Source organism: Notechis scutatus, chromosome 5 (assembly GCF_049901735.1).
Source record: "Notechis scutatus isolate UNSWTSFEM ecotype Mainland chromosome 5, rNotScu1.2, whole genome shotgun sequence".
NCBI classification, from domain to species: domain Eukaryota; kingdom Metazoa; phylum Chordata; class Lepidosauria; order Squamata; family Elapidae; genus Notechis; species Notechis scutatus.
Genome location: NC_142013.1, coordinates 73950682 through 74239039, shown reverse-complemented (window position 1 = coordinate 74239039; position 288358 = coordinate 73950682). Strand labels below are relative to the sequence as shown.

At 38.1% G+C, this 288358-nt stretch overlaps 2 protein-coding genes, 1 long non-coding RNA gene and 1 pseudogene across 5 annotated transcripts in view; 3 read left to right on the top strand and 1 right to left on the bottom strand.

Annotated features, from left to right (window-relative positions):
- The first annotated feature begins 67911 nt into the window (after positions 1-67911).
- LOC148130537 (uncharacterized) lies at positions 67912-69078 on the top strand. The gene is made up of 3 exons (XR_015749982.1): positions 67912-67972; positions 68230-68302; positions 69004-69078. It is a non-coding gene; the product is annotated as an uncharacterized LOC148130537 (long non-coding RNA).
- A 42314-nt stretch (positions 69079-111392) lies between these two features.
- On the top strand, positions 111393-265140 carry TBL1X (transducin beta like 1 X-linked). Of its 3 annotated transcripts, none has more exons than XM_026666903.2 (16): positions 111393-111606; positions 185635-185742; positions 216380-216484; positions 239742-239887; positions 252244-252520; positions 252999-253131; positions 253374-253515; positions 256111-256174; positions 256282-256379; positions 256684-256744; positions 257900-258021; positions 259358-259432; positions 259647-259774; positions 260727-260892; positions 263155-263256; positions 264677-265058. In XM_026666903.2, exons 3-16 carry the CDS (start codon positions 216427-216429, stop codon positions 264701-264703), a joined length of 1599 nt encoding a protein of 532 aa, XP_026522688.1. In that variant the 5' UTR covers positions 111393-111606; positions 185635-185742; positions 216380-216426; the 3' UTR covers positions 264704-265058. The 3 variants fall into 3 exon arrangements, with proteins under 3 accessions (XP_026522688.1, XP_026522687.1, XP_087823175.1); XM_026666902.2 differs by lacking the exon at positions 111393-111606 and adding an exon at positions 112363-112892 and having other exon boundaries at positions 264677-265140; XM_087967049.1 differs by lacking the exons at positions 111393-111606; positions 185635-185742; positions 239742-239887 and having other exon boundaries at positions 216393-216484.
- On the top strand, positions 240326-245841 carry LOC148130536 (uncharacterized; annotated as a pseudogene).
- An 11175-nt stretch (positions 265141-276315) lies between the features above and the next one.
- The window catches only part of GPR143 (G protein-coupled receptor 143), an 18611-nt gene continuing 6568 nt past the window's right edge, over positions 276316-288358 (bottom strand). The window contains exons 5-8 of the mRNA XM_026666919.2: positions 286650-286759; positions 286338-286446; positions 281866-281983; positions 276316-279349 (exon numbers count right to left, since the gene is read on the bottom strand). Of these exons, the coding sequence (XP_026522704.1) occupies positions 279050-279349; positions 281866-281983; positions 286338-286446; positions 286650-286759 (637 nt within the window). The 3' untranslated portion in view covers positions 276316-279049. The remainder of the gene's footprint in view (positions 279350-281865; positions 281984-286337; positions 286447-286649; positions 286760-288358) is intronic.

The following is a 288358-nucleotide window of genomic DNA, read 5'->3' as shown; positions in this document are numbered from 1 at the left end:
TCGATACACGAAAGAAGCATTAGAAAAACTTGAAGGGGGCGACATGCAAGACAAAATAAATACAATGCTCACAATTCAACATATAACGCCGTGCACATCAACAAACAAGAGTCCAGCTGAACTTTTAATGGGCAGAAAATTGCGAACATACTTGGACAGATTACACCCCACCTACAACCCTGAGAAGCCACCAGACTCCTCCAGTAAGTACAGCACGTTTATACCAGGCGACCTGGTATATGTGAAAAATCTTACTGGAGAACCATTATGGTTACCGGCCACGATAACACAAATAACAGGCCCCTGGTCGTACCGATTGGAAACGACGGACGGCAGAACCTGGAAAAGGCACATAGACCAACTACGATCTCGATATCTCGAACGCAACACCGACACACCCCGAAACATAGAACAAACTCATACAAAACAGCCAATAAATAATAATAAAACCAGAGGGGGGAACCCTTAAATAATAAAGAAAAGGTAGACCCTCCTTTAATACAATTAAAAACAGGCCACCAACCAGCAACAGAAAGCCCAAGAACAAGACAGACTTGCAGGCATTCTTGGGACTCATTAATTTTTATAATGTCTATCTTGTTCTGGCGATAGAACACACATTATACTCAGCAAGTAGCCTAAAATGTCCATGATAAGCATATAACATTAAAGATAAAACTATAAAAAATAAATAAAAGACATGTAAACATCCATGCTAATCAAGTGAAAAACAAATTAATTTAGCAAATGATTATGCTGGCATTTGTTCCTTTTTTTCTTGTGGCAACATCTACTTTTCTTTAGATTTTCATATTTCACCAATGTAAATCAAGCTAGTGAAAAACAGGTTATTTGCCTTATTATGATAGAGTTTTTAATGAGCAAAATAGTGTAGTTTTCCTCTTTTATTGTTGTCACAATGAAAAGAAAGCAGGATCAGAAAAATAAATGAAGGAGAAACTTTGTATTCTGCAATCTTTCAGTGTTGAGCTGTGCGTTACAAATAGATAGCGTATTTGAGCAAATTTACTAGCTATTATTATTTCTAAGATGAGGGGATTTTGGAACATTGTTTTAATCTTCTGTTAATATAAATATATTTTGCATTCTTCCCATCAAGATAAAATATAATCTCTTATACTTTAGCTATATATTAAATCAAATATTTCCATATTATTCAAAACAACCAACCGTTCCCTTTATCTTTGGATTTGGGGAACATTTGTCTGTACAGAATGTTCCATTATCCAATGTCACAACACTAATGCTATTTAGCCGACAGCCAAAGGATAATGCACTTTACAAAGAACAGTTTATCTTGTTTTGTTATTACTAATTAAACAAAGAGTGCCACTGATTATTTACCTTGTCTCTGCAGACACATCTACATGGTTGATGAGAGAGAAATAAAGCCATAATAGAATACACATTCATTTTAAAGCTATATGCATAGTTGCTTAGAAATGAAAAATTATTTAGCTTTTGCTGTTTGCTTTGTCTTCACTCAACAATGAACATGAAGTAGAACCTTTTCTTATTCTTAGCTGGAAAGTGCATGTAACCTTTTGCAGCCATCATAAGTGTTGAATTTATTTTCCATGAATTTATGTTGCAAGGTCTTTATTTGTTTTATTGTGATAACTGTTATCATCATCCAACTCACAAATACCAAATTGAACCAGAAAATATATACCTTTGTAGCATTCCATGTAGGCATCCACATATGTAACATTAATTGAAGACAGTCACTTGTTTGCCTTGTATTAAGTTAGTAACCTCTGTTCTGTTATTGGGAAAAATGAATGGAAAAGCTTATGAAAAAACATGACAACAAAAAAAATCCTAATGGGCCGGTTTGAAGTCTCTTCGGCAACAGACAGAAATCTGCGATCATACGCGGTTTCGGTCTGGGCTCACCGCTGGAGCGCCCCAAGCCGGCTGGTTTCGGGGCTAAGCCACCCCGTAGAGGTGGTGAAGAGGGGGGAGACCACCAGCAGGGTTGAGGAGAGCCGCATCTCTCCTCCTCAGCTGGCCATTACTCCCTTTCCTGAAGGCGGTTACAGCGGTGGTCAGAAATGGCCACCACAAAGAAGAACTCGACCGGAAAAGAGTGTGCAGGAGGAAAATAAGAAGTGAAAGTTTTGGCTGACCGGGTTAAATTGTAAAAGCAACAACTAAGGTACCCTGGAATTTAAACTTACAAAAAAAATAACATCGTTCCCAAAGAAGAGTCGGAAGCAGCGAAGGAAAGTGAAAAGGGAAAGGTTTGGCCTTTTTTTCTTCTCTCTCCTTCCCTATACTGACAACTAAGAGACATAAATAAGAAATCAGAAAAATCCGCTTTGACATCAATAGGCAATTAAGCTGAAAATAAAACAAAATGCCAAAGGGATAATAAAGATTTCTGGACATTAAAAATTTTCTTTTTCATAAGCAGGAAGGGAGAGAAAAAGAATAAGGGCAGGATCTGGAAGAGGGAGGAGACTGCCTGGAATTAAAAAGAATCTACAGTAAAACTTCAACAAGACTTCTAAAAGATACATTTTAACTGAAACTTTGTAACTAAACAGTAACCCCAAGAAGAGAAAGTGAAAAAAAAAGAGCAAAAAGAAACAGCTTGTGTGTATTTGGATTATTTGGTGATCTTTGGCTTCCTGGTTATTACATTTGAATGACTAAAATTAATTGGGTGGTTGTTTAAAAATTTATACAATGGCACCACTTCTGGATGAATTGAAAATGGAACTTAAAAAGTACAAAGAAGATGCACAAGAAGGGAAGGGTTCTTTTGGCTTCGTTTTTCAATTCTTAGAAATAGAGATTTGGAACTATGAGAAACAACAAGAAACGTCTGCAAAACAAGAAGACTGGGACAAAGAAGAAGCCATCTTTAATGAACAAGTAATTTTATGTGGGGAAGAAAAAGGAAAGGGGGGGAAAGAGAATGGAGAATTTAAGATTTAAAAAAACAACCAAAGAAAAGAAAAATAATTCGAAAAATAAGTATAATACTGGAAAGCAACAGAAAAGGGGAATACAGAAGAGAGAAATAGAGGTAGAGAGACAAGGGGGTAAAAAGGGGAGAGAGAAGAAGAGAGGGAAGAAGGAAAGAAAAGAAGTTACAAAGGACCGGAGCAAGATATAGAGAAACAGGACCTATTTAGAGATAATGGGTGAAAATCTAACTGAAAAAGGGATTCTGTAAAGGTACATAAGATTGTATTGTTATATTAGTAATAGAAATAACTTTAGAAAATTGGAAACAATGTATGATTAAAATGAGGGATAAAATAGTTAGTGTAATTTAGTGAAATGTTTGTTAACAAAATAAGTGAAATAAAATAAATGAGAAAATTGAATTAGAAAGGAACGGGAACATTTTAATTAGTTAATAAGTGAAGAGGGCGGGGAATTAATTATGGAAAGCTTATAATTGTTCCCATAGAAGTACGATATTTAATTGAAAAGTAATGTTAAAGAAGTTAAGACTTTAATGAATATTAATATTAATGATAGAATTGAATTGGAATGGAATGTTGTTTTAATTATATACATTTATAATTTTTTCTTTTTTTAAGAATATAGTGTGTATTTTAAGAATGTACCAAGCAGAATCCGAATGGAAGTTATGTATTATATTGAATGTTATAACTTTAGGGTATATATTGAAGCCTAAATAAGAGTTAAATGGATAAACTTAAAAGATATAAAGGCGTCATACTCCAATCAGTAACTACAGGAGAAATTTTGTTTAATGAGAAAAGATAATAGATAATTGAAACAGGACAGACAAAAAATACAAATATAATGATTTGAATTGAGATGAGATAATTAAAATAAAATTGAGAAAATTAAAAGAGGGGAGAAGCTATGCAGAAAATGTAAAATAGTAATAAGATATGGAATAGAATATAAAATTGAGCATGAACTTGAATTTGTGTCTGTATGAAGAAATGTAACCTGGGATTATGCTACTTTCAAAAAAGATGTTTTATTTGTATTTTTTTTCTTTTTGTGAAAACTCAAATAAAATTTACAAAAAATCCTAATGGAAAGTTGCAGTTATTTCTCTCTCCAAAAAAAATAAATAATCTCAGCAATAAACAGAAAACACTGGATGCAATCCTACTTGAATTGTTGCACTGCTTGAAACTTAAGTTCAACAGATTTGTTTGCTTGTTCAGTTTATGCTGTCTAGCAGCTCACTTGCCAAACAACTTGGGAAACCTAAGAAGTTTTTTTTTTTTAAATTAACTATAAAGGGAAATAAAGCAATGAAATATAATGAAATATGCTCCACCAGGGTTCAGACACATGCATACTTATAAAAGACATATATAGCATTATGGCATGGCCCATTGCCTGGGAGAAGAATTTAGGGTAAGGGAAGTTGTTCAATATGACAGGCACTGCAACAGAAAAGGTATGATCCATAAGATGACAGAGTTTAATTGATGGAACCTAGAAAATGCAACCTTGTTGTATTTTATAAAATAGGCATGGATATCTGAAAACCGAAAATCTAGGCCCGCTTCTCTAAATCGATGTTTCTTAGAGTGTGGTCCTAGGACTTAGCTGTCCTCCAGAACCCTCTTAGGGGTCTACAAAATAAAAAATGTTTGCCATGTTGAAAAACAATATAATATTAAAATGCCATCAAATCATTGTGAGAAGTGGTAGCAATAACGAATGATTCAATTTAATTTTTTAATATGGAAAATATTAATAATCCAATCAAAAAAGCTGTTTTGGAATTTTCCAAAAAAATTAAAATGGAAAGTTGTCCCAAGAGAAATTAAGTTAAAGAAACACTGTTCCAAAACTATCCCTTAGTGAGGCTACTACTTCAACAAGAATGAATGTCTTTCCTGCTTGAGCAGGGGGTTGGACTGTAGAGCCAAGGTCCCTTCCAACTCTGTCATACTGTTATTCTGGTTTTTAAAGACAGGCTAATGTGAGGTCATTTTTAACATCTACTTGCATATTTATTTTGTAGGCCTGTTCCAATGTTCTTACTAATACGTAAGCAGTGGTGGGATTCAAATAATTTAACAACTGGTTCTTCCTAATGACCAGATGAGTGGGCATGGCTGGGGCAGTGTCATGTGACTGAGTGAGGATGGGCAACTCTACGTCACTCGCAGGGGTGGTGCCTGTATGGGCCAGGCGAAGGAATGGGGAGGGAATCCTGGAATCTCCAGTGTGTGTGTGTGTGTGTGTGTGTGTGAAAGAGAGAGGGAGAGGGGGAGGGAATGAGTGTTGGCTTTTGTGTTGTCAGTTTTTTTAAAAGCCCAGAGGAAGAAAAAAGATAAAGTTCTGCCAAAGAAATCCCAGAGTGGGGGCAAGGAAAGAAAAGGAATCCCTGCTCTGAAAAGGGACTATCCTCCCAAAAAAGCAAACAAGCTCTTTGCTATGAAGAGGCAGTGTGTGCCAATGCGCCAGGGAAACTGCATACCTTTTTCTTTGCAAGCGAGTTATTTCGTGCCCTAAATAACTATGAGAACCGGGCTCGCCATGTAGCACTATAGCGCCCTGCGCAGCTTCTCTAAAGATTGTATATGAACCAACCTGCCAGGCTTTTTGTTAGAGTGGATCTGCTGCAGATCCGCTCGGCAAGGAACCTGGTTAGGTTGCTAGATCAGGGTTAAGTTGGAGGAGGAAGGAGGAAGGAGGCTGGGAAAGCGAAAGCCGCCCTGCACGAAGCAAGCAGGAGCTTCCTGCTTGCCCCCCCCTGCCTGCCTGCTAACCATCCATGCGTAATGCACTCAGCCCAACCAGTGCTGGGCTTTGCTACTTAAGCCAATGATACAAGTAACCCTGGGTGGCTTAGTGGGACAGAAGAGAGCACTCCCATGCATGTGCAGAGAGCTGCAGGGTGATGTCCAAGCTCTAAAAGAGATATTGGAGCTGGTGCACTTTTCCTGCTTCTGTTGTAGCCATCTTGTGCAGGTAGAAATCACCGGTGAAGAAGAGCCAGGGTCTGAGTTTCCAATGGAGCATGTTCATGGTTGACTCTTCTGTTATAATAAGGAGGTCTAGGAGAGTCCCCATTCTCTAGAAGGGTCCTTACCATCTCATTTTATTAAAATTTAAATGGGCACATTTAAAAGAATCACAATTTCCTCTCCATCCGTATGGTAGAGAAGCAGGCTTAAACCACACTATCAGGATCACGGGCTGGACAGCAAAGCCAGGGTTTTAATGCCTTGGAGAGACTAGCAGGGCAGGTGGTGATCCCCAATCCCCACTTGCCCAGCCCTTTCTTCCATGCCTGGTGGCAGAGAATTGATCCAGGCTGAGTCACTGCCACTTGGCCCCCTCCCCAGCCCACATCTAGCACCCGCCCAGACTCTCCACAGCTGTTGGGCCATGCCTGCCAGTGAGCAGAGGGCAGGGGGCAACCAGGGAGCACGAGGCTATGCCACCCGCATCGCCCCTCTGACAGCTGCCCCTCCCTCGCCCTCCTGCCAGCCTGTACGCTTTGGCCAAGTGTGGGCTGCTGCTGTGAGAATGTTGCAAGCCCTACAGACTGGAAGGTAAGGCTGACCGAGAGGAAGGAAGATCAGCTCCAGGCTTGCTGCACTCAGCCAAAGGGCCCCCTCAGTTGGGGGGACACAGCGAGGCTCAGCTGCCTTTCGGGCCCTGCTCTGGGCTGCCACCTGCTTGCCTTCCCCACTGCCCATGACAAGGGGGCATTCCATTTGTAGAGCAAAATAGTGTTTGAAATATATTATTTTAAAGAAAATTTTACTTGTAAATACTGTTAAAATCATAGCTGGAGCATTGGAATTTCAAATTTTTGCTCTTTCCTTACAACCCTGCAATTTCTATAGTGAAATAATTTACAAAAATGTATTAGTTTTGGCAATATTGATTGCAAAAGAACAGCATTACATTAACATCATTTGGCACATTAAGGCCCTGATCTGTATTGTTATCCACAGATCTTACATAAGGGATCAGCAAAAAATATAATGGCCAAGAGTTCTGATTTTAAAGCATGTAATTTTGCCATAATCATCTTACTTTCTTTTCTATCACATTTACACCTACCCTTCCTCTATATGTATAAGTTTATTAAATTTAATTTTTATAACAGTCCTGCAAATATGATGAAGACTATTCAATAAGCTCAGCAATATAGACCAGGGGTCGCCAACCTTTTGGACCTCAGGGACCACCAAACTCATAATTTTAAATCCCGGGGACCACTAATATGAATTTTGACTGATGGTGGTTTGCTAACATTGGTGGGAGAGAGAAAGAGAGATCTGATTTAACCTCTCTCTCTCTCTCTCACACACACACACACACATACACACACACACACACAGAGGCAGGGGTGGGATTCGAATTTCTTAACAACTGGTTCTGTGGGCGTGGCCACATTTGTGGGTCTGGCTTAGTGGTCATGTGACTGGCTGGGCATGGCTTGTATGTAAATATTATAAATATTTATGTAAATATTGATTTTTTATTAAAAAGAACAACTTTTACCCAAAATCAGGCAAAGCAGGCAGGCAGACTGAGTTGCTCACAGAATCACAGATTAACTTGGAGATCTATGATTCTGCAATTGGCTACCTGAGTCTGTCACATAAAATTTGCTAGCAAGCAAACTCACAAAATTAACTCACAACACACCATATATGTAAATATTGAATATTTTTATTAAAAAAGAGCAACTTTTACCCAAAATCAGGCAAAACAGGCAGGCAGATTGAGTTGCTCACAGAATTACAGCTTCACTTAGAGATCTATCTAGCTGCAATCGGCTACCTGCACTGAATAATAGAAGCTTTAGTCTAAGGAAGGTTCAGCAGAGCCGAAGATCTAAACATTAGCTAGAAAGCAAGAAATGCAACGATTTCCTGCTTTTTAGCTAATCTAAATCTACTGGCACAGCGGAACAGCTGATGGTCAGAAAGAGAAAAAAAAAGGAAAAATAGCAACTTAGCAGGCAAGTTTACCAGGTAAGGAGCGAGTGGGCGGGGATGGTTCCCACAAGCTATGTAGGAGATGCAGCCTTGTGTTCTCACGCAGCCTGGATTAATTGCTTTGTGGGGATGCTCTGGGGGTGACATTTCTCTGCGGACTACCAAAATTTTCTCGCGGACCACCAGTGGGCCGTGGCCCACCAGTTGGCGACCGCTGATATAGACAACCCTTCTCAGCTGCCTTTATGGACAAAACCAATGAAGTTTTTGAATTAAGACTCTTATCACCTAGATTATTCTTGAAATATATGCTATGCAATAAATTCTAACTGTTCAGCATTCATCTTTAAAAAGTTCTCAAATAAGGCAGATAACTCCAAAGCTCTAAGAAAATGCTAATTCCTAAAATAGAATGAAAGATGGTAGCATATTTTCAAAAGAATATATTTTTAAAAATAACCACTACATTTATGTAAATTAAAAGACTGTAAGCAGTCTGGGCATTTCAAAATGAAATTATATTGTTTTTAATATTTTTTTACTGTTCCTGCTGAATTTTGATTTAGTTGCCAATGTGGCATTTAGAGCATTTTATCTGCAGAACTCCATGGCTTCAGATCACAGGTGCGCAGCCAGAAACCCTCCAGATGTTTTCAACATTGTTCCAGAGGTTTAATTTTAAAATATATTGATTCTTTTTCTTATGCAACATTTATTACTGTGGATAAATGTTTGAAATTTGCACTGTGGTAGTATATGACAGGCTTAAAAATCTTTCAGCTGTTTCATTCTACTGGAAACCTGTAATATTTTCCGAATTAAAACTGAAGTTGTGGATATAAAATTTTGCACCATGGAGCTGAAATCCTACCCTAACACATACAGTTTGAAAATAAAACTGGAAGATAGAATTTCACCATAATAGAGTAAACTATACCAAGATGTAAGTACTCCCAAATGTATGGGTATTAAATAGTGTTTTCAATCATCTCTTCAACGCATCGCTGCCAAATATCTCCTAAGAAACGTGTTAGCATTTGAATCTCTTGAGCATAACTAATTAGCACTTAGAAATTTTCTTAGAAAGGAAATTAGTATATAATGTATTCCACCTACACTATATATTTAAAAGAAAGCAAAAAACAAAATATGTTTTTCTTCCACTTGCTATTTTAAATTTCATAGTTATTCAGTTCACATTTTACTTGATTTTTCAGAGTTTGGGATTAGACAATAATGTGCAGAAAATGACTTATAAACTACACTTGCTGAACTACCAAATGAAGATTTGTCCCAAGTTGTTTCGCTAAAGCTTCAGTCTTATTTCATGTGCATATACCACAGAGCAAGGCAATGGTTGGAAAGTGGAAGTTTTTATTAATTTATGTCAACTGTCCAGTTGGCGAATCCAGAAAAAGGAACTCCTGGGACATTATTTTACCAGGAGTATAAAACTTTACTGAATAAACTACATTGGTACAGAAGAAGTGAAACCAGCTCTGGGTTTCCCATGCAAAAGCAAGTGTAGTTAATTCCCACTCTTCCCCATGGGCCACATTTTATTATGGAAAACAGCCAGCCACTCTTGGATATCTGTTCGTTGTTTCCTTGGGATACCAGCAATGTCTCACAGTGCCGATGGATGCTTGAATACCATTCTCCCTCCCTTGCATTCTATCTACCACCACCCACATTATTGTCAAGCTGCGAGAGAAGAAAAAATGTAGGTGAAAGTGAGAATCAGTCTTGACGTGCTGATGTCCCAGAAGAAGGGTAGATCTGAAACAATAATAAGCATATATACACATTATTACTTACAAACCAACTACTACTGCATTCTCTATTGGGGCCATTGGAGGTACTTAGTGTGAAACTTCTTAACCAACCTTGCTGTTCTAACATCTGGAGCAGCCACCTATTCAGCATCCGCCAACAGGTATCCTTTCCACAGTAATAGATATTGTAACTTTCCCTTATGGTATCTGGAATCAAGATTTTTTTTTTATCTCATAGCGCTCCTCTCCCTTAACTAGGATGGAAGGAGGAGGTGATTCTCTGACCAGTTTCAACCCAGAGTCTTGAAAGAGTTTTAAAAGATTGCAATGAAATACCAGATGAACCCGCCTGAGGGTTTTTGGCAACTTCAGCTCCATCGTTTCTGTATTTACCATCTGGAAGGTTTGTATTTGGGGCCTAATTTTTCAAAAGGTTGCCTCAGGTTCAGATATTTTGTAAATACAGTACCCCTTATCCCCCACCCTAAATTCTTTCTGAGGGTCTCTTTTCCAATCTTCTTGCCTCTTCTGACTTTCCCTAGTTTACTTAGCACCTCACACACACATAGTGCCTCATGTGGCTTTCAAAGTATCCATCCACTCAGGCAATGACACTCAAGATGGGGTTCCCTGTGGGAGTTCTGGCATGGGCATGAACTCAATCCCCATGGCCACCTTGAAAGGGGTAAAACCAATGTTCCATGAAAGGCAGGCGCAATTAGTCTGCTGATAATTGACATAACAGTGCAGGTATTTCCCTACCAATGAATTAGCACATTCAGAAGCTCCATTGGTACTAGGATAATAGGTAGAGCTAAGTCTCTGGGAGGAGCCTATTATCTTAAAATATTCCCACCAAAACTTTGCTGTGAACTGCACTCCCTGTCCAAGATAATCTGTTTTGGGATCCCATGTAGTCTGTAGACGTGCTGTACAAACATCTTGGCTAGGACCCAGGCTGAAGGAATCTTCAGACACACCACAAAGTGTGCTAGCTTTGAGAACACGTCAGTGACAATCCAGATTACTGTATTCCCATAACTCTAAGACAACTCCACAATATAAAGTTCATGGATATCTCCTCCCATAGTTTAGCTGGGTTGGCTACCATCTGTACTAAGCTGGAAGCTGTCCATGTAGGCGGTTCATTAAGGCACGCAAGGGGCAACCCAGCCACATAGGCTTCTATGTCCTTTTTTCATTTTCAGCCACCAGAACTGTCTATTTACCAAATGAATGGTTTTCACAAACCCAGAATTCCCTGCGGTTTTCATGTCATGGCTCTTCTGCAGAACCAGTTCTCTGGCTGGATGGGATGTACAATTTGCTCCCCTTCCATGCCAAGCCCTCCTTTAATATCAAGTCATCCTTTGATATCCTATCCTGATACTCTTTTTTTTTTTTTTTTGTAGAAACAGGTATTTCTACCCACTTATTTCATTGCTTCTTTTTTTATTATTATTTTTTTTTCTTTTTTTTAAACAAGTTTTATTAATTTTTAAAACACACAAATTATCATTATTCATTACATGTTTAAACCTTTTTCCCTTGTAAATTTAACAAGTCAGATAAATTATGATTCTGTTTTAAACCATTTCCATATAATATACCAAAACCTCTTATTCAATTTCTCTTTACTTCTCTTTACTCTTATTCAATATCATTATTATTATTTCATCTGTTTCTTTCTGACTTAGTTACCATTATTCTCATTCTATATTTCTACAAGTTTTTACCAAAGGATCCGGAGAAGGGTTTGGGGGTGCTGCAGACCCCCTCCCTGGCCGGCAGAACCCCCTTTTCCCAGGACGGTGCAGCGGCGGTCCGTAATGGCCGCCACAAAGAAGCTGGCAGCCGGGTAAGAATGCGCAGGAGGAAGTGGAGAAAGTGATTGAGAGGAGAAAGTTTTTCTTGGTTCCTAGGACTCTAAGACATATTTAATAAAATTCCTGAAAAGTATGACTTTCTGAATAATACCTGCCAGAAGAGGAAAAAAGCGGCTGCTTGAAGGTGCTGAAAGGATAGCTTTCCCTCTTTTCCTACGGAATAAATAACTGGATATTAAGAAACCTATTTTTTAGGTGGAAATTGGTTTTAAGCGATGAGTGGGAAGAGAGAGGATTAAAAAGAAAATATTTGTATGCTAAGATTTGTTGGAGCAGATGCCTTAAGGATTTGAAGACTAGAATATATTGTAACAAGACTTTAAACAGATTTGGACTTTCTTTCTCTTTGATTGATATCACCCCAGAAGGAGAAAGTGAGAACTCTGCCTTGGTTTGGACTGATTGATAACTTTGGGACTGTTTTATCTTTTTTATTTTCTTTTGAATATTCTGGTTGTTGTAAGAAGAAAGAAGGAGAAAAGAAAAGAAAAGATTTATAATGGCTCTTTCTGTTGAGGAACTAAGAAATGGTGTGGAAGAAGCTTTCCTTTTCTTAGAAATGGCGCTTACTAATTATCAACAAAAATTACAACAGATGAAGACAGCAGAGGAACAAGAAAGAAAGGAAGGAGCCATCTTTAATGAATCTCAGAATTTGATCCAGAAAAAGGAAGAGAGAAAGAAAAGAAAAGAAGAGAAAAGAAGAAAACTAAAGGATTTAAGGACTTAAGATCTAAAAAAACATTTAAGAAAGGGAAAAATAAAGTGCAAAACCAATATGATGATTGTAAACAAAGGGGAAAAGAAATACGACAGAGAAGGGAAGCCGGTAAGGCAGAGGCTAGAAGAAGGGGGGGTAGAAAGGTTTGTTGGGAAAAGAAAGAAAGGGAAAAGGTGGAGAAAAGCTACAACGTTTTGAAATTAAATGGAAAAAAGGAATTTTTTATGGATAATGGATAAAGTATAATTTAAAAAAAAAAAAGATTTTGCAAGGTACATAAGATGAGATGGTAGTATTGCAACGGTTTAAGAGTTGATAAGAGATTAAAATGTTAAAATGTTTAAAAATGATTGGTTTTAAAACTTAATAATAGGAGAGGTTTAGAATATTGTTTTAATTAAAGAGTTTAATAAAATTATGGTATTGATGTTATTATAAAATTTTTATTATAGTATTTCTTTTTAATATTTGGATTTATTTTCTAATTATACACTTAATTGTCTTGGATGTATTAGTTAGATAGAATGTACCAAGCAAAATCTGATTGGGTATTAGATGTTATTTTAAAGATTAATTTGATTAATTTAGGGGGGAGATAGAAAGGCATCATACTCTGATTAATGATTTCAGGAGAAACTGATTTTCTTTTTTTTTCATAAGGGATGAGACAAAGGGATGACAAAAAATGGACAAAAGATACAAATATAGTGATTTAAACTAAGATGATTAATTAAGGTAGAATTAAGAAGTGTGAAATATGTGGAGAAGTTAATATAGAAGGCTTAGAATGGTAAATAAAATAAGTAATGATATGTAAGATGAGTATGAATATAATTGAAGTCCATGAAGAGAGAGACACCTGGGTCCAAGTCACTTTCCAAAAAGATATTTTTTTTATGTTTTGTGTGTTGTGTGTATATGTCTTTTTTGGGGGGAGATTTCATTGCTTCTTTTACTCATTCTTTTATTGAGAAATGATGCATCTTGGAACTCCAATAACCAGACAACGAATATTAGTATATGTCTGTGTGATAATAAGATAGAAAAAGGTGATAGCAAGTTAATATCAATCTATTCTTCAAAATCTAGGTTGTACTCTAATGGGGAAGAAGGCCATCAGGACAATAGGCTAGTTTGAGAAACTGAATAACCTACTACCATACTGTTGCAAAAAAATAAAAAAATGGACACATATACAAAGATAGCAATGTATACAGCAAACTGATGCAAGTATTTCAGTCATTACATTTTCATACAACTTATTCTTGTATGTTTTATTGCTTACACTCCCTTGCCTCCCCCTCCCCCCTTCCATGTCTATATCTGAAGACACCAGGAGCTGAAAGAGGAAGAAGGATGTTATGAAGTTATATCATTAGAATTACTCTACAATATATTTAAAATTTAAAAGCTGAATCTGATTTTTTTCAAGACCCGAGTGCCATTCAATGGGGTGAGCTCCTGTTCCTTGCCCCAGCTCCTGCCTGTCTAGCACTTTGAAATCATGCAAATGTGAGTAGATAAATAGGTACCACTTCAGTGGGAAGGTAAGAGTGTCCTGTGCACCTTTGCTTTTTGGCCATGCTAGTCACATGACCACAGAAAATGTATTTGGACAACACTGGCTCCCTCGGCCAAGAAACATAAACATTGCACCCTAGAATCAGACACAACTGGACAAGGGAACCTTTACCTTTAGTGCCTGGAATACCATGAATCAAAAATATCCGTCCCATCAGGATTGAACCCAGTATACACATGTACACATGCCTCCATGCAGCAGCAAACAATTGCATAAGATTCATAACTCCTTGTTTTTGTCTTTCCAACAGTCAAAATAACATTTATTTTTAGAAGCAAGATATATATAAAGTAGAATCATATACAATCTTCAAAGCTCTTTTTTGTTGATATTCAATCACAGCAGATAAATTAGATACAACTTAAATTATAAATTCAAGTGCCATCATGTCAATGAAATATTAGACACATTGACAGTGTATACCAAGAGTTATTTTTGAACTAAATGAAAAATATCCCATCTTTAAACTCATCAAGAAATGAGTTTGTTGGCTGAGGGCGGAGCTGGCGTCGCGACAATACAGCATGCGATCTTGCAGGTCTGAGATCGCTGCCGATATCTTTGCTCCTGGACGGTCCTATTGGATCTAAATCATCCCGAAGAGACGGTGAAAGTGAAGAGCGCATCCTGTCGATCCCAGGGATACTGCAAAGTCCCTGGTAGATCCAGGAGAAGCTCTTCTTGCCAGTGGCAAAGAGGCAGCCATTAAAGCTGCTGAAGTTGGGACAGCTCCAAAACGGAAGAGATCAGAAAGAGAGAGTGTGCCGGTTTGGTGAGAACATTTTATTTTATTTTAAGATCTGAAAGGACACCCTAAGGAAAAGAAAGAATCTGTAAAAGTTTTGACAGAAGTGATTAAGCGGCGATTTTAAACAGGAATGTCAAAGTAATGTTTTGTTTTGTTTTTCTCATTGCTAGATTTTCTATATATGATCTTGTATTTTGAAACTGGACTGTTTTTTTTCCCGTTTATATCTATTTTTTTCTTCTCCTTTTTGATTTTGTAATATTTTAGGCTAGAGGCTCCCTTTAATTATTTCATTTTTAAAAAATATCTTTTTTTTTTTTTATTAATTCTTATTATATCCTGCTCGGAAAAGGAGGGGGAAAGTGAGAGCAAAGAAACTTTGTAACACTGCCAACTAGAGGCTTGAAAATATTCTATTTCCCTGTGACCAGACAAAGCTGAGAAAGAAAGAACTGAGACTCTTTTTCAAGGACATTGCTATTTGATAAGATAGAGGGAAGGGCATGGGAGAGTATTATTGCAGGTGCTCTTCTGGGTTTCTATCAACAGCTGGAGTCTGGTGTTGAAACGTAAGGGGGGGAAAGGTGATAAGTTTTTGGAGAAGAGAGTTATAATAAGAGCCTTGGATAATCAAACAAAGTGCAGTGTGCCCTTTTTACTTTTCCTAAGTTGTGCTATCCCTCCTCACCAGCTTTATTGAATTCTTTTTATCTTTTTTTTGTAATAACTATTTGGGTTTTTTGGCTTTGTTGGAGCTTGTCTTTGTTTTTCTTTTTCTTTTTTGGAAGTCCAATATCTACGTTTGCTTTTTATTTTAAAGGGAAAGCCTTAAAAGCCTTTTTTCTCCTTTCCTGGTATTTTTGTTTTTTCATCTACCTTTCTGGTTTATTTTTATGCACTTTTTTCTATTTGAGATCTTTCAATTGGATTAAGGTGTTGAAGAACCTGAAGAATTTTCCCTTTTCCTTTTTTTTTTCTTTTTCTTTTCTTAAGTTCTTTTTCTTTATCTAACCATTGATTGGATTAAGGTATACAAGAACCTGAAGAAATTTTGTCCTCCCTTTTTGTTTCTTTTTATTATTATTATTATTGGGCTTCTTTTTTCTACTATTTTTATTTTGAACTATAATTGGTTACTTCACAATTGGATTAAGGTTTAGAAGAACCTGAAGATTTTGAATTGCTTAAAATGAGTAGGAAATTTATAGCTCCTGGTTCTTCAACTTCTACTTCTTCCTCTCCACCATCTGGAGGACAACGTTCAATACAGACAATGTTAAAGCAAGAAAAAGAACAAGAAAAAGTGACTCTGCAGATGATTATGCAAGGAATTCAAAATATTCAAGCAAGATCAGAGAATATTGAAAAGAGAATAGAGAACATCGAACAAAGAACAGAGAACATTGAACAAAGAACAGAGAACATTGAACAAAGAACAGGGAAAACCGATGAAAAAGTGGAGAACATCCAACAAATGATGTTGAAGTATGAGGAGAGATTCCAAAAAATTGAAGAAGATAAACAAAGAGACAAGAAGATTGGAGATATTGATAATAGATTAATGGTGGTTGAACAAGATAAAAGTGGTATGTTGAGATGGGAGATGGATAGATCAGAATTCTATCTTAGATTCCAAAACGTAGAGGAAGAAAAAGGACAAAACCTAGCTGGGATAATGATAGAAATACTGGCTGAAGCTTTGGAAATAACTCAAGAGAAGTTGATGGATGGAATAGATGAGGTTTATCAAGTTTTCACAAGATATGCAATGAGAAATAGCTTACCAAGAGAAGTTCACATTAGATTTACAAAGAAAGCCATTAAAACGCAAATATTGCAAGTGGCAAGAGAGAAAACATTGAAATACAAAGACAAGGAGATTGTGGTCTTGAAACAAATACCCAGAAGAGTGAGAGAGATGAGAAGGGAATACCGATTCCTGACTAAAACGCTACTTTAAAAAGAGGTGAATTATAGATGGCTGATTCTAGAAGGTTTAATGTTCACATGGCAAGAACATAGACATAGAATTGACTCAATTGAGAAAGCAGAATTATTTTATACATAATTTTTTGGAAGGAAAGAGGAAGAGGCAGAAAAAGAAATCTCACTAATTGAATTCCAAGAGGACTGCCAAATGGCGACTGAAAAAGAAGAAGGTGCAGTAGGTGGAAAGGTGGAAGCCAAAGAACAACGTGAACTAAGATCTACGAGAGCTGCTAAACTTAGCTATAAAATATAACAATGGAAGAGAAAAAATTGATTACAATTAATATAAATGGACTTAACTCAGCCGTTAAAAGAAGGAAAACCTTTCATAAATTAGAGAAATTAAAATTTGATATAATTTGTCTACAAGAAGTACATATTAAAAAACAGTATGAACAATTGTTGGTACAGCCAAAATTAGGGAAAATATTTACTTCCTTGACACAATGTAAGAAAAGAGGAGTGGTTTTATATATTAAACAGACCACCCCAGCAAAATTGATCTATACCGATGATGATGGAAGAATACTAATGGTGGAAATAATGGACAATAATATGAAAACACTCCTGATTGCAATTTATGCTCCGAATGACAAACAAGAAGAATTCTACAAAAAATTACATATGAAAATAATTGAACTGAACTATGCTAATATAGTTATGATGGGAGATTTTAATGGAATTGTAGACAATAAATTGGACTATACAGCACAGAAAACAATAAAGCAAAACAGAAAGACTCTCCCTAAATCTTTTTTTTAAATGGTAGATGAAATAAACTTAAAAGATACATGGAGAGAAAGAAATGCTAAAACTAAACAATACACCCTCTACTCAAATAGACACTTATCATGGTCCAGAATAGATATGATATGGATGTCAACAGAATTAATATCTAACATTCAAGAAATAAATATTGAAACAAGTACTTGGGCAGATCACAATCCAATGACAATTAAATGGAAAAGACAAAAAAGAAGATCTAGCTGGATGTTAAATAATACTATTTTAAAGGAAAAAGACTTCACACAGTGGATGGAGAAAGAATTGGATTTTTTCTTTAGAGAAAACAAAAAAGAAGATACATAAATTCAGAATGTATGGGATACAATGAAGGCATATGTTAGAGGCTTGATAATAGACTATACAAGGAAAAGGAATACTATGAAAAGGCTAGCCTCTAAGGCCCTAGAGGATGAGCATAAAAGATTTGAAAAAGAGCTACAGAAAATGCCACAGAAAAAGAACATCAAGCTAAAAATGGATATAATTAAACACAAAATGGGTCAAATAGAAAAAGAAGAATTAGCACAGAAAATTAGAGGTGCTAAACAGAACTACTTTGAAGACACAAACAAACCAGGTAGATGGTTAGCATACAAATTGAGAAAGGAGAAAGAATCAAAGAAAATATTGCAATTAATAGATGACCAAGGCCAAGTTTGCCATGGTAGCAAATAGAAGAAGGAAGTCACTCGAGACTTCTATGGGAAATTATATATGCAAGAGAATATTGATGAGGAAAGAGTTAAGCAGTACTTACAGAATGCTAATTTACCTTAGATACCTAAAGAGACTGAAAAAATGTCAGAAAGCAATATAACGATGATGGAGCTAACTGAAGCACTCAAGAAGCAAAATAATGGAAAGGCACCAGGTCCAGATGAACTTCCGGCAGAATTTTATAAAACATTAGAAGAATTGTTGAATCTTCCATTGCTAGAAGTTATGAATGAAGTTATGTTAAAGAAGAAGATACCTAAATCATGGTCAGAAGCCTATATTACACTTATTCCAAAAGAGGAGGCCGACCCATTACAAATTAAGAACTATAGACCCATTTCTCTACTAAATGCAGATTATAAAATCTTTGCTTCAATATTGGCAGAAAGACTTAAAAAATATTTAAATAATTTTATCCATCCTGATCAAAATGGATTTCTGCCAAAGGAACAAATTAAAGACAATATGAGAGTAATCTTGGATACTTTGGAATACTACAAGGCACATCCTGAAAAACAAATGGCTCTGATATTTCTAGATGCACAGAAGGCATTTGATAATGTGAATTGCCGATTCATGTTATTACTGTTGGAACAGATGGGTTTTGCTAGAAAATTTATTCAAGCAATAGAAGCTATATACTATAAGCAAACGGCAAAGGTGATGATAGAGGGAGAACTGACAGAATCTATTAATATAAGAAAAGGAACAAGACAAGGGTGCCCACTATCACCTTTGTTGTTTGTGTTAACTTTGGAAGTGTTAAACAGAAATATTAGAGATGAAAACAATATAAAAGGAATGAAAATCAAAAAGGAAGAATTTAAGCTGCAAGCATTTGAGGATGATCTGGTTTTCATCTTAGAAGACTCTTTAGAAACAGCATCAAAATTGATAGAAAAGATAGAGACATATGGAAAGGTGGCTGGTTTGAAAATAAATAAAGATAAGACAAAGATTTTGACAAAGAATATGCTATTAAGACAAAAGGAAGAACTGGCAGATCTATTGAAAATTCAGGTCACGAATAAGATCAAGTACTTGGGGATATATTTGACAGCAAGATGTAGTACATTAAAAGAGAATAAAACTTAAACAGCAGATTTGGCGAAATGGGAAAACTTACAACTGTCACTAATAGGGAGAATTTCAACAATCAAGATGAATATATTACCTAGAATTTTATATTTGTTCCAAACAATTCCAATTAGGCTTGGAAAAGACTACTTTGAAGGTTTAAATAAAATTGTGTTGAAATATATATGGCAAGGTAAGAAAGCGAGAATAAAGTTAAAACTTTTGCAAGATGCTAGAATTAGAGGAGGATTTGGTTTGCCTAATTGGGAGTTGTACTACCAAGCTACAAATTTGATGTGGGTTAAGGAATGGATAACACTAAGAAATACTAGATTGTTGACATTAGAAGGACATGATTTGTTGTTGGGGTGGCATGATTTTTTATGGTACAAAGGAACTAAAACACAGGGGTATTTTAGAAGACATTATATACGGGAGTCTCTGTGGTTAAACTGGGAGAAGATTAAAAAACAATGTTATTTGAAAATTCCAGTCTGGTTATCGACTATTGAAGCATTTTCGTATCCTATAATATACAAAAAGGAACAAACAGATATGGTGAAATATTGAATGAAAAGGGTGAACTTAAATCTATACAAAAACTAGAGGAACAAGGTATAAAGATGAATTGGTTCTCATATGTGCAAATACATTCAAGGTATGATAAAGATTCTAAAACAGAAGGTTTCTATGATAAACTGACTGACTTAGATAAGATTTTGACAGGTACTGATGAAAAGGTGATTAAAAAATTGTATGGATATTTATTAGAAATTAAACTAGAAGAAGAACAAGTTAAAGAAACTAAGAAGGACTCTTGTTCACCTAGCAGGAACAAAGACACAGAATTGACACAGTTGAAAAAGCTGAGTTATTCTACTTAGGTCATGAACGAAGTTATGCTAAAGAAAAGAATACCCAAAACATGGGCAGAAGCATATATTACACTTATACCAAAGGAGGATACAGACCTGCAGCAAGTTACAAATTATAGACCCATATCCTTATTCAATTCAGACTATAAAATCTTTGCTTCAATTTTGGCAGAAAGACTAAAAAGATATTTAAATAACTTTATCCATATAGATCAAAATGGATTTCTGCCAAAGAGACAAATCAAAGACAATGTCAGAATTATTCTGGAATATTATGAGGCGTATCCTGAAAAGCAAGTCGCCTTGATGTTCCTAGATGCACAAAAAGCCATTGACAATGTGAGTTGGCGATTCATTTTATTTCAGTTGATACAAATGGGCTTTGGTAAAAAAATTATCCAAGCCATTGAAATGATATACCATGAACAAACTGCAAAGGTTATGGTAAATGGAGAACTAACCGAATCTATAGATATAAGAAAAGGGACAAGACAAGGTTATCCACTGTTGCCTCTGCTGTTTGTGTTAACATTGGCAGTGTTGAATAGGAACATTAGAGAAGAAAAAGAAATAAAAGGAATGACAATCAAAAAGGAAAAGTATAAATTGCAAGCCTTTGCAGATGACCTGGTATTTATATTAGAAGATCAATTGGAAACAGCACCTAATTAATAGAAAAAATAGAAAAATATGGAAAAGTAGCAGGTTTGAAAATAAATAAAGATAAAACAAAGATATTAACAAAGAATATGCTAGCAAGACGAAAGAAAAAGTTGGAAGAAGTTTTAGAAATACAGGTCACAAATAAGGTTAAGTATTTAGGGATATACATCACATCAAGATGTAGTACACTGAAGGAGGATAATTATTTTAAACACAAACAGCAGATTGCGACAGATTTGACAAAATGGGAAAACTTACAATTATAATTGTTTGGAGAATATCTACAATTAAGATGAATGTATTGCCTAGAATTTTATATCTTTTTCAGACAATTCCAATTCGATTAGGGAAACCATTCCAGATAAATGTTCCAGTCTCTTTTTAAGATACATCCTTCTCATATACTCTACACCAAGAGTTATAGTTTTTAAAAAGACATACATTGTATAAAACAGGGGTCCCCAACCGCCGGTCCGCGGACCGGTACCGGGCCGCGGAACAAGCCTTACCGGGTCGCTGGTTGCTGGCGCCGCCATCTTTTTGGTAAAAAAGCAATTTTTTCAAAAGATGGCGGCGCCAGCGTTGGTGAGCTTTTCCGGTAGAAAGCCATTTCTACCCGAAAAAGCTCACCAGAGCGCTGGCGCCGCTCATTTTTGAAAATCACTCCGTGACGCCACCGGAAGTGATTTTTCGCAAAAGATGGCGGCGCCCAGCTGATGCCGGAACCGGGCCGCGGCGCCCAGCTGACGCCGGAACCGGGCCGCGGCGTCGAAAAGGTTGGGGATCCCTGGTATAAAACATCAAGCTGAAAAAAAAATGCAATAAAAATATGTAATAGCACACTGACCTTCCCAAATGAATTCCAATTAGTCTAAAATGAAGTAGAAAATGCAAACACTCATTTTAAAAATGTAGTGAAGGTGACAAAATAAAATTATGTCAAGAAAAAAAGCTTAAAGACTTCCTCTTTTCACAATCTCATGTTTATACAGTATTACAACTTGGCCTTTTATTTTAATCCTACGAACCTTGGTGTCCTTTATGAATCAAGAGTTTTCCTCCTTCCTTTCCTGCCTTAATACTGGTAGATAGTATAGAGTTTCACCAATAACTACAAGAGAATCTAATATTTTCTTCCTAAAAAAAATGACAGCACTTCAGGTTAAAAGGGGTAAACAGGTATTTTTCCTCTGAGGCAACTGCAAATGATGAATTACTTCATTTGGAAAACAAACACATTCTGCAATTTTATTTTTGCAGAATAAAAATTTTAAAAGCCCATCTGCACTTGTAACTTCGATAGGGAGCTAAACTAATGGATACTCTATGCTGACTAATTTTACAGGTTATGATAGGTTTGAGGGCTATAGCACTAAATAACTTGAAAGCATATATCAATAATTATTTGTCTGTGTAATGGATTCTCCAATGTAAGAAGTAAAACATATTTACCACAGTGACTCCAGAGCAATTTAAGATGGTATGCCTGTAAAACTGCAGAATATTAACCATTTGCAATACCAGATGTTTTTGTTGACATTTTCTATTTTTTAGAATTCTTGTCATTACAAAAAGAACCAGAAGTTAAGCCATCTAATTACTATTTACTATTAAATGTGGGGAAAGTTTACAACAGTATTTTAGTTATATTATCTAAGTGGACTCATATATTGAAAAAACAATCCCATGCATACAAAAGCCATAATGCATTGAAGTATAACCTTAAAATCAAATACTCCCATTTTGAACCAGCAGGAAAACAGTTAATCCTAAATTGTGAGGCCCAAGCAACATTTCCCTATGTATGTAGAATCAATGCATGCTATGCTGCTCTTTTATATGCATCTTTTTAAAAGCCCTCACTGGTAGTTCCCTGAACTAAATTCAAATCCTACCCCAATATTGTTCATCATATTAAAAGCCTTCTTCAAGTGGTCACAACATTACTGGCATGGAGCATGTTATTAAGTCATTACTATAAAACATTTTAATGCATCCTCCATTGTCCATACATAACATCTTGAAACAGGATATTAGGGAAACCACTATTTGCATAGCATAGACCTTTAAGACGTCCTCCTCAGTCTTTCTAGGTAGAAACATGTAGACATCTCCTATAGAAACAGTTGGTAGCCTTTTTAAAAGTGAGAAGGTTGTGAGGAATCACTCTATGAATGAAACAAATGATAGCAGCCCATATGCAAGGCATTTCCTTTCAAAAGCTCACTGATTCCAACACAGTTTTTGTCTGGATGACTAGGGGGAACATTGAAGGGAAACTGTTAGATAAAATCTTCCTGAGTTACTCCTCCATTTAGCAGATATAGCAATAGGAGATAAGCACGAAGAGATCAAATAAATTTTAAAAATTGACTCTCCAACACCCCTGAACAAACCACAAAGTGACATCAATGAGTCTGATTTAGAACATAGAACATAGAATAACAGAGTTGGAAGGGACTTTGGAGGTCTTCTAGTCCAACCCCTGCCTAGGCAGGAAACCATACACCACATTTGTGAGCCTAACTAAAATAATCCAACAATAAGAAAGTAATAACTACTTTCGTTTCTTCATACCCAATTTTTTTTAATGTTAAGATGATTACAAGTAACTGAAGCTGAAAATAAAATATCATGCATACTTTGTAATTCAACACAGGCAAATATTTGGATGCTTTGAGAGTCAGCACAGTAAATAAGAATTGTAGTAGATGAATTAATAAATGGAAGCTGCATAATGTAATGTTCTGTAGCATATTTCTCAATGAAGACATTGAATGGCAAACTGAAATTAATAGAAAATAAGAAAAGGAAAAATCAGTCGTACAAGAAAATAGTTGATTTAGCTGCTAAATTATATTTTGATAGTTGTTTCAAAGCCTTGGGTAGATAAGAAATATGGATGGCAGCACTACATAATTGTATACATATGTATTTGCTTAACATAATATTATCAATTAAATGTCTACTCTCAATCATTTTGGGTTAGACAGGTCTTTCTTGGTTTAATCCAGTTTTGAGTTGCCTGAAGAAGTTAATCATTAGAAATCCAGAGGAAGAGACTTCATTTTTTTTCTAGAAGATCTGCTAAATCAGAGCCAAGCCCACCCTGCATCACTTTGTGCAGCTGATGCTGTGAAGCAGTTTTACAAATTGTCCTCTAAACCTTTTAAGATCATTTGGTCATTTATTTTGTGCATAGTTGATTCATCATTACTTGTTTAAGTATCTCCATGTATATAGTATGTCAAAATGCATCCCAAGAGTACAACTGGTTGCATATCCCAATACACGGGACCACACTCTTAACTAAAATGAACTTGTTGAATGTAAATACTGACTGAAGATTGTAGCTAACTGCCTTTCTTTGACCACAAGTTATGCAGCAAATTTGGTATATGATCAAATACATTTCTATTTTTATCACATTCTCTGATGAGTTCAAGAACCCAGCAAATGCCATTCCTTTCATGAGCGGATAAAAGCATGAACTTTGAGGTTGCTTGGTTTTTAAAATAAAAGCACTGGGCATTTAGAGCAGTTGTGTAAAATTAAATGCTTGTTCATAAATTATAAATCAGGAAAAATAGCTAGTTATATGCAAACTCTGAACACACTTAAAATACTATTTTCTTCTTTGCTTATGCTCAAATTTGTGTTTTCTATTTCCAATACTGATCATGGATCCTTTTGAAGAATCAATATTTTTATTTACTTATTTATCTAATTTAGGTTCCATTTTAGTCTCACTCTTTCACTCCTCTCCTAGTTTGCATATCAAAGAGCCATGGTGGCACAGTAGTTAGAACACAGTACTGCAGGCTACTTCTGCTGATTGTCGGCTGCCTGCAATTTGGCAGTTTTTGGCACCAGGCTCAAAGTTGACTCATCCTTCCATCCTTCCGAGGTGGGTAAATTGAGGACCCAGATTGTTAGGGGCAATATGCTGACTCTGTAAATTGCTAGGACAGGGCTGTAAAGCACTGTGAAGCGGTATATAAGTCTAAATGCTACTTAGATAGTTAGTTATCTTGGATTGTTCCCAACCATTTTACATAGTGGACTGATGAATTCCCCATGACAACATTAGGGAATGAAAATATCTAGCTTATCTACCAGTGACACTAAAAGCTTACTGCAACATTTGTATAACTTGATTACTGTTCCAAATATATTTCATTAACAATGAGATGTCACCACTTAATCTGTTCGTCAAAAGATTCTCTACGATACCTTTGAAAGGCTGTGTATTTTCCTAAATATAATTTGTATACATCCTGTGCTTTATGACAACTACTATCTTGTCTGCAAAAATTTTGCTTCAATTCCAGGATTAGAAGAAATTATAGAGTGTGGGCTGGAGTGGAAACCTGAACTGTTCTTGTTGGGAATGATTAAAGAGGAGTATACCCCTAAAGTAAGATATCTGACCATCCACTTATTAAAAACGGCATGGATTTCATTAGCACAATATTGGAAGAATCCAAATGTACCACCGATACATATTACTATTCAAAAAACGTATGAGTGTGCCCAATTGGAGAGGGTCACACTCAAAATCAATGGGAAGGAGGACACAGATTATTATAGGGTATGGGACAAATGGTACAATTGGGTAGACCGTAAAGGGAAAACACATAAATGAACCCTAGAAACAAATTATATGCAACTGTCTTTATGAAATGTACAAGAATAACAAAGGTGTTAAATATTCTTTTCTTCTACATTATAATTACTAGCATTTTATATTCACTATATTTTATTATTTATTATTTTAAAAGTATGAATATATTATTATTTATTATTAATTAATAAATAGTTATAATCCAACAAGAAGATTAGTAAAGTATTGCAAGTTACATAGTGATTAAGATTTGATAGTTAATGGAAATGTGATAAGTATTAGTAATGATTATCAGGACGTATCAAATTTGATATCAAATGTAAAGAGGAATGTGTTATGTATACATTATTGGTTTTGTATTTTCAAATTTGTATGTTTTTAATTCTTGTAAATAAAGTTTATTTAAAATTTAAAAAATAAAATAAAAAAGAACAATTATTTATAACTTGAAATTAGGCAAGCATTTGTTCCTGTTTTTAAATCCATTTCTGCTTTTTCTGCTAAGATAGGTGTGTTATTGTTTATTGTTTTATGTATTAGCTACATAATGAAATGAAACAGTAAAAAAAAATCACTATTTTTACGAAAGCATCAATTAAATAGTTGTAATATTTTAAAACATATATTTCATGCATATGAATTTATTATAAACACATGGCACAACAGAACAACAATTTGCACAATGTAATAATTATTTATATAATTAGATTGGAGGAAATAGTATGATTGTTATTATTAAATATTATAATTGAGAAAAGACTGGTATTAACATTGTATAATTAAGTATTGGGCTACACGTTTAATACATTTTGTAACCATAACTCCTTGAATGTACTGTGGAAATTAAGGAAGTTGTGCCAGTTTCTGTCTGTGAACTACAGCATAGCATGGGAAATGGGATAATCTCACTGATTCCAATTCTCAAGCAGCCACATTAAAAAAACGAAAAACAAACAGCCGTCCTAATAATAGATTGCAGGACACTTGATAAATTACAACATCAATTCTGAAGCATTCTAGTTTCATAAAAACAATACTTCCAAAATAAGTCTCACAATAATGAGATAGGGTGGCATATTTAAATAATGTTTAACTAAAAATGGGTCGTATTTTCATCAAGATGTTTCATTTATAGCTGATCAACATAATAGGCAAGGTATTATTTTATTGTCAAATGAGATTTAGTTAATATCCTTAAAATGAGAATGAGAATGATCCACAAATACAACTTCTATTATATGAAAGGAAAAGAAACACATACTGGAAATAATTTTAATTCACCCTAAAATATATTGTAAATTACTCCTATATCATAATTAGCACAATGCTATCAACATAAACAAACATTTTTCTATCAGTGAAAGGAAAAACATACAGATTTATTTAATAAATTCAACACTAATTTCAAAAATCTTAAATAAAAAATCATAATTTATCTTATTTTAGTTCTTCAGATATTCGTAACTAAATATTCTAGATATTCTTTTAATTTATGTAACTATAATGCATGATTCTCATAATACTGTAAGTTCACTAATTTCATGGGTGAGATAAATGTACACTGATGTATTCTATATATTGACGCATCTTTAACATTCCCTGAAATATAAACTATAAAACATTCATCTAAAATGCAGCTCTCCACTTTTTCTCCAAGTTTTTCCTATTTCTAGTTCATGCTAAGTGAAAACTGCCACTAGAGGCTACCCCAACCTTAACCCTCTTAAAGAAACTTAAAGCTACTTTTGGAAGAGAAGCTGTTGGTCATAGAGAAGATTGTTAAAAGACACATGTTCTGTTAGATTCCCTGACACAAAATAAACTTACAAGATTGAGTTGTAATTGTAAGAACTCTATAGTTATCTACAAAATTCCCCTTTCTGTATTTTATGAGGTTTTGTACGTTTTAGGCAGTAAACATTATCAGAAATGTATGCCAATCCCACTGGTATACAAAGGGAGTCTGAATAAATAAATAGCATCAATATTTGGATTTTCTTTCATTTAGTTTATAAACAAAATAGTCTAACATCATGAAGTGTATCATGAACCCTCTTCAATAAATTCAAATAAAGGGAAAACTAGGGCAGGTTATACCAGTTTGCTTCAGAGCCAATTCAGCTTTCTCTAGCCCTATATAAATTCCATAAATCTTATCATAGTTTAGTTCTCAGATTCCTCATGCACATGCATCTCCATAAAAAAAGTCATTGATTCCTTTCAGAAAGTTCAGAACTAAAGAATAACCTGTTCTATTCTTACTACTGTTTGTATATTCATGTTGGGAGTACTGTGGGACACTCTGACCACTGCATGATTCACCTTGTACCTGCCTACAGACAAAGACTTAAAACTATTAAAACAACAATTAAATCAGTGAAGACTTGGTCGGATGAGGCAAAGCTGAAACTCCAGGCCTGCCTTGATTGCGCTAATTGGAATGTTTTTGAAGATGCCTCTGCAGACCTAGATGAGCTCACAGATGCTGTAACATCATATGTTAGCTTCTGCAAAGACTTATGTGTACCAACAAGGAACCTGCAAATATATAGTAACAATAAACCATGGTTCACAGCTAAACTTAAGCAGCTACATCGTTCCAAAGAGGAGAAAAGGTAACAGAATGCTATACAACCAGGCCAGAAACATATTAACAAGAGAGATCAGAGCAGCAAAAAAAAAAGCTACTCTGAAAAGTTAAAGAATCAGTTCTCAACAAATGAACCAGCAAATATGTGGAAAACTCTTAAAAACATCACTGGCTTCAGCAAACCTCCTTCCCAGGCAGAAGGAAATCAACAACTAGTAGATGACCTGAATGTGTTTTACTGCAGGTTTGAAAAGAAACTACAGCCACCTATCTCCGCAACCCACATCTCAAACACACCAACAACAACCAAGCCTCCTACAACTGGCCCCAATCCATTGGGCTCACAACCTCTGGTGATCACAGAAAAAGAAGTGCAAGATCTATTACACAGACAGAAGCCAGGAAAAACACCAGGGCAGACAAGATAACTCCTTGCTTAAAAGTCTGTGCTGACCAATTGGCCCCCATCTTCACCCAAATCTTCAATAGATGTGCTATGTTCCTTCCTGCTTCAAACGTTCTACCATCATCCCAGTGCCAAAGAAGCCCTCCATCAAGGAACTGAATGACTACAGACCAGTTGCTCTAACATCTGTAGTTATGAAAATCTTTGAAAGGCTTGTGCTGTCCCACCTGAAAACCATCATGGATCCGCTGTTCGATCCCATGCAGTTTGCATACAGAGCAAATTGATCAACAGATGATGCTGTTAACATGGCTCTGCATTACATCCTACAACACCTTGAATCTCCAAATACCTACGCAAGGGTCCTCTTTGTAGACTTCAGTTCAGCATTCAATACCATCATTCCAGACACTCTTCTAAGTAAATTAAACCAACTAGTGGTACCTGAACACACTTGTAAGTGGATCATAAGCTTCCTAGTGGACAGGAAGCAGCAGGTGAAGCTAGGCAGAATCACATCCGATACCTGTACAATCAGCACAGGCTCCCCCAGGGCTGTGTGCTATCTCCACTTCTCTTCTCCCCATATACCAATGACTGCATCTCAAATGATCCATCTGTTAAAATACTGAAGTTTGCTGATGACACAACAGTGATTGGTCTCATTCGAGACAACGATGAATCTGCATACAGACAAGAAGTTATACAACTTGCCTCGTGGTGTAACCGGAACAATCTGGAACTGAACACACTCAAAACCGTAGAAATGGTGGTAGACTTTAGAAGAACCCCTCCCATACTACCATCTCTTACAATACTAGACAACACAGTATCAACAGTAGAGACCTTCAAATTTCTAGGTTTTACTATATCACATGACCTAAAATGGATGCCTAACATCAAAAACGTTATCAAAAAAGCACAACAAAGACTGTTTTTTCTGTGCCAACTCAGAAAGCTCAAACTGCCCAAAAAAGTTGCTGATACAGTTCTACAGAGGAATTATTGAGTCTATCGTCTGCACCTCTATAACTGTCTGGTTTTGTTCTGCAACCCAACAGGACAGACACAGACTTCAGGGGATAATTAGGACTGCAGAAAAAACAATTACTCCCCACCTGCCTTCAATCGAGGACCTGTATACTGCACAAGTCAAAAAGAGGGCTGAGAAAATATTTACAGACCCCTCACATCCCGGACATAAACTGTTTCAACTCCTTCCCTCAAAACGACACTATAGAGCACTGCACAGCAGAACAACTAGAACAGTTTTTGCCAAAAGCCATCACTCTGCTAAACAAATAATTCCCTCAACACTGTTCAACTATTTACAAAGTGTGCACTACTATTACTGTTAATCTTCTCATCACTCCTTATCACCCATCCCCCTCCCACTTGTGATTGTAGGACTGTAACTTTGTTGCTTGTATCCTTACAATTTATATTGACTGTTTCCTAGTATGATTTGATTGTTGATTATACCCTATGGCTATCATTAAGTGTTGTACATTATGATTCTTGATTCTTAACGAATGTATCTTTTCTTTATGTATTTACACCAAGACAAATTCCTTGTGTGTTCAATCACACATGGCTAAAAAAGTATTCTATTCTATTCTATTCTATTCTATTCTATTCTATTCTATTCTATTCTATTCTTCCAGGTTGAAAGATTCACTGTTGCCCAAGAAATGCCCTGTTGAAAGCTCCTTTCATGTCACCATTAAGTTGCCCACTGAAATGGTACCCATCTATTTGTGGTCACCCACTTTCAAACTGCTGAGTTGGCAGGAGCTGGAACATGTGATGGGAGCTCACTCCATTCTGTGGCAGCCACTGGCTCTCAAATGCATGCCTGCCTATCGCCAGCCCAGTATCCTAATCACTTAAGCCACCGCACTTCCTTCCATTCTTGCTTTGATTATCATAGCATTAAAACAGTGATGCTACAATAAGGGGGAAAAGAAAGGTCGTGCATTAGTGTCAAGGGAGATATTATGGAAAGGGGCTGGGAAGACATCCATTTGTGCAAACCATTGAAGGATACAAAAGAGTCGTATGGGAATACTGGAGAGAGAACAAACATCTTTGTTAGGCATGGTAGACCAGTTGTCACAGTTGCCAGCCAGCAAGACTTGCCTTCCTGCTGATATGGGAAGGGTAAAAAATGGAAAAGAATGATCATTCAGGTCCTACAGTTGCCAAGGTCTACTCTAGACTGGAGACAAATCCCAGACAGTAAGGGAGGTCAAGGCCCCATCCATCAACATGACACTTCTGCTAGCCATTCTTTCCAGCCTTTCTTGGAAGTCCCCACACAGTAGTATAATTTATTTTCCTAATTTCTTTTTTAGCTTTTGCTTAGCATTTTAAGACATATACTAAATTATTTAATTATTTGATATAATTTCTCCCAATTGGCCTGGGGTCCTGATGGGGCAATGGTTAGTGGAGAAGATACTATCTCCACCTTGTTGTATATTGCTTCCTTCCTAAGCCATCTTTGTTCATTTTAATGTTGTAACTTATCATTTTAATGTTTTATATTATTATTTTTATCTTGTCTGTAAGCCACCTGGAATCCTCTGATGGTGAGATGGACAATCTATTTATTTTATTAATTAAACTGATTTCAATGGTTTTTTTCCTGTTATTTTTATCTATGGTTTCTGATGCTTTTTTGTTATTTCTTTTAGCAATTCAAGGGATCCTATAATTATTTTCTTTTTCCTTGACCTATGAAAACACTGTTTTATCTATGTGCAAGTTTTTTTTAACTTAGAAAATTAACTTATATCTTCTTCTAACAACAGAGAAATACTTATTAAACTAGGAGTTTAAACTTGCTTGCTTTTATAAGAAACATACATTTTCACATGAGAAAGTTCTTTTATCTTGAATTTGTTGTTCAAATTTATAACAGTGGGAATTTAAAACTTGCTAGTAGCTATTAAGTATAATTAATAAGCCATTGAAATCTGTAATGGAACAAGAAATGTGTTTCAGGAAGACACTTTTTAATACTAACGTTGAATATTTAATAAATATATTGCATTTCTTAATTATGATCACTCTACTAAGACATTTTCATTGGTATTTCTAATATTTTTAATTGTATCCAGTGGATAAGTGTGCCTAGATATTTTATTCATAATTCAAGGTAAACAAAATTATAATATTAATCCAAGTTTGTTCAGAACAAGTTAGTAGAATAATGCATGTGGATATGTCCCTAGAAATCTAGCAGTTCTGCAATGCCAACACTTAATTACCTATTCTCACAAAGAGTGTTAATAACATTTGTCATAGGTGCTTTTTCATCTGGTTATGATGCAGAAAGTAATAAAGTAGAAAATTTAATCCAGTAAACATTAACACCACTTTTATAGTGTATATAAGTGCAAGTGCAATTCTGACAGGTAGTTCACTTTTCAAATGCCTATTTACTATTATTTTTACATCTCCTTTTAAATAGTTGCAGATCTGATACAGTTGATACATTCTCCAATTATAGAAGGAAGCCAGTGAAAAACATCCAGTCCTCTGAGGCTGCTCAACAAATTCATCATTAAGCAAGAATTCAAACGTGTTGAGTGTGGGATAATAATAAAATCTGTTTGAAATTTCTAGGCAGTTTATATGGCAAGGAAGTGTTGAAACTAAAAAATGTTTTATTTTCAACTGCCGAACTTGACTTAAAGGGAAGATTGGACTTTGGAATTACTTTTTCCAACAGAGAGAACATTGGCTTTAATTCTTCTTGGTTTACTTTGCATGTAAGAAAACAGCTGTATAAAGCAAAACCAACATTTCTGCTCTAGTTATTTTAGTACAGTAAAGTGTTGCCAGATTCATCAGCAATGATATTGTGAAGCTGGTTTTTTTCTGTCTTAACAAAAATTACCAAAACCTGAAAATTACCAGTTTTCAAATTGTATTACTTAAATATCAACTTTGTGGCTGCATTCCCTTCCCTCCTCCCAATTACGATAAGAAGGTTTATTGCTGTTTAATTTTTACTTTTACATATAGCTTTAGAAGAACACAGTGACTTACACACAGTTATCCATATGTAATACAATTGATTTAACAGACTTGCTGTCCTTTTGCAACTGTTGTGTAACCACAATTCTTTTTGTATTAAAATGGGTACTGCTCAAAAAAGCAATAGCAGACTTTCCACTATAGGTGGCATCTTTTCCCATAATAAGTTGAGCTATTCTGCCCAGACATAGAATTTGAACTGCCTGCAGAACTTGGACAGATATTTTCCTGCCCTTGAGCTACAATGATAGCTTATAAGGCTCACTAGATACTATTGTGTAATGGTTTTACAAATGTCAAGACCAGGATGAGTTGACATGGCTTCATGTAAGGACAATTCTCAAAAAAAGCTGAGTCAAATCCTTTCATTTAGATCCATGCACCAGCTGAACATGGCCCCAGCTGAGGACTCCCAAAGAAGTCAGTGAATTCCCTGCTCTGAATGGTTACTCTCCTCGGAAGGAATTGATACACAGTAATGGATCCAGAACACAGGTGGTATTCAGCAGGTTCTGACCAGTTCTGGAGAACCAGTAGCGGAAGTTTTGAGACCTCTGACTGGCCCTGCCCCCATCTATTCTCTGCCTCCCAAGTCCCAGCTGATCAGCTGGGTCTTCATTTGTTGCCCTGCACAGGAGAATGGAGCTGGAAAGCAGGTTAGTGGGGTGAGGTGCAGATATTTTGCAGTCTTCTTCCCCTGCCATGCCCACCAAGCCACACTCACCAAGCAATGCCATGCCCACCAAGCCACGCCCACAGAACTGGTAGTAAAAAAAAATTGAATCCCACCACTGATCCAGAACCTTTTTTTTCTGACTCAATGGCCAGAACCACATATTATTAGCTTTTATAAACATTGTCAATAAATTTAAAATAATATTCAATGTGCTTTTATCTTCCAGGTCTGATTATAGTAATGCATTCTACATGCATCCAGAAACTTCTGTTGGTTCAGACTAGTTTTCCGAAGTCAGACCATATGTTACCTGGCTATTTTGAAGCTTGGCTAATTTGAGGGACTTGAGGCTAAAACTGCCACGAGTAAAACAAAATAGCTATAGTAGCAATGTCAAACTCACGTCATCACGGCAGCATCATGTGACATATCGGGACTTTTTCCCCCTTTCCTAACCTGGGTGTGGGTGTGGCCAGCATGTGACATATCTGGCCCACAGGTTGGGCGTTTGACTGCCCTGAGCTATAGCCAAGACTATACAGATTATGTCTGAAAATAGCATATTTCTGTAAGGCTTATTACTTTATGTGATGTCTTGCATACTGAACCATAACTGACTTCTTTTCTGACTCAGTGACCATTCTTCAACCCGTATCTCTGACCATAATAACAATTTTTGTAATTAAACTGTAAATACAAAAGGGAAGACCAGTGCTTAAATACAACGTTTAGTTCATCAACATTTATAAATGACGGGAGGGCAGAGCTCGCATCGCGACGATGCGGCATGCGATCTTGGAGGTCTGAGATCACTGCCAATATCTTTGCTCCTGGACGGTCCAAACGGATCTAAACTATCCCAAAGAGATGGTGAATGTAAAGAGCGCATCCTGTCGATCCCAGGGACATCGCAAAATCCCTGGTAGATCCAGGAGAAGCTCTTTTTGCCAGCGGCAAAGAGGCAGCCATTAAAGCTGCTGAAGTTGGGACAGCTCCAAAACGAAAGAGAACGGAAAGAGAAAGTGTGCTGGTTTGGTGAGAATTTTTTCTTTACTTTAAGATTTGAAAGGACACCCTAAGGAAAAGAAAGAATCTGTAAAAGTTTTGACAGAAGTGATTAAGCGGCAATTTTAAACAGGAATGTCAAAGTAATTTTTTTTCTCATTGCTGGATTTTTGACACATGATTTTATAGTTTGAAACTGGACTGGTTTCTTTTTTCCATCTATCCTTTCTCTCCTTTCTGACTTTATAATATTCTAGGCTAGAGGCTCCCTTCTAGTCATTTTTTAAAATATCTTTCTCCCTTTTTAATTAATTTTTATTATATCTTGTTTGGAAAAGGAGGAGGAAAGTGAAAGCAGAAGAAACTTTGTAACACTGCCAACTAGACTCTTGGAAATATTGTATCTCTTTTTTTTCTTGACCAGACAAAGCTGAGAAAGAACTGAGATTTCTTTTCAAGGACATTGCCTGTTTGATAAGATAGAGGGAAGAGCATGGGAGAGTATTATTACAGGTGCTCTTCTGGGTTTCTATCAATAGCTGGAGTCTGGTGTTGAAGTCTATAGAAAAAAAAAAGGTGATAAGATTCTGGAGAAGAGAGTTATAAACTTTAACAAAAGCCTTGGATAACCAAACAAGGTGCAGTGTGCTCTTTCTACTTTTTTCTAAGCTGGGCTATTTCTTATTTAACAAACCCCCTCCTTACTAGCTTACTTTTTGTAATAGCTATTTTGGATTTTTGGCCTTTTGGACCTTGTTTTTGTTTTTGAAGTCTATTTTTTACATTTGCATTTTATTTTAAAGGAAAAGCTTTAGTATTAATGATTTCCTTCCTTTTTTTCTTCTTTTTAAGGGAGTAGTCTCTTTCCTTTTTTTCTCTCTCCCTCCTTTGTATTTTTTTTTTTAATTTATTTATCTTCCATATTGGGTTTTTTTTTGTGGCTTTCTTTTTTTTTCTTATGCATTCTTTTATACCTGAGACTTTTTAATTGGATTAAGATGTTGAAGAACCTGAAGAACTTTTCTTTTCTCTTCTTTAGTTTTTTATTTTCTACTTTTCTGCCTTTTCCAGGATTTAACAATTTTTTCTTTTGTGTGTGTGTGTTTATGGTCTTTTCTTCCATTTTTGAGTTTTTACTGCTATCTAACCAATCATTGGATTAAGGTATACAAGAACCTGAATAATTTATTAATATTATTATTATTATTAGTGTTGTTGTTGTTGTTTGGCTTCTTTTTTCCCATTATTTTTACTTGGAATTACAATTGGTTATTTCACAAGTGGATTAAGGTCTAGAAGAACCTGAAGATTTTGAATTGTCTGAAATGAGTAGGAAACTAACAGCCCCTGGTTCTTCAACCTCTACTTCTTCCTCTTCACCATCTGGAGGACAACACTCAATACAGACAATATTACAGCAAGAAAAAAAAGTGATGCTGCAGATGATTATGCAAGGAATTCAAAATATACAAATAAGAACAGAGAATATTGAAAAGAGAACAGAGAACATTGAACAAAGAACAGGAAAAACTGATGAAAAGGTGGAGAACATTGAACAAATGATGATGAAGTATCATGAAAGATTCCAAAAAATTGAAGAAGAAGATAAACAAAAAGATAAGAAGATTGGAGATATTGATAGCAGATTAACTGTGGTGGAACAAGATAAAAGTGGGATGCTGAGATGGGAGAATTTTACCTCAGATTCCAAAACATAGAGGAAGAAAAAGGACAAAACCTAGATGAGACAATGATAGAAATTTTGGCTGAAGCTTTGGAAATAACCGAAGAGAAGATGATGGATGGAATAGATGAGGTTTATCAAGTCTTCACAAGATATGCAATGAGAAATAGCTTACCAAGAGAAGTTCACATCAGATTTACAAAGAAAGCCATTAAAACACAAATATTGCAAGTGGCAAGAGAGAAAACATTGAAATATAAAGACAAGGAGATTATGGTCCTGAAACAAGTACCCAGAAGAGTGAGAGGGATGAGAAGAGAATACCGATTTCTTACTAAAATTCTACTTTAAAAAAGAGGTGAATTAGAGATGGCTGATTCCAGAAGGTTTAATGTTCACATGGCAAGAACAGAGACATAGAATTGACTCAATTGAGAAAGCTAAATTATTTTACACAGATATTTTGGAGGGAAAGTGGAGGAGGCAGAAAAAGAAATGTCACTAATTGAATTCCAAGAGGGCCGCCAAATAGCAACTGAAAAAGAAGAAGGTGCAGTAGGCAGAAAGGTGGAAATTAAAGAACAAGAGCTGCTAAACCTAACTACAAAATATAACCATGGAAGAGAAAAAACTGATTACAATTAACATAAATGGATTTAACTCAGCTGTTGAAAGAAAGAAAACTTTCCATAAATTAGAGAAATTAAAATTTGATATAATCTGCCTACAAGAAGTAGATGTTAAAAAGCAACATGAACAATTGCTGATACAGCCAAAATTAGGGGAAATATTTACTTCTTTGACACAATGCAAGAAAAGAGGAGTGGTTTTATACATTAAAGATATTATCCCAGCGAAATTGATCTATACCGATGACGATAGAAGATTACTAATGGTGGAAATAATGGACAATAATATGAAAAGACTCCTGATTGCAATCTATGCCCCGAATGACAATCAAGAAGAATTTTATAAAAAATTACATATGAAAATAATTGAACTGGACTATGCTAATATAGTTATGATGGGAGACTTTAATGGAATTGTAGATAATAAATTGGACTATACAGCACAGAAAAAAACAAAGCAAAACAGAAAGACTCTCCCTAAATCTTTTTTAAAAATGATAGATGAAATAAATTGAAAAGATACATGGAGAGAAAGAAACGCTAAGACTAAACAATGCACCTTCTATTAAAATAGACATTTATCATGGTCCAGAATAGATATGATATGGATGTCAACAGAATTGTTAGCTAATATTCAAGAAATAAATATTGAAACAAGTACTTGGGCAGATCACAATCCAATGACAATTAAATGGAAAGGACAAAGAAGAAGATCTAGATGGATGTTAAATAATACTATATTAAAGGAAAAAGACTTCACACAGTGGATAGAGAAAGAACTGGCTTTCTTCTTTAGAGAAAACAAAAAAGAAGATACATCAATGCAGAATGTATGGGATACAATGAAGGTATATGCCAGAGGCTTGATAATAGACTATACAAGGAAAGAAATACCATGAAAAGACTAGCCTCTAAGGCATTAGAGGATGAGTATAAAGGACTTGAAAAAGAGCTACAAAAATGCCACAAAAAAGGACATTAAGTTAAAAATGAATATAATTAAACATAAAATGAGACTAATAGAAAAAGAAGAACTAGCACAGAAAATCAGAGGTGCGAAACAGAACTACTTTGAAGATGCAAATAAACCAGGTAGGTGGTTAGCATATAAATTGTGAAAGGAGAAAGAATCAAGGAAAATATTGCAATTAATAGATGACCAAGGCCAAGTCTGCCATGGTAGTAAAGAGAAGAAGGAAATTATACAAGACTATTATAAGAAACTATACACACAAGGGAATATTGATGAGGAAAGAGTTAAACAGTACTTACAGAATGCTAATCTACCCCAGATACCTAAAGAGATTGGAACAATGTTAGAAAGCAATATAACGATGATGGAGCTAACTGAAGCACTCAAGAAGCAAAATAATGGAAAGGCACCAGGCCCAGATGGACTTCTGGCAGAATTTAACAAAACATTACAAGAATCATTGAACCTTCCATTGTTAGAAGTTATGAATGAAGTTATGTTAAAGAAGAAGATACCCAAATCATGGTCAGAAGCTTATATTACACTTGTCCCAAAAGAGGAGGCCAATCCATTACAAATCAAGAACTATAGACCTACTTCCTTACTAAATGCAGATTATAAAATTTTTGCTTCAATATTGGCAGAAAGACTTAAAAAATACTTAAACAATTTTATCCATCCTGATCAAAATGGATTTCTGCCAGAGACAAATTAAAGACAATATAAGAATAATTTTAGACACACTGGAATACTACGAGGCGCATCCTGAAAAGCAAATGGCCTTGATGTTTTTAGATGCACAGAAGGCATTTGATAATGTGAATTGGCGATTCATGTTATTACAGCTGGAACAGATGGGCTTTGCTAAAAAATTTATTCAAGCAATAGAAGCTATATATCATAACCAAATGGCAAAGGTAATGATAGAGGGAGAACTGACAGACTCTATTGATATAAGAAAAGGAACAAGACAAGGGTGCCCACTATCACCTTTGTTGTTTGTGTTAACTTTGGAAGTGCTAAACAGAAATATTAGAGAAGAAAAGGATATAAAGGGGATGAAAATTAAAAAGGAAGAATTTAAGTTGCAAACATTAGCAGATGATCTGGTTTTCATTTTAGAAGACCCACTAGAAACAGCATCAAAACTAATAGAAAAGATAGAGGTACGTGGAAAGGTGGTTCGTTTGAAAATAAATAAAGATAAGACAAAGATCTTGACAAAGAATATGCTATCAAGACAAAAGGAAGAACTGGCGGTTGTATTGAAAATTCAGGTTACGAATAAGATTAAGTACTTGGGGATATATTTGACAGCAAGATGTAGTACACTAAAAGAGAATAATTATATCAAACTTAAGCAGCAGATAGCACTAGATTTGGCGAAATGGGAAAGTTTACAACTGTCATTAATAGGGAGAATATCAACAATCAAGATGAATATACTACCCAGAATTTAGTACCAGCAAAGGAGGGGGAAAAACTCCAGAGAAGTTCCAGAGACAGGAAGTCTAGTCCTGCCAAGAATGTAATAAGGGTTAACGGAGAGGCAGTTTCTGTAAGTAACTCCAGAATGTTTCCTTCCTGCCTTCCTTACAGGATTAGGCCACTAATTTCTTCTAACAACCAGTTCTCTGAACTGCTTAGAATGTTAACAACCGGTTCTAGTGAATAGGTGGGAACTGGTAGAATCCCACCCCTACACAACATACTTTGTGTGATTAGAATCAAGAGACAGATGCATCTTAATAAAGTTACCAAGGAAATTAGGCAATTAGACAATGAAAGACCTTCATCTGATCTTGCAGGTGGAAAAAAAGGAAAAGGAAGAAATCTAGGAACAATCTGAAGAAGGCAGTCTAAAAACATCAGAGCTAATCTTTCAACTACAGAAACGTTGAACAAGGACCAAATGAGTATTTTTTGTTTAATATAATGATTATATCTCTAGTAGTGGTTTATAGAATAAAAGTTGCAATGAATTAATGCAGGAATTCCAGCTTCAATATTCATAACTTCAAGTTTTCTATTTTCAGACAGTGAGAGAAGACAATTAAGAGGTGATGATGACATGGCTCTTAGCATGTGCCAATTTGCTGTTGGTGTGTGTATGGTTTTCATGAAATTATCCTTTGCTCTTTTTTTCTTCTTTTATCAAACTTTAAAGATCCCCTCACTCTGCATCCCTTAACTAGGTTACTATTCTTTTTAATCTACATATGCCCAGGTTTAGAGGGTATAATAAGGATACTCTTGAATCAAGTTTGACTCTTGCTGGTTTTGTGGACACAACCTCATCATTTCCTTAACAACAGTAGAGAAGTGGTTTGCTATTACCATCTTCACAGGATGTTTTCAACTTCTTGTTTTGCCAGAAAAACCTGTCCTTTCTAGCAGCCACCCATCTTAATCAGACTCTGCTTAGCTTACAAGCCAGAACTGGCCAGAAACACTAGCTCTTGAGACCTTCAAAGATACGGTGGGATAGTCATTAATCCACCAATTACGATACATTAAAAAAAAAACTGGAGAAAAAGTTATTCCATAGTGAAATGCAATCATGTCACAAGTTTATGTAGTGTGATTTCAAGTTCATATTTTTAACCAAACAGTGCAGTTTAAAATATTTTTAAATGATTATCACTTTGCTCATTTGTGTGTGAGAGGGAAATTTTGCAAAGGTGTGGGTGGCAGTCCAAGGCACAGAGCACGAAAAGGATAGACCAGTCACATGAAAGTGATGATATCAATCTAAAGCACCATTTTCTCAAGTTTATGTAACCTACAAGGGAAAAAAATCATGCAAAGCCACATGTCAGGTATCACTCATAAACACCTTTAGTTAGTGTTCTGGAAAATTAGAAGTGTCTATAGCAAGTGGCAATAAATGGCTGCATAAATATTTCTTTTTCTGCAATATATTTTTCAGTTTCTCAGAAATGCAAAGGAAGATCAAAGAAAAGTATGGCTTCTGTATATCTCTGCTCATCCAAAAAACACAGGCAAAATTACTCAATTTTCCAATTTTGACACCTATAGTCCCAAGCTTTTCTCTCTTTTTTTCAAGAACAGAGGAAAATCAACTCATTAATCATGATGTTTGTATTGTGCATTCAAATCATAGCTTTTTCCCAAGTAAAAAAACCCTGAACAGCATGTTATACAGATGTTCATGGCAAATGATCCATCTTCTCCTCCAGTACAATGCTGCATCCATTCCTGGTTTAATTTCTACCACATACAGGTGAAACTCAAAAAATTAGAATATCATGCAAAAGTTCATTTATTTCAGTAATACAACTTAAAAGGTGAAACTAATATATGAGATAGACTCATTACATACAAAGCAAGATAGTTCAAGCCATGGTTTGTCATAATTGAGATGATTATGGCTTACAGCTCATGAAAACCCCAAATCCACAATCTCAGAAAATTAGAATATTACATGCAATCAATAAAACAAGGATTGTACATAGAACAATATCGGACCTCTGAAAAGTATAAGCATGCATATGTACTCAGTACTTGGTTTGGGCCCTTTTTGAAGCAATTATTGCCTCAATGCGACGTGGCATGCAAGCTATCAGCCTGTGGCACTGCTGAGGTGTTATGGAAGACCAGGATGCTTCAATAGCGGCCTTCAGCTCTTCTGCATTGTTTGGTCTCATGTCTCTCATCCTTCTCTTGGCAATGACCCATATCTCTATGGGGTTCAGGTCAGGTGAATTTTCTGGCCAATCGGGCACAGTAACCCCACAGTCATTGAACCAGGTTTTGGTGCTTTTGGCAGTGTGGGCAGGTGCCAAGTCCTGCTGGAAAATGAAGTCAGCATCCCCATAAAGCTCATCTGTGGAAGGAAGCATGAAGTGCTCCAAAATCTCCTGGTAGACGACTGCGTTGACCCTGGACTTAATGAAGCACAGTGGACCAACACCAACAGATGACATGGCTCCCCAAATCAACACAGACTGTGGAAACTTCACACTGGACATCAAGCATCTTGCAGTGTGTGCCTCTCCACTCTTCCTCCAGACTCTGGGTCCTTGGTTTCCAAATGAGATGCAAAAGTTGCTCTCATCAGAAAAGAGGACTTTGGACCACTGAGCAACAGACCAGGTCTGTTTTTCTTTAGTCCAGGTAAGACGCTTCTGACGTTGTTTGTTGTTCAGGAGTGGCTTGACAAGAGGAATACGACATTTGAAGCCCATGTCCAGGATCCATCTGTGTGTGGTGGCTCTTGATGCACTGACTCCAGCCTCAGTCCACTCCTTGTGAAGGTCCCCAATACTTTTGAATGGCCTTTTCCTGACAATCCTCTCCAGGCTGCGGTCTTCCCTGCTGCTTGTGCACCTTTTTCTTCCACACTTTTCCCTTCCACATAACTTTCTATTAATGTGCTTTGATACAGCACTTTGGGAACATCCAATTTCTTTTGCAATTATCTTTTGAGGCTTTTCTTCCTTATGGAGAGTGTCAATGATTGGTTTTCTGCACAACTGTCAGGTCAGCAGTCTTTCCCATGATTGTGATTCCTACTGAACCAGACTCAGAGACCATTTAAAGGCTCAGGAACCCTTTGCAGGTGTTATGGCTTAATTAGCTGATTAGAGTGGGACACTTTGAGCCTAGAATATTGAACCTTTTCACAATATTCTAATTTTCTGAGATTGTGGATTTGGGATTTTTATGAGCTGTAAGCCATAATCATCTCAATTATGACACATCACAGCTTGAACTATCTTGCTTTGTATTTAATGAGTCTATCTCATATATGGTTCACCTTTTAAGTTGCATTACTGAAATAAATGAACTTTTGCACGATATTCTAATTTTTCGAGTTTTACCTGTACTGCCAGATGAAATAAACTGCTTTATTCTATTGTACAGCAATAGATAGCATTTTTAACATATTAAAAATGAGTACAGTGAGTGTACATTATTTAATTAGTTTAAGAAAGGCCTTTTCTTTTAAAAGTTTTCTCCGATAAAGCACATTTCTGTGATATTTACCACAGTTAATATTAACAGTAAACTGTTAACAAAGTCAATTAAGCAGCTAAATCATATGGATCCTTCCCAAATTTGATATTCTTCATATATAGTTGGGAATGATGGGAGTAATAATCAACACAGTTGGAAGATAGCCTATTTGGAAGACTGCTAATGCGGATATTCAAGACATAGTGGGCATGTCTAATAATTATTCATTAGGGTAAAGTAAGAGACAAAACAAAAGCAAGAATGTTGTTTGATGAAGAAAGAGTACAATAAATATGAAAAATGTCAATAGAATGCTCATTGACTAAGTTCAGATAGCATTGAACTATGGTTTGTTTTAATAGTGATTTGTTGAATGCCTTTTCCTTAAAGAAGAAACAGTAAGTCATAATTTATAGATCATGAATGATGGAGATAAAGTTGAAAAGGTTACATTATGGCTTGATTTATAAACATCTGATAAAACATACTACAGCTTAGTATAATATTAATTTAAATTATTTCAGATTAATGTAAGAAATGCAATTGATATGAACTGTGCTTGTATATAATTCCCATAATCATACAGTAATAAAGAACAATGTTATTTACAGGATTGAGGTAAGTGTTATTGGTTCTGAGTGAGTTAAGAAATTAGTTTGATGAAAAACTGATAGAAACACAGTCAGAAATAAACCACTTCCTTTTTAAAAACTTTACAGAAATTATCTTTTCAGTCTCTTCAGTTTATCTTCAAGGCAATCTATTGCTCTTAGGTTTTCCTTATTCTTGTACTTTGTGATTTCTGTTTCAAGATTACTTAGCCATTATTCTTAAAGCTATCTCAAAATCTTTACCCTTATTCAGCCTATTTTTTATGAGTAAAAATGTAGTGAAACAACATTTCCAAAATTAGCATTGAAAAAGAAGAAAGCCAAACCAACTCCAAGAATTCAAATGAAAGCTTATGCAATATGCAAGCAGAGATCCAAAGTATTCCTAAAAATCAAGCCAAAAAAGTTCAGGAATCCTACTTATTCAAGTCTTAAATAAGACCGAATAACAAAACCACATCTTTGTTTTTGCAGTCCTGTGGAATGAGAGAGTAAGCATTTATTTACATGCTTATACAGATGATAATAATTTACAAGACCGAAGTGTTTCTTGGTCTTGCAAAGCTTTCACATCAAATCTCTTCAATTGTATATTCAAATTAACATTCATTTAATTTAGTAAATTTTCTGCTTCAGTTAGCATTCTCTTTAAATAAGCTACAGATTCCTCCACGGCCATTTTGAGGTAGGATCACTTAAGAGGAATGACTGGTTACTATATCTGAGCTGCAGAATTTCAATTAATTTGAATTAATTGGATAAGCAGTTACTTATTTTTTAATTGTGTATATGAATTTAATCATACAACAGATTTGCAGTGGTTAATATATGAAACATAATAAAGCATGAAAATTAGCAATAAACATTAAAAATCATAAAATAAAACAGCAATCTAACCAACCAAAATTAGAAAGTGTCTAATATTCTCTGAAAGCTATGTGACAGAGTTCTGTCTTAACTAGCTCTCAAAATACCCTCTGATTCAATGTTAAATTGGTCATTGGAGGAAGAATCATAGATCAGGCTCATAGATCAGAGACTCTCACTTATTAAAACAATGATTTCAGGGCCCTGCTTCCTTCGCCTACCAGAAGTACTAATAGCAGGAAAATATTGATTCCACTAGGAAGAGGTGGAACTTGAGTTACCTATGAGTCATGCCATTTAGGAATACTTATGTTTTGAATTGCGCTGGAAACCCACTGGTTTTTTTTTAATGTGCAAGAGGGCCTCTTGCATTTTCCACAAATTGCACTTTCTTAATCTTCAACAGAAAGTCCAGTATTGCTATGGTTGAGTTACCATTGCCAAAGCCTCTAACAGTAATTCTTTTCTCACATCTTGCAGTTGTCCAGATTCTTTCAGCCAAAACATCTGTACTGGTATACTAATTCTAGTGCATGGAGAAGAGATGAAAAGACCAATAGAGGAGGCACTGCTAAGAAAAGAGCAAGAAGCAACTTCAAGAACTAAAGAGCCATGGTGGTGCAGTCATTAGAATACAGTCTTGCAGGCTAATTCTGCTGACTGTCAGCAGTTCAATCCTGACCAGCTCAAGGTTGACTCAGCTTTCCATCCTTCCGAGGTCAGTAAAATAAGAACCCAGATCGTTGGGGGCAATATGCTCACTCTATATACTGCTTAGAGAGGGCTGTAAAGCACTGTGAAGTGGTACATAAGTTAAGTGCTATTGCTATTGCTAGCATCAGTTGTGAATGGGCAAAAAAAATATCTCTTGTTGGTCATTTGGATTTTTGCAGCCAAGTTATAGCAACCTTCAGATGATAGCATTCGTCAAACATTTTCTATTTTTCCTATAAACCACAGCAATTAGTTCTATTTTCCAGTCATTTATTCTCCTTCATTTAACCAATTTTCATTGTCAGTATATTTTCCTTCAACCATGTGAATATTCTTTAATAACTCTGTTCACTTATATAATTTCTTATTTATTTTCCATAGTTCTCATTCTACTTCTTTGCATGCCATGGATGTGAATGTAAATGAAGTTTTTTTTTTCTTCACATTTTTCTTCATTTCATCTCTCTCTTCATCTCTTATACATATGTATCAATTAATTATTGTTATTAATAATTGATTGATTGATGGACTGATAACTCATTATTTTAATAAAAGTAGCTAGAATCCAATATAAAGTAACCGTTTATGATTCTTCAATACTCTGTAGGCTGCCAACTAATCTACCAACACATAAGCTAGTAATGCTACCACAATTGGGATTAAAAAATTAACACTAAATAGCAGCAAACAGCAAAATATTATTATCATTTATCATTTTTATTATCTTCTTTATTTCCCCTTTTATTGCTTTGCAAGTACACTGAGGGCTTAATTTGTACACTGAGTGGTAGGTACACGGAGTACCACAGACAAATTCCTTGTGTGTCTAATCACATTTGGCCAAATAAAGTATTCAATTTAATTCAATGCAGAATTTCCAGTATACCTTTGCTGCCATAAAGCAATATTTTTGTTAGTCCAGATCTGGTATTTATATTATGGAAACTGATTGGTGTCCAAGAATTTGTGAATTTATTATCTAAGTTATCTGCTTTCAATTGTGTAATTCTGATAAGAAAATGTAAGCAATCATTTTATATTAATGAAACTTGAACCGTGACAAATAACTCTTCATTTTCCTGAAGGCTACTTTGGAAATACTATTGTTTCTCTTTCAGATATTATAAAAGACATTTTGCAAGAAAAAGAGTCATTTTCAAATTTAATGAAACTGATGGATTTAGATGAATGATTTATTATTTAATTGCCAATGGGGTCTTCTAATTAACTATTATCTCCACTGAAACTCAGGCAAGTTTTAATAACAAATAACAATTATCAGACCTGTAGATACCAGAGTTTATTTTATATTCTTTAATGGAAGTGAGATTTCATTCATCAATTACTTTATTTTATAAAACTGCATAATTAGCAGATGTCCCTGGTCTGGGAGTGAATAGGAAATTGTGAAACTGCTTCCCCTCTTACTATGAGTGTAGACAGTTCTACCTAATCCTTGATATCCTTTATTTATCTACTAATTTGATGGCTGTCACTTCTTATCAGAATTATCAATTAATTAATTATCAATTAGGGGGAAATTTGAAATTGTAATAACCATCCTGTGAGAAATTAGCAAGTATTTTGTATGATTAAACTGTCTAAATCTCAGCATAATTTTGTCTGGCAATCTTTTACTCAAGTATATAGTTGTTCTTCCAGGAAAGCTGAAAAGTAATAAAAGTTTCCATTCCAAACATTTAATACTTTGATTTTTAAACAGCATAAAAAGGAAGTTTATTTTTGGATTCTTGAAATGTTTTTCAGATTAATTATTGAAACATGCTTTCCCCCCCCCCAAAGGGATGGTTCTGTAAGTCTGTTGAAATCAGAACAATGAAGAGTCTTGTAATATCTGAAAGACCAGATTTCCTATCTGCTATTCATCATGACTTTTCTTAAAGTGATTCTTTGTAACTTTCATTTAAATCCTGAGTTTTATTTCAGCTAAATTAGTTAGAGCCTTATTTTCATTCAGTTATATGGGTGTCAACAAGCTATAATCTGGTCAAAGTTTTTAATTTCAAGTTGTTTAGAAAAACACAATAAATATAATTCAGAATAGACGTAACAGATGAGGACATTCTTTTTTAGTAAACTAAAAAGTAAAAAACAACAACAATATTTTGTTCCATGGGAATGTCTAAACAAATCTAATACATTATTTACTATTTAGTATTTATTTGTTTTGTCAATCGCTTACAAGATACAGATATAAGAATAAATATAGTTTTGAATACATGAGATAGATACTTATAAGAAAAATAAAAAACAATAGGACAGGGACGGTAGGTACGATTGGTGCGCTTATGTACAGGCCTCTTAGGAAAGGGGTGAGGTCAATAGTAGACAGTCTAAGGTTAAAGTTTTTGGGGTTTGGGGAAGAAACTGTTAGGAATATAAGTCACCTAACAGGTATTTGGATTAGAAATATATAAAACAGGACAAACATTTTAAAAATGTATCTTTAAGAAAATGCAAAACTGTAATTAGGTGTGGTTTCTCAAACGGCCATAAGATGGAGCCAAAAACCTGGTTTGTCTTAGTCTTAGTCTCAGAAGAGAGTGTGAGTGTATCTCTGTTTCCTTCTGTTGGAAGGTATTGCCCTTCCATTTTTCCTAATTGACTGATATTCTTGGATTTGATGTAAGTTGGTTACTGAACTGTTTTTGACACTGGAATTTGTTATTGGATTATCCCTGGATTGAAAAACTGACTGATTTACCTGTAAATTATTTTGGACTGCTTATTTTGGACTTTGCTTAACGTTTCTGGAAGTAAAAACCTACATTTACTGTACAGTGTATCTGTGTGCTGTGTGTGTATTATTCAAACACTACTCTCTATATGTCTCCCTGTATGCGCTCATTCTCCTAACGGGGAATTACCTCAACACTGGTTATGGGCCCAGGCCATACTAGGCTCAGATAATTGAGAGTTGGTGTGAATGCACAGTACTGTATACAGACAGCTGTTTACTGTTTAATTGTGGGTTACTATCCTGGTAAAGATGGCACAAGACACTTCAACAAGTCTATCACTGATAACCTGGTTGGATGGAACAAACTATGTTTCCTGGTCTATGAAGTGCAGTCTACTTCTATGTAGAGAAAGTTTATGGAATGTAGTTCAAGACCCACCGGATGTAAATGCTTGGGATCCAGAAAATGAGGACGATGCCAAAAAGATTGCTGACTTTAAACAGAACAACGAACAAACTCTTTGTATAATTGGACTAACACCGAGTGACCAGAAGCTAGTCCATATTTGTGGAGAAGAGTCTGCTGCTAGGTGTTGGGAGAATTTGAAGAGGATTTATATTCGTGACAGTGTAGGTGCACACATACATCTTACACGTAAATTGTTTAGAGCACGTCTTCTGAAAGGTGGAGATATGTTAGCTCATTTAAACTTCATGAAAAGAACTTTTCAAGAGCTACATGAAAAGGAACTAATTTTTTCAGAGCTTCATCAAGTTTACATCATTCTTTCCTCATTGGATGAAAGTTATGATGATTACGTATCTTCACTGGAAGTCCTACCCAGAGATAAAGTGACATTGACTGACATAACTGGAAGGTTGCTAGAAGAAGCAAGAAGACGGCTGGATAGAGACCAACTGAGGAAGGAACAACCACAAGAAGAGGACTTGTCTTCAACTGCCTATACTGTTAGGAAATGTTTTTCTTGTGGGACTAGAGGACATATAGCTAAATTCTGTAAGAAGAGAAAACAGCAGAATCCTGGCAAACACCAGAAGGCCAAAAAGAATGTTAGTTTAGCTAACATTAGTTAGTTTAGTCTAGAAATTCAACTGTAAACCATGATTTGTGGGTTGTTGATAGTGGAGCATCACAGTGCATTACTAAAGGTAGAAAAAGGGTTGTAAAGATGTCCACGAGTAAGCAACGTATATCATTGGCAAATGGATGGAAAATGAACGCATCAGGTGAAGGTTCTGCATATTGTTCTTGTATAAACGAACATTTAACTATGTTATATGTACCTAAACTGAAATTTAATTTGTTATCAGTAAGGGCTTTAGTTAATCTTGGTTATGTAGTAACCCTTAGAGGAGATAACTGTATAATAGAGAAAGAGGGTAAAAGTGTTACTGCTACATTAGAAAATGATTTATATGTAATACATGATGACCAGTTGAAGATGGCTAACTCAGTTTATAACAATGTTAAGCCACATGATGAATGTATACATTTATTACATAGACGTCTAGGGCAAATTAATTTCAAAATGCTCAAACAAACTGTTGAATTGGCAGAGGAAGTAAAATTGAAACCTTGTAGCAAGTATTTAAACTGTAATGCTTGTAGCCAAGAAAAAAGTAAGGTTACTCCTGCAAACAGACTAAATGGGTTTAAGACCAAAGAACCTTTAGAGGTTGTGTTTGCTGACATAATTGGTCCTAAGAAACCAAGTTTAGGAGGTGCCTGCTATATTTTGAGTATTATGGACCATTACTCACGATACGGTTTCTGCTATCTTATGAAAAACCAAACAGAAACATTCCAACATTTCTTTAACTAGCTAAGGTTTGCTGAGAGAAAAATGAAAAGTAAAGTAATTACATTAGTTACTGATAATGGGACTGAATTTGTTAACAAGAGATTCCAAACTATGTTGAAATTGGCTGGTGTTGAGCATAAATGTTCTGCACCTTACAGACCACAACATAACTCGTTTGTAGAACGAAGAGGGCAAACATTACACGCCATGGCTCGCACTATGTTATCTGACTCAGGTTTACCTGAAACACTGTGGGGTGAAGCCATAATATGTAGTAACCATGTTTTAAACAATGTAGTTAATACAACTGGAGAATTGTAGGGTCCAGTTAATATGGGGTAGATTGAAGTCACCAAGAAAGATAAAAGCATGTGGGCAGGATGTTGCCCATGTTAGTAGTGTATTTAGCTTGTTTACATGTTCAATATAATAATCAGGGGCTCTGTAACATAGTAAGAACCTAAATGTGATATTTAAGGTCAGTTCACAGATAATGGTCTCAGGAAGAGCAAGCTTTTGAGTAACTTGGATATTTTTTAAATGTAAGGACTTTTTATAGAAGATAGCAACACCACCTGCTCTATGGATTTCATGATCGGATCAGTAAACATGATAGTCTCTTATTGAGGTAATGGAGTCAGGGAGAGATTCGTTGAGCCATGTTTCACAGACAAATATGATATTGAATTTAGCCTTATTTAGTAAGAGGAGAAATTCAGGTATTTTATTTACAAGGCTTCTTGCATTGAGTAGCTTGTATTTACGGCCAGTTGTAGTTTGAATTGAGGTAGTTGGGGGCATGCGTGCCTAGTCTTGGGTGATGGTGGATTGGTTGAAGAAGGTTTGGATGCTGAGTTGTGGGTTGTGTGACTTTCTTTTGATACAGTCTGCACAGTAATCAATGTACAGGTCCTTCTCTCCATTGTCTAGATGATTTTTGAGTTCTGTGCGTAGTATATGGGAGCGGGCATGTTGCTGTAAGGTTAGGTCAGGACAAGATCGGAAGTTTTTATGGTTGGTGTTGTTTTTGGTGAGTGAATTTATAGTATAAATGAATTTACGTTGGCTTAATTCTTTTTTGCAAATGACTCTGCAGAAGCCTAAACAGTAATTAATTTAGCCTTTAAAAAATCCTAAAAAGAAATTGCGAAAGCGGAATCTAAATAAAGTAAAATTCAATATTATTCAATGTAACTACTGGTTATTATTTGTCTTACATTTCCACAACTTCATTTTCTTTATTAGTGAGTTGAAAAGTCCCTCTTACTAACTCGCCAGAGATAATGGATAAATGGGCTACCAGATACAGCATTTCTAGAGAAAGAGTATACATCTCATTGTATAATTAGCTTTCTTTTAAAGAGCAGAATTGCTTATGAAACAGACACTATACACAACTTTGCTGAAGTACAAATGCATGTATAAAACTTCCAGCTTCTAGCACAGATTCATAACTTTCTATTCTACTCTCTAACGTCAGTTTCAGAAAATCTATTAACAGGAAACCAAATATTCACAATAGCTTTGGGGCTGTTATGCTGTAAAACAAATGATCATGATCACTTTGAAGAAGAGCTATAGAAAAAATATTTTGGAAACAGTAACATATGTTTTAAAAACAGACTGAAAAAAACTATGCTGCTAAGATATTTTCTCATTAAAAATATTTTCTTCATGACTCCACCTGCAACTTTTTAACTATATAAGAGAAAAATGCGATAAGGGGGAAGAAAAGAAAACATTTTTTTTAAATCTCCAGTTTCCGAATAATTTTTGGTTTTATGCATATGCGTCTATGGTATTGAATATTACATCTGATTTCATCTCAAATCTCTATTCTGATTTTTTAAAAAAAAAAATATTACACATTATACATCTCATTCTTTTGCAATTCTGAAGACTGTGGGAAAGCCAGACCATTACGAGATAACAAATTCAGTGTAATATTTTGATTACATTCCTTTATAATCTGAATTATTAAACTGCCATTGCATGTCACTTTCCTTAAAAAAGAGCTAAAACTATAACAACCTCAACAGTTCAGAGGTTTTGAAATGTACTAAATTTCTAGGAAATCAAAGGAAAATTTTTCAAAGGACGCTCTTTCCATTTTAAATTTGCTTGCTCGGGTCACTTTTACAGTACTCTGAATAATCCTTTGCCCATGAGGTTTGATCTTACTTGATCAGTCCCTTCAGTATTATTACCTAATATGGTAACTTATAGAACTTATCAGTATAGCTGAAATGGGTGCTGCTTATGTGGACCAAAAACCAGGAAGATACACATTTGACTATATTATTTAAAATTATTTCTGTACAATTAAAGTAGAGTCTTATACAGAGTTCTGGAAGACAACAAACTGATTAAATCATTCTTTTGGGAAATAAAAAAAAATTGGAATGTCTATGAAACAAAAATATGAGATGGGTAAGTAAAGGAATAAAAAACTGGATAATTGAGCTGGGTTTTGTATGGATAAGTATAATGTAACATGGAACTAATATATACAAAACACAGTAGGTTAAAGAGCCAATGATAGTCATATAAATGTATATATATATATATGGCCTTCAGCTTTGTTCGGGTATTTTCCCACGTCATAGTAGTGGTGCTTTTAAAGTTGTAGCAACATTTCAGCAGAATCTCATCTGCCATCATCAGGCTTCTGTATTGTGTCCGTCTGTGAGTCAGACTTTTACAGTGGTTTCAGATTTAAATTTGGGGCAGCCTATTGCTGTGCCAGAATGGTTTTTTCTTCATCCTGATTGGTTGGGAGTCTTGGTCTGTGTTTATTGGTCTCGGAGTTTGCTGTGTTCTGCTTGATTGGTGTCTCTAATATCTTCTGTCTGTTTTTTGGCTCTTTTTGTATCTTGATTGGCTGGCAGCATTGTGTTGCTTTATTGGAGGCCTTTAGTGCAGCTTGGCTTCGGGTAAATGGACGGCTATCATTAGTTAGGAAGCTGGGTTTCATCTGGGTGCCTGGTTGGGATGTGTTTGAGCTGGAAGTATCAGGGGGGATCTGTTTATGCCCAGGTGTTTGCAAATCTGAAACCACTGTAAAAGTCTGACTCACAGACGGACACAATACAGAAGCCTGATGATGGCAGATGAGATTCTGCTGAAACGTTGCTAACAACTTTAAAAGCACCACTACTATGACGTGGGAAAATACCCAAACAAAGCTGAAGGCCATACATGTAAGTACCCGCGAAAACTTAAGAAAAACACACACACACACACACACACACACACACACACACACACACACACACACATATATATATATATATATATATATATATATATATATATATATATATATATATATATATATATATTTTCTGAGGTTCTCGCGGGTATTTGTATGTGGATCTTTGGTTATTCGGTTGGAAGTATCTAGGCAACGTTTCAATGAAGTCTCATTCATCATCTTCAGGCTTCTGTCTTCAGCTCTGTGCTTCTCAGAGTGATGTGAGCTTGCAGCTGCTTCTTCCTTTTAACTGCTAGTGGGGGTGTGACTTGATTGGGTGGGGGCTTGGCTGTGTTCTGATTGGGTGGGGTGTGTTCTCATTGGTTGGGGGTTTGGCTGTGTTCTGATTGGTTGGGGGGTTGGCCATGTTCTGATTGGCTGGAGGTGTGTTCTGTTCAGGTGGGGGCTTGGTTGTGCTCAGGTTGGTCTTAGTTACTGGGGGATTTGAGCTGGTGAGCTGTGATCTTGCTGTTTGGCTTCGAGTTCGTGGTCGTGCTGCATCTTCATGGTGGGAGTCAGTTCGCTTCATGTATGGCTCGGAGGGGTTTGAACTGGGTAGTGATGCAGCTGCAGTGCGGCTTCTGGTCTGTGGTCGTGTCTCATCTTCTGTGTGGGTGTGAGTCTGCTTTTTACGTGGAAGTGTGGTGGTGGCATCCTGTGTGGTCCTCGTGGGTGTGGGTCTGGTGTCATTCATCATGTTAGGCACTCGTCTGTTCATGAGGGCGGGTTTCCAAATGGCTGGTAAGCGGGAGGTGTCATCTCTTTTATTCATGCTGTGTGGGCGTTTTTCTATCTCTATGGCTTCTCTGATTATTCTGTTGTTGAAGTGTTCGGTTTTGGCAATAGTTCTGGTATTTTTAAAGTGAATCTCATGTCCTGTGGCTTTGAGGTGTTGGACCAGGGAAGAGGTCGGTTCTTCTTTTTTGATTGAGTTCTTATGTTCTTCAACGCGTGCACTTATTCTTCTGTTAGTTTGTCCAATGTATGTGGTGGGGCAGGCGGTGCAAGGGATTTCGTATACTCCTTGGTTTTCTAACTCGATTTTGTCTTATTATTTCTTAGGATGGTGGATATTTTTCTGTTTGTGCAGAATGCTGTTTTAATGTTGTGTTTTTGGAGGATCTTGCTGATTTTGTCTGTAGTGCCTTTTATATATGGGAGGAGGGCTTTGCCGTTCTCTTGTTCTCTGTCTTGGATTTTGGTTAGGGTTTTTTTTTGGATTAGGTGGGTAATCTTCTTTCTTTGGAATCCATTGGCTGTTAGTACGTTGGTGAGAGTGTTTAGTTCGGTTTTTAGGTGTTGTTCATCAGCTAAGCATTTTGTTCTGGAGATGAGTGTCTCAGCTACGGAATTGATCTGTGCTGGGTGGTGGTGTGAGAGTGCATGTAGATAGCGGTTTGTATGTGTTTTCTTCTGGTAGATGGTGTGTCCTAGGGAGCCATTGGGTTTTTTGTATACCAAGACATCTAGGAAGGGAAGTTGATTGTTAGCTTCTGTTTCCATGGTGAATTGTATTTTGGGGTGTAGGCTGTTGAGGTGTGTGAGGAAGTTGTTCAGTTTTTCTTTCCCGTGTGGCCAGATTATGAAGGTGTCATCTACGTATCTGAGCCAGAGTTTGGGTTTGTGATCATATTTTTCTAGAGCTTGTGTTTCAAAGTGTTCCATGTAGAGGTTTGCGATGACAGGTGAGAGAGGTGATCCCATGGGTGCTCCTTCTATTTGTTTGTATTTTTGTCCATTGTAGGTGAAGTATGTATTGGATAGACATTGGTTGGTCAGATCTAGGATGTGCTGGGGGGGTTGTATTTGTTTTGGATGGCTGTCAAGGCTTCTTTTATTGGCACTTGGGTGAAGAAGGATATGACATCGAAGCTCACTAGTAGGTCGCTGGGTTGTAAGTTTTGTTTCTTTATGATCTCGATGAACTGGAATGAGTTTCTTACATGTGAGTTGATGGATTCTGCATAGGGCTGTAGTTGTTTGGCGAGAAATTTGGCTAGGTTTTGTAGAGGTGAGCCTATGGAGCTGACTATTGGTCTAAGTGGAGTTCCTTCTTTGTGTATCTTGGGGAGACCATAAAGCTTAGGGCATCTGGATGATTTCTCTCTGGGTATGATTCTTTGCTGGATTTCTTCACTGATGGGGAGGCTTTTATTTTGGATCTGGTGGTTTTTTCTAGGTAGGTGGTGGGGTCTGTCTTTAGGGGTTTGTATGTGGGGTCTAGGAGTAGGTTGGTTAACTTGGTTTGGTAGTCAAATGTGTTCATAACCACTGTCGCGTTGCCCTTGTCTACTGGTAGGATTATTATGCTGGTGTCTTCTTTCAGGTTACGTAGTGCAGTTTGTTCTTCTTTGGATAAGTTGCTTTTGGGTGGTTTGCTAGTGCAGAGGATGTTGGTGATTTCGAGTCTGATTCTATTAGCATCATCAGGGTTGGTTTTGGTCAGGCTGGTTTCAACTCCGCATATGATGGTTTCTGTGGGGATGTGTTTGGGAGCGACAGCAAAGTTGAATCCTTTTGAAAGGACCTTGGTTTCGGCTTTGGTGAGGATCTTGCCTGAGATGTTGTTCACTGTTTGTTTCATGTGTGGCTGTGAGGGGGGAGGAGTTGGTTTCTGGCGTTTTCTGGTAGTTTTCTGAGTTTGTTGGTGTGTGTGTCTGTCTTGAGGGTGGTCTGTGTTTCGGCTCTCCAGACAGCGAGTTGTTTGGATTTCTCCCAAAGTAAGGGGTGAATCTTGTTGCTGAGTCTGAGGTGAAGTGTGAGGAGATCTTTGTTGATTTGGTCTAGGAGAAATCTTTTTGTGTGAAGTTCATTTCTAATTAGGGCCAATTCTGTTCTTTTTAGGATGTGTTTGGTGGCTGCTGTGTTGGTGTGGAATTTCAATTGGAAGCTTGTGGGAATTAAATTTTGATCTCGGCAGTTGCATAGGAATGCGAGGTCACATAAAATGGAAGCTCTTTGGACTTCAAGTTTTTCATAAGTCCTGGTCAGATGGTGGGTTTCCTCCCCGTAGAGGTGCAATATTTGTTTTCTGAGGTTCTCGCGGGTATTTGTATGTGGATGTATTTGTATGTATTTGTATATGGTGGGGAAGTTCATAACCAAAGATCCATATATATATATATATATATATATATATATATATATATATATATATATGTATGTATGTATGTATGTATGTATGTATGTATGTATATGTATATGTATATGTATATGTATATGTATTTGTATATATGTGTGTGTGTGTGTGTGTGTGTGTGTTTTCTGAGGTTCTCTTGCGGGTATTTGTATGTGGATCTTTGGTTATTTGGGTTTTCTCCCGCGTAAAATTGGAAGTATCTAGGCAACGTTTCGATGAAGTCTCATTCATCATCTTCAGGCTTGTGTCTTCGGCTCTGTGCTTCTCAGAGTAATGTGAGCTTGCAGCTGCTTCTTCCTTTTAACTGCTAGTGGGGGTGTGACTAGATACTTCCAATTTTACACGGGAAAAAACCCGAATAACCAAAGATAGATAGATAGATAGATAGATAGATAGATAGATAGATGCATTTGAATAATACTTACATTAGATAAATGTATATCAATTTGTAACTGTTAATTGCTACAATAATATATTATTATACTGTTTCTTTTATTTTTTCCTGTTATTTTCCCTTGGCAGAAAGTCAGGGCTTAAACATTTGTTGCTCACAATCCTTCCAAAAAACTCCAAATGATGAGGTAGAAAGAAAAGCATACCTGAAATATTTCAATAACTTTACAAAAGGAGACAATCTTCAGCATTTATAGATTTTAAGCAACTCTTTGAATTGTCCCTGAAAATAGTCTGGCATACAGGACAAATGTTGCAATTTAGGATTTAGCAGCCCTAGGATGAGTATGAGGCGATAATCCTAACAAGGTACAAAACAAACATCTTCATGATCCAATACGAATTTCTAAGAATAAACATTTTTGATTATGACATACTATTTCTACTAAGTCTTAGTTTTATTGTGTTTGGGTAAGGGATTGTCCTTTTTTATAAACTCTATACTTATAAAGTTAGAAAAACCTAATGTAAATAACCTTGAATTATGATTTTGTCTAATTATGGATATTAAAATTGGTTGCTGAATTTGATAAGAATATTATATGATGGAAGGAAATAAGTATGAGAATAAATTGAATACTTATCAATGATTCAACACCAAGCAGAAAACAGCAAGAGTAAAAGATATCCCTAAATTGTTTAATATCATTATGGATAAGTGTATAAATAATGCTTTTGATGATGTTAGCATTGGTATGATATGTTAGTTCAGGATGTGAATATTGCATATATTTTTACATGCAAATAGTGTCATATTGTTGACATGAGTATATGAGAAAAGGTTAATGGATTGAAGGGAAGAAGACAGAAACTAAAGTTGTGGTTGAATGGCATACATAAGATCCTGAAAAACTTAGTACAGAATACAGAGCAACGGAGTTGAGAAGGACCTTGGTGGTCTTCTAGCCTAATCCCCTGCTTAAACAGGAGACCCTATACCATACCAAATGGCTGTTCAATATCTTATAAAAACCACCAATGGTGGAGCATCCACAACTTCCAGAGACAAGCCTTTCCACTGATTAGTTCTTCTCACTGACAGGAAATTTCTCCTTAATTCTAGATTGGATTAGTCTTTGTTAAGTTTCTTCTCTTTCTTTTTCACCTTTATTTTATTCTTCTCCTTTTTGCTCTTTTTCTCCTACCTTAGCAGTCATGCAAGGGAAAAATTGCTATGTGGAAAAGTTAATCAGTAGTAATCTATGACAGAATTTGAAGGAACTTTGGAAGTCTTCTATTCCAGCCCCTTGCTCAAGCAATAAACCTTATATCATTACAGACAAATGGTTGTCCAATCTCTTCTTAAAAACATCCAGGGTTGGAATACAACAACTTCTGGAGGAAAGTCATTCCAATGATTAAACATTTGAATGGCCAAGAATTTTTTCCTTAGTTCGAGGTTGGTTCTTTATTTGATTAGTTTGCATCCATTCTTTCTTGTTCTGCCTTCAAAATAGGTTGACTTCCCTGTGACAGCCCCTTAAATATTGGAACACTGTAGTCACCCCAGTCCTTTTTTTCGACTAGACATACCCACCTTCAACCATTCTTCAGGTGTTTTAGCCTAATCAACTTTATTCTCTTTTCTGTACTCTTTCCAGAGTCTCAAGATTTGATTGTCGCAACATCTTTTTTATAAGACCAAAACTGGATGCAATATTCCAAGTGTGGTCTTACCAAGGCATTATAAAGTGGGTATAATATAATGGGAAATAAATGGGAGAATGTATGGATAAATGGACTAAAATTTACATTAAAGTATAGCTTGAAAGAAAAATGATGTATAAAATAATGATTTTATAAAATGATGTATTGTTGGTACTTGACCCCAGGTAGACTAGCAAAAATCTATAAAGGGATTTCTAATAAATGTAGTCAGTGAAAATGTAGTCCAAATCCAGGTTAATTTTATCATATGTGGTAATATGTGAAAACATACTGGATAAACAATGACAATGCAAAAAATATTTAAGACACAAATGTTAATGAAACCTGAAACTTTTCTTTTAGATATAATGGACAAGTCAAATGAAAAACAATTTGGTGCTATTCCTTCACATGGTGACGGCTGCTAGGATTGTATTTGCAAAACTTTGGAAAGAAAAAGTGATGCTAACTATTGAAGAATGGATTTTCAAATTGACTGAATTAGCAGTGATGTCAACATTAACTGCTTTGATTAGAGATAATGAACTAGCCAGCTTTATAAGAGATATTTGTGGAGACTTTCTATGCAGATGGTTAACAGAGGGATTTGAATATTAGTGCAATGTTTAACTTAACTTGTTGGTTGCTTTTTGTTCTTTCTTTATATATATGTAAAAGGGGAGGAGAATTTTTTTCTTTCTTTTTTTTCAGTACCCAGCTAGGATGGATTCTACATGTTAAATGTTAAATTTATTTGATCACTTTTCCTCTTTTTTGTAACTGATGTTGTTGTTGTTAGAGTTGAATGTATACTTTTGTTTTGTTTCATTTTTTTGTTTTTCTGTTTTGTATTTTACTTTTAATAAAACAATAAATATTTTTTTAAAAAAGAATTAGCCTGGGTAGTGATTTATATTGTATTATGCTGTACATCATTTCATATATTATATACTCGCAAATTTCACAGATTAATGAGTGACATACTGTAGCTGTAAGTTGAAGGAGAAGTGGACAAGATGTTAGCGGATCACTTCTCCACTAATTTTCCATTTCTGCTGTCAGCACACTTCCCATGTGTGTCTCATCCACTTGCCTGGGTAGGAAAGGCAGAGCAAATTGTTAAAATAGCTTCAGAGTCACCAGAGAAGAATGGGCTTTCAAACCTTCCGTATCAAGTCTCCATACCCTTCTAACCGTAGCTACCTAAGATCTAATTCAGAAACACACAATTAATACATGTTTGGCACAATAACTAACTTTTCTTTTAAAATAATTCAATGAAAAGCTAAAAAGAAGACTATTTTCATCTTCACATTTGCAAAAGACACTTGGATTTGACATATTCCTAACATAGATTGTGGGAAAAATATAGTATGCAAATCTTTGGTTCATAATAATCAGAATTCAGTCATAAGCAAAATATGACTGACACAATTGTCCACACATTCTTTCTTTTCCTGTTTCATGTTGCCTGGAAGCTTTAGGCTGGAGGTTCACAGACACTGCTAGTTCTATAATACAGATGACCTCATGTGCATACCATACAGCTTCAAGAACAAGCTGTGAGCACTCAGCTTGAAACAACAGATTTCTGAGGGTTTTATTTGTTCACACATGAACAGTAAATCAGCTTTCAGGACGTGTGTGTGTGTGTTTGTGTGTGGGGGGGGGGGGAGAGAATTCTATGGGAAATGCCTAAGCAGAGCTGGGTGTGGAGATACAGAGAGATAAGAATCTGACTGAGATAAGCAATGGGGACTAGCCAAAAGTAAACTATTCTTCCTGTGCAACCCAATCTTTTGCATCTTTTCTTGGTGAACTTTATATAGATTTGTGAATAGAATCTGCAATCTCCAAATGCTAAAACAATCCCATCTGTTAAAAACACAATAAAATATGTAAAAGCCTAAAGTAAAGTACTTCCAGGCACTAAGGTATCAGTGGAATCCATGTTATTTATTTGATACCTACTTAATTTTAGATAGATTTTCCGATTCCTAGACTGCAAATTGAGGTCGTTACCCAAAGGGTTAGCCCAGTAGCACAGTATGAAACTACTTTTTAGATAGATGATAGATGGTAGATAGATAGATAGATAGATAAATAGATAGATAGATAGATAGATAGATAGATAGATAGATAGATAGATAGATGATAGATAGATAGATAGATAGATAGATAGATAGATAGATAGATAGATAGATAGATAATAGAAAGAAAGAAAGAAAGAAAGAAAGAAAGAAAGAAAGAAAGAAAGAAAGAAAGAAAGAAAGAAAGAAAGAAAGAAAGAAAGAAAGAAAGAAAGAAAGAAAGAAAGAAAGAAAGAAAGAAAGAAAGAATTATTTATTTATTTATTGGCCAAGTGTGATTGGACACCCAAGGAATTTGTCTCGGTGCAAATGCTCTCAGTATACATAAAAGAAAAGATCCATTCGTCAATGTCAAGAATCATCAGGTACGACACTTTTTAAAAAAATCTGTTTTAATTTATTAAAACAATCAAAATGTGTTTAGATATATGGCTAGTACTAATAAGAAATGCCTGTCAGTTCTGCCATCTTTGGCTCCAAGCCTCATCTGCATCTTGCCATCAATCCATGACAGTCTTTAAGGACACTGAGAAGATGGAGACGCTTGGGAATGGAATGTCAATTTCTCAAAACACCATTCATTCTCAAAACATCTAGGCATCCACCCATTGGTTGGAAATGGACAGGTCAAGGGGTGAGGGTTGAATTGTATGCTTTCACATGGGAAATGTAGATCTAGCCTGACTTTACTGCAGCCAGCGTAAAAGAACCTATCATTTCACTCAAACAGAGTCGAGGGTCCTTCTTTCCTAAGGGATCGGACTGGGGAAGGTCTAACAACATCTTTTTTTTCTTAACATAATATTGCTTGCAATGTATAGATCAGACATGTCAAACTCAAGACCCGCAGGCCAGATCCAGCCTGTGGTGTGTTTAAATCTGGCCCACAGGACCCCCCTAGAGATGGTGAGAGACCAGCCCCCACAGCCTCAGTCCCGGTCTATCCCAACCTAGCTGGGAACTCCCTTTAGCGTCTGCACTCCACCCCTACCTCAACAGCTGCCCTCCCCCAAATAAGCTTGGAATCCCACTTCCTTTCCCCTTGCCAGCTGCCCTAGTACCTTACTGTAACCTCTGTGGGGCAGGAGGATGAATTGACAGCTGCCTTAGCCCCAACCACCACCAGCTAGCCTGCCTGCCTGCCTGCCTGCCTGCCTGCCATCTTTACCATCTCCCTCAGGCCAGGCCAAGGCCACTGGAGGCAGTGTGAAAGGGAGGAAGAGAAAGAGAAGCAGCAGGCCGAGGCGTCTTAGCTCAGCTCCTGCAGGGCCATTGGCATGCACACACACACACACACACACACACACTTTTATCCACATCTGAGCTTGCAAACTGCCAATCATGCCTGGGTTTGGGAAGAAGGTCCTCTCCTTCCTCTGTGGGTAAAAGTCCCCAAACTTGGAATGCAGTGTGTGTGTGTGTGTGTGTGCGTGCGTGCATGCGCTTGGCCACCAGCAATTTGAGTAGGAGCTTGTGGTGTACCTAATTGTCCCTACGTCAAGTTAGAGTTAGCCAGTGAGACTTGTTCCATCCTGACCCAGTCATGCCCACCTAATAGCAGCCACGCCTACCCAACCATGCCCACCTGGTGAGTCGTCATAGTCTTACATGCAACTGGTCCTTTGGAGGGCAACTATAATGCTGAAGTGGGCCTCAATGAAATTGAGTTTGATACCCCTGGTAGAGATAGATAATTAAATATAAATAATTTTAGTTTTCAAGTCCATAATTAGGTATCTTATTATGAGGACTATGCTATTATGTGTTAATATAATATTATTATATTTTTAGAATATCTAAAACAAAGAAAAAATTAGCAAGTTGTGCAAAAACTGTTATCATTCTGAATGGTATATATGACAGGAGATGGGAATCAGCCTGGTTGGTTGAAGGAACAACTAATAAAACACTCAAAATAGAATAAATGTTGTTGTACATCTATCAGAAACTTTCCAGGACTCTTTTTTAATACAATATCAAAATAATCAATCACTGACAATTTTCAGGATGCACACATTTATTCTGTATCTAACCTGGAGTATGTACATCCCTACCTTATCTTTTTACAATGGGAAAAGGTCATTGGGAGTGATTTATTAATAACTCCTTGAGGGTCCTATTCATATACAATAAATCTTCCCTCAGCCTAGTAAAAGAAGTGTAGCAATTTCCAAGGGACATCGTAAGTAGCTGATATTATAAAAATATAATACCTGGATTTTTATGAATACTAAGAGTTATGAAAAAGATAAAGAAAACCTCCAAGCATTCTGAATGGTTTTTTTAAAAAAATCATTAGAAAGGTTTTATAAACAATACACTGCTTAGGGCAAATGACTATGAGTACATTAAAATAATTTACCTGGCAGAAAAATATACTGCCCCATAACTAAGTCATCTTCTGCTACAGTAATGGAGCTGGAGCCAGTCAATGGTACTGCCCTTAGTTTTAGTGCAAAAAAAGTTACGAAAAATAGTTGATAGTTTATTGCAGCTTCATTTCTCCTCCCATCTTGAATCCACTCCTTGCAAAAAGTCAACTACCAATCATCCTCTTTAACATGTTGGGGCAGAGCTGGGAGATTTGAAGCACAGACTTTAGGCTGTGGGTTTAGACACATGTCAAGTTGTCCAAATAACAGGCCACAGGCCTGTTTAAAAGTGTATTAGACCTATTTTCATAAATAATTCAGCTGACAGTTGAAGGCAGAGAAGTAAAGTATGGAATGAGGCAAAAGTCAGTTTCCCTATGGATTTAGAGAACCTTACTCTGTGCTAGCCTCTGTCGGTCAGGCTAATGGAGAATAGTGCAGGGTGAAGGAGGAGAGGATAATCAATAAGAAATACACTCCATAATCCAGTAATGCAAAGAAATAGCAGTGCTGCCTGCAAATATGATATGTGTCCAGAGTGCACAGAAATATATCACAAAGAAGACACAATGGTGTGGGAGTAGACATTATGGCTCCTCTTCCAGAATAATAAAAACAATAAACACTATGGTTACATGAAATGCCCTTTTTGGGAGCAAAACAGAATTAAAATTGCAGCAAAATAATTAGTGACAAAATGAACAGCATGCAATTGGCAAAACCCTCATTTTTTCCTAGTGAATCCAGAAAAAAAAAGTTTGTGTTTCTCTAATAGTGCATCTGGTAGTGAAGTACAATTTTAAAAAAATCACATTTTAATATTATTATATAACTATTTCTTCCATTCTTCTCTACTAAACTGACTTGTGATAATGAACTTGAGAGAAATACGTCTGCATGTGTAATATTTTTGGGATTTAAAAAAAAAAACCTGCAATAATCTTGTAATGATTTAAATTACTGCTGCTTAGCTGAATATTAAATATCCAGATATCACGGTTTTTATGAGACACCTGAGATTCATTTCATTTATACAGTACTCTCTTTTGATGGTGTAAAGGGCTGCTGGTTTGGTGTTACAATTTAGCAATGCAATTTGCCACCAAAATTAAAAAGGCCAAGATCAGGTCTATTAAACATTTAATTTTCTAAACATGTTAAATTTTTGCATTGATCATACTTCCTTTCCCCTTTCCCCTGCAAACTTTTGTGATCCTTTTATTTTTGTAATCCACTCATTCTTCTGATATGATCCTAGCTATCTTGGATTATGTTAATTCAGATATCTTATATTATAAAAGGAAAAATAAAGAAATCCTCTTTTAAAATGATAACATAATTCCTAGATATATATAAAAAGAAATTAAATATAAAAAGTACAAAAAAATAATCTACTACCATGTAAACAAAATGTTAGGTACTATACATGTCAAAATTCATCTTATATAAGGAGTATGACTAATTATAATCTATTGCTATTAAGATAAATCATAAAATCCAATAAAGTTTGAAGAAATTGTGGTTTGGCTTGTGAAATCTTACTATTTTAATTTTATCTGTACCTTTTTTCTAATGTTGCAAAGGAAGTTGCTTTATTAATCCATAACTCTGTTATACTATCTAAAGCTTTTACAACATGGGTTTCTTTATGCCAGCCTCTACCAAATATAAAGCGTTTTGGATAGGAATTATATATTTTTATCTGAGTAGAGGTATTCTTAGAATAGATAGACTGTTTCTAACCATTACATGGACATGAATAGCTATAATTTCACCCCCTTCAAAAGTCAAATTTCTTACAATGCTTCACAGTCTCAATGAAAAAGGTTGGTGTTTTAGTGTTGGAAGCTTTCCTATTGACACTCTTGATGCAATTAAAGACAAGAGGGATTCATTACATCCTAAGAAACAGTTATCAAAACGTTGAAGAATTAGTTACATTTTAGACATCATTACCCTAATTGTATATTGAAAAAATATCTTGAGGCCCAAGCTTTCTGGGTCCATGGACCAGCAACGGCAGCAGCCACAGCAGGTAGTAGTAATGATGATAGGGGGAGGGGTGGTTTCAAATGTGCAAAAGGAGCTTCGCAAGCTTGCCTGCCGTTTCCACAGACCACAGACCGGGGGTTGGGGACTCCTGAGGTAATGGATACATTTCAGGTTTTTAATAATAATAAAACTACCAAACAGAATATAAAGTGAGTCATCATTTCTCCATTATCTGAAAGTAACATTGGTTATCAGTTTTAAACGGATAGATGACACAATTATTAAAGTACTATTGATTAAGAAAAATAGTTTCATTCCATAATTGGTACTAAGGATTATAAAATAGTCTCATTTTTGCTAACCTGTTAGTAGTCTGGTATAGTTTATTTAGATTATATGCCATTGTAAAAAGCCTAAGAATGTGGATGTTCTGGAATCAGGATAGCATGCATACCCATATACACTATTCAACAAATGTGGCAGCAGCTACTGTTTAAATAATGATTTAAGGAAACCTATATTTAATATAATAATAGTTTCAAATTATGAATACACATTGCCTTACTATAGAAATCTTGAAGTATGATGATATAGGTACAGTTTAATTATTGTTATATCTTATACATTATAATTTTTTAATGTTTTCAGATACTGTATAATAAAAGATTATATAGCATATCTGTCAATACTGATAAAAATGGTACAAGTGCAATAGTTCAATAGTTGCAAAGGAGAAACATTTATTTTAGTTCATATAAATAAAACTCCTTCAGAATAATCTCACAGACTCTATAGTAACAGAACAGTGTCAAGGAAATTATAGTTCAGCATCACATTCACAGTTAATTCATCGGTATAAAAACAATATAAAAGGTTATCCAAGTAACCATATATTAATCCAAATGTATAAATTTGATTCAATTTCTCAGACTCTCTCTTACACATAGACACACATGTGAGTACACATACACAAATGTGTGCTCATATGTGTGTCTGTGTATAAGAGAGAGTCTTACACACAGAGAGGAGGGGGATATACAGTATTTGCCACCAACTATTAGTAATTGTGCCCTTCAGTCTGGATTTTTCTGAATGAGATTTAAAGCATGGTACTTTATTTCATAGACTTTGTTTTATGCTGGGGAATTAACATAAATAAGGACTTTAAAATAAGTCCTGTGTTCCTTTGTAGATTGCTGCTAAAGTATGGATTAAGTATGGATTCCAATGTAGATTAAAATGTGGACGGTAAAGAACTACAGTCATCCAGAGAAACCTCAGTCATGTGAAGAGGGAATCCCCTTTTTTGACCATGTATGGTAATAAACAGCAGAAGAAAAATGAGCCTCCCACAAAATCAGCTTGCCAGAAAGAGCTGTGACAGGAAAGATTTACAATATGTACTGGATAAATTCCAGAGGGATTTCAAGCACAGGTGGAGAATGAGAATTTCTTTGACCTAACCACCAGATGCTTTTTTTCCCCTTTTTGTAAACAAAAGAAGACATAATCACAGGCAGACATTACAACTATATTTGTATCTGACAAAACAGAAATATTTGCAAAGGAGATTAGGAACACTGGCTACATTCACTAAAAAGAACATCAAGAAAATCAGTCTCAGTAGATAAAGCACAATGGTTGGCATGTTTCTAGCTAGCTTAATGTTAGTTGAGCTCAGACATTTGCAATGAGACATGGAAGGGGGAGACATAGAATTGCTATATGTGATATAGCACACCATGTGATGCACCCTATTTTTGTTATTGTTTATTTAACCAGAAGCAATAAAGAAAGATGTCATGGTTGCCCAATAACCGCAGATATGTTCCTTTTTCATGTGAAGAGTTATTGAATATTTGCAATATGAATGAAAGCAGTAGCAGTAGTACAAGCTGCAAAGTATGTTCAGGGGCAGCGCAGGACTCAGTTGGTTTGGAAGAGATTATCCTGTGTTCTGCAACATGTTTGCCATATTCTTCATGCAAACAGGAGTAAATATATGAGTGCCTGTGTGCAAGTATGCTATTTGCTGAATCCTGGTAGCTGCTGAGTATCATTGTGATATTTCCTCTGATCATTAAAAAGAAAATATTATTACTACAATTTTTTTTCTTTATATTTCTAGTTTTTTATATTGTGGAACTGTGTGTGATTCTATTAATCCTCCTAATGTGTGTCTTCTTCAGGTAACCAAATATGGACAGAAAAGAGAGAGAAAAATCTAGAGGATGACAGTTATTAAGGTATGTAAGATGTGTGCTGTATTAAATTACACTGAAAGAAACCTGAGTGGATAATTTTTATGCTCAAGCCCTAAGCATTTTGCAGTCAGTCAGAAAACTCAGCTGTAATAAAACAAGAAATGACAAACTGTTGTTTTCTCTGAAAGAAAGAAACTATTTAGAATTATATTTTCCCTTGCCAGATCACCACTTAATTATTCTCAAACCTGGCTTGTTTAAAAATTATGAGACCTGTGGCTATGTTCCAAGTTAGTAACACATGTACATTTTCCAGTTTTGAAGCTCTGTTGCTTTTATGTTGCTTTGGATGAAAACATAAATAACATTTCCTGTGGCAGAACATTGCTTTTCCATAAATAACAAGTTTTGCTTTCTGTAGGGCTTGATGGACTAGTGGTTAAGACACTTGATCAGGAGCCAGAAGTCTCAGGTTCGAGTGTGTGTGTGGTGTGTGTGTGTGTGTGTGTGTGTGTGTGTGTGTGTGTGTGTTTATGTAATAAATTCACAATAAAGAGGATAATTTTTGCATTTTAGACAAATACAGTAGATGCTCTTCTGGATTGTTCTGCACTTATCCTATAGATGACAAGTACTTGTTTATTGTCAGAGGACTGTTTTGAAAGTAAATAAGCAAAAACTACATTTATTCCTTACCTAAAATGTGTGCATGTTCTTTTTCTATCCCACTCTCTCTCAAGAATTTATTCCCACAGAATATGCAAGTGCCTTCCAATACAAGAAGCAGCCAAGTGGTTGTTACCAAATGACAGAGGGAATCCAATAATTAATGTAACCAAGCCAACCACTCAGTTGGGAAATGAGCTTATTCATGTCACAAGTTAAAAAAAAAAACCTTTCCAAAACTCACTCTAAATTGTTTTTACAATTTCTCTATATGCTTGCCTTAACCTTACCCATCAATAACAGTGCCTTTTTTCTTGGTTTCCTCCAAATGCTAGAAATCTAGCCCATCTACTTACCTAACCCTTCAACTCAACTATTAGAAATCAATAATAATTCTTTTAAAAGTTTGTTGTCAGAATTTCAGCAGCAGATTGTGTTTGTTACTAAAGTCCCATATCACATTAAAAATTGCTCTTGAAATCAATGGAGAAAAACAAGTCCCATATACATACTTACAATAACTCTGATGCAAGTCAGATTTAAATGTGTGGGGGAGGAATTATTTTCCTTCTACACTCTTGAGAGAAATTATAGACAAAACCCGGTTTTCTTTGTGAACCTGACATTTGCTAAAATTTGCTTTCACATCTTTCAAAATTGGCCAAGGGTTGTTAGATGTAGCATAGGGGGGAAAAGGGATATAAATTATCAGAGATAAATTAACAACAGCAACAACAATAGCAAAAAAAATCAGCCTTCCAAAAGTGATTTTGTTAGTCCATCAAATCACTCATTTATTTCTGTTTTCTCTTTTATGGATCATAAAAGCTTTTGAAGGCTTATCTTGGTCCTTTGGTCATCCCAGAGCAGCTGCTCCTCCACCCGGATGCACCAGCTTTCCATGGACTGGATGAGCTGCTCCAGGATGACCAAAGGACCAGTCTTGTGACTACTGCAGCTCTGGAATATGGGACCGACTTTTCCACCAACGTCAGCAAGCCACCCCGGGGCAGATTTCCCTCCACCGCCATTGGTCTTACCTTCCAGTTCCGGCTCGTGTGGCTCTACTCAAGGTAAGGCTTATGCTTGGCCGAAGGGTGGGGGCCAGCGGGTGGGCAGGCCATGTGGGCAATGCAGCCTTGTGTTCCCATGTGGCCTGAATTGCTTTGGGGGAGTGCTTTGGGGGGGACATTTCTCTGCGGGCCACCAAAATTTTCTTGCGGATCACCAGTGGTCCCCGACCCACTAGTTGGCGACCACTGGACTAGATGATCTACAAGGTCCCTTCCAACTCTGATTATCTGTTATCTGTTAAATATTTTCTAAACAGGTACCAACCAGAATCCAAATTCATGTTCTTTGTAAGTTGCCAAGAGGTGTGCTGCAAATAATACTTCCTTAAAGTAAGTATTAAAATTACATGTTGTGAAAAGGAAAAATTGCTCTCATTTTGGTTATATAAAGTTTTAAAATTTCTGCATGTATACTTTATTGTATCTGTTTTAATTAAGGATATTAATGTGCTTGAACCATACCAAGAATTTTTGGATGGCTTCTCAAAAAACTTGAAAAGTCTTTCCATTTAGATGTACCATAATGAGGTCTTACTGTTTCACACTTTGCCAATTGAATCAGAAGTTTGCTTTTATATAACAGGGTTAATCATTTCCCCCCCAAAGCTGCAATGAAAATGTGAATTGAAAAAAAAATGAACCAAGTCTATTAATTATTGAATAAAATATTACTATGCAGATCAGAGAGTTTCATGTGATTAACTAAAATAAAACATTCATAGTGTCCTTTATGGTTTATGGAAAATATTATTGAAATAATTATTGAAATAAAATTCCTGTGGAAAATTTAAATTGAGCTTGGTTCTATGTTTGTATTTTTGACTGCCATTTTATTTCAGTCTCAAGAACGTTTTTTAATTCCACAGTTATCTAAATTGGAATGAAATTTATTCCATAATCTATTCTACAATTTATTTCTATCTTTCTATCACAAATTGAGTTAAGAATCTAGTGGGAATTAAGCCTTTATTTCAGTGTAATTCTGCATGGCTGCTCTTTCAATGCTTTCCTCCTTGCTTCCTTTTTCCAAGAATCAGCAAGATGGCCAGAGGAGATTATCTGCTCAACAATTTCTACCCTTCTTCCATGGTTTTATGAAAATCCACAAAGAAAATGTATCTAGAAGAAGAGTCTGGTGAGAGAATGTAGGGTGTCTGTTGGTTAGCCACTAACACCCCTAGTAACATTTTGAAGTTTAAAATAAATAAAAATATAAACCAATTTATAGTTTGTATTTCTCTAGCTTGTTAATTTCATGTAATTTTATTTAATCAGCTAATATTTTATTGTCAATTAAATTAAATTAATTAATTAATTATGCACCCACACCAGTGGTGGGATTCAAATTTTTTTACTACTGGTTCTGTGGGCATGGCTTGGTGGGAGTAGCAGGGGAATTATCCAGTAAAATCTCCAGTCAGAGGTGGTGTTTGCCAGTTTATTTATTTATTTTATTTTATTTATTTGATTTGCCAATTGTTTACAAGATAATAAGTATAAGTGTATACATAGTTGTGAATACATGAAATGGGTACATATAAGAAAAATAAAAGAAGAATAAGAGAAACAATAGGACAGGGACAGTAGGCACGTTGGTGCGCTTATGCACGCCCCCTACAGACCTCTTAGGAAAGGGGTGAGGTCAATAATTCTCCGAATTACTCAAAATTTCCTCTACTGGTTCTCCAGAACTGGTCAGAACCTGCTGATTACCACCTCTGACCCACACATATATAAAATTAATAGAATTCCACAGTTGATGGATAGGCATATTAATAAAGGCTAGTAGGCTATCAAAAATTTCAATAATTAACTGCTGTTTGTGTTACATATCTAAACTAGAAAATTCCACCCATCTGATTCATGGAAAAAGTGAATCTGGAAGAGGGGGGAAAGAGAATTTTATATTCTATACACACATTTTATTTCTTCCTTTTACTTTTTTTTTTTTTACATAAGCCCTTAATGAGGCCTCAGTAACCACCGCCCACATTTCATCTGCAGTCCAAAAAAACATAATGTGTATTAACGTCTGCCTGAACTGGAAAGGAAACTGTAAATTTTATACAGTCTGGTAAAAATATTTGGCATTTGGATCTTAATAAGTCTGTGGAATGAGGCTGAGTCGTTCCTTCCCTCTCTGCTTTCCTGACTAAGGTTTCAGAACAGAGCTGTAGCCTCTCTCTCTCTCTCTCTCTCTCTGTGTGTGTGTGTGTGTGTGTGTGAGAGAGAGAGAGAGAGATGCATGCGCCTCCCTTCCCCCAACAGTAGATTATCTCCAAATTCTGTGCTGTCTAGAAAGGTCATGTGACCCTCATCAGTCTCCTGGGGTGGAGGAGGGGAAGCAGATTGAACCTGTTCTTTGTTAAGAGGTCAATACCAGCTCCTGGAGTAGGAATTACCAACAGATTTATAATAGCTGCGCAGCCTCCTTCTCTTCCTCCTCCAGCTGTGATTACTGATGATAGGTCTCTCTGTCCTTCTTAGGCACAACACAATTTGCATCAAGTTCTTTCTAATCCCAAAGAAATCTACAACTGAAATGCCAGGAAGGCAACACAGCTCAGTCAATAGTGAGTCATGCTTAGGCATGCAATGTTGCCAGGATCAAGCTCAAGCTAATACATGGAATATTGAGTTTACACAGGAAAGAATATAGGTGGATAACATCTCTGTGTAATAATAACAATGACAGCAATGACAGCAACACTAACAGGATTGCATTAATTGTCAGACCTGGCATAGTCTGATCCCTGAGGGCAGGGCTGTAAAACTGCCAGCCCATGGACTGGATGCATCACATGCTGGCCATGCCCAGTTTAGAGAAGGGGGAAAGTCCTGATACGTCACATGATGCCACCATGACAACTTGAGTTTGACACTCCTGCCTTGGGGGGGGGGGGACCTTGAATCTATTTGCTTGAAGTAAAGGTACTTTTACTAAGAGATACTGGTTGCAGTAAAATCAGGCGGAATCTAAGCTCCCATACAAACTGGGCCACTTACCAAGGAGTTAGAGTTGGAATAAATTTTACTCTCCCCAGGGCCCTTGGTTAGGTCAGTCAAAGCCATCCTTGGGAGCTGGGATGAACTCTATGACTTCCATTCCCTTTAAAGCCATTTTACAGATCTACAGTGGTAGTTTGGCAGCGTTCTTGGTGGGGCTCAGAGTCATCTTTTGGGCAGAGAAGTCAGACTTGCACTCAGCAGCCAATGTCTCTCCTTTCAAAATTTAAAGCAGGTGCCAAGCATTGTTGTGGGTTCAGGACACCTGATTGTGGCTTCAGCACTTCCTTCTTCTCTGGAAAAAAATTATGCCATCCACACCCTGGGCAGTGCTTATTCTGAGCCAGGTCAATCTCCTCCTCTGCCAACACATTCCAACTATGAAGGGTAGAGGAACACCTCTCGAAGTTGTAGACTTCATCACTCAGCCCATCTTTGAGGGCAGCTGACCAGGATGGCCAGTCACTGAGCCTGTACGTCAGGTCACAAAACTCTTGAGTATACTCAGCCACCCCTCTTCACCCCTGGTTGATGGTTTTGATGCAGTCCCTGGCTTTGCAGCCAGCCAAAGGGTCCTTGAATTGCTTGCAGAGTGCTGCCATGAATCAGTTGGTTTCTCAGCCCTGGGGCATTGTCATTATGGAGAGTGACCATCCACCATGCTGTGGCTCTTCTAGAGCCATGGTGACACACCATAACTTCCCACCTTCTGTAGCTATCTCCGGACCATACCCCCAAATGTTGAGGATCTCTATCAAACTTCAAACCCAGCGGTAGGGTCTTCAGTCTTCTCCTTTTCACTGGTGCTGCTCCTGCAGGAGAGCAAGTAGGACTACCCTCCCAGATGCTGGGCCCACAGCTGCAACCAAGGATCCAATTCCAATATTGCCAGTGGTGGTGGAGGTGGGTGCCCTGTTTTGGCCAGCGCACCTGGAAACTCCTGGTCATTGGGTTGTACCGCTTAGGCAAGGGCTCCATGCACCTTGAGGTTTTCAAAAGCCCCACACATGAATTTTATGGTTTGCTCCATCATCCAATCATCCTGGCTATGTTCCTTGCTCATCTCTTCTTCCTCCTCTAGGTTCTTCAACTCTGCTCGTTGTCCCGAAGGTGGTGCATCCGCTCCTAATAATCACACTACCTTTGCCTCATCTCTTGTTGACAGGGGGAAAAAATGTTTAGAATCCTGGAAAACCTGTGATACGTGTGTGTGTGTGTGTGTGTGTGTTGTTCTGTTCAGAATTTGGTAAGAATTTCTACTATTTCCATGGCAGAAGACTGCTAGGGTAAATATGGTATAACAATGTTGTTTGTGTCAGATTGAGCACCATTACTTCATCACATCTGAACTGGGAGGAAAAAAGGTGAGCAGTAGATGACAACAGAGAACTATGTTTTTTTCTCTTTGCTGCCATCTAATGTTCGTCCAGATTTTTGCAAACCAGATCTGGCATCTGTAAATGATATTCTTTTGATATAATGATACAGATGGTGCAGTAACATTGTTGTTATAGTGAAAATTCATAGGATGGCGTAGTTAGGATTATTTAAAATAGATTGGATTTCCTTTATTTATTTAAATTGAGTTACAGGCCTAGATATTCTCTCCAACTTATGTTGAAGTAGTCTCGCCACTTTTGAACCAACGCTTTTGAATAAGTAAAACGAAGTTGTGCAGTACAATGCTGGGATGGAATTTCCCTTTATCAAAGTAATATGGTAAATACTTTCCTGACACCTACAAACAAGAATAATTGGATAAGGACGTTCTAAAGCTAGCAGCATTTTTTACTGTTTATATTGACGAAGAAAATTATAAACTTGAATTATAAAATCTGTCAAATCTCCAATAGGAAATAGGAAATTGACATACAAATGGCAAAATAAAGTTCATTCTGAGGAAAGGATTATTGTTGATGATTCCACTGTGACCCAATAAAATGGTTTGTGTAGCTTGTAGCAGCATAGAAAGCATAGGGGAAAGAGCACATGAAGCATTTTCCAGGACTGTAATGCTTCAGGCAAAATTCATTCAAGTGAATCAGTAATATAAAAATTCTGCAAAGCATTTAGGACAAAGGCAATGATCCCAGCTTTGTTGAAACTTGAAACTGTCTTTTCTCAACTAGTATATAGCTTGACTGATGCAATCAAATAATTTTTTTTTAATGTTCATTAACCTGCATTTTTAGATCAGATGCCTGATTTTAAAGCTATTTATAAAATCCAGTTTTCTCCTTAAATGGTATCTATTTCCTAGAGATTCCCACTATTAATAAGAGCTGTAAGACTTGCCAACCCAGATTGGATCATGCAACATTATCCTGGGACCACGTATATTCACCTTCATTTGTAAAATAATTATGTTTCTCCTGTCATGCATGGATGCTTCTCCAACAGAAGGTCCAATGTGATGGATCACATTTTATGGCAAAGACATACTTAACATTTTCTCCTTTCTATAATGCTATATACTTTCAGATTTCTAATAATGCAGTAGCTAATCCATTGTATTCCACTAAACTTTTCTTTATATCCTTTTTTTCTAATCCCGTACAAAATGACTTGTCTGATTTGTTTGGAACTGCTTCTGTACAAATGTTTCTAGTATGCATAAATGGCATGACAGGCTATTGCTACATCTAAATAGCATGTATAAACTATCCAGCAGAACAAGGCTAACAAGTTTCCTGTCCCATATTCACCTTTGGCATATATACATACACAGGCCATATGTGTGTGTGTACACACACACACACACACACACACACACCATTTCCTCTCTCTCCTTCTTTTCCATGTATGAACATAGCTACCTCACCTTTGGCAATCTTTTCTTCTCTTTTTCTTCTTAATTTCTATTTTTCAAGATTTTTGTTCTAAATTTTGACAAAGTGAAAATGTATTTCAAGAGCAGCACATTCTATTTCTTTCTTTTTAATTAATTTCAGGTAGTCTTTGAGTTACAACAGTCCATTTAGTAACCATTCAAAGTTACAACATCATTGAAAAAAGTGACTTAGTCACATGATTTATATTTGGATGTTTGACAAATGGTTTGTATTTATGATTCTCTTAGCAGCCCTGTTACTAACTCAACAACTGCAGTGATTCACTTCACAAATGTGGCAACAAAAGTTGTAAAATGAGCCAAAACTCACTTAACAAATTTCTCAGTTAGCAGCATAAATTTTGGGCTCAATTGTGGTTGTAAGTTGAGAACTGCCTGTATGCTTTTGAGACATCCTTTTCCCTGTAGTAAATGTCTGGCACAAATAGGCATTACTGAGATATGTGTTAGAAATATGTTTTTGACTAGTGGTAAACCAAGTGTGCTGATCCAGCCAAAGCAATTATTTGCCCATTATATTCTGAAAAAGTATACGTAAACAAGTTTATTTTTAATTATACAATGCGTATAGATTCACATGTTATTGTAAGAGATCTTATGAAAATATTAAAACTTTGTTATGTATCAAAGAACAGTACAATTTAAGGTTTTATCATTCATAAAGGTAAAAATTTCCTCTGTCCAGATGTGTCCAACTCTAGGGGGCGGAGCTTATCTCCATTTCTTACCCAAGGGAGCCAGCATTGTCCAAATACATTTTGGTGATCATGTGGCCAGCATGACTGCATGCCAAGGCACCCAGAATTCTGTTAGCTTCCCACTGAAATGGTAACTGTTTATCTACTTGCATTTGCCTGCTTTTGAACTGCTAGGTGGATGCCATTCATACCTGAGTTCTAATGTATTATTCAAAATGTGCGCCTAAATTTGACACGATCTTACTAAAATCATATTGGATTTGAGTGACTTTCTTAGTAGTAGAAAACTGTTTCATGAGGCCTTCCAAAAATTTATAGTCTCTGCTAATAATATATCTGCATTATTGATATTGCCTCTGTATAGGTTGGCAGCCATAGAGAGCTACAATGCTTGATGTATGTTCTAATATAGCACATGTAATGTTATAGATAGTACTTAGTTAAATTTGTTGAATGTCTATTAGGATAATTGGATAATATTAAGAAAGATGTGAAAAAAGATAACAGCATTAGCTTTGTAACAGATGTAAGTCCTTTCCCCACAAATAATGTTTACTACATTACATGAGGTACAACCTTATACAACGCTGCTATTTTCTGGGCAAATGCATCTATCTGTTGCAAAATAACATACAAGATGTTTTAACTAGAATAGCTGAGTTCTTATTACATTAGAAATAGAACACAACAGTTATGTCATTTGCTTGCTGCAGTCAAAAACCATGCTAAAATCTTGGATTATCCACTGAGAAGAGTCTGAAGCCGGGCAAATTACAGCATATGTCTCTCTTAATTCTGTGGTTTAAGGCAATCCAGACATGGTATCTTTTAGGAATCAAGAGAGAGAAACTAACATGAGAAGACACCAGTTTGATCAGGTTATTACAAACAGAGGGTATTGTGAAATGGGGCAAAATTATATTGCGGGGAAGGGATGTGTTTCAGACAAGTTTATTTTTAATCTATAACTTGTTAGATGGAAAAGCAAAGGATATATTTTCCGTTAGTTATTGTTGTTTAAGGAAGAAATCCAGTTACATTTGGAATTATTCAGAGATTGCCAGATTGTCAATGTAGAAATAGAAATAGTGGGAAATAGAATTGTTTCCCACTATTATTTAGTAACAAAATGCTTAGATCAAAAACATTCATTTGAAAACTTGTTATTTTTCTCAAAAAATAAAAGAAAATGCTTTCTCTCATTATTTTCTGCACATGTTATTTTGATTTCTTTCTTTTACCTGCATTGTCAATATATTCTGCTTTTTCTATTCATAGCTGAATAATGATTTTGATACATTTGGTTTTCCTGTTCAGTATTGCTTCTTCATGGCAACCATAAATATTTATTTGAAAATGTATTTAAAAGTTATAAAGTTTTCCAGATGGATAGATACACTAGATTACTTCAATAAAATAAGAAAAACTCCTTCCTATTATCAAGACCAACAAATTAATATACAGTATGTCTTTACAGGCTCTGTTAAAGACATGGAATGTTATTTTGAAGGAGACAGAAGGAAAAATATCAAAGGACCAAAGAAATAATAAATATAGGCAGTTAAAATTACTTTTAGTAATAAATAGTAGCAGCTTTTAATAAAACAGTTAATGGCTATGGTGTTGACATTTTTTCACTGAATCTTATTTTAGACCCTATAAAGCAGTGGTTGCCAACCGATGGGCCACAGCCCACTGGTGGTCCGTGAGAAAATTTTGGTGGTCCGCAGAGAAATGTCACCCCCACAGCACCCCCCAAAGCAATTAATCCAGGCTGCATGGGAACACAAGGCTGCGCCACCTACATGGCCCGCGGGAACCATCCCTGCCCACTCGCTCCTTACCCGGCAAACTTGCCTGATAAGTTGCTATTTTTCCTTTTCTTTTTTCTTTTTCTGACCATCAGCTGTTCTGCTGTGCCAGGAGATTTAGATTAGCTAAAAAGCAGGAAATCGTTGCATTTCTTGCTTTCTAGCTAATCTTTAGATCTTCGGCTCTGCCGAATGTTCCTTATGACTGAAGCTTCTATTATTCAGTGCAGGTAGCCAACTGCATCTAGATAGATCTCTAAGTGAAGCTGTAATTTTGTGAGCAACTCAATCTGTCTGCCTGTTTTGCCTCATTTTGGGTAAAAGTTGCTCTTTTTAATTTTAAAAAATCAATATTTACATATATGGTGTGTTGTGAGTTAATTTTGTGAGTTTGCTTGGTAGCACATTTTATGTGACAGACTCAGGTAGCCAACTGCAGAATCATAGATCTCCAAGTTATTCTCTGATTCTGTGAGCAACTCAGTCTGCCTGCCTGCTTTGCCTGATTTTGGGTAAAAGTTGCTCTTTTTTAATAAAAAATCAATATTTACATCAATATTTATAATATTTACATACAAGCCATGCCCAGCCAGTCACATGACCACCAAGCCAGACCCACAAATTTGGCCATGCCCACAGAACCAGTTGTTAAGAAATTTGAATCCCACCCCTGCCTGTGTGTGTGTGTGTGTGTGAGAGAGAGAGAGAGAGAGAGAGAGAGAGATTAAATCAGATCTCTCTTTCTCTCTCCCACCAATGTTAGCAAGTCACCGTCAGTCAAAATTCATATTAGTGGTCCCCGGGATTTAAAATTATGAGTTTGGTGGTCCCTGAGATCCAAAAGGTTGGCGACCACCGCTATAAAGTGCTTATGTCTGACCCAATAACTAGTTTGTAGACCATGGTAATTTCTAGATACATTATCTCATATATTTCATTCCTTTCTCACATTATTTTAGTATTTTTGTTCATTTCTACTTTTGCCAATGATGGTTAATAGACCTTCAGAATAGACCTTCAGAAAAGCTGATAAAAGAACTAAACTACCCAAAAGCTATAGTGAATTACAACTATTGAAATACTATAGATATCTGCCTTTTTTTAAAAAGCTAGTATTTGATGTAGAGAAAAAAGAACTATTAGTTTTCATATTTTATCTAATATTTTATTCTAAAGATTACCATTACTCTAAAGATGCTAGATTTTTTAAAGTAGCCTCTTTTATGATTGCTATGAAGAATTGAATAATAAGAAATTTGTTATATTTATTTATCATATTTAAGAACTACCCATCTCCCTCACAGAGGAACTCTGGGCAGCCTACAATAAAATATTGAAAGCATAACAACAGTATATAACATTTATAAAAGAGGCAATAAATGTTAAAAATTAATTAAAAGGCTGATAAAGGTTTTCAATGTGCTAAGTAGTCCCATGGCTTCGTGCTTCTCTGCATGCCCAAAGCAAGGCCACAATGAAAGGATATTCCATAGGGTGGCTGCAAGGGCACAGAAGACTGTCTTCTTGGACCCCACCTGTAAGAATTCTTTGACTGATGGGGTCCAGAACACACTTTTTCTGCCTGACTGGGTGAGATGGATGAGCAGGCCAGTGGGGGAACTGTCCTCCTGCTGCATCCTGGCAGCTAAAATGGGGCATTTGGGGGGGGGGGTCGGCATACAGATTGCCTGTGCCTCGTTTTTGCTCTCCATGGCCTCCTGCAGCACTCTGCCAGCCAGAAATGGGCTGTGTGGCCCATTTGGGGGCTATTTTCGCCATTTTTGACCCATTTTTCATCCTATTTTGCACCTAGTTTCAGCCCGGTTTCGGCAGGCAGAGTGCTGCAAAAGGTCATGGAAGGTAAAAATGAGGCTCAGGGGGGCGCATGCAGCCCATTTTAACCACCAGGCTGGTCCTTTGATATTTCCAGGCTGGCCCCATAGACCGGATTTAAGCATCCTACAGGCCAGATCCGGCTTGCAGGCCTTGAGTTTGACACCCCTGAACTATAGTAAATTTCCTTTTAAGAGTCAAAAGACTTTAATTTCCTTTATTCACAATTGCCTCCATGATAGTTAAGTGACTCAAAACAATTATTTCATTGCTTCTTTATGGTTTATACGTCTAAAAATATCAGTTATAAATTGGATTTTTTGAAGGTTGAATAATCTCAGGTCAGCTCAAGACATAAGCAAGAAAAATAAATTAGAGGCAAAATTATAATGTAAGTACATTATGTAAGTACTTTCATGTAATGTTTTGGCACATATATTTAAACATGTAGGTGTAGATTAAAGAACAGGATTTCTGTCCCCAAGTTGGTCCTTCAGGTCTTTCAATTGTGTATCCATCACTACTTAATTGAGTCAATCATTTTGCTTCTGGTTGTCCTTTTCTTTCACCTTTCCCAACTGTATAAAATTATCCTGACAATTAATGCATACAAAGTATAATTTGAGCCCAGTCATTTGGACCTCAAGTGAGAATTGTGGGTTAATTTATTAAATTATACATTCCTTTTCTTGGCTATCTCTGATATTCTCAGGATTCTTTTCCAACAGAAATGTTCAAAAGTGTCGATACGCTTTTTATCATGCTTCAAAACATTCATTTCTATAGAGCAGGGGTATAAACTCAAAGTCCACAGGCCAAATCCGGTCCACAGGGAGCTTAGATCTGGCCTGCCCTAGAAACAATGAACGACCAGCCCACAGTGCCTCTGACAGTGAAAACGGAGCTTGGGAGTTCTTTATTAAACCATTAAGAGAAAATATAATTTTTAAGGTTAAAGGAATGTGATTATTATATGGTGGTTTGAAGACATACTAAAAGATTGATTGATTGATTTGTATGTGCTGCCATCTCATCTAGAGATGACTCTGGGGGAATTATATAAGGTCTGCACACACTGTTTATAGACTTTTTTATTATTACATGTGAATTTAATGACCATATGACCTTTGTTAAAATGTTGAAATAAAATAAAACTTCACTAGAATATATTGAACTTACAAAACCAGCAGATCGACATATTTCTTCCACTATAAAAATCTTAGCTGACCCAATAACTGATTTCTGCATAAAGCCAACATTGACCACGTTAAAGATAAATGTATTAATGTGGGAGGTTAGACTCTTCTATTAAATGTGACTTAACAAAGTTATAATGTCTGAACTCCTGGCAACTCAAAAGATAAACTCATCTCCTAGAAACTCTGAAACATCAGTATCAATTATATATTAATATTTCATACATTTCCCACTGGCAGTTCTGACCTTGGAATGGTTTTTTGCTGTAACAGTGACTATTTTCCATTATTAGGGTATTTGATGTCATTACTCTAAAATGTGGATTCCAAATTTTTTGGCTCACTGAATGCAGGTATATAATCCACAAATTAAGTAAGATAATTTGAATGGTCCTGCTGAAGTTTAGATCTGCCTCTTTGTAAGGTAATTAAACCAGAAGTACTCATAAGCCATAAAGAAAGCATTCTAGTTAAGGCTAACTTTGTGGGTGCATTTAGGATTGCCAAACACAAACATTATCATTGTTTATACGAGATCTTTCACATATTGGACCGGACGGAATATGTGCCTACTTCTTAAAAAAGCTATCCACTGCCATAACAGAACCTCTAAGCATAATCTTTGAAAAATCTTTCAGGACCAGCTCCTTGCCAAAACTATGGTCACAAGCCACGGTCATCCCCATCTTCAAAAAGGGAGACCCCAGCTAGTTGAAAATTACAGACCAATCTCCTTATGCTGTGTCACCTGTAAAGTCATGGAATCAATTATTAACCAATCCATTATCCTCCACTGAGAGACACACAACCTACTCTCCAATAAACAATTTGGTTTCAGAAAAAAACTACCCTGTAATCTGCAACTCTTACACTGCAAAAACATATGGACTACACAACTCGATCAGGGCAAAACAATAGACGCAATCTACATAGACTTCTGTAAAGCCTTTGATTCAGTGGTACACAACAAACTACTCCTAAAACTAAAATCTTATGGTATCTCTGGACAACTGCATAACTGGAGAGAAGCATTCCTGTCAAACAGACAACAAATGGTCAAAATTGGGAGTGTCCTATCAAATTCTGTACCTGTCAATAGTGGTGTCCCCCAAAGCAGTGTTCTAGGACCAACTCTCTTCATACTCTACATAAATGATCTCTGTGATTATATTAAGAGCAACTGCGTTCTCTTCGCTGATGATGTAAAACTGTTCAATACCACAGACAATACTGCTACCCTTCAAAAAGATCTTGACTATGTATCAGAATGGTCAAACAAATGGCAACTTCAAATCTCAACAAATAAATGCTCTTCCTTACATATTGGCAGAAAAAATCAGAAAATAAAATACAAGCTAAATAGTCAAGACCTTGTTGAGGATCCAAACTTTGTCAAGGACGTTGGAGTACTCATCTCAAATGATTTAAGTGCTAGACCAATCCTCGAATACAGCTCATCAGTCTGGAACCCACATTACGTATCTGATATTAGCAAAGTTGAGAAAGTCCAGAAATATTTCACAAGAAGAGTTCTCTACTCCTCTACTCATTGTAGAATACCTTATGCCACCAGACTTGAAATTCTAGACCTAGAAAACCTTGAATTACGCCATCTTCTGTCTGATCTAAGTATGGTATATAAAATCATACATTGCAATGACTTACCTGTCAATGAATACTTCAGCTTCAACCATAACAACACAAGAGCACACAATAGATACAAACTCAAGGTTAACTGCACCAAACTTGATTGCAGACAAGTATACGACTTCAGCAACAGAGTGGTCAATGTCTGGAATACTCTACCTGACTCTGTGGTTTCTTCCCTAAACCTCAAAAACTTTAACCTTAGACTGTCTACTATTGACCTCACCCCTTTCCTAAGAAGTCTGTAGGGGGCGTGCATAAGCGCACCGACGTGCCTACCGTCCCTGTCTTATTGTTTCTTTTATTTTTCTTATATGTACCCATTTCATTTATTCATAACTATGTATATAATACCTATTATCTTGTAAGCAATTGACAAATCAAATAAATAAATAAATAAAATAAATCTTGAAAGCAGAATGTAGGGGTATCTGATGAAAGAAAAAAACTGCTATTTTAGAAAGTAGATTGGAAAAGATTGCCGCAAGCAGCCAAAGAAGCCATCAAATACAAAGTTGGCTTTAGACCAGGTTTCTTAACTTTTGTTCAAGGTATCATCTAATGTTTGGATGCAAAATATTCAAGCTGTCCCCATGGGATCCTTTATATCAGTTGTGTTGACTGGAAAGTAACTTTTTATTGGAAATGCCATGAGCAATTAGGGCAGAATCTGGAAACTTGTTCAATCACTTACCCATTGTTTTGATTGTTATTAAGCTTCATGAGGCTTCCTTACCAGTTGAAAGCGATATCAAGGACACTTCCAGATTGCATTTCCATGCAAAAGAATGTTAAGCAAGAATGTATATTTCTTCCTATCTGGTTCAAGTATTACATTAAAGGAATTGGGCAAGCTCTGTCTAAGCATGAATTTCATTCTGTCTTGCTAAATAATTCCCCCCCCCCCCTAAAATGACACCATTATTTTCTGTTAATCCAAGTTATCCTTCTCCATAGCCTCTGACCATTACCTGATAACATGGAAATACACTATTTGAAAATGAAGATTTGGCTTCTCTAGAAAAGATGCTGCTAGTATAAATATAAAATTAATGACTGCTCAATAGTGCAGGTAAAGGTATTTAAATACTTAGTCTTTAAAGTTCAATTCTTCCTTCAAATCATAAACGCATGAAGTTATAGTCTGGGTTCAAAAAGCTTCCAGTACAATTATAAGATTTGCTAGATACAATGGGAATACTTTGGTTTATGCTGCTATTAAGATGTTTAATATTAAAGTCCTAAGTTTTCTGCCTTTTGCCACTCAGCTTCATGCTTACCCTAAATCATTGTAATAGAAAACCATTCACTCAAAATTCATTAGAAATTTATTGTGATTTCTTTTCTCTATTTAAAATGTACTCCTTTGGCTGAAGAGTTGAAAATTTTCCACTGGAAATTTTAGTTGAGACAAATGTTTTGGAGCAAGTTGGTGGCTCATTGGGAAATTCATCTGCTCTTGGGGGAAAAAGTCATAATCAATTATCTTTTTTATGTGTGTGTGTATGTGCCTCCCCTTCCCCATTTTTCATATTGGTTGCCCTGACAAACTGTCCTTTATCTGGATATCCAGTACAATAGATTCAACTTTTTAAAAAAAAAAACAACAACACCATTTATATCTCATTGGAGACTTCTAAAAATCTTTAGAACAACTTCTGCCAAAGACAGAATAACATTAGGTTAGTGAGGCCAATGACCTACTTTCAATGTTGATGTATGAAAGATTTACTAGTACCTTTATGCCAACCATTTATGTGTTTGCTGAGAGGAAGTAGCACACATTTTATTTTACTGCCTACTTTATTATAGATGACATTTAGAGTTTACACTGTACCCCATGTCTCATCTGCTGCACAGGTTCATCAAAGCTGAAAGTTGTTTACTTTCAACCTGCACGCTTTTCAGTAACAATTTTCAGGAATATAGCAAAGTTCCTACTCTTCCTACTACCACTACAAGGCTTGGGACAATGATCATTATTCTGATGCTGGTTCTCTGCTTATTTTAATCACATGACATTATTAATACAATTCACTTGGTTATGTGCCCTTCATTATTGGTTGCATTGGTGTTTTGTTTTTGTTTCTGGTTTCTGTCTGTAAATGTAGGTTTTTGTCTGTAAATGGAGTTACCAGAATATGTTCAATCTGCAAGCTCAGCTGACTGGCCTTTTTTTGCCACTAAAAAGATTTTAGCTGATCCAATATCTTCAGTGATTTCTGAATAAAACCATGATTAGGTTCTTTTTATCAGCAGTATCTGCAACTTGATAAGTGCAAGGCAGACTCTTGAGACTTTTCCAAATAACAGGGAAGAAAACAAGATATGCTTGAGTCTACTGTAAGAAGAAAAACAAAAGATAATTTTGAATTTCCTCTGTTAAGTTTAATGAAAATTTCAGTATTATAGTTCTTCGCATGGGGATGATTTGAGGTATCATTTTTTACCCCCTCTGGAATCTTACATTCCATAATATATATATATGTATATGTATATGTATATGTATATGTATATATATATATGTATATGTATATGTATATGTATATGTATATGTATATGTATATGTATATGTATATGTATATGTATATGTATATGTATATGTATATGTATATGATGTATATGTATATGTATATGTATATGTATATGTATATGTATATGTATATGTATATATATATATATATATATATATATATATATATATATATATATATATATATATATATATATATATTGTAAGTATTAGTTCAGATCAAAATGAGTTAATTTCTATTAAAATTCTTCTACTTTCTTCTATAATTTTACCAATAAAACTATTGAGCATATAAACTAAGACATGGCATTATCCTTTTCTGCCTTTTTAATGCATTTGAAAATGAAATAATAAAAAATAAAATGGAATGGGTTGCATATAAAATACCTTCCCTTTGCCATTGAGCAATCTCAGCCAGACTTCACACAAAGACTAGACAATCAGTATGCTTCTAGGCAGGTCTGCAAACCCAAATTCCTTTAGAAAGAAGTGCAATTTTTACTCTGCCTGGATCATACTCATTCCTAATGTCACAGACAAAGAGGCTTTTAATCTAAAATTAATCTCATTCTGAGGGTCCAGGGCTTAGCATCTGAGTGTGCTTAATACAAAAAAAAGGGGTTCATCTAGATTCAATGTCCTATCAGTTAATAAACTCATCCAAGATGTACTTTAAATTCATTGAAGAGTTTCATCATTAATCTAATCAGACCTTCCTTGGAACAACACAAATGGAAATTACCTGAAAATATAACTTCCTTCCCTCCCTCTTTACTTTTTTCAGAACAGAGTGCAATTGTTTCTGCTAGGTGTTAAAGGAATATTCTTGATATCTGTGATTTGTTGAATATTGTAAAGAAAACGCAGCACAAGATAGGTGAAAGTTAATCATTAATCAAAAGTTCTCTAGCTGACATTGAAATAGGTCTACCTTACCTGATATGAAGTCTGATAATTTTCTTCTTCCCTGACACCAGGAATAGCTGCAATATGTCTGTGCTTTCTAATTAAATACTGAACACAAAAATCAATAATTATATCAATTAATAGGCTGGCTCATCTTATGTGCCAATCCAGGATTAATTTTGAGATGATAAAACTGTAACTTTCTGTTATTTTATCACCCCAATTTTATATGCAGTGCAACATAAAGAAGTAAACTGCTGGATCCAATCTGGGTTCTCCTTAGCTAGAGATAGGTTTCCTGAAGATGGGCTCCAGCACAAGTCAAAAAGCTCGAAAGACCAAAATCCTGGTACTGGTGACTGACCCAGAGTGGATCCTGTAACATTATCCTGGGATCAGGGGTGGGATTCCACTGGTATAACAATCGGTTCGGTGATCTGCATGTGAGCTCCGCATTTCAAACAGCTCTAATACTTACCTTCTACAGCAGTCCCTGTGAAGAAAACAGCTGAGGTGTGGCAAACTGCTCAGCTATGTGAATCAGCTGTGCTCTAAACAAAGGAAGTAAAGAAAGAAATGTGAAGAGTAAGCAATACACCTTTTACTCAAACAGACATGCTTCATGGTCTAGAATAGACATGATATGGATGTCAGCAGAACTACTGGCTAACATACGAGAGATTGAAATAGAAACAAGCCCTTGGGCAGATCATAACCCAGTGACAGTTACTTGGAGAGGATACAAGAGGAGATCCAGATGGACCTCAAATAATACTATATTAAAAGAAAAAGACTTTAAACAGAAAATAGAGAAAGAACTTGCTTTCTTCTTTAAAGAAAATAGAAAAGAGGATACATCTCTACAGAACCTGTGGGACATGATGAAGGCCTACACAAGAGGCCTGATAATAGACTATACAAGGAAAAGAAATATAAAACAGAAAAAGACTTTCAAAATATTGGAAAAAGACTAACAGAAGTCCCTGGAAAAAAAGACATTAAAAAAATGGATATAATTAAACATAAAATGGGACTAATGGAAAAAGAGGAACTAGCACAAAAAATTAAAAATGCTAAACATAATTACTTTAAGATGCAAATAAACCAGGCAGATGGCTAGCCTATAAATTGCAAAAGAAGAGAGAATCAAGAAGGATTAGCCAACTAATAAATGAAGAAGAACATGCTTGCTATGGAAATGAGGAGAAGAAAAAAATTATACAATATTACAATGGGAAATTGTATTTTCAAGAGAATATTCAAGAAGAAAAAGTTAAGCAATATTTACAGAAAGTGAATTTACCTCAGATACCTAAAGATACTGAAACAATGCTAGAAGGGAATATAACAATGATGGAATTAACAGAAGCCTTAAAAAAACAGAATGTTGGAAAAGCACCAGGTCCAAATGGCTTACCAGCAGAATTTTACAAGACTTTCCAGGAAATATTGAATCTTCACCTATTAGAAGTTATGAACGAAGTTATGTTAAACAAAAGAATACCCAAAACATGGACAGAAGCATATATTACACTTATACCGAAGGAGGATACAGACCTGCAGCAAGTTAAAAATTATAGACCTATTTCCCCATTAAATTCAGATTATAAAATTTTTGCTTAAATTTTGGCAGAAAGACTAAAAAGATATTTAAATCACTTTATCCATGTTGATCAAAATGGATTCCTGTCAAAGAGACAAATCAAAGACAATGTGAGAATTATTTTGGATACTCTGTGTTAGGAATATAAGTCACCTAACAGTTATTTGGGTTGGAAATATATAAACTAGGATAGACATTTTAATATTGTATCTTTAAGAAAATGCAAAAACTGTAATTGGGTGTGGTTTCTCAAATGGCAATAAGATGGAGCCAGAAACCTGGGTTGTTTAGTCTCAGTCTCAGAAGAGAGTGTGAGTGAGTCTCTGTTGGAGAGTATTGCCGTTCCATTTTTCCCTATTGACTGTTATTCTTGGATTTGATGTAAGTCTGTTACTGAATTGTTTTTTATATTGGACTTTGTTATTGGATTATCCCTGGACTGAAAACTGACTGATTTAACTGTGAATGACTTGGACTGTGTTTGAGCTTTGCTTAAACGTTTATTGGAAGTAAAAACCTACATTTACTGTACAGTGTATCTGTGTGCTGTTTGTGTATTATTCTTCATCACTCTCAATACGTCTCCCTGTATGCTCATTGTCCTAATGGGGAATTACCTCAACACTCTGGAATACGAGATACATCCTGAGAAGCAAATGGCGTTGATGTTTTTAGATGCACAAGAAGCCTTCAACAATGTGAGTTGGCAATTTATGTTATTGCAGTTGGAACAAATGGGCTTTGGTAAAAAATTCATTCAAGCCATTGAAATGATATATTATGAACAAACTGCAAAAGTTATGGTAAATGGAGAACTAACAGAATCTGTAGATATAAGAAAAGGGACAAGGCAAGGTTGTCCACTGTCGCCCCTGCTGTTTGTGTTAACATTGGAAGTGTTGAATAGGAATATTAGAGAAGATAAAGAAATAAAAGGAATGAAAATCAAAAAGGAAGAGTATAAATTACAAGCTTTTGCAGATGACCTGGTATTTATATTAGAAGACCCATTGGAAACAGCACCTAAATTAATAGAAAAAATAGAAGAATATGGAAAAGTAGCAAGTTTGAAAATAAACAAAGATAAAACAAAGATACCAACAAAGAATATGCTAGTAAGATGAAAGAAAGAGTTGGAAGAAGTTTTAGAAATACAGGTCACAAATAAGGTTAAGTATTTAGGGATATACATTACATCAAGATGTAGTACACTGAAGGAGGATAATTATTTTAATCTCAAACAGCAGATTGCGACAGATTTGACAAATTGGGAAACTTACAATTATCATTGTTTGGGAGAATATCTACAATTAAGAAGAATGTATTGCCTAGTATTTTATATTTATTCCAGACAATTCCAATCCGACTAGGGAAAGAGTTTTTTGAAAACTTAAATAGAATTGTGCTGAAATATATTTGGCAGGGCAAAAAAGCAAGAATAAAATTAAAATTGTTACAAGATACAAGAATAAGAGGAGAGGTTTCCGGTTTGTCGGCTTCGCGAGCGGTAGGGATTCGCGAAGCTGCGCGATCCCTGCCGCGCTAGCCGTTTTGGGGCTCCGACCCGGACGGGTGCGGAGCAAGGCTGCCCTGCAGGGGTAGCTGAAGGTAAGGGGGATCCGGAGGAAGGGTTTGGGGGTGTTGCAGACCCCCTCCCTGGCCGGCAGAACCCCCTGTTACCAGGACGGTGCAGCGGCGGTCCGTAATGGCCGCCACAAAGAAGTTGACAGCCGGGCAAGTATGTGCAGGAGGAAGAAGAGAAAGTTATTGAAAGTGAAAGTTCTTCTTGGTCGACCCAGGGCTTTGAGATTTATCTAATTTAATTCCTGGAAAAGATGGTTTTCTGATGATTTCTTCCACAAGAGAAAAAAAAGCGGCTATTTTGAGGTGCTGAAGGGAAAGTTTACTCTCCCTCCCAACAGAATTAAGCCGGAAGGGAGAGGATAAAGAAAATATATAAATTTGGATCTTGTTGGAGGAGATGCCTTGAAGACTTGAGGACAGAAATACAATCTTAATAAGGCTTTAAAATATAGACTTGGATTCTTTTTTTTTTTTGTTTGATACCACCCCTGGAAGAGGAAGGGGAATTTTGGCTTGCTTGGATTTATTGAGGATTGTGGATTTTGGGATTGTTTTGCCTTTCTCTCGGAATATTTGGTTGGTGTAAGAAGAAAGAGGAATAAAGAAAAGAAAAGATTTATTTATAATGGCTTTCCTTTTTGAAGAACTGAGGGATGAATATGAGCAAACAAAAGCAGCCTGCAAAGATGGCATGGAAAAAGCTTTTCTATTTCTAGAAATGGCGCTGGTCAATTACCAACAGACAATGGAACAGATGGAAACGGAAGAAGAACAACAAGGAAGAGACGAAGACGCCATCTTCATTGAATCCCAAAACTTATCTAAGGAAGAAGGAAGGAGAAGAGAGCAAGGAAAATGAAGGACTTAAGATCTAAAAAACATTTGAGAAAGAGAAAAATATGATGCAAAGTAAATATAATGATAACAAACAAGAGAAAAAGGGAACACAACAGAGAAGGGATCCCAGCAAGGCAGAGGTTAGAAGAAGAAGGGGGGTAGGAAGATTTGGTGGGGGAAGAAAGAAAGGGGAAAGGCGGAGAAAAGCCTCAAAGCTTTAAAATTGGATGGGAGAAGAGGGATTTTTTTAGAGACAAAGGATGAAATATAATTTTCTGTAAGAAAGATTCTGCTAAGGTACAGAAGATGGTATTGTAACATTTATATTTGAAATAGTAAATTAGAATGGTTTAAGATTTAATAAGAAATTAAAATGTTGAAGTTTTTAATAATGATTGATTTTTAAAATGTAATAAAATATTGAAGGAAAGGAGGATACAATGTATTTAAACATTTTTGGTGGATAGAATGTACCAAGCAGAACCAAATTGGGTATTTGTTATGCTGAATGTTAATTTTACTAACTTAGGGGGAGGATAGAAAGGCATCATACTCTGATTAGTGATTTCAGGAGAAATTTTTTTTATTATAAGAAGAGATAGAGGGATAAATGAATGGGCAAAAGATACAAATTTAATGATTTAATTAAGATGGATTAAATAAGATAGAAATGTGAAGAGTGATATGTGCTATTATTTTAGCCCATGCAAAGAGAGGTAACTGGGGCCAAGGTACTTTACTAAAAGATTTTTTTTATGTTTGTTTGTGTTTGTTTGTGTTTTATGAGAATATTGGGGAAATTATTGTAGAAAGACAGGGAAAGATTTAATATGTAATGATTTGTTTGTTGTTGAAACTTTTAATAAAACTTGTTTTAAAAAAAAAGAATAAGAGGAGAGTTTGCCTTGCCTAACTGGGAGTTGTATTACCAAGCAACAAATTTGATGTGGGTAAGGAACAATAGACTATTGACCTTAGAAGGGCATGACTTGCTGTTGGGATGGCATGCGTTCCTTTGGTACAAGGGAAGTAAAACACGGGGTAATTTTGAAGACATTATATTTGAGAGGCATTGTTTTTGAATTGGAAAAAGATAAAAAGACAATATTATTTTAAAATTCCACTATGGATATCTACTATTTTTTTTTTAACAAATTTTTATTAACTTTTAAAGACATACAAAACATACAAAAATTCAAGACATAAAAACATAAAAAATCTCTTTTCTGAAAGTTGCTTAATCCCGGGTCAAAACTCTTGGTACAGACACACATTCAAATTCATATTCATTTTACATACCATTCCATATCTTATTACATTTTCATTTTTCTATATAGCTTCTCCTTTCTTTTAAATTTTCTCAATTTTATTTTATTTATCTCCTCTCAATTCAAATCATAATATTTATTCTTTGTCTGTTCTATTTCCAACTATCCGTTTATCTTTCTTCTTAAAAGAAAAAAAAAGAAAGAAAAACCTTCTCCTGTACACTGATTGGAGTGTGACGCCTATGTCTCTTTCCCCTATATTTATAATACTTGATTTAAAGTACATAACTTACGTTGGGATTCTGTCTGGTACATTCTAACATTATGCAATATCATCAAAACCAATACAAATCTATTCATTAATATTAATATTTATTCATATCTTAAACATCTAGCACATTTCTTATCAATTAGATCACATATTTCTATGGGAGCACCTATTTGCCATATTAATTCCATCCCCCACATCACATATTATAAATCATTATTACATTACATGTTCCCCTCTCCTTCTTCAAACCTCTCATTTCACGAATAGTTTCACTATTATAACATAGCCTAATCATTGGTATTAACAATCATTTATATCTTTAGACATTTTACACATTTCAATTAATTATCATACCTTTATGGGAACACTTCTTATACTTTCCAAAATTATTCCCCCCCCCCCCCCACATCACCGATCTTAAATCATTATTTCATTAAAGTACTCCCCTCTCTTAACAAAAATTTCACTAAATTATACTAAATATTTATCACATTTTAAATTACATATTATTTCCAATCTTCTATAATTATTTCTAAATACAAATATAAAAATGCAATCTTATGTACCCTTCTAGAATCCCTTTTCCAATAAAATCTATCCATTATCTCTAAAAAACTTTTGTTTTTTTGCATTTTGCTCCCCACCATTAAAGCTTCCCATTCCTTCCTTTCTCCCTTGCTTCTTCTTCTCCTTATCCTCTTTACCCCTTTGTCTCTCCACCTCCCTTTTATCCTGTTTTCCCTCTTTCTGTTGTTTCCTAACACGATATCCTCTTTTCACCTTATTCTTCTCTTTTTGGATTGTTTTCCCAGGTCTTAAAGTCTTCTTCTCCTTTTTCTCCTCCTTCTTTTCTTCTCCAACCAAAGTCACATGTTCTTCAAAAATGGCTTCTTCTTTATCCTGCTCATACGATTTTACATAAGCACAGACCGCCATTTCTATAAACTGAAAAAGATTGCCAAAAACATCTTTCCCTTCTTGCTTTTCTCTTTCATATTTTTGATGTATAAGTTCTAGTTCATCCACAACTGATGCCATTGTACAGAGAATTTTTTTTCCAAAACAACCACCCAAGTGCTTTTAGTCTGAGATAATTCTCATAAAATCCAAAGTCATCAAACAGTCCAATCAGCTGATTCTTTTTAATACTTTCTCTTTTTCCACTTACTCTTTTTGGGATAAAGTTTGATCACAAAGTTCTCTTTAAAATATATCTTTAGGAAATCTTATTGCTGTTTAATAGCTCTTTAAAATTAGCTCTTTAAAGTTTTAGGCAGTCTTCTCCTTATTTTCAGGTTGCTCCAATTTTTTTTTTTCCTCTCCCTTCCCACTCACAGCCAAAAAAAAAAAAAAATCTTCTTTTTTTTTTTTCCCCTTTGAATATTCAGAAATCCTTGCTCCTTCAATATTCATTTACCTCCAGAACAGATTCCCGGATTTCTCTTATGGTTCCACTGCTGTCACGTTAGGGAGGAGAGTGAAAGGCAAGAGAAAAAAAAACTTACTCTTTTGAAATGTTCGCCGCTTGTATCTCTTTCTTGAAACAAAGTATCCTTAGCAGCCTTCGAGGTTACAGGAACTCTCTCTCTTAACTTTATCCCAGTCAGAAGCAACTTCCACAGCTCTTCCCTCTTCCTCCAGCACAAATCTTACCCGGCTACTGGCTTCTTTGAGGCGGCCATTGCTGACCGCCGCTCATCCACCTCAGTAAAAAGGGGTTATTCCGGCTGGAAAGGGGGTCTGCGTTACCCCCAAACCTCTGTCCGGATCCCCTCTCTCTTCGACTGCCTCTACAAGGCAGCCATAGCCCCCAGACCTATTTAGATCGGGGGCACCTTGGCAGCGAACGCGGCAGGGATCGCAGAAGCGTGAATTCCTGCCGCTACCGAAGCCGCGCAAAACCGGAAGGGGGGATATCTACTATTGAAGCTTTTTCTTATCCAATAATATATAAAAAGGAACAAACAGTTAGATATGGTGAAATATTGAATGAAAAGAGTGAACTTAAATCTATGCAAGCGTTGGAAGAACAAGGTGTAAAAATGAATTGGTTTTCATATTTGCAAATACAATCTAGATTTGACAAAGATGTTAAAGCAGAAGGTATGATAAGTTGACTGACTTAGATAAGATTTTGATGGGTATTGATGAAAAGGTAATTAAAAAACTTTATGGACATTTACTAGAATTTAAATTGGAGAAGGATCAAGTTAAAGAAATGATGATTGCTTGGGGGGGGGGGGGAATTTTGGATATGGGATTGATTTAGAAAAATGGCAAAAATTGTGGTCTCAAAATTATAAAATGACAATGTCAACTGCATATAAAGAAAATTTGTATAAGATGTTTTACAGGTGGCATCTACCCCCAACGAGACTTGCGAGAATGTTTAAGAATAAATCGGATAAATGTTGGAAGTGTCATCAGATACCTGGTTCATGTTACCATATGTGGTGGACATGCTCGGACGCAAAGAAATATTGGACTAAAATCCACACATGGTTGGAAAAAATGATAAAACAACATATAGACTTTAAACCAGATATTTTTTTATTGGGAATTATACCAGAAATATACAACAAAGAGTTGAAATATTTGATTGTAAATGTACTAACAGCGGCTAGGATTGTATTTGCTAAGAATTAGAAAAATGATAAAATACCTATGCAGGAGGAAGTTATTAAGAAAATTATGGTCTGTGCTGAAATGAGTAAATTGACATTTGAAATTAGAGAACAAGAAGATAAACAATTTTATATGATATGGTATTTGTTTTATCAATGGTTGGACAAAAAGACATGGTAATGTAATAGACTAGATAATTTTGTGATAGAAATTTAATAGATTGATATAAGACATAATATAGACATATATAACCATTGTTTGAAAGTATAACATAAATTTCAAGATAAAACTTGGAACATCACATATAAAATGATGGAATAAATAGTTTAGTCATGGATGATTAATAACTGATAAATATATAAGCATATGTTTGTTCGACAATGTGAAAATTGATATAAATTGTGAGTAAATGACTACAAAAGAATAGCACAAAAGATTTGTAACCAACTGACATACTGTATGTATATAAAATGGAAGATGGTTTTATGTTTTTATGTTTTGTATGTGTATGTTTGTTTTTAAAAATAAAAATTCTTTAAACAAAAGAAAGAAAGAGCAGGGGTAGGTGGATGGACCCACATGCTCAACGTAGTAAAGCAGTTCAGAGACAGCTGATCTTTGAAGCAAGAGGTTCGCCCAAACTGGTCCGAACCAGTAGAATCCCACCCCTGCCTGGGACACATATATTCACCTTCATTCATGAGGTAAACTGTTCTCTATCCCCATCAGATGTATATTGAGAGAAGCCAAAGTCGAACTGTTACAAATCATATCTGTTCCCCCAAAATTTGCATTCTTTTCTTTTGAAAGGATTACATCCTTGAAGTTTAAAATCATCTAATAGTTTTTTCTTTGCCTGTACATGTCTGCACTAAATGTGCTATAACTTTTAAGATGTCATTTCCAATTCTCAAATCATTACTCCCACCTTTTAATTATTTATATAATTTATATAAGCCTAGATTCTATTCAGGAGTGTCTACATGTAAGTTAGGAGGCATGATGGCTCAGCAATTAAAGATGCTGAGCTTGATAAGTGGAAAGAGACCCAAGCACTGCATGATGGGGTGAGTTCCCATTACTAAACCTAGCAGTTTGAAAGCACGCAAATGCAAATAGATAAATAGATACTTTGATAGAAAGATAATAACATTCCATGCACCTTGGCATATAGTCATGCAGATCACATAACCATAGAAGTGTCTTCAGACAACACTGGCTCCCTCAGCTAAGAAAAGGAGATGAGCACTGCCCCAGAGTCAAACAAAACTGGACAGGGAAATATTTACCTTTACATGGAAGTTAGTAAAAAAAAAAATCACATGATACATGTAAAAAGGATGAGATTTTATTTGCATGGACACAGCTACTCTCTTGACTCAGGGAGTACGATGCTCTATAATGTCTTGCCTTGATAGTGATTGGCTGCCCTGATTCTCATTGCTGCCCCATCTGACTCACCCTCTTTATTGGTGAGAAAGAACATTATAAGATGGTGACAAGTATTAAACAGCAATGAAATGATTGTATATCCCCGTGCCAAAGACATAGATGCCTCTCCCTGGAATCTGCCAATGATTGATCAAGGGAATTTTGAGGATTGGTCATGTGAACAGAGTTTGATTTTATATTACAGTTGAAGTAAGCTTTCCTCAGAATAACAGATTAACAGAATTTGAAATGAACTTGGAGGCATTTTAGTCCAACCTCCTGTTCAAGCAGGAAACCCTTTACCATTTTGGGCAAATGATTGTCCAATCTCTTCTTAAAAACTTCCAGTGTTAGAGCACCCAAAACTACTGGAGGCAAATCATCCTCAACTTAAACTTGTCCATAATCCTAACCCAACAGTCAGGTCCTATTAAATGGAACCTCTGCTTTTTGTCAAACAGCATTGTCGTAATCTCATCCCCAACAATTAATAATTAAAGTGAGATAATACTGATCTAGATGGACTATTGGGTTAAAATAAAGTAATAAATTGTTTTGTCTGTGTGGTTGTGGAGAGAGAGACTGAAAATCCAGCCATACTACTTGTTCATTTTTAATGATTTTCTGGTGAGAAAGCTAGGTTACTGAGGTAATTTTGATCATTCAGATAGAGTATTAAATTGGACTAAAGGTGAAAGAAATAAATGAAACAATTATGTATCTTAAAAAACCCCACTGAGTCAAGTTTAATTCACTGAATTTTCCTGCTTTGTCAACTGTTTATCATGTGGCAATCCTTTGTTTGGCAACATAGGGCACCAAAGTTCCTTTTCTTGAGTGTTTTTCTACATCCCCCCCCCCCCCCACACACACACACTTCTAAGTATCTGTTAAATGTTCAAATTTTAATGCACCTGGACTACAGGTAGTCCTCAAGTTATGACCACAATTGACCCCAAAATTTATGTTGTTAAGCAAAATGTTTGTTAAGAAAATTTGTCCTATTTTACAACTTTTCTTGCCACATTTGTTAAATGAATCACTGCAGTTTTTAAATTCGTAACATGGTTGTTAAATGAATCTGGGTTCTCCATTGACTTTGTTTGTCAGAAGGTCATAAATGATCCTGAACACTGCAAGTGTCATAAATATAAGTCAGTTGTCAAGCATCTGAATGTAAATCACATGACCACTGGGGTGCTGCAATGGTCATAAGTATGAAAAATGGCCATAAGCCACTATTTTCAGTGTCGTCGTAACTTCAAACGGTCACTAAATGAACTCTTGTAAATCAAGGACTACCTGTACTAAAATGAAACTGGAAATTCAAATCTTTCCACATAGTTCTTCTTTATTGCAAGTCAGATTTATAAATCACCTTAAATATTCATAAATCTGTCTCCATATGAAAGCCTGAAAAACAGTTCAAAACAATTCAAAAAAAATCTTCACCAAATAAAAATTGTGCTACAGATTAACTACTACATATGTTTTCTAACTTTTATTTTCTTTAATTACACAGGGCTTCTGAAGTCTAGAACTGATGAATAGTTGTGCAATTATAAACACTATATAAGTCTTTTACACGTCTGACTTCTTGGCCTATTCAGTAATTGCACATTCCACTATAAACTGTAAACAGATTTACAATTATCATGGGCCACACATCTCAAATAGTTCCACTCCGAGAGGCTTGGCTATATTGAAATACATTTGTTTATTCATCACATTTCTAAGCTGCCCAAGTATAAATTCTGAGCAGCTTCACAATTAAAACAAGTAAGAAACAATATCATGCAGAAAAGAATTAAAACAAGTAAGAAGCAATATCATACCGTTGCATGGGCAGAGCAAATAAAAAAGAACATTTGGCTCATTCCACAATTTAAAGGGTTTCACATGCAAGGCCAAGGGGCAATAGCCAGGTTATTCAAGGCTTGTTTAAAGAAGGGCGGCGGGACATATGAATCTCTAAGTCATTGCTATTCCAAAAGTAGATGCAATAACAAAGAATGCTTGCTTTTTTATTTCTGATACATGACATTATGCATTTGAGAGGACCCAAAGCAAACTGATTCTGTCTACTTTTATGGATGAGGAGACACTATGGGAGATAAATGATTCCTCAAATCCTATGACATGTAATCACCAACACTTCAAATTGTATTTGGAAGCTTTCTGGTAACTACTGCAGCTCATGGTGTAGGGCTGTTATACAGGGACATCACAGTTTGCCCATCACTGTGCCTTTGCATTTTGGGCCAACTGTAGCTTCCAAGTGCTCTTCAAGGGCAGTCTCATGTAGAGCATATTGCAATAGGCTACATATGAGATGACCAATGCATAGGTGTTTGAAAAGTGGGATAAGGAGAAGCTGAAACTGGGCAAAAAGCCTCATTGAACAGAAACTGAGAAAGAGCCCAAGTAGTACAATCTCAATCTTAATCAGAGCTGGAAGATCTTTCAAACTGGGTGGTAGAAGAGCCCATAACCACTCAATTGTTGTAGGAAGATTGAACTGAAGCCTATTCCTCCCAATCCAGAACCCTCCAAGGCCTTCAGGCATGGGGACAAGGTCTTGACTAAACTGTTTGGATGTCCAAGGATCAGCATGTAGAAGCATACTGTATTGATGATATCTGAGTCTGAATCAAAAGATGATCTTTTCCACTGGACTCTTGAACATGCTAAGCAAGTGGGTGAGAATGTTCAGTCCTATGCAGGGTTGGGATTCTACCAGTTCGCACCTATTCGCGGTTGTTAACATTCTAAGCAGTTCAGAGAACCAGTTGTTAGGAGAAATTACTGGCCTAATCCTGTAAGGAAGGCAGGAAAGAAACATTCTGGTGTTGCTTACAGAAACTGCCTCTCCGTTAACCCTTATTACATTCTTGGCAGGACTAGACTTCCTGTCTCTGGAACTTCTCTGAAGTTTTTTTTCCACTCCTTTGCTGGTACTTTGCTTGCGTGGAATGACCATTCAAAGTTACAATGGCACTGAAAAAGTGACTTATGACCATTTTTCACACTTACGACTGTTGCAGCATCCCCACAGTCTTGAGAAGCCAGATGAGGAGATGCATGCCTCGATGTGAGTGATACTGAGTTGGCCACGCCCAGCCAATAACATGACCACCAAGTCATGACCACCAACTTAGCCACGCCCACAGAACTGGCTGTTTAAAAGTTTGAATCCCACCCCTGGTCCTATGTCACATCATCCTGGGCACTTCATCTCTCATCTCTGACCAACACCAAGAGGAACAGGCCTCAGAGAAAGGAGAAGAGCCACCATGTCTCCACACAGTTGCAGCTAATTATTAATTTTATTTCCCTCTAACAGAGATAAATCTGCAATAAGACAAATGACAATATTTTAGGAATGATTCTATTTATTTATTCAGAAAGCTGTATTTACAGACAATTGTATTCCTACGTAAGACTTAAAGTAAAATTCAGGAGGCATTGGTTATACAGCACACCTGCTTGTATTGTTAAATATTGAGAACATCTTCTTGAATGAGGATTAGAGAAAAGTAGTCCATTTAAATATATCTAAATTATTCATTTCTTAACAGTGCTATGAAATATTATTTATTGCTTGTCATTGATTAAATTGGTTAGAGTAACATCTGCATACAATGCTTAACAGAATTATATTATGTTCAATTAACTTATACCATACAGTTTGCTTAACAACTGTGATGATTCGCTCATTCCAAAAATGTAGAATAACCAGGATCAGTCTCCTGCTTGCCTTGCTTTACAACTGGAATGACTTATGACCTGATATCTAGTCCCAGTTATGGGCATAAGTCTACACAGAGAGAGAGAGAGAGAAAGAGAGAGAGAGAGAGACAGACACACAGAAATTTTATTTTTAAGATTGAAAAGCAAATTTAAAATATTATTAATCATAATAATAAATAGTAATATTCTTTGGTTAAATAAATCCTAGCTGCTATTGCAATTATGTACAGGGTAGAGTGAATAACTATGATAGATACATAGTTTAATTCATAATCACATCCAGTCTTTTTCTCTCCTAAATACTTCTTCAATTTTTTTGTCTGTTTCTTCATTTTTTAATCAATAAGCTTCTGTTCTACCGTGTTTCTCCAACAATACGGCCTCCACCAATAGGAAGCCCCACCATGTTTTATTGGCATAAAATCAAATTAAGCCCCTACCCCACAATTAAGCCCCATATTAAACATGCGAAATGGGGGGGGAGAGCGGGGGGGCTTGCCATTAGTAAGTACTTTTGTTGCATGCCCGGATATGGTGCTGCCTGCGTTGGTGGGGCACTTCATATCGGGAGACCTTCCACCGTTGCTTCTCCCTTCTCCCTTGCTGCCCCTTCTCCCTTGCTGCCGCGGCGTTTGGCGCAGCCACGTGCGGCCAGTCAGGAACTCCTCCCTGCAACCGGAGCCCTGAGGAGACACAGCTCAGGCGCTCCCATCTTCCCTTTGCTTTGAAGGTAAAGCCAATTATTTTACAAAGCCTCCCCTGCCCGAGAGGGCAGCCCAACCCACATGGGTAGGCTAATTTCCGGGGCCTCTTCTGTTCCTCCCAGACCTCCCTACGCTGCGCGCCTCTGGCCACCGCTCCCTTCAGCCCAGCGAGCTCTTCCACCTCAAAGAAAGGCCAGGCGGCGGCTGCGGAGCAGCAGCAGTGGGTCTGAGCCGCTCGCAGCGGAAACAGCCACCACCCGTAGCCCGATGCGGGAGAGCGAGTGAGGTTAGCGCCCGCCAGCCCGGGCGAGATTTGGGAACGAGGGGCAGGAGGAGGCACGCACACACCCGTGGCTCACTTTCCCAGCTTTGCCCAGCCCTTATGGCCCTGGCAGGATGAGTGGAGGGTCCGGGCGGGGAGGCGCTCGCTGCCTGCCAGGGCCGCGCCAGAGCCGTAAGGGCTGGGCAAAGCTGGGAAAGTGAGCTGCGGGTGTGTGCGTGCCTCCTCCTGCCCCTCGTTCCCAAATCTCACCCGGGCTGGCGGGCGCTAACCTCGCTCGTTCTCCCCGCCGGGCTACGGGTGGTGGCTGTTTCGCTGCGAGCGGCTCAGACCCGCTGCTGCTGCCCCCGCAGCCGCCCGCCTGGCCTTTCTTTGAGGTGGAAGAGCTCGCTGGGCTGAAGGGAGCGGTGCGTCAGAGGCATGCAGCGTAGGGAGGTCGGGGAGGAACGGAAGAGGCCCCGGAGATTAGCCTCCCCACGTGGGTTGGGCTGCCCTCTCGGGCAGGAGAGGCTTTGTAAAATAATTCGCTTTACCTTCAAAGCAAAGGGAAGATGGGAGCGCCTGAAGCCAGTGTCTCCTCAGGGCTCCGGTTGCAGGGAGGAGCCTGACTGGCCGCACGTGGCTGCGCCAAACGCCGCGGCAGCAAGGGAGAAGGGAAAGCAACGGTGGCCCGAACCTGAAGGTCTCCCGAATATCCAAGCTGTCGCCGCCCGCCCACCCACCCGAGGATGCAAGGGGGAGAATTAAGTCACCCCCCGAAAAGACGTCCTAGCCATTTTTTCGGGGGTCAAAAAAAAATAAGGCCCGGCCCTATTATGTGAGAAACACGGTATTATTGTCTACAGTGAATTTCACAACTATGAGAACATGGATAACTATTTTGAAATGAATTAGAGTGATACCAATTGTCAGCCCCCATCCATCTTGAATCGGTTTTGGGGCTGTCACAAGGGAGGATGGATAACCATGGGAATGAAAGTAGAGTGAGAAGGGAGGATAGCCACAACAACATTCTGAAAGGTAACACCAATCTCCTGACGATGCAGGATAGTTTAGCCTGGAAGGGTCCCAAACTGTATGTCCCTGCCAGCCTAAGACTGAAAGTACTAAAGCGCTGCCACAACTTGGCTGGATACTTTGGGTTCCTAAAAACCCTCCACTTGACATGGTGTCAATTCTGGTGGCCAAAAATGAAAGTCAATGTAGAAGATTATGTCAAAAGCTGTTCCACTAGTGCAGCGACCTGGAAAACCGCCAGGTCTGCTCCAAACTGTAGCTGATCCCATCCGTCTCTGGGAGGAAATAGTGATAGACTTTATTGTAGAACTTCCAGAAGGTGGAGGGAATACAGTTATCTGGACAGTAGTTAACATCTTCTCTAAGCAAGCACATTTTACTGCTTGTTCTGGACTCCCTTCAGCCAAGAAACTGGTGAAAATGTTCATCAAGCAGATGTATAGACTACATGGAGTGCCAAAGCAAATCATCTCAGATCGAGGAATGCAGTTCACAACTAAGTTCTGGAGAGAGTTCCTATGGTCTGTGGGGTCCTCACAAGGATTGAGTTTGTCTTTTAATCCAAGCATGAATGGGGCCATGGAATGGACCAACGCAATGACGGAACAGTATTACGTGGATTACAAGCAAGACAATTGGGTCAAGCTGCTGCCATTTGCTGAGGTGACTTATAATAACGCAGTCCATAGTAGCACTGACTTAACTCCCTTCCAGGTTACCAGCGGAAGGGACTTTGTGCCAATGCCTGAACTGCCTACAAAGCCTCCCACCTCGATGTCCTTGACTGAATAGATGGACTCTTTATGGAAGGGATAGGAGAATACCAAGTGCACTCTTGGCCAGGCAGCTGAGAAATAGAAACTTCAAGCAGACAAACACCGATCACCACAAGCCCCTTTCAAAGTAACAGGCAGGGTCTACCTGTCAACTAAATATCTTAAGCTGAGATTGCCCACAAAGAAACTAGGTCCTAAGTTCTTGGGCCCATTCCCTATAGTGCACAGTATCTGTGTTGCTGAGTCTCCCTCTCTTGCTGGGGAAAGTACATCTGGTTTTCCATAGTAGCTTACTAAAGCTAGCTGTTACTTCCCAAGTAAGACCCAGCGATCGACCAGCACCCAAACCAATACTGGTCCAGGGGGAAGAAAATTACGAGATAAAGAAGATTCTTGACTCTAGATTGCATAGAGGACGCTTACAATATTTAATTCAGTGGAAGGGGGTACCCTTTGTCTGAAGCCATTTGGGTAAAAAGTTGGGATGTAAAAGCAGATAGATTAGTAAAGCAATTTCATGAAAAATTTCCCGATAAGCCAAAGGGGTCCCCTGCGGGAAAAAGAGGTGATTAGTTGCAGTATTTCTAACCCCGTCACTTGTTTCATTTCAGGACATTATCACTGCTTGAGGGGAGGCAGCCTGTCAGCCCCATCCATCTTGAATCGGATTTTGGGCTGCCACAAGGGAGGATGGGTAACCGTGGGAATGAAAGTAAAGTGAGAAGGAAGGATAGCCACAACAACATTCTTTTGCCAGAGCTCAAACTCGACTCACTGGAGTTTGGAGGGGAATGACTAGACTTGGTGGGAGTTCAGAATGGAAGTGGATTGGAGAGTGTGACTTGGGGGTCATCAGTAAAGGGGCTGGGTGTGAGTTTAATTTAGCAGGGGAAAACACAAGAATTTAGATTCAGATTTTCCCAGATGTGCCAATAAGACTTCTCTAATAAATACTTGGATGGAATTTGTCTCTGAGTGCTGAATTGAAATGGAGAGTTTGGTTGGAACGCTGACACCAATAGTCTAAATGCACTACAATATTTTTTTTCTCTCCTTGAATGCACAAAAAATACTTTTATATAGCTCTGCTTTGAATTAACATCATCATTGTAAACTGGTAGAATACATGGATACCAGATGTGGTGGCCCACAATATTGTTGGTTATTTTAGCTGAGAATTATGAGAATATAATTCAGCATACCCGAACAGCATTAATTGGAAACATCATGATGGACAAATGAAACAAATAAAATGTTTAAAAGTTATGATATTTATATAGTTATTTACCAAGCTACATCTAAATTAAGTTAAAGTAACCAAAATATCTTTACAATGGCTAGTCTAGTGAAGAGAAGGATCCGGGGAGACATGATAGCAGTCTTCCAATATTTGAGGGGCTACCACAGAGAGGAGGGGGTCAAGCTATTTTCTAAAGTGCCTGTAGGACAGACAAGGAATAATGGATGGAAACTGAAAAAGGATAGATTTAACCTAGAAATAAGGAGAAACTTTCTGACAGTGAGAACAATCAACCAATAGAACAGCTTGCCCTCGGAAGTTGTGGAAGCGCCATTACTTGAGACTTTCAAGAAGAGATTGGACTGCCATTTTTCAGAAATGATGTAGGGTCTCCCACTTGGGCGGGAGGGTTGGACTAGATGACCTACAAGGTCCCTTCCAACTCTGATGATCTGTTATCTGTATTACCTTTTATCAGATGATGAAATGATTCTTTAAAAAAATGACTAGACAAGAATCTGTCAAGAATGCATCATATGCATTTTAGAATTGACCTTTAGTTTAAATTAGTTTTAAGCTGGCTCCAAGTTTGGGTTTATCAACTTTTCTTCATAATTTGAATGAAAAGAAAAAGAAAAGATCCTAGTGCAGCTCTTTCTTAATTCTGGATTTTTAAATTAAATACTCTGAGTGCTAAAAAGCAAAATGGAGAAATACCATGTCTTAAAACTAAGCTGTGAAAATGTACCTCCCACATAATACGTTTGTGAGTAATAACAATTATCTTGTTAATTTTTCTTCAGACATGAGCTGGGTGATCTATGTAGAAGTTTAATCACACTCTGCTTTTGCAGTTGTTTCACTTTCATAAACCATTTAGCTTTGTTTGTATTTTCTTTGTGCTTCTGAGAATGGTTTACCAGTTGAATCACTACTTTAATAATAATGTAACAGTGAGAAAATACAGTTACCTTTAAAAGCAAGTGGAATATATGAACAGCTAGATTTGGATTAAATTGACCTATGATTGCCACCTAGTATCAAATTTAACATTAAAATATTTCAACTTATTTCATAAGATTGGCACAATTGCAATATTTTTATTCTGAGGTACATGGAGGGAGGATGAAATTTCAACATAAGTAAACACATGCAGAATGCAATGACAAGAACAGACATGCCAAATGTATATATATGAGTGCAATTCAACCCTCTTTTCCTATTTCCCATAACTGCTAATATTTCTCACAACCTTTGATTATGACTGTAATGCATAAAGTTCATGACTACTGCAATAGTTATTGACAGATTAAATCAAGAACGTTTGGTTTTTACTGGGATAGAACTAATATTACCGAGAAGCAGTACTCTTGTTCATTTTATCTTCTGAATTCAGAAGCAATGGAATATTACCATACTTTCAATTCCTATCACACATAGTCTCATATAAACAGTGTTTAAATAAGTACATTTCCTCTCAGAATATCAATCCACTCCATAAATCAGGTTTGTCTCAGCAAGTCCTTTGATGTTCTATAGATTACTTTCTATATAGCAAAACAACCTTAGGAACTCTACTTGAATAGTTTCTAGCAATTTTATAGTTTGTAGAATTTGTAGGAATTTTAGATTTCTCTAAAGTTTCTCTTTTGTCACAGACATGCATTTTCCATAGTGGCCTTGTATTGTATTTTAAGCGAGGGGAAGAGAAAGATAGATAGATCAGAAATAATTCCTGATTCCTAATTATCAAATAATACATACTAAAAATCTTTTCCTCCCTAAATTAGGGTGCTGGAAAAAAAAATAGATTTTTTAAAATCAGAAAGTCTGGCTCTCAATTATATCCTATTCCTTAATTCTTGCTAGTTAACTTGCCTTTCTTACTATTTCTATTTGCATATATTAGGCTAAACAGTGTAGTCGGCTAGTATGTAGCTCAATGTATTGCATGAACCCAGCCAATAAAGTGAATTCATTAAGTCATGGTTAATTAAAACATGGGGTATGATACTTTGAATCAACCTTCTTTTGGCATCATCTATATTTATCAGTGATGACAGTTATGAAACTTGGAAGTTACACTTCTAATGAAACCAAAGAACACAGGATGGAGACGCCTGCGTCATAACATACTTTGTAGCTGAGTCAATACATAATACTATAATGTAGGCTCAGTGTTTTTCTTTATTTACTGAATTGTACAACAATTTAATCTATAGTTACTGGATAAGAACATAAATCAGCCAGTTGTGATTTATTCATTAAACCATGGTTAAGCTAACCAGACCTTACTGAAATATAAACATAAACATAGTCACCTCTTGTGAATACAGGTAGTCCTTGACTTACAACCACAATTGAGCCCAGAAGTCACTTTTCCCACTGTAATTTTGAATGGTCATGAATGGTCATGTACTACTTTTTATGGCAATCAGTGGTATAAAGCTCAGATGATCATCAGGGCCATGTTCAATACCTGACAAAAGTGTTCAGATTTGTTCCCAGTTAGACCCCATATGTGGTACAAGTCCATGTGAGATGCCTGGGGAAAGGTTTTGCGCAGTGACCTGGGAATGGTTTGACCTTATTGGACCTGAGGAGGTATCCAAGGTTCTCAATGCTGTCAGTGCTGCCACCTGTCAGTTATATCCTTGTCCCTCCTGGATGCTAAAAGTCTTCAAGACAGTTCAGCCAGTGATTAATTTGTCATTGCAGGTGGGCTTTTAATATTTCCAAGGCTTTTAGGGAGACCCTGGTTTGCCCTCTCTTAAAAAAAAAACCTTCTCTCAGCTGCCTGGACAATTTTTGTCCAGTTTCCCAGCTTCCCTTTTTAGGAAAAGTGGTTGCTTCAGAGGGTCCTGGATAAAACAGATTGTCTGGACCCTTTCATTCAGAATTCAGGCTTGATTGTAGGACAGAAACAGCATTGGTCGCAATTGATGATCTCTAGTGAGAACAGGATGGAAATAGTACAATCATCCTCACTCTCTTGACCTTTCAGTGGCCTTCAGTACCATCAAGTGGCCTTCAGTACCAGTACCATAGTATCCTTTTGGATAGCTATGGGGGTTGAGGCTACGTGACAGAGTCTTGCACTGGTTTGCTCCTTTTGCCAAGGCTGGTCCCAATAGGGAATGAGAGATCCAGCCCACAGCTGCTCTCTTGTGGCATGCATGCTGCAGGGCTCGGAACTCTCTCCACTCCTTTTTTTAAACATGTTTTACATGTTTTTACATGTTTTTTACATGTCGCTGGGTGAGATCATCTGTCACCATGAGCTGAGGTATCATAGAGTTGAGTAACATCAGCTTACTGATATCTCCACTCCTAGTGAACAAGTGATGCTGTTGCTGCCCTCTTGTGGAGAAAACCGAGGCTTTGGCTAAACCCTGGCAAGACTGAATGGCTTTGGGTGCATGGAATCTCAAGATCTGGGATTTTGACATCTTTAGGACTGGATTGGGTGGCACTACCTGACAGATCCAGTTCACAACTTGGGGGATCTCCTGGACTTGCAACTCTTGCTTGAAGTGCCTTTGTGAAATTTTAGATTGTGCACCAATTGTGGCCTTTCCTGGATCAGGCGTCCCTGCACTTAGTCATTCAAGCCCTAGTCCTCTCAAGTTTGGACTATTGCAATGCACTCTACAGGAGGCTAACTTGAAGAGCATTTGGAAGTTACAGCTGGTGCAGAATGCAGTGGCATGGGTAGCTTTTGGGTCCTCAGATTGGCCCATATTACATCTCCATTCCATGAAGTGCACTGGCTGCTGGTTTGCTTCTGGGTAGAATTCAAGGAGTTGGTTATCACTTTTAAAGCAGTTCATATCATGGATCCAGGTTCTTTGGGGAACCATCTCATCCCAACGAGATTGGCCCACCACACTTGTGCTGGTGGATCAGCCAGGGAATTTGGGCTAGTGGGGTCCAAGAGTGGAGCCTTCTTTGTTGTCACTCTTGTCCTTTGGAACATCTTACACACACACTCCCAGAGAGAGGTTGCTCCCACCTTCCTAACCTTCCATGGGAGCTTGAAGACCTGGCTCTGCCAGTTGGCCTGAGGCTCCAATGGGGAACCATCATGCTGGAGGTGATTGATAGATTAACAACAGATCCATTCTCTGAATAAATCCTCCAGCCTACTCCCTCTCTCCTCATCTTTTAGTTATAGCTCATAATTTAAATTTTTGTAGTATTTTATTCTTATAGTAAACATGTTTTGTATAGTTTTATTCTTTTTAACATTGTAAGCTATCCAGAGTCACCTGGTTGTGAAGCAGCAAGCACATTTAATAACTAACAAAATAAATCTTTTTTTTAATTATTTGAGCTGCATTGTATCCTCTTTATGACTATCCCATTTCCCAAAGAATGATAAAGAAGAGGTAGTAGGGTACTGATGAATGGATAGATTACAGTTCAAAGATAAGGGGATTTCCCAAGATGGATACTGTGGGTGTGTGGAAAGGTCAGAGAATCAGACTTCTGCCAGCCCATTTACATATATCTAAATGGAACTTTCTATATTTAGTTCCTTTGGCAGAGGCTCAAATTTGTTCGGTTTCTGATTCTTACTCTGTATTTTAAAAGAGAAACAGTGTATGTATTTTATATATGTGTGTATGTGTGTGTTTTAAACTTAGTTTAATTTTCATTGAGAATACCCAGGCTATGTGGTAACAAATAAGTAGTTATTGCTATGCATAGACAGCAGGAAAATTGACTGAATTTTCCTGTTTTATGTTGAGTCTATTGAACAAGATATAATTTTTACATATAAAGATAATGAAATTGTGAGTTCTATTTAATGTATCACAACAAAAATTACCATGACTCTGTAATTCTCAGCTATTTAAAGCAAGGGTTTCCTGGATCTTAATCAGCTACTGACATTTAATATAGGAGAAACATTAAAAAGGAAGTATTTATATGCAGCACGGTTCATTTTTTTGTTTCTATAGATATTTGTATAGAAACGTCTACATGGAAGAAGTTTTTTTTTAAATCACCAATGGTAGGTCAGTCTGGTAAAAGAGTATAGGTGTATGTTTACTTCATATATATATTAGAAACATATGCTTAGGCATAATAAGTTATTAAGTTATTCCCACAAGTGTCCTTGTCAGGCCTCTTGGTAAAAGACTTTTTATTATGCTTATTCATTTCACTATTCAGATAGTGATTTTTTCAAATGAGTCCTGACAAGTTTGGCTTCAGAGCTAAAGGCTGCTTCTGTGTTATGTCATTAGAATTTTTTACTAGGATATGTTCACAAGCTGCCATTTCTTCATGTTTTCTGATGTTCTTTTGTGACTCTTGACGAATGTATCTTTTATTTTATGTATACTGAGAGTATTTGCATCAAGACAAATTTCTTGTTTATCCAATCACACTTGGCCAATAAAGAATTCAATTCAATTCAATTCAATTCAATTCAATTCTATTCTATTCTATTCTATTCTATTCTATTCTATTCTATTCTATTCTAAATGCAGTCTGCAATGCTGTGATATCCCTTTTTTCTGCTTATGATTTCCTATAAACCACAAAGCATATTTTCAGTGATAAATTAATTCACTTTTAAAAAGCATGTGTGGACATCATGTACACATAGCTAAGATCAAATTTCTAGTTAAACATAAAAAGAACCACTTTTAAGGCTTGAAGGATCTAATTTTAAATAATGAGGGCGTCACAAATTCCACTGTTCATAACATATGTTATAACTCATACTGCTGTCAACCATATGTCAAAAACAATCACAGGTTTTTGCCCTGGAGATTCTGATTAGGGTTAATCATTCTAGATGCCTAGACCAACTTTGGGTTGGTTTACACACTAAAAGTGCATCATGGAATCAACCTTACTATATATAGCTCAATTTCACAAAGCTCCAAATAATATGAATATATAAATCATATGAGGCAGGAGAATCCCATGAGAATGATCAATTCTATATCTTTCTGGAACTTTTTCTAATTGTTGTCATTTCAGTAATAGGTTTCTTAATGCATATAATTATTAAATTAAAGTCTCCTCAACCGTGTAAGTAGCCAATGTGTTTGATGACGATGCATCAAACATAGGCAAAGGATAGCCTATATAAAAACTTCACTTATATTCAGGAACTCTACACCACGTAGATTCCCAACATAATCTAATGAGTATAGGTTTTTTGTTAAATAAATCCAACTCTAATTTTTACCTTTAATGTAGGTTTCACTCCAATTTTACTTATTATACAAACAAATGGAGCTGTAACAAACATGAAAAAGATAGAAAATGTGAGAAGGTCCCAAACTGGTATGGTTCTCCAGAGTGAGGTGTTACTAAAACATAAGATTTGTGGTGGGATAGACAAAAGGCCATTATAATCAACATTCCATCAGGATAATAAGGTATATGTTTTTGAGACATGAATGCTATATTCCACATTAACAAGTATTGAGGGACATGTCTCAGAAATTGAAGGTTACACATAGGTATCTTGATAACTATTGACAACCTTATACTGTCTAATCCTTTTCAAATTTGTCATCTTCAACAGCCTTTACTACTACTAATCTCTAATTCTATTGTTTAACTATGATCTGTGTAAAAAGCTATTTACTGAATATAGATTTGTGGAATGTTCCCAGATTCTAGTGTTAGGAAACAAGAGGGGGGGAGAATCCCTTTTCCTTATTCATATGCTTAATTTTATATGTCCCCATGTTCTTTTTAAAACATTTTGTTTTCTAAAAAAGAATGCTAAAAAGGCCCTAAATTGGCAACCTTTCCTAAGAGGGAAATTGTTACAGCCCCTTGGTCAGATTGACTGTGCCATTATCAACCCTGCCATGTCCTTTTTGATATGGAAACTTGGTTATAGTTCATTCATTGCTGAAATAAACTCTAAACTAGGGACTTCCTCTTTCCACTTTTCTATCCTTTTTTTCTTCTAGAGAGCTCTCTGTCATTGTTTTAAAAGTTGGTTCTTATATCTGTTTACTGGTCAGCACTTGTGAAACATTTTAACTGCTGTAGGACTATCATCAAGAGTTCCTAAATTATTCTACATTAGTAAGGGAACTACTTTTGATTATACAAAATAAGATTTTTCCTGAAGATTGTATTGCCTTACTCCACCTATTATTCCAAATGGAGTAAGTTCCATGAAGATGAGATCTTTCTGAACTCTGTTGATGTCGCCAGGGCTAAATGGTATTACTCCAGGGGTGTCAAATTCGCATCGTCACAGCGTCATCACATGATGTATTGGGATTTTTCCCCCTTTGCTAAGCCGGGTGGGGGAGTGGCCAGCATGTAATGCATCTGGCCTGCAGGCCATGGATTTGACAGCCCTGGTCTACTCTACCACACTACTTTCTAGTGTACAGAATCTGTCTATAAATCAGAATAGGATATTGTATTATATCTATATTACAAGAGAGCCCAGATTCATTTCCTGCCACTTCAGAGCAGAGATGGAACCAGTACTTTCTGACGTCTGGAGAAATGTTGTCAATGCTTTATTTCACATATTATAAAACACTATATTTTGTTAAATCATGGTAAGCTGGTTTTGCATATAAAGCCAAACTAAAATTCAACCAACAAGAGTTAACAGTACTGAGATAAATGGACCAGATACTGTGACTCAGTAGAAAGGCTGTGTGTTTCCAGTAACATGTGTAGAATGTTTAAAATGAAAAAGTTACATAGATATATAGCAAGACAACTATATCATACAGTTGGTCTACCAAAGGTACCTAAATTGCTTTAATTAATCTAATGCACAGGTATACATTTATTCTATAAGAGTTGCAAACTATATTGGCATTATACAAAGAACACTTCAGTGCATTGATTGGTACTTCAGTGTCTTTATACTTCAGAACAGTACAGGTAGTTTTCCACTTGCAACCATTTATTTAGTGACCATTTGAAGTTACAACAGCACTGAAAAAAGTGACTTACAATTGGTTTTCCCACTTATCAATACATGCCAAGTGCTTGAAATTTGATCACATGGGGATGCTGTAACACGTATCACTGTTGCAGCATCCCCATGTGATCAAATTTCAAGCACTTGGCATGTATTTCAAACCTTTATTGTCAATGCACAACATGTGTACAATGACCATTTGCATTTTATGACAATTGCATTGTCCCAGCATCATGTGATCACCATTTATAAACTTCCCAGCCTGCTTCTGACAAGCAAAGTATTGTATTATATCTTCTAATGTCAAACTTTCTATGTTTTGAATTTTAATGCATATCTACCCAAGGCAGCATGACTAGTAACAACTGAATATAGGAGCTGTAATCCAAAACTTTGAGGGGACGCAGTGGCTCAGTGGCTAAGACAATGAGCTTGTCAATCAGAAAGGCAGTTCAGCAGTTCGAACCCTTAGCGCGCATAACAGAGTGAGCTCCCGTTACTTGTCCAAGCTTCTGCCAACCTAGTAGTTCGAAAGCATGTAAAAATGCAAGTAGAAAAATAGGGACAACTTTCGTGGGAAGATAACCGCATTCCGTGGACCTTCGGCATTTAGTCATGCTGGGCACATGACCACGGAGACGTCTTCGGACAGGTCTGGCTGTTCAGTTTTGTAACAAAGATGAGCACCGCCCCCTAGAATTGGAAACAATTTATAGGCACCAGGTTCCTTACCAATAGGAACAGTGCAACTGGGTGATCCTATTAACTAATATAGCTGCAACCAGGGATTGTTTTATATAAAAGCATATAACCTTAGACTGTCTACTATTGACCTCACCCCTTTCCTAAGAGGTCTGTAGGGGGCGTGCATAAGCGCACCAATGTGCCTACCGTCCTTGTCCTATTGTTTCTCTTATTCTTCTTTTATTTTTCTTATATGTACCCATTTCATGTATTCACAACTATGTATACACTTATACTTATTATCTTGTAAACAATTGGCAAATCAAATCAAATAAATAAATAAATAAATAAATAAAAAGGCTGTAGTATTAATTAATCAGGCCAAAGGGACATGTTAATATTGACATATTTTCCTAAGTTGTATGAAAATTAAGCTATAAGGTAATGTTTATTTATTTGGAAGCAAACTTTAATGTGTTCCATGAACTTCCAAGTAAACAAAGGTAGTGCTTGCTGAATAAAAATAATCACATTTATATATGATTGCACACATATATTTAAAATTTAGTGAAATTTCAGTGAAATTTGCTTCCAAGATTATATATATATAACACATGCTTTTTTAATTTTTGAATCTAATATTCCATACATTTCTGTGGCTTTTCACCATACACATTTTATTCAAGCATAAATTGTATGCACAAACTGATCAAGCAACTCTTTTCTTTATGCGCAGCTAATAGAGTATGCTTGGTAGCACAGGAATGTGTCACAGTAATGCAGAGAGCTGTAATGATGTCAGCTTGTTATTTACTTTCCAAATCTGAATGACTGAGCAAGGCGAAAGGAGAACCAATCAGCCACAATGTGACCCTGCAGGCAGAAAAAACACAGCACTCTCACCAGTAAGAGGTTGGGGGATGGGAGGCACATGTAACCAGGGTAATGTTGCATCATGTATTTGCACTGCTTTTTGCACAGCTTCCTTTTTCCTTTTTTGTGTGAAATGACTGTTGTAATTCAGAAAGAAGCTCTGCCAGCCTAGAGAAAAATAAGAAAAGGAGGATTAATTCAAGACAAAGAACATTGAGATCTATGTCTAGGGCTATGTGGAATAATACCTATTCTGCTGAATAACAGTTATAGAGATAGTGTAAGTCTATATTTAAATACATTATAATTATATCATGGCAGCACTGGTTTTTATAAAGTATATAGGGTATATAAATATTATGGGTTGTTCACCCACTTTTTACTGAATTTCCAAATATAAAATACTGAATTTGCAAAAGCATTGTATTCTGATGTCCATTAGTAGGTTACATTTTACTTGACACAAAATTATTTGACTTTTAGAAACTGGATGTAAATAAAAGTATAAGATTCTTCATATAAATTTAGCTGCTTAAAAAGCAGTCTTAATGTTATATCTACACACAAACACATTGTCAAATATAGTGTATTACATTATTCCTATTCATCTAAGAAAAATCTGGTAATATAAATCAATATTATGACTGTCTCCATCCTATGGTACATCTTCCCTTATTAAAAGGAGAGTGAAAATAAGATTGATAAGTAACACTGGTCCATCTATTCTAGGAGATTGTGTAAACATAGATTTTACTACCCTTCCATCCATTTTTTTCTGACTCCACAGGATTAAGAATTCATTTGAACAGTAGAAGGCTGGTGGGGTGGGCAAGAATTCCTTTTTGGTGGAACAAAACATTTCAATTACCCCTAAAAGTGACTAAGGAGTTATTTCAGGACACTGCATTTGGAAGAGAAATTCATTTGATGGTCGGGGTAGGTGTTGATGTTTTTATTGGTTGCAAATCATAAAGGCAGAGCTGCTGATAAACCAACCTAACCTCCCCCTCTCTCCGGGTTTCTTCCTTGAAGATCAATATGCTGATTTCCACCAGCAGCCCCGGAGAGCACTTAGTCAGCCGGGTTCTGCCAGCCTCTGCCTGCTGCTTCATCTCTCGTAGAGAGTTGCAGCAGGGAGAGGCTGGCCCCGGACTTCCACATGCACTTCGCTCTCCGAGCACATTAACTGGCTCACGAAGTCATGAGCGTGAGCAGCAGCACCACCACCTGACCGCCATTCTGCACCCCGAAACTTTCCGTTTTCCTGCCCGCCGTTCTCTCGGACTTCCTTTTGATCCCCTCCGCCACCGGAGTGGATGTGGTGGTAGCGGTGGAGGTAGAGCAGGAGGAGGAAGGGCGGGAGAGGGGGGGGGAGAAGAGCTACGAGGGCTGCTCGAGATTTACAATCTGCCTTCACGATCTCGGGACCTCAGGGTTGGAAAGAAGAGTTCCACCATGGGCTGCAAGTGAAAGGAACTTGGGCTCACTCGGGGCTTTGGCAGAAGTTGAGACTTTCCTCGGGGGCTTCCTGGAGGGCGAGCCGGGCCTTTCTACACGCGGAGGGAGGTGAGTTTTTTTTTCCGGCCGGCCTTTTGGAGAGTCCCTAACAGAAATTGACAAACGCGGGTCGACAGCGCCGAGGACGCCTGGGGAGGGCCATGTTTTCCAGCACGATTTCAACTTCCCTCTGTTCCCCGGCCGTAATGGATGGGCGGCTGACTATTGTTTATATGGGTGGACGTTTGCGCCTCACGTTTCGGTGGCCATCTAGCTGGGTCGGCCCTCGGATTCCCCCGCTCCCCCTACTTTCCCAGAAGGATGGGCTGCGTTTCCCTATGGCAACCCCCCACCCCCACCCCCCACTCCGGGCTTTCAAATGGGCCGGAACAACTCTTCGGGCCTTGCGTTGATTGAATGGAGAACCTTGGGGGGAGGGGGAGGTTCTCCCGGCCCCATAATTCGATCGCAGGGACATCAGCTTGATATTTATTTCGTTTCGTCTGGTTTAAGCAGTACCGCTGCAGAGTGGGGGAAGGGAGCCTCCGTGCTTTTTTGGCCGTTTGCCTCGGCTAAAGCTGAGGGAGGGGAGCTACGGCCAAGGGGGCTGCTGAACTTGGACCCGAGGGGGGGAGGGGGTGCCTTTTAAACTGAAATAAGGGGGTGGGGGAGGGGACATGAGCGCGGAAAATGGTGTCGCGGTTGTGTAACCCCAGCGTGGGGGAAGGGAGCCCCTGAATCAACCCTTGTCGCTGAGGCCGTTCCTGAAGTTTTCCCGGGGTGGCGTGGCCAATAAGCCCTCGGGGGCTTCCTAGCGAAAGAAAAGTGCTCGGCTGCGTTTCAGACTGCAGCCTTAAGACCTGTTGCATGCTAAAAGTTCAGAAAGACGGAGAGCCCTCTTTATGAGGACCTCATTGGTTCATTCCTGCAAATGACTTCCGCACGTTGGCTTTTGTCTTCTTTCTCTTCCGTTTCCCACTCCCATGTTTTGTTTTGTCCCAGTGTCATTGTAGTCAGCCTATTTTAATTTGGGTTGGGTAGGGGGGAGTACACGTTATTCTTGCCTCTATGAACTCTTGGCCTACTTATTGACATGGTGGGTGACTCATAGAAACAAAAAAGAATAACCTATCCTCCACTTTCTGCCAAGCTTTTCTTGAGCTTGGCTCTAAAGCTGCATCAGGTAGTCCTTAAATAGTTTTAACATGTGTGCACATGTGTGATCTAGAAACTGCATGTGTGGGATATATTGGCATAGACTTAATTGTACATAAGCTTTATAAAGAAGTGTTTTTGATTTCAGGTGGCTTATGGAATGAAATATCTGATGAGAAAGGTTCACTATGGAAGTTTTAGTTCAATACTTTTCATGATTGTTTTTCCTCAAAGAAATAATAGAAATAACAGGTTGTCAGTATTATACTTTTTACTTTGATTACTTATTAGTTGATTTTAAACTAGATAATTTCACAGAGTAAAGATAAAGTTAATGCAATAAACCTTTCTTGCTACATCCCAACTTTTTGTCACCCCACATGGTATGAGGTCTGATTCAGAAAGCTTGTTTATAAAGTCCAGGAATATAATTAGAGTTTGCTTATTTTGTTACTTTTTCCAAAACAGCAAGTCTATTTCGGGTTGTTTACATGTTTGGTGATTCCCAATTGCTTTCTAGGTTCAGATGCTTGCAGATTATTTTGGGTCACTGCTATTCCTTGATGTGGATGACTGATCAAACTTCATCTAGTCAAACTATCATCACACCGTTTACATAGGCTCATATCTTGAAGAAGCAATACTTTAATTCATTTTAACTTTGAAGTTGTATGAATAAGGAGCTGACATGTTGCTGCCAGCAGTTTAAACTGATAAAGAATTTCCAATCTTTTCAAAATACTACGGTGTTCAGTAAATACTTAAACAACATAATTAAGATACTGTTTAATTTTGAGTTCCAACACAACTCTTATTCAGATAAATATATTCTTCTCTAAAGGATATAAATCACTTCCCACAGAATGTCCAAAGAAGTCCAAAGCAGTAGGAGTCTTGTAACAAAAACAGAATTTTTGTCCCCATTAAAAAGCAACTAAGTATATTATGGCTTAACGTTTTCAAAAATTTCTTCTGAGAAAATGGACGGTTGTCTGTGAAAAACTATGTATAATCTTGTAGTCTAAGTGACACAGATTATTATTAAATCAGTGAATAAGTTCCAGTCAATTTGTTTTTAAGTGAACATTTCAAGTGAGCATGTGAATTGGATGCATGATCTCAAGTTATACTGTGTGTTGGTTTGTGTGATACTTTTTGCTGAGTGGTAATTCTGATAGGTTGCTGAGTGATTCTGTAAGATTGAAATAAGTCTTAATTGAATATTTACAGTGCTGAATCTTTTTGGCTATGTACAGTATTGTGGTAATTTTATATAAAATAGTATTTATTTAAATAACTTAGAGAATGAACTTTACCATAACAATAGATTACTGTTTCATCTTCAAAACTACTTGTCTATTTTCAGAAAGTAACTGAATATATGTATATGCAATATTGTTCCAAAAAATCTGAAATGCCTTTATCAATATGGAAAAAGACTCAAATGAGACAGTTATTCAGTCATTCTTTGTTGCATCTTTGTAGGGGAAGTGGTAGAACATAGTTGGCAGTTAGACTGCCACCTGTTCAATTTAACACTGATGTTAATAAATAATAAGCTATTTTTATAAAAGAAGTATGGATATCAGCACTTCATTTAGGATTTGGATCCATTTTTATTCATATGATTCTTGTATTCATTTAATATCAAATATGGTAATATACATGCAACAAATTGCCAACTGACTATGTAGCAAATTGCCAATTGAATATAGAATATTTAATAAAATGTATGGTTATATGGTTTCATTTTTGTGAACAGAACTGTGGGAGACTTCCAATCCAGCGTAGCTTTTCTAGTAGTGGAGCAGAGAAAAAGAGGTGATTGGTATTTTTACATCTAGTACTAATGTTAGCTTGGAGTCTTACTCTGTACTTGGATACCTTCATTATTCATCTTCCTTAGATGATTAAATTTAATAATACATTATAGTTGAATAGTGGTAGTTGAGCAGTAATTAATCAATTTGACAATGATATCCTGACCTGAAAAAATATTATCAGTCTGCATAAAACAGCATTACCAGCCAACTTCTATTTTTAAAGCAAATTTGTGATTCAGATTTAGTCTTCTGAGTAAAAGTCGCTGGAGAAACTATGGTTAATTTTCATTGGCAAATCATCTGAGAAATAATTTTTCCCTACTTCCCAGGTTTTGGCTAATCTCTAGAGTAGAGGTGGACAATTACGGCCTTTTATGACCTGTGGACTTCAACTCTTAGAATTCCTGAGCATGGCTTTCTCAGGAATTCTGGGAGTTGAAGTCCACAGGTTGTAAAGTGGCTCACTTCTGCTCTACAGAATATTCTTTAATAGGTATTTTTCTCCTTTGGTCTGTACATAGGAGTTATTTTTTTAATATGAAAGGGGGCAAAAACTGTCTTCCACGGCTATTGGAGCAAACCATCCTTGCTGTCTGTAAGACATTTTGTTGGACTAATCCATATTCCTGAAATTCTGTCATTTTTGTTTGCATTCTTAAAATATATTCTGAATTGGAATATGGTAACAGGTCAGCCAATGGGAACTGTTTGGTGACTAAGAAACGGCACCTGTTGTGAGCCATGGGAGACAGCTCAGAGCCTGGCTTAGCTTACTGGTCTGTATATAAGAGTTAGTTTGTCCTTAGATCTTTGCTTCTGTGATTATGACTCTGTGTGTGTGTGTGTGTGTGTGTATACGGTGTTCACATGTTTTGCCTCTCCTGCAGGAGCTGCATTGGTTGCCAATTTGCTTCCGGGTACAATTCAAGATGCTGGTTGTCACCTTTAAAGCCCTTCATGGCTTGGGACCGGGTTATCTGAGGGAATGTCTCTTGCCAGTCACATCTACCTGTCCCATTAGAGCGGGGAGGCAGGGAATGTTGTGGGTCCCGTCCCTGAGGGAGATACACCTGGTGGGATCCAGAAGAAGGGCCTTCTCCATGGTGGCTCCCTCTCTGGAATATCATTCCCCCAGAGATTAGAATGGCCCCCACTCTAGCACTCTTTCGGAAGGCACTGAAGGCCTGGTTTTGCCAGTGGGCCTGGGGAACCCAGAGCGGGATGGAGCCCATCAAATAGCTAGTGTGTTCTGCTGTCATTGGGGCAGTCGGGGTGAGTGTTGGGGGTGATTTTTTATTTATTTTTATTTTTCCAGATTTTGTTCTTTTGTACTTTATTAATTTATTAGATTTTTTTGTTAATTTTTATTTTTTTTGTTAATTTTTATTTTTATATAAAAATATAAATACACACCCATATATATATATACACACACATATATATATAAAAATATATTTATATATATTTTTTACATATATATATATATATATAAAATATACATACACACCCATACACACACACACACACACACACACACACACACAAACACACTGCTATATCAATCCCTCTCAGGCCAACTTATCTCATAGGATTGTTGTGGGTAAAATAGGAGGAGGAAGATATGTTGGATATGTTCACCGTTTTTAGTTATTATTATAGTAAATATGGTAAATATAATAAAATAATAATAAAAACAGGATATAAATGTTAATGTATAAAAGGAACCGCAGTATGGTATATGTTTGGTATATGTTATCCTTTTAGTCTAGCATGGCAAATGCTATCTAATAAATTGTAACTGAAAGTAAAACACATGTGTAGTCCCCTAATTCATTTATTAGATTTATATCATGGATTTAATTTAAGAGTTTAAGAGCTTAAGTCATATATAGCTTATCTTCTTCTATTTTCTCCAATAGCCCTGTAAAATAGATTGAGGGAGAGAGGGGTTTTTGCCCAGAGTCCATCCAGGGAACTTCTATCTTTGCAACTCTACTGTACTTAAACCAGTATACTGGCTCTCAAGTCTTCAGCAACCAGTATTTCCAGGCAAATCTCCTATTCAAAAACTAACCAAATATGATTCTACTTAACATCTGAGATTCAGCATTTTCAGAGTAGTATTCTGTTACCTTCACACTGCCTGGCTTTATTCCACAGAATCATTATTTTGGAAGATTCCTTGGAAATCTTCAACCCCTTGCTCAGTGTTGGAATCTCCTATCATCTCAGGCAAATGGTATGATCTTTGATTGAAAGTTTCCAGTGACAGAGTACCCACAACTCTAGACTTGGCTTGTTTCACTGCTTAACAACTCTCACAATAAGAAGACGATTTTTTCGTTATTTCAAGTGTGGATTTTTCTTTGGTTCTTGTCCTACTTTTTGCAGCTGTGGAATATACACCTAGCCATATGACATCTCAGTTTACATGAAACATACCCATTTTCTTTAATTATTTCTTAATAGGATTTAGCCACTCTTGAGTCACTCACCATTCTCCTCCATGCTGCATCGAGAGCCCAGGATGGGTTGACTCCTTCCTATGATGTCATAGCTGAGTCTGTACTAAGATATAAAACCCAGCCCCCGGGAGAGACCCCAGCTTTTGACTCCGCTCCTTTCAGTCAGTAGCTGTGTCTCTGAAAGCGTTCTGTTAGATAGCAATCACCAGCGATCTTCAGTACTTTTTTTCCTCTCTTCAAGCAGCTCTCAGGGATCTGGGCAGCTGCTCTTTCGGGAGAGCCCTGCAACATTGGGAGCAGCATCACAGAGCTCTGTGCAGGCAAGCTGGGCAGCGTCTGCAGACCTCCCCCACGCCTGCAGTTTGGAGCGATCGTAAAAACGATCGGCAAACTTATAAGAGCGCAAGCCAGCTGATCGTGTGCCTGGTTGCTGCGTTTTTCCCTTGCTGACTTCGCTCAGGGCTCTGTATAGCCTAAGGAGCGATTCTTCGATCTTGGAGCCTGTTTCCTGTAGTCAGTGGCCATCTTGGATTCAAGCCTTCCACCACAAGGTGAATGGCCATTTTGTAAGCCCGGGGGCCATTTATACCCTAAGGGGCTTAATAGAAAAATTTCTAAACAGCTTCTTTCCAACGCAAGAGCCTTTATTTTACAAATGGAGCAAGATAAGGCTCTGGCTTTCCCTCCCAGTGGAACAGTCTCTTAAGCCCAATAGGAGAAAAAGACGTAGGCAACGCACCCAATCAGTCCAGAGGGAGGTGGCTGCTAAAATCAAAGCTAAGGCTCTAGCCCCTAAGAAGGCAAATCAGGCTGAATTGAGGGCAGAAAAGTGCAGACATGCAGCTCTAGGCAGTTCAACAGAACTATTCAACAAAAGGGAGTGCAACTACAGCATGTTTCAGGTGATACTCGTGGGCCCCAACCAAGCCCTCCCAGGGGAGGAGAAGTTATCTATGAGCCTTTCCATCCTCCATTCTGGTCTCCTGAGGCTCTTGCTGTACAGTCAGATCCTCAGGATTTAAGCAGATCTGGGCCTTATTTCCAACAGGCTTCTGTGCCCTATGCTCCTCCCCCCCCTCCAGGCCTCGAACCTCTTCTCAATCTAGACCTGAAGCCACCTTCAGTCCCACAGCAGTGGGCCTTCGGCCTTCTGCCTCTACCTTTGAGCATAGACCAAGGGATATCCAAGATGTAGTCTCATCAGCCATTATTCAGGGATTGGCTGAAGGCTTCAAGCAAATTCTTCAACCTCTGGAAAGGGTTCAGGCCCTTCTCCCTTCTCAATCTATAAGTTCCTTGCCTCATCATCCTGATTTACACAGGTCTCAGGACCCCAGGGTCCATTCTTCTCGACCAGAATGGGAGGAGGTTGATGAGGAAGGAAGGCCTTCACCATCTGAACACAGTTACTCCTCTCATTCAGAGTGTGAAGAGGGTGAGATTTTTGACCAAAATCTTTCAGAGGAAGAGGATTCTTGCCCAGAGCAGACATCCTCTGCATTGGTCTTGAAACCTACTCTCTTCAGACCATTACTCAGCAAGGCCTTGGTCACTGCCAAGCTGTCGTCAGAGGAAGTGGCTCCCGAGCCACAAGGAAATCCCTCTAGCCAAGGGGATTCGCTCTTCTCCAAGCCTGTAGTGCATGCAGAAGTTTTGCCTTCTCCCATTTTGTTCCTGGAGATGGTCAAGGAACAGTGCACTTCTCCTTCGGCAGGTCTTCGCCCCTCTTCTCTAGATAAGCATTTCTACAATGTCAGTGCAGCTCTGGACAATGCCCTGGCAGTGCCTTCTGTTGACATTCTGGTTCTGGCCTCATTCACATCTTCTGGCACTCCCATGGAGCCAGAAGATATCCTGAAACTGGATGATAAACGTTCCAAACAGACCCTCAAGCGCAATCACCAGGCTGCTGCTTGGGCTGTTCGGGCTTCAACAGCAGCATGCTTCTTCACCAGGGCATCCATACGGTGGCTGCGCCAACTCCAGAATAGATTGCCTGCTTCTGACCTTCGGCCTCACCAAGACCTTAATAAGATTATTGCAGCTGCGGAATTCACTGCGGATGCTACTCTCAATTCCGCCAAATTTGCATCCATGGCATCTTCTGTAGCAGCAAGAAGACTTTTATGGCTCCAAAATTGGCAGGCGGAGTTACGCCGAAAATGGAAGCTGGCTTCAGTTCCTTTTGCAGGCGATAAGCTTTTTGGCGATGCTCTGGAAACTTATCTCATCGAAACCAGAGATAAATGTAAAATTCTCTTTTCCTCTGGGAAGAAAGCCGACTATCACCCTGTTCCTTATCGCCCTCCTGCCTTCCGAGCGGAGACCTCATCTCGGTTCCCCTGCTCTCACAGGCCATACTCCCAACGCTAAGACCAACGGGCGGAAACATCTGGCAGGCAACAACCTGCTGGTAAATGGCTCTTTTTTGGGGGGGGGTCATTCCTTCTGTCGCTCTAAGTAATCCCTCGTTCTCCCCACCCATCGGAGGTCAACTAGCCTTCTTTGCCTCCAAATGGGAGGAGTCAACGACAGATGCCTGGGTGCTTAGCACTATTAGGTCAGGGTTACAATTGGACTTCCTAACCCCACCCCACCCCAAAATTTTTGATCTGTCCTGTGTCTCGGGACATTTCCAGGCAAGCCCTCATGAATCAGGCCATTCAGCACCTTCTTGAAATCAGGGCTATTCAACCTGTTCCCCTGTCTCAACGGGGACGGGGACTTTACTCTCGCCTTTTCATCGTTCCCAAAGCCTCAGGGGGGTGGCGAGCCATCCTTGATCTAAAATTTTTCAACCAATTTGTAAATAGGCGATTTAAAATGCAGACTCTGCATTCTATTTTAGAGAGCGTTCGGGAGGGCGACCTCCTCTCTTCCATTGATCTCACTGAGGCTTACCTCCACATCCCAATTTGGCCTCATCATCGCCAGTTTCTCCATTTCTGTTATCAGAATACCCATTACCAGTATCAAGCACTTCCCTTCAGTCTCTCATCGGCTCCAAGGGTCTTCACAAAGGTTCTGGCAACATTGGTGGCATCTCTGTGTTCTATTCCAGTGAGGATCCAATGCTACTTGGATGACATTTTGATTCTTTCCTCTTCCATTCTTCCAGCCCATTGGGATCTGCAAATTACCCTGTCATGTCTCCAGAGCCACGGATTTTCCATCAACTCCAAAAAGAGCCAGCTCTTTTTGCAACACTTGGGAGCAGTCATTGATACCATGTTGTGCCAGGTTTTCCTGTCCCCAGCTCATGGAAAGAGCCTTGCAGAGATCATCAGCCAGATCCAGCAACATCAAATTGTCCCCCTGTCGCTGCTGTCCAAACTTCTGGGGAAGATAGTTTCCTGTATTGGCATCGTCCCGTGGGCTCGGCTCCACTCCCGACCCCTCCAATGGTTCCTGCTTCCCTACCAACGAGCAGGAACCAGCCACTCATCCATCAAGGTCCCACTCCCGTCACAAATCCGGAGATCTCTCAATTGGTGGCATTCCCCATCTATCTGGAGGGGACTCCTGTTCAGGGACCCAGACAGGCTAGTGATAACCACCGATGCCAGCCTCCTGGGTTGGGGTTCCCATATGCAGGGCCAAATAGCTCAGGGCGTTTGGTCCAGATCGGAACAGACCCTTCCCATAAATTGGCTAGAGCTCAGAGCTATTTTTCTGGTTCTCAAGCATTTCAGGCAATCAGTGACCAGCTCTCATGTTCTAGTCCTTACGGACAACATGGCCGCAAAGGCTCATGTCAACCGGCAAGGGGGGACGAGGTCCAAAGCCCTCATGAGAGAGGCTCTACGGCTGGGGTTATGGGCAGAGAAACACCTGTTATCGATCTCAGTGGACCATATCTCCGGGATTGACAACTCCCAGGCCGACTGGCTCAGCAGGAGCCTAGTCGACCAGGCAGAATGGTCCATTCTTCCATCTCTATTCAGGGATCTTTCCCTCAGATTCGGAACACCGGAGGTGGATCTTTTCTCCACTTCTCAAAATGCCCAAGTCACTAGATTCTTCACCAGGTTTCCTTGCCAGGAAGCGGAGGTGGCCCAAGGGCCTTTCCCCCGCTTCCCATCATTCTGGCAGTAATTCGGAAGATGTTGGAGGAACGTGCGGAGCTCCTCCTCCTGGCACCCTTTTGGCCAAGGAGGCCCTGGTTTGCGGACCTGGTCAACCTATCGGTGGCTTCTCCTTGGAGGATCCCTGCCCATCTAATCTCCCTTCACCAGGGGCCCCTGCTCCACCCAGAGCCCCAGTGGTTCAAACTGACCGTGTGGCACTTGAGCGGCAGCGGCTAGAGGAGGCTGATCTTCCAGAAGGGGTCATCCTCACTATCCTGGCTTCTCGCAAACTTTCTACAAGGCGCATCTATGATGCCACCTGAAAGGCTTTTTCCCGATGGTGCCCCAGGGAGGGTCTTTCTCCTGCTTCAGCCCAGTTGGGAGAAGTTCTTAGCTTCCTTCAGCATGGGCTGGAGAAAGGTTTGGCCCCCAACACCTTACGCAGGCAGGTTGCGGCCCTCTCCTCAGTCCTTTCATGGGGTTCGCTTCCTTCATTATCCCATCACCCTTCAGTAGGAGGTTTTTGAAAGGGGCTTCCAACCTGCACCCTCCGGTGGTTCACAGGTATCCTTCCTGGGACCTTCATTTGGTCCTTAATGCCCTTACAAAGCCCCCCTTTGAACCCCTTAGAACAGTGTCTCTCCATTTCCTGACTCTGAAGGTAGTGTTCCTTGTTGCCATCACTTCTGCTAGGAGGGTTTCCGAGCTTGCTGTTCTTTCCATCAGACAGGACCTTTGTTCCTTTCACGATGATAGGGTTGTTCTTCGTCTGGACCCTTCATTTATTCCGAAGGTTAACACCTGGTTTCACAGGTCCCAGGACATTGTTTTGCCTGACTTCTGTCCTCTCCCGCACCATGACTTAGAGTGGCAGTGGCACACGCTAGACGTAAGAAGGGCTCTTAGAATATACATTAAGCGCACTTCCTCCTTCAGGAAGTCGGAAGCCATGTTTGTTTCCTTTTTCCCTTCTCACTTGGGGCACAAGGCCTCTTCTCCTACTATTAGCAGGTGGGTCAGGTCTTGCATTGAGCAGGCCTACAAAGCTGCGGCCCTTCTGGTTCCCCGAGGTCTGACAGCGCACTCTACCAGAAGTACGGCCACTTCTGCCTGGGCGACCCAAGCATCTTTGGAGGAGATTTGTCGTACGGCCACGTGGACATCCCCATCTCCTTTCATCAGACCTTACCGTCTGGATGCTTTTGCCTCGGCGACTGCAGCCTTCGGCAGATGGGTGGGTTCCACAGTCGGTGTGATAAGCCAGACGAGGACCCGCCCGTGGACATGCAAGCTTTGGTATGTCCCATCCTGGGCTCTCGATGCAGCATGGAGGAGAATGGGCGTTGGTAGAAATTACCATGAACGCCCTTTCTATCTATGCTGCGAGAGCCCAGCCCCTCCCTTGATTCGTCCGGAGAGGGTAAGACATATTTCTGTATTTATTTTGGGCTTTCAGAGACACCTTTCAGTCTGTCAAGTATCTTCGCCAAAGCTGGGGCCTCTCCCGGGGGCTGGCTTTTATATCTTAGTACAGAGTCAGCTATGACGTCATAGGAAGGAGTCAACCCATCCTGGGCTCTCTCGCAGCATAGATAGAAAGGGCATTCATGGTAACTTCTACCAATGCCCACTTTTTTGTAAGTTTTCTCTGCACTATTTCCAGTTTTTCAGTGTCCTTGTACTAGGTCAACCAGAACTGGACATAGCATTCTAGGTGCAGTCTGGCCAGTACAGTATAGAATAGAAATATAATTTCCATGACCTTTTCACTATAACTCTTTAGATGCAGCCCAGGATTTGCCCTAGGTCTTTTGACAGCTGTAGCACAGTGCTTAATATTTGATCTGTTAGGATGCCTATATCTTTCTTACAAGTATTACTGCTGAGCGAGATACAATCTATTTTATTATTGTGTGTAATTTCCTAAGACCAGAAACCCACATTAGATAATTGTATTTTGTGATATAAGTCCTAATGTTCAAGTCTACCAAGATTCTTTTAAACTTGTGGGACTGTTTTTGAAAATATTCCTTAATCAGTTATTGCCAATATTGTTTTTCCACAAAATGGATAGGGTTTTTTGGTTGCTTGATCCCATTTCATATTGGTTACTTTGAATTTGTATTACTATTTTGATATAAGCTCTAGTTACATTCATATGTTATTTGAGATATGGGAGAGTGGAAATCTCCCTCAAATTATTTTGAGAAGCTTACTCCCCCCCCCCCCCAAATGTTTTATCATTAGGCAAGATTGAAGTTTGTAAAAACTATTTTTAAACTGCTAAATTAAGCATCTCCCCCCTCACTATTTTTAGTCTAAAGGAAATACTGGCCTCTTTGCTATAAGAACTCAGTTCCCATGGGTGTAATTTATAGGTCTCTAACAAATGGCCTATTTGGACAACTTGATTGAACTAGGACTAAAACAGCAATAGAACAAGCAGTGTCTTAGGATAATAGTAGTCTCGTTCACAAATTCAAGATATGCTACCATATCTTAATTTCTTGATTGCCAACCAGAATATAGACTCACTGAATACTGATGTGTTAAAAACGCCCTTGTTCTATTTTATAGAATTGAGTAATATATGTGTTGAGAACCTAATTGATATAGTAATTAATGCATCAGATAATAAACCGAGAGAGTGTGAATTCTAGTCATGCCTTAAGCTGGGTGACCTTGGCCCAAACATCTTTTTTCAACCCTACAAAGGAGGCAGTGGTAAACCACTTCAGAAAAACTTTGGGAAGAAAACTGAAGAGACCTGTCAGGCAATCTCCAAGAATCCCAGAATGGTTTAATGAAAGAAAGTGTTACAAGTAAAATATCATTAGCATTTTCCTCTAGCCTCTCCACACTTGTTTGTAAACTTTGTAAATATATCTTCCCCATAAATGCATTACTACTCAAAGCCTTTCTTCCAGTTAGGAAGAGGAGGATGAAGAAGATAAGGGTTCTGGGGCAGAGTGTTGGGAATCCTGTGGAAGTTGTTTATCCCCCATTTTTTGTCCCTTTCACCATTATTCATTCCCCCCCACACACACACACACACTGCCAGAGAAAAAGAAAAGGTTGGAAACTTTTCATTTGAACTTCTTTGCATTTACATATTTGGGAGGGGCATTCTGTGACAAGTTATATTTCATGTTTTTTTCATAAATTAAAATACAGGTATCATGATATGTTTCCAAACAGTACCTTAATTGTTACCCATATGGGACATTTTTTTTTACCTCTGCCTGAGTGCCAGCATTTCCATAAAATCAATTTAATGGTGCCAAAGAAACAAGCTTGTTGATTGATTAAAAAACAATAACTTGATCTTAATGAACAGATTATTGTATTTTAATTTTCCCATGTTGATTAGCATTAATTTTATTGGGAAAAACTGTAGTTATTTTAAGCCTGTTTTATATCCCAATCATACTAGCTGCATAAAACATGCATGTTTTTTGGGCTGGAAGTTATATGAACAGTTCTAAGCAGTTTTTTTGATTCGGAAGGAAACAAAGCAAATCACAACGTATTTTTATTACTGGTTTGTAGTCTGATTTACAGTGTGGCCTTATCAGCAATTCATGAATCCTGCCCACAGAATTATTCTCTACGTACAAGTAGAGAGAACTGTAGTATAGTTCAACATTAAAAACCCAAACTTTTACAGATCAGTGTTTGGGAAATGAATAATTTATTTGTTTGACGGTACTGAGTAAAGGAAGCTATTGTTATACTTTTATTAATCCATGTACAACTCTTATGTAAGATTCATGCTTGGAAAAAGTGCTGTGATAAATTCATGCTGATTTTCATATTCAAGTAGCCTACAGAACACAAATTCAAAAGTTCTGTCAAAACCAATAAGCTTCATAGAGTATGCTTAAATGCAAACTGGATTTTGTTTTTGAGCAACGAGGCCTTAATTGTAAATATGTACTAATTATATAAACAATTATATAAACAATTTTTCAGCTGTTTCTTTCTTTCTTTTAGAATGTCTTTTACTTGACTTTAAGGATGATTCTTAGTCATTCCTAGTGTGTAGTTCCTAGGGACTCCTAGCATGTGGTCTTGACTTGTCTACTACCGAGAGTTGAGATACAAACATCAGTATGCCAAGCCATGCCCAAAGTTTATCTAACCTAATTTCAGTGAACACATTCTTGGCAGAGTGTGCACAGTAGGTTGGAAAGAATAACACCACCCTGCATAGTATAAATTTGCCATGGGTCACATATACATATTCCACCAAATTAGTGGTGTAGATGACATTTATAAGGACCAAATTTTGAGTCACTGTTGTGAGTGATGGGTTTCTGCATAAAGGTGTACAAATTACCTATTGTGGTCAGACCAGTGGGGCATTTTTTCATTTATAAATTTATAATGATCCTGAAAAGTAACACAAACTAATAAAAAGTAAATTCAAAAAAGAAAGGAAAAGAGTGCAGAAAGGAGGAATTAAAGTATTTTGTTCCACTATATACAAAAAGTGTATAATGGATTTCCAATCAACCATAAATATAGAAATTATTTTTTTCTCTAATCAGAGAAATTAATTTAGCCATCTGTGCAACTACCATCATTTTCACCAACCATTCTTCTAAATTGGATTATATTGATCCGCCAGTGAGGCAAATCCCAATAGACTGTCTTAACCTGGAAGACAAAAGACATGCAAATAATTTATTTTATATTTCACTTGACTTTTATGTTATGAGAATACCTGAGATTGGCTCTTAATCTTCCTTGGGGCTTCATCAAATACATTGTTACCCCTGGAACCCGGATCTTCATTTTGTATGCTTTTTTTCTCAATGACTTTGTGATGCTTGTTGACTAGAAATGATGGGAGTACAAGCAATAGCAGTACTGCTAATTTATTCATGGTAATATAATTTATGTGTAAATTAACACATTTTTGAATAGTAGATCTGGGTATATTTTTGTATATTTGATTTGAGCAGGAGAATCTGTAGTCCTTCTCTTTTGCCTATACCCAGAATGTGTTCCATTATATTAAAGTAAATTTATTTTGACAATGGAAACAATTCAACTGTTCTGATCAATCCAGCCCTAAAGAATGGGAGGTGTCTATAATAACAAGCCAGTGCGATTGAGACTTCATATTTCGATTTGATTGGGGTAAATTATAAGGGTGACACAGAAATATGATTTGCATTTTCTTTTACTTATATTTTTTATTCTACTTTCTAACTTGTGGTCTTAGTACTGTTCTGTATTTTATATTTTATTTTCTGGTGTGACCTAATTGCTCATCAATAAAGTTATATCTAACAGCTAGCAAAACTGTCCATTTGGCCTGGAAAATAGGAAATTTGATCCAAAGTTTTAAACAAATGTTGACTTGATATATACCTGTAAAGCAGATAGTGAAAAAAAGAGAACTTATTAGATTATATTAGGTGCCGTTTCCCTTAATGATCACTTAATATTATCGCAAGCCCACAGGCAAAGGCAAAGATTTGATAGAGTGGGTGTGAGGATTGATTTTAACAAATCTGATTGGGCAACTAGTCAGGCAGTGCAGTTAAGGCAGTCTGGCTAATACATTTGCCTGGAATAAGCAAGGTAATGTGTATGGCTTTCTTATGTTTTTAAACTCAGATACTTATCCTGGTCAGCATAGCCAGTGGTATAATATTATTGCAGTTACGGTAAAATGTTTGTCACAGTGTGTATAGCCAGGCGTGTTTTTTAAAAAGGTAGATGGTATTACCACCCACCCATCTAGCCCATTGTTATGGTTTTTAAAAGATCATTGTTTATTATTGATTTTTTTTCTGACAAAATAAACGTACTTCTAACAAAAGAATTGGATTTGTGGGGATTTTTTTTAAAAAAAAACTTAAAAACAAGGCAAGATAGCAAGCCTGAGATAGGCTTGCAAGTGCCTATGGATACATTGATCATTATCTGCAGTATATAATGCTTAAAATGAGTATATCAATTGACAATTACTTTGACTGTAAATGATCACTTGGATTCTACTTTAAAAAGAAAGAAGTTCCAAGAATAACAAATAACAGATGCAAAAGCAAGACAACTTACCTTTAATGTTAATTAACAGATGATTTATACCTTACAAAAATGACCTATATATAAAGACTTCGACTTTATTATCACTCATTTCATTGGTTACATCCAGAGGATTGTTGAACCTGCAGTTAATAATATTTAAAAAGTGCTGTTGCCTCATCTTGTTTACATAATCTTTAAAATATGATTATGAATAAGGATGGAGGTGTAAATGCTAATTTCTTCATAAAAAGTTATTTCTATGAAGGAAATATAATTTCCTTTTTCTTAGCTATCTTTTATATGGCAACATCAGAGGTTATAATTAGAATATTTGTAGTTAAGATACATTTAAGATTCTGAATCTGAATATATTATATTCTTCATATGAGGCAAAACTCACTTAACTGTCTCATTTAGCAACATAAATTTTGGGCTCAATTATGGTCATAAGTCGAGAACTATCTATACATGATAGATTTATGATAGCTTAAAAAGTTCATTCACTTGGTGTTGCCATGGTTTAAAGCCTGGCTTTCTCCATCCACATAGGAAAGAATCTTGATAGCATCACTTGGCTTACAGTGAGATAGGGTGGAGATGAACAGTTAGATATCCTCTGACCTGTTCCAATAAAAGACTTTGCCCAACTATTCAATTTAGATGGTTTAAAATGAGTCAAGAATCACTCTGTCTCAGATAGGCCCACACCTATCTGTTCCCCCTGCTGGCCCATCATCAACTGGAAATGTCCTTAAAGAAAGATAGGAAACCAACATCCTACTGTTACACCTCAAAGCAGTCCAAAGGGATGCTATCTATTTCCATCCCGATCCTGCCACAGATCCACCTATTAGTGCAATCAATGCTATTATAAGTAATTTTTTCAGTAATCAAGATTTATCTACTAGCGTGCTGAACTTTTATAAATGGCTGTCACCAAATGGCTATTCTATGTGTATGTTTGATCAGGAGTTCTAAAATATGTGGGGCTATAAAATAACATTTGCTTACAAAGTCCTATTCACAAAATATTTGATGAATAATTGTATTTATTTATCGTACATAATTGTTCTACTGATAGGATGGAACACATTTGTCAATGTGATATAGAGAATTTATTTGAAGCTCATTTCAGATGGTGGAAATTGATGACAAATGTATCTCAAATATTCTCTAGTCCATTGTCTTGATAGAAAAAGTAGATTTAGTTTATTAAAACGTACCTTCCACTTTATTCATTTAAACAATTTATATAACTGTTCAAGTTAAAACAGCAGTTAAAACCAAAAACAACAGAGATGTACAAAAATGAAAACACAACAACAACAACAACAACAACAATTAACATATACTTGAGATCTAAAAATTTCTTGTGCTGGTTAATAACTATAGTAAGTTAAGATATCCCGCTTAAGTTGTCCCAATAAAAGCTGGAATTAATCAGATCAACCAGAAAGCCAGTTTGGTCTAGTGGTTAAGACACCAGACTAGAAAGTGGGAGATCATGAGTTCATGTCTCACCTTAGCCATGAAAACCAGCTTAGACCAATTACAAGATTCCTGATGACGCAGTGATTAGAATGCAGTATTGCAGGTAAACTCTGCCCACAGCCTGGAGTTTGATCCTGATTGGCTCAAGGTTGATTCAGACTTCCATCCTTCCGATGTTGCTAAAATGAGAAACCACATTGTTGGGGGCAATATGTTCACTGCATACTGCTTAGAGTGGGCTGTAGAGCACTGTGAAATGGTATATAAGTCTAAATGCTATTGCTATTGCAACTCTCTCTTGGCCCAACTCACCTCACAGGGTTGCTGTGGAAAAAATAGAAGGAGGAAAGTGTGTTGGATATGTTTGAGTTATTTGTAGAAATGGGGTACAAATAAATAAACCAGCTGAGCTTGTGGACCGAATTCTTAAAAGATCATCCAGGTCCTCAATACCATAACAAAAGGTCAGCAGGGTCAGGGCCATCTGGATTTCTAGGATGTAAGGCTATTCCACAGGATAAGAACTCTAACAGAAAAGGCTTTACTGTTCAATCCCACAAGATCACACTGCCTAGTAGAGGGGCCTCAAAGCATGGCAACTCTATTTACTCTGGTGTAGCAAGCAGAGACAATTAGAGACAGGTGGTCCTGCAAATAACCTCATTCCATGTCATGTATAGTTTAACCAGCATCTTGAACTGTACCTGTAAATCCACTGAAAGCCAGTGAGCAGTGTTTTTCTTTGATCAGATCATGGAATATCCAAAAATTGCTAAACTAGCTGCAGTTTTCAAATGTTTTCATATAGAAAACATTTCAGTAATCCAACATCGCAATATCCACATACTTGTTGATATTTATGCTGAAATATGCTTTTCTCATACAGCCTTCTGCAGTTTCCAAGTCCAGAGAAAGAACCTTGATGGCATCAATTGAGTGGCCTCGGACAGACATTTAATTGGGCATGATCAGTATACTGATGACTCTGTATTCTGATCTGATGGAGTATCCTCCCCAATAGCCTGTGGGCATTAAATAGGAGCAAGAAGTGTGGGTCCTGAGAAACCCAACAAAGAAGAGCTCATTTCATACTAATGCTAGCAAAAGAGGCAGAAAAAGACTCATTGAGCTGATCCATAATTCCATGATTAATGGTATAGAAAGTTACTGGAAGATAATGGAAACCAGGATAGCTATACTACCACCATCCAGTACTTGTCAAAAGTCATCAAGATCAGTGCCATTGCAGTGTTATAACAAGGTCTGGATCCTGACTGAAAAAGATAGTTTGCTTCCTTTGGGGCCTTCTGGAGCTTCAAGCCAAAGACCCCCAAAGTCCCTTCCAGCTCTATTCTGATTATAGATGGAAACTGGGTAAAAGCTGTCTAATCAATGGCCTCTTGAGGAGAAGGCAGATAACCACCTCTTTTAAAGAAGTTGGCACTATCCTCTCTCTCAAGAAAGCCACAGCATGGGACCAGCCACATATCATCTTCAAGGAGTTCTTAACTACCAGGAAGGACATTAATCAGAAATATCGTAGTCCAAGATCATAGCTTAAATATTGCTACTTCAACTTACTATCAGGGTGGATTTGATTTAAATGAAGTCGATTTAAATCACAATTTAAATCATGATTTAAATTACTACCGTGTTTCTCAGAAAATAAGGTTCGGCCTTATTTTTTTTTACCCCCCCCAAAAACATCTAGACCATCTTTTTGAGGGATGAGTTAATTTCCCCCCCATGCATACCCTCGGCTAGATCGCCCAATGCACAGCCTCACCTCACCAGTGGGCCACTTTTGTTGGCCGTTAGGAGCACCCCGCGGGCAGCCTCAGCTAGATCGGTCCATGCGCAGCCTTGGCTAGATCGCCCCACGCGCAACCTCACCTCGCCAGCGTGCTGCTTCTATCGGCTGATAAAACGTGAGGCGTGGCTGCCTGCGGCCTAGTGAGCTAGTGAGGTGAGGCTGCACATGGGGCGATGTAGCCGAGGCTGCCCGCGAGCGCTCGCTCCTAATGGCCAATAGAAGTGGCTCGGTGGTGAGGCTGCCCGTGGGGCGCTCCTAATGGCTGATAGAAGTGGCCCGCTGGTGAGGTGAGGCTGCACGTGGGGCAATCTAGCTGAGGCTGCCCGCAGGGTGTTCCTAACAGCCAATAGAAGCGGCCTAGTGGCGAGGCGTGGCTGTGCGTGGGATGAATTCAGCAAGTTTCCCCCCCTTCGGCCTTTCCCCCCATGTCTTTTCACCTTGTGTTGTTCAAGCGATGTGAGAAATGGCGTGAACATATGCGCTTAAATAGGCCCAAATTTGGGGGGCCAGGCTTAATTTCACTGCACGCGTACAAAGAAGTGCTGGGCCTTCCTATTGGGGAGGACATATTGTTGGAGAAACACGGTAGTAAAACGGCTTGATTTAAATCAACTCAATTTAAATCATAATTTTTAAAGAGCAACTGTCATCTATCCCACAGTGGCTCCTCCTCTGACTTTCTGTTGACTCATGAACAGTCTCATTCACTTTAATGGGACAGCTGCGGCAGTGACACAATAAGGTGAGGGACATGGCGGGAAGCAGGTGAGTGGATGCCCAGTAACAGGCACTGCCATGATGGATCTGAAATGACAAGTGCTCTTTAAATGTAAGGACTCATTCTTGCTGGTAGTTAGAATCTTTAATATTATTATTTGCAAACAAAATGAAGATTTCCTATTTAGCTTGCAGAGCTTGGATTCATTGAATGAGTTTACAAAAAATGTAAATATTGCAGAATATACAGCCTCATTCTACATAACTAAACTCCATTTCATGCAGAATAAACTAAATTGTTAGTGTATTTTAAATAGAAAGCTATCTTTAGATACATTTTTACTCCAAAAGCATTTTATTAAAATAAATTTGATAAAAATAAACAAAATCTGGTTTAAATTTTAAATTTTTTAAAAAAATATTTTTTAAAATCATCAATTTTTGTCTACCCCGCTTACTATTCACTTTGTCAGAACTAAGAAGTTCAAACTCTTCCCAGGTATTTGGACATGATTATGTTTCAACCACCTCTATAGGACTTATCCAGAATCCAACTTTGAGTGAATGTGAGCGACTCTATCTAACATGTATTTAAAATAATCTTGACCTGTAGGTTTTGTCTGAGTCTTCTTACTCATGTGTAACACATGAGTCTCTAGCTCCAATTGTGAGTCAGGCTATAGATGACCAGAGTCAGGACCATGGTTAAACTCCGAAACTGTCTCTCTCTCAGTTTGCATCTAGGAACAGCAGCATGATTAGGTGGCATACAAATTTAATAAATCATCACCATACGCCTGAGGAACTCCACTGCTAACCTTCCCACAGTTTGGACTAACTCAAGTAGAGAAGTTGATGTGTACCATAAAAGAATAATACATCAGCACAATCTCTTCTGATTCATACAGCCCAACTTCACTAGCAGGCCTACACAGCAGATACCTTTTTTTTCCCCCAAATCCTTTTTTTATTTTGACTATATAAAGAAAGAGCAACAATTTCAACGTCTATATAAACAGTCTGTTGTCTGGTTACAGTTAATTTGAGCAATAGTCATAATGTTTTTATTATTATTATTATTATTATTATTATTATTATTATTATTATTATTATTATTATTTGGCAGATCGAATCCCACCAGGCTGAAGGTGGACTCAGCCTTCCATCCTTCTGAGGTGGGTAAAATGAGGACCCAGATTGTTGGGGGCAATATGCCTACTCTGTAAACCGCTTTGAGAAGGCTGTAAAGCACTATAAAGTGATATATAAGTCTAAGTGTATTGCTGTTAGTAGTGATCATATAATAACAGTATTTTTTAACATAATGTTCATTAGTGATCATATAATAACAGTATTTTCTCAACATGACATTAATACTTGTTAATACTAAATCATATTGATAATAAATATAATAAACTCTCATGGTAAAATTTTTCGCTTATAATTTTAAATATTCTAATTTTTGTTTCTATTTAATTATACATAAAGCGAATCCCATGTTTCAAAATATTCTCTTCTCTTTAATTTCAAGTGCTAATCTATCCATTTCTGCACATTCTAGTTTTTTTTTTTTACTATCTTCTCATCTGTGGGGATCTACAAGCAGTTATCTATGGAGAAGAACCTCTGAAAATTACAAGGGTTTCTTGGATAACTATGGCTAAACCTTGATGTAAACTCATGATTGATACCACACAAAAAACCTTGTAGGGAACATCTCCAAAAGAGAAGCAGCAGAGAAGCACAGTCTTGTTGCTACATGTAAATAAAGTTTTTTTTCTAAGTTCTGTTTCAGTGGAGAGCGAAACTATAGATCAGGGGTCCTCAAACTTTTTAAACAGGGGGCCAATTCACAGTCCCTCAGACTGTTGGGCCCCCCGGATTGGCTGGGTAGGCGTAGCTAGGTGGTCATGTGACTGGGTGGGCATGGCCAATTTAGCAATCCATTTTGCCTTTGTCCTTCCTAAGCTGTACTTGCTCAACCCAAGGCATCTATTTATTTAATAAGACCCCCTCTCTAAAGGGAAAACAAGCACAAACTTTCTTGCCACTTGCCTAACTTCATTGCAACAGCAGCCTCAGGTTCCTTAAAACAGGCCATTAAAAAGAATAAAACAAACGGATTCAGCTCAAGAGCTGAATCAAGAGGGAGCGCCGGGTCTGGTTGGTGGAGAGCAAAAAGGAAAGAGATGGAAAGCATGGTGAGCTGGATAACATGCACACACATCCCTTCTTCTCCCCCAAAAAAATCTGGTCTCTTAATTCCCGGAAAGTACTGGCGAGGGTCAGTCTACCAGTGGTGGTATGCTACCTGTTTGGCTCCAAGAAAAGCCTCCAATCAGCTGAGAGGAGGAAATAAACCTGACATCAGCTGAGAGGAAAAAGAAATCCTCTCAGCTGATTGGCGCTGCAGGCCTCAGCTTGTGTATGGAAAGCTGCATGTACACGTTAGGTGCATGTGCGTTGGGTGCACGATTGTTAGGTACACACACACACACATGTGACCATTATCAAACCGGTAATGGCACAGGTAGGATACCACTGCTGCAGTCGCTCACATTCACTCAAAGTTGGATTCTGGATAAGTCCTATAGAGTATTCCTGCAACTTCTTTATTGAATTCTTTAATAGAAGTGTTAAATCCAGGGCTGAACCTTATTTACTTATTTATTTATACATACAATTTAAAGGCTTCCCTACTTCTACTGACTCTGGGTAGGTTACAGTTAAAATGTTTTTTAAAATAAAAAGGACTCCCTCCTCAAAATAATAACAATGAGCAGCCAAAACTCAATTTGTAACCCCCTCCCCTTTTTCAACAGGCATTCATTCGATCTATTCCAAAGCCTGGGAGAATAGTCAGGTCTTACTAGTTTCCTGAATGTCAGCCCGGAAGCTATTTAAACATCATCTGACTTGATAACTCATTCCAGTTTGATGAAAGAATCACTAGTAAGCACACTTTGAGAACCGTTTTCAAGTCAGCTATAAATCTTGTTAATTATCATACTATTAAGTGCATGCCAATCAGAAAGTCATGTATACTATATTTTTTGCTGAATCAAGAAACATTACATGGATTGCATTCTCACAATCTATTATGTAAGTTTATTATGTCTCAAAAAATGAGATAGAGGTAATCAGGAAAGTTGTTAGGCCATGTTAACATTTTGTAATTACTGTTTTAAGGTATTTGAAAATGTGTGTGTGTGTGAGAGAGAGAGAGAGATTTCTCTAGAATCATATAAATAACGTTAGAATGACTGGTTTGTGGTTCCCTGCTACTGGTGTCTTCCCTTTTTTGAAGATACAAATATTGCTTATTCTTCTTCATATTTTAGGGGTATGCAAATTTTATTTTAACTTGAATTTGCAATTCATTTTAATAAAAGTCGGTATCCACAAAAGTCCATCAAATGGATTGATTTGAAATGATTTAAGAAGATGATTCATTATACCTATTGATTAAAAATGTTTCACATTCAGTTTTCAGATTGTAGACTTGTTATAATTTGTTATTTTAATATCTTTTGGAGTTAAACTGTTAAATAGTTATCAAAACTATACTATAACATATGGTCATAGTCTCAAATATTACTACTGTAAGTTCATATTTCACTAAGTACTCACTATTTACAGAATTTGGAAATAAAGATAACTAAAAGTAGGTGTTTTGTATTATATTTCCTTTTGTAATGTTTAAAAACATGTCAAGTGCTCACTAACTACTCACCATTTACAGTATTTAGAAATAAAAATAACTAAAAGTAGGCATTTTGTTCTGTAATAAGTTTCTTTTACATTTCCTTTTTCAATATTTAAAAAATAAAAGTCAGGTGAAAATAGACAACCTGCTGATATATTTGTGAACCCCGAATTGTTCATCCCTGGCTTTCAGAAGTTTTAAACAATAGAAATGGAATGAGATAATTGTCTACAGCAGATCCTTGGTGCTATAAGATGAAAGTCATTATTAATTTAAAATATGAATAAAAGAAGGAAGATCCAGTTCTAGATGTATTTTTAGAGGTTCTCAAAAGGATGCTTCAATGGCAGATTCCTCAACTCCAGAAATAGCCTAGGTGCTATAGGAAGAAAGTGATTTCCATATTATTCATGACATATTTTCTGTCACTGTTGCCATGCATATCACTGCTTTGGCTATGCCTGATCTCAGTAAACCCTATCACAAAACAAAGAACCACTTAGGCTTTTCTGCCCATATTGACACATTGACAAAGATCCCTTCCTGATTACTGTTAGTACCGTACCTCCAGCTGCAGGAAACTCAGTGGAGCACTTAAGCACCCTTTTGGCCATCCAAGTATTTACAGTTCCAATAATTCCTAGTGGTGGGCTCTGTTTCTAGGAGGAACAAAGGAAAAGGTATAAAGGTAATCACTTAACAACTGTAACTCTGTAGCCTATCTTTAGTTTGCTGTTGTGCACATTATTCTGTCAAAATAAATTCTGCCTCTGCTCCAAGTAACTTGCCCTGCATGTTCTATGGAAGGCTAGATTTGAAGCCAGAATTTTCTTCTAACTCTACCATCTTGAGTCAGTCTGGCAGTTGTCTGTTTAGGAGAGAGATCAGAAAACTGAAACTCTACTGTTAATATTTGCATATAAACACACACACACACACACACACAAGTGTGTATGTGTATGCTTGTATAGGGGTGTCAGGGAGAGGAGAATTATTTCTTTTTTCAGTTGCCTAACTAATAAAATTGTCAGGGCTAAATCAGTACCTGATATCTCATTCCTACCAGTCACCCACTATAAAAGGAAACCTGTACAGATAAGCACAGCTTGATCTTTTTTTCCCAAACCCCTTCCACTTAAAGAGAAGCAAATAGGTTTGTTGTATAGAAGAAGAAAGGAAGAGCAACATTCTCCCTGCTTCTGTAGTAAGATTAAGCAAAAGCAAAAACACCCATTTTACTCCATGCCTTTCACTGTACAATTTTTGCACGTATCCAAAATGCTGAAATGGGTATGTAGCAATGATCTGGTTGCAAGGGTCTCTCTAATTTGAGGAGAGCCTTATCATAAATCCAGTAATCCAACCCAGCAAATCATTTTGTGCAAGCATTTTCCCCTTCTTGATTTTCAATATCACCCTATGCAGGGTGATATGCATATGCTCATACTAAAGTTTAAAGAAATATTTTCAGTCAGAAAGAGTTAAAGATCTTTCTTTTACTTTGATGAAATTTAAAGCTGTGCACCAGGGGTAGGATGCTACCGGTTCTGCCCAGTTCTATAGAACCGGTAGCTCTGAAGAGCAGCAGACACCGAACCGGTTTTGTGTTTGCTGCTGTTTGGCCCACCCGCCTGCCCGGGCTCGGACCTGTCCTTTATTTCCTGCTTTTTCAACCTCAGCTGCTTTGCGCGGCACAGCTATGGTTGAAAAAGCAGGAAAAAAAGAGGCTTTTCAAATGCTGTGCACCTGCGCGCAGCGCTTTTCAGCTCTCCGGGCGGCACAGCTTAAGGTTTTTTTACATATGTGCAAAGCACGCATGCGTGCACAAAACGTAATCAACGAACCGGTAGTAACATTGTTTGAATCCTACCCCTGCTGTGCAGTTTTGCACTGGGTTCTGCTTTATCTCCAGTCAAAAGCTAGTGAAAGGGTTCATTTTTTTTTTACTTTAACCTTTGCCTCCAGTTGCTTCCAGTTATTGATTAAAAGGAGGCTACTTAATTATTAAAACGTGAGTGCTGTATAGTAGCGATATAGCTGCCAACTACACATATTAGTTAATAATACAACCCAAAATAAAATGTTCTGTGTGGTTAAATGAATAAAAAGGAAGAATATCATACACACAACTTTGATTACTCATACAATAATTCATAAGAGGCTGGAATTCAATAAACACATTTTGGTTTGCTTACTTGCTATAAAAGTGAGATGCTACATTCTAAATTGGTGGGGTTTTCCTTACAACAAATCCAGAGTATCTTGTATTATATCTTTCTGTTACCATTGGTAGGAATATACAAGATTCATTTCATATCACATTTCTATGTCAGTAGCCATCAGTAGTTAGCAACAGGTGATTTTTATGTGGTTTCATTTTGTTGTATTAGATTGAACTTTCTGGAAACAGACTTTTAGAATGACCCACTAGACCTGTTATAGGGACTTAACAATGTCATTTGGAACTGCATTGTTTGTACATCCTGTGAATCTTTAGTGGCAGATACAGTCCAAGTAATTCCCTCATTAGCCTTATAGAATATAAGTCATCATATGCATATTAATACTGTTACTAACATTCTAGGAAATTTGGAAATACATTCATGTAATAAATCTTCCTGCATGTGTGCATATATGTATCTGGTTATTAGAGGCAAATTAGTGCTGGGGGGGGGGGGATCCAAATTTTCTCAAATTTAATCACTAATTGCATGTTATGTGATGGCAGCCATTATTAATATTGCTTAGATTCTTGTATCGTTGAAGAAAATTCCCAGGTTCTCAGGTGAATAGCAAAAATTGATATGTGTATCAGTTGGAGCAATATATTATCTTGAGGCAAAAGTTGTAACTGGGTGATAGATCAAATATTCTGCCAACCTGTTTTGAGTTCTTTGATATTTAGATTTTTTTCTGTCACATATTTTGGAATGTCAGGAACTCAAAGATAAATTTCCAATGGTTAGTTTTTCCCCTGAAATATTTCATCAAAATTATAATTAATAATATTAAAGCTATTGTTTTCTTTTTGTTGTTTATTCAAAGTGGATATGACACTTGTTCACGCAGAAAAAAATGTTTTGTAAAATGAAAAATATAGCATTTGTTAATTTATAGCAAATGCTTTTTCTAAACTTGGGACTTATATGTGTTTACTGTTTTGAACTTCAGGAGTATCAGAATGCTTATTGCATTTACCCAACAGGAAGACACACTAATCTACCACCACCCTATTCCCAGAATCACAAGGAAAAACATTTATTTAAAAATCTTGTTAAGTGTCCACTTTCATACCATACCAGGCTAGGGTTGCCACCTACAACTGAAAACAGTTTTAAAGATTTTCCCAACCAAGTTGTATTTGTATGTGTGAATATTCCATATACTGATTGTTGTATGCCACCCAGAGTTGCTTTCTGTGACATGAGCAACCATATGAATATGATTATTGATTGATCTTTCTTTTGTGTATGCCAACAATTGTTTTATCACATTCAAACAGAAGCACTCAAGCACCCATCCTTATACTGTATAACGTTCCCCTTCTTTCTTCTAGCACAAAGAGCAAAAGAAGAAGAAAGGATGGAGTTGAAGGCCTATCTATTCTAGGAAGGGAAAGAACTGTAAAGAAAAGGAAAAATGAAATGCATTGAGATAAAACATGGGGGAAATATAACCAGACAGAAAAGACAAGAAAAACACATTTTCTCAGCAACATTTTTGGAAGTGGTTTGCATATGCCTCTTTCTAAGGGCTGAGAGAAGGAGAGAGACAGAGATCCCTGTCACCTATAATGGCTGGTTTCATGTCTAAGGCAGGACTAGAATTCAAATTTCCTAACCTATTACCTGCTTTATTACCTTAACCCTTAGAACAAAATGACTCCAATGTAGTATTTCTTACCATATGACTAAAAGCTGTTTAATAAAATAATTCTTGTGCAGTGAAATATTCAATATGGCAAATGTCCTTATTCATTAATGTCTATATTTTTAAAAAAATATGGGTGTGAAACTTCATTGTACTGGATTTAAAAAAAATGACAAAGAGGTCATACATACATACATACATAATCACAGTATAGTCTCCTTTGGTTTACCATCCATAAATTTGTTAATGTGGTTTGGAGAAAAGTAATATGGATTCAGTATGAATGTGATTTTTAATTATAGAGTTCATATATATCCATAACTCTTCAATAGCCAGAACTGTCTAGGTCAGCATTAATTGCCAGCCATTACTTCCAACTCTGAATTTCAGTCTCTGATAATTTGAGGGTCTTGCAGCCCAGCATTTGTTCCCAGCAGTAAAGAATTTTGGCACTGTTTGCTAAAACCTCGTTCAAATAGGAAAAGTCCTATTTGACTTTTCCAAAACAACAGATTTGTCCAGGTGAAATAAAACTACATGGTTTTCAAATATAGTGGTACTTCAGTACTCAACTGCTTCATTGAATTTGGTATTCAATGCATTTGGATGCGAAAATACTGCTTTTTTGTTTAGTGCACTGTGTTAGGAAGGGACAGCCACAGAGAATGAGCAGGAAGACGACTTTATTCCTGGCTGCAACAAAGGATCATGTGGTAAGTTTGTTTAGTACATGTCATTTTTAGTACTCACACCTCCAAAACCAATTAACAATGACTACTGAGGTACCACTATACAGTCAAAAGAATAATCTCCAATCCTTGTGAGTCCCTGTGAAATTGGTCTGGATGAAAATAATCAATATGCTAATATGTTGTTCAAGTTTTATTAATAATGTTTTTTTAAAGTTCTTTTCCATTGATTAGTATATGATGATGAAATGAATGATTGTGTTATATAAGGTGATACAAAGTAAAAATATACCGTGTTTCTCCAACAATTCGGCCTCCCACAATAGTAAGTCCCAGCATGTTTTATAGGCATAAAATCAAATTAAGCCCCTCCCCCCATATTAAGGCCTATATTAAACATTCGAAATGGGGGGAATGGCGGGGGGCTTGCCGTTAGGAAGTACTTTTGTTGCATACCCGGATATGATGCTGCCTGCATTGACCTTGGCATTGGTGGGGCGCTTCATATCGGGAGACCTTCCGCCACCATTGCTTTCCCTTCTCCCCGCGCTGCCGCAGCGTTTAGAGCAACGCCGCGGCATTTGGTGCAGCCATGTGCAGCCAGCCAAGGCTCCTCCCTGCAACCGGAGCCCGGCTTCAGGTGCTCCTGTCGCCTCCTTCCCTTCGCCTTCGAAGGCAAAGCCAATTCTTTTAAAAATGATGCCCTACTACCGGTATGACAAAGCCTCCCCTGCCCGAGAGGGCAGCCCAACCCCACATGGGGAAGCGAATCTCCCGGTGATAGCCCTCACCCATCTGCGGACAGGGAGGCAAGGTGATGGCAGCGCTGCTTCCCTGGCCGGCGGGTCCGGAGGAGAGAGCCCAAAGCCGCCCATCCTTTCCACCCCTTGCCCAGCCCGTCCCCATCCCCATCCCCATGCATCTCCAAATGCGCTGGCAGCTCCAAACGCTGCAATGGCATGGGCGTTGGGCAGAAGCACTCACTCGGGGCTCAGCTCGGAGGAGGATGCAGCGCAGGCTGTCGCCTTGCCTCCCTGTCCACAGATGGGTGGGCGCTATCACTGCCTCGGGCAGCCTCTCCCAGTTGCCCCTTCGGGTTCGGGCTGGAGGGACTTGGGAAGAAAGCCAAGCTCAGGTCGGCCCGGCTCTTTCGCTTGGCAGGCAGGTGCACACCCGCGGCTCACTTTCCTGGCTCTGCCCAGCCTGCACGGCTCTGGCGCGGCCCTGGCGGGATAAGCGGAGGGCCCAGCAGGGAGGCACTTGCTGCCTTGGCAAGAGCTCCGCCGCTGGGCAGGAGGGCCTATCTGTCACGTGTGCTGGGCGCCCCAGGCGAAGCTCTTCATGCTCTGCTCGGCGCCAGGCAGGGATGCCGAGGTCAACATCCAAGCCGTTGCTGACCGCCCAAGGATGCAAGGGGGGGGGAAAATTAAGTCACCCCCAAAAAGACGGCCTAGCCGTTTTTTCAGGGCTCAAAAAAAAATAAGGCCCGGCCTTATTTTGTGAGAAACACGGTATTACTTCATTAATATCTTTCATGAATATCTTTAGTTACAAGAATTAAAGAATCTAATATAAAGTTTCATCTGTCAACAGCAAGTAATTAGTTTTGCTATGGTATGAGTGTCTGAGAAGTCTCAAAATTAATCTTGTTATGGCAGGGGTGTCAAACGTGAGGCCTTATCCATCAGTGGCTCGCTTTCTCCAGGAGGAGGAAACCTCACTACCTCCACCACACCAGCCCTCCATCTGGGTGGCTGCCCTGCCCCTCTGGCTGCTGCCCTTCAATCCTCACGCTCCCCTGCCTACTCTGTGCTTGGCAGTAGCTCCCCACTCAGGGAGTGGGTGAGGTGGGGCATGCTGTAGCTGCCAGGGAGCCCCAAGACTGCGCCCGGAGCAGCCGTGCTTGGCTTGGCCAGAGAACAAGGGGCAAGTGGGCTTTGGGGAGCTGTACGCTTTTCCCCTCCACTCTCTCTTTCCTGTTGGCTTGCCCACAGCAGCAGCATCTGCCTGACCACTGTGCACACCATGCCACCTTATCAATCATGAGGGCACAGAGGCAACATAATGAGGGCTCATTGTCCATGTCTTCACCAGGCAAGGAGGGCTTGTATTTTGTATGAAGGCAGCCTTCTGTCTTGCAGCTGCCTGCCACATCTCCGCTCCAAGTTGAGGATTGCAGGCAAATTCCCCACTTGACTGGCATTCCCGGAAGGTGCAGCTTGGCCTTTTCAAGCACTTTTGCTGGAAGCTTGGGAGGGTAAGTGCAAGGTGAGAGGAGCCGCTGACAGGTGCTCCAGGCCACACATCCCTCACCCTCCAGAGCTGTATAGATCCTGCTCTCTGGCACTCCCAACAACCCCATGAGGTAGGCCAACCCTGGTGACAGGTTCTACCCACCCTGTTTCTTCTGTGGACACCTTCCCCGACAAGCCCGGGGGGGGGGCAGCAGAGACTTCACCAGTGAGCCTTCACTGTTCTATAAAGAGGCACCCCTGTGTGGACAGGGACACTTCAGCCACATGAAGGTGCCCGGTAAGTGGTGGGTGGCTAGGGGTAGCAGGGCAAGTTGGCAGGGCCGCTGCCCAATCCGGATCCCAGAGCTCAAGGTCCACTTCCTGCAGAAAGGCCCTCTTCCTCCACCCTTGGAATGGGTGCCACTTCCTATCCTACCACCCTCCATGCTTTGGGGAAGCCTAGACGGGTGCTGTGTGTTGGGTCTGGTAGCAGGCGGGGAAGCACTGTGCCCTCCCCCTCTTCCTGCTGGGCTTTCTGGGGGAGCACTACTCTCATGCACCCGACGTACCTCGGGACCGCAGCCTTTCTAGCTAGCTAGCTGACAGCGAGCAGGCTGCGGGTACAGCCAGAAACCATTCCCTGTACACAAAGGGCAGCGAGTACATGGTGTCTGAGTTTCCAGCTGTAGCTGCCCCAGCCCCTGTCTTGCCTCACTTCATCCTGCAGGGCAAGCCTCCCACCCACCAGAGACCCTTGGATTCCCTTCCTAACCCCACCCAGCCCCTGCAGGCACCACCCACACGAGTGATGTCAAGTTGGCCACAGCCCCAGGCCATGCCCAGTCAGTTGTGACTACATCCCTCCTCCAGCCTCCAGAAGACAACCACAATGCTGATCTGGCCCTCGATGAAATCCAGTTTGACATCCCTGTGTTATAGGGACTTTTGAACACAGTTAACTTTTTCTAATTATTTTAAGTTTGTGAACATTTTTGAGAAATAACTTTTATTTCATAGTGGTCTTTTGGGAGAAGCATACTTCCTGCTAAAAGTAGAAGCAAAATGTCTGTGAGAAGCCTTACATGAGTGTTTCTTGTTTGGTGAAGGGGAAATCACTTATTTTGTATAATTGCCTAGACCAAGGGTAGGGAAACTTGGCTCTTTCATCACTTATGGACTTCAACTCCTAGAATTCCTGAGTGAGCCATAAAAGGTTCCCCATCCCTGGCCTACTGGTTTTTCAGTTGTGGGGGAAATCAATTTTTGACTTAAATATGTCCTACATTTGCATATTAAACAGTCCCATTCAAGTCAAAAATTGATTTCCCCCACAACTGAAAAACCAGTAGGCCAGGGATGGGGAAACTTTTATGGCTCACTCAGGAATTCTGGGAGTTGAAGTCCATAAGTGATAAAAGAGCCAAGTTTCCCTACCCCTGGCCTTGACAATATCATGTGCAATAAATAATAAAAGAACAGGAAAAATAGTTTTGGGTTTGTTAAGTATAAGTTGCTGTAGAAATCATACAACATATCAGGAAGTTTTCTGATTTCACTTACTATGCAAATGTTATGATCCTTGACATAAATTTTTAGTGCTAAATTGAATACTTCTGTATATTATCACTGGGAAGTACAAAAATATAATGTGTATTTTTGCCATGATCTTGGACATTAGATCATGGATTTCCTTATCAGGCTAGCTAGAAGTTCTTCATAGTTATAAGAAAGGAAACCATTCCTGATGATGATAAAATGATATGCTTTTTAAAAAGACTTTTTCATGATATTACAATTATTATCCATCCTTTGCTGATATGTATGTTCTGAAAAAGAAGATGTAATCTATACTTTTTCTATTAGACCACAGTATTTATTGAGTATTGAAAATACAGTGTTGTTTTCTTGGCTGATGTCATCATGATGTCATCACTCACAGGGATTGATTCCTACCAGTGTTAAAATAATAAATAGAATACATGAAAATTTGTATGTAGTATCACTACCCTGATGCTATCCCATCACATACATTTTCCCATAAAATGAAAAGAGCCTGAAATGGAATGTCATGTTCTTAATAAGACAAGTGAAAACATGGCCCTGATTTGTAGTTTAAAATATTCTGATCTGTGTATATGGGCACATGTTCTTTGGCAAGACATGAGAAGTTCCTCTGAAACTTGTAATTATTATATCATTGCTTAATCAACTGTAATTTTTTAAAAGTTCATTCGAACAATTATTTGAGAATTAAACTTTTCAAATTCCAATAATTTTATAGAAGGTATTAGCGGGATTGGATTTTTTCATAATTTAATTTATTTTTGTTTGAAAAAACACTGTAAAATGTTTTACAATTATAAAACAGAAACCAGAATTCAGCAATAGTGAATAGTAACTACAAAAAACTATCTTTCTTTCTTTCTTCTTCTTTGTTATTTGACATGTCTGAATATATGATGATTTTGTTGCTTATTTACACAGTCCATTTTTCGATGCTTAAAGCAATTTTTGAAACATTACATGCTTGTTACTTCTTTTCCTGGCATAAGTGCATTAGGCATTAGAAAAAGCCAAGAACATCAGTTCACACAGGAGCATTTCTGTCTAATTTTAATTATAGATCTGTTTCCTGTGTTGGAAAAAGAGAAATGTAAACATGACTGCTCACATAGTTCAACATGAAATGAGTTTTAGTATGCAGATTTGATTGAGAATGCTTGCTAATCCAGAAATCTGGTTCAACAGGGAACCTACCGTGTTTCTCACATAACAAGGCCGGGCCTTATTTTTTTTTGACCCCCGAAAAACCGGCTAGGCCGTCTTTTCGGGGGTGACTTAATTTCCCCCCCCCCTTGCATCCTCGGGTGGGCGGGCGGCGACAGCTTGGATGTTGGGGAGACCTTCCGCCACCGTTAATTTCCCTTCTCCCTTGCTACCGTAGCGTTACAGCAACGCCGCGGCGTTTGGTGCAGCCACGTGCAGCCAGTCAGGGCTCCTCCCTGCAACCGGAGCCCTGAGGAGACACTTGGCTTCAGGCGCTCCTGTGGCCGCCTTCCCTTTGCCTTCGATGGTAAAGTGAATTATTTTAAAAACCTCCGCTCATCCTATCAGGGCCGTGCGAGCTGAGCAGAGCGGAAAAGCAAGCCGCGGGTGTTTCCTGGTTCTGCCCAGCCCGTACGGCTCTGCCGCGCCCTGGCGGGATGAGCGGAGGTTTTTAAAATAATTCACTTTACCTTCGAAGGCAAAGGGAAGGCGCTCACAGGAGCGCCTGAAGCCAAGTATACCAACAACAAAGGCAAATCCTCAAGGTGGGCTGGAGGGAGGTGGCTACGTGCCCCCGGGCTGCTTCAATGCAAGGTCCTGACTTGCAGCATCCTGCCGTTGCCGCCGCGTCCTTTTCGCCGCCGCCTCCCTCTCCGACTGCGAAACTCGTGTGCTTCACCAACGCTCCGAGCGAGGCGAGCTCTTTCATACATAGAGAGAGAGGGAAAGATGCCGGCGTGCTCCGAGAGGCTGGCTCTTTTCTCTAGCCGAGGCTGACAGGAAGTGCCTCCAGGGCCATGGCAGGCAAGCCGCGGGTGTTTCCTGGTTCTGCCCAGTCCGCACGGCTCTGCCACGGCCCTGGCGGGATGAGCGGAGGGCCCGGCGGGGCGGCACTCGTTGCCTTGGTGACATTTCGGGTGCCTCCGCCGCCTCCTCGCCCATCGCAGGTGGCGGTGGTGGCGGCAAGCGGCGGCACTTCGCTGAGGGAAAAAGAAGACAGCGCAGCCACCTTGCTTGCTTTCCCACCTGCCCGCCCCAGATGGCCTCAGGAGTGGCGGCAGTGGCAGCAGGCGCGCACACTCCTGCCGGCGAAGGGAGGAGAGGCGAGGAAAGAGAAGGGAGTGCAGCAGCAGCGGCTGTCACAGTATCGTCTCATAGCGGGGCAAGGCTGGCAAGCTGAGGTGGCCGCACCAGAGAGCGTCACTGTCGACCCCGTCGTGAGGATAAAGGAGCGGGATAGAGATTCAGTCAGATGTCAGCCTCGGCTAGAGAAAAGAGCCAGCCTCTCGGAGCACGCCGGCGTCTTTCCCTCTCTCTCTATGTATGAAAGAGCTCGCCTCGCTCGGAGCGTTTGGCGAAGCACATGAGTTTCGCAGTCGGAGAGGAGGGGCGGCGGCAAAAAGGACGCGGCGGCAACGGCAGGATGCTGCAAGTCAGGACCTTGCATTGAAGCAGCCCGGGGGGCACGTAGCCACCTCCCTCCAGCCCACCTTGAGGATTTGCCTTTTGTTGTTGGTATACTTGGCTTAGGCGCTCCTGTGGCCGCCTTTTTGCCTTCGAAGGTAAAGTGAATTATTTTAAAAACCTCCGCTCATCCCGCCAGGGCTGCGGCAGAGCCGCACGGGCTGGGCAGAACCAGGAAACACCCGCGGCTTGCTTTCCCGGCTCTGCTCAGCTCGCACGGCCCTGATAGGATGAGCGGAGGTTTTTAAAATAATTCACTTTACCATCGAAGGCAAAGGGAAGGCGGCCACAGGAGCGCCTGAAGCCAAGTGTCTCCTCAGGGCTCCGGTTGCAGGGAGGAGCCCTGACTGGCTGCATGTGGCTGCGCCAAACGCCGCGGCGTTGCTGTAACGCTACGGCAGCAAGGGAGAAGGGAAATTAACGGTGGCGGAAGGTCTCCCGATATGAAGTGCTCCACCAACGCAGGCAGCACCATATCCGGGCATGCAACAAAGTACTTCCTAACGGCAAGCCCCCCCCCCCCGCGATTCCCCCTCCCATTTTGCATGTTTAATATGGGCCTTAATTTGGGGGGAGGGGCTTAATTTGATTTTATGCCAATAAATCATGCTGGGGCTTCCTATTGGTGGAGGCCGTATTGTTGGAGAAACACGGTAGATTAAGGGTTACTTCCTAATAGAACATAGGCAAACACATACTTTTATTCAGTGACTGCTTGAAGTTAAATTGGTACTGAAAAAGTGGTACAGGTAGTCTTTGACGTACAACCATTCATTTAGTGTGGTCATGTGCCATTGCACTTTATGATTGCATTGCTTAGTGAGGGAAATTCTGCTCCCATTTACAATGGTAAACAAGAACTACCTGTAGTTTAATTGTCCCTTTGTATGTATATTTAATGTATGAATGCATTTCAGTGTAATTTTTGTTTGACTATTTTCTTTATTTTGCTACTACATTTGTGTCAGAAAGAAAAGATTAGCATGGTGACATGACTGTTGCGCCCAAGACACCCAAGGTGGCTTCTTTCATGTCCCTGTTATTTTGCCACCGAAGTGATATCTATTTATCTACATGCATTTGTACACTTTTGAACTGCTAGTCTGGCAGGAGCTGAGACAAATTGGTGGGACTATTCCATCATGCAGCTCACTCACAGGTTTCAAACTGCCAAACTGTGAACTTCTCAGTAGTCTTCTGATTTGGCGTCCTTGAGCGACTGCGGCCCCTTCTTTTATGGTTTAAACAGTTACATAATTTAATTCATGAAATACAGAGATATTTTTATACTGTGCTCTTTTTGTTTTAGGAATCAAAATATTAATTTTGTTAAATTTATTTTAGATTTTTTTATCCCGCCTTTATAATTTTTATAATTAACTCAAATGGTGATATCTAATGCTTATTCTTCCTATTTTCTCCACAATAACAATTCTGTGAGGTGAGTTGGGCTGAACCAAGTTGTCTAGGACAGTACCATAATTAAAAATGCTTATTCATATTGGACTACCATGGATGCTTTCATTTATGTGAATGTTGGAGACAGGTTTTATAAACTTAGATGAACCGTTGCTAGCTATATTACTCTTTGGATTTTTTTTCCTGATGCTACTCTATTTAAAGCTTCCATATTTGATAAAATGAAATATTTCCATATTTTATAAAATGAAAAATATATGAATGGAAGCTTGTATCTTATTCAAATGATAAATGTTTATTTTTAATGGTCCCTAAATTGGACAAATCTAAGCATACAAATATAATAAAACACAAATAACAAAAAAGCAATTTGTTAAAAACACTACTCATTTCAATTCATAAAGGTATCATAAGGAAATCATACAGTACAATTTATAGTTAAGATTCCTTTGATCTATGTATAGGGCTAGCTAATATTTCAATTTGTGACACACACACACCCTGGAGTCCAGAAATAAGAAAACACAGCTGTCTTAATTGTAGAAATTTTTAATGCAGGTAATCAGTGCAAACAGTCTGCAATCATTACAAAATGATACAGAGACAAATTGTTATTCTTTAGGAAGAATTTGTGGCTCTGTCCTATTCTAGCATTAAAATTCATCAGGAAACTCCTGGAGCATGGCTGGAACCCTTTCCCCTGGGACTGAAAGCCATGGAGCAAGTTCCATACCAGGATTGCCCAGGCAGGGAACTCAAGCAAATGCTTAAAGATCAACTACTACTGGTAAACTGTCATCTTCCCTTTGTGTATACTTGAAATTCAGATCTGAACAAACAGTGAAGTTCCATTATTTTTGGTGGTGGGATAGGGTTACATAAGGTTCTTCCATGCCACAACTGTTAGCTATATTTTGTCCATGAAAGCTGAGATTTTAAAATATTTTCATGGAATCTTTATATGAAGCTATATAAAACATGAATGTGGCAGCATATGTGGTAGTATTCAAAATATTCACCTTTACCAAGTTATTCGTTTTATGAAGAGGCTGATGTGAATAGAATTATGTTAACAGAGTTTGGCAAAGAAAGAAAGATATACTATTTCTCATGCCAAACCAATTAAACTGCAAGTGTATACCTGCCAAGATAGTTCAAGACACCTTTTTTTTTCCATCTTCACAACTCATTGGGTGTGGTGATCCAAATTAGGCCAACAAATATTTAAGAATGGGGAACTAACTTCAATTCAGGCTATGATTCTTTAACTATTATGTGTTTCTTGGTTCAACAGTTTTGTTATATAATGTAATAAATTTCTAATGTATTATGAATGTACAGCTTGACATTTAGTTCTAAATATCTCAGGAGATCAAGATCCTTTCCCAGCTGTTTCGTTACCTGTCCTTGAGAGTCATCTTCGGTTCTAGAAGTACCAATATTTATTTCAATTTCTAATTCCTGGAGTATTTGCAACTTCAGCAGCTATCATTGATCATTTGCTGCTTCTGGAAACAGCAGAAGTATCTTATGATCATAGAATAAAATGGCAGGCAATCAAATAAACTAGATGTGTAAATTTGTCTTAAATATTTGAAAATTCTGTAGCTTTGATGCGATGTGCTCAAAACAGGATGGATATTTCCCCTTCAGATGATATCTTATCAAAATGCTGCTTTAGGAAAAATGAGCTGTTGACTGTTCATCAAACAGTGAAGGTGAATGGATATGCCATTGAAGTAAATCGTGTTATGGATTTTGTTCAAAATGCAGTATTGTTGATGTTAAACTAGAGCAGCCTTGCTTTCCTTGGCATGTTCAGATGTGTTGAGACTGGAACTTCTAAACTTCTCAATCAGCATAACTAAAGAACAGGCTAAGAATATAGAGAATTGAGTCCTGACAAATATGCAAGGCACACAAGGTAGGGAAAAAACTTAAAGCTCTAATTTGCAAATTTGAAAATGTGCTTCAGGAAATAGCTTCTATGCCTGAACATGCCTGGCCAGAAAAATTAGTAAAACTCAAGGCAGAAAGCACAAGCCTTGATGTTGTGAATCCAGCTTCAACAAATATGCTGTTGAGGGCTATCAAAGAACAGTATAATTAATTGAGAAAAAAATAATTCACCAGGTAGAAGTCTGCTAGTGTAAAAGGAAAATAACTTTGGTTTTGCTGAATGTAATTTCCATCAATCTATTTCTTGCAGAGGTAGAAAATAAATTTCATCACAATGTCTTCTACTCTGATTTGGAATATATTAAACTAGCTGGATACCCATGCTTTGCTACGAAACTATGTGATCGGGCTTAGATTTTGGGGAGGAAAATAAGGATTAAAAAATTCTGCCTCTGCCTACCAGCATCCATCGGTATTCATCTGGCTAGCGTCCTGTCAATGTGTGAGAGAGTTGATGGCTATTTGGAAACTGAATCAGTATTTGCTCTGTGAGCAAGAAGGAGACAGCAAGGAGCCTGGGCATGGCTTAGCTCAACTGTTCTGGACTATAGCTGCTTGGTGCTGTGAAACTGAAACTCCTCTCCTCTGCTTGTGTTTTGCTGGTGGGGAGGGGGAGTAGAACTCCTTAGCATCAGAGTGTTTTAATAATAATATACAAAATACTAATGCTTTGATGATCATTTCAAAAAATCCTGTCTTAGTGAGCACCTAGGAGCCAAGAGGAACATACGTGCCAAATTTCAAGTTTGTAAACTTTATGGATCTGGAGATTTTGTGATGATGCCTGAGTGGTATTTCGCTTTGATATACAGTATATAGATAAGCATTACTAAATTTAAGTTAGTAAGAGGGAATAAGGGCAGAAAGTAGTTTGTAGTGTGGTATAATTTATTTTCAATTTAAAATACAATTAGAATATATGAATATTTAAACACATGGATATGAATCACATTATTATATCTGCCATATGTTTTTATAGTAAACATCTGAACAAATTGACTAAAGAATTTTGGAATATGAATTTTTGGAATATGAATATGAATTTTGGAATAGATTGGTGACACTAATTCAGAAATTGATCTTTAAATTTAAAGTAATAATTTAAATAAAAATATCTTAAAAATTATTTAAAGATTTATAGGCTTACAAGTGCACAATAGTAGAAACTGAACTTACTGTTTAAAGGGAAACACCACTGTTGTGCTGATCATTAGCCAACACAAATGTCACTGTTGCAGTTCATTTGAAGCCATGTACCTTGCTTTATAATTGAAAGTGTGAATAGGATTCATGCTAGCGACCACTGCTGAGTCTATTACTTACACTTTAATTTTAACTTGGACAGGTTTATAACACAAGTACTCCTTGCTTAATGATCGCTCATTTAGTGACCAAAATTATGATAGTATTGAACAAGTGGTACTTACAACTGATCCATGAAGTTAAGACTGTCTTAGCACCCCATGGTCACGTGATTGCAATCTGAATGCTTGGCTCTCACTTAACAACTTTTGCAGCATTCCATGGTTGTGTGATTGCTATTTGTGACAATCCCTGCCACTTCCCACAAGTTAAGTCAATGGGAAAATCAACAGGGAAGGTTTTAAGTCACTTGCTCTCTTTCCAGCCTCTTCAAATAGGCTACGTGCACTCTGTCTCCTACCAAGCAGCAACCAGCCCTGGTTTTACATGCTCACAACCTACCTTACACGTTATACTTGTGAGCCACTTGGTACTTGTTTAACCACCCACAAACCTTGCTTAATGACAGTAATGGAGATTCCTTGGATTGCTGTTGCTTAGCAACGGGGTCATGTGATGTTGCACTTTGCAACTGCATCTTTTAGTGATTGAAATTTTGGTCACAATTACCATATTCACTAAGGACAACCTGAGTATAAATTGGCAGGAACACATTTTTCTAATATAATTAGTAGCAATTGTTATAAGAAGCAGTTGTTTCCTGTTCTTGTCAAGAGAAGGCAGCTGCTTATGTAAAATAGTTCAGTAATGACTTCTGTCTTTTTTTCCAAATAATATTGAATCTGCATGTACCCATATGATTCCATGTGCAAAGCTACGCTTGATATATCTCATGACAAAAAGATTATTAATGTAGAAGCCGTTTGCAAAGCACAATCTACTATGAATAAGATGAGCAATAAAATCATAAAAGCACAATATATTAATAGTTTCTGTACATATAACAAGCTTTTCTCACTAGTGCTCTCCACCTATTTTGGGATTACTGTAAAGTTCTAGAATTTCTAAGCATTATGACTCTTTACACATATGGCCTTCTAATTTGGGACCCAGGCTGGAATAATGGCTGAAAAGTTCAGGTCCCTAGAGCTTATGTAAAGTGTCTCAAGGCTCAAAAACTAAGTCCTTTTTTTAGTCTGTCTAGCAGATTATTAAATCTGTTTTGCACCAAGAAGGATTTTTTAAAGTCTACAATGTATCTGCAGCCTTATAATATTAGAAGAATAGAAACTGTATCTAAGGTCAATGCTCTTTTTATATTACACTTTTAAATTATAAAAGGACCAATGGGCTATGTTCAGATGTCATAAATGTTTATGAGGGAAAAAAAACCAGTGTAGCATCCATCTTTCCATTCTTCATCATCTCAGATTCATGAATACAGATTAAACAAGTGTTTTGGAAACGAGGTTTTATATTTCTATATAAGGAGTGGAAAAGCAAAGATAAAATTCCTTCTCATTGCATGTACATTCTCACATTACCAAAGAGGAGTTTTGCTTTATACTTGTGCTATGTTCCCTGATATGCTTGCTGCCTGCTTCAACAGGAAAAAAAATGCAGAAATGTGAAACCTTAAATTTAGCAAAAATAAAAATAAAAAAGTATCATCTTGATTATATTCTCAGATGATCTTTATGGTACCCTGAGTGGTTTATATAAACCCATTCCTATTTTTATATATTGGCAAATGGATCGAAAAATAGAAAAGTCTTGAACTTGAATTAGGGAAAGCTAAGAATTGGCACTATCCCTTCTTTTACAGTAAATGAATTACTGACATGATATCCATTGCATAACTTCAAAATCATTGTGGTTGAAGCCTGTGGAGTTTAAAACAGTTCAAAAAGACATATTGTTTTCATGTGAAAGTATGTTAAGGTAGATTTACTTATACTTTGGGAGATATAGAGTGAATATGAGATTTAATGAAATAGAACTTTTCATTTTTATCTCACAAAATGGCTTAACTAATTATAAAGCTAAAATATAAATCTTGTGTTTGTTTAATCTCAGTGGAAAACTGGTTTGCACAATCTTCTAATCCAGGGGTGTCAAACTCAATTTCATTGAGGGCCAATTCAGGGTTGTATTTGACCTCGGAAGGCGGGGATGGGTGTGATTGGGTGGGCGTGGCCACAATGGGCAAGACACGGGACCACACTTCCACACACATGGTTTTATACACTTATAAAAGTAGAGAGCTCTACATTTCTGTGGTTTTACTTTTTTAATACGTACTTGATCTACTTGATCACCCTATGAGAAGAGAGACCAAATTAAGAAATTGACTCCATAGGAAGACTAAAACTATAAATTATTAACATAGGCCTATAGTAGCAGAATCCTGCAAGCATGAAAGGTAAAATATTTTACCTTTCCTCCCTTTTATAACCTTCTGAGTCAAGGACAGCCTCTGGCAGCACTCTGGCAACTTCCCGTGCCCCATTTTGTCTGCCAGAGTGCTGTAGGAGGCCGTCCAGACCCGGAATGGGGTGCAGGAGGCTGCACATGCCCCCCCACACCTCATTTTCGGTAGCAGAGGCACTGTGGACTGGTCCTTTGCTATTTCCAGACCGGCCCGCGGGCCAAATCTAAGCACACCACGGGCCAGATCTGGCCAATGGGCCTTGAGTTTTACACCCCTGTTTTCCCATGAGCTGTTCAGAGCATCCAGTAGTGGGAGGTGCTTCAGTCTCTGCTTGTATAGGCTGGGCTTAATTGCTAGGATGCTCCTCCTCCATGGGACTCCTCCCTAGCATCCCCCAGTTTTGGCTCAGCCTTGTAGAGATAGGCAGCATTTATTTCTTCCTTGACCGAAATAGGAGAAAGCAAATAACACCAGGTTTGAAAAAAATCAAATTTTCTCTCCTCAAGACTCCACAAGTCATCCGGGAGTCGAAGAGAACTACCGATGGCTGTTAAAACCATCAGGCCGTCGGAGTCTTGTTTTCAATATCGGGGAGCGCTCTAGATGGCTCCAGGACGGTCAGAGACACCGGCCTTCAAAACATGCCTCCCCCGGCTGCAAAAAACTAGCCCTTGCCACAGCGATTCTGTACTAGCCACGCCATTCCGATCGGCACGACTTGATTCAAAGGGCCTGAGGCCTTTTTTCCTCTCCCCACAGAGAATGCTGCTTGGGGGTGGAGGCATCAGCACCTGTTTCGCCCTCCTTGCCATTTTTTTGCTTTGAGGGAAGCCCGTTGGAGGCAATTTCCTCTCACAGCAAGAGATTGCTGCTGGCCTAGTCTTCGCATGCCAAAAGTAATGGCCGGCACCATCGTGTTCCTCTCAGACTGCGTGGCAGTGCTGAGCATTGCCTTTTGCAGGCTTGTGAAGGCATTGTCCCCAAGTAGGGGTTTTCCCCTCAGGAACCCAGGGGAATTAGAACCCGGTTTTTTTCTTTCACATTCTGGGGGCCATTCAAGATAGTTGGCTTAGCCCTCACAGCACAACTGATCCAGCAGCACAACAGCGAGCACTAAGGCCTAAGTCGTCCTGTGCAGGGCAGCTGTTGTACGCCAGCAAATTCAACAACAGTTTTCTCTTTCCTTCTGGCCTGTTAAGTGTTCTCAACTTTGACTAATCTGGAAATATAATTAATAGTTTATGGGTGTGAATAACTATATTTTAAAAATTATATTAAATTAATAACAATAAAATTATATTACAAAATTAATTTTAAAAAGGGGAGTATTGTGATTAAGGGCTCCCTGTCCATTCCTGGAACAGGCCCCTGGGCGTGCCAACCATCCAAAATTATAGCCTCCATTAATGAGCATACTAACACTTTTTTTCACAATGGCAAGCGGTGGTAGTGCTAGAGCATCAACTTCGAAGGCCATGTCTAAAACCCAGAGCAAGTCAAAACAGTCCAAGGGAACTTCCAAGGCCGCGGAAAAAGACACTAAAAGGCGCCAGAATGCACTGGAAAAGCACATGAAAAAGTGCATGTGGGAGGCTGAGAAAAACTCTCAGGCTTTGTCGCCACCTAGGCCAACACAGGCTTCAACCCCCACTCTGCCTTCTTCCCTGGATCTGCCCATACCATCAAGGCGCAGTGCGGCCTTACAAGTATAACCTAGCACCTCAAAGGTAACACCAGTTACACGACGGGCCCCTGAGGCCACATTTACCCCAACAGCAGCTGGACATCGTCAGGAGGAGGACCTCCTGGAGGAGATCCCCGCGAGGATGAGAGCTTGGATGGAACTGGCAATACGGCAAGGTATCGCAGTGGGGGTGCAGCAGACCGTTTTGGCCAGGCAACAACCAACAGCTATAGATTGCAATTCCCAATCATTATGGTTACTAAGCAGGATGGAACAGCACTACCCTCAGGTACATCCCCAGGGACATTTTCCTATGATTCCAGACATACCTCTCCAGGGCTTACAAGATGAGGAAAGCCAAGTTGACCAAATAGAACAAATCAAGTCGGGGTCAGCCCATGACAGCAATCAGGCCCTGTCAGAGGTGGATCCACTAGAAAGGGGCATGTCGGATGAGAGGGCCTCATTCCTGATCAACCGACATTTACGGGTTGGTTCCGCCCTCAATTATTTAAATCACTCTTGTTGAAGGCAAAAATACCGCACACCTGGATAAATCAACCCCCCCTGCCCTACCAACTCCTTGGCAGGAGGAGTTAGAGGATTTAATTTTTTCCCAGCCGGTCACCAAGGCGGACGTAGTTCCCGTCCCACACATGTTTTTGGACCTGGTACAAAAGCAATGGGCTTCTGCAGGGGTGTATCCCACCCCCACAGGATACGACAGGAAGTTTTACAATTTAGCATCAGAATTTTCTAACTCCCTGAATACACCAGAGGTTGACGAACCAGTAGTAGCTTTAGCGTCCTCTTCCTCTATTCCCAGTGAAGCAGAGGAGGCGCTAAAACCGGAGGACAAAAGAGCTGAGTTGACCCTTCATAAGGCACATCAGTCAGATGCGTGGGCCATAAGAGCAGCCACAGCCGCATCCTTTTTTACTAGATCCTCCCTTAGGTGGCTCCATCACTTAAGGGAAAACATACCGACCTCTAATGTAAGGGTGTATCAGGACATTGCCAAACTGATCGCAGCTGCAGAGTTCTCTGCGGACGCAATATTCAGTGTGGTTTTCATCAAGAGCCATAGCATCCCAAGTTACAGCACGGTGCTTGTTATGGCTATGGCTAAGGCATTGGCAAGCTGACACCAAGCACAAGTGGAAGCTTGCCTCATCCCCCATTTTGGGAGACAAATTGTTTGGCTCTGCCCTTGATCTGCTATTAATTGAGACCAGAAATAAGAAAAAGATCCTCCCTTCTCTTTTTCGAAAATCAGATAGCAGAAACACCCATTCCTTTTGGAGGGGCTCCTTTCGTTCCTTCTATCAGGCACTATATTCCCCAAGATTCCAGAGGTCCTCTGGATTTAGGCCAGGGCAGCAGTCAGAGAGATCCGACTTTGGAGACAGAAATAGGAGGGGAGGGCAAGCCAAGAGACCTTTCTGGGGGGCAAGAAACAGGTCATTCCGCCGTCCCAAATCACCAACACTTCCATTGGCAGACAGCTTAAACTATTTTCAGACCAATGGGACTCTTCAACATCAGATGCCTGGGTCAGAGAGACTATTAGATTTGGCCTAGCTCTGGAATTTCAATCCACTCCCCCAGACTTCTTCATGTCATGCCCTCTTTCTAGAGATTCTGTTAAAAGGACTCTTATGCAAACAGCTATGCATCATTTACTAGAGATCCGAGCCATTCAGCCTGTGGCTCAGAACCAACGAGGGCTGGGTTTTTATTCACATCTTTTTGTCGTTCCGAAGAGTTTGGGGGGGGGGTGGAGAGCAATTTTAGATTTAAAATGCCTCAACCATTTCTTGGTCTATTACAAGTTTAAGATGAGCACTTTGCAATCTATTTTGCTCGGCATCAGACAGGGTGACGTCCTTACGTCAATAGATTTAATGGAGGCATATTTACATATTCCAATTAGGCCATCTCACAGCAGATTCCTGAGATTTTGTTACAATAGTCATCATTTCGAGTATGTAGCCCTTCCTTTCGGCTTAGCCTCCGCCCCCAGAACTTTTACGAAGGTCCTTGCAGCATTGACTACCCATCTCAGAGGTAGACCCGCCCGGCTACAATGCTATCTTGATGCCATCTTAATTTTGTCAGCTTCCACCCAACAAGCAGTCAGAGTCACTCAGATCACATTGCAGACCCTAGAACAACACAGATTTTCAATAAACTGGGCAAAGAGTCATTTAATTCCATCGACTCAATTGGTTCACCTGAGGCCAATTATAGACACTGTAGAAGGGAAGGTTTTTTTCTCACCAGATAGACAAGAGAGCATAAGATAATTAGCTCAAGAGATCAGGACGCTCAAGCGGGTACCCCTGGCCAACTTATCTAAATTATTGGGCAAAATGATCTCATGTATCTCTATTTTTCCCTGGGCTCGGCTTCACGCTATAACCCTACAATGGTTCCTGCTCCTGTACCAGTGGTCAGGAAGAAGCATCTTCAAGTTCCAGGTCACCGTATCATCGAAGGTCCTCATATCCCTCCACTGGTGGACCAGGCCGGTCATCAACAAGGGTTCCCATGTCAAAGAACCCCACAGAGTTACCATCACGATAGACGCCAGCCTGTTTGGATGGGGAGCACACTACCAGTCCCTCACAGCTCAAGGTCGTTGGTTCTCCATAGAACAGTCATGCAGCATAAATTGGCTGGAGCTCAGAGCAGTCCATTTGGCTCTTCGCAGCTTCCTTCCACAGATTCGGAACCAACACGTGCTTATTTTGACCGACAACGTGACAACAAAGGCCCACATAAACAAGCAGGGGGGCACACATCATGAGGGAAGCAGAGAGATTGTGCCTTTGAGCAGAAAACAACCTGCTTTCCATCAGGGCGGAGCACATATCGGGTCTGTCGAACACCTAGGCAGACTGGCTGAGCAGGGCCATGGTCGATCAATGGGAGTGGCGCCTGCATCCGAGTCTGTTTCAAGAGGCAGTCAGGAGATTTGGTCAACCAGTCATAGATTTGTTCGCCTTCCCCCTCAACTCTCAACTCCCGAGGTCCATCTCCAGGTACCCGTCCCAAGGAGCGGAAAACGTCAATGCTCTCTTCTGCTGCTGGCCCTCAGGTCTTTTTTATGCATTCCCTCCATTTCCAGTGATTGCCAAGGTAATCCAGAAACTTCTGGAAGAGAGAGCGGAACTTTTGTTGGTGGCACCATATTGGCCCAGAAGCACGTGGTTCACAGATCTCAGGGATCTGTCGTCAGCAGAATCACAGAGAATTCCACCAGACAGAGTCTCACTCACCCAGGGTCCAGTTCAGCATCCGGACCCACAATGCTCCACTTTGCTGTATGGACGTTGAGCGGAGACGTCTGAAAAGCGAGAATATTTCTTGAAAAGCGAGAGCCTCACCTTCCTAGTTATGTGCCGCCATCTTTAGAACTTTTCTGATAACTTTTCTGATAATTGGTAGCACTGCTGAACGATCTCTCTTAAAAACCCATTTTGATGGTAATGTTCTTTTTGAGAATGCTATGCCTATGAAAAATGGCCCCGTATATGTGAGAACCTTGCTTGATTCCAGTAAAAGCTGTAAATATAAAATCCTTGTTTTGAAGAGCAGGTGCATTTCCCCCTTTATTCCTTGACTAAATACTAGAGATGAAACATTGTATTAAAGTGCATCCTATTTAGAAGCACATAAAAGGCTTTTAACTCTATGAGCCCAATACAAATGTATAAATTTCATATTTTAAAAATATTTCTAGTTGCTGGTTTCTAACAAAATTCAGGTCTAACTGACAACACAAGAAACAAAGCAGTACTATCAGGAGAAAATGCTTGGTTCCAGGTTTCAGGGCTCCAGTATTAATGCAAAGGTTAAAATCTCTGAATTTGAACCCACTGCTGCCAAAAGGAAAAAGGAAAAAAAAGAATCACCCCACAGTACAGTGTGCCAGTGTATTTTGTTGTCTCATTTGACAGCTGCTGGGTTTCAGATACTTATTTAGTAAAGTATATACATTTAAGGATGAGAAATATTCATAACCTCAGTATTCAGAGAGGGAGAATCAAAATGTGCAGGTAGAAAGGAACACTGAGTTCAGGAGAAGAGAAATAGTATACTGTTGCCAGTACATAAGCAGAGATGTGCTTCAATAAAGCAAGTGTCCTACAGTATTGGAATATAAATGGGTTGTTTGTAGCAAGATACCGCAGAGACATTTTGCAAAGAGGGAAAGGAGAACTTCTATGTAACATAATTGAATTGACCATTTCTCTAAAGAGCCAGAAAATTGTTTGGTGCAGCATTTATCATCTTGGGCAGCCCAGTTTGCCAAACAAATTATATTGCTAATAAGTAAAAAGAAAAGCCCACGACTCTTGCCCTAAATCACAAATACGTTATCTCTCTTGTTGTGACTGTAATATTTAAGTGACTGTTATTTAATCTTTAAATTATTTAAGGTTTTTGAAATGTGCTTTTAGTGAAGGACGGTTAAAACAATAATTATTAGCCCCTGGTATTATTTTTTACAACGACTTTTTAAAAATGAATTAAATAAAACCTCTGATGTCTCACACCTTATTAGTTTTTGCTTGACTTTCAGGTAAATCTCCTTTTCTTTTAGCAGCCAGTTCTTTGTTTAAATTTGCTGTAGTTTGACGGATGATTCAAGAAGTAGTAGCCTATCCAAAATACTACATAAAATGTCAGTTTATCAAGCCAAGCCCATAACATTACATATAGCAGTTAATCACTTTTCATTTTTAAAGACCTAACTTCGTATGTAGCTTTTAGGGGGCATGTTATAACTTTGAACAGTCATTAAATGATCTGCCATAACTTGAAGATTTCATTTTGGACATATTGGTGGGTATCTGTGAACAGTGGCCTCAGAAGTTAATTTTAAAAGTATGTGCTATTATAAACAGACTGTATTTAAAAAGTTTTATGGAAGAGGAACACATTTTGTTTACAAGACAAGACTTGAAAGTGGATTTAAAATTGACAAGCTACAAAAATAATAAAGAAAAGAAGCTACATTGGGTATACAAATGAAACCAAATGAATGGCATCTTAATTAAAAGGGATATGCAAATAACTCAGCAAAAGAGTGATCTGGATATTTTTCCTTTATTGGATATTCAAAATAAACTTTTTAAAATTTTGAAGAATTTTGTGGGAAGGGTTAAAGAAAAAAAATGAAAAGAAATAAAGATTTAGGACATAATTTGACAGGATTAGAGAGCAACATTTTTTAAAGTAAAAGGGAGGAATATAAGGTTGGTTTATTTGATCAAGGTTAAAATAGATATGTTGTTTCTGATAAACTTTAATGGACTTCTGTTGACCACAATTGAACTACAAGGTTTTAAGGATTTGTTTATAGATAAATTATTGGAAAAAGGAATCATTTCTTACATTTTAAGAGAAGATGATAAAGTTTCTAAAATTGTTTATGCTTCCAGTGTCCGGGTTAAGAATATTTCCTGACAGAACATTTAATCAGTGGAACAACTTGCCTCCAGAAGTTGTAAATCAGTGATTCCCAAACTTTTTCAGTCCACCACCCGCTTGGTGCTATAAACTCATCCTCAGTGCCCCCACCCAGTGGTGGGATTCAAATTTCTGTGGGCATGGCCTAATTTGAGGGTGTGGCTTGCTGGTCACGTGACTGGATGGGCATGGCTTGCTGGTCACGTGACTGGATGGGTGTGGCTTGGTGGTCACATGACCGGGTAGGTGTGGTTTGGTGGTCATGTGACTGGGTGGGTGTGGCCAGGTGACTGGCAAACGAAATACAAGTGGTCCTCACTTAATGGCCGGCTGCTTAGCAAATGTTCTAATTTATGACTGGCCTCCCAGAGCTACTTGACCTGTTTTGGGAGTTTTGACAGTCATGCAAACACACACACACTCCCTTCTAACCCTGCTGGAGCAGGTCATTGGATTGAAATCAGCAAAGCATCTCTGATTCTAGTAGTGAATAGAATCTAATCAGAGATGCTTTGCAGATTCTTTGCCAATTCTTGGTTTGTTTTATTTGTATTTCTTTATTTTATGTTGCTGAATTGCATTGACACGTGTGTCCTTTCTTGTGCACAGCCCAGAAGCTTTTGTGATTCTTTGCAGCAAAAATTACTGACTTCTGGCTTTACTCTACCTTTCAAACGTGCCACAACTGCTGTGTTCTAGGTGCCAGCCCCGCAGGTCCACCCCATTGAGCTCACTGCACTGGAGGGACCTGTCCAAGCAAGTCTGAGTGGAGCGGCAGGGAAAGCGTGCAGGCCATTTCCCCCCCACCCCCACCCATGCCCCCTAATCCCAATTCCACCTCCATGCATGCGCGCCCCTTGCCAAGCTACAGAAGGCTGCTTGGGGAGGTGTCCCAGACCCTGGAGTGAGTGGGTGGGTGCAGGAGACTCCTTAATCCTGATTGCAATTGGGGAAAGGGTGCAAGCTTAGCACCCCCTGCCGGCCCCCTTGCCTCTTAGCGCCCCCTAAGGCATCCCACCACCCCCCAGGAGGCAGTACCGCCCACTTTGGGAACCACTGTTGTAAATGCTCCAACACTGGAAGTTTTTAAGAAGAGAGAAGAGATTGGATAATCATTTGTCTGAAACGGTATAAAATTTTCTGCTAAACGGGGTTGGACTAGAAGACCTCTAAGGTCCTTTCCAACTCTGTTTAATCTATTCTGTTCTGTTCTATTCTATTTTATTCTGATGTTCTGTTCCTAACCCTATATTTAATGTATATGTAAGATGGAACTCATACTTGTGTACAGGCTGTCTATTATTAAGAATGGCAAATCATGTTGTCCTTCAAGTCAATGAATCTCAAAAGTCATGCAGCGTTTTCATGAACAGCTGAAGTTGCATATTTTTAATATAGCCAGTTTTCAGTGGTTCATGAAAACATGGTGCAGCTTTAGCAGTTCATCAGCTTGAGGAAAGAGAAAGGTATCTACCATTTTTAATATAGCAGTACATTTGTAACAAGGGGTTGTTTTTAAGTTATATGTTCTTAACTCAGGCTGCTTACACTCGTGTTTAAGTATATTTTTCTTTTCTTTTTCTTCATTATTTTTTCTTTCCTATTTCTCTGTTTTTTATTTTCTACACCCTCCATTTTTTCTTTTCTTTTTCTTATTGTGTCAGCTTTTATCTTTGTAATGTTTAAAAACATTACTATAAAAATTAATTAAATGTTTATCAATAACTTGAAGTCTTTGATGATGTAATTTATTGTTGTAGTTTAGAGTATGTAATTCAACATGGGATTGTACTAATCCTAACTCTTTCCAGTAATGTGGGGATGCATAACTTGAAGCTGATGTGTTGTACCCAGAGCTGCTTCTCATATTGACTCCAACTTGCAATTTTTAATCTGATAGGAGGGGAAGATTCTTAACCAAATGAGAAATACACATTTATGTTTTGAATTATATTTTTGAACTGAATTGAATTTGCTGCAGCTCTACTCACTTCTTCATCATAGCCTCATGTAATTTATCTGACCTCAGTATACATATATGCAGCCTTCTTGTCACATACAAACAGCTTTCTGCATAAGGAAAGGTCATTTTCCAACCACTGCATAATTAATCCTCATAATGAAAGGGATGATTATGTCACAGTACTGGAGGAGGACTATATTACATATACAATATAGAAAGAGGTTATTCTGCATATTAACATACACTAAAGGTGGATTTATTTAGGCAATACTGTTTCCATTTGGAAATTTGAAAAATATATTCTTGAATTTTTTTTTAAGTAACTTCCCTGCTACACTGTTGACATGAAAAAAAAAGTAGTTGTAATTGTGAGCTTTGTGATTGTGTGTTTACAGCACCCATCAGGGACTTTAAATTAGCTTCCATTCCTTGTGTGAAATTAAATTTTATAGAATTTCTATACTAAAAAATATCTGTACACACACTGAGATACATAAGTGCCATAATTATAATCTTTTTCTTCCTATTTCCTCATCCCTGTCTGTTACTGACTTGTGTGAGTCACACCAGGGAAAGTATGAAAATTGAGATAGTTGCTACCTGTTTTCAATTGCTTGGTTGCTCTCCCGCTCCAGTTCCTGCAGGCATGGAACAGAACAGCCCTCTTATCAGTCACATCAATCTGGTTTGCTGAGCATAACAGTGTAAGAGGGAAAATTGGTTGCCTTGTTGTTTCCAGAGCTGACACAGCAAGAAAAAATGATGATGAGAAATTGTTTCCTGGCCAGTTGAGTCTCTCTAAATGCTTCATGAAAGATCATTTTTAAAAAAAATCTGTTTCTGCATGACTGACATTTGTTCATCAAAACAGTGATTCCAGCCAAACTTGTAAAAAGTACATCTGATTTAAACAAGGGAGCAACCTGAAATGTTTTCAAGAACAGTATCGGAAGTATTATTCTGAATTGCATGTCTTATCTATAATTTGTATCCTGCATAGCCAATCCTCTGCATGCATTTCCCTCACATTCCAAGGACCAGGATGTTTATTAACCATGTGAGATTGTGGAATTTGAAATCCAGCATGGATGTCAGAAGGCTGAGAAGATGGTTTTAATAAAGTAGTACATGTCTGTATTTTTAATTGTTCACAAAGGCATGTTGTTTTATAATAAGACCAGTATAAAACTAGGCACTCTGTGTTATGTTTGCATAAGCAAAAGAAAAGATAAGAATTCCTTCAATGAAAACTTAAGTTTATTTCTAACATTTTCTAATCCTGTAACACATTGACTTCTCCATCCACTTTGTTACGTTCAATGCCTTGAGTCTAGTTTCAAATAATATTTTGAAATATTATACATAATAATAAAATTATGGCATAAACCAGACATTGTGGCCCCACTGGGTAACACATTGACTTCTCCATCCACTTTCTTTTGTTCAATGCCTTGAATCTTGTTTCAAATAATATTTTGATATATTATACATAATAATAAAACTATGGCATAAACCAGACATGGTGGACCCACTGGTTATTGACCCACTGAGTGTTCTACCAAACATATTGGATAACTTTTAGAAAAACAGATCATTGACAAAATTTCATCTGTCAGTTACAAAAGTCTACCTTGCTTGAATTGGCAGACATACTATGCCAATACATTATGATGTATACTATGTCAATACATTATGACTTCCGAGGTTCTGGGAAAAATTAAATGTGAATGAACATCCACTAAAAAACTAGAAGCTTTGATTTCATGTTATGTATAATAATAATAGCAGGCAACATCTAAGATTGTTTAGAAAGAAAAGAGAACAATGGACTGGAAAGAAAAGAAGAGGAAGAACAAAGTTATAAAAAATCAATTTATGATTGCTAAAAAGCTTCAGAAGAATTACAAAAGCCAAAGAAATCCATTTATATGTAGTTTGATTGATTTTAAGATTTGATTCATTATTACATGATTGGATTATCAAATGTTTGAACAAACTGGTAATAACATTAGAATGTTTGTAGAAAAGATGGAATTGGTGGCTGGAAATGAAAACAATGGGCTTACCAACATTAGGAGAGGCATCTTCCAGGGTGACTCATGATCATTCTTATTATTTTCATTGCCATGATACTGCTTTCAGTGATTTTGAAGAAAAATCTTGGCTACCAAACAACCCAAAAATCTAGTACAATCTCATATGTATATTATGTTCTGAAGCTTTAGAGAAAATCAGGAAATAGAATAATTGGCAAACACTATAAGACTTACAATAGGTTGTTTAGTGACTGTTCGAAGTTACAATGGCACTGAAAAAAGTCACTCGACTGTTTTTCAGACTTACAATCATTGCAGCATCCCTATTGTCATATGATTTAAATTCAGATACTAGGCAACTGACTCATAGTTATGGCCGTTGCGCTGTCCCAGGGTCATGTGATCACCTTTTGTCACCTTCTGACAAGCAAAGTCAATGGAGACACCAGATTCACTTAGCAACAGTTACTAACTTAACTGTAGCGATTTACTTAACTATGGCAAGAAAGATTGTAAATGAGGCAAAATTCACTTATTACCTGTCTGTTTTAGCCACACATTTTGATTCCATTGTGGTAATAGGTCGAGGACTAATGGAATTTGACCAAGAGACTTATTAAGTGTACAAGACACAAGTCTAAGTGTAAAGTTGCTCAGTTAGAAAACAAAAATCAAATTTTCAGATAACAGAATAGGATGGTGGTTACTTAATTTATGGTACTTGCAAAAATACAATAATAAACCCACTGCAAACTGAATAAGAGTCAGTAGTGTGAAGTGGCTGCAAAAAACAGGAAAATGCAATTGTTTCAGTAGAAATATAAGTTCCAAATCACATGAAATAATCATTCTAAATTATTCTGCTTCAGTCAGATATTCCTTGAAGTATTTTTTTTAATTTTTATTGGTTTTTAAAACGAACATAGACAAAACACAAAAACATCAAGCCATCTTCCCTATATATACATACAGTGTGCCAGTTGGTTTACAAATTGTTTTGTGCTTTCATTTCATAGTCTTCAATTATAATTACATTGTATATATTCTCATATTTTCAATCAAGTATTAAATACATTAATACCATTGTTAATCATTTGACTATACTTTTATTCATTCATGTTTTACGAAATAATCCTATTTAACTTAAATTGTTTCATGACAGTTCATATTATCATCTCAAATCTATCCTACAATCATTTTGTAGATATAATAAGAAAAGAATACCTCTTTATATATTTATTATATTCTAAAAAACTACATATTTCATTACCATGTTTTATTATCTAACCATTGATAGAATAGATCCCAAATTTTATAAAATTGTTTATCATCTTGTTCTCTGATTTCAAATGTCAATCTACTCATTTCAGCACATTCCAATATTTTCTTAATTATTTCCTCCAGTGATGGTATTTTCTCATTTTTCCAATTTTTAGCAAATACAATCCTAGCCGCTGTTAATACATTTACAATCAGGTATTTCAATTCTTTACTATATATTTCAGGTAAAATTCCCAATAAAAATATCTCTGGTTTCAAATCTATATGCTTTTTTGTCATTTTTTCCAACCACGTGTGGATTTTAGTCCAATATTTTTTAGCATCCGCACAAGTCCACCACATATGGTAATATGAGCCAGGTATCTGATGACATTTCCAACATTTTTCAGATTTGTTCTTGAACATTCTTGCTATTCTTGGGGAAAATGCCACCTGTAAAACATCTTATACAAATTTTCTTTATATGCTGTTGACATTGTCATTTTATAATTTTGAGACCACAATTTTTGCCATTTCTCTAGATCAATCCCATATCCAAAATTCTTCCCCCAAGCAATCATTGTTTCTTTAACTTGTTCTTCTTCTAGTTTAATTTCTAATAAATATTCATACAATTTTTAAATCACCTTTTCATCAGTACCTGTCAAAAATCTTATCTAAATCAGTCGATTTATCATACAAACCTTCTGTTTTAAAGTCTTTGTCATACCTTGAATGTATTTGCTCATATGAAAACCAATTCATCTTTATACCTTGTTCCTCTAATTTTTGTATAGATTTAAGTTCACCCTTTTCATTCAATATTTCACCATATCTAACTGTTTGTTCCTTTTTATATATTATAGGATAAGAAAATGCTTCAATAGTCGATAGCCAGACTGGAATCTTCAAATAACATTGTCTTTTAGTCTTCTCCCAGTTTAACCACAGAGACTCCCATATATAATGTCTTCTAAAATACCCCTGTGATTTAGTTCCTTTAAATCATAAAAAAGCATGCCACCCCAACAACAGATCATGTCCTTCTAATGTCAACAATCTAGTATTTCTTAATGTTATCCATTCCTTAATCCACGTCAAATTTGTAGCTTGGTAGTACAACTCGCAATTAGGCAAACCAAATCCTCCTCTTATTCTAGCATCTTGCAAAAGTTTTAGCTTTATTCTCGCTTTCTTACCTTGTCATATATATTTCAACACAATTTTATTTAAATTTTCAAAGTAATCTTTTCCAAGCCTAATTGGAATTGTTTGAAACAAATATAAAATTCTGTGTAATATATTCATCTTGATTGTTGATATTCTCCCTATTAATGACAGCTGTAAATTTTCCCATTTCGCCAAATCTAACGCTATCTGTTGCTTAAGTTTGATGTAATTATTCTGTTTTAGTGTACTGCATCTTGCTGTCAAATGTATCCCCAAGTACTTAATCTTATTCGTGACCTGAAATTTCAATAGATCTGTCAGTTCTTCCGTTTGTCTTGATAGCATATTCTTTGTCAACATCTTTGTCTTATCTTTATTTATTTTCAAACCAGCCACCTTTCCATATGCCTCTATCTTTTCTATCAATTATGATGCTGTTTCTAGTGGGTCTTCTAAAATGAAAACCAGATCATCTGCAAATGCTTGCAACTTAAATTCTTCCTTTTTAATTTTCATCACTTTTATATCCTTTTCTTCTCTAATATTTCTGTTTAACACTTCCAAGGTTAACACAAACAACAGAGGTGATAGAGGGTACCCTTGTCTTGTTCCTTTTCTTATATCAATAGAGTCTGTCAGTTCTCCCTCTATCATTACCTTTGCCGTTTGCTTATGATATATAGCTTCTATTGCTTGAATAAATTTTTCAGCAAAGCCCATCTGTTCCAGTTGTAATAACATGAATTGCCAATTCACATTATCAAATGCCTTCTGTGCATCTAGAAATATCAAAGCCATTTGTTTTTCAGGGTGTGCCTCATAGTATTCCAAAGTATCCAAGATTACTCTCATATTATCTTTAATTTGTCTCTTTGGCAGAAATCCATTTTGATCAGGATGGATAAAATTGTTTAAATATTTTTAAGTCTTTCTGCCAATATTGAAGCAAAAATTTTATAGTCTGCATTTAGTAAGGAAATAGGTCTATAATTCTTGATTTGTAATGGATCGGCCTCCTCTTTTGGGACAAGTGTAATATAAGCTTCTGACCATGATTTAGATATCTTCTTCTTTAACATAACTTCATTCATAACTTCTAGCAATGGAAGGTTCAACTATTCTTGTAGTGTTTTATAAAATTCTGCCGGAAGTCCATCTGGGCCTGGTGCCTTTCCATTGTTTTGCTTCTTGAGTGCTTCAGTTAACTCCATCATCGTTATATTGCTTTCTAACATTGTTTCAATCTCTTTAGGTATCTGGGGTAAATTAGCATTCTGTAAATACTGTTTAACTCTTTCCTCATCAATATTCTTTTGTGTGTATAATTTCCCATAATAGTCTCGTATGATTTCCTTCTTCTCTTTACTACCATAGCAAACTTGGCCTTGGTCATCTATTAGTTGCAATATTTTCCTTGATTCTTTCTCCTTTCTCAATTTATATGCTAACCATCTACCTGGTTTATTTGCATCTTCAAAGTAGTTCTGTTTAGCACCTCTGATTTTCTGTACTAATTCTTCTTTTTCTATTAGACCCATTTTATGTTTAATTATATCCATTTTTAACTTAATGTCCTTTTTCTGTGGCATTTTCTGTAGCTCTTTTTCAAGTCCTTTGTACTCATCCTGTAATGCCTTAGAGGCTAGTCTTTTCATGGTATTTCTTCTCCTTGTATAGTCTATTATCAAGCCTCTGGCATGTGCTTTCATTGTATCCCATACGTTCTGGATTGATGTATCTCCTTTTTTGTTTTCTCTAAAGAAAACAGCCAGTTATTTCTCCATCCACTGCGTGAAGTCTTTTTCCTTTAATATAGTATTATTTAGCGCCCATCTAGATCTTCTTCTTTGTCCTTTCCATTTAATTGTCATTGGATTGTGATCTGCCCAAGTACTTGTTTCAATATTTATTTCTTGAATATTAGCTAACAATTCTGTTGACATCCGTATCATATCTATTCTGGACCATGATAAATGTCTATTTGAATAGAAGGTGTATTGTTTAGTTTTAGCATTTCTTTCTCTTCATGTATCTTTTAAGTTTATTTCATCTACCATTTTAAAAAAAGATTTAGGGAGAGTCTTTCTGTTTTGCTTTGTTTTCTGTGCTGTATAGTCCAGTTTGTTATCTACAATTCCATTAAAATCTTCCATCATAACTATATTAGCATAGTCCAGTTCAATTATTTTCATGTGTAATTTTTTATAAAATTCTTCTTGATTGTCATTCAGGGCATAGATTGCAATCAGGAGTGTTTTCACATTATTGTCCATTATTTCCACCATTAGTATTCTTCCATCGTCATCAGTATAGATCAATTTCGCTGGGATAATATCTTTAATGCATAAAGCCACTCCTCTTTTCTTGCATTGTGTCAAAGAAGTAAATATTTTCCCTAACTTTGGCTGTATCAACAATTGTTCATGTTGCTTTTTGGTATGTACTTCTTGTAGGCAGATTATATCAAATTTTAATTTCTCTAATTTATGGAAAGTTCCTTTTAACAGCTGAGTTAAGTCCATTTATATTAATTGTAATCAGTTTTTTCTCTTCCATGATTATATTTTGTAGTTAGGTTTAGCAGCTCTCGTAGATCTTGGTTCACGTTGTTCTTTGGCTTCCATTAATAAGAATTAATTAAATGAAAAAGAAAAAGCTATTTAAAAAAAAGAAATAACTAAAAGGGAGTCTCTAGCCTAAAATGTTACAAAATCAAAAAGGAGAAAAAAATAGAAAAGAAAAAAAACAGTCCAGTTTCAAAATATAAGATCATATGTAGAAAATCCAGCAATGAGAAAAAAACACATTACTTTGACATTCCTGTTTAAAATCGCTGCTTAATCACTTCTGTCAAAACTTTTACAGATTTGTTCTTTTCCTTAGGGTGTCCTTTCAGATCTTAGAATAAAGAAAAAGTTCTCACCAAACCGGCACACTCTCTCTTTCTGTTCTCTTTCGTTTCGGAGCTGTCCCAACTTCAGCAGCTTGTTGAGTGTTGGGTTAAGAGAGAGTGTGATTGGTCCATTTTTTGATTTTGAAAAATATCTAAGTATAAAAATGGAATTTACAAATATAAATGTGCAAATTCTATGTCATTGTCTTATGCTATATTTCTATTACTATTGATACTATACAATGCTCTGTATATTTTACAACTTTTATTATACTACACTTGATATTGTTACTTCTATACTATATTTCTGTTACTAGCATACTATTAATATTGATATTCTACTACTATTGGTATACTACTAGTATACAACAGTATTTCACTCTTACAGACCTGGTCTGTCTTTAAATCCTCTCTTTTTCTCTAGGATTTCTTTTATTGCTTTTTTCTTTTTTAGTAATGGGCAACATGTAAAGCATTGGCACCTTCCCAACATTGTGCTTGCCTTGGTTTTGCTTTGGTTCTCCTTTTTCCTTCAGATCTTTCAGTCTTTGTGAAGAAAAAGCTCTCTTTATTTGGCTGTTTTCTTTGTTTCTCCCGCAGAGCTTCTAGAAACTGTCAAACTGGTGGCCCGCAAAGGCAAAAACGTCATATGACATGATTGAGTTTGACACCTGTATTCTCGAACATGCATATCTCCTCCCACACCTGTTTCAAGATTGCAGCTTTTGTAAGCAATTGTGCCATGCGTGTGCTGGATAGAAAGCTTAAATAGGAGAAGAGGCAAAGACAGCACAGGTGCCTGTAATTGTTAATCAACAGCCTGCTCTTCTACAGATAACTGTTTTTGCCACAAATCGGCAAAACTCACAGTCAGAGTACTGCAGGATGCTGCAACAACTGTAAATGCAACCAGGTTGCCAAGTGCACAAATTGTGGCCATGTTGTGAAATAAATGGTCATCAGTCAAAGATTACCTGTAGAATAGAGAGATGGTAGATTGTAAAGGTGGAGCTATGTACTTGTAGGATGCTTTCGTTTGAGAATCTTAAATGAGCAAGTGATTGGACTTGATGCTTAAATATCCCCTCTGCGCTCTATAATTCTATGGTTTTTTTAAAAAAAAAACAACCTTGAGATTTAAACAGTGCAGTAAAGAACAAAAAATAATCTTACACTTTCAGTTAGTGTGTTTCAATTCCAAATTAATAAGAATTGCATATATTTTATTTTTGCATTGATAGCTCCACTTTATTCTTTTTTTCTGTTTCTTCACCCCCTTCTCTCATACATATGTGCACAAGCGCGCACACCACACACAAAGACAACTTTAATCTTCAAGAACTTGGATAGAACAATTTTCATAAATTTCACATTTCTCCTTTGTAAATTTGACAAATTGTAAGGCATTGGCAGCTCTTTCTTTTCAGGTATATTAGTGAGAATGTTATTTTCAAGAGAGGTATCTTGTAGTATTTAAGCTTGGGTTTTGGAATTTCCTCCCCCTTTGGTAGTGGTTACATATGAGGACATAAAATATTCTGTGTGTAACATTTGAAAATCTCCAAATGATTATTCTAAATCTGGATGTCCCAACAATGTCTATGGCAGGGATCTTCAAACTTGACAGCTTTAAGACTTGTGGACTTCAACTCCCAGAATTCCTCCTCCAGTCATGTTAGCTCAGGAATTCTGGGAGTTGAAGTCCACAAGTCTTAAACTTAGCAAGTTTGAAGACCCTTGGTCTATGGTATTTAGCTCATCTTTTGTGGAAATCAGTAATGGATGAATGTTGTGACATAATTAAAGGCACATGTCCATTGTGGCAGCTTTCTTGAAAATAAATATCTACTTCAGCAGAAAAGGCTAATGTATCAAATAGTTAAATGTATCTCAGTGCTCACAACTAGCAAAATTATCAAATTCTAAAGCCAGAACTGAAAAGAAGAAATATAGTTAATGTTTCGCATTTTAGACAGCATCATATGATCCCATTATGTCTATCATGAAAATGAGGCTTGCTCCCAGATCACAGCATTAGTGTGAAAACGCAGTTCTGCCTTGCTTTTCGAAATCCTATTAATGTTTCAAAGATAGGGCAAAACCAGGATTCCTTCATAACAGGAGCTTTAGCCAAGAAACTTTCCATTGTTTATCACAAGGGCAACTCATTTATAAATAGTCTGTTTCATGACTAGTATAATTTGTTCATACTACAGTACATTCCATTCCTGGTTGTCTTTTTGTTTATTTAGTTGCAACTATTAATTGATAGTTGAGTATTCATTCAAAAATACCAAATGATTTTAAATAAAATTGGTTCAAAATATGTATATCTTTACCAGAATTAGCATAAAATATCTTTGTTTTTTTGGGAACACAAAGATCTTAATCAGTACAAGTGGCCCTATTTATGTCAATTGGACATTTAGTAAATTCTGCTTCATGCACATTTTTCTCTTTAGGACTTTTATGGCATTTTAGTATTACAAAGATAAATTCAGCTACCAGTGAAAATTGGTTATCTGTGGCCAGTTTTGGACTCTATAACCAGTCAATTTCAACAACTTTTTGATCTTTTTAAAAAAGCATTCCATCCATCAACTTGAAATTTTTGTAACTTCATTTTTTTCCCTTCTTTTTAAAGTTCCATCCTTTGAAGTATAGAATAAATAGAATTCTTTATTGGCCAATCAATTCTTGATTGGACACACAAGGAAATTGTCTTGGTGCATATGCTCTCAGTATACATAAAAGAAAAGATACATTCGTCAAGAGTCAAGACTCATAAGGTACAACACTTAATGATAATCATAGGATACAATAAGCAATCAAATCATACTAGGCAACAATCAATATAAATCGTAAGGATATTTGTACTCATTCATTTCCTAGAAAATCTTACAACTAAGTGATCTAAGTGGTTACATACTGAGAGGCTCTCAGAACTTGGAGCTTGGATATATAGAAACTAATAATGCAATAGAAAGTGCTTATTCATCTGATGAATGAAACCAAGAGTTCCTTAGAGAGCCAGAATGTAATGTTCTTTCAGCAAATCAGCAGAATAGAGAAGTCAGAAGTAATTCAAGTATGCATGCACAAATGTGGTATATTCTCAGTTATGATGTACTCACCTTTCCACATAGAAGGAACATTTGATAAGGGTTATTTCCGTGACATTTTTTCTAAATCTTTTTTTAAAAACATCTTATCCAAAAATGGTTGAGCAGAAAGAGTAAACAACTGGTGTTCCCTTTGAAAGTATAAAGGCAGGCTGAATAAATAAGAGCTTCTAATTTTATTGATAACATTTCAAAATTGTCCATACATCTAAGATAAACAATTATTAAATTCTTACTGAATTCAGCCCAGGATCTATATGTAAAACAGAAGAGTATTGAGTAAAAAAAATAGTTATTTTTCATTTAGATGAATTCTGCCATTTCTGCTACTCAAGGATATGACTTTTTAAAGATTTTGACCAGTTATGTAGGTAGTGGTCAAAACTGCCACAGCGGCATCCTTTTTCACTAGGGCCGCTGTGATACGGCTAAGACAAATGCAGCAGCAGGTACCAACAGACAATATAAGAGCCCACTTAGAGTTTAACAAAGTTATAGCTGCATCAAAATATATGGCAGACGCAACTTTAAACTCTGTCAAATTCGTCTCATGGGCCATGTCTTCAGCAGTTGCTGCACACATGTTACTCTGGCTCAGGTATTGGCAGGCCGATACCAAGAAGAAATGGAAGCTGGCAAGGTAGAAAACTATTTGGGGCACCCTTAGATCCTGTTCTCATCGAATCACGGGATAAACATAAGATATTGCCGTCAGTCTTAAAGAAAAGAGACAACAAATTTTCACCCTATTACAGACGCTCTTTTCGTGCACCTTTCTATAGATCTACCAGCCAAAGAAGTCAAGCAAACTTCAGCCAGAGGCAACATTTTGAACAGGCTCAAGGCAAGATCTCAACCACAGACCAAACGGTCATTCCATGGTTCATCAAACAGGCCGTTCTAAAAGTACAAATAGGCACTTGGAAACTCCTGTTGGTGGTAGATTGCAAAGTTTTGCAGACCAATGATAGAAAACAACCTCGGATCTTTGGGTCAGACAGACAACAAGGGAAGGTCTGGCACTTGAATTTCGAGCCAGGCCTCCGAGATTTTTTATCAGGTGTCCGGTATCTTCAAACATACACAAAGGAGACAGATGGAGGATGCAATTCAGCACCTCCTAACAATCCAAGCTGTGGAAGCAGTCCCAGAGGAGCAACAGGGCCAAGGCTTCTACTCTGTGTTATTTCTTGTTCCCAAATCATCAGGGGGAATGAAGGGCTATTTTAAACCTGTAAAGACTATACTCTTTTGTTATTTATCATAGGTTCAAGATGCACACACTTCAATCTATTTTGAAGAACGTGAGACATGGGGACTACTTAGTTTCAATTGACCTTACCAAAGTGTATTCACATATTCCAATCTTACCTGACCATCACAAGTATTTAAAATTTTGTTATGCAGGTCGACATTTTCAGTATAGAGCACTCCCCTTTGGGTTGGCATCTGCATGCAGGGCATTTACCAAAATCCTGGCAGCTGTAACAGCCCATCTTAGAACTGTTCCAATTAGGATACTGGCTTTCTTGGACGATATCTTAATACAATCAGTCTCCCACGAGTTAGCTATTAGAGACTTAACCATCACCCTACAAACTTTACAATCTCATGGATTTTTGGTTAATCAGGAAAAGTTTTATTTTGAACCATCTACCAAACTTTTACATTTAGGGGCAATAATAGATACTGAATTAGATTTAGTTTTCCTTTCTCAACAAAGAAGAGAGGACATTAAAACATTAGCAGTCCATTTCTATTGCATAAGAAGGGCATCCCCAGCTCAAATGTCAAAATTACTAGGCAAAATGATAGTACGTTCCTGCAGAAGTAGACAGTATTAATATATAGGACATCATAGGAAGGAATTTTAGGTTAGGAAATGCCTTGATATAGTGCCATGGGCATGACTGCATTCTCGTGAATTGCAGTGGTTCTTATTACCTTTTCAGAGATCCATGAAAGGTACCTCTCCCATCCGAGTCAGATTGCCAACCAAGGTATTAATATCCTTGCTTTGGTGGACCTCTTCAGCATTAGATAAAGGATGCTCCTTTAAAGACAGGGAGTTTACAACAATAACTACCGATGCTGGTCTCTCTGGATGGGGGGCCCAGTGTCAAGACAAGGTAGCACAGGGCATTTGGAATGCTAATGACCTCAAGCATAATATCAGTTGGTTGGAATTAAGGGCAGTTCACCTAGCTCTCAAGGAATTTGAGGCAATAATCAGGGGACAAGATGTGTTAATCCTAACAGACAATGTGGCCACTAAGGCACACATTAATCGCCAGGGAGGAAAACAGTCAAATTCATTACAAAAAGAAGCTTCCTGTCTCTGCAGATGGGCAGAAAAAATTTGCTCTCAAAGCTGACCATATTTCAGGGACACAAAATGTCAGGGCAAATTGGCTAAGCAGATCTACAATAGATCAGGCAGAGTGGACTTCGCATCCACTTCTTTTTCAAGAAATTTCCAACAGATTTGGTCACCCAATATTGGATCGGTTTGCATCTGAGTTGAATCATCAACTGCTTCGTTTCTTCTCCAGGTTCCCATCCCGGGGAGCGGAGGGAGTCAATGCCCTTCGCTGTCAGTGGCCAAAGAGACTCCTTTATGCCTTCCCTCCATTACCTCTCATCTCGGCAGTCGTCAGGAAGACCTTACAGCAGAAAGCGGAAATTCTCCTTGTGGCACCGTATTTGCCCAGGAGGCCAGGGTTTGCAGACTTGGTCAGTTTGTCAGTGTCATTTCCGTGGAGGATTCCTCCTGAAAGGGTGTCTCTCAGCCAGGGGCCAATTCAACAAGCAGAGCCTCAATGGCTTCACTTGGCTGCCTGGCATTTGAGAGGAGACTGTTTAAAAAGGTGGATCTTTCCACACAGGTTATTAATACTATCCAGGCATATAGAAGACAATCCACTATTAGGATTTATGAGACTACTTGGAGAGTTTTCTGTAATTGGTTCAAGGATAAGGGTTCAGATCCTGGAGACGCTTCGATCTCACAGGTTTTAGATTTTTTACAACAAGGATTGGACAAGGGTCTTGCCCCAGCAACTCTCCGTAGACAGGTTGCAGCGCTTTCATCGGTAATTTCATGTACAAGTTCAGATTTATTGTCACAAGATCTTTTAATTCAGCGTTTTCTTAAAGGGGCAGCAAATTTAAGACCAGGGGTCATTCACAGATTTCCGTCATGGGACCTTACCAAGGTACTGCAAGCCCTTACTCTTTCACCTTTTGAGCCTTTGAGAACTGTCAGCCTACAGCATTTGTTGTATAAAGTAATTTTTCTAGTGGCAATTACGTCTGCCAGAAGGATATCTGAGCTTGCAGCTCTGTCAGTAAGACCTGATCTCTGTATTTTTCATACCAATCGAATTGTTTTAAGATTGGATCCTACCTTTATACCAAAAGTCAATTCTCATTTTCATAGGGCACAAGAAATTGTTTTACCAAATTTTTGTCCAAATCCATCTCACCCTAGAGAGAAACTTTGGCATACCTTAGATGTAAGGAGAGCTCTCCATATTTACATAAAAAGGACAGCTTCCTTTAGAAAGATGGAAGCAATGTTTATTTCTTATCATCAGAACTCCTTAGGACAAAGGGTGTCGTCTTCTTCCAAAGGCAGATGGATTAGAGCAACCATTGCTAACATTTACAAAGCACAGAGGTTATCTGTCCCATCTCACATCACGGCTCACTCAACATGTAGTGCGGCCACTACAGCAGCTTGGAGTACTCAGGCTTCAGTGGAAGAAATATGTAAGGCGGCGACTTGGTCCTCTCCTTTACCGTTTGTTAGACATTATAAATTTGACTCTTTCGCTTCCGTGAAAGCAGCGTTTGGAAGGAGAGTACTTCAAAAGGTATTGCCAGAAGATCAGAGTCATTAGAGCCAGAATCCCTCCCATCGGACATTGCTTTGGTATGTCCCATGCATGGATCCTGTCGAAACCATTCTGGAAAAGGAGCATTGGTAGATTTACCTGAGAACGCACCTTCTCAGATGGTGTAGACAGGATCCAGACCCACCCATTTTCTTAGGTTCTGGCAATCATGTTGGGTATTGGACTAAAATTTAAGTTATTATTAATCATAAATGTTATACAAATATGAAACTATTGCAGCATATACAAGAAAGCCTTGACTTCATTCAGAACTGGAGACGGTGGCCCGGAAGGGGTGTGTCTTCAGTTTTTCTATTTAGTCTATAGCCAAACAGAGTTGAATACATCCCATGTGTTAGGGATAACATGGTTACCTAACTTAGTTTGGGTAAAATAATATATATAGACTATGATTGTGTGTGTCACTTTAAATGCAGACCATGTATTTTGGGTGCGGTTGTAAAATCACCATAAGAGGGAGCAAGAGAGCTCACTGTTTGCTGGCTTTTACTGGATTGCTGACAATGATGGATTGATGGTGATAACTGCGTGTTTTCCCTGCTATTGCTGAACGAAGAAAAGAGGTTTGATTTTCTTCATATCTCTACTGCAAAAAGAGATATGTTACTGGACTGATTATTTGTAAGTTTACTGACCTCTTTTTCGACACTGGACTTTGCTAATGGATAATCCCCGGACGGACTGAACTAAGTGTATGATATATGGACTGTTTGACTATGCTAACAATCTTACTGGAATAAAAACTATTTAACTAGCACATTGTATCTGTTTTACTGAGTGTAAACTACAACAATGTTTATCTCATATATCTGCCTGCCTGACTGACTACCGTTGCACGTTCTGCTAGGGTGTATATCCCTAACACCATGCATGGATCCTGTCTACACCATCTGAGAAGGCGCGTTCTCAGATAAGTCTACCAACACTCCTTCTAGTGTTGTGGTAGTAGTAGTTGATGTTATTGTAATAGATGCCAGTACTTCAGCTAATATTGGCCTTCATCCACATCAAGTTCTTCCCAAGAACCGAGGATGTTGTAATGTATTAGCTTAGTATATGTGCGAATTCAAGCAGTGTGGCTTTTTGTAATTGACAGATAGAAATGTTGTCAATGTGCTGATTTTCTAAGTGTCTTATGTTGTTATTTATAATCAGTTTATGTTATTTTCTTGCATAAGCTAACAACATGGTCTGTTTCATCTGCTTCTTTGCATAACCTACTTGTTGAAACATTTGATGATTTTTCAATTCTGGCCTTGGTTACATTAGTTCAAATCGCTTAATCTTATGCAACCAAAATCAAGTTTCCAAAACAAACTTCAGTTTCTTTTTTTAATGTTCCTATTATTAGCCATTGCTTGAAATATTGTTTTTAATAATATTATTAATATTGTTAATAATTATCATTCTTATGGTTGGTCACCTAGTCAGCCACTTGTTTAGACTGTATTTGGCATTTTATTCACTTATCAAGTCCTTCCCAGGTGTTTTTATTTGATGGTGTTAAAAGTATTGTCACAGGTATAAACTCTTCCAAGTAAAGCTGACTTTTGCAATTGATTGATGGTCCATGCCAATGGTGTTTAATTATTCAAAATGGTGTTAAAAAAACTCCAGACGTTTTGAAATTGTATACAAGGTGCCTATTAACTCATTGGTATTATCTTTGCTTTATTTAATAACAGGCCATTATTTTTTTTGTTTCCAGTCTTCACGTGTTTGTGATAGATAAAAAAGTGCTGAGTTCTGTAGTCCATTTGTCACTTGATGTCTAGGAACTCCATCACTTAGGAACTCCTTGTTGAACTGGGCAAAGGCTGATTCAAAATAGGTTTATGGAAATTATGCCCAACCATATTGCTTATTGGAGAGGCATTCTTTGTCCAGCTCCTCTGATGAGATCTATTCAGTGTGGTTTGAACCTCTGGCATAGCTCTTTTTGTATAAAGTTTTTTCTGCCACTTTGGACACATTATGAATATTATATCCATAAATTAGACACATTTGGACATGCTTCATTTTGTAAAGACCTAATTCTCTGAAAAAGTTTAACATTATGGGGAAAGTGGAAAAAGAAGAATATGATACAACCAGCATTAGCAAGGTGTTTATACTCAATTACAGTGGCAATGGGTACACCTTTGGCATACCGGAAGGGTAGGTTGGGTGTTTTCCTGGAGAAAAACTTTCTATGTAGTTACTAAGAGTTGACACCAACTTTATGGCACATAATGAATAACTCAATGTAATTCTGTTGGAAATAAGTGCATAGCTGTAATTGAGAATTTTTAATCAATTTTCCTGAAACAGTATACCTTAGCTTTCTGAAAAGATTCACTGCTGTCCTCTTTCTTTCCTTAAAGATTTTATTTATTGGTGGTTGGAAATAAGGTTAAGATAATAATGGAGAAAATACAAGCTAGTTACAAGTAGTTCACAATCTTTTGTAAATTCTATGATTGAAGATAGGCACAATAAAAACCCACTCTGGGAACATAATAGCTACAATTTCATTGACATTTGTTTCTGTTAGATTACCTTTTGGGCACCGGGGACCGGTTCCATGGAGAGAGGTATTTCTGCAGACCAGAGAGGGCATGGTTATGTGGTGCTGCCTCCATCCTGTGGATGGGGCTTTGCTTGTTTGCATGGCCTGGTTTTCGGCATGCTGCGGCCTGGTGCTAGTCCAAGGACCAGGAGGTGGGGACCCCTGTGTTAGATAAACTTATAGGTCACATATTTTAATAATTTTCAGGGTGGGTCTATCCTATAGTTCTGAACTATAAGAAATATACTTTGAATATTAATTTGGTGTTAAACATCACTTCTAATTGTCTAGAATATATGGCCAAAACATCACATATTTATTTTATTCTTGTGGGGTTTTTTTAAACCTAATTTCCACAAAATTGTTCTCAAAGTAATGTACAGAAAATGACCTGATGACTAAATGACTGCAAATAGTACAATAGTACAGTTGAGTTTGACACCCCTGTCAAATATATTTGGAGCTCTATCTGCTATTAATGAACTCTAAGAACTACTGCAGCTTTCCTCCTTCTCAAACTGCTGTAAGGAAACTATTTATTAAGGCTAATTCTATTCTTCAGGTAGGGATCTCTTTTTTCAGACTCATGCAGAAATCTAAAAAAAGAGGGGGGGGAGGGGTCTGGTTACTTAAATGAGCAGAGAAACACTGTGCCCATATAAAGTCCAAAGCATTTATCATAAGTCTTCTGAGATGTATGTATGCATTTTCCTTAAATAAGTTTTCTTGGCACTTGCGAGAGTCTAATTTCCACATCCTATTCTGAGGCAAATAGGGATTATGAATAGGATAAAGAATTTGAATGAAATGAAAACATATTTGGTAACTGAGTACTTTAAATGGGCAATTAATTCCTAAAAAGGTATTTGTGAAGTTTGTTGTTAAAATATCAACACAACAAAACTAATCATAAAGTGATTTCTTTTCACTAAACAGAGTTAGCATGCTTCAAACAAAATTCTTTCCTAGTCCACATTTCTAAAGTGATTATATTGTGGGACAGACATAAAATCAAGAGGAGAAAAAAAAAATCTGTATGTGTCTCTTTGTTTTGCTTACTGGTTATAAATGATGCAATTGTCAAAAAGCTATTAAAGGATACTTGGGATTTTGACCACAACAGTATTAATGGAATAGACCTCATATTACCGATGATTCAGTCATCTGTCAGCCAGATGAATGGATTAGTATAAGAGGTATTCTAGTGAAGAAATGTAGCCTGTGGAGCTTTCAGCTAATTATATTTAAGTTGTTTAGTACTGCTGGGAAGCAGAATCCAAGCAAATGCTGAAAGCTTTCATGCAACATGTCCCATTAGAGTTTGTGTTCAGAAACTCATTATCCTTTCTAGCTTACACTGGATGGATTCTAGGAACTTGACGTGAAATGGAAAAGGGCAATAAATAGTAAAAAAAGACATTTTAATTTAACTTCCAATCCTTTCCTGAATCAGCAACTGTTGGTCTGCATGATTTGTCTGCTATTTCTGCAGTTAAAGATAATTGTGCTTTAACTTGATTTATTACCTCTGCAAATCTTTTTCTGCTATCAGGTATCTCTAAAGAAGAATATGATTTGATCATGCAAAATGCAGATTATGAACAGGAGAGTGTAACAGGATCCAGCCATTGTCAAATTCCCAGATGACACTTAGAGAATATTTGCATGAATTGCTGCCTTTCTTACATTATCTGACTTTGCATCATCATCATCATCATCATCATCATCATCATCATTATTATTATTATTATTATTATTATTATTATTATTATTATTATTATTATTATTATTAAAATGTATACGGCTGCGCAATTCACACTTGGTAATTCCAGGTGGCTTACAAGGATAGAATGATAACTCTATTGTTATCATTATTTACACTCAGCATTGTAATTTAATATCGTTCGTGAATAGCCCACAGTATTACTCAGCAAACAATGATTAAAAATAACTGGATCATTGTAAGACATTCAGAATCCTCAAGGATTTAGAGTTGTAATTTAACTATCATCAAGTAAGACAGACAAACGTTGAATTTTGTTTAGTGTAGCTTTTGCCTTGAAGATAAATTGAGAATATGTCTCTTTAATTTTCAATTAATATATTTTGTTTCATTCTTACATCTTCTTTGTTATCCTTGGAAGAGATGTATATGAAGAAAGACTGACATGTTTTGTACAATTAACATGACTAAGAATTCTTTAACTTCCAATGGTTGACTTGCTAGTGTTCTCCATATCCTTTGGCTGCTATTTTTTTTTCTGTTTATGGATTTTTTTGTTACCACGTACTTCTTAACAGGAAGCATTTAAACTTTTTGCAGTTCTAAAACTTATTTTTTTCAAACATTTTTATTAGGTTATTAAGTATTATAAAATACAAAAATAAATAACAATGAGGCGAAAAGGGGAAGGGGGAGAGAAGTGAGGAAAGGTAGGGAAAAGAAAAGAAAAAGAAGCATTGACTTCTTCATTCTATTGCAGTAAAATAAGGCATTAGCATCAAATTGTGTTTTTCCATAGTAATACGAACAAGTCATTTCTATAAAACTCTGTCAATCTAATCTATAAAACCCAAAGTCAAAATTACATTCTTTTCCACATCAAGCACAAAATTCAGAAATGGTTTCCATGTGGAAACAAAAGCAATTCTAAAAACTTCTGAAATAGTTTCAGTGATATGAATCTTTTCCTGCTATGGTAAAAATATTGCCAAGCCTGCTAATTCTTTGAAAGTATGGCAAAATAGCTTTTAAAATTTCATCCTTTGGATAAATCATGTTACTGTCACAAATTTTAATAGCTCTTATAATTATAACTTACTGAGTATTTTAATATGTTTTAAATTTAATGTAAAATATCTTTTAACAACCTCCTTTAAAAAGGAGTAGCTTATATATGTAAATTTGTTTCTATTTCTGCACTTCAGACTGCCAAATCAGACTAATTTGAGATTTGCAATTAACACTGCATAAGGTGACCTCAGAAATAAAATATATAATATGCTGCCATGATAATATTTGAATATTCTAATTCTTATAGAAGCTAAACAATCCACCAAGGCTTTTATGTACAAGTAGTCCTCACACTAAAATAACATTATTTTAGCAACCACTGAAAATTATGACAGTACTGAAGGGATTTATGATCTGTGCCCAAAGTTACAGCTATTTCAGTATCCTCATGATGGTAATCTGGGTACTTGGCAATCTGTACACACCTAAGAAGGTTTGCAGAAGTGGTTGCCAAGTGCCCTATCATGTGATTGTTATTAGCAATCTTTCCTGCTGGTTTCCCAGAAAATCAGTGGGGAAGCCAGCAGGGAAGGTTGTAAGCCATTGCCTTCTAGTTGATTCTGCCTGAAAAATCTGCCCAGAAATTCAAGCAGAAATCTAAGTAGAATAGAACTTCTGGTCACGAACGCTTCTGACCACGACCAAATCTGGCTCCGACCAAAATATTCACACAATTTTTGAATCTGGTCATGGAAATTAAGGAGAAACTTCCTAAGAGTGAGAAAAATTAACCAGCTTGCCTTCAGAAGTTGTAGGGGCTTCATCACTGGAGGTTTTTAAGAAGAGACTGGTCAGCCACTTGTCTGAAATGGTATAGGGTCTCCTGCTTAGGCAGGGGGTTGGACTAAAAGGTCCCTTCCAGCTCTATTCTGATTGGCGGGGAGTTGGACTAGATGACCTACAAGGTCCCTTCCAACTCTTATTATCTGTTTCTGATTGATTGACTGACTGACTAATAGATTGATTCTACCCCATGCGGGGTCTAAATCAATCTGGAAGGCAGCTTTTTTAGGTTTGGTTTCTAGCCCTGTCCTCCTTATTTCCATATTCCTGTTCTATTTGAAATTGGACAGCAATGTCATGTCTCTCCAGAACCATAGATATCTGTTATTTGTGTTTTTCTGACCTCTGATTCATGAAAATTTTGAGTTGCAGAATTGGAAATTGAACTTTTACATAGAAAGCATCTTCTGTATTCTTATGATACAGTATTTTTCAAATGAAAGCCAATAGTATGACTTGTTTCTTATGGCATCGTAAAAAATAAAAAAGCAACAGCCCTGAGTCACAGTGGCAGATTTTTCTGTCCATCCCCCTGCAACTGTTAATTTTTGTTAACAGAGAGTTGATATGGAGGAGTAGCATAGCATGAGTTCTCCCTTTGAATTCTGGTGTCTCAATTCAGGTGTGGCATAATGTAAGCACATTTTACCATCTTATACTGCATGAAAGAGCACACCATTTGTCTTCTTATTAGAGTGCTTGTAAATCATTGCAAGTAGCAGCACCTTGTTGACCTTAGTGGATCCTAGTGGACAAAGCTAAGCAGGCTTGGTCCTGGTTAGTATTTGGTTGAACAGCCAAGGACTAGACTGGGAGGTTGGACAAACTATCCCAGGAGGCAGTACCAAAGGACTTCAATGCTGTTTTAAGAAATCTATATGGAGTACATGGAGTCACTTGGAATCCAGTGTTATTAAGGGGATATAATTTACCTTACACTGAGAATCTCCGCTTCCAAGCAGCTTCATAGAAACCCAGTAATCATTTGCTATTTAGCACCAAATCAAATCTTGATCCATATAGGCAAATATCATCCAGCTGATTTTGCATACTGGTAGTCCTAGTTTAACAATCACAATTGGGACCAGCAAATCTGTTGCTAAATGATGTGGTTGTTAAGGAAAATATCACATAACTATGATAGGTTTACTTGTTCACTTCCATGTGATTGTTAAGTGAGACATCATGTTACCGCAAATTGCAATTTTACCACAAGCTATACTCCATTTATATTGCTTGTTGGAAGCCAACTGTGAGGTGTGCAAATTGTGATCAGGTGACCATGGGCTGCTAGGGCACAACTTAAACCAATTGTAAAGCAACCCGGATCTTAAACACATGACGATAGGCATGCTACAACAGTTGTAAGCACAAGGTCCAGTCACAGTTACTTTTTCAGCACAGTTATAACTTCAAACAGTTGCTAAACAAGACAGTTGCTAAACTAGGGCAACCTGTACTGCATTATGCTATGTTTTATTTTGACTATGTTTCTGAAAAGGCTTGGTAATCTGTTATGCTGAGTCATAAACTGAGGCTCAAAACCAAAGACGTTATGCACTTAGTGTGATGTGTAAACCAAACTGATTGGTAACATATTTCATTAAGGCCTTTAACTGTATTATTGGCTGTTCTAGATGCTGATTTTGGGACTAAGCTTCAGTACTTATCCATTTGGATTTTTTTTAATGAGCATTTAACTGTCCAAATTAATATTTTCATTTGATTACATAGTAAGTTTTTTTTTTGCTGGTTGTGGCAAATAAACTGGAGAAGATGGCCATAAGAGTATGGGTATTTTTTCCATTCTAAAGTTCACCTGACAAAATATTTCATTGTATCATTCCAGATTTCTCCACTGTTGAATGTAAAGATCTCCATGGTAACTCAAACCCCCAGCCTCTTTGTAGCAGCTTGCAAGAAGCAGTTTTCAACAGCTCAAAGGTCTCACGGCCAGGTAAGCAGAACAATTTGGAAAAGTGACGTTTTCACATCTATGTTATCAAAACCATAGAATCTGGTTTACCTTATAATACGACAGAATAAATTATTCTTTTTTAAAAAAAACCTGAGCCACAATTAGATATTGAATAGCAAAATATCCAAAGGAGAAAAGTGATTCTTAAAAAAAAATATATTAATCGGTCCAATGGTACGTGGATATTAAAATATAAAAATAATCCAAGTCTTTTACAAAGAAGAAATATGCTTCTTGTAATAACTTATACAGACCAAGCAGTGCAAAATCAGTCTGAAAATCAGAACTTTTCTATGTGATAGTCTATAGCAGGGGTCTCCAACCTTGGCAACTTTAAGCATGGAGGACTTCAACTCCCAGAATTCCCTAGCCAGCAAAGCTGGCTGGGAAATTGTGGGAGTTGAAGTCCTCCTGGCTTAAAGTTGCCAAGGTTGGAGACCCCTGGTCTATAGAACAGGAGACTTGGGAAAGGACTTTTCATCTCACATAATGTCACACAATGCATATTGTCCCTTATGGTGAAATATATAATTGCAGCCTTGTCATATATATTTTTCTGATAGTTCCTGGTACTATATGTTGTGAAGGACTTTCTTTTCCTCATGTGAGCAGTGGGGCTATACATGATTCCATTCTGATTCATATTTTTAAAAATGACTTTTCTAGATTATTGATCACAATCAAGTCCTATAATACATGTAAATTCAGGACCTATAATCTAGTTTTATAGATATTCTGTGGCATTTGCTGTCATTCACTGTGAAAATCATGTTTTTATTTTACTGCATAAGTTATATAATTTTGTAGCATTCTTTTTTTTCATTATATAAAAAAGTTTGTTAACTGAAGATTATAAAATGCATTCATTTTTTCAAAAAATATGTATACATGTGAGATTGATACTTTTATATTTCAAATTATCTACTTTTGATGTATATTTATTTGTTTTAAATTTTGTGTCATGTTGATAATGCAGTACACAATATTTTACAAGTATTTTATGTATATTTTCAAAGAGTAGAAAAAGCATGTAAAAAAGGCTTTAGCAAAAAATATGAAGAAATTCAAGAAAAATAAAATATATGTCATAACAATAAACAGCTACAATTTTATATATACTTGTTTAATGCAAATATTATTCAAGTATGTATATATTTTAAATACATTTATACAACTTTTTAACCTACTGTATTCTGTATAAATGAGACTGGTATTTCATTATACCTTTCAATACAAAATACGTCTGTAGATGTGTTTTACAAATATAAGAGTCAAAGATATACATATCTTCTACGTATAATAAACAAAATCTTCAAAATCTAACTCTAAACATTGTGTACAAATAGGAGCAATTATAATATTGAAACCCTTCTTTTCAATAACAATGATAAGACTTCCCATTCATGGAGTCTGTCAATTTCCTGATCTGTTGACGATCAACATTTTGTACAGCAGCAACCACAGCCTCCCAGACAGTGTTCAGAGAGGTGTCCTGTTCTCCTTCACTGTAAATCTCCAGTATCTTCAGTCTTTTCTGCTATATTGAATGTTGACTGTCATGTGATCTCTGTGTTTGATACTTTGACAATTTACTTTCAAACATAGTCTTCAGAGTGAGATTTTGAAGTAGGAGCAGCTATTGATAAAACTGCTCCCTTGCCTTGAGTGGAATATAAATTGGCTAAATTTATAATGAATAATCAGTTACAGTGGCACTGACAAGAAGTGACACTGACTATACCTGAAAGAAGCTCCACTATCAAACTGTTTAATGCTCACAAACATTTGTGGGTCTTAGAATATACAATAAATTCACTGAAAATATTCCATGCTCTCAGAGTTCTCTTTACAAAGCTTTTCTCTTTATAACCACCATTAAATTAATGGAAGAGGTAAGGAGAGGAGAAGTAACAGCAATATATTTCATTACTAAATGGCCTCCTTTCCATCAGAACAGCTAAATCAGTATTTTTGAAACCTGGTGAAATCATACAACAACTTCAAAACTTACTGTCTGTCTGACCTAAATAATAACTCCCCAGGGGATGTAATTATGAACTCTTGAGTTGAAGTAGAAATATGGGGTGATACTTAGCAGGTTGTAAATGATGACACTATGCTTGTTTGCCAAATTAGCAGGGTGCAATCATGCTCTATATAGAGAATGAAGTGACTATTCAATTACATTTTACTGCTAATGAAATAAAACTGGATATTTCATAACAGTGAAAGTTGATACACATGAAATCTTGATATGCATTACCAAGTTTGGTGAAGTTTGGCTGAAATGTTGCATAATCCATGATAAAAAGCAGAAAAAAAATTACATTTATAAAAGAAAGAGGATAAGAACAAATGTTTTTATTTATTTTTTTGTATCCTGCCTTTATTTCTATTTTACAAATAAGCAAATACAATCACCTGTGATTGAATTCCCTTATTTTAACATTCTATTCCATCCAGAAATTATTTCTATTTGTATTTCCACTGAGTCCTTTACAACAAAGAAGCTGCTGAAACTTTGCGATTATGGAAATGATAGGGCTTGTATCCCATGTGTTAAAGGGAAATATTTATGAACAATTCTTTATATAAGTTACTACAGCTTTCTCTGTTTTTTTAAATGAGCCTTTATGCAGGTTATCCCTTTCTCTTTTTTATTTTAAACATTAAATTTTGCAAGAAGAATTATAAATAGGTTGTTCTATGGGACATTTTGGTACAGTGATATTATTTTGGTAACAAACATGTCATTCATGGTTCTGTGGTTAATGGCGTTTAATAAAAGTTGAGAATTCTATTCCTTTTCAGCTTGTCAAACTTTTCTGATATCCATAATGTATTTCAAAAGTTCTGTATTTTCCTTTCACATTGAATGGTTAGACATTTATTATTATTGTGGTTGGTTGAACAGTCAGCCAGATGTTAGGACTGCATTTGGCATCTTTATTCATCTATCAAATTCTTCCCAAGGATTGGGATAGGCAAGGATCTTCAGACTTGGCAAGTTTAATACTTATGGACTTCAACTCCCAGAATTCCTGAGCTAACATGACTGAGAAGGAATTCTGGGAGCTGAAGTCCACAAGTCTTAAAGCTGTCAAGTTTGAAGACCCCTGGGATAGGCAGATATTGTTGTTTGATTACTTTAAAGGTATCATCATAGTGTGTAAGCTATTCTGGGTAAAAGTGTGTTTTGCAATTCAGTGATGGTGATTTGGTCAATGCTACTAGAGTTTTTATTATTATGGTTCTTTGCACAGTCGGCCAGATATTCAGACTGGATTTGGCATTTTTGTCCACCTATTGAGCCCTTCCCAATGTTTGATGGTGTTACAGATACCATTGCAAGATGTAAGCTGTTTCGAGTAAAGCTGCCTTTTGCAGCTGAGTGATGGTGAATTTGTCAGGACTGATGGTGTTCAAATGGTGCTCCAGTTGTTTTGGCATTGTATCCAAGGTGCCTTTTACTATTGGTGCCACCTTTCTTTTTCTTTTTGCCACAATTATTCTATTTCTATATGGAGGTCTTTGTATTTTACCAGTTCTTTCTCTTCTAATCTGCTGTCTCCAAGAACTGCCACATCCACTGTCTAGACTTTGTCTTGCTTATCGACAGTTGTTAAGTATGGGGTGTTATGTGACACATGTCTATTGGTTTGAATTCTAAAGTCCCAGAGCACTTTAGCTTCTTCGTTTTCTGATTTTCTCTAGTTTATCGTCCCACCGATTCTGGCTTGCAGTTAAATGGTATTTCTTGCAGATCTTCCAGTGCACCATTGTTGCTACTGTGTTTCTCCAACAATATGACCCACCCCAAAAATAAGCCAAAGCCTATTTTGGAAGGGGCTAATGTACGCCTTACTCCCAAAATAAGCCCTAATGAAGGGGGTAGGCATGGCCAGCACAGGAGGCAGTCCTTTCCTTCCCCGGTCACCTCAGGGCTGCTTGGCCCCTTAACCATGGCCCGCAGATCAATTGAGCCAGCTGAATTGCAGACAACGCTGTTTGAAAGGATTTGCTCTCCACTGTTTCTCTGTCTCTGACTCTGTGTCTGTATCTCTCTTTCTTTTTCTCTTTCTCTTTCTATCTCTCTCTCTCTCTCTCTCTCTCACACACACACACACACTTGATGAGAAATGGTGGAAGGCAGCCAGGTAAGGGGACTGATCTCCCCCACCTCCAGCTCAATGCCTGCTCAGGATGGCACCCCAAGACCCAGCCAAACACAAGAAATAGCAGGGCGACACAGCATGCAAAAAGTAAAGTGTAAAAGCCACTCCTACCAGTACCAAGTCAGCAGCAGCACTTGATTCAAGTCTGGGTGCCCTTTCTGTTTGTTGCTCCCCTTTTGGGAAGCGTTTTACTGCTGCTGGTGTTATTCAGATTACATCCTGGTGTGTTTTGGAAGGGAGAGGGTGCAACTACTGTTGCCTGTGCTGGGGTTTACACGGTGGCAGAGAGAGAGAGGCTGCAGGATTTATTTTTATCTCCCTTCCAAAACATACTGGGATGGCACCGGCACTGGCGGAGGCAGAGGGTAATCCGATCAAACCTCTGTGTCTCTCTCTCACACACACATACAAAAACACACACAGAGAAGTTTGATATCTCATTCTCACCCTTCCTTCCTTCCTTCCTTCCTTCCTTCCTTCCTTCCTTCCTTCCTTCCTTCCTTCCTTCCTTCCTTCCTTCCTTCCTTCCTTCCTCTGCGAGGTTTTGCATGGAGGAGCAGATTGCTTCCTGTAGGGTTGGCCTCAGCACCTGCTTTGCATGGCAAGTAGAAGAGCTTTGCACTTTTTCTCCAGGGCCTTGGAAATTTCCCCCTTCGTTTTCTGCCTTAAAATTCTGGGCTCTGGCAGCGGGGCTGCTTCATCCTTTTCCCAGCATCCCCTTGATGGCCTTCCCCACCCGCTGCACAGTTCCCAGGGAGGGAGAAGGGGTGAGAGAGAAATGGGGAACAAATGGAAAGGACTCCCAGACTGCGGCACTTTGTTTTGTTTGAACATCGTGTCTCCTGAGAGGCCTTGTAGAGAGGCAGGTGGATCCTTAGCTGCTGGGTAGAGGGCTAGGCTGGGCTGAAGGAGAGGAGAAAAGAGCAAGGAGAGAAGCAAGTCTCCACCTGCTGCCGGTGCCACCCACAGCGGTCCAGTTGCTGCAAGCTAACACATCGAAAGCAGGACTTGCCCGCTGCCTCTTGCACTGCAGAAGGTGGCGATATGTAAAGAAGAGCCAGCCACCCTTTGGGAAAGAGCCGGGAGGCGTTTCAACAGCAGGTCAAGCCAGGTCTTATTCAGATCACATCCCGGCATGTTTTGGAAGGGAGACGGTACAGCTGCTACGGTATTGCCTTTGCTCAGGTTTGCACAGCGGTGAGAGATTGCAAGGTTTAATTTTATTTCCCTTCCAAAATATGCTGGGATGACACCGGCAGAGGCACAGGGCTGCCCACTCCGTGTCCAGCAGCTGCTGCAAACACATTTTGAGAAAGAGCTGAGTCCTACCGTACTTTTCGCTTTTGATGTGCTCACCACTCGCTTGCAGCAACTGGAAAGAGCAACTGCCCATGCTGCTGCTGGCCTCGCAGGAGTTCTTCGCCCACCTGGAAGTGCTGCTCTTGGCCACCCTGCTGGACTGCTTCTGCATGGCGTGGGATGAGTTGGACAAGATCTACAACCTCTGGGGTGCCTTCCACTGCTGGTCTGCCAGGGCCCTTTCTCAGTGGCTACTGGTGAAGCCACACCATTTCACCTGCTGCCGCCTTCATGCTGCTGAGTGCCTTCCTGCAGGTCTACTCAGTGCTGCAGGCTTTAGGCTACGAGCTGAGCCCGGCCTTCTTCAGGCCCTGGCCCTGGTGGGCACTAGCTCTCATGCTGGCTGTAGGAGGTGGCATGGGCAGCACAGCTCCACCGGCAGCAGAGGGTGCTCCGGAGGTCATAAATCTGGGACGACTCGCCCTGCATTTGGCAGGAGCAGCGCAATGACCGAAAGCAGCACTGCCAGGAGGGTGAAGAACCTCGGCCAGAGCAGCACAGTCAGCTGTTCGGCGGCAAGTCAGCAGCAGGGCAAGCAAGCAGGCCAGGCAGAGACCAGGGCACACGGAGGACTTTGGTCATTGAGGCCACTGGCAAGCAGGTGGTGGGACAGAGACGGTGGAGCTGGTGGGCTTGCTGCCTCCTGTACATGTAAAAAACGAGACCTCCCTGAAAATAAGCCCAAGTGCTTATTTTAGGGCTTAAAAGAAAATAAGACCTGGTCTTATTTTCTAAGAAACATGGTACTTTGTACTATTGTTTGTAGTCAGTCTATGTGATCTTATTGCAGCAGCTAACCAGGTGATTTACTGTTTCTTCAGTTTCTTTGCAGAGAGAGCACTTGCTATCTTTTGCTGTCTTCTCAGTTCTGTATACATTTGTTATTAAAGTTAGGTCTTGTGTAGCCAGAATTAGTCCTTCTGTCTCTTTCTTCAATTTTCCTGCTCTTAGCTATTGCCAGGTCTTGTTATTATCTGTTTACTCTCTTTTTTTTAATGTACTGGCCATGTAATGCTTTGTCTTCCCATGTTTCTTTTCTGTTCTTCATTTTGTCTTTCTTGTAAGCCTGTTTGGTTTCTCTAGTACTCAGCTGACCTTCCTGGTATAGTAGTTTCAGTACATCTTCATTGCACTTAAAATACTCTTCCAGTGCCCTTTTTTCTTCTTCAACCATTTGATGCACATGCAACATTCCACATCACCTATTTTCCTTGTTACATCGAATCTGTCAACATCATTGCCTGAAGGTTAGTTAATTGCTTATGCAGTTCAGAGAACCGGCTAAAAATAAAGTGCAAGAGAGGGTTTTTTTTTCTCTCTCTCCCTTCAATTAGTAGCTCCAGGCAGACAACCAAGAACTACTTAACAGTTACAGCTGAAATACAGCTGATACACACTGAATCAAGTCAATAAACAACAGAAACTGATAGGATTAGGGCAGGGAAACCCATCAATCACCCATCTAGAGATGAGATTAACCCTTTTCCTTCAGGAAGAAGGACTTGCAAACATTTTCATTATAAAGAATATTAAGTAACACTTCTGTGAACAGCTGATGCTCCCTGGAGTGTATATCTGCTGCAGTGCTGGCTACTTCCTGTTTCTTCCTGGGGGAAAGGATCAGGAGGGGACAATGATGCAGTTTGATTATATAGGCTGTGAATTTAATGCATGTGTGGTCCAGCCAGCTGTATTGCTTCTGATGTGAAACACCCAATTTAGAACATAGAGAACAAAGAATAATAGAGTTGGAAGGGTTAATGGCTTTCGGCAGCATGCCCAGGCTTTCAATTAGCCTGAGCGGCTGCTCTTAGTTTTTTCCTTGCAGCTGCTGCTTTTGCTTTGGGGTTTTGACTTTTTTTTTTTTTTAAGGGGAATGGCTGTTTTAAGTTCCTGGCACTTTTTAGTGGTTCCTGGCACTGTCCTTTTGGGGTCTACTTCCCTCATTATTTTTGAAAGCCTCTAGTGATGGAACACCCACAACTTCTGAAGACAAGCTATTCCATTGGTTGATTGATCTCACCTTTAGAAAAATTCTCCTTAGTCCTAGGTTGTTTCTCTCTTTGGTTAGTTTCCATCCATTGTTTCTTGTTGTGCCTTTTGGTGCTTTGGAAAATAAGATTGACATTTTTGTAGGAGCCCCTCAAATTTCCTGACAGAACAATTAATCAGTGGAACAACTTGCCTCCAGAAGTTGTAAATGCTCCAACACTGGAAGTTTTTAAGAAGAGATTGGAAAACCATTTGTCTGAAGTGGTGTAGGGTGCTATTTTATTGTGTTATTTTATTGTGAGTTGGACTAAGGAGAAATTTCCTAAGGGTGAGACCAATCAAGTTGGCCATGCCCACCCAGTCACATGACCACCCAGCCATGCCCACCCAGTCATTAGGGCAAAGAACCAGTTGTTAAATTATTTGAATCCTGCCACTGGATGAGGGCATGATTCATTGTCATTATTTTTCTAGTCTTCCTATCTGCTTGAGTCCAGTTCAATAATCCAGTTGTGTATCTAATGACTGGAATTGACAGGACATTAATTGCCTTGATTCTACTCCCTCCACTGAATTTGGACTTCACAATCTTCTTCACTGTCTTGATATATTTATTAACTTTTTTTTCTTCAGTGTGCTTGAGATTGTCAGCTTGGAGGATTTCCAGGCATTTGTAGTGGTCATTTTCATCCCGACTCTTCATCCTTTTTTCATAGGTCATCTTAATTCCTTCAGTTTTCACTATTTTTCCCTGTTTGATGGCAAGTGTGGCACATTTATCTAGTTCAGGGGTCTCCAACCCCTGGTCCGTGGAATGGCACCGGGCTGCAGCATGTCAGAAACTGGGCTGTGCCAACAAGCGAAGTCCCATCTGTGGGATGCAGGTAGCATGCAAAACCATGCTCCCTCCAGTCCATGGAAAAACCTCTCTCCACAGAACCAGTCCCTGGTGGCCAAAAGGTTGGGGGCTGCTAATCTAGTCCAAACTCCACTACAATATCTTGGCTGTACATGCAGACAGTGTTGAACAATGATTCTATTTCAAATAGTGTTTTTCCAAACAACGTCAAACCATCCATTTAAAGGAGGTAGGATGGTGTGGCAGATCTTTTTCATGTTTGATAGCCATGGCCTGAATTATTCAGTTTTGCTGATAAATGAATCATTGTAATTACAAACAATAGTGGTAATAGTGAGCCTCCTTGGAAGATTCCTCTCTTGATATTAACCTCTCCAATTCTATCACTTTTGAGGAGCAACCATGTCTTCCATTGTGCCGTTGATCATTACACAAAGCTTCTGATATTTCTACTGATTCCTTTTATTTCTAGACACTTAATTATACAAATTATCATGTGGCAAGGAGTCAAATGCCTTCTTGTAATCAATCCATACTACATTCAAGTTGGTCTTTCCTCTTTTACATTTTTTCAGAAACATCTTATCAATTAGGAGTTAATCCTTTGTTGCTCTGCTGTTTGAATGGTTTCCTTTCTGCTCAAGTGGAAAAAGCTTGTTTTTAATTAGATGCTGTTGGACTGTATCAGCTACTACACCAGTTAATGATTTGAAAGTTAATTGGCCTATATTTACCTGATGCTGTCCCTTTTGCCAGATTTTTCATTATCAGGTGGTTTTGTCAGATGTTAACTGTGCTTCAATTTCATCTCCTTGCAGTATGTTGTTAAACTGCTTGTCAGTGAGTAGGTTTAGACCAGTCAGTTGATTCAACCAAAACCCATGCAGTTCATTTTCACATGCTCCTGATGAATTCTTCCTTGCGCTTTCTCCACTATTTCTGTTGTTACAAGTTTTCATTTCGGCTTCTTTTTTATCCTTTTATCTATCTCCTTTAACCAAGCTGGGTTATTTCTTTGGGTTATCCTATATCTTCACTAAAAACTGCCCTGTTTCCTCCTTGTCAGGTGTTCGCTGCGGTCTCTCTATTATTGAATTGGTAGAAACATTTCTGATTGGATTGAAATTGGAGATTCTGCCTTTAATTTGCAATTTGAGCTTCGTATTTGCTGATCTTTTTGGCTTTAGCTAATATATTTCCCTGAAAATAAGCCCTAGCCTGATTTTTAACTGTGTACCTAATAAGCCCTACCCCAAAAACTAAGCCCCAGTGAAAAGGAGTGGAAGTGGCCAGCATAGGTGGCGAGTGGGCGCGGGCTGACAGTATCAGGCAGCAGCCGCAGCCCACACAGCACAGGTGAGTTGATTCGATGTCCAAGCAGCAGACGGAGACAGAGGCATGGGGGGGGGGCAGGCAGGCGATCCGAACGCATCGAGTGGACTGCAGGAAAGCTGAGAGTCAGTGGGCTAGAGCAGCAGGTGGCTGCAGGAGGCTCATCTTCACATGACGGCACCGACAGCAGATTGAGGCACAGGGGAAACATAGGCAATCTGGATGAGCCACACAGGTTGTAGCAAAGCTGTTTTCTTTCTTAATGATTTTACATCACAGATATTTCACATCTCAGATATTCAGTTATAACTGCAGCTGTGCTGTCCATTAATTGGTTGTTGTTGTTTTTCAGTGAGCTGATGCTTATATTTGAACTACAGTATTGGCATTTTTTAATGCTTGCGCTAACTGTTTTGTTGGAACAAGCTTCAACGCAGGCAATCTTTTCTGTTTTTATGCTATTCTAGATGCTCAGTTATTTTTTGTTTTGTTTCCATTCTTATACTTTTTTTTAGTTAGAGAGCTTTATTCTTTCTGAGGCAGAGATATGGTTGCCTAATTTCCAAATGAAAACAATTCTATCACTGTGCTTGTTTCCTCAACTGCCAACTCTTCTGTGTTGTCTCTATACTTAGAGTTACTTATGGCAAGATTTTGATTTCTTTGTCCTGGTAGACCTTTGCAGTTCTTCCAATTCCGCTTCTGTGAATACTTTATTTCATATTATAAATCAGTGTGGTCTGCTAGCTTCTGTTCTGTTATTTTTGATTCTGAATGTTGTTCTTTCCAGAACTGGCGCTTTCATTTCAAATATCCTGGTCTGTTTGGACTTAATCTGTAATAACAGATTATTATTTATTTATTTTCAGTCTCTGTATATTATTATGCAACAGGTAAACAACTTTCTTTCAAATAATTTTGCAGCTGCTGGTCCTGGGTTCTCAGCCAACAGTTCTGAGACCTGTTGCCATTTTTCACCAGATGTCCAGGAACTTAGAACAGTCCTTGTTGAACTTAGATGACTGAAATGGTATGGTTTCTATAATTTACATCTCCCATATTTTTTATGGGAGAGAAACTCTGAGCCTCTGATGAGACCTGTCCAGTGAGGTTGAACCTCAGCCATAGCTGTCATCTTCCTCAGAGCACACAAATCCCACAACCATGTCAAGGTAGTGCTTCACTGGGGGTTATTATTATGGTTCATTGCAAACTCAGCCAGATATATAGACTGGATTTGACATTTTTGTCTGCCTATTGAGTTCTTCCCAAGGATCTGGGATAGACAGATATGTATGATGATGATGATGATGATGATGATGATGATGATGATGATGATGATGATGATGATTATTATTATTATTATTATTATTATTATTCACATTTTGCATGTCTCTATGGAGTTGTGTGTGTGCATTTATTTAAGAAACATTATCAAGCAACTAAGTAGCATAAACCCAAGATCCGTAGGGAAAAAAGGTGTGGAAAATACAAAAAAAAATTACAGGTAATTCTCAATTTATGACTATGCTTAGCAATAGTTTGAATTTATAACAGACCCAAAAAGATATTTACAGCCTAGCTTCATAGTTCACATGCTCATGTTTTGGTTGCTCAGCAACTGGCCTACAATTCCAATTGTTTGCAGCATCCTGCAATCACATAACTGTGATTTACAACATTTTTAACTTAGTTAACCAGATAAAATTTTGTATCTAACTTTGTCTCATTAAATATAAGTTATATTATAAAATATAAAAATAGAATTATATGCTGGATCTAGGTGGTGGGGATCGGAACGGGCCAAAAATGGGACGTGTGGAGCCCAAAAACTGGATGCGGAGGCCAAAAATGGGGCATGCGGAGGTGGCAATAGGTGATGGCGAAACAGCCTGAAACAGCTGATCGTCGGGAGGTAGATTCAATTGACGATCAGCTGCTTGTGCTAATCAGGCTGTGCTGAAGCCAACCAGGCTGTTTGCTGTTTGCTGCAAGGAGGCAAATTGCTGGGAGGCAGAGGCAGGTTTTTTTTTCTTGTTTTCCTCCCCAAAAACTAGTGCGTCTTATACTTCAGAGCATCTTATAGTCCGAAAAATATGGTAAACAGAAATGACTGAAGCTGAGTGCAAAGAATTTTATCTAATTTTTTTAAATGAAATATTTGATTGACAATAATTATTCAATTTAAAATGCTGTTTATTACTCATATTGTGTTCTACTACTTATTTAGATTTACTTCCATTCTGGAATCCTGCTCAGACTGTTTGTAGTTCTTCATATTTCGCACTTGGTAAAAAGGATACTGATTCCAAGATCAATGAATTTGATTACATAGTTCTTGTTTCTTTTGTCCAGGACAGAACTGTCATCTGCTGTAATAATTAACAGATGACAAGTATAAGATTAAAAGGCAGTAGCATCCGTGCCCTTCTTCATTCCACAGCTGTCATGAAAAGACAGACGAAATTCCTCAAGGCTGCCTGGCAGTTTGAAAAGATGGAGGATAGTAACCATACATTTTGCCAATGACTAATGTTTCTAATTGCTTCAAGTGATATCTGAGTTAGTAGACTATTTTAAAAGCTGTATTTACATAGGATTATTGGCAAATGATATTACTATATGTTATGCTTTTTTGACACATGATGAATCCATAAAGATTGGAGCAGTCTTTGGTTTGAATAGACTAGAGTAAAATGATGCTGCACTTAAACACTCATGGTGAAAAGATAATAAGAGCTTTCATCCTATTCAACATAAGCTTTATGTCTTAGGTACAGCTGTTTTGCATTTGTTTATTTTCAAGCACACACAATGCTTTAATTTTTAACTGGCCCATTAACTAATGCATTGAAGTATAATATGAACCATACAGTCTATCGTCTCTGAAGAAAATAAATGCTGTTGTTGAAACAGTGCTCTGGAGGAGAAAGAAGGTGTGTTTTCTATCTCTGTCTCTGTTTGTGTGTGTGTTTCTGTGTGTGTGAAAAGAAAGATTATTAAAAATATAATCCTTTCAATGAATCATTTTTAATCGTCATTCATGAAAATTGTCATTTCTCCCATGAGTTGTTCAGAGCATCCAGTGATGGGAAGGGAGGTGCTTCAGTCTCTTCTAGGATGGCTGGGCTTAAACTTGAGAACACTCCTCCTCCTTCATGAGACTCCTCCTTAGCGTCCCCAGTTTTGCAAAGCCGAGATATTGATACCCTATATGCTTAAGCCTATGTAATAACCCTGGCCGGAACAGACCCCCTACCAGACGGCATTAAAGGGTGGGGCTGGATCCTCTTCACAGCTCACAGTGAACAGGCGTATCAGGTAAGTACCAATGCCCTTTCTCCCATGAGCTGTTCAGAGCATCCATTGATGGGACATACCAAAGCTTGGCACTGTCCTAAGGGAGGGACTCCATCTGGGTTGCAGACTTAACTGTCTCTGAAATAACTTGCTGCAGAAGTCGCCTACCAAATGAAGCCTCAGCAAGCAAATACGTCAATTTTATAATTTCTAATAAATGGAGATGGAGAAGCCCAGGTTGCAGCTCGGCAAATCTCCTCTATTGTAGCTTGAGTCATCCATGCTGCTGTGGTGGCTGCACTCCTGGTGGAGTGAGCGGTAATGTCTTGGGGCACTGGTATCGAGTGAGAGTCATACAACTTAGCAATGGTGGCCCTTAGCCATCTACCGAGAGTAGAGGGTGAAACCTTGTGCCCCAGGGTGTTAGGCTGAAAGGACACGAAGAGGACTTCGGTCTTTCTGGAGGGCGCCGTGCGCTCTATGTAGATGCGTAAGGCCCTTCTTACGTCTAATCGGTGCCATTGGTGTTCGAGCCTGTGTGATGGACGTGAGCAAAAATTTGGGAGCACCAGCTCTTGGGCTCTATGGAATGCCGAATTAACTTTTGGAATGAAGGAGGGATCTGGTCTGAGAACCACTCTATCCGAATGGAAAATGCAGAGGACTTTGCGCACCGATAATGCAGCTAGTTTGGAGATTCTTTGGGCAGATGTAATTGCTATCAGGAAAACTGTAGGTTAGAAATTGAAGCGTCGTGGTCCTTAGTGGCTTGAAGGGACCTGTAGTAAGGGCCAATAGTACATTATTTAAGTCCCAAGTTGGATATTGGTGCACTACGGGGGGCCTCAAGTTCTTGGCACCGCGCAGAAAACTGTGAATGTGAGGGTGATGAGATATGGAGGTAAGATCATCCCAAGATATAACCGAAGCCAGGGCCATCACCTGTTTCCGCAGAGTATTGGGTGATAACCCTTTGTTTAGGCCCCCCTGTAAAAATTCTAATAACTGCGCTACTGATGGGGAAGTGGGGTCGATCTGAACCCTCTGACACCAATTGCAGAAGCTACACCAGATGGCCTCATAGATTCGGTTCTGTTAGGGGTTTGGGAATTAACCCCTAGAAGAGTATTGCAGCAGTAGTCAAGCCAGGAAGCCAAACGAGAGTGGAAGGGCCCCAGAGTATACACACACTGAACACAAACACTGTTTGTAGTTTAGATAGTTTTTAATCCAGTTAGAGTTTAAGCATTGTCATTCAGTCCATTAAGTCATTCACAGTATTTCCATCCAGTAAGACTCACTAGTATAGTCCAAGTTAAGAGTCCTTGCAATATCTTTATCAGCCGATAAAGATATCTTCTCCTCCTCCGGTTTCACTCTCCAGAGAAACAAACGCTGGATATTCAGCAAACAGTAGCAAACAATAACAGTTCAGTCACAGGCACTCACAGTCAGTAATCACAGTTAGTCGCAGCAGCACACAGTTACAGCCGGACAGTAAACTCACAGTTAGCAAGTTACAGCCAGTTACAGACAGTTACAGTCAGCAAGCTTTCCAGCTTCTAATGCTTCCTTATATTGTAACTTCTAACCGCACCCTTAATCGGCTAATTGCTTGCTGCATTGTGCTTAAAGTGATAAGCACTTAAACCATGATATCTAAGTTTTATATATTTATTCACCCAAACCATATTTGGTATCAATGTTATACCTAACATACTCCCCTTTTGGGTGAAATAAATATATAATATCTTTACAATCTTATCCCATATTTTTCACAACTCTCCTGGTGCTTACTGGCACCTTGGGCTTTAGTAAAATTATCAGCTAAATTGTCCTCCGACATACAGTACTCTAGCTGAATCATCTTACTTCTTACAGATTGTCTCACGTTTAGGTATCTTAGATCTGTATGCTTGCTCCTTGTTTTTACACTAATATTTGTGGCCATTTGAATTGCTGCCTGATTATCTTCATGTATAATTATAGGATAATCTACAGTTATACCTATATCAATTAACATTTGTTTATACATTATTAATTCTGTACATAACAATGATAAACAGGAGAATTCTGCCTCCATAGTAGACAAACTTATATGCTGTTGTCTTATTGACTTCCAGCCTATTAATGTCTTACCCAGCATTATGGCTGTTCCTGAAGTCGACTTTCTAGTATCTCTTTCTGATGCAAAACTAGCATCTGCATAAGCATTCAAAATTAAATCACCCTTTGGTTCTAAATACAATGAATAATTCATTGTCTTTTTAAGATATCTTAATATCCTCTTAGCTGCATTCCAGTGTCTTTCACATGGTGCAGAATTGAATCTAGCCAACTGATTCACGCAGTACGATATATCTGGTCTAGACCAATTACTAATATAACTCAAACTACCAATTAAAGATTGATAAATCATCTTATCAAACTCAGGGCTTTGTACATCAGTGTTGCTAAACTCCTGACTCATTGGAGTCTTAGCTGGCTTACAAAGCTCCATCTTGTAATCTTTTAGTAACTTGCTTATTTTATCTTCCTGAGATATCTTAAAACCTTTCCGTGTTTTCTTTATATTCAAACCGAGATACTTCTTTATCTCCCCTAATTGCTTGATCTTTATTCTCTTTCCTAATGATGCTATTATTTTATTTGCTTCATCATTAGTTTCAGTTATCAATGCAATGTCATCTGTGAACAGTAATAATAATGATACTTTCCCATTTATCTCCCTCTTAAACAGACATGGATCGGCTAAACCAGCTTTAAATCCTATATTGTCTAGTTCCTTTACAATATACTGGTTCCATTCATAGCCTGATTGTTTTAGACCATAGAGACTTTTCTTTAACAACCAACAATCATTATTATCCTTATTTTCACTTTTAATACCAACAGGTTTTTTCATATAAATAATATGTTTTAATGGGGCGTGCAAGTAAGCAGTTTCCACATCTAGATGGTTAACTATATAGTTTTTACTAGCTGCCCACACTAAAGCTGCCCTCAAGGTTGCTGCCTTAAGACTAGGTGCAAACACCTCATCATAGTCATTAGCATTCTGCCTAAAACCTTGGGCTACTAACCTTGCCTTATGGATTAAATTACCATCTTTATCTATTTTTACCTTAAATATCCATTTGCAGCCAATGGATTTCTTTCCTACAGGTAATTTGGCATTTTCATACACCTTCATATCTCTTAATGAATTCAGTTCCTTATTCATTGCTGCATACCATCTTTCTTTTTCCTTAGTAGGATACTTTTTATTTCTTCTACAGAATTAGGAACTTGATTAATCTGGCACACTGTGTTAGCCTGGTACCTATCAGGCGGTCTAGATACACGTGTAGTTCTTCTGGGAATTACAGGGCTTACAGGAGGACTTTGTTGAACTACTACCTGTTCATCTTCCTCATCCTGTTCAGCTATTGAATCTGTTTCTTCCTTTATGGGCACTATTTCATCCTGTATTTGTCTCTTTACTTTATTTTTAAAATTACAGGGATAACTAATGGGATTTCTATAGGATTCAATAATTACATCTTTATTGACATCTTGTTCTAATTTCTCCCATCCTTCATGTTCTAGAAATTGGGCACTAGCACTACATAACACTTTAGATGTGCCTTTCTCCCAAAATCTATATGCCCTATGGTTTGCCTGATAACCAACGAAGAAAAATCTTTTAGCTCTATGTTGCCCTTTTTTTCTGAGTTGTGCAGGAATATGCACCCATGCTGGTGCACCAAATGTGTGCAGGTAACTTAGGTCAGGTTTCCTGCCATGCCACCTGGTGAATGGAATTTCACCTGTTGTTGTATTAACAACGTTGTTCAATATGTTATTAGCACACATTGTAGCCTCCCCCCACAAAGAATCAGGTAACCCAGAATCATTTAACATTGTTCTAACCATTGCCTGTAGTGTTTGGCCTCTTCTTTCAATAAAAGCGTTATGTTCTGGCCTGTATGGAGCAGACTTCTTATGCTCTATTCCAGCTACCTTAAGTCTGTTCTGGAATTTGTTATTAATAAATTCCGTACCATTATCTGTCACCAGGGTTATCAGTTGTCGTTTAGACTTTCTTTCAGCAAACCTAAGCCAATTGAAAAAATGTTGATATGTTTCAGTTTTGCTTTTCATTAAATAGCAAAACCCATATCTAGAATAATGGTCCATAATGCTCAGTATATATCTAGCACCCCCCATACTGGATTTCTTAGGACCTATGATGTCTGCAAATACCACTTCTAAAGGTTCTTTTGTTTTGAAACCATTTAGCCTATTTGCAGGCAATACCTTGCTCTTATCTTCACAGCAAACATTACAACGCAAATATTTATCACAAGATTTTAACCTTATTCCTTCAGATAACTCAACTGTACGTTTTAGCATTTTAAAATTTACATGCCCCAAACGCCTATGCAATAAATGGATACATTCTTCATGAGGCTTTATATTATTAAATACAGTTTGAGCCTCCCCTTTCTTACTATTATCTAAGGCATATAATGTTCCATTTAAAGCTGCAGTTACCCTTTTGTTATCTTTTTCAATTATGCAATTATTATCTTTAAAAGTAATTACATAACCTAATTTATCTAATACCCTTACTGAAAGCAAATTAAACTTTAGTTGCGGTACATACAACATTTTTATATCCTGGTTTATGTACGGACAACGTGCAAAACCTTGACCTTTCGCTTTCAGGTTCCAGCCATTGGCAAGAGATATATGTTGAGAGCTTGTAGACATTTTTATAAATTTTGTCTTATCTCTTGTGATGCATTGGGATGCGCCACTGTCAACCACCCATAAATTATTCTTCACATCAGAGTTGCTTAACGTGGCTAGTTCAAATTCTTTCTTTGGCTTTTTTACATTCTGGCTTTTTCTCTTTTTGCAGAATCTTGCCAAATGTCCTCTGCCTCCACAATTAAAACACTTTTTAATTGTGTATGCCGTCGAAGATAAATTCTCTTCTTCCAGGTGCTTTACTTTACTAAGCTGATTTCTTTCAAGCTTTGAAGATAATTTCTCTTCTTTCTTATCTTCTCTCAGCTCGTCACGCTCACGCCTTCTTCTGGCTTCTTCTAGTAGCCTGCCTGTAATCTCGGTTAATGAGAGGCTTTCTTTTGGCAATACTTCCAACGAAGTCACATAGTCATCATAGCTTTGATCTAATGAAGATAATATTATGTAGACTTGTTGCAGTTCATTAAATATAAGCTCTTTTTCTTGCAAATCTTGAAAAATGCTCTTCATACAGTTTAAATGAACTAACATATCTCCATTCCTCTGAAGATGCGTTCGAAAAAGCTTCCGTGTAAGATTTATATGTGCTCCTACACTGTCCCGAACATAAATCTTCCTGAGGTTCTCCCAGCAGTTTGCAGCATTTTCTTCTCCACGAATATGGACAAGCTGCTGATCACAGAGAGTCAGTCCTATGATGCATAAAGCCTGCTCATTCTTCAGTTTAAAGTCTTGTAACTTTTCTTTATCATCATCATTAGCAGGATCCCATCTACTCACATCTGGTGGGTTTGCTATAATGTCCCACAAACCTTCTATGCGTAGAAGTAAACTACATTTCATTGACCATGAAACATAGTTTGTTCCATCCAGCCTGGATATGATGGACAGTTGTGACAAATTTACTTGTGCCATTACTCTTCAGATATTTTGACTATTTTAAACTAATTAAAACAGTTTGTTTTTACAGTAATGTGCAACTCACACCAACTCTCTCTGCTATATCCTGGTTAGTTAGACTATGCTGCTGGGCCCATAACCAATGTTAGGGGTTTGGGAATTAACCCCTAGAAGAGTATTGCAGCAGTAGTCAAGCCAGGAAGCCAAACGAGAGTGGAAGGGCCCCAGAGTATACACACACTGAACACAAACACTGTTTGTAGTTTAAATAGTTTTTAATCCAGTTAGAGTTTAAGCATTGTCATTCAGTCCATTAAGTCATTCACAGTATTTCCATCCAGTAAGACTCACTAGTATAGTCCAAGTTAAGAGTCCTTGCAATATCTTTATCAGCCGATAAAGATATCTTCTCCTCCTCCGGTTTCACTCTCCAGAGAAACAAACGCTGGATATTCAGCAAACAGTAGCAAACAATAACAGTTCAGTCACAGGCACTCACAGTCAGTAATCACAGTTAGTCGCAGCAGCACACAGTTACAGCCGGACAGTAAACTCACAGTTAGCAAGTTACAGCCAGTTACAGACAGTTACAGTCAGCAAGCTTTCCAGCTTCTAATGCTTCCTTATATTGTAACTTCTAACCGCACCCTTAATCGGCTAATTGCTTGCTGCATTGTGCTTAAAGTGATAAGCACTTAAACCATGATATCTAAGTTTTATATATTTATTCACCCAAACCATATTTGGTATCAATGTTATACCTAACAGGTTCATCGAAGGATGTTGAGCCGACTGAATAGTGTGAATAACTTGAGTAGAAAGATGTTCATCTCTCAGACGTCACCATTCAATTTCCATACGGCTAAGTTTAGCCATTGGGAGTCCGGGTGTAACACTGGGCCTTGAGATGGCAATATGACCGATGATGGGATCCTCCATGGTGGTACTGTCGAGAGGTCCTTCAGGTCCGCGAAACATGCTCGCCTTGGCCAATAAGGAGCCACTAATGTAGCTTTTTCTTCCAGCAAATTCTGAATCAATTTGGGGATCTCAGGGAGGGGAGGAAAGGCATATAGCAGTCTGGTGGGCCAGTGACATCTGAGGGCGTTCACGTCCTTCGCTCCCTGCGATGGGTAATGAGAAATGAATTGGGGAAGCTGTGCATTGAATGGGGAGGCAAACAGGTCGACAACCGGTTGGCCCAACCTCCAGAAAGATCTTGGGGTCCAGACACCACTCTGATTGGTCTAACATGGCTCTGCTGAGCCAATCCACTTGTAAATTCGCTACTCCAGATATGTGCTTTGCTTTTAGAGAGAGAAGATGGGTTTCAGCCCACAGGAATAGTCTTTCTGCTTCCCTCATTAGTAGATTGGAATGAGTGCCCCCTTGTTTGTTGATATGGGCCTTTGTAGTTATGTTGTCTGTTAAGACGAGCACATGTTTGCAATGGAGATGCAGGAGGAATTGTCGGAGTGCCAAGTACAATACTCTCAGTTCTAGCCAGTTGATATTGTGTGCCTTCTCCTCCATGCTGCATCGAGAGCCCAGGATGGGTTGACTCCTTCCTATGACATCATTTAGCTGAGTCTGTACTAATATATCAGCCCCCGGAAGATACCCCAGCTTTTGACTCAGCTCCTTTCAGTCAGTAGCTGTGTCTCTGAAAGCGTTCTGTTAGTTAGCACTCACCAGCGATCTTCAGTACCTTTTTTTCTTCGCTTCAAGCAGCTCCCAGGGCAGCTGCTCTTCCGGGAGAGCAGGGCTCTCTCTCTCTCCTGCAACGTTGGGAGCAGCGTTGCCAGAGCGCTGTTCAGGCAAGTTGGGCAGCGTCTGTAGACTCCCCCACGCCTGCGGTTTGGGCGGTCATAAAAAGTGATCGGCAAACCAATAACAGTGTCAGCCAGCTGATCATGTGGCCAGAGGCTGCCCTTTCCTTTGCTGTCTTCGCTTGGGGCTCTTTATAGCCTAAGGAGCGATTCTTCGATCTTGGAGCCTGTTTCCCATAGTCAGCGGCCATCTTGGCTTGAAGCCTTCCACCACGAGGTGAGCAGCCATTTTGTAAGCCCAGGGGCCAGTTTATACCCTAAGGGGCTTAATACAAAAAATTTACAAACAGCTTCTTTCCATCGCAAGAGCCTTTTATTCTACTATGGAGCAAGATAAGGGTCAGGCAGAGCTTTCCCCCCCAGTGGAGCAGTCTGTTAAGCCCAATAGGAGAAAAAGATGTAGGCAACGCACCCAATCAGTCCAGAGGGAGGTGGCTGCTAAAATCAGAGCTAAGGCTCTAGCCCTTAAGAAGGCAACTCAGGCTGAGTTGAGGGCAGAAATGCACAGACATGCAGCCCTAGAGAGGCAGTTCAACAGAGCTATTCAACAGAGTGCAATTACAGCAGGTTTCAGGTGATACCCGTGGGCCCCAGCCAAGCCCTCCCAGGGGAGGAGAAGTTATCTTGAGCCTTTCCATCCTCCATCCTGGTCTCCTGAGGCTTTGGCAGTATAATATGATCCTCAGGATCTAAGCAGTTCTGGGCCTTATTTCCAACAGGCTTCTGGGCCCTATGCTCCTCCCCCTCCCTCCAGGCCTCGAACCTCTTCTCAATCTAGGCCTGAAGCCACCTTCACTCCCACAGCAGCGGGCCTTCAGCCTTCTGCCTCTACCTTTGAGCATAGACCAGGGAATATCCAAGATGTTGTCTCATTGGCCATTAGGCAGGGATTGGCTGGAGGCTTCAAGCAAATTCTTCGACCTCTGGAAAGGGCTCAGGCCCTTCTCCCTTCTCAATTAGTTCCCTGCCTCATCACCCTGATTTAGGGTGAGACCTTTGACCAAAATCTTTCAGAGGAAGAGGACTCTTGCCCAGAGCAGACATCCTCTGCATTGGTCTTCAATCCTTCTCTCTTCAGGCCATTACGCAGCCAAGCTGTTGCCAGAGAAAGTGGCTCCCGAGCCACAAGGAAATCCCTCTAGCCAGGGAGACTCACTCTTCTCCAAGCCTGTAGTGCATGGAGGGGTTTTGCCTTCTTCCACTTTGCTCCTGGACATGGTCAAGGAACAGTGCGCTTCCCCTTCGGCAGGTCTTCGCCTGTCTTCTCTGGATAAGCGTTTCTACAACGTCAGCGCAGCCCTGGACAATGCCCTGGCAGTGCCTTCTGTTGACATTCCGGTTCTGGCCTTGTTCTCCTCTTCTGGCACTCCCACGGAGCCAGAAGATACCTGAAACTGGGTGACAAATGTTCTGAACGGGCCCTCAAGCGCAATCACGGTGGCTGCACCAATTCCAGATTAGATTGCCTACATCTGACCTTCGGTCTCACCAAGACCTTAATAAGATTATTGCAGCGGCAGAACTCACTGCAGATGCCACTCTCAGTTCCGCCAAATTTGCATCTAGGGCCATGGCATCTTCAGTAGCAGCAAAAAACTGTTATGGCTCAGAAATTGGCAGGCGGAGTCATGCCATAAATGGAAGCTGGCTTCAGTTCCATTCACGGGCGATAAGCTTTTTGGCGATGCTCTGGAACCTTATCTCATCGAAACCAGAGATAAACATAAAATTCTCTCTTCCTCTGGGAAGAGAGCCGACTATCACCCAGCTCCTTATCGCCCTCTTGCCTTTTCAGCGGAGACCTCATCCAGCTTCCCCCAGTCTCAGAGGCCATACTCCCAATGCCAAGACCAACGTGCGGAAGCATCTGGCAGGCAACAACCTTCTACTGGTAAACAGCCCTTTCGGGGGGTGGGGGTCGTTCCTTCCGCCACTCTAAATAATCCTTTGTTCTCCCCACCCACTGGAGATCACCTAGCCTTCTTTGCCTCCAAATGGGAGGAGTCAACGACGGATGCCTGCGTGCTCAGCACTATTAGGTCAGGGTTACAATTGGACTTCCTAATGCCACCCCAAAAAGGAAAAAAAAATATTATTATTTTGAGCTGGCCTATCTCTCGGGACATTTCAAGGCAAGACCTCACGAAACAGGCCATTCAACACCTTCTTGAAATCCGAGCTATTCAACCTGTTCCCCCTTCTCTACGGGGACGTGGGCTTTCCTCTCACCTTTTCATTGTTCCCAAAGCCTCAGGGGGGGTGGCGAACCATCCTGGATCTAAAAATTCTCAACCAATTGGTAAAATACAGACAAATTAAAATGCAGACTCTGCATTCTATTTTAGAGAGCGTTCGGGAGGGTGATCTCCTCTCTTCCATTGATTTCATGGAGGCTTCTTCCACATCCCCTTTTGGCCTCATCATCGCCAGTTTCTCTGTTTCTGTTATCAGAATACCCATTACCAGTATCGAGCACTTCCCTTCGGTCTCTCATCAGCTTCAAGGGTCTTCACGAAGGTTCTGGCAGCACTGATGGCATCTCTGCGTTCTGTTCCAGTGAGGATCCAATGCTACTGGGATGACATTTTGATTCTGTCCTCCTCCATGCTATTTTCAAAAAAGATGTTTTACTTGTATTTTGTGTGTGAAAACCCAAATAAAACTTTATTAAAAAAAAAAAAAGAAATGATCAAGAAGACACTTTGGATAATTTCTGCTTTTTAGGATCAAGTAAGAAGAGTAAATAATGAGCAGTCAGGGAGGGTGTATGGCATGGACTAGTACTTAGTAGCATAATAAAGAAGGCCTTGTAAAATGTATTCAGATGCTACATTGTGTACTGTACATATTTCAAAAGATCAGAATTGTGGTTGGTAGTGTTTTTCCCTGGACTTTGAAAAAGTAGGATAGAAAAAACATTGATGTTTTTGAACTAGTTTTGGAGAAGACTTCTAAAAATACGCTGAGCCAAGAAAACAAATGACCCAATCCTAGGACAAATCAATCCAGAATTTTTATTAAAAGCACAAACAACCAGGTTCAAATTACTGTATTTTGAATACATTTACAAAAAGATCCATCTATGTATAATATACACATGTATAATATACAAAGAGGTTGAATCACTACCACCAGCAAGCTAGATAAATTTGATTATAGCTGTGATGGGTGTAATGTTGGAGATTGGGACAGATCATCCTGAAGAAAATCTAACTTTGTGGTTGCTAAAAGTTGACACCGAGTTGAAGGTGCATAATCAGTTTGATCTGTGATATATAGATAAATAAATGGGTAATAAATACAGACTTTCTGGCAGGAAGTGAGAAAGGTCTTGTTAAAGGTGAAAGAACATGCTACTGATTCACTTCGGTGAGCATTTTTAAAAAAAGAATTATGTCAACCAACTATGAGAAATCAAAGTGGAGAAGAAATGGAACTGAAATTGACTTTGTCTTCCTAGAATCAATACTTCATCAGAATAGCAAACACCATCATTAAATAAATAGATGTCTGCCACTATAGCAAAACTAAACAAAATACTAAGGAGCTGCGATATTACGTTGGCAACAAAGGTGCACATTGTCAAATTCTAGATACCCTAGTTAAAACATGCAGTAGTGAAATCATCAGAAATTGATGCTTCTGAATTGTGTTGTGGAGGAAATTGTTGAAAATACCCTAGACCAAAAGGACAAATCATTAAGTATCAAATGAGTATTTTGGACGTATAAGATGAAGGCAAAAGTCAGTAGAGGAGACCTCAACAATTAAATTGAAGGCAATTGAAAAATAGTCCTACCTCAGATAAGACAGTGATATACTATCACTGATGACACGTGTAAGTTACAAGTATTAAGAGAAGCAGGTATATTGACAATCTTGGCAAACCAATATGTATTAGGTCAACAAGCATCAAAAACAATTGAGCAACACAAAAGAGCTTCCAAAACTAATTTCAAATTCAGACCACTTTTTAAACAGTGACAAGAAGAATATCAGAACATTTCCTATGATGTGGGAACAGTCTGTCTTAAGTTTGAAATGGTGAAGATCTCAAATTCAAACTGATTTGCATTTCAGTAAGGGTAATTCCCTGGTTAAAGGGTTTTGGTTCCTCAGTCATATAAGTATTCTTCTAATTTAAATAAGTTGAATACTGCTGTTAAGCTGCTGGATTTTAACGTAGTGGCACTATATATTAAGGTAAGAGGATACATAATTTTAATATTTGATGTGGCATACCATGGTGTAAAGCAGTTGTACTTGGAAAATAAATATATGCAGCTTTATCTAATAAATATATTAACTCATCAGTTCAGAAGAGTGGTAGATAGTATCTTGACTAGCTAATCTTTGCATTCTTATAACTAGAGATAATTAGGCCAAAACTTTCTCTTCTTATCTTCCTTCTGCACATTCTTTTCCGGTCGAGTTCTTCTTTGAGGTGGCCATTTCTGACCACCACTGCAACCGCCTTCGGGAAAGGGAGTAATGGCCAGCTGGGGAGGAGAGATGCGACTCTCCTTGACCCTGCTGGTAGTCTCCCCCCTCTTCACCACCACTATGGGTGGCTTAGCCCCGAAACCAGCCGGCTCGGGGCGCTCCAGCGGCGAGCACAGATTGAAACTGTGCGCGATCGCAGATTTCGGTCTGTCGCTGAAGAAGCTCAAACCGGAAGCCAATATTGACAAAGGATTTTTGATGTTCCTTCAAAATATTTTACATGCTATGTTACATGGGATTCAATTTTTTTTTTAGTACTGATTCTGTGGGCGTGGTTTGGTGGGGCGTGGCAGGGGAAGGATACTGTAAAATCTCCAGTCAGAGGTGGTATTCGCTAGTTCTCCAAACGATTCAAAATTTCTGATACCGGTTCTCCAGAACTGGTCAGAACCTGCTGAATACCACCTCTAATGCTTATTATCACATGGTTTATTTCTTCCATTGAGAATATTGCAAATTATTTCATATCACTGAGCTACATTTTATGACTGAAAGAGAGTTTAGATCAGGGGTGTCAAACTTGATTTCATACAGGGTTGGGGGAGGCCGGGATGCAGTGGGCATGGCCTGTTGCCAGCAAAAACAGCCATGCATAGCTTCCAGGCCCCGTTTTTGGCTGGGGCGGCCTTCTGCAGAGCTCTGTCAGAGAAAACGGACATCGGGAGGCTATGCATGGCCCCCTTGAGCTCTGTTTTCACTGGCAGAGGGGTGCAGGAGGCCGTCCTGGCTGAAAACGGAAAGCTCTGTTTTTTGCTGGCAGATGCACCATGGGCTGGTGCTTTACTGTTTCCAGGGCAGCCCCACGGGCCAGATGGAAACACTCCATGGGCCAGATCTGGCCCACGGGCCTTGACTTTGATACCCCAGGTTTAGATGGATGTATTTCTTTTTAAATATTTTTCTATTTGTCTCTCTAGCTTTATCTAATTTATAATGCCACTTCTTCCTTGCAAGTACTTCCATAGTTTTGCACCTGTTCCTTATTCAGTGCTCACCTTGTTCTGTTCTGTGCTACAGTATATTATGCCACAAAATTTTGAACAGGCTCAGTAGAAGGCAAAATGCTTATGCCACATTTTCAAAGAACAAATGAGATAAAGAACTTCCTCTTCTTGTATTTGTTCCTTTTCTATTAAGTACACATTTGTACTCCTATTCCCTCATCTGAATATTTTTGAATACATTTACCATTTTAACATCAAATTGTATGGATTTGAAATTGTTTTTCCTGCTATAGTAATCAAATGACATTATGTCAACAGTGTCAGTTGGATATATCTTTTTAAAAATTGTCCAGTTGAATGATATGTGCCTATTTAGATGAATACTACATGAAGATTTCATAGTATCACATAATTTTGTTTCTGCTATTGTTTGCTATATGTTATGATAGCCTAATTAATGGAAGCTATTAATACTGATACCAAAACTTTGACATTTTGTCACATAAACTGGATATTTGACTCTTTTTTTTCCAGTGTTGGGACATACATACATTACTATATATTGTTACTTACTTTTCTAACTTCATTTAACTTCAGTAATGTGATCCGTCTGTTCTCACACCTTTCCTTGATTGCATAGGCTAATATATTAATATCAAAGTATTTCATTTTCAAAAAGACTAATCAAAGGTCTTAAGTCTCAGAAGTAGGTCATGAAATAGAATCTAAAACAATCCCACTAATTAAGAGGGTTGTTTTTTTCTGAGTGAAGTGCTAAGAACAAAAGATCAATAAAATAAAAGCCCTTTTCACTGTGGACAAGAGGGAATTAGAAAAGATCCATTTCTACTTTCAGATTTTAAATGCTAGAGGCTGCTGACATTAAAAAAAAAACCAACTGTGAACTGAAAAAATAATTCAAACTAATAGAGTTTAAAATGTTTAAAATATGTATCTATCCAGTAATCTCTGAGTCAGTTGTCAGGTTTTAGGCTTTCTGGCAGAGACATATTGGTTTCTAAACCCATTTAAACATTTTTTCACTTTTCTACATTTTTTTTTATTTTATGTGAGGAACAGGGTCACTGGATGACCCTGTTCCTCGTAGCATTGAGAGAAAAAGTAGCTTTATGCAGGGGGCTGCATAAAGCTACTTTTTCTCTCTGACTTTTTCCCCCCTAGTTTTATTTCCCATTGATTTCAACCATACTGTATCTGTAAATCACCTGCTAGTATCTCTTATCTGAAACAACTGGTTTTTAGAAAGCAGTGAATTTCAAATTGTCTACTTGAAATAATATTGGTAATATTTATATTTGCATATGAGCCTTTCTGTGGATTTCAAACAAAGTTCCATTCGTGATTTAGGTCTCTGCAATATTTTATGACAAGGAAATGAGCTGGCATTCAAAGCAGTACTTAGAACTCCAAACTAAGGCTAGAAACACAGCTGTGTTGTATACAGTACTAACTGGAGACCAGTGCTTCTCTACAAAACTATGTGATCGGACTTAGTTTTTGGGGAGGAAAATAAGCAAAAAGTTAACTATGGCCTTCTGCTGCCTGGAATTTAACTTATTTGAACCTCTTGGAGGGGGAAGCGAAATGAATGCAACTTGTTTCGGAGGAAGGAAAATTCAGCTTTTTTGAAGGGAGTAGAGAAATTAACTCAACCTGTTTTGTGAGGGAGGGTTCATTTGTGCATTGGAGGCTTTGGGGTTTAAAGCCAGTCAGTTACAAGTGCAAGGCTAGCTGGCTACAGTGCTGTCCAGGAAAAGCCCAAGTTTGCTGCCTGTGTTTAATTGCAGGAGGAAGATTGCTTGGCACTGCTGTAGCTCATATTGAGAGAGCTCCTGATGCAAGGTCCTCCTATTCAGCCTGGGCTGGCATAGCACCAAGCAATTTTACTACTTCAAGTGAACATGAAGGAGTTCTTGAGTCACAAAACTGGAGTTTCAGTTACTGGTCACTGAATTTATTATTATTTACTTTTAAAATATAATATCTTACATTTTGTTGTAAGATATTTTAATTTTATTTTCTTAATTTACCCAACTGCATTTTAATCTGGTTTCAGCTACATTCAGGAATGTTGTGTACTACAGCAATGTCTTTGCACAGTATTTGATGCTCACTTTGTTTACTTGTGACTTAAAATGCCAATAATTTTACTGGCACAATTGAATCTTATGATTTATAAGTTTGATATCTGATGCTTGTCTTTTAAATCACTTTTAGGTTTGTTTTTTTTAAACCTATTTATTGGCTTTGAAGAATATCACATAAAAGAACACGTTGATTTTGTAAAACTTGTTTTAAAGGTTTAGTATACAGTTTTTAAAAACTCTTTTTATGTAAGCCCTTAATTCGGCATGGTTGACAAAATGTGAGGGAAGATGATGACTGAGAATGAAGTCAGCTTCAAGAGTTGTTCGAGAGTTTTTATCAGCCTAAGAAGTTTGAACTGATGATTATGGAATTTTCAGATATTTTATGTCATTTCAACTAATACAGATTATCCATATATCTTATAAAATTTTAAAACAACTGTCTTTCTTCAACCCTGCTTTTTTGGCATTCTGATAAAAATGATCTTAAAGAGAAAGATCACTGATGGATATTGGGAACTTATTGGGGGCATCAAGGAGTGACAATGCAATGTTGATGTAACCATTTTATAAAGCAGTAGACAGAGCAGTGAAGATAATGCAGGCAGATTCTGTGGTGATGGTTTAGAAAAGCAGTCTGAGTAAGAAAACTCTCAAAGAAAAAAAATGTTTTAGGAATCCTGAAAATGTTGAGATAAGTTACCGTGTTTCTCATTTAATAAGGCCGGGTCTTATTTTTTTTTGAGCCCCGAAAAAATGGCTAGGCTGTCTTTTCAGGGGTGACTTAATTCCCCCCCCCCCTTGCATCTTTGGGTGGGCAGGTGTCGACGGCTTGGATGTTGACCTCGGCATTGGTGGGGCACTTTGTATCGGGGTCAACGCAGGCAGCACCATATCCGGGTGTGCAACAAAAGTACTTCCTAACGGCAAGCCCCCCCCACCACCACCCCATTTCGCATGTTTTAATATAGGCCTTAATTTGGGGGGAAGGGCTTAATTTCATTTCATGCCTATAAAACATGCTGGGACTTCCTATTGGGGGAGGCCGTATTGTTGGAGAAACAGGGTAGAATTTAAACAGTTCAGTGAAAGGTAGTTGTGTCTAAGATATTTTTCCAAGCTCTAGTATATATTTTGTAAGTTCCTATTTTTGCCTCACTCTCTCATACATTGATACTGAATATTGTTTCAAAGTTGCCAACGTCAATCTTAGCAATTTTTTCTGTTACCTTCAGTTGTATTGGTTGGTATCAGTAATAACAGTAATGTAATAGTAGAACAGCAGCAGCAGCAAATGGGTATTTTGGACATAGGGATAATAAATTTGAATATTTTTATATTATTCTGATAGAGTTTATTCAGAACAAATAAACCTATAGTTGTGGACTAAGCTTTGAGAACACTTAAAATAGATAATGTGCTAATTTTTAGCAGTCTTGCCACTGAATGCATTTATGTTTTTTCTTATTGTATGTAATTTCTATAAAACTGGATTTTCTTCATGGACTTTTTAATAATTTTTTAACTATAAATTAATCCATGTTCTTTCCAAAGAAACTTTTTACTGAAGATAAGATAAAATATTTTTCTGTTAGGAAATACGATAGAAGGAAATAAAAGCAAATCACTATCTCTATTGTGCTAAGTCCAAATTACTGCAGTAAGTATAATTAATACCTAGGAAGAAGAATTCTAATTTACCATGATTGTAAAACTGCAGGGGGAAAACAATCTCTATGGATGATAGATTATATGAGAACACTGAAATAAAAGCACCAAATAGTTCCAATAAATAATAAATAAATAAATAATGCAGACATCTTCTAGTTTAATGTCTGACCTTCAGCTTCAAGGAAACCTGTAGATTAGTATAGCTGACTTAAAATAGCAGGTGTCCCTTTAAGCAGAAGGAATTGCTGAACAGTTTGAATGAGTAAATGTTTTCCTAAGTGCAAAAAAGGACAGATGTTGCATATATATGTAGAGAATTTGTAAAAAAAAACCAATTCTGTTATTGTGTAAAAAAAACATTATTGTGTAACTTATTATAAGCGGTCAAAGTGCAACATAGATATTGGAACAATTAGATTATATACTGTATTTTAAAGGCCACTTTATATACTTTTAATTCATAGTCATAGTTAAAATTGTATTTTATTTGTATATAATTTTTTAAAATAAATTATAAGCTGAGAATCACCAACCATGTTGGTCTAGATGACTTCTTTTAAACTGGCTATTATGTTACAATATTTGGTACTTTTCTGGTATGTGGGTTCATTTTACAAGGATAACCATGCAAATTGTGAATAGCTTCAAAATAAATGATGAAAATCTCATTCAAAACTGTCAACTTACTGTTGTTACACTTATTTTTCCCAACAATTAAATTTTTCAATCAATTAAATAATTACTTGAATACATGTTTATTTCATTTAAATGCAGCTGTAACTCAGAATAACAACATACCTGCCTTTAAGAAATTTAAAATTCTAAATTACAGTTAAGATTAAATAATTGCAATCAAAAGATATATTTCTGATTATTCTTCTTTGAACAGAGCGTGGATCACACTTGCAAGCCTCATTGTATTGAGGTGGGGCTAAGATGAGCATAACCAGCGATGAAGTGAATTTCTTGGTTTATCGTTACCTCCAGGAGTCAGGTAATTACTGTTTTTTTCACAATATAATGTATTTCTCAAACACAAAGTTATTGGCGGTAACAAAATCATCTAAAGTAGATTAAAATAAATATTATGTTAATTGGTTTCTTTGACAGTATTATTTATCCCAGTATAGCTTAATTAATTTTCATACTTTGTTAAGATACAGACACAATACTTCCAATGGGCATAAAGAAATTTGCAAAACTGCTAATAGGATTTATAGGAAGCTCAAAATGAAATGTAACAAAATCATAAGGATGCACTAAAATTTTATACAGTAAAAGAATAAAATATCATTCTGAATCCTAACATCAGAAGGTTCTATGAATGGAAAGGCGTTATTGCAGTCTTCTCAACCTTGGCAACTTTAAGCTGTCTGGACTTCAACTTCCAGAATTCCCAGCTAAACATACTGGCTAGGGGATTCTGGGAGTTGAAGTCCAGACAGCTTGAAACATCCAAAGGCTTTAACGAATACTTGTAAGACAATAAATAATTGTGTTCCATGTATTTTGGTTGATAATTAAATGAGAAACAGCATCTTTCCAGATAACTAGAGATGAAAGTAACTTTTGGAACATACTTTGGAACAATCATAGTAACTTTTGCAACATACTATGATTTTATACTGTTCAACAATGTAAAAACAATTATCATGTTGAACTGGCTTTGGGAAAAATTTAAAAGCCAATTTTATTGGAGTAATAAAAGAATAATATATTTTATCAATCTCATTTGAAACTGTCATTGGTGGTTTTATTTCTTCCATCCCTCAGCTTTTTTTTGAAAGCAGTAGCACAAGTACCGTGTAGCAATTATCAATTTTTATAATTCTAAATTGCCTAAACTTGCGAACATATTAGAACCAATATATTAGCCACTATTGCATATTAGAACCAAGCTATCATCATCATAAAGTAAAACCTTGATACACAAGACAATTCATAGTCCATAGAAAGGGGGTGAAGTCTGTATAATAATATTCATTGTATTTTAGGTCCATTAAGCCAAGGTATCACTGAAATAATAATGTTAATGCTGCAGTAAAGTACTAAAAATTTTTAAAAAGTGAACTGTAATGTTTTTGAAAAGAATAAATTAAAGTTTTTGACTGTGAAAAATAAAGTTCAGCTCTGGTCATTTTATTTTTACAACCTTTTTGTTATTTCAACATGTTCTTCCTTGGCATAACTTGTATAAATTATTCTTTTGAGCAAAGAAAGCAGAAATAATGGATTGGGCTTATAAAATATATCCTTATAGTTTATCTCAGACCAACCCAAACCCATCTTTCAGTCTACAGTCCAAAACAAAAACTGTCAAATGACAGATAATTTCCTGAAATGTGCTATTCCTGATACGTTTATGGTAACTTTACTCGCACCACACAAAAACAACTTTAAAGAAAAAAGGTTTGTTGTTGTGGCAATGCAAGAAACTATAGATTTTATGGATCAGCATACATAGCTCCAGTGAGTAGTGTTTTTGCTACAAATAATTTTACTTTGTGAAGAAGAGATTTCTTTAAAAAATATTAATAAATAATAAATAAAATATAAATAAAAAGGTTAGAAAAATTTAAACAATGCTAGTCTAAAACTTCAGTTTATTCTTTTCAAAAACATTACAATTCACATTTTTAAAAATTTCAGTACTTTGTTGTAGCATATATAAAGTAAATAGAAATATATGTTACTCTTATTTAAATATTGCATAGTTTACAAGACAAACCTAAATGGTTATTCACTGAAGAAAAAAATAGAAAGATAAATGTAACTTAGTGCACTTAAACAATGTACTGAAGATCTGGGAATCCAACAAGTTCAGTCTGCTCTTCCCAAGAGCTTCTCCCAATGTTATTTTTTGAGCAGTCAAACTTCTCCTTTTAAAGCAGTGAGATACTTCTATCAAATAACTGTTCCCAATATCCAAAGGGCATTAACCTTAGGAACCATTGTGATGCAGTATTAGAATGTAGTATTGCAGGCTGACTCTGCCCGCTGCCAGAAGTTCAATTCTGACTGGCTCAAGGTTCCATCCTTTTGAGGTCAGTAAAATGCCCCCAGATTATAGAGCCAGTAAATCACTTAAGAGAGTGCTGTAAAGCAGTATAAATTGGTTTATAAGTGCTATTAGCATACTGCAATGCACTTTCCACAGCCGTTTTGGATGGGCAATTCAAAAAAATACTATGAGAGCTGAGACTGTACCCCTCTGGACAAGGAACCATTGAAATCACACCCTGCTATACTGCATCTTCTATAAGGACTCACAGACTCAATTTATAACACCTTACCTAATATATCCAGGAACTACTGATCTCTTATATGTGCAACTACTGTTATCAGATCAGTACAAATTAGTTTCTTTGAATGTGGCCATATTCTTTATGCTGTCTGCAAGATTAGGCAAACTCCAACTGCCCACTGATAATCCACCACCAATCGTAATATATAATTGTGTCTGTTTTTTATTTTTATTTTTTATTATTGTTTTTAATGCTTTTATTTGTAATGCTGGTCTGTAACCATAATAAAAATGGATTGATAGGAAGATTAAAAAAACACGCTAAACTACCTAGGAAATAGAAAAAATACTATCAGAAAGTAAATAAAACTTAAAACAAAACATTAAAATTAATCTGTTAAAATTACCTATTTTAATGTTTAATGTTATTTATTTTGAACATGTATTGAAGTTAAATGTATTGTAGTTACACTGTACATTCTTGTGGCACTTTCATTACAAAGGTGATTCAGCGTGAACGTTGACAAATTTCATTAATCAACATTTTGAATCTGAGATTCAAACTTTTTTTTTAGCAACAGTGTAAGCTTAGTATAAACAAAGTTCTTCAGCAGAAAGATTTCTGATTTTTGAAATAGAATTAATTTCAAATTAATGTTTTTAACCCCAAAATTAATATCTTTGAAGAACATGGTTCAGCCTAGTAATGTCTAATCAATAAGCCCAAGCAAGTAGCAATGTGCATAATATACGTACCAAGTTCCTTTAAATGTATTATATCTGAAGCATAGAAAGGATGAGAATCAATATTTTTAAAAACATTCTCTCAATGGTCCAGTAATCCCTAGAAAATTGCTTTCTTGAATTAACTAAGCTTTTAGGTTATAAGAAGCATATCAAGCATTTCATAAAGCTAGAACCCATTGATTGGACAATATAAGATACCCCAACTCTAATACACTGCTCAAAAAAATAAAGGGAACACTTAAACAACACAATGTAACTCCAAGTCAATCACACTTCTGTCAAATCAAACTGTCCACTTAGGTAGCAACACTGACTGACGATCAATTTTACATGCTGTTTTGCAAATGGAATAGACAACAAGTGGAAAGCATAGGCAGGTAGCAAGACATCCCCAATAAAGGAGTGGTTCTGCAGGTGGTGACCACAGACCGCTTCTCAGTTCCTATGCTCTCTGGCTGATGGTTTAGTCACTTTTGAATGCTGGCGGTGCTTTCACTCTAGTGGTAGCAATAGACGGAGTCTACAACCCAAACAAGTGGTTCAGGTAGTGCAGCTCATCCGGGATGGCACATCAATGCGAGCTGTGGCAAGAAGGTTTGCTGTGTCTGTCAGCGTAGTGTCCAGAGCATGGAGGCGCTACCAGGAGACAGGCCAGTACATCAGGAGACGTGGAGGAGGCCATAGGAGGCCAACAACCCAGCATCAGGACCGCTACCTCCGCATTTGTGCAAGGAGGGACAGGAGGAGCACTGCCAGAGCCCTGCAAAATGACCCCCAGTGGGCCACAAATGTGCATGTGGCTGCTCAAACGGTCAGAAACAGACTCCATGAGGGTGGTATGAGGGCCCGACGTCCACAGGTGGGGGTTGTGCTTACAGCCCAACACCGTGCAGGACGTTTGGCATTTGCCAGAAAACACCAAGATTGGCAAATTCGCCACTGGCGCCCTGTGCTCTTCACAGATGAAAGCAGGTTCACACTGAGCACATGTGACAGATGTGACAGGGTTTGGAGACGCCATGGAGAATGTTAGGCTGCCTGCAACATCCTCCAGCATGACTGGTTTGGCAGTGGGTCAGTAATGGTGTGGGGTGGCATTTCTTTAGGGGGCCGCACAGCCCTCCATGTGCTCGCCAGAGGTAGCCTGACTGCCATTAGGTACCGAGATGAGATCCTCAGACCCCTTGTGAGACCATATGCTGGTGCGGTTGGCCCTGGGTTCCTCCTAATGCAAGACAATGCTAGACCTCATGTGGCTGGAGTGTGTCAGCAGTTCCTGCAAGACAAAGGCATTGATGCTATGGACTGGCCCGCCCCTTCCCCAGACCTGAATCCAACTGAGCACATCTGGGACATCATGTGTCTCTCCATCCACCAATGCCACATTGCACCACACACTGTCCAAGAGTTGAGGGATGCTTTAGTCCAGGTATGGGAGGAGATCCCTCAGGAGACCATCCGCCACCTCATCAGGAGCATGCCCAGGCATTGTAGGGAGGTCATACAGGCACGTGGAGGCCACACACACTACTGAGCCTCATTTTGACTTGTTTTAAGGACATTACATCAAAGTTGGATCAGCCTGTAGTGTTTTTTTCCACTTTAATTTTGAGTGTAACTCCAAATCCAGACCTCCATGGGTTGTTAAATTTGATTTCCATTGATAATTTTTGTGTGATGTTGTTGTCAGCACATTCAACTATGTAATGAACAAAGTATTTAATAATATTTCATTCATTCAGATCTAGGATGTCTTATTTTTGTGTTCCCTTTATTTTTTTGAGCGGTGTATAATGTTTTATTTATTTATTTATTAAACACATTTTGCCAGAAGTGGTTCTTGGTGGCTTACACCAAATGTGCCACAAAAAAATAAAACAAATATAAGGATGATAAATTTAAAATTCAATTAAAATAATTATACTGTATATCATCTATTTCCCTCTGGAGTTTCAGCAATTGAAATGGTATAAGAATCAAGCTGCATGTATCACATGTTATTATACTCTATGTGTTGCTGTTTAGCCTTTCTGGGTAGTGCATTTATTTTGTAAAATTGCAAACATTATACAAATATAGTTACATAATATTTGATTAAGAGTTCCGTTATCAAATTTTAAAAACAAGTATTCCCAAAATACTTACTCATTACTCTACAGTATCAGTGTAGCATGACAATAAATAATATTATATTTCCTGCTAATTAAGCCATTAAGACCCAGATACAGTGCATTCAGAAAATATTCAGACCCCCTTCACCTTGGTTAATCTTGTTATGCTGCAGCCTGATTCTACAGTTGTTGAAATTCATTCTTTCTCATTAATCTACACTCAGTATCCCATAATGACAGTGAAAACAGAATTTCAGAATTGTCTATAAATTTATTACAAAGAAAAAAACTGAAATATCACATTGGGATGGGTATTCAGACCCTTTGCAATGACACTTGCTCAGATGCCTCCCATTTCTCTTGATCATTGCTGATAAGTTTCTACACTTTGATTGGAGTTGACTTCTGGTAAATTAAATTGTTTGGACATGATTTGGAAAGGAACCTCTATAGAAGACCTCATAACTGACAATGCATTCTGTAGCAAAGCAACTGCATGAGATCAAAGGAACTGCCTGCAGAGCTCAGAGACAGGATTATTACAAGGCACAGATCCAGGGGAGACTACAATAAAATTTCTGCTGCATAGAAGCTTCCTAAGAGCACAGTGGCTTCCATAATTCTCAAATGCAAGACATTTGGCCCAACCAGGGTCTTCCAAGATCTGGTTGCCTGGTGAAACTGAACAACGAAGGGAGAAAGATCTTAGTAAGAGAGGTGACTCCAACTGAGCTTCAGAGATCCTATGTGGAGATGGGACAGAGTTCCAGAAGGATAACTATCACTGCAGCCCTCCACTGATCTGGGCTTTATGGCAGAGTAGCTAGACCAAGGGTGCTTAGATAATGGCCTGTGGGGCCACCCTGGAAATAGCGAAGGACCGGCCCACAGTGCCTCTGCCACTGAAAACAGAGCTCGGGAGGACTACGTTTGGTCCTTGCAAGCTCCGTTTTCACTAGCAGAGGGTTGCAGGAGGCCATCACAGCCAGAAATGGAGCTTGGGAGACGGTTTTTGCTGGCAGAGTGCTCAGGCTGCTACACTCATGCCCCCGACATGAATGACATCAAGCTGGCTATGCCCCTCTGCCCAACCAAGGTTAAACACATGTTCATTTTATTTCCAGTGCGTAAACTTAAAGGTATTTTAATACTTTCCAGGGCCTTTTTTGAAATCTTATTCCCATCCACAAATAGACTCAAAACCAAAATAAAAAAGATAAAAGAGTAATAAGAGTTGAAAGAGACCTTGGAGGTCTTCTAGTCCAACCCCTACACAAACAGAAAACACTATACTATTGCAGACAAATGGTTGTCCAATCTCTTCTTAAAATCTCCAGTGTTGGAGCACCCACAACTTTTGGAGACAAGTCATTTCACTGATTAATTTTTCACTCAGGCAATTTCTTCTTAGTTCTACTTTAGTTCTCTCCTTGATTAGTTTCTATGCATTGTTTCTTGCCCTGAAAAACAAATTGTATCTGAACTACCCACAATCCAAAAGATTAACAGAAGATTTATATAAAATGATTGCTTTTTTCTTTGATTGAACATTTAGACAGATTAAGTTATGTATTTCCATATTTGCCTGCTAAAATTATTAAATATATCAAAGGTTTTTTCTTGAATACTTTCCTTTTATTTTAATAGATGATGTTGAATGGTTCTGAATTTCTTGCAGGTGTTGATCACCCAGTCAAAGCAGTACAGTATAATTTAATATTCAGTGCAGCAATGGATATATTCTTGTTTCTATGAAACTTCATGGGAAGCCACACTTATTATAATTTTGGCAGCTATCTTGTTCCTCCAAAATCTTCTGATGATGCCCAAACGGTCACAAGAATATTTATATACAAGAGCGATCTTTAGTGAAAGAGGAAAGGATTAAGCCCTATTGATCCAACAATCATCCAAAAACAATGTTTGTAATTCCCAATAGGGTTTAAATTTGTATTAGACTATAATCTGATGCTTACATGATTGAGAATGAACCTTGTGATCTCAATGGAATGCTCTTTGGAGTAGATGAATAATAAATTACTCAATTAGTATTTTACATACGATTCTAAAATTAGTAATTTATTATGATTTTTAACATAGTGTAAATAGGGCACGGATTGCCAACCTTTTGGACCTCAGGGACCACCAAGCTCATAATTTTAAATCCCAGGGACCACTAACTGGTTCTGGGGGTGTGACCTAATTTGTGGGTGTGGCTTGGTGGTCATGTGACTGGCTGGGCATGGCTTGTATGTAAATATTATGAATATTTATATAAATATTGGTTTTTTTTATAAAAAAAGAGCAATTTTTACCCAAAATTAGGCAAAGCAGGCAGGCAGATTGAGTTGCTCACAGAATCACAGATTCATTCAGAGATCTATCTGCCATTGTCTAGCTCAGTCTGTCACATAAAATTTGCTAGCAAACAAACTCACAAAATTAACTCACAACGCACCATGTATGTAAATATTGAATTTTTTATTAAAAAAGAGCAACTTTTACCCAAAATTAGGCAAAGCAGGCAGGCAGATTGAGTTGCTCACAGAATCTTTCAGTGATCTATCTGCCATCGGCTAGCTCAGTCTGCCACATAACAATTTGCTTGCCGTGAGTCTGCACTGAATAATAGAACTGTCCTAAGGGAGGTTCGGCTGTGCTTAAAAGCAGAGCCGAAGATCTAAAGACTAGCTAGAAAGCAAGAAATCCAACCATTTCCTGCTTCCTAGCTAATCTAAATCTCCCAACACAGCAGAACAGCTGATGTTCGGAAAAAGGAAAAATAGTAATTTAGCAGGCAAGTTTGCCGGGTAAGGAGTGAGTGGGCGGGGAGGGTTCCCGCGGGCCATGTGGGCGGCGCAGCCTTGTGTTTCTGCGCAGCCTGGATTAATTGTTTGGGGGGGGTGCTCTGGGGGTGGCATTTCTCTGAGGCCCACCAAAATTTTCTCGTGGCCCACCAGTAGGCCGCGGCCCACTGGTCGGCAACAGCTGACATAGGGTATGCTTATTAATACTGTTGAATAAGTTTTTTAATTATGTAATTAGAAGCAAAAATGTAAATGAAGTTATTTATTTAATTCAGTTTATATGTTTGCTCCTCTCTCATAAAATGATGTTGGGAGGCCAACACAATAAACATCAATACGAAAAACAAAATACAATAAATAAAACTCATTAGACACTAAAAAGAAAAATGGTCACCAAGAATAAATCAATCAGCAACAAATTTATTCAATTCATGGCTCGACCTCATATCTGGAAAAAAAAGGCAAATCTGGAGGACTTTACGGAAGTCTATCTAGTCTTGGAAGGAATTGTGTTCTAGAGCAGTGATCCCCAACCTTTTTTACGCCGCGGCCCGGTACCGGCATCAGCTGGGCGCCGCGGCCTGGTACCGGCATCAGCTGGGTGCCGCCATCTTTTTTTGATGAAAAAGTGCATCAAAAAGATGATGCGGTGCAGCGCTTCGTGAGCTTTTCTGGGTAGAAATGGCTTTCTACCGGAAAAGCTCACCGAAGCGCTGGCGCCGCCATCTTTTTTGATGGCGTGCTTCGGTGAGCTTTCTACCCGGAAAAGCTCACCGAGCGCTAGCGCCGCCATCTTTTTGATGAAACGTGCTTCCGGTGAGCTTTCTACCGGAAAAGCTCACCGGAAGCACTTTTTCATCAAAAAAGATGGCGGCGCCCAACAAGCCAGCGGCCCGGTCCACGGACCGGTGGTTGGGGACCCCTGTTCTAGAGGGCAAGTAGTGTAACTGTAGATATCCTTCATAGAACTTGAAAGGTGATACTCTAATCAATGGGACTGGAGCACGCCACGCCCCTTCTGCCAGATTTGGTAGGGCAGATATAGACAATTAGATATGGTTGTTAAAATGTAATGGGCATTGCTGCAGAATAATGATATACTGAGTAATGGTGTTTCTCTTGAATTTTGTACACATTTGACTGGCAATAGAAATGCACTACTCTTTTGTGTCTGATTTCAAGTAGCAGTTGCACAAGTAGACATGCTGAGTGGCCTTTTTACATGAATGTCCATATTTGCTCTTCTATTTAACTCATATTTTGAAGACAAACATAATTTCTTAAGATAAAAGAGTTTGCCTGTCCTAATTAAATTTGGTTCATAAAACATTAGCTAGTACTATGAGGAAGGATTTATTTCTAGCTACTGTAGATCTGGGCATGGGGGGGGGGGGGGAGAAATGGCTGAAATGCACGTTTGAAGAAATTATTTCAAAGGATCTCATTATGCTATGTTTCCCCAAAGACAGTTCGAAAATCAAGGTGTTCTCCTTGCTGTCAGAACACCAGAAACTTCAGAAATATTGCCAACTTTGATGAAATTATTTTAACAGCAATTTTGTTAATTTTATTTACTATTAAGCAAATTTGCCTGCTGTGAAAATCTTTTTATTCCTTGATTACCCTGTAATTTTCTCTTTTGGTCTGTATGCTATAGTCTGTAAAATCGGCTAAAAAGATGTTTTCTGTGTAACAAGATAACAGCAAATGCTTCAAGCTACTCCAGGCTACAGATAAGGTTATGATGCCAATTAAATTTTTACATTGTTCATATGCACAGATATAAGTGTAATTCTAACAAATATTAAATAGGTTTAATCTCTCTCTCTCTCTCTCTGCAATTTCTTGATCCAGTTCTCTGTGTGAACTTGATTGGGGAATTAATCTGATAGGTTTCTAATATTGAAAACTGTTGGTTACGCTTGCCAAAAATCAACTGAATGTAAACAGCTAAATTGAATGAATGTGTGAATGAATATGTAAATATGTCTCTTAACATTTTTCAGAACATATATACATTACACACAGACATATAAGTATAAATGATGGTTTATTTTTACCTTGAATCAAGTTTGTTCAAAATGCACAACTATGAAATTGGATAATTTTTATTTTGTTTTCACTTTGCATAGTTTTCCTGCCAATTTTTGTTAATTAAGCTTCTGTAATCTGTGTTTAGCAGATTAAGCAATTCTCCCATTGTGCCCTAGAGCACTGATGATGCCTATTACCTCTTGTCCTCTTCCAGTAGCACTGCTGCAGTTGCCAACTCCAAATTCCAAGCCATTATGACAAGCTGGCGCTCACTGCAGTTTATTGCAGAGACAGCATTGGATAAACTTCTCACAAAAATTACAAACAATATGGAATATTCAACATTCCCTTTGCACTGGTGTGTGTGGAATTATTTTATATAGCAGTTGTGGCATAAACCAAAACTGTCAGCTAAGCCGACTGATAGATACCTTCAGGATCACCTCTTCCAACCAGAAATAACCATATGATTCATTGATCTTCCTAAAGAAACTTGTTAGCTTCCTAGTTATTCATAGTACCAAGGGGCTGAAGCTTGGAAATGCTGTTTTTCATTAGGAGTATTCATCATCTTGAACAGCTTCCTCTTGAAGTTCTCACTTGCCTGCATTCTGCTGTCTCCCTTTATATTATTGAAAACAGCTCTTCCAGTGCCTGGAGAGTGAGATCATGCTCTATTTGGATTGCACATATATTTTACTTTTTAAATTATGTTTTGTTTTATTTTATCATGGCTATTTTTGTAAAATTATCATGTACATCTTAATTATGCCATTGAACAAACTGCAACAAATTGACATTCCTGCCTTCTAACAGTTGAGAAAGAGTTATTGGCACAAGATAACTCAGCCAGACTTTCATGACTTAGGCAGATCTACAACTAAGTTTTTCTGTCCCTAGTCCAACACTAGACCAAATTGTTATCAAAACAAAAAATATATACAAAATTACAAATTTAAAGAGAGGGAAAAACTTCAGAATTCAAACTGATGTTCAGGATATTTTAAACAGACATGTATTATTCTCCGTAGAACTGCTGCGAGCATCCAGAGAGTGGGAGGTGCTCCAGTCTTCATTTCTCACAGGCTAAGTTATAATTAGGGAACGCTCCTCCTTCCTCCACGTGACCCCTCCTTGCGTTTCCCAGTTTTCGCTTAGCCTTCGAGAAATACAGGCTGCTAATTTACTGTTCCTTGGCCGTTTCAGGTTTCTTTCGTTTTCGTTGTGTCAGGTTTGATTAATACTATTTTCTCCTTGTCCCTGTGCCTTGGTATTTGCTCTAAATTTAGTTCAAGAGCTTTTTCGCTCTCAGGAGGGAGATAAGGGAACGGAGCCTTTCGCCCCCCCCCCACCGCTCCTCCCCCTTTCCTCTGCCGTTTCAAGTGTGTAAGGGCTCAGCCGCTTGAATAGCCTGCGCTATTTTTAGCGCGCTGATTGCGTCTTCCCCCCAGAACGCCCTTTATATGCATTGCTTCCTCTCCCAGCCCTTTATTTGTGATTTTGGATTTCTTGGTTTCTGATTAGGGCTGGTGCGCCTCTGAAACGTGCGCTCAGTGCCGGGCGGCCATTTTGAGCGCGCCTCGTGGCCGGCGCCATTTTTAATTCATTCAAAAAAGAATAAAACGAATTTTATTTTTCGTTGAGCTGTGTGGTCTTTGCAGGCCCTTAGCGGGACCGTCAGGCCGCGTGGACCAATTTTTTTACTTTTAGAGAGTACTGTGGCTCCGTGCCCTGTTGCTTTTCTTAATTTTATTGTTGGCTTCTTTCCTTGCCCGCAGCTCTTTCAGAGGCGCTGGCACATACTCCCCATTGTTGTTGGGGGGCTGCCTAGGAGGCCTATTTGTTCACTATTTGTTCACTCTTTATATGTATATATATATATATATTTATAGTTTGGCCTCAGCGTTCATTTGATTTATTTGAGTTTTAGGTTTGAGGTAGAAGGCCTTTTTTTGCTGCTAAAATTTAATTGGCCTCATTTTCCTTTGGGCCTAGCCCACAATTTAAGACATAGTAAATAATTTTTGTTTATATAGTTAATAGCTTTAGATAGATTTTTCTTCCTTTATAAAAAAAAATATTTTTGAATTTGATTAATAAGAATAATTCTAGTAATTAATAAATAGTTACATAAGTTAAGAATTAGAATTAAGAGAATAAAAAAAAATTTATTCCAAAAGGGGGACGTGACCCAACCTTGGGAAAACCGGCTGGCATTGTAGGCCGAACTCCTGGGCGTGCCAACCGCCTTTCTTATTGACAATTATTTGTTTGTTAGCATGGCAGAGGCTAATCCTACTGGCTCTTCTTTGAAGGCCAAATCTAAAACGCACTACCTTCGCAAAAGGGACAAGGACTCTTCCAGTACCGCTCAAAGAGATGCATTAAGACGCCATAAGGCCCTAGAGAAAGAGTTTAGCAAACGGGCTAGAGAATCACACTCTGTTACACCTGCCTTACCTTCTACCTCCGCCCCCCCCCCTGCCAAGTCAATCTTCCCCCTCCAGGTGCGGTAACACCCAGGGCCGCCAGCCCACCCGTGCGCCCGAGGCGACCTTCACGCCAACCGCTGCAGGCCTTCGCCCTGAAGATCCTGTTGCAGTCATCATCCTGGATAGTGTTAAGGAATGGATGCAGTCTGCCATCCGTCAAGGGATAGCCGAAGGAATGCAACAGCTGTCCAGACCGGACAACCGTGAAAGGACTCCCAAGGTTGGCTCCTTATCCGGAAGGTCTCTCTCCGGACCAGCGTCTCAGCATGGTCAGGTACCTTCCCATATGGATGCCCCATTCCTAGAGGGGGAGGACACCCGCGAGGAGGAGGCAGCGGGCTTTGAGCCCTTCGAGGAGGACGAAGGCTCTGATAGAGGGTCCTTACAGTATTCCGAGCCTTTTTTTTTGAGACAGAGCCTATGGAAGGGGAGATGTCAGAAGATGAGGGCATTCTTCCTGAACAATCTCCTACTGTTGGTCTTTTCAAACCTCATTTATTTAAGTCTTTACTTTTCAAAGCAAAAAACGCTTCAGGTCTGACTTCCCAGTCTCCCTCCGACCCTCCTCCATCGAACCCAGAGGATCCAGATGACCTAATGTTCAGGCAGACGGTGGTAGAGGCTGACACTATTCACGACCCCCGATCTTTTCAGATTTGGTTTCCAGACAGTTGGCTTCGGTGGGCCCTTTCCCGCCCCTCTAGTCAGGACAAGAGGTTATTTAATCTTGACCCGGATTTCTCCGCTATGTTGGATACCCGGAGGTGGATGACCCAATTGTAAGACTAGCCTCTTCCTCCAACCCTACCGATGCACTGGAAACGTTGAAGCCGGAGGACAAGCGAGCAGAGATGGCGCTCCGACGAGCGCACCAATCTGATGCTTGGGCCATTCGGTCAGCCACTGCTGCCTCCTTCTTCACCCGGTCTTCCATTAGGTGGCTTAGACAGCTGAAGCAGCATATCCCCCCAGATAACACCAGGGCCCATCAGGATATTGCAAAAATCACGGCGGCGGCAGAATTTGCAGCCGACGCCACCTTTCACTCTGTTAAGTTTTCATCCCGAGCCATCTCTTCCCATGTAACTGCCAGGAGATTACTTTGGCTTCGGCACTGGCAAGCTGACATAAAAAATAAGTCCAAGTTGGCTTCAGCCCCTGTCTCAAAGGGAAAACTGTTCGGGCCCGCGCTTGAACCTTTACTGCTGGAAACTCGGAACAAGAAAAAGTTCTTGCCCTCGCTTTTTCGTAGACAGGAATCTAGGGGATCCCAGCCCTTTCGGAGGGGCTCCTTTCGTTCCCCCTTCCAGCCATCATTCACCCCTAGGTTTCAGGGTTCCCCGTCATTCCGGTCATCCTACCAGGACCGGAGTGATTCGGGAGACAGAAGCAGAAGAGGGGGCAGCTACAGAAGGCCCTTTAGGGGGGCTGGGGGCAGGGCGTCCCGCCGACCTAGATAGGATTACAGGTCTTTATCCCATAGGCGGCCGCCTCCGGCATTTTGCCGACCAATGGGAGGAATCCACTTCAGATGCTTGGGTCAGAAGCTCCGTGCGTTTTGGCCTGGTCCTACAGTTTCGTACTTCCCCGCCTGAACATTTCAGGATTTCACCCATCTCCAGGGATCCTACTAAGCGGGCCCTCATGGTCTCCGCAATCAAACATCTGTCTGATATTAAGGCCATCCAACCTGTACCAACTTCACAACGAGGAAGGGGTTTCTATTCCCTTCTATTCTTGGTGCCTAAGCATTCCGGCGGTTGGAGACCCATTTTAGACCTTAAGAGACTCAATCGCTTTGTTATTCACCATAAGTTCAAAATGCAGACTTTACAGTCTATTTTGCAAAGCATCAGAGAAGGAGATTGGCTTACGTCTGTTGACCTCTCCGAGGCTTATCTCCATATTCCCATCCATCCCTCGTATTCTAAATATCTGAGATTTTGCTATAACAATCAGCATTTTCAGTATGTGGCCCTCCCTTTGGTCTCGTCTCGGCCCGAGATCCTTCACTAAGGTGTTGGCGGCTATAGCAGCGCACCTTAGACAGGTCCCCATACGTATCCATTGCTATCTTGACGATATCCTTGTCGCATCCCCTTCCCGACATCAGGCCGAGAGTGATACTAACACTACCCACTCGGTTCTCCAGGCCCACGGTTTTTTAGTCAATGGGAGAAAAGTCAGCTTAGTCCTTCCACGCGTATAGCCCAGCTGGGGCTGTGATTGATTCTGTGGAAGGAGAGTTTTCTCTCTCAGGAGAGGCTCATTAGTATCCACGCAGCTATCAGGGCTATCCGGCAAACGGGGAAGGCATCTTTGCTCAGTCTATCCAAGCTGCTGGGAAAGCTGGTTTCTTGCATCTCTATTATCCCTTGGGCTCGCTTGCATTCCAGATCCTTGCAGTGGTTCCTCCTACCATACCAGCGTTCAGGAAGGAGCACATCAGGCCTGGTGGTGAAAGTACCTCCAAGGGTCCTCGCCTCTCTCCTTTGGTGGACTCGTCCATCTGTCAACTCAGGACATCTGTTCAAGGAGCCTCAAAGGATCACTCTCACGACGGACGCAAGTCTTTCCGGATGGGGGGCTCACCTGCAATCGCTATCGGCCCAGGGAGTTTGGTCTCCTGCGGAGCAAAACCAAAACATCAACTGGTTAGAGCTTTGCGCAGTGTACTTGGCCCTCCGAGCTTTCATTCCTCAGGTGAGAGGGCGCCATGTCCTGGTCCTTACAGACAACACTACGACCAAGGCCCACATCAATCGTCAAGGGGGTACCCACTCTATTCTCCTCATGAGGGAGGCCGAGCGACTGTGTCGGTGGGCAGAAGCACACCTGCTGTCCATCAGAGCGGAGCACATCTCCGGAACCTCCAATGTCCAAGCAGACTGGCTCAGCAGGGCCACGCTGGACCAAGCAGAGTGGCGTCTACACCCACGCCTGTTCAGGGAGGCAGTAGCCAGGTTCGGCCAGCCTTTGGTAGACCTCTTTGCTTCGCCACTCAACGCGCAAACACCACGGTTCTTTTCCCGTTATCCCTCCAACGGTGCGGAGGACCACGATGCCCTGCGTTGCCCATGGCCTCCCGGGCTGCTGTATGCCTTCCCTCCATTTCCGTTGATTCCCAGGGTGATTCGGAAACAAATATTCGAGAGAGCAGAGGTCCTATTGGTGGCTCCGTATTGGCCCAGGAGACCGTGGTTTGCGGACCTGCGCAATCTGTCGATAGCCCCGCCGTGGAGGATTCCACCAGAGCAGATCTCTCTGTCACAAGGCCCACTCCTTCATCCAGAGCCGCAATGGCTTCAGTTAGCCGTTTGGAGGTTGAGCGGGAAAGACTAATTGAGGAGGGCTTGTTGGCCCAGGTCATTAATACCATTTTGGCTGCCAGGAGACCTTCTACTACTCGTATCTATGATGCAACCTGGAACAGTTTTTGTAAGTGGTGTCACAAATCATTCGTCGATCCACGTTCTCCTTCCATTGCCCAGATCCTGGCCTTTCTGCAAGACGGCCTAGATGGGGGCTTATCACCCAATACCTTGAGGAGGCAGGTCGCAGCTCTCTCAACAGTGGTGGCTGGCGGCTCATTCGGTCCTCTTTCCCACCACCCTCGGATTAAGGCCTTTCTTAAAGGGGCTTCCAACTTGTGTCCTCCAGTGGTGCACAGATACCCGACGTGGGACCTTAACAAGGTTCTCTTGGCCTTGACTAAGCCTCCATTTGAGCCTCTCAGAGAGGCAACACTTCAATTTCTTACCTTTAAAGTAGTTTTTCTGGTGGCAATAACCTCAGCTAGAAGGATATCTGAAATTGCAGCTCTATCCGTGAGAAAAGATCTGTGTATTTTTCATCCTGATCGGGTGGTTTTGAGACCAGACCCTTCCTTTCTACCAAAAATCAATTCAGCATTCCACAGGGCACAGGAGTTGGTCCTCCCTAATTTCTGTCCAAAGCCTTTGCATGAAAGGGAAAGACAGTGGCACACCCTCGATGTTCGTAGGGCGTTGCGTATTTACATCTATCGCACACGGTCCATCAGGAAATCGGAGTCTCTGTTTCTGTCCTTTCAGCCAAAGACGTTAGGTTGTAAGGTATCCCCGTCCACAGTGGGCCGTTGGATTAGAGCCACCATATCCAAGGCCTACTTGGTTCAGGCTCTTCCGGTCCCTAGTGGAATAACCGCTCACTCTACCAGGAGTGCTGCTACATCAGTTGCCTGGGCCACTCAGGCTTCCATTCTTGACATTTGCCGGGCTGCCACCTGGGCTTCCCCGTCACCCTTCATACGCCACTATAAAATTGATACCTACGCTTCAGCTGAAGCATCCTTTGGCAGGCGAGTCCTGCAACAGGTGGCGAGAGATACCCAGGAGATTCCGATCCAGACGGAGTCCCGCCCGTAGGACACACATGCTTTGATATGTCCCACTCTCTGGATGCTCGCAGCAGTTCTACGGAGAATGGGCGTTGGTTCTTACCTGATACGCCTCTTCTCGTGGAACTGCGTAGAGCATCCAGCCCCACCCTTTTTTGGTCCGTCTGGTGGGGAATCCTGTTTCGGCCAATGACGTTGTTGTATATAGTTGAGTTTGTACTATAGTTAAGATTAGAGGGTGTTTTTGTCCTCGTCTTCGCGAAACTGGGAAACGCAAGGAGGGGTCACGTGGAGGAAGGAGGAGCGTTCCCTAATTATAACTTAGCCTGTGAGAAATGAAGACTGGAGCACCTCCCACTCTCTGGATGCTCTACGCAGTTCCACGAGAAGAGGCGTATCAGGTAAGAACCAACGCCCAATTTCATACCTGTATATTATATTCCAGTATATTAAAAGATATAAACACCAGAATATTTTTAGCCTTCCAAATATTTTTTAAAAATAGCTACTTCAAATAACTTAATGGCAATTAATATGATGCCCTGGATTTATTGACGTTTATTTTTGTTTGCTTTTTTATGTTAGATGTGATACACATTTTTATATATGGGATGAAACCAATCAGCATGGTGATTTGATAGGTACTGTTAAGCATTTTCTTTACATTAGGTGTTGGCAAACATATTTGTTCAGGATGTGCTTCCCAAGTAAAAATAAATATAAAATTGTCAGGATGTGAACATAATGAAGAACATGCTTGAAGTGCCTTCTGAATGGCAGCCATTCCGTTCAGAAGTGAACTTTTTGGTATGCCAGGTTAAAAGATGACCAGCCAGGATTCGTTGCCAGATCCTCAACTCTGGAAGCAGACCAACTAGCTTTTCTTTAATCTGGAACTCTGTGACCTGAAACAAATAAAAATAAAGTAGTGTGCCATCTTACCACTATCTAACTCGTGGGAAAATGCATAGCTGTAATATTTTTTTAATGTGAACAGGATGAAATCTGCATGACAGATGGGAACATTTTAAGGGTACAAAACATGCCATGTCATAGAAATTGGTGCTGCATTCTTTATGCTTAAAAAAAGCCTATAACTTTCTTGTTTTATCAAGAACGAATTAAATGCAAGAAAATAGATTGCTATCAACAACTGATGGTTGCATTATCTTCCTGGGTTTCCAGATCTGTTCTCATCATAAAATAGTTTTAAATTCTGAAGCTGAAAATCAATTTCCATGCAAGTAACATGTACAAAAAAGTCACAAAATGTAAAGAATGCTAACTGAGAAAGGAAACATTTTGTCTCAATGGAAAGAGTGAAGTATTATGGTTTGTGCCTTGATACCCAGAATGGGTAAAAATTAGTTATTACTATGTTTACCACTACAGGAAGCACTACATGGGTAAATTAAGCTTAGTGTAATCTAGTATACATTTTCTTGATGTATTTAAACAATGTTATGCAAAAGCCTTGATTCTGGGAAGGTGATGGTCAATCTCCATGTATCCATCTGAGGATCATGGTGCAATCTATGTCTTTAATTTTTTTGCCTTGTTCCTTTTCTGCATCTCAGATGACACTGATTACAATTAAAGGGACTAGCTTCATGTGTGTTATGTAGTTGAGGTTGTCAGTAATACATAACAGTTATTTCAATATTAAGTAGCAGGTATGATGTTATACTTAGATGTTATAGTCCTTCTGATAAACTGAACTTTTTCCTTTCATGTGAAAAAAGATTCTCCCACTTACCATTTCTAAAAATGTATAGAATTTTTGTAGATAATATAAAGAAATTATATACAAATTATATATTAAATGCATGTTTTCATTATAATAACCAGCAGAAGCCTGTATAAACCAAATTCAATGTGTTTCAAAGCAGTTGAGTATCAAGGTACTGTGTTTCCCTGAAAATAAGACCCGGTCTTTTCTTTTCAACCCCAAAATAAGCACCAGGTCTTATTTGTGGGGGGGATATCTTACCCGCTTACCTTAGCACCACCACAGCCATGCCTCCCACACCTTGACACCTGTTGTGCTGCTGGCTGAATTTTTTTGTGGCCACTTGCAGTTCTTGTGGCTTGTTGCATGGGTGCTTCTGCTCGCGGCAAGAGGCTACATGGCGTGTTGTGCTGTTGCATGTGAGAGCGGTAGCATTGGCATGACAAGCCTTGCAGCATTCTACCATGAGTAGCGGCGGTGGCACAACAAGCCTTGTGGTGTTCTGCTGCAAATGGCGGCACCAGCACAATGAGCCATGTGGCATTCTGCCACGAGAAGCTGCAGAATAATTCAGGCAGTGGCACGACAGGTGTTGGGGCACGGGAGGCCTGACTGCAGCGATCCTAAAGTAAGCAGGTGTGGGGTGTGTGGGACAGCTCTACCCCAACCCTAGCTTGATTTTTATGCCTCACCCCACCTCGTACAACCAGATGGTGGGCGGGGATTAACTAGGGTTTATTTTGGGGGTGGGGCTTATATTATGTGCTGGTGTGAAAAATCAGTCTAGGGGTTGTTTTCAGGGTAGGCTTATTTTCAGGTACCACTGTACTGTTATAAAGTAAACAAAGCAATGCTAGTTCATATGAAAAAATCCATATTTCCCAATGACTGCATAAAAATTAATTGGTAGTTTTTTTTTAAATTTAAGCTATTACAAAATAAGAAATATCTGTATGGTACATGCTATTAAGGGGCAATGTTAGTAGGCATGAATAGCTCAATGCAAATATGTCCTGACAATCACATTTATAGCATAACATTTTGACTAAATTGCTGCTGGCAGTTTTATGTTTAATGCAGGTAAAATGCAATAAATATATTTATCATTGGGTTGCATTTCTTTGATAACTGTTACATAAGATTTTTTTGACAGCACCATAATGGCCAGTTTCCTCTGATGTAGCTTTTATGTAGTATCTTCAGCACTGAAATCATATGAGAAAAAATATCACCAATTCTTACACTTGTTTGCCTCTGTATTTTACAAAAACTATTAGCAATACTGCATTGCCATTCCAGAAAAATCCTTACATATATTATTACCCTTTCTGTATTTAATTAGGATGGGTTGCCTAAGTTCCATAAGGCTGTTTTAGTCTTTTTGTGCCTGTCCTTGAGAAAGAGTTTCCCTTGGAGATAGATCTATATGGCTTCCATGCTGCTGGAATTTCAGAAGGCTTAAAAAACCTTGTTTGTTTTCCCAGGCCTTGAGCTGAGCTTGGAGAGATGCTCTGTGTTGTATGTGTGGGTGCCTTTGACCAAATTCTCCATTTGTTTCTTTTTAGCTTTATTTTTTATTTTTAAAAACTCATTTTGTTTTATTGCATTCTGCTCAGAATCCAATAAAATATTTTTGGAATATTTTAAAAACAAATCTGAAGTGCTGCACAGCCCTATTAACCAATTATATTGTTAAAAGCAGTGTAGTAATATATGGTAGTTAGTCCTTCACCAGAGCAAAAAAAAATGAAAATAATTGCAACAAAACATATTTATCATTGTAGGGGGAAAAAAAAGATAAAAGAATCATAGCAGCAGAGCATAAAATGCAATATATTACCAACCTGAGATTCTCCATTTTCAACATGATAATGTACATGAATTAAAATAATATTCACCAGACGTTAAAAAAGCCAAAACATGCAAACTCTGGCTTTGCTCTACTTTCCCAATGTGCCGTCGCCACTGCATTCGAGGTGCCGGCCCCGCAGGCTCACCCCATTGACTGTTGCACCGGAGCAGTGCAAGAGACTCAATGGGGTGAGCCTGCGGAGCCAGCGCCTTGAACGCAGCTCCAGCGGCATGTTGGGAAAGTAGAGCAAAGCCATTCAAGGCGCCGGCCCCACAGGCTCAACCCATTGACTGTTGCACTGGAGCGATGCAAGGGGCTCAATGGGGCGAGCCTGCCTGGAGCCGGCGCCTCGAACGCGGTGGTGGCAGCACATTGGGAAAGTAGAGCAAAGCCAGAGTTTGCATGTTTTGGCTTTTTTAATGTCTGGTGAATATTATCTATCCAAAATATCTATGTATATATCTATCTATCTACCTACCTACCTACCTATCTATCCATACATACATACATCCAAAAGGTCTGTCTGTCTGTCTTCCTACCCGCTTGCCTGTCTACCTACCTACCTATCTATCTGTCTACCAATATCTCTATCTACCTATCCATTCATCCATCCATCCAAAAGTCCTGCCTGACTGACTGCCTGCCCACCTGTCTTTCTGTCTGTCTATCTATCTATCTATCTATCTATCTATCTATCTATCTATCTATCTATCTATCTATCTATCTATCTATCTATCTACCAATATATCTGCCTGCCTGCCTGTCCCTTCCTTCCATCCCCCCTTTCTTTGTCCCTTTTTCTTTCCCTTTTCTCTTTCTTTTCTTCTTTCTCTCTTTCTTTTTTCTCTCTCTTTTTCCCTCACTCAGGCTCACCCCATTGACTTGGTGCACCACTCCACTCAGACTTGCTTGGGCAGGTCCCTCCGATGCAGTGGGCTCAATGGGGTGGACCTGCGGTGCCGGCACCTAAAACGCGGCAGTGGTGGCACGTTTGAAAAGTAGAGCAAAGCCAGAGGTCGGTAATTTTTGCTGCAAAGAATCACAAAAGCTTCTGGGCTGTGCACAAGAAGGGACACACATGTCAATGCAATTCAGCAACATAAAATAAAGAAATACAAATAAAACAAATCAACAAGAATCGGCAAAGCATCTCTGATTAGATTCTATTCACTACTAGAATCTAATCACAGATGCTTTGCCAGTTCTAATCCAATGACCTGCTCCAGCAGGGTTAGAAGCAGGGGTGGGATTCAAATTTTTTAACAACCAGTTCTCTGGGCGTGGCTAACTCAATATAACTCACATTGAGGCATGCATCTCCTCGCCTGGCCTCTCATGACTGTGGGGATGCTGCAACAGTCATAAGTGTGAAAAATGGTCATAAGTCACTTTTTTCAGTGCCATTGTAACTTTGAATGGTCACTCCACACAAGCAAAGTACCAGAAAGGAGGGGAAAAAGACTCCAGAGAAGTTCCTGAGACAGGAAGTCTAGTCCTGCCAAGAATGTAATAAGGGTTAACAGAGAGGCAGTTTCTGTAGGCAACACCAGAATGTTTCCTTCCTGCCTTCCTTACAGGATTAGGCCACTAATTTCTTCTAACAACCGGTTCTCCGAACTGCTTAGAATGTTAACAACCGGTTCTAGGGAATAGGTGGGAACTGGTAGAATCCCACCCCTGGTTAGAAGGGAGTGTGTGTGTATGTGTGTGCATGGCTGTCAAAACTCCAAAAATAGGTCAAGTAGCTCTGGGGAGGCCAGTCATAAATTAGAACACTTGCTAAACCAACCATTAAGTGAGGACCACTTGTATTTGGTTTGCCAGTCACCTGGCCATGCCCACCCAGTCACATGACCACCAAACCACATCTACCCGGCCATGTGACCACCAAGCCATGCCCAGCCAGCAAGCCACGCCAGCCATCATGTGGCCAGCAAGCCATGCCCAGCCAGTCATGTGTCCAGCAAGCCACACCCTCAAATTAGGCCACAACCACATAAATTTGAGTTCCACCCCTGGGTGTGGGCACTGAGGATGAGTTTGTAGCACCAAGGGGGTGGTGGACTGAAAAAATTTGGGAACCACTGGTTTAGAGAATAAGTGAATGATAGTGACAGAATCTTCTGGTTTTAGGTATATTTGGGTAAAGCAGATAAACAGGCCCTTGTGCCCTTTAAAGTTCAACAGCAATAAATAACATTATCTCCAATAATTGCCTGGATATAGCTGCTGCTGATAGATCTTTTGTGAAATATGTTAGAGATGTTCAATTCCTAATTTGGATTAAGAACAGCTTTTATTAGGGAAATTTGAAAAGCAGCCCCACATGCAATGAATGATAACAGCCTAGGTGGAGCTTACAAGAGCATAGATAATTTGGCTCAACTCTCCAGTTATGATCACTGTTGGCAAAGCAGCCCAATATGGATATAAGATACTTCACAGAGAAAAATCTCTTGAGTAATGATATTGGATCAATGAACAACTTAGATTGCATACCAGATTTTTCTGTGACATATAACCTCTTTTAGAATTGGTTGAACAATATTCGTTTTATGTTCCCTCTGCTACTAGAAACATTCAGCTCATTATTATCTAATGTGCCACTTAAGCTTTATGCTTTAATCACCAAATATATAGACCAAATATCAAGGTGATGTGTGGAAATATATACCCCATTAAAGTATATTATTTCTGTTTCATTTCATATATATTCATATATATATTTTCTATTAGATTTAATGTGGCAATTTTTCTCCCTTGTTGGGACAGGTGCAGGATTCAGCTGTGTTGGATTTAGTATATGTGTCACATTGCAGAGAGCTTAGATTTCATATCATGCCTTCCTTTTTCTCAGGTTTTTCCCATTCCGCCTTTACATTTGGAATAGAGAGTCATATTAGCCAATCCAATATCAATGGAACACTAGTGCCACCTGCTGCCCTTATCTCTATACTTCAGAAAGGCCTACAGTATGTGGAAGCAGAGATAAGCATCAATGAGGCAAGTATCACCTCTTCCTTAGGTAGAAAATGCTTTACAATTAGAGCTTGATCAACCTAAGACAGTTTGCTTGAGTTGATGCAAATGTTGAAGGACAGAAGAACAAAAAAACTAGACCTGACTTATTTGTTAATGTTGGTTTAATTAAAATGGACATGCCTGTTTTTCTTTCACTGGTAAAAGCTCTAGGGCAGGGGTGTCAAACTGGTGGCCTGCAGGCCAGATGCATCACTGCAGGCCATGCCCACCTCAGCTCCGCGAATGGGAAATCATCGCAAAATGTCACATGACGGCAACCTGTGACACGTGCTCTAGGGGCTCTTCGTTCATTCTGTTCCTTTGAAAAATGAAACAGTTTTCATTATTGCAAATGTTTCATGTATAAACCAATCTGAAAAGTGATTAAGTGGGGTATTCACCTCTCTGATACAGATGTGAATGGCCAGTGAGTTTTACATCACCTAAAACCCACTTATAACACCACCTTAGTTGCATCCCTCTTTTATTAGAATTTGTTTAGCTTTAGAAGTGAAAGTGGGGGGAGGGCAGATTTATTCCGCTGTTTGTTGTATTCTGGTTTATTCTTTCTTGAGTTTTTATATTTATTTTAAATTAGACATTTTTATCCAGCTTTTATCATTTTTAGAAACAACTCAAGATGATGAACATATCAAAAATTCCTCCTTCATCCTATTTTCCTCACAATAACAATCTTGTGAGGTAGGTTAGTCTGAAAGAGAGTGATAGGCCCAAAATCACCTAGCTGACTTTCATGCCTAAAGCAGAATTAGAACTACTGTTCTGATTTCTAGCCTGGTACTTTAACCAATAAAACCAACTGGCTCTTCTTTTTAATTTTACTTTCTACTTTTTTAGTTTCTACTTTTACTTTCCTCTACTTTTTCCATGTTTAATGTTTGTATTGTTTTCCTCCCTTATCTCTTAATCTACTGACCTGATTAACAGTCCTTATTGGTTCCTTTCATATTCTTCCTAAAATAATCAGAACCAAATCTGTTCTTTTTGTTACTCATCTGTTTCTGTCTAGTCTAGTACTGAATAAGTATGTTATTTTATGCCATACTGACATAATGAAGTAGTAATAATATACATTGCTAAGATTTCTTAAACACAATTATTTAAAAAACAGTTCAAACTGCCCTTCTGGAAAAAATCTTGCCAGCAAGCCTCTAAGTCTTGAAAAGCAGGTGGTCAGAGGTTTGTTCAATTTTAAATAATTTTTGAAGGCTGCATTTTAATCTTACTAACTACTTAATTGGAGTTAAAAGTTTCTATAATTTAAAAAATGCTTAGACTTTCTTCATTGTACTAACTCTCCCTTGTAATTGTTATTTTGAACATCTACTGAATGAAATCTTGATATTTTCAAGCACAACTTTGCAGAATTAATGTCTTCTAAAGTAGGATTTTTCAAACTGGTTTCTGCAGGACTTGTATGGATTCCATCAGACAAATAAGAAAAAGTCCTGTCTGTTTAAGGTTATTTTTCTTCCTTAATACCTTGCACAAAAGTTCTCTCCCAGAAGTGACTGAAGTATAGTGAGAAAGATAGGATTTGTCAGTAGTCGTTTAGAAGCTCTGCCCCTCTTGATAAGAGGTTTTGAGAATATTTTGAATAAACAGGTTGCCTTTTGAAAAAAAAATAGAAAACCTCTGTTGAAAAATATACAACATTCCTTTTTTTATTCCATTGTCCCTAAAAATAAATCAGAGTTATGCATTTTAGTACTTAAACTGTAATCTAAATTGAATTTTATCAGATTGATCAAATTAATTAAAATATGTTTGAATTCTATTTCAAAAGAATGGAACAATGTGTTGTCTTGCACATTGAATTCAGATTTGATCTTGGCTGAAATAATAATGTTGTCAGGTCAAAGTCAGAACTAGGATAGAACTTCAAAGAATTTGAAGTCTTTCAACAAATTCTGATCATTCTTAATTTTCCAGTTCTTGAAAAGGATGGCTTAAGATTGTATTGGTGTTCTTAATTTTATCAATTTATTTAATTTGTTTATATGACCATCCATCTCACCTAATATGACTCTAACATACGTATGTATGTATGTATGTATGTATGTATGTATGTATGTATGTATGGTATTTAGCTTTGTTCGGGTATTTTCCCACGTCATTATAGTTGTGCTTTTAAAGTTGTAGTGACGTTTCAGCAGAATCTCATCTGCCATCATCAGGTTTCTGTATTGTGTTCGTCTGTGAGTCAGACTTTCACAGCCATTTCTGTTTTTGACAGAAACAGAAACAGCTGTGAAAGCCTGACTCACAGATGAACACAATACAGAAGCCTGATGATGGCAGATGAGATTCTGCCGAAACGTCACTACAACTTTAAAAGCACAACTATAATGACGTGGGAAATACCTGAACAAAGCTGAATACCATACATATAGATACGCGCGAAAACTTAAGAAAACATATACACTGCTCAAAAAAATAAAGGGAACACAAAAATAAGACATCCTAGATCTGAATGAATGAAATATTCTTATTAAATACATTGTTCATTACATAGTTGAATGTGCTGACAACAAAATTACACAAAAATGATCAATGGAAATCAAATTTAACAACCCATGGAGGTCTGGATTTGGAGTTACACTCAAAATTAAAGTGGAAAAAAACACTACAGGCTGATCTAACTTTGATGTAATGTTCTTAAAACAAGTCAAAATGAGGCTCAGTGGTGTGTGTGGCCTCCACATGCCTGTATGACCTTCCTACAATGCCTGGGCATGCTCCTGATGAGATGGCGGATGGTCTCCTGAGGGATCTCTTCCCACACCAGGACTAAAGCATCCCCCAACTCCTGGACAGTCTGTGGTGCAACGTGGCGTTGGTGGATGGAGAGAGACATGTTGTCCCAGATGTGCTCAATTGGATTCAGGTCTGAGAAACGGGCGGGCCAGTCCATAGCATCAATGCCTTTGTCTTGCAGGAACTGCTGACACACTCCAGCCTCATGAGGTCTAGCATTGTCGTGCATTAGGAGGAACCCAGGGTCAACCGCACCAGCATATGGTCTCACAAGGGGTCTGAGGATCTCATCTCGGTACCTAATGGCAGTCAGGCTACCTCTGGCGAGCACATGGAGGGCTGTGAGGCCCCCTAAAGAAATGCCACCCCACACCATTACTGACCCACTGCCAAAACAGTCATGCTGGAGTATGTTGCAGGCAGCAGAACGTTCTCCATGGCGTCTCCAAACCCTGTCACATGTGCTCAGTGTGAACCTGCTTTCATCTGTGAAGAGCACAGGGCACCAGTGGCGAATTTGCCGATTGTGGTGTTCTCTGGCAAATGCCAAACGTCCTGCACGGTGTTGGGCTGTAAGCACAACCCCCACCTGTGGACGTCAGGCCCTCATACCACCTTCATGGAGTCTGACCGTTTCTGACCGTTTGAGCAGCCACATGCACATTTGTGGCCCGCTGGGGGTCATTTTTCAGGGCTCTGGCAGTGCTCCTCCTGTCCCTCCTTGCACAAAGGCGGAGGTAGTGGTCCTGATGCTGGGTTGTTGCCCTCCTACGGCCTCCTCCACGTCTCCTGATGTACTGGCCTGTCTCCTGGTAGCGCCTCCATGCTCTGGACACTACGCTGACAGACACAGCAAACCTTCTTGCCACAGCTCGCATTGATGTGCCATCCCGGATGAGCTGCACTACCTGAACCACTTGTGTGGGTTGTAGACTCCGTCTATTGCTACCACTAGAGTGAAAGCACCGCCAGCATTCAAAAGTGACTAAACCATCAGCCAGAGAGCATAGGAACTGAGAAGCGGTCTGTGGTCACCACCTGCAGAACCACTCCTTTATTGGGGGTGTCTTGCTACCTGCCTATGCTTTCCACTTGTTGTCTATTCCATTTGCACAACAGCATGTAAAATTGATCGTCAATCAGTGTTGCTACCTAAGTGGACAGTTTGATTTCACAGAAGTGTGATTGACTTGGAGTTACATTGTGTTGTTTAAGTGTTCCCTTTATTTTTTTGAGCAGTGTGTGTGTGTGTGTGTGTATGTATATGTATATAATATGTATGTATGTATGTATGTATGTTGTGGCTCCGAGTCCTGAGTCATCATCTCTCCTGAAGGCATCGCCATGGACCCGTGTAAAGTGGAGGCCTTGTGTAGTTGGGAACCCTCTCGTCGCGTGAAGGATGTTCAACGCCTCTTGGGGTTCGCTAACTATTACCGGACCTTCATCCCGGGTTTTGCCAAGCTGACGGGTCCAATAACCCAGCTCCTTCGAAAGAAGGTCCCGTTCCAGTGGGGATCCCCACAGCAACAGGCTTTTGAGGCCCTCAAGAAGGCCTTCATCGCAGAACCTGTCCTGAGGCATCCTGATCCGCATCGTCCTTTTGTGGTGGAGACGGATGCATCCAACGTGGCTATTGGGGCTGTGTTGTTGCAAACCCCGGTGGATAGCGCGACTCTTTTTCCCTGCGCTTACTATTCCCGGAAACTCACTCCTTCCGAACGCAATTACACCATCTGGGAAAAAGAGTTTCTGGCTATCAAGGCTGCTTTCGAGACTTGGTGACATAATCTTGAGGGGGCCCGACACAAGGTGGAGGTCTGGACGGACCATCGGAATTTGGAACATTTGTCCATGGCGAGAAAATTGAATCAGCGGCAGATCCGGTGGTCGTTGTTTTTTGCCCGGTTCAACTTTTCTGTGACCTATATCCCCAGTGGTCATAATCGGAGGGCGGATGCCCTGTCTCGCAAACCTGAGTACCTTTGCCCCGAGAACCCCCTTCCTCTGCGGACGGTGCTGCCAGCAGAATCCTTGGCCGTAGTCCAGGAACCGGTGGATTTGCAGACTCAGGTACGAGAGGCGCAGCGCCTAGACGCTTGGTCGCAGCAGAGGACCAGGGAGGTTGGACCCGACTCCCCATGGACTTTGGAGGAGGGTTTACTCAAGCATCGGGGCCGGTTGTACGTGCCCACGGGGCCGCTTCGAGCCCTTATTATGACTCAGTCTCACGACAACCCTGCAGCCGGTCATTTTGGGTTTTTTAAGACTCTCCATCTTGTCACGCGGACTTTTTGGTGGCCTCGAGTCCGGCATGATGTCCACGCCTATGTCACGTCTTGTGTACCGTGCAGGCAAGCAAAAATCGCGACAGGTGCGCCTCCTGGTCTTCTTCAACCTCTGCCGACTCCGGAAAGACCATGGGGAGCAATTTCCATGGACTTCTTAACTCACTGGCCATCTTCATCCGGATTTATGACTGTAGTTGTGGTGGTCGACATGTTAACCAAAATGGCCCACTTTATTCCATGTCATAAATTACCTTCGGCCCGTACTACTGCCCGGTTGTTCTTGCAGCATGTGTTTCGTCTCCATGGTCTGCCGGACAGGGTAGTTTCGGATCGCGGTGTTCAATTTACTGCTCAATTCTGGAAGAGCCTGATGACCGCGTTGCAGGTGCAGGTGTGCTTATCGTTGGCGCACCATCCAGAGACTGATGGTGGGATGGAGAAGGTGATTGGCATTCTCGAACAATATTTACGGTGTTTTGTCAATCACCAACAGAACAATTGGGTTGCTTATCTCCCTCTGGCGGAGTTTGCCTTCAACAACTCCCAGCACACCTCCACCCAAATGACACCTTTTTATGCGAATGTGGGCTTCCATCCGCGGCTTTTTCCATTGACACTTTTAGATTCCCCGGTTCCCGAGATGCAGGAATTCTTGTCGGAATTGCATTCTGTTCAACAATTGATTAGACAGCAATTGATAGGGGCCAAGGAGGACTATAAAAGGTTCGCGGATCGCTCTTGCCGGGCAACGCCCCCCCTGGCTGTGGGAGACCGGGTGTGGTTGTCCGCGAAACATCTTCGGGTTGACTGCTCGATCAAGAAGCTGGACCATAGGTTCATCGGCCCGTTTCCTATCGAGGCGGTCATCAACCCCATAGCTTATCGTCTGACCCTACTGCGCTCCATGCGCATTCATCCATACTATCTTACCATGCCAAAAATAAAACCCAATGCCAAACCACAACCTAAAGAGAACATAATCCCCACCAATGAACAACAAGACTCCTGCACATGCCTTAAATGCTACAAAAATCTAGAGGATAATGAAAACTCCATCAAATGTTCTCTGTGTAAGAAATACACTCATCATGACTGCTTGGGATTAACCAAGCAATTTATTCAATACCTGGAATCATCCAATGAGTTTCCATATTACTGCAAATCATGCAAACCCAAACTGGATCTGTTGGAAAGAATTGATACCATTGAAACCATAGTAGCATCCCTGGACGCATGCAAACCCAAACTGGATCTGTTGGAAAGAATTGATACCATTGAAACCATAGTAGCATCCCTGGACGCCGTAAAAGAAAGAATATCCAACCTTGAAAAAAAAGAAACAACGCAAAAACCTGAACTTCCAATAGCTACAAACCACATCTCTACCCAACAACCACAACCCAATCCAAAACCCAATCCACAAATAAACACAACCCAGACAAATATTGATATCCCAATCCTCATCAGAGAAGCTGTTGAGCGTGAACGGAAACGTCCAAACGCCATCTTATTTGGTCTAGAGGTCACCAATAACAATGATGACATCACAACTGTCCGAAACATCATCAGGGATTATCAAGCATCAACCATCTCCGCTGATGAAATACTTGACATTTCACGCATTGGCCGAGAGCTCAATAACAGTGACGGCTCTGTGGCCCCACGCCTGTGCAGAGTCATTTGCAAAAATGAATCAAGCAAACGTAAATTCATTTATACTATAAACTCACTCGCCAAAACCAACACCAACCATAAGAACCTCCGTTGCCGCCCTGACCTAACCATACAGCAACGTGCCCGCTCCCGTGTACTCCGCATTGAACTCAAAAACCGTCTAGACAATGGAGAGAAGGACCTGTACATTGACTACCATGCTGACTGTATCAAAAGTAAGCCACGCAACCCAATACTCAGCTTTTACCCTCAACCACAACCCTACCTCAACCGTTCCACCATCACCCAAGACTAGGCACGCACGCCCCCCAACTACCTCAATTCCAACTACTGCCGGCCTTAAATGCAAACTACTCAATGCAAGAAGCCTCGTGAATAAAATACCTGAATTTCTCATCCTCCTAAATATGGCTAACTTCGACATTATATTTGTCTGTGAAACATGGCTCAATGCATCTCTCCCGACTCCATTACCACAGTAAGAGACTATCATGTTTACCGATCAGATCGTGAAAATCGTCGAGGAGGTGGTGTTGCTATCTTCTATAAAAAATCCTTACATCTAAAAAATATCCAAGTTACCCAGGAGCTTGCTCTTCCTGAGACCATCATCTGTGAACTATCCTTAAATATCACAATTCGATTCTTACTATGTTACAGAGCACCTGATTATGACATCGAACATGTAAACAAGCTAAATACATTACTAACATGGGCTGCATCCTGCCCATACCCTTTTATCTTTCTTGGTGATTTCAATCTACCTCATATTGACTGGACCCTAAATGATTGTACAACTGAAATCATACACACAACCTTCTACAATGCTATTACAAATCTGGGACTGGAACAACTAGTAACCAACAACACTAGACTAAACAACTGCCTTGATCTCATCTTCTGCAATAGTTTGAATTTAATTTACGGAATACAAACTAAAGAACCCTTTTCCAGCAGTGACCACAATATGATTGACTTTTGTCTCAACATACGTCCACACAAAAATCACCACAATGATGTAATCCCCAATTGTAACTTCAAAAAAGGCAACTATGATCTTATACACAACAATCTCTCATCCCTTGATTGGCAATCTCTATTCAATGGATGCAATACTGTTGAAGACCATTACAACATATTTTTACTTGAAGTCAAAAGAGTCATCAAACTATATGTACCAACAACAACTCCCAAAACAAAACAAAAAAGCAGATTACCCATATCAATAAGGAAACTTCAATCCAAAAAGAGATCACTCTGGCGGAAAAACAAATCTGGTCACGTTGCCAATTTCAAAACCGATACAAAAATTTATGCCACCAGATAAAGACCGAATGCACCAATTATCACATTAAACAAGAGGAAAACCTTCTAAGCACCAATTCCACCCGTGCTTTTTACAATTTTGTAAACAACAAACTAAAAGACTCAAGGTCCATCCCTCCCTTGATAGGACCTGATGGTAAAGACTACAACGACGACACCATTAAAGCCAACATCTTTAACACATTCTTCGGCTCAGTATTTGTAAACAGCAATGGATCATGCCCAGTATTTCCTAGCCGTACCACAGATAACAACAATGATCTAATACATATCGACTTCACAGAAGACAATGTTGAAAAAGCACTATGCAATCTAAAACCATCTCTATCTATTGGACCGGATGGAATATGTGCCTACTTCTTAAGAAAGCTATCCACTGTCATAGCCAAACCTCTAAGCATAATCTTTGAAAAATCTTTCAGAACCAGCTCCTTGCCTAACCTATGGTCACAAGCCACAGTCATCCCCATCTTCAAAAAGGGAGAGCCAAGCCTAGTTGAAAATTACAGGCCAATCTCCTTATGCTGCGTCACCTGTAAAGTCATGGAATCAATTATTAACCAATCCATCATCCTCCACTTAGAGACAAATAACCTACTCTCCAATAAACAATTTGGTTTCAGAAAAAACTATCCTGTAATCTGCAACTCTTACACTGCAAAAACATATGGACGACACAACTCGACCAGGGCAAAGCAATAGACGCAATCTACATAGACTTCTGTAAAGCCTTTGATTCAGTGGTACACGACAAACTACTCCTAAAAATAAAATCCTATGGTATCTCTGGACAACTGAATAACTGGATAGAAGCATTCCTGTCAAACAGACAACAAATGGTCAAAATCAGGAGCGTCCTATCAAATCCAGTACCTGTCAATAGTGGTGTTCCCCAAGGCAGTGTTCTAGGACCAACTCTCTTCATACTCTACATAAACGACCTCTGTGATCATATTAAGAACAATTGCGTTCTCTTCGCTGATGATGTAAAGCTGTTCAATACCACAGACAATACTGCTACCCTACAAAAAGATCTTGACTATGTATCAGAATGGTCAAACAAATGGCAACTTCAAATCTCAACAAATAAATGCTCTGTCTTACATATTGGCAAAAAAAATCAGAAAATAAAATACAAGCTGAATAGTCAAGAACTTGTTGATGACCCATGCTCTGTAAAGGACCTTGGAATACTCACCTCTAATGATCTAAGTGCTAGAGCCCACTGCAACTACATAGCCAAAAAAGGCATTAAGAGTTGTTAACCTAATCCTACGTAGCTTTTTCTCTGGTAATATCACACTACTAACCAGAGCATACAAAACATTTGCTAGACCAATACTCGAATACAGTTCATCAGTCTGGAACCCACATTACGTATCTGATATTAGCACAATTGAGAAAGTCCAGAAATATTTCACAAGAAGAGTTCTCCACTCCTCTACTCGTTGTAGAATACCTTATGCCACCAGACTTGAAATTCTAGAACTAGAAAACCTTGAATTACGCCTGTCTTCGGTCTGACTTAAGCATGGTATATAAAATCATACATTGCAATGTCCTACCTGTCAATGAATACTTCAGCTTCAACCATAACAACACAAGAGCACACAATAGATACAAACTCAAAGTAAACCGCACCAAACTTGATTGCAGGAAATACGACTTCAGCAATAGAGTGGTCAATGTCTGGAATACTCTACCCGACTCTGTAGTTTCTTCCCCAAACCCCAAAAACTTTAACCTTAGACTGTCTACTATTGACCTCACCCCTTTCCTAAGAGGCCTGTAGGGGGCGTGCATAAGCGCACCAACGTGCCTACCGTCCCTGTCCTATTGTTTCTCTTATTCTTTTATTTTTCTTATATGTACCCATTTCATGTATTCACAACTATGTATACATTTATACTTATTATCTTGTAAACAATTGGCAAATCAAATAAATAAATAAATAAATAAATAAATAAATAAATAAATAAATAAATAAATCCTGTCTTCCACCGTTCCCTTTTGGTTCCTGACGCCCCTTCATGTGATCTCCATCCTCCCGCTGTAGATGTTCCACCACCTGTACCCGACGATGATACCGCTGCTGACGGCACAGTGGTCAGCATTTGGGATTCCCGCTGGCTGAAAGGATGGTTTCAGTATTTCATTGAGAGGGTGGGGGATGGACCGGAGGCCCTTTCCTGGGTGGATGCTTCCACGTTCCACGCCCCGGACCTTATACGGAGCTTCCATGAGCAGTTTCCCTTGAAACCACGTCCTGATCGTCAGACTCGGGGGAAGGGCCCTGCGGTGAAGGATAGTGTTGTGGCTCCGAGTCCTGAGTCTGCATTCTTAGAGGAAGAGGACTCGGAAGATGAGGAGGTGGAATTGGGAATGCCTTCCTCCCCAGGACCTTCCTCTTCGGCAATGCCTTCCTCCCTGATTATGCCTCAGGTTTCGGCAGATAACCAAGAGGGACAGCCTGAGGCTAATCTGGAGGAGGAGGGCATATCGGAGCAGCCTTTGACAGAGAATCAAGCAGACGAATGTTGGCTTGATGCTAGGCAGCGTCGCAGGAAAAAGTGTGAGCTGCAACGCAGGAGACGTGGACAAATCAGAGACTGAGCTGAGTTAGTGACACACCCCACAGGGAATAAAAGTGGGTGTGTTTGCTGTGGGAACTCCATATGGGACAAAGTGTGAATTTTCTGTCGGGTTTCGGTGTATCCTGTTTCTTGAAAGCTTTCGTGATTAATGTTTCTGTTATCTTGTCGGACTTGGCAGGCAGCGTGTGTGATACTGCCAAGAATATTGCCAGCTCAAAGGAATTAACTCTGTAAATACTGAATCTTCTTGCCTGCTTGTATTTGGTTAGAGTTTGGACTTCTCATCTTCTTTGTAAAGGTGAGACATAGCATATATATATATGTTATGTGTATATATATATACATATATACATGTGTATATATATATATACACACATATACACACACACACACACACACACACACACACATTAATCCAATAAAACAATATATACACATATACACACACATACATACCACAGTAACATCTCTGTGATCACACACACACGCACACACACACACATGTAACTATGGTTACTGCTTTTATTAATATTCTTCCAGAACTCCCTTCACCAAAACCCCAGAACTGTCCCAATTAAGTCCAGCCACAAGCAGACCAATGCTAGTTCACAGAGCAATGGCCAATGACACTTGAAAGTAAAGGAGTAAAGGAGTCAACAACATACAGTTGTATCCCTTTCAGAAGTTGTATCCCATTCAGAACGAGGTCGGTGTATGAGCGGTGAGGTGAAATTTTCTCTACCTCTCTCTTGCTGAACACATCGGCATAGTAGAAAAAGTAGAAGAGAGGTGCATTGTGCTATGATAGACTATTTAGCTACATGATTCATCCAATGTTGGACTAGAAATACTTTTTCTGATCTAAAAAAGGAATTTTATTATGTTCTTATTTAACCTTCATGAGAAAAAAAGAAATAAAATGAATTTTCTGAATCTCCCAAAATCCAACCTTTGTAAATTAAGATTCCAGATCAAAAGGTTTCAAATGAAGCTTTTGTTAAGTATAATTTTATGTGATACTCTGAGCAATGTCTTCTGAGGATTAGTCAAAATATTTTTTCTTGTTCTTAAGTATATGATTGTCAATTTCATTGTCAGTATGTGACTTCCATAATATATTTTCTGATTAATCATTCAAATTTTTTCATCATTATGTAGAACAGGTAGTCCTCAACTTACGACCACAATGGAGTCTGAAATTTATGTTGCTAAATGAGAAATTTGTTAAGTGAGTTTTGCCTCATTTTATGACCATTCTTGCCACATTTGTTAAGTGAATCAGTTAGTAACATGGTTGTTAAGTGAATCTTGTTTCCCCATTGACTTTGCTTGTCAGAAGGTTGCAAAAGTGGATCACATGACTTCAGGACACTGCAACCGTCATAAATGTGAGTTGGTTGCCAAACATCTGAATTTTGATCACATGACCATGGGAATCACACAATGATCCTAAGTCACTTTTTTCAGTGTCATTGTAACTTTGAACCATCACTAAATGAACTGTTGTAAGTTGAGGACTGTAGTCTAGCAAGTTAGTAGTAAAAATTCTATAGATTCAATTGAAGACTATAATTTCAGATTATGTGGTAATTGTATTCTGTTTGGTTAGTATTTCATTTATTTAGCAGGAAAAACGTAGTTTAATTCTTTTTCTTTTTTTTCTTTCCATTCCTAGGATGGTACAGTGTTTGATGGCAGACCTATAGAGTCATTATCTTTGATAGATGCAGTAATGCCTGATGTAGTGCAAACTCGGCAGCAGGCTTTCAGGGAGAAATTAGCACAGCAGCAAGCTAGTGCAGCAGCAGTTGTAGCTACAACAGCAGCAACAGCAACAGCAGTCACAACTACTACAACAGTCACAACAACAGCTGTTGCTGTCCCACAGCAAAATACACCAAAGACCGGAGAAGCCACTGTGAATGGAGAGGAGAATGGGGCGCATGCAATAAGTAAGTTAAACTATGTTTTCTAATGGATATGTTTACATCAAATGCAAATTTATGCGGCAAAGCTAGATATAGGTATAGATATCTTTGAACTATAGACATTCTAAGATTTTTGTACTCAAAAACCAAAATCCACAGACACATTGCCCTCATTTTAGCCTTACATATTAGTAGATGTCTTTTCGATATTGTCTTTTTGGTTCAGATAACTTAACTACAAGGTGATTACCAAATAAACATTTTGAAATTCTAAATTGTATTGATATGTTTAAACACCATAAATTCTCATTAATCCTAATGTGCTGGTAATAGAAGTGTGGGCTTAAACTGTCAATCAATAATGGACTTGTCCTCTTAACATTTCCAATATTTATGCTTAATCCAATTTTCCTATTAGTTTTGTTACTGTTGTTTTATGTTCGTTGTTTCTGTTTTCACTATGCCTAAAATTAGTTTACATAGATTTACATTTGTTTTGCAGATAATCACTCAAAACCAATGGAAATCGATGGGGATGTTGAAATTCCTTCTAATAAAGCAACAGTTCTTAGGGGTCATGAATCAGAAGTGTTCATCTGTGCCTGGAATCCTGTCAGTGATCTACTAGCATCAGGGTAAATTATGGATTAAAACAAATGTAAACTTTGTGAGATTTTTCATTCTTGCCAACAGTATCAATTCTAGCAATAACGGCAAATAGAATTGACAGATAATCTTCATTCTTAGAAGAAAGGCATGTGCACATATGATAAGTGGATTTTCTACTAATATATAATAATATTATTTCAAAACAATTTTGAGCCAACAGAACCCCAAGCTTTTCTTTGTGAGTAATATATGTATTCATTCTTTTTAGATCTGGTGATTCCACTGCCAGAATATGGAATCTTAATGAAACCAACAATGGTAGTTCCACACAACTAGTTTTGAGGCACTGTATAAGAGAAGGAGGGCATGATGTTCCCAGCAATAAGGATGTGACATCACTAGACTGGAATGTAAGTTGACAGATAAAGCTCTTCTAAGTTATCTATAGAACACAGCTTGTGTATAAAATATAATTGTGTGTGTGCGCGCACGCACGCGCAAGTTGGTAAGTGAATGAATGAATGAATGAATGAACAAATTAATTAATTAAATGGATTAATTAATTAATTAATCAGAACCAGCTTGCTGTAGTGATTAGGGCACCAGACTAGAAACCAGAAGACCATCAGTTCTAGTATGAAAGCTGGCAGAGTGAGTTTGGGTCAGTATCTCTCAACCCACAACATCATGCTCAGGTGGCAAACCAATCGGTCAATTCATGTTGCTAGCAAAAGATCAACACTCAGTTGATTCAAAAACAAAAAGTGGAATCTGCACTTAGGAAGTTATAGATACAGTATAGATCTGTGGTGGCAAACCTATAGAATGCGTCCATGCTCCCGTTTCAGCACTTGGTGCCAAAAAGGTTCGTCAACACTGGTATCAATATAAATATTTCTTCCAATTTTTCCTTGCAGGTATAATAGTAATTTAGGTGTAAGCAATTTGATGCCTTCTAGATGTTTTGGATAATGGTTCAGCAGCTCCCATTAATATTATCAGTTATTTTAAACATATGCTAATAGTCTCCTTACACCCAGAATTGGACTAGTGTGCTTATGGAACACATTGAAAATGTCACAATTTTTTCTGCAGTAAAAGTTTATTTTGAGAATATTGTAGATGGGAACCATTTATTTATATATTCAAAATAAAAAAAATCATATGTAATATTTAAATAAAATAATATATTTCTAAAGATCCATAGAGAATCTATCCTTTAGTTTTGTATTTTTCAAAGTTACAAAGATTAGAATTTATAATTTAAAAAATGAATCAGAAAATACATTTTAAAAAAGATTCTTTCATTTTGATCAGTGAGTAACAAATGGAAAAATAAATGTATCAAACTACAATAAAACATCCATATGAATGTTATTAAAGTGAATAAAATATTACCTAAGATTACCTAAGGGATGCGGTGGCTCAGTGGCTAAGACACTGAGCTTGTCGATTAGAAAGTCAGCAGTTTGAATCCCTAGCACCATGTAATGGAGTGGGCTCCCGTTACTTGTCCCAGCTTCTGCCAACTTAGCACATAAAAAATGCAAGTAGAAAAATAGGAACCACTTTGGCGGGAAGGAAGCAGCACTCCGTGCACCTTTGGCATTTAGTCATGCCAACCACATCCCTACAGAGACATCTTCGGACAGTGCTGAGTCTTCGGCTTAGAAACGGAGATGAGCACCGCCCTTAGAGCCAGAAAGTACTAGCATGCATGTGCAGGGGAACTTTTACCTTTACCTTAAGATTATGTACATTACATCCATAAAATTTATGAAACTTCTATTAATCTATAAAAAGATTATAATTCCTATTAATCTATAAAAAGAAAAAGCATAGATTCAGTTATTCTCATGTACAGTGATACCTTGGTACTCAACTGCTTTGAAACTCATCAAATTTGGTACTCAATGCATTTTGATGTGAATCTTTTGTCCCGGTACTCATCATTTGTTTGGTACTCAACTCACAAGCTAGAACTTATTGGTGTCGGCTGCCTTGTAACTCACAACATTATTCCTTATGGGAAAAAATCGTTTGGTACTCATTGTTTTGGGTACTTATTGCGCCTCCCAGAACCAATTACGGTATTAAAGTTTACATTATACAAAAAAAACAAAACCTAAATGCTAAACTTATACTAAAAAAATAAGCATATTTAATAAGTATGAAATATCAGGGCATAGTTTTTATGCTCTTGCAAAAAAATTAAACAGTTATCCTCTTTTAGTATTTACAGGCAGTATAACAATATTCAGAGATTTTTGAAGGCAATAGTATATAGCAAACTTTTTTTATTTGTAGAAATGTTTTTTTCCAGATTATTGGCTTTTACTTAGTACATTATCATACTGCCTATAGTTGTATGCATTTTTATCCAGCAACTTTTGTTGAGGAAAGGGAAATCATGAAACTTTCATTAGGAATATGTTACGGGGAGAAAGAGAGAGGGAAAACCTGATTATGTTGAGATAAAATTTTAACAGTAAATCCTTTCAGATCAGTTAAATTGCCACATTAAAATAATTATATATTAGCTAAATTATTGTGGTAATACTAGCAACAGCATAGCATTTAGACTTCTATGCCACTCCATAGTGCTTTTCAGCACTCTCTGGGTAGTTTGCAATGTCAGCATACTGCCCACAACACTGTGGATTCTCATTTTACTGACCTCGGAAGGATGGAAGGCTGAATCAACCTTGAGTCCTATCAGGATTATGGGCAGAGTTTGCCTCCAATAGCGCAATACTGCATTCTAACCACTGTGCCACCAGGGCTCTTTATCCTATTCTGAGAACAATATACTGCATTAACGGGCTTGTTTCTAGTTGTCAAACTAGCCATTAATTTTTGATATAAAGGGATATTGATATTTACCGGTACTCTTTGTCATGAAAGTATCTCCTTTTTTATACCAGAAAATCAGAATTGAATTATTGAATCATAACTTATTTGGGCTTCATATACAAAAAATCCTCTTCTTTTTGCATATTTTACAGAGTGATGGAACACTTTTAGCTACTGGGTCATATGATGGCTTCGCAAGGATATGGACAGAAGTTGGTAAGAAATAATTTTTCCAGATCATTAGATTTTTTTTTAATGATCCTAAATTTGTTTCAATGTTCAAGTTATTTAAAACACTGATTTTATTTTTGAATTCATCACAGGAAATCTTGCAAGCACCTTAGGGCAACATAAAGGGCCCATCTTTGCTCTGAAGTGGAACAAAAAGGGCAATTACATTTTAAGTGCAGGCGTTGATAAAGTAAGTGTTGAATTCTATAATTTGCAAGTATCAATTATCTAATTATCTTTTTAATCTTCTGTTTCAATTCTTGAAACAGCTGCTATTTTTGTACTTGCCAGATGGTGGTGCCACCCTAATCTTTATTTCTGTATATGCACAATACTATTATGATCAACTCTTGTGCAGTTTATAGATGGCCATATTTGTTATCTGTTGAAGACTCCACATTATCTGTTTCATGTGGATTATTTTGACTTTACAACTGATAGTGCTGTTTAACACCTAACTCATTTCTTCCACTTGCTTTTTCTTTTCTACCTAGACAACAATAATTTGGGATGCTCATACAGGTGAAGCTAAACAACAGTTTCCTTTCCATTCAGGTAATTAACTGTTATTTATGCTTGCTATATTTAACAAGCCGGAAAACTCAAGTTTACTCTGTCATAATTCATTACGTGTCACAAGTGACTATTAAACAGATTTAGGCTATTGGATCCTAGTTTGCTTGATTGCGTTTGTCTGATAAGAACAGAAGTCAAATAATTTTTGTTAGACAACTTTGAGAATAAAATTTTGAATATTGCCATACCATAAAGTATTGATAGACCAAATCACTGAGAAATATTCTTTATTCTCAATTATCTTTTATATAGGGGATAGTATCTTTGTAGTGATTTAGTCTGATCACATAATTATCATTGTACCAATGACATAAATTTATATAAATGATATCAAACAATATCATCATGTAAATTGCATAAATTATTCCATTTTCATCTTGTTATTCAAACAATATAAATTGCATTGGATATTTGGTGCCACAGACATTTTAAATGCTTTATGTCTGTTTTATGTCAAGATTTCATCTTGTATTATTTCAGTATAGAGTCTGGGCCACATGTTTAGTTCAAACTGATAGTGTTCTAAAAGTCTATCCTCTGGTTTCCCAAAAGCATTATTCTGGCATGCATGCAAAAATTACATTATTATCTAATTTATTCTGATAGTATTTTACGAGTTTCAGAAAGTATGCTGTGGGAATGTTTTTAGATTTGTTTGGTGTTTTTTCTCCTATAGGTAGTCCTTAACTATGACATAAATTGGGTCATCCACATAACTGACCCAATTTTACATTTTTTTGCAATGGTTGTTAGTGAAAATCACAGCCATTAAGTGAAAACTGCAGTTGTTCAATGAACTAATGGTTCACTAGCAAGTGGTTTTGCTGAAAACCAGAAGTAAATGCTGATTTTCAGCAAAACTGTCATAAAACACTTTAATATATGTTATTCGTATGATAATGTCATTAGAGTGGAAACTAGACCCACTGCATGCTGTGGCATCAAAGTCTGGTACGTAATGTTTTTATTCTATTGTAAATAGCAGTCATATTATCAGAATAATGTTGGTCATACTATCAGAATAATAATATAGTGTTAGGATGCTACATGTAATTTAATTAAATTAACAGTTGCAAAGGTAATTTGCTTCCTGGCCAAATTTCCTAATGGTCCCTTTCTGTCCTCCTTTCACAGCCCCAGCCCTGGATGTAGATTGGCAGAACAATACTACTTTTGCATCATGCAGCACTGATATGTGCATACATGTATGCAGACTTGGCTGCGATCGTCCAGTCAAAACCTTTCAAGGCCACACGGTAACATTAAGCAATAATCTTAACACATTGCAATTAAAACAGACTTTATCAATATTTCAGGAATACTATATTCTTAAATCAATAGCTTTCTAATCCATTTAGCTGACAGGCATATATTGAATTTTGAGAATATATATTTATGTCTTCATACAAAATAGAAACATGTTACTCTGGGATGGGAGTTTCCTCATTCAAAAATTAGCTGGCAAACAGGAAGCTAAGAAGGAAAGTTCCATTATTACCACAGATTGTTTTGCCTTCTTTCTAAAATGAGATAATACATTAGGGATTTTAGTCTTAAATTTAATCTTGTATATTCTTGGCAGTAAATTCATTGATGCTAATAAGAATGGAGTGAAATCAATTTTTATTTGTTATAGCTTTGCTTTAGAAAAATAGAAATTCTATTTTTATTAGAACATTAAATAGAATTCATAGTAGTGAATTGGTATGCAACACTTTCCCCAGAAATTATTTAAAACCCATAGGTATTTTTTTAACTTGTGAAGAGATCTGTAAAAAAGATAGCTAACTGTAATATTGGGAGAATGCAAGATAATTTATCAATTAAATATCAAATCCAGAAAATATATAATTTTAAATTGTAATTTATTTATAATATAAATTAAACTTATAATTTTGAATTTTTTAAAAAATGTTTAGGCTTATTATTATTGTAATTAATATAAAGTCTCTCTGCATTACACTACACACAACAGCAGATATAACAGCTTTTGCATTCTTACATGAGGCAATTTCTAATTCCAATTTCTAATTTTCAATACATCCCTATTTATTTATAAAACAGACAAAATGCCCATGAAATGATGTGGTAGTAATAATATTGCCTTAAGACGTTAATTCATTGACATTTAACCTCTATAAGCATCTCGCACAAAATCGCAAACCCTGCAGTAATTGTAATAAAAAGGGAACTTGCTTCCATCTGCATTGGGAATGCGTAAAATCTTGACATTTTAAAGGGATGTCTTGGACAAAATGAAAACAATAACCAAGCAACAGATTGAATTATCTCCAAATTTAGGCTTATGTTTCACAGAAGGAATAAAAAGTTGTAAAACAAGAAATCCATTGTTTATCTGCTTATAACAGCAAAATTAATCATTATCTTCCAATGGTAATATCTTAATAAACCTTTGCTTGCAAAATGGTTCAATAACATCCAGTCTATTTCCCTGTTTGAGAAACTTCTGAAAAATTTACGTTTTTTAAAATGTGCCAAAAAATTCAGCTTAAGTAGTTTGCTTGCTTGTAAAAAGTACAACACTGTTTATAGAGTATATACACTAATTCTAAAATAAATCCTTTATTTCAGAATGAGGTCAATGCAATTAAATGGGATCCTTCTGGTATGCTTCTAGCATCCTGCTCAGATGATATGACGTTAAAGGTATGATCTCAGGTCCAAGCATAATATTTCCAAGAACTTGAATTGAAGTTTATAAAACACTATCTGTAAAGTTTTCAAAGGATTTGCAATGTTTTTGAAACCATCTAAAAACAGAAATTACTAGTCTTTTTTCATAGTGACCTGCATTGTAGATGGGCAAAATATTTCTAAATGCAGATTTTATTTATCTCCATTCAATTGATTCTTTATATAGATTTGGAATATGAAGCAAGACACTTGTGTACATGACCTTCAAGCACATAACAAAGAGATTTATACTATCAAATGGAGTCCAACAGGACCAGGTACCAGCAACCCAAACTGCAACATTATGTTGGCAAGGTAAAAGCAAAACGATGCAATGTCTTCTATTCTTACTGTATACAAAAGCACTTGAAACACAACTTCTCTTCCCAATGTCAGATTTCCAAGTAATAGATCCATAGCAAACAAAAATCCGAGGCAGGTAAATTCCTCAAAGAAAAGCTTTGTTGGCACAGATCTGGTGAAAACCGACTCTGAAGGTTCTTGTGGTTTTCACCTAATTAAAAGTTTGTCACTTTCTCAAAACAAATTAGTCACATAGTCCAATCAAGGTGCTGTCTGGTTGCCTGGTGACATCACCCCGCCTTCCTCTGACTAGGTGTGAGAATGTCCGTGGTTCCCAAGAGAAAGTATTTTGTTTTGGCTACAAAATCCCAGCTATCTCAAATCCCCTCTCCCTATCCCTCAGCTTTCAAGATGGCTTCAGCCAGGTCCAGTCCCTTAGCATCCTGTACTCTCAGTTATATTTAACTATTTACATACAAATACAAAGTTATTGGTATTCTTCATAGAATATTAGAAGCATAAGCATGTCTTGAAAAATGTTCCTTGCATTGTCAGCACTGGCAGAGGAGGAACAGAGAACTACATTTTTGTGCTGAGCACCGAATAAGGGCTTTCTTCCTCTAACAGCTTGTGTAATTCCTATGATGCAGTTCCTACTTCATCCTTTTCCTCCAGGCCTCTTTATTTATCTCTGTTAAGTTTCATGGCCCATCTACATACTATTTATGACTACTGAGCTAATATAGGGCTTTGAGTCTAATATAGTTGTTCAAGGAACTTTGTCCATTGGGAAACCTCAGTATCAGCAATGGAATGGGGAGATAAGCCCAAGCACATATTTGCATAGGAAGGCAAAATACATTGCATAAGATCGATAGATTGTTTTAACTTTGATAGTAATGTTTTAATCACCTACCTGAGCAATATTCTCAATTTTAAAAAAGGTTTTATCTCTTTACTTCAGTGCTTCATTTGATTCTACTGTTCGGTTGTGGGATGTAGAAAAAGGAATCTGCACTCACACGTTAACAAAACATCAAGAACCTGTCTACAGTGTAGCTTTTAGTCCTGATGGAAAATATTTAGCAAGTGGATCCTTTGACAAATGTGTTCATATATGGAATACCCAGGTATGGTAATTTTATATCATGGCACTAAGATATAAATTTCAATATACTCCTTAATGTGTTTGTAACTTGTTTTTTGCTACATAATATAAATATTTTTGATACATACATTTAAATAAATGTGGCAGAGGCCTATGAATCTAATAGACTTAACAAAAGGATATTCCTGCCACTAGCAGTTTTTGTGTCTAGGAACAGATAGTACATGTAGGCATATCTTACATATGTTGTATAGTAGAATGTTCGTATTCTAAAATGATTTTCAGCAATAAAGCTATATAAAATTTGATTAAATCATACTTCTTAAAAACTTAATAAGTCCTTTCCCTCAGCTTTATGTTTTCATTAGTTGAAAGACATTATCAACAGTGTTCTTTCAGTAGCTTAATTAGAAGTAGATAACCTAATACTTTCCAAGTACTTTAAACTCCGATTGCCATTAGATTCAGAATGTATAATATGTACCATATGATGTAAAATAACAACAGAATGTCCTGCTTATAGTCCAGAGACATGTAGCAAGTCTGATTGTTTGAAAATAAATTTAAAGCATGTTTAATGGAGACACTTAAATGTTCATTGTTAGTGTGTATGTTTTTCACCATGATAGACTTCAGATTTTGACTTTAGTCCAAAAACTAACCTAATGTAATATTGTTGACTTTTTTTTTTATCTGTCAGAAGGACTGTTCTTATGTTGATTCTCAGTCAAATTCTCAAAAGCAACTTTGAGGCTAATGAGATTAGCTGTATTCCTTCCTAGAAATAGCAGTCTGCACTCAATATGTGAACTTAATTAAGAAATTAGTCCCGAAATATTGCTCAAAATACCAATGTATTCTGTTCAGCAGTGACTCTCCCAATGTTGCTAAATTTTTGGCAATCCTCACATTTTTATACTGGCTGAAACTTATCAGTTGTAGTTTGGATCTCTTGTTATAGGGTCACATTCTTATAAATTAGAGACAAAATTACATTTTAAGCGTAGTTTCACTCTTAGTTATTTTTTAATTCAGTTTTCAGTTTATGTAGACTCCTTACTTGTTACTCACCCAATATGTACCCTTAGTTAAAGGCCAAGTATTTTGTATAGTAAGTTAATAGTTAACAAATATCTATGTTATCAAGATAATGATGAAAACCGTCTTGAATACATTTGGGTCAATATAAAAGGGGGGGATGATATTGCCATAGGTGTATACTATAGGCCACTCAACCAAATAGAAGAAATAAATTATTTTTATAGTCAATTAACTAAACTATGTAGGAAGTACATCACGATAGTAATGGGGAATTTAAACTACACCGATATCAACTGGGAAACAAACTTTGCACCAAGTGGAAGATAAAACAGTTTCCTGACAAATGTAGCAGACAATTTTGTCTCCAAAAAATAAAGAAGGGAACCAGGGGATCAGCCATATTGGATTTAATTCTCACTAACAGAGATGAAGCTACAGGAACGTTGGGTGGGAATGATCATGCAATATTGGAATTCAACATTATGAAAGTATAAACAATAGAACAAAGTCAAACTAGAGTCTTGGACTTTAAAACAGCTAATTTCAATACACTTAGAACTTGAGAAGGATTCCATGGATGAGAATCCTCAAGGGGAAAACAGTACAAGAAGCTTGGAGAATTTTGAAAAGTGAGATTATAAAAACCCAGTCTAGCACAATTCTAATGAAGAAAAGTAACAGCTCTCAAAAGAAGCTAGCATGGCTGCATAAAGAACTCTCCGATAAATTGAACGACAAAAAGGACTTCCATAAAAAGTGGAAAGAGGGGCACTTAACTAAGGCAGAATATCAGCAGATAACCCAAGCCTCCAAAGATGAAAGCAGCAGAGCTAAGGCTAAGGCTCAAAACAAACTAAGGCTTGCAACAAAAGTCAAAAAATAAAAAAAAAGTTTCTTTCAGCATGTAAAAAATGAAAAAAAAAAATCAAGGAAACAATTGCTTCCTTAATGGGAGAAAACAGTAAGAAGGTGACAAGCAACAGAGAGAAAGCAGAACTGTTTAAATGGTTTTTTGCATCTGTCTTTACACAAAAGGAGAAAAACAGTCCATTCTTCTTCAAAAGATTAATAACATATAGTTATCCATTTGGAACATTTGGTCAAGTTATTGCTCCAAAAGCTATAGGCAAAACTAATGCAAACATTATTTACAGAAATGTATGTGTTACAATATCAGTTTGAAATTACAAACAAAATGGTATACATTTTCCCCTGAATGAAGGTGTTGTATTTTTTTTCATAGAGTGGGACTCTAGTACATAGCTACAGAGGTACCGGTGGAATATTTGAAGTCTGCTGGAATGCTAGAGGAGACAAAGTCGGAGCCAGTGCTTCAGATGGATCGGTATGGTTTCTTCAATTTTGGGGTTGTTGTTTTTAGTTACCCATAAATGAGTGCATTTCAACACTGCAACTATTTCTTCTTGTGATGCATTAGTGATCTCTCTGGTAAAAGGCATAATTCAAACAAATTTATTCAAGATATATTGGAGTAAAATCCAGAGCGCAATAAAATCTAGTTCTGAAGCTGAAGAGACAAGAAACTACAAATCTCAGTCTAAATAGAATTGTTAAATGTGGAACAGGTGCCCCCAACATTAAAAGATGGCCAAAAGTTCTTTGCCTTGAAAAGACGGGGGAAAGGCCTGAGGTTTAAATCCTGGACGTAGGGATTCTGGCTGTGTAGGCCTTTTGGAAAATTTGCATTAAACTTTGCTGTCAGGAGTGGCTGGCTGGGTAGGGAGGGGAAAAATGGTTCTTTTGCCCAGATACTTTTTCTTTTCTGGGAAGTGTGCAGCTGGAAGTATTTGCCAACAGAAAGTGAGAGTGAGGAAGGAGATAGAAAAGGAATGGAGGAGGAGCATACTTTCTTATTCCTTTCCTCTTGGGTTCCCTCCTGTTCTGCCATTCATTTCCTGCTGACTAGGCTAGAACACCCATGCGGGGCTTTGCACAATGCAACATCAATGCCTGACTTTTGGAAAAAGCAACCCATCCCAAACTGTTTCTTTGCTGGAAGATAAGACTCCTTTGGAAACTTATTCCAGCAAATTCCCATCATTGCTAAGCAGTCAAATGTGTAGAGGTTTAGTATGCTTGGATTTTAAACATTATTTACAAACATTATTTAACAGGAAGGATTTTCAGTGCCAGAGTAGGGAGGCAGCACTAAAGTAAGGAGTGGGGTGCCTCATGGCTCTGGGCAAGGCCTGGAAAGCCCAATGTACCCCACACATGAACTTCTCACTTCTGGTGCTGGAAATTCTCACTGCTAAAATCTAAGTGGAAAGCACTTTCTAGGGAAGCTGGCAGGGAAGATTGCAAATGGCAAGCACATGACTGTAAAACATTTGGCAATCTGTTGTAAGCAGTGTTTTGGGATGAATCTAAGTGTTTTACAGACAATAAAGCTATCTAAGGCTATCTTAATTTTGAGCAGTTGTTAAGGTACCAATCATAACTTGAAAATTAGCTATCATGGCCAAGTTCAAATAAAGATATTTCTTGCTTTCATTGTATGCTTTTACACACTTGAAAAAATTGAGTGAGGATTTGATTTTAGGCAATCCTCACTCTTCAACTAGCCTTTCTTTCATCTGACTGAGTCTTTGTAATACTCAGGATTTAAAACTGAGTGAGTGTGAACACTTTATGAAAATGCAAGTGTGCTCTTGTTTCTTTTCCTAATAGAATTGTATAAAATAGAATTATCAAAAGTTATTAAGAGTTTATTTGGTGCCCAATTCCCCTTTTCTGTGTTCCAGGTGTGTGTTCTAGACCTGCGAAAGTAAATATTTTAGAAGAAACTGCAAATGGACCAGCATTGAATGTAGAGGTAGAAGCACTCTTCAAACGTACTTTTAACCTCTCTGGAATGGCAAAAACTGGGGGAAATAAACAGAAGTAGAACTAAACAAATAATGCATTTCTCCCAGGCAAAAGGAGCTTGCAATGTTTTGTCCATCAACCTTCATCAAGGTTTTAAAACAAAATCACTTGGGGAGGGGGGATTTTTCCACTATGAGCCTACAGCCTTTGGAGGCAAGCAAGAAGGTGGCCATCAACAGCTAAACCTGCTGTTTGCTGGGGTCAGATCTCTGAGGCCTCATTTTGACAGCTGCTAAAAAGAAGAGGAAAAGCTGTGCCAAAAACAATAACAATTAAAAGGAAAACAAAATCTATGAAGCGAAATGCTTTGATAAACCAAAATGGGAAAAAATTCTCCTCCATGTGGTATTGCATTGTTTTTCTTTCTAGTTTGGACACTACAATTGCTCTCCCAAAGGACATTCAAAAACCAGTTTGTATTGATGATACACTCAAATTTGTAATCCCAACACTTTGTATTTTCTAGACTACTGTTATTTGTTCAGTGATTTTTTTCTTATCAGCTGGAATGTTACAGCCTTGACAATAATAGGCATAGGTTCAAATTGAATGTCTCTTTCTCTCTCTCTCTCTCTCTCTCTCTCTCTCTCTCTCTCTCTCTCTCTCTCTCTCTCTCTCTCTCTCTCTTTCTCTCTCTCTCACCAACTTTTTGCTTTGTCCTTTCCATTTGTGCCAAGTTAATGCAGAGGGCAGATGGGCATCATTAGTGACTGCTTCTATTTTCCATTTCTTCTCTTCCAACCTACCCCCATCTTTTCTCTTTTCTTTATCCTCTGATTCTGCTACTTCTTTAATGTTTCCATTCTTCAGATCTTGAAATCTGAAGGGCACTTTCAAAAAATTGTGTATTAAGTGCTTTAGGTGCCGGAAAAGCTTTTTACAGAAGAAAGATTACTTTTTAAAGAAAGAAAGAGCCCCATGTATTTTTGGAATAAGAAATAAAGGTTGTAGTATTTTTATGTTAAAACATAATTTTAGAAACTTAAAATATCTAACAGATGTGGATTGGATTGTGTTCCATCATTTAAAAGAACAATTCAGATGAATCCCTATTTAAAGATGCAGTATCTTTTTAATCTTCATGAAAGGCAGTTTTGCCTATACTTCTTTTAAAAAGACTCTTTAAATTAATCGTGCAAGTAGTAAAATATTCCATGGCATACAGTGAGGGAAAGACGTATATGATCCCCTGCTGATTTTGTATGTTTTCCCACTGACAAAGAAATGATCAGTCTGTAATTGTAATGGTAGATGTATTTTAACAGTGAGAGACAGAATAACAACAAACACATTTCAAAAAAGTTATCAATTGATTTGCATTTTAATGAGTGAAGTAAGTATGTGATCCCCTGTTGTGGCTCCGATTCCTGAGCCTGCGTTGTTAGAGGAAGAGGAAGAGGACTCGGAAGATGAGGAGGAGGAATTGGGAATGCCTTCCTCCCCAGGACCTTCCTCTTTGGCAATGCCTTCCTCCCTGATAATACCTCAGGTTTCAGCAGACAACCAAAAGAAACAGCCTGAGATTAATCAGGAGGAGGAGGGCATATCGGAGCAGCCCCTGACAGGGAGTCAAGTGGACAAATGTTGGCTTGATCCTAGGCAGCGTCGTAGGAAGAAGTGTGAGCTGCAACGTAGGAGGTGTGGGCGAATCAGAGAGTGAGCTGAGTCATTGAGACACACCCCACAGGGGATAAAAGTGGGTGTGTTTTCTCTGGAGACCTTGTACGGGACAAAGTTTTACTTTTCTTTCAGGCTTCGGTGTGATTGTTTCTTGTGGTCTGCGTTGGAAGCTTTAGTGATTAATTCTTCTTGTTATCAGTTCGGATTTGGCAGGCAGCGTGTGTTAGAATGCCAAGGACATTATCTGTATAAAGGAATTAACTCTGTAAAGACTGAGTCTTTTTGCCTGCCTGTATTTGTTTGAGTTTGGACTCTTCATCTTTCTTGGAAAGGAGAAAGGTGAGACATAACAATCCCCTATTAATCAGCAAGATTTCTGGCTCCCAGGTGTCTTTTATATAGGTAATGAGCTGAGATTAGGAGCACTCTGTTAAAGGAAATGCTCCTAATCTCAGCTTGTTACCCTGTATAAAAGACACCTTTGCACAGAAGCAAGCAAGCAATCAGATTCCAAACTCTCCACCATGGTCAAGATGAAAGAGCTGTCCAAGGATGTCAGGGACAAAATTGTAGACCTACACAAGGCTGGAATGGATTACATCACCAAGCAGCTTGGTGAGAAGGTGACAACAGTTGGTGCGATTATTCACAAATGGAAGAAACATAAAATATTTGTCAATCTCCGTTGGTCTGGGCTCCATAAAAGATCTCACCTCGTGGAGGTTCAATGATCATGAGAATGGTGAAGAATCAGCCCAGAACTACACAGGAGGATCTTGTCAATGATCTCAAGGCAGCTGCGACCATAGTCACCGAGAAAACAATTGGTAACACACTCTGCTGTGAAGGACTGAAATCCTGCAGCACCCGCATGGTCCCCCTGCTCAAGAAAGCACATGTACAGGCACAACTGAAGTTTGCCAATGAACATCTGAATTATTCAGAGGAAAACTGGGTGAAAGTGTGGTGAGATGAGACCAAAATTGAACTCTTTGGCATCAACTCAACTCGCCATATTTGGAGAAGGAGGAATGCTGCTTATGACTCCAAGAATACTATCCCCACCGTCAAACTTGGAAGTGGAAACATTATGCTTTGGGGGTGTTTTTCTAATAAGGGAACAGGACAACTTCACCTCATCAAAGGGACGATGGATGGGGCTATGTACTGTCATATCTTGGGTGAGAACCTCCTTCCTTCAGTCAGGGCATTGAAAATGGGTCATAGATGAGAGGGCGGAGCTGACGTTGTGACGATACGGCTGCAATCTTGAGGCTCTGAGACTGCAGCCGATATCTTCGTCCCTGGTTGGTCCAAACGGACCTAAACCATCCCGTAGAGATGGTGACAGTGAAGGGCACATCCTGTGGATCCCAGGGACACCGCAAAGTCCCTGGTTGATTCAGGAGAAGCCCTTCTTGCCGGCGGCGGAGAGGCAGCCATCAAAGCTGCTGAAGTTGGGACAGCTCCGGTACGGAAGAGATTGAAAGAGAAAGTGTATCGGCTCGGTGAGATATTTTTTTTTTACCAATATTTTGAGATTTGAAAGGACACCCTAAGAATAAGAAGAAATCTGTAAGAGTTTTGGCAAAATTGAATAAGCGGCGGTTTTTAAAGGGAAATGTTGGCTTTTTATTTTATTTTTTCTGTTACTGGACTTCTATCGCGACTTAGCAATTGTTAACTGGACTGGTTTTTCTCTTATATATATTTATCTATTTTCTTCTCTTTTTGACTTTTTTTTTTTTTTTTAGATTAGAGGCTCCCTTTAGTGTATGTGTATATGTGTGTGTGTGTGTGTGTGTGTGTGTGTGTGTGTATATATACTCTTTCTTTTTCTTTTTAATTCCTATTGCGTTTTTCCTGGGAAAGGAGGGGGGAAGTGAGAACAAAGAAACTTTGTAACACTGCCAACTAGAGGCTTGAAAATACTCCATTTGAAGTTGAGAGAATTGTGAAAAACTCTCTCTCAAGGACATTGCAACTTGATAAGATAGAGGGAAGAGCACAGGAGAGTATTATTACAGGTGTTCTTCTGGACTTCTATCAACAATTGAATACTTGAAGTTTGGCTTTGAAGCTCGTGGAGAAGTCATAACAAGAGCCTTGGATAATTAAACAAAGTGCAGTGTTCTTTTTTTTTTTTACCCCTCCTTACCAGTTCTATTGTAAACCTTTATTTTTGTAATATTTTTATGTTTACTTTTTATTTTAAAGGGAAGACCTCAGAATTTCTCCCTTTCCTTTTTTATTGGGATTTTTGCTTCTTCCATCTATATTTTTGGGTTACCTTTATGGTTTTTCTTTATTTTTGAGAACTTTCAATTGGATTAAGGTGTGAAGAACCTGAAGAAACTTTTTACTTATTCTTTTTTTTTATTACTATTGGGTTTTTTTTTCTTCTTCCTATTTTTATTTTTTACTTTGGATTACAATTGACTATCTCATAATTGGATTAAGGTTCTGAAGAACCCGAAGAATCTTTCTTTTTTTTCTTTCTTTTTCTTTATTATTATTATTGGGCTTTTTATTTTCTACTATTTTTATCTCCCATTTTTACTTGGATTATCACTGGCTACTTTATTAATTGGACTAAGGATTAAAAGAATTTGAAGATCTTGAATTGCTCAAAATGAGTAAGAAACCCACACCTCCTGGCATCTCAATTTCTGCTTCTGCCTCCCCACCACTCGGAGGACAATGCTTAATCCAGACAACGTTAAAGCAAGAACAAGTGACTTTACAGATGATTATGCAAGGAATCCAAGATCTTAAAACAAAATCAGATACTATTGAAAAGAGAATAGAGAATATTAAACAGAGAACATTGAACAAAGAACAGAGAACATTGAACAAAGGACAGAGAAGACCGATGAAAAAATTGAAAACATTCAACAAATGATGGTGAAGTATGATGAGAGATTCCAAAAAATTGAAGAAGAAGATAAACAAAGAGATGAGAAGATTGGAAACATTGACAGTAGATTAACAGTGGTTGAACAAGACAAAAGCGGGATGCTGAAGTGGGAGATGGACAGGTCAGAATTTTACCTCAGATTTCAAAATATAGAGGAAGAAAAAGGACAAAATCTAGCTGCGATAATGATAGAAATTTTGGTGGAAACTTTGGAAATAACAGAGGAAAAGATGATGGATGGAGTAGATGAGATATATCGAGTTTTTACAAGATATGCGATGAGAAACAACCTACCAAGAGAGGTTCACATCAGATTTACAAAAAAAAGCCATTAAAACACAAATATTACAAGTGGCAAGAGAGAAGGCGTTGAAATATAAAGGCAAAGAGATTGTGGTTTTAAAACAATACCTAGAAGAGAGAGAGATGAGAAGAGAATATCGATTCCTGACCAAAATGCTATTGAAAAAGGAGGTGAATTATAGATGCTTACATGGCAAGAACAGAGACACAGAATTGATTCAATTGAGAAAGCAGAACTATTTTATGCTGAATTTTTTGGAGAGAGGCAGAAAAAGAGATCTCACCAATTGAATCCCAAGAGGACCAAATGGGGACCGAAAAAGAAGAAGGCGCAGTAGGTGGACAAGTGGAGATTAAAGAACAACGTGAACTAAGATCTATGAGAGCTGCCAAACCTAATTACAAAATATAATCATGGAAGAGAAAAAATTGATTTCAATGAATATAAATGGACTTAACTCAGCTGTTAAAAGAAGAAAAACTTTTCATAAATTAGGGAAATTAAAATTTGATATCATTTGTTTACAAGAAGCACATATTAAAAAACAATATGAACAACTGTTGGTACAGCCAAAATTAGGGAAAATATTCACTTCCTTGACTCAATGTAAGAAAAGAGGAGTGGTTTTATACATTAAAGAGACTATCCCAGCAAAATTGATTCATACTGATGAAGACGGAAGAGTATTAATGGTGGAAATAATGGACAATAATATGAAAACACTCCTGATTGCAATATATGCTCCGAATGATAAACAAGAAGAAATTTACAAAAAATTACACTTGAAAATAATTGGACTGGACTATATTAATATAGTTATGATGGGAGACTTCAATGGAATTGTAGACAATAAACTGGACTATGCAGCAACGATAACAAGGCAAAACAGAAAGACTCTCCCCAAATCTTTTTTTAAAATGATAGATGAATTAAATGTAAAAGATATATGGAGAGAAAGAAATGCTAAAACCAAACAATATACTTTTTATTCAAATAGGCATTTATCATGGCCCAGATTAGATATGATTTGGATCTCAACAGAACTAATATCTAACATTCAAGAAACAAACATTGAAACAAGTACTTGGGCAGACCACAATCGAATGACAATTAAATAGAAAGGACAAAAAAGAAGATCTAGATGGACATTAAATAATACTATTTTAAAGGAAAAAGACTTCACACAGTGGATGGAGAAAGAATTGGCTTTTTTCTTTAGAGAAAACAAAAAAGAAGATACATCAATCCAGAATGTATGGGATACAATGAAGGCATATGCCAGAGGCTTGATAATAGACTATACAAGGAAAAGGAATACTATGAAAAGGCTAGCCTCTAAGGCCCTAGAGGAAGAGCATAAAAGACTTGAAAAAGAGCTACAGAAAATGCCACAGAAAAAGGACATTAAACTAAAATTGGATATAATTAAACATAAAATGGGTCAAATAGAGAAAGAAGAATTGGCATAGAAAATTAGAAGCGCTAAACAGAACTACTTTGAAGATGCAAATAGACCAGGTAGATGGTTAGCATACAAATTGAGAAAAGAGAAAGAATCAAGGAAAATATTACAGTTAATAGATGATCAAGGCCAAGTTTGTTATGGCAATAAAGAGAAAAAGGAAATTATTCAAGACTTCTATGGAAAATGGGTCATAGATGGGTATTCCAGCATGACAATGACCCACAACACACCGCCAAGGTAACAAAGGCATAGCTCAAGAAGAAAGACATTAAGATCCTGGAGTGGCCTAGCCAGTCTCCAGACCTTAATCCCATAGAAAATCTGTGGAGGATGCTGAAGATTCAAACTGCCAAATGTCAGCCTCAAAACCTCAATGACTTGGAGAGGATCTGCAAAGAGGAGTGGGACAAACTCCCTCCTGAGATGTGCGCAAACCTGGTGGCCAACTCCAAGAAACGTAATACAAGAATCCTACCATTAAAATTACAGACTGATCATTTCTTGTCAGTGGACAAACATACAAAATCACCAGGGGATCAAATACTTTTCCCCCCTCACAGTAAATTCATTATCAGATGTTATAATTTGAAAGAATATTAAAACATAATTTCAGAATTATAAACTTCAAAACTTACTTTGAATTAATTTTTTCTTAAAAATCATGACTTTTTAAAGGAAAATATTATCATTGGTGTACCATGATTCTGCTTTCAAATAGAGCTTTGACTTATACTTGAAGTTATGAAAGAATTAATCTTAATATTTCACTCTGTATGAAATACTACTTACAAATTATGTAGAGATGTTTGATAGACAGAACAGATTTCATCATTTTTATTTTTATTTTTCAAATAGTATTTCACCCCAAGATATTAGGCTTGAGTATGTTAAACTCAGTGAAATTCACTTAAGACATGCATAATATTACCGTTTAAGACAATACTTTAAATCTGGCTTCAAATCAACAATAACTGGGTAGTGAGGCATATAAATATAATACACGAATAAACTACAGATAGTCCTTGAATTACAATCACAATTGGGACTAGAATTTCCATTGTGAAGCAAGACAGTTGTTAAGTAAGTTGCGCCCAATAATATTTTGCCAAAGTTAAGCGAAACATTGCAATTGTTAAGTGAATCACATGGCCATTAAATGAATCTATCTTTCCCCATTGACTTTGCTTGTCAAAAGACAACTGAGAAGGTTGCAAATGGCAATCACATGACCCCCTCGACACTGCAACCCTACATGCCAGTTGCCAAGGGGCCGAAGTGGGAATGCTATGATAGTTGTAAGTGCAAGGACTGGTTGTAAGTTCCTTTTTTCAGTGCTGTTGTAACTTTGAACGGTTGCTAAAGGAATGGTTGTAAGTAGAGGACTACCTGTGTTGTAATATTAAAATGATAAAATATTACTTTATAACCAATTCTAGAATAAAATTCTGGACATTCTATTTGAATTTAAACTCAATTGAGATACATGTGAACTAATGGGATACTACATCTTTAATATGGTAAACAGGGTTCCTGTATGGGGAATCAAAATGCCTGATAGTCCTAGGGTTCCACAAATATTTTTTTCTTAATATAAGAGATTACATTTTTATTTTTTATTTTAAAACAAAACTATGTAATTTTGGGCCCAGGTGATGTGCACTTTTTTTTTCATTTTTACAGCTTGTGTCCCCTTTTTTTTCTTACCTTCCTCTTTTCCTTCCTTTCCAAATTATATTTTCAGCCATTCACTGATAGTCTAAATTCTGGCTTCTGAAGTTTTATTGTCTGTGTCAGACTTGAAGCCAGGCTTGGTTCTCATTTCATCATTTCATAGATTCTGTTGAAACACCCTCCCCTTGTCCCATTTTTTCTCTATACCCATCCCCTCTTACACGCACACACACCCAAAAACCACACACACTTTCTTTCAACAAATCACCTTGTGTGTTGTAATTCATTTGTTCCAAGAAGAAAATCAAGAGATCATATTCAGTGTCTTGAATAAATTGCTATATTTTGATATTAGAACAATTTTGTGTGAGTTATTCATTCCTTCTATGCTATCAGCATTTTCTTTTTGTCTTCAATTCTTAAGACTTCCATATAAATAAGGTCTCATGTTTCAAAATTGTATAAGTTTGTGCTATATATGGAAACATTGTATGTTTTAGTCACTAAAATCCTTTAAGTACGTTACATATATACAGTAATACTTCTGAAATTTTATGAGGCACTATCAACCTCATCTTTTCAGAATTGAAGACTAGAAACGTACAGAATAGTTTTATTATTTTAAATCTGGATACCTAAATTCTACATAAGTTGTCAGATCCTATGCTTGTACTGTGTGATCAAAGCAACTGAAAAATACCAGTAGTTCTCATGTCATTCTTTTTTTTTTTCCAAGAGGAAAAATATTTATTAGAACTGCATAACTAAAATTACGGTTGAATTATTCAAAGTTCCTTCATGGAATTTACAATTTTTAATAGTGTTTATAATGATAAAAAGAAGGCTACTGTGACATTTCCTCAGAAATAACTGCCAATATAAACAGACTGACTTGTTGATGCTTTAGTCTTCAAATGCTATGTACTTGTAGTTTCCAGGTAACAGGTGCATCTGATATTTTATGAATATCCTATAAACAAAGTAAACTAAAGAAGTAAAACATTGGTATGTGGCAGGATTATGTTTCTGGGCATTTTCTATTTATTTTTGTTGGATCTAATCTGGAGTGTATAGAATTTTTTAAGCACCTTATTCAGCAAGAAGTGTTGGGGAAAAAAGGAAGAAAGGAATGCATGTTGAACCAAAAGAAAACATTATGTGGAGTTAGAGTAGTGGTGGTTTATCCCTCATTGAAATAAAGCAAAGAACAGCAAATTGTAATCAATGCATTTCAAAGGAGTAAAGTAAGGAGGGTGTTTCCAGGCCTGGATATGCCTTGAAAATTGTTTGGAGAAAAATGTTTCCATCTTTGTGTTCAATATTTCTGTTGGTCATTAAAGCACCCTGACTTATTATAGGCTGAAAAAAAGATGCAATTGTTAATTGCATCATTTTTTCAGCCTATAAATAGTCCATTAAGAGTGGATTCCTTAAAGATGTGGCATCTCTGTTTCAGGTTTGTGCAGAAGCTTGAGAAAAGTCAGGATGCTTAAATAATTATCTAAGAAATGTTGTGTTTCTATGAAATGCAAAATGTCATTATTTTCAAAGTGTGCATCACCTATATTTTCTGCCCCAAAGTTGCAATCAACACGTCAATAGAGCAACCCTAACAACCTATTCTCCATAGCTTAATTTAAATGTTTTGTGCACATTATTTAGTATAAAACAAACTAATGGGTTATACTTGAAATGCAGAGTTTAGTTGTACTGGAAATAGCAAAAAAGAGAGAACTTTCATTAAGTTCAGAGAAATGTAGAATACTCACATCTGTTGTTTTTTTTAAGGGAGAAAACTATAGAGGGCACTTTAAAGTCTTGGAGCAAGAATTGTATTATACAAATTTACAAAGTCCCAATAAGAGTTGAAATGTTGAAAACCCAAACTTTGATGTTTTGCCTCATTTTCCAACTCCTAGCGTAGATGGAAAATCCACAGTGGAAAAACTTGAATTTCTTCTATTGACAGGAAAATAGCTGAATGCAGTTACAATGTTATTTGGAATTGGAAATGTGACTTTTAGTCATCAAAGTTAATGTTGCATTATTTTTCTTTCCCTTCTCTGAACCTCTTTAATGCACCAACAAATTGAGACTTCAGCAATGTCTCCCAAACCTTCTCCTTCATTATCCAAAATTGCTGATCAGGAAGTCTTTATTTAAATGTTCTTGTTGTGATTGGGTAATGGGTTACCAAAGAAAAACCACTTTTGCCCGATGTTGGGTAATTTACACAGATATGAGAGGCACCAGGCTTTCAGTTTGTGTGAAAGTCTGGACTTATTTTATTTTTGTGAAAATGTGGCCTGAAAGTATTCCTTAATTAAAAAGAAACAAACTATCACAAACAAGCATAGATGTGATGGTGTCATTTCAGCTAACATTTTAATAAGTTGAATTCTACACATTTTCTCCATCTTTTTGATTGCACCCACTGATGACTATTGAATTGGTTCCATCTTTTATGGTAGAAATGGGATATGATTATATCATGTAGCTTTTTAATAATGATTTTTCAAATACTAACAAAGGTCAGTGAGACACTTTCAATTCTTGACCCCAGAGTTTATCATCTAAGATAAGAATTATAATTCTGTCTTAATTACATGAATGTGGCACTCCCAAGTTATTTTAAATCCAGATAGAATAGAACAGATAGAAATTTGCTTTGGTTTAATAAGCAAATATTGCAATATAACTTCAATTGATTTTCTGGGGTGGGAGAAAGATCTTGAATACAATATCCATATCAACAGCCTGATACTTGTTTTGTTCATAACACAGAAGCCCTTGATAAATCTGAAAATTCCAACTCAACCCAATTCTAATGAAATCCTGGATGTTTAACTATACAGATGTGTTTTATATATCTAGGCCTGTGATGTGTATTGTGTGTCCACTGCTGCTTCCTAATTCTCCAAAAATCTGCCTTGATAAATTTCAGACTAGCTTTCAAATATTTTTTATACTTGTTTTGCTTAGAAGTTCCAGGTCTTTGACCAGATTTGCCAGCCTGATAGAAACTTCCTTAAGATTTGGATTTTTCCAAGGTTGTTCCAAGAGGGATGGGCTGCTGGTGGTTCGCAGGGGTGCGGGAGAGCCCTTTGCTAAGATTCTGTACAGTTCGGAGAATCCCCAAATCCCACTCCCCAAAACCCACCCCACCCCTCCTAACCCTAGTCTGTTTTGGATGCAGGTAAGTGCAGGGTGCACGCGGAGGCTCGGGGAGGGCAAAAAATGGGCCTCCCAGAAGTTCGGAGAGGCCAGAAATGGGCCCGTTTCTGGCTTCCAGAGAGCCTCTGGAGCCCAGAGATGCAGTTTTCACCCTCCCGCAAGCTCATGGAAAGCCTCCAGAGCCCGGGAAGGGCAAAAACATCCCCCCCTGCCATGGTGCAGTAGGTCAACTAGGCATGGCCACACCTACCCAACAACCAAGCAGAGAACCTGTTGCTAAAATTTTTGAAACCCACCCCTGACCATAAGGTCAGGAAAGGCTGCTGTATTAAACTTTACAGCTTAAATAGCGGTAACTCATAAATAATTTCTAAAATTCTGCTGTTGCTTTGTTTATTTAAAATCGTAATATTACATGCATGGTCACAGAGTACTGGGTCAGTTTTAACATAACAAAATTGGAATCAAAAGGTAACAACTTTAACTGTTTCATCAATCCCAGGTATTATGCTCATGTCAAGTCTAGAAAACACTTGATAACTGGTTTTCATTGTATGCGCCATCTTGGCACCTTTTGGTTTCTCTGGTTATTTAAATGTTAGATATTTCATTTTTCAGTTGGTTGCCAAATAATGGACCAAACAGTTCCTTCTCAAGTTTTCTTTCACCTACCCCCACCATCTACCAGTCAGACTCCTACCTCCATTTCTTCTAATCATGCCAGATTCTTAAAGACTACTCAGACAAATGCCAAAAAAACCCTTATTGGCAAGGTTTTTCAGAAGTGATTTGTCATTGCCTCCTTTCGAGGGCTGAGGGAAAGTAACTGCCCCAAGGTCACCCAGCTGGCATTGAACCTAAGGCAAGACCAGAACTCATGGCCTGCTAGTTCCTAGGTTGATGCCTTAACCACTACCCCAGACTGGCTGGCTCCTCTCGCCATAACTGTATTCTTAATAGATCTCTGCAATGAGAACAAAAACCAGTTGGATACTGTTCTGGGGAGATGAAACAAAATAGATTCCTAGTGCTTTGGACATACAGACCAAGGATCTTCAAACTTGGCAAGTTTAAGACTTCTGGACTTCAACTCCCAGAAATCCTGAGCTAACATGACTGGAGGAGGAATTCTGGGAGTTGAAGTCCACAAGTCTTAAAGCTGTCAAGTTTGAAGACCCCTGATATAGAGGGATATAAATGTTAATTACAAATATTCCAAAGGTGTATAATTAGCAATATATTTGATACATGAAGGAGAATATAGCCAATATATTACATTTAGGTCTCCTCAGGCAAGACTGCCTTTTAATTGTTATATTCCTGGTATATCAGATCAATTTAACTACGAAAGTCATAAGTGGCATTTTGAGCTTAAATGACACCTGTAATTGTTATGGTACATTGCTCTGTTTGTGTATAACAATCCTATTTCTTTCTGCAAAAGAAAGATGAATTGTTTGTTCTATAATATGTCATAACAAAAAGTGCGATTTTAAACTAGCTTATAGGTTTTCTGAGCTTTATAAATCATGTATTACAACAACAGCCACTGAGGCCCATCATAACAATGAAAAGGATTTTATACTATCTATATAGCTAATACACCAATATATAAGGCTAATTCAGATTGACAGAAGGTGTAGACAAATGCTAATTAGACAATCCTTTATTAAAAAATAGTGTTTTTTGTAAAGAAATAATAATAAAGGACAAAAACTAAATTGTTCGTTTACAAACTTCTTAAGCTATAATTTACTTTAACTTATTTGTTGAACAAAATCTACAGTTTGTTTCATGTAGCAGCCCAAAGGAAATTATGGCTAACAGTGATCCATTAATCTTTAAGGCATATGCTAAATCTAGATATTGGAGATTGCTAATTTGGATATCACTAGTTGTCTTTCATGAATCTGCATAATTTGTATCACTGCCTCTTGCATTAGTGGTGCATAGCTTTTTTATGCATTACTTTTAACAGAAATCATTCCATCACAGTAAGACAGTAATATGTATCTAGAAAGACACAGGAATGATTAATACAATACAAAGCAATCCACCCCCACTCCAAAAGTTAACTTTCACAACTGTGTAATTGGTCAGTAGAGAAAGAGAATGCAGAACTAAATCTTAACTAGCATGTGTTTTGGATATAGCTAGAATGAAGTAGTGAACATCATCAGAGCAGTGGTGGGATTCAAACATTTTTACTACCGTTTCTGTGTGTGTGTGTGTGGCTTGGTGGGCATGGCAGGGGAAGGATACTATAAAATCTCCAATCAGAGGTGGTATTTGCCGGTTCTCTGAACTACTCAAAATTTCCGCTACCGGTTCTCCAGAACTGGTCAAAACCTGCTGAATACCACCTCTGCATCAGAGGAGTGATGGGGAACTTCTAGCACAGGGGTGGGGAACATGGCCTCTTTATGACTTGTGGACTTCAACTCCCAGAGTTCCTGAGCATGGCTGAATGGCTGGCAGAAATTCTGGGAGTTGAAGTCCACAAGTCATAAACAGGTCCATTGTTCCTCACCCCTCTTCTAGCACAATCACATCTCTACTTGTTAAGGAGAAGAATTTTAGAAAAAAGCAGCTATGACTACGATTGTGGGATGATTTCAACTGAGAAAAAGTAAACAAACAAGAAATGGCAGCAATAATAGTAAGCATGTAATGCTTTGTAAATTACTTACTAGGTTACAGTGGAATGTTTTTAGTTTTCAATTTTAAGCTAAATCATTGGAATTACAAGATTCCTAATATCTTTTATTAAGTGAAATTGTCTTGCTGGTAATGCAAATTGCAGAAGACATAAAAGTACATTAAAGAATTTACTGGTATTTCATTCTGACATGCTCAGAATTTATTGGTATTATATTTGCCTCAACAACTATATATTTCTTGTTTTGTTTTTTAAATGATTAGAGAGTCCCATTTAAAAAATGATGTGTCACCTTGTGTAAATATTAAGTGGAACATTTCTTCAAGGTCTGGATCATATATCCATTCATTCCTCAGTGCTGATCTAGTAATTGAATAAATAAGCTAACAGTATTTAAAGCAGACCAAATCTTGCCAGTGAATGTGTGAGTGAATCCTGTTTACCAGCCTTGGTAGACAGGGGAATTTTTCATTAATCCTTCATTGGTGCCCAGATTTCCTTCAGACAATATGCTTAAAGTTTCATCTGTCTGATGGATGGGCACTGTTGATGTTTTCTTTGAATCATGGAAATTCACTGAGTTTCCGCTTGGCAAAGCATAGCCATTTCCAGCAACAGTTGAGGTAGACAGAGAATCCCATGGAATTGGGCTTTTTTGCCACTGCAAGTCCAGATTCCAACCAGTCCAGCCATAAAAAGCCAATGTGAAAAGAAAGCCTTGCATGGGGTTCAGCACTCCCTAGGAAGGAAAGGACAGAGGAAGTTATTTGAGGGCCAAAGTGCAGATTATTATACAATGGAACCTCAGGTCACGGACCAAATCAGGTTCCAACCAAAAAATCCACCCAATTTTTGAATCGGGTCACGATTCAAAATTCGGGTGGCAAACAAACCCGGCCGTGGCAGATTCCCTTTCCGCACTGATTTCCCCTTCTGCGCATGCACAGTCCACACAATTTTTTGTCCACACATGTGCAGTCGGTTGTGCTTCTGATCACAGCCAAATTGGCTTGCGACCGTAGTTCTATAACGGATTACGGTCGCGACCCGAGGTTCCACTGTATTTTTTAGTGAGGACTTAAAACAGTAAAGTAGCCCAGCTTTCTGTGCTACTGTATCTCCTATTTCAGGCTAAAGAATCAGACCTCAAATCACAAGTCATTCTCTTTTTTAAAAACCAGACAACAAAATGGAGAAATAAAATATATTTTAAGTAATGCTGGCTTCCTTATGTTCCTGCTATTTACATAGTATAGATATATATCCTTCAGGTATCCATATTGTTTTCTGTGGTGACTTAAATATTTTGGACAAATTGATCTGGTGTGGAAGTATCTTCTGCTTTAGATCTCATTGATGCCATCATAAGAAGTATCTCTCCAGATTCACTTAATAACTGTGTTATTAATTTAACAACTGCAGTGATTCTCTTAACAATTGTGGCAAGGAAGACTAAATGGAGCAAAACTCACTTAACAACAGAATTTTTGGGATTGTGGTGGTAAGTCACAGACTACCTGTAATATCAATTTAATTGTTCTCTCTTTAGGATCTTTTTAACATTGAAAAATAAATAACATTTTTTATATTTACGCCCTTGTCATTCAATCCTAATCAGCAAAGGTTTATTAAAAGTTACTAAAAATAGCTTGTATTTTTTTAACCTTAATCAAATAAATCAATGTCATATTTCCTTACTTTTAACACAGTTACTTAAAATTTTCTCTAAAAATACAACAAAAAATCTTTTCCCATATTTTTTATCTATAAACAAATCTGTAATGACTCATCATTTGGATCTAATCAAGAAAAATACATTAAGAGCTACCAGAAACTATTATAAATCTTGAATTTTAATCCCTCCAAGTAAATAGCTTTTATTTTCTCTGTTTCTCTCAGAAACTCTCACAAATTTAACACATACCAGAAACACCATCTATATTTTAGTCTTAATAAGATAAAACTTTGTATTTTTCCCCTTTCCGTCTAACACCATTGTTTATTACGTTCTCTGAAAATGCAACCAAAAAGTTTTCTTCCCATAGCTTATCTATTTTATAGCCTTGTCATTTAGTTCTAGTTGAGAAAACTGATTAAGAACTACTAGAAAAAACATTACATATATTTTAAACTTGATCAAATAAGCCAATTTTATATTTCATTTTTTTATAAATCTCTGTATTTGTTCCCTTTAAATAGTATCCAAAATGCTGATATATTTTCATTTTATCTTTCTTTTCTCCAGCAATCTTTCATGAGTGTAACACATTTCTTTTTAAGACAAAGATAAAAAAAATTATCCACGTCATTCTTCTGATTTATTATTTCCATCCATTTCAGTTATTAAGAAATCAACCAGTTTCATTGGTAAATCCAATGTAATGTTTTTTTCTGTATCATTTTTATAGCCTGACATTTTAAAATCCAAATTAAAAACAGCTTTATACTCAGCTGTATCCTCTTCGATCTCCTCTTTTAAACTCATTTTTACGGTAGCAGACATTCTTATTAGAATTTTCTTTGGGCATTGTTCTCAAATATCCTTTAATTCTTCCAAAGTTAAAATAACTTTCTCCACTCTTTATTAGTGGGTCTCGTCTCCTTTAATTATAATTATATTTCTTTTGGGTTGCTTCTAAGGCTCAGCAACCTCATATATTTTAAATGATTTTAAACAACTCACAAGTAGGATTCTTATTATTAATTTCAAAAACTTATTTCCAATCCATTCCTTAGTCCATTTATAATTTTCCAAAATCATACTATAAATAACCAAACCACTTGCTGATTATTCCAGAATAACTTTTTAAACTTCTTTTGCTGATAGTTGAGGGAGAATTATCTAATTTGTTATTCTAAAGGTTCTTAATATCTAACAAGCAATTAGCAAGCAATTGTAGGAGAGGAAAGATAATGCTAGCAGGAGGCAGAGGACAAGAATAGACTTTTGGTGTATAGTTGCTACAATATAGGAGAAAAAAAGAGGAAAAACTGGCAAAGAAGTTACTAGAAATGAAGTTTGCTATGACTCAACTGATATAAATACTATTGTGGTGCTTAAAATTTTGTGAACCTTTTTGAAAATAACCTGAAATATTACTATCACAGATTATTAAATAAGTTACTGTTAATCAAACCACAGTTGTATATAAAGTGTGAATCCAGTAAATTTGCTTAAAATTTCTGTATGTACAGGAGGAGGCCTTAAATATGCTGGCAGTTTCCCTGTGAGCAACATGTTAGAAAAGCCCATACCATTATAATCCATGTGATCAGGGCAGCATTTCTGATATTTTTCAAGGAGCTTCCACTGATATCTGGTTGCATTTCCAGGTAGAACAGAAGACTCTCATTTATGATATTTGATGACCAGCTTTTATGGATGTAAAAGTTATAGATAAAAACAAGACAGAAAGCTTTATAATTATTTGTTATTTTCAAAGCAAAATTAAAACAATTTTCTATCAAGGTTACTTGTTTTCCTTTGAGGGATAATAAATATTAGTATGAATACACACATTATTATTTTGTTAAAATTCCTTCAAAGTGACAGAAGTACTGGAAAATTATTAAATAATGTGTTTTAGTTAGAGCACTATTATAACTCTACAGTTATAAAATGAATTGATTTTTTTTACTTCTTAACATTATATCAAGCTGTACTGTTACATAACAATAGAAATAGTAAGTGCACTGAGACAGTATTTCATCTGATAGATTATATTTGCTTAGTACTTACAATTTATGAAGTGGGAAAAGTCTATTATACACTCTATGTGGGGTTAATTTAGCCCATAGTCTAGTCATTAAAACCTTTCAACTAGGATAGTTTTATGTCATTTATCTACTCAAAAGGTGAACCAGAATGATTAAAACAAGAGAAAAAGAGTAAGCAAGAGATCTCCATATAATCATAATTATCCCTAATTACCACCAATATATCTTATGGAAAGTTCAATAGTGAGATCTATCAGAGAGAATATGAAACACTTTATTCCAATACTGGTGTCATCAGAATACATGGCTTCCTATACCAGAAAATGCAGCTTTGTTCCAAAACACAAACTTTGAACAACACTGGGTAAGAAATTATATAAAAAGAGATGATGACAGGAACATCGATGGGGGTTGATAAAAGTCAAGGCAGTGGGCACAATTATGTGATTGCAAATTCCACTTTTTTACTTGTATGTGACATTCATAAACACATTAAAAAGGAGAGGAGTTTTGCCCACCCAATCTTGACATTTTTTTGACACCCCCCCTTCCCTAAACATCTCTAAAACATGTTTAATATAAAAACACTGCTAAATATATCAGACAATTTATTATCAAACATGGTGTTTGAATATACAGAACAATATTTTTATTTATTTATATCCAGCCTTTATTATTTTTATAAATAATTCAAGGCAGTCAATATATTCAACACACCTTTCGACTCCCATTTTCTCCACAACAAACCCTGTGAGGTAGATTGAACTGAGAGAGATGACTGGCCCAAGGTCACTCAACTGGCTTTCATACCTATGGCAGGATTAGAATTTACAATCTCCCATTTTCTAGCCTAGTACCTTAACCATCAAACTGGCTCTCAAATTTCTATGTCTATATTTGCATATCCATATCTGCATACACACATATATTGTGTGTGTGTGTGTATGTATATATATATATATATATATAGTGTGTGTGTGTGTGTGTTGCATATGTGTGTATATACATAAAAGTATAGGACCAAGAAATTTTACTTTGTCTTATTAGTGCTGAGACTGGGTTACTGTATCCCAGTTATGATTTTCAGTCTTACTGACATGTTAACGGCCAGTACATTCAAAGAACAAGAAAGGAAGGAGTGGATAGAAATGTTCCTCATCTACTGCAAAATCTGCTGTAGGTTCTTTAAAATCAATGACCAAATAATTTTAAAGCTTCAATTACTTAATAGTAGAACCCAAAAAAGTGCCATCCTGACTATTTTTCACTTCTATACTGAAGGGAAGAAAGCTGAGAAATGGAATGACTTGAATATTTATGTGATTTGGGGTTAGATTGTCATGGAGAAAATATATCTATGTGGTTGCTAAAAATCAAAACCTAGTTGATGGCACATAATCAATTTATTTGATGAAATAGCTATAAAGCTCGATTCAGTCTTTCAAATTTGGGGGATTTTTAAAAAACTTAAAGTTGCACCTTATATATATATTATAGCTATAGATTTTATAGTGTTATTTACAAAATTAAAATTCTGAGAAATCTGAGGGTTGCCCAATATGATACGCATTTTATATCATACATTAGTTTTTCCCAACATCTTTTTTTTTTGTAAAAAAATTATTTGGGTTTTCACAAAACATAATACAAGTAAAATTTCTTTTTTGAGAATAGCATGGTCCTGGGTTATCACTTCTCCATACAGACACAAACTCAATTTCATATTCGTCTTTGAGTTCTATTCCATATCTTATTACTATTTTAACATTTTCTCAATAATTTTTCCCTTCCTTTAGTTTTCTGAACCTTGCTTTTAATTATCTCATTCCTTTCTAAATTCAGTTATATATATATATATCTTTTTCTAAGTTTCAATACCTTTCTAGTCATCATATTTATACTTTTGTCTGTCCTGTTTCAATTTCATATTTCCTTTTCTCATTAAACAAAATTTTCCCCTGTAGTCACTAATTGGAGTACGATACCTTTACCTCTTCCTTCTTGTGTATCTTCTTTGTTTTTTAAGTTCCATTTTCAATTCTTCCAAGAGTGATAGCATTTTAAAAACTTTTAAACAACCACACGATTAATTTTAGTCCTTTAGATCCAATAACCAAAAATCCAAAAATCACCAAATAACCTAAATAATCCAATGCTGTTTCTTCTTGCTTCTTTTTTTCCCACTTTCTCTTCCTGGGGTTCTATTATCATGTTACAAAGTTTCAGTTAAAATGTATCTTTTAGGAATCTTGTTAAAGTTTCACTGTTAATTCCTTTCACTTCCAGGTGGTCTCCTCCATTTTTCCAGATCCCACCCTTTTGTTTTTTTACTTTTCTCTCCTCTCCTTCTTTTAAAAGTTTTTGAGAGTCCAGAAATCTTTATCATCCTTTTGACATTTTATTTTCAGCTTAAATGCCTGTTAATGTCAAAGTGGATTTTAGCTGGTTTCTTGCTTAAATCTCTTAGTTGTCAATATGGGGAAGGAAAGAAAAAAAACCCAAATCCTTTCCCTTCCCTCTCTCATTCGCCGCTTCAAAGTCTTCTTTGGAAACAATGATTCTTTATCATTCAAATACCAGGGTACCTTGTATTGTTGCTTTTTCAGTTCGACCCGGTCAGCCAAAACTTTCTCTTATCTTCCTCCTGCATATTCTTTTCCGGTCAAGTTCTTCTTTGAGGTGGCCATTTCTGACCACCACTACAACCGGCTTCGGGAAAGGGAGTAATGGCCAGCTGGGGAGAAGAGATGTGGTTCTCCTCGAACCTGCTCCCCCCCTCTTCACCACCTCTACGGGGTAGCTTAGCCCCGAAACCAGCCAGCTCGGGGCGCTCCAGCGGCAAGCACAGATCAAAACCGCACACGATCGCGGATTTCGGTCTGTCACCGAAGGGGCTCAAACCAGAACCCCCTGTTTTTTCCAACATCTTGAGTAATTAATTCATATTTACCTATATTCTTCTAATTTGATTTTTAAACTAATCTTCTATCAGCTTTTCCACAAGACCTCCTTTTCATTACTGTAGAGTTTTGACTTTCCCTATGTCTTTTAAGCATATCACCCTTGCTTTTACTGTCTGGCATAATTTGATTCCTAGATTGATTATTTCTGGATGATGAATTCTGACATTAACACTGATTTATTCATCAGCTTCATTATTATCTAATTTATATCAACTACATCTATCTAATAGTCCTCGTCCTGCAAAGTCCTCGTCCTGCATATGAAATCATGATGAATAAATTATGATTGAATCATGAAAAAAAATTACAAAAACAACCTAAACCTGACAGTGGGTCAATCAATGATAGGTTACATAAATACTCCAGAAATTCCTGTGCTTTCAAATATATTATTGCTTTATGTTCCAGGTCATCTTCTCCTATTATTTTTAAATCCCTCAATGCCAAAATTTGTTGGCAATAACTTTTGGTTTTTATGTGTAGGATAAACAGTCTCAAAGTAAATATTTCATAGAGTTCCTTAGTATCCAGAATGATCTTTCCAGTTATATTTGGTAATGTTTTTCTTTATGGAAATTTTATTCCAAGAATATAAAATAAAATCTGCTTTGGATGATATATAAATAATACATTAATATATAGCAATAGCACATAGACTTATATACCGCTTCATAGTGATTTACAGACTTCTCTAAGTGGTTTACAGAGTCAGTATATTACAGCCAATGGTCTGGCTCCTCATTTTACCGACCTTAGAAGGATGGAAGGCTGAATCAACCATGAGCCGTGAGGATCGAACACCTGGCAGGAAGTTGAATTACCCTGCAATACTTCATTCTAACCACTGCGCCACCATATGTGAGAGATAAATACTGTTGCCAAAGGCAACATTTAAAAAAAGTTTTGTGTTATCAGGAAGAGACAAAGGAATCTTACACTAAAATTATAGTGGAGCACTTACATATCAAGAAAATACATATAGTTCAGCCAAAAAAACCAACATTTCCCTGTCTTTGAAAAGTTTTCTTTAATTTTTTTTAATCTTACCAAACAATAATGATCAGCATAATTTTGAAAAAGCGATTTTTAATCTCTGTCCCCAGCCGCCTTTCATTCTCTGTGTAGATTCCTTGTCTTCCCTTCAATAAAGATGCAACTGAGAAGCAGAAATGAAGTATGTTCAATATATCATTGAATAAAGAAGCCGATCCTGCCTATCTAGGGCAAGCCTGCCACATTTTGAATGCAGAAGGCAATATGCATGGATCTGCTCCCGCCCCCACTTTCCTAGTAAGTAGAATTGCTCTGTTAATCTTCCTTTTTTCTTATGAAAAGTCCAATTGCCATTTGGAATCTTACCGGCAGACACAGTTCTACTGAAAAGAATTGGGTTGACCATCAAAACAAGCGCCAGTGGAACGTACGTGGTGACATAATGAGGAATTGCATGCTCCAATCCATTTTCACAACTGTACAATAGGGAGAAAGGACAGATTATAATTCCGATCTATTTGTTCCCAAATTGAAAAAGCTTCCTGCTTAATCGAAGAAGATTTCTTGTGCTTTGCTTACAATGCAACTAGGAATACATTGAATAGGCATTTTCAGTGTGGTAGCATCGGCTGCTAGCTGGCTATATATTTGTGTGAACAAATACATAGTGTTTAACTGATAGTGATGGTACAGTAACTATTTTTCAAACAAAGAATGACTATATGGAGAAATCTTATGAAGGTGGAAGCTTTCAGGAGGCTACTTAATTGATTCAATTTATAGAAAAATAAGAAAAGGGATTGAAATGTATTTGAAAAACGGCCTAATGCAAGAAATCAATACCAACCTGATCGACACCAAAAAGGCTAAGTATGAACCTATTCTAATGCTCTATGTGGAAAAGAAAGAAATGATTCCATAACTTACATTTGGAGAAGTAAAAGCATTTAAGTCATTCAGATAAAATATCTTTAAATGTGATCAGAGGCAGAATAAAATATAAAAGCAGAAGTTGAAGGTTGCAACAATTTTGCACACATTGTGCTAAAGAGGTGAGCAAGATAACATCCCAAACTTGTGAGATCACTCATTCTCTCTTATACCCTTCCCTCTATTTCACCCCCCTCTTTTCTCTCATGTCCTCCTTGCTCATTACACAGCAATTAGACGTAGGGTCAGTTGCAATTCCATAATGAAATGTGTCAGCCTTCAAGATTTTCTCCCTTTGCTTTGCATCTTTCGGCTGTCATAAGTAACGGGGGGAAGGAGGGGGGATTGGTTATGGGAAGTGAGCTGGAGGTGTTACAAAACGGAACTGTATAAGCTGGTGGGGGGGTAGATTCTTGTTTGGGCTTCTATCCTATGCTATGCGCAGCTGCAACTCTTTATCAAAATATGTCAAGGTCAACGGACAGAGACCTCATCACCACTTGGAGATGCCCACATGATGGTATACACAACTTTTAATTGGATGAGCCAATTGAACTATTGGGGGTGGGAACGTTGCCATTACTTTGCATATGTGATTTACGTGCCCATTTTCTCAGATTCAGAATTCTTTTGTTGCTACCACTTGATTTCCAGTGAAAGATATCTTTTCTCTGATTAATTGAAGTCTAAGTATTTCTTTCTTGGATTTTGAATGGAGCAGAAATACAGCAGAAATACAGAAATATTTCTTACAGAAATACAGCAGGCCAATTTAAGAATTTGAGAAAACTGGGAACAAAAAAAAATCAGCAAACAAAAAGGATGTAATTTCTTCCATGTACAAATTTCACATCTCACTGCTTTAACAATTCCCTATCTCTCACAGGCCTCCTAATATTAGAGTTCCTTTGTGAGATTAAAATTATCTGGAAAAATGGATGTTTGCAGTTTAACAAAAGCTAGTAGTGGGAGGAAGATCCAAATATGTTATGCCTTTAGTTGCCCCTAAAATAACTCCTGTATAGCATTGTGACAAAAGCTTGCCCTGCAGGATTTTTCTTATAACAGTCATTAGACTCTAACACTTACTCAAGAAAATATTAAATCAGGTCTTTTAATTATTTTTGACAAGTATAATTAAAATT

Excerpts from the sequence above, each read along its gene's own strand:
- TBL1X (XM_026666902.2), top strand. The coding sequence starts at position 216,427 with ATGAGCATAACCAGCGATGAAGTGAATTTCTTGGTTTATCGTTACCTC. Across the intron at positions 253,132-253,373 it reads AGTGATCTACTAGCATCAGG|ATCTGGTGATTCCACTGCCA; the intron begins GTAAATTATGGA and ends CATTCTTTTTAG. Across the intron at positions 263,257-264,676 it reads CCAGTGCTTCAGATGGATCG|GTGTGTGTTCTAGACCTGCG; the intron begins GTATGGTTTCTT and ends TCTGTGTTCCAG.